This window comes from Pagrus major, chromosome 1, assembly GCF_040436345.1.
Source record: "Pagrus major chromosome 1, Pma_NU_1.0".
NCBI classification, from domain to species: domain Eukaryota; kingdom Metazoa; phylum Chordata; class Actinopteri; order Spariformes; family Sparidae; genus Pagrus; species Pagrus major.
Genome location: NC_133215.1, coordinates 16,916,208 through 17,167,550, shown reverse-complemented (window position 1 = coordinate 17,167,550; position 251,343 = coordinate 16,916,208). Strand labels below are relative to the sequence as shown.

Here is a 251,343-nt window from a genome sequence, read left to right as displayed (position 1 = left end):
CCACAACTGCACTTATGAATGAAAGACAGCTAATGCTAGCGATAGCCCTTGGCTCGCTAGCTGTTTCAGTTCTTCCCAAATGCATGTGCACGGCGTAACATCTTGTTTTTCATTTCCGCGCAGGTTAGAGCAGCCACACCGCGTCACATCATCCAGAGATTCAGAGTATCCCCTGTTTTTTCTGCAAAGCATGTGCTTCGCTGCAAAAGTAAACCTGAAAAGGAAAAAATATGTCACAGACATGAAAAGAATATACACAATAGGTGAAGGGCAGCATTTGTCCGGTACGCTCTGTTTCTTTCCGTCCCTCTTTCTCTCCCGCTTTCCCTTACTTTCAATGAGGGTAAAAGAAATTCATGTCATCATCTGTATCGATAGGCCATGCACACTCACGCTGGATATGTGTATAGGATATGTAACAGACCGGAGCAGAAGGACAGATGCCAGTTCACTTTGAGCCGGCAGATAGCTGCTGGAGCTTGCGAGTTTTGAGGGAGACAGCTGTGGGCTGAGCCTGTAGCTTCTGGAGGAATAAACACCCACCCAACAGAGCACAGAGTTTTTTTTTTGGAACTTTTGGGATAAAAAGTGAATTTATCTTCACTCTCACGTCTCAACCTCTGCAATAACAAGTTCAGAGCAGATGAAATCCGCTATGTACTGCTATTCTGTCTTATTGGACTGCTGAAGGGGAAATGTACTTCATGAAGGTCTAGAGAGGAGATGGGAAAAATAAAAGACACTGTCTAACAGTGTATAACAGAAAGTACCAGAGGTCTCTGGTGAATGCTGACTTTATTCAGAGGATATAACACAAACACCCTCGATGTCTGGTGTTCTGGTGAAATTCACTTCTCTTTCTTTGTAGCATTGGGCACCATAAGCTATAGGCTAGCTGATATCAAAACAATACTGTAGCTACTAACCATGAGTGCAGTGATTTAAGCAAGGGTGTGTTTTATTGTTTCTAAATTCAGCTTTTTATTTGAAAAAAGGAAAAATGTTTTGTCATATGGCGGTATGCGACTTTCCTGATGATAGCGAGACGATGCTAATTTTCCGTGAGTATCTGACATTAGTGGCATTTGAAGTCATCACATCTCAAAGCAACGTCAATGACAAGAAATGTAATGAATTTAATAGGCAGTGTGATGCTGCCGAGTGCATTTTTTTAACAGGTGGCTGGTTGTTGATGTTCCCCCGGGGTGGCAGTTGGTGTCACAGGTGCTGCTTGCGCTCCACATCACTCTGCTTCGGGGGGAATCATTGGTCGTGTTGGCAGAGAGTGCTGTTCTGTCAAGGTGCATTATTCTTCTCACCACGCGCCACGTCCCCAACTTCAGCCCCTGCATGCCTTCTGGCCTCACACAAGAGGCATCTCCCTCTACCTTTCCCATCACTGCTATCATCCACCACCAACATCACCTTCCACTTTCACCTTTCCCTCATTTTATCAGTCTTCCTCTCTCTTTCTCTCTCTCTGGAGGGCTTTTCCAGCGCAGACAGATCCCATTAACCCTACCAGTGATTTGTCCTTAACTCTGACAAGCAGGGGCGCACACAAAAAGAGCAGACGTGTTTTAAAAAAGAAAAAAAATCTGAATTCAAGTTTTCATTTTTCTAACGTTTTGTGACAAGCCAAGCCAGCAATGCAAGAGAAAGAATGACCCCTGTCAAATAAAATGACAGATTGACAGAATGATATTCCCTCAGGTTAAATGTGTTATTTCACTCTTTGTTTATTTTATACCTCTCCCTCTTTCCATTTATGTGTACTCTCGGAGAGAAGTCCCTCCGACATTTAGGTGATGTGTTTTGGTCTCTATTCCATGTTTCATATAGCAACTTAAATGGTTTTGTAAGAAACAAGCGATTGGATTTGAAGCGTAGCGAGTCAGGTTGTTCAAGAGGTTTGAGGTTGTCTTATTTATTGTTTTTATCTCTCATGAGGTTGACTCACTCACCCACTGACGCTGATCTCCAACCAGCCTGCTGTTGTAACTCCCAAGTGAAGCTCAGCACTAACACAGCCACATTATTTGCCACTGACCCAATTAGATTCTGCATAGATACTGTGATACATATTTTTCTCACTCCTCTCTTCCCTTTGTTCACCCATTATTTTTTCCCCTGCTCCCTTTGATGAATAGCTTTGCTTTTTAGGACAAATGACAGCTCTGTGATTAATTGCGTGTGCACTTTCACTCTTTCGCCTTCTCGCTTCTTTTTCTATTTCAATTTCTGTTTCTCACCCCTGCGTACCGAGAAATATTCTATCTTTACCTGGGTTTGCCCCATCAGCATATTCCCATAAATAAAAGAGGGGGAGAGGTTGAGATAGAGGGGAGGGGGGTGGAGGAGGGAAGTGTGGCCCAGAGGCAGGGCAGTGGGCATGTGCGAAGTGGAGGGGTGAATGGATGGCGAGAGAAGGGGGAGAGGCGAGCCAACTGCTCCAGATCAGGAGTGTGAAGGTGACTGCAGAGAATAAGACGGAGAGAAAGAGATGAAATGGAAGAGAGAATGCAAATGTTAAAGAGCAGAAAATAGACAGACGAAAGGGGATGCATAGAGATAGACTGAGATAGAGAGATTAGAGAAGGAGGATGTGAAATAAAAATGTCAGAGAAACAGGGAGGTATTGACAGGACGGCTGAATTAAAAGGTGGATTGCGTGAGGATGTCAGACCAATCTCCACAGCGAGAAATGAAATCCCTGGGTCCTTTCATAATTTGGAGAAAAGCAGGCCTCCTATTCACACAATAAAGGGAGCGTAAATGCAGAACATGACAGGAGAATGAACAGCAGAGCATGAGATGAAGGAGATGAAGGAGATGAAGGAGTGAATCGAGGACGTGTTGAAATAACAGTGATTGTAGCGAGGTGTGCAGCCAGTGCCCCGTGGCAAGACGTCATGCTGTGCTTAATGAGGCAACAGTGCAGGCAATTAGTTCCTGATATGACATTATCCGTCACCAATAAGTGAACACATCATTAACTATGAGACCCCTCCAATAGACCCTCAGAGTATGCCTCTTACTCAGATACAAACATGTTTCCCTAAACACAGAGGACAATTATTTTTAATGAATCGACATAATGCCAATAATGTTCCTTTTTATTTTCTTCTCTGGAGCATTCATAGGGCCCAAATATAATCAATTACTGTGTGACATTTAATTCTTAACCAGGAAAAATCAACCATCTCCTGAAATTATGTTCCAATGCTACAAATTTTCAGCGGGGGCTGCCTGTTGTTCCCATAAACCCATATAGACCAAAAAAATGTCCCATTGGGTCGACAGCCTGTTATTCCGAAAATACACACTCTCCCTGTAGTTTTTTGCCCTTATTATCTTTGTGTATTTGGATTTGTAGGAAAGGATTTGATGATAACAACAGTTAGGTGACCTTAGTCACTTATAATGAATACTAAACATGTGGTTAATGTTGTTAAACACTCGCATTTTGGTTGGTTTAAGCATCAAAACTACTTGGTTAGGTTGAGGAAAAGATTATGGTTTGGGTTAAAATAAGTCAGTTACCTCAGTTAAGACATATATGGAGTTGGTGATACCAGACAGAGTATTTCCAGACCAATGGATGTTTGTCTATGTGCTTTCAGTAGTGTTGGGGGCAACGTATAGTGTGCTACAAAAGTACTGAACAAAAATAACTTACTTAAGCGGTAACAGAGAAATATAAAACATTTATAATAGGATTTTGGTAGTACAGTTACAGTTACAGTTACTATGTCCGTAATGCTTTACCACCCAAAATTAAGTGTTTAACGATGTTTTGGGTTGTTTTCTTTTGTTTTTTTTAACAATTTATCCACACCATGCCACCAGAAAAAAATAAAATAAAATAATAACAGAAATATAATTGTTTTGGCGAAATGCAGAAATGGCAACGGAGTCAGACAAATGGTTATACTCCCATTACTTTAAGTTAACATGTTCCCAACTGTACAGGTTTTAGAATAATGGAATAAAGGCTTACGCTTAATGTATCAGAAAAAATAAGAAAAATAATGTTTGGGATACAGAGATACAATTGGTATCAATTTATGATTTCTTGAAGTGTCATGTCTTTTCACCCTGTTTAGTTTTGTTACGCCAAATGTAGTAAATGTAAAAGTAACCTAATCTAAAAACATTAGATGTAGTTGTAATCAACATTACAACTAGGGGCGGCACAAGTGATAGATTAATCTATTTCTGATGCCGTCATACCTGCATACTGCATGTGCACGTGCTCGGAAAGAATGAAGTGCCACGCAGTCAAGACGGCCTTGTGAAAAAAACTGTATTGTCTCAATACAAGCTGACATATTGTCTGGAAATTGGTGTGAAATCATGGAGGGAATTTTCTTGAATAGAAAGTGTGTCCTCCTGCAGAAACTGTTGCATTTTGGGTTTTTTGTAACCTCATTGTTAGTGTCCTCAAGTGTCTTTTAGAGTCTGTCAGCCCTTAGTGAGTCCTTAGTTCAACCCACAGGAGAGTATGTCTGTTGAAAGTGTCTCCCGACGTCGACTGTAGAAATATACTGAGGACTGAATCAGCTTTCATGCAGCCAAGAACTGCTGGTGTCACAGATGATGAAAAAGACAGTCTCAAAAAGACAGTCTGAGAAATGTCTTAGAAAAATCTGTGTTACTGCTTTCAAGAGCCTGACAGGAGGAGACGATGACAGACAAGCTTTAGAAATGTGGGAATTATGTTATGCTTAAATGGAAGTATATCATTTTTTACTTTTATGTTTTATAATCAGGGTCATCGATTTTCTCTAAGTGATTACTCGATCTTGAATTTGGTAAAGTATATCATTACATGGTTATCAATATCCCACGTGGCAATGTATCTCTTATGTTTAGGCTCCTCACAGCACTTGGTCATGTCGTAAACGTCACGGTCTTGATTAAATGCAGAAAAAAACTCAACAGTGACTTGAAGCACAAGGCAGAATTTACTGTACCAACATGTATTCACAGTCAGTGTTTTTGTTGCCTTAAAACTAACCACGTGTCATGGTTTTGATTTTCAATTAAGATGTTTCCTGTTTAATTTTGTAGAATTCATGCTCATGTGTCTTGTTGTGACTTTCCACTTCCTGTCTTTGTCTCTTTCCCGCCCTTCTTTCTGCGTACACCTGTATTTCATTTGTTTATTAGTCCCCGTGCATTTAATAGCGTGTTCATGTATATTTGTGAAATATATTTCATGGCGAACATGATCCATTTCCTTTGCTCTCCTTTGTCACTCAAATACCTGAAACAGCTGTCAATGTCAAATTTTTGGACTTCAGGTAAAATTATTGAAGCTTGCTTTTTGTTTCTTAACCTGCCTGCCGTGCTGTTTTGCATTTGGGTCCCCACCATTTTGCAAACTGTAACAACGCACTAACCATGAGCAGGTCTCCAGTGCCAAAGTCCTGTATTTGTGCACTTTCATCAGAATGTAACAAAGCAGTAGGAAATTCATCTAATTTGTCTGAGTCAGGGTTGGAAAAATGCCCCTTACATCACTGCATCTGCTCAGCATATGGCCTTCTAATCAGCATGTGCAAGATTTTGCTCAAAACTGCACCACTGCGCCCAGCCAATCCAAGCCAAGCCAAATACAAAAGTTTATTTCCACTTCAGTAAACAATTCAAAGGTCTACACTCCATTGGGAGCTGACTGGTGCATGAAATCGACAACATTATTGCACTCCCTTGTCTTTCTGTGAAGGTAAGAGGTGAAGTAAGGTTCCACTTCTTCATGAAAAGCAAAGCGCTAAATAAGTGCTTTCGCTGGACGCACTAAGCATATTTGAGCGTGGCGAGGGTCTGAACGCACAGGGGGATACGTTCCTCAACAGATTCCCACTGCAGCACCGCCTCGCTGGGCAAATAAAGAGAGAGGGAGGAAGACAAAGTGAGAGAAACTGTAACAGGGGAAGAGAGCATAAAAATTAGATTATGCCTTGCGTGCAGTTTTTGTTTTCTCATGAGCACAAGAAAGTTTTTTGCTCTACTTACTGGGCTATCATCTACCTATTTAAAATCGCTTCAGTAGACCCAACAACTCATGCATCTGCAAAATTACAGCATATTTTTCCGACAAGGAGAGGAGATTCGGTGATTTTGCATTTATGGGCATTTCAAAGCGAGATGTGACATTTCCGTGAGTCATAGGTCGTGCAGCAGGTTTGTCCAGTGAAGTGAGACAAAGTTCAGACACTGACCACTTCAGAGCAAAGCAAAATGCCAAGGAGAGGAACAATAGTTTGTATGGACAGTTGAACCTCTTTGATGGTCAGAGGGGCTGAAAATGTGTTGTTCAGGCTACTTTTATTGGGAGAAAAAATATCAAATCTGAGACAAAGACAATTTTGACCTTGTTTACCAGGCAAGTCACCAGGATACAATGTTAGCAGCCAGGGTTTCAAGGTTGACAAGTGTTTGCACCAAACATGGCATGTCACGTTCTCATTATATGCTAGCTGACTTTCACATCCAGACATGGAGGGGAAGGTGGAGGTGTTATTATAAGCCACAAGGCTGCCAAACAGGCAAATCGTGATGTTTTCCGAACCCTAACCAAGTGTTTTTTTTTTGTTGCCTAAACCGAAGCAGAGCATTAGAACAGCATGAACAAGAGAAAAACAAATGTCAAACTTCAACATAAAGAAGTTAAAGGTGAACTTTCAGGTGTCCATTCAGCGAAAACAGCAATCACGTTTGGGACAGTTTGGCTGTCAGTGAACAGTGTGGTGTTCTATGGGAAGTGGCTCCCTATATGCTCTGCCTGACTAACAGTAGTCAATCAGTGAAGCAAAGACTCTGTGATGAAGGGATGAACAGAACAAAGAGGACAGGATTGTCACTCAAGCTACAGTATGTAAATGTAAAGCACACACACACACACACACACACACCACTGCAGGGACAGCTTTACAAAACGTCTTTAGCTTAAAGCTCAAAAGTAAATCCACTGTCATTATACTGCTGACATTTAACATCCCACATGTCAGTATGTGGACTTGTCACTTCAGGCATAACTGGACGTTCCCATTTTTTTTTTTTTTTTCAGCTGTGAGTTAATTAACTCCTTGAACTATGAAATCTCCCCTCTTCCATTGGGCTTTTTTCACACTTATTGCCATATATACAGTATACATCTTTCATCCACTTGCTGCAGCACTTGAATTAATATCCAAGCTTCAACATGACTGTTCATCATGTGCGGATCTTCTGAATGTTGAATCCGTTTACCAAGGATCACTTAGTGAGCACAGAAAAGACTGCTTCCATCCATATCCATAAAACTCACCGGCACTCTCTCCTAAAACTCATTAATTCAACATCTTAGTTGTAATCAAAGCCATGTAAAAGCTTCCACAGTGTTCAGTCCTCTCAGTCCTGCAGTTACAGACATATCAGAACTAGTCGCAACCCCGCATTTGTAATCGTGTTCATTAAAGGCAACAACTAAACATAAATATTGAATAAGCAACGATATTAGAAATGCTCCACTCTGAGGCTAGATCCCAAAAGTTAATTTTTCATTGCATCTGTCTATAGGCACATTATTTGGTCACAACCGAGTCATTAGGAATAATGGAGTGAGCTTGAAACGTAAGCCATATGGTGTGTTTGTGTGGTGTTCAATAAGAATTATGTTTCCAGGGTAGAGTAATATTGTGGATCAATCTGAGGCTATTGTTATGTAAGGAGAAGTTTTCACAAAAGTGAAAATTTAGCCATAACCCCATGCAGACAGAAAGTCAGCTGAAGTTTCGTGAAACAGCATTGCAGCGTTTTCCTGCACGGCTGATGAAAACGTAACGGAAAAAAAACAAACATACAGCTCATCCAGCGTAATCCAAGTCTCAGAAAGCCCCTAGACCCCAAATTGATTTGAAAAGACGTTATTTACCTTTTAGAGGCCTATATCTACACTCTTCAGCCACACTGCTGAGCTTAAAGTGTTAGCGCACACCCGATCTGTAGTTGATGCAGTAGAGGTACATAACATCTTTTCAAATCAATTTGGGATGACCAGGCTTCTGGAGACTTGGGTTACACCGGATGAGCTGTATGGAGCCATTTTTATGTTGTTTTTCTGTTATTTTATTAGGTTTTAAAACAAGTCCTCATCTACTTCAGTTGTTTAGGAGAATACACTGTTTTGTATCTGCTGTTGTACTTTAATGTTATACCCTCATATTAGTTTAATGTAAGATTTCCTAATATTCATTTTGTGTCCCACTCTTGTGTTCATTGTCTGACCAGACAGGTACAAATTTGTCCCCTGTTGTCTTTTTGTCAGTTTCGTATTGACTGCAATTTGCGCCTGTAGTCATGGACCCACAGGTTGGTCAATCAGATTTATAAAGGTTTCATGACTCCGCATCTTGAATCAAACCAAAATAGACTGAAATGAAACATATAAATTCATCTGGAGTCACAGAATGGCTCATCTGCCGCCCTAACATATCTGCAGTAAGACAATATCATTGCCCTTTTTGCTCTTGAGGACAGAGGCAGACGGCTACATCTCTAATCCCGACATATTTAGCTGGATAATCACCCTTCATTATATAATCCTCAGGTGAGGTGCGGCTTCATACAATAAAGATACACCTCATTCACATCATCATCAGCCAAGACAAACAAGGAGGACAATCAGATTAAAACAGAGCAAACACAGATTTCAATTTTCTATTTCTTTAATTTCTTTTTGCGGCTGAACAAGGTAAGCTTGCAGAAAATGCAGTTATTTGCTGTAGTAATAATTTGTAGTGAAGCTTCTACAACTGGAATCAGCTTTGGTTCATTTTGTACAGATCATGTTTCAGATATAGCCTCTCACACTTTAATGGGACTGACAGACGTCTCCTCTCTGCTTCATAATATATGATTATCTAGATCTTGAGTACGTTTTGCTGTACAAGCTGACAGATGGCCAGCAAACTGTTTCTGTTCATTTTGGTTCAATATTTGTGCCCCCGCCGCTTCCTGCAATCACATCAGCGGACTTATTTAAACCAGCTCCAGTGTTTGCTTATCAGGCTAGGCGTGGAGGAAGAGGTTGTAATTAGACAAGAATTATACAAAGCAGCAATAAGGAGATTGTCCCAAATGAAGAGACAGGAACAGATGTCTGTGGGTGAGAAAAATATTTCATTCTCACCCTCTGTTCCCTCCTATCTGCACCAATACTGAAAGCGACAGTCTCATTTCAGAGCCGTGACATGAAATCAGTGCTGGGGGAAGTGGAGGGTGGGGTTGTCTGAGGAGGAAGAAGTGCTGGAGAGGTGTTAAGATAGGTGAAGATAAGATGGAGTGCCAGACCTGATTGCATTACTATCGGTTGTTTATGGATCAGACACAGGCTGGTTTGGCCCCTTTGGGATTGATTGTCTTGTGACTGGACAGCAGGCGGGTGGAAAGATAATACGAAAAACGAAGAGGGAACAGAAGGAGAGTACAAAGATGGGTGAAGCCTCACGTGAACTTGAAGCCGATCTGAGTGGATCTGTGTGCGTCTTTTTCCTGCCAGGGAGGTTAATTTTAGTTCCCATTTGCTTGACTGTCTGCCTGTTAATTGGAAGAGTATCTATTCAGTGACATACTGTGCAAATTTAGATCATCTGCCAAGGAACAAGTGTTTTGATTTTGACGATTTTCTGTGAACAGATACAGTATGTGAAAAAATATAAAACGCTTAAAGGGATTCCACCAATTTTACACATCAAAGTCTGTTTACAGGTCTTGGGGAGGACTGGTGCATATGTGAAAATAATTGTATGAAGCTTTTGTGGCTCCGCAGGGAGCTGAGCAAAATCTGACAAATGTCCTTAAGTGATGTTGCTTGAGTCAGCGTCAGTTAAGGGCTGAAGACTAAAAAGTGGGAAAATTAAATTTGGGGGGTGTGTAGTTGGAAGGAAGTGAGCTCACCAGAAGCCTGCTCCTCATCTCTGCTTGAGGCTAAAGATGACGTTATCTTTTGATCCTCTTGGTCTTTCAGCTGTCCATCGTGAATCTGTCAATGTTGTAGGAGAGCAATGTTAAACACATTACAAGAGTTCTCTTGTAATGTGGTTTTCTTTGTAACTCCTGACCTCACAGACATTGATAAGAACAATTCAGTCATTTTAGTTAACTCTCTGTTTTCTAAGTCACAACCACCAAAGGGGGACACGACGTTGAGATGAAACCAGGAGGAGGAGAGGACAGGAACAGACAAACTGACAAAGACAGCAGGAAGCACACAGACTATATATACAAGAGATGATTAACTAGTAGGACACAGGTGAACACAGAAAAAGGGCGGGAAACCACACAAAGGGAGGACATGGAAACTAAAACAGAACACATGAGGGCAGAACGTCAAAATAAAACAGGAAATAACAAAACCACAACTAAAACCATGACAATAATAGCTTTCCGGAACAGGCTACTGATAGGCCTATGTACTGTTTTCTGATTTTTCAAATAGCAAATAACTTCAAATCCAACACATGGAACCAACAATTTGAATGAAACATCTCAATAAATGTGATACAATTTATCACCAGCAATTACGTAAGAGGGTTTATGCTTTTGCTGTTCTTTTTTGAAAATGTTTCAAAAACCACCTGGACACCATTATCAGGTGCCCAGTTGTATCAACTAATGTAATGGTAATGGTAGAGGGAGATAATAATAAACAAATCAAACCTTACAGCTCAAGCTCCTCCCCTTCTTGTTACCCTTCATGCCTATTTTGCTTAGTTCATTTGTTCCTTCTTTTCCTCTTCATTTCATCCCTTTCTTTTCTCCCTATTCACTTTTGCCATCTTACTTTTCTTTCCTGTCATGTTTCCCCATCTCCCTACCTAGTATACTCTAATCAAGGCTCTTTGTGGCGACAGTGCGTGACCCACCGTAACTCAGAAGCCTGGCATTGGCACTTCAATGACTATTTAACATGAGCAGTGCATTCCTGTGCATGTGTGTGCGAGCTATGTGTCAATCTGCCTGGGTGCGAGTGAAAACGTGGTATGGAGTGGGACTAATGATTTGAATAGTATAATGACTCCGATGCCCACTGCTATTTCACATATGTACGTAATGGAGAATTATAACAAATGCAGACGCTTCCACGCAAGTGTACAGCCTGTTTCTGGCATATATACATAAAAATGCTGAGCATCAGACTCTGATTTTGTATGACGATGATAAGAGAAAAAAGATCTAAGTGACTTTCACAGAAAGTTCATTGTTGGGCAGGAGCTTCAGTCACAAACCCAATTAGTCTGACACACCAGATGTAGTCTGTTGGTATAAAGCTTACTATTTGACACCACCATGGACCACCATCTCCAACCTAGCAAACTACACGGTGAAATTGGCAAGTTACACAAAGACGTTAGCAGCTGTTTTTGTGGGGAGTAAGCCATTTTAATGCCAGGGCTTACCTCCACATGTGTAAAACAAGTCCCCCATAACACAATTTTGCAGGCAGGGGCACCATCGCTGCATCCTGGGTTTAGCGCCGTCCATGACAATCGTTATTCACTTAAAGACACATAAAAGCCAGAGTGTTGAACTTGGTGCTACCAAACCATCCTCCAGCGCTGGCAGAGTGCTGTGGAGTTAGGTCTGAATATGCAGAGACTACAACCCAATTGGACACATACAGTATGGGACACTTTGGACCAAAATGTTGGACAGTGCTCCAAACAAGGGAATATCTTTGGAAGAATGGTGCTCCATCCCTCCAGTAAAAACTTTGGCTCAACATCTTAATGAGAGACTTCGTGTTTGTTTTTCCTTTGTTTTGTCATCCGGCTGTAGTCTCTTCAAAATGTCTGTTTAGGACATTAGGACCTCTGGCAGCTGTGAGAGTTATCGCTAAACCTAACTTAACCTAGACCATAGAGGTGACAGAACAGACCAGGAACGCACCTACTGTATTGACTGTTGTCCAGATGACAGGGTTGTCTGATCAGAAAACACAAACACAACCAGTATTTTGTTGTTTAGTTAAAATGATTAACTCTGAGTAAGAAAAATGTGCTAAATTCAAACTATTTAGGACACTTTTGGCACATGATCAAGATGAAAGCCTTAACAGTCCTAATGAGCGTGACTCACTTGAAATTTTCCGCAATTCATCCTTGCACAAAGCCCTAATACCCTCAAACAGGATTTGAGTATGCTTCAAAAATCATGACCACCATCAGCCAATCAGCATGATGTCTGTCGCTGCGTGTATTCTGATGATGACTCCCATCCAGATGCAGAAAAATATTTTCCCCTATCAAAGTAACAGATTTAAAGAATTATGCTGCTCTGGTGGAGTAATGACCTCGCTGAGTGCTTTTCTATTTTCTGCCTCTTTTGTGTCTGTTTGTATTCTATGTGCTTCTTGTTTGTGTGACATGTACAATGAATCTCAGCGCCCTTCACTCCAGTGGCTCTTGAGAAATATATTTAGAATATCCATTCAGTTATTAACCCCTCACGCTCCTGCCAGGCCGGTTCAGCCCCTCCCACGACATCACAGCTCACCAGTGCAGCACGCTCTCCGTTGTCCATCTCCATCATCGGCTGCGTTAGTTGTGTTTGTTTTAGCCCAGTCCACCTGGCCCTCCATTTCATTACTTCAATTAGCGTGATTAGGATCTAAAATTGCTTGTGTCGGCTCGGTGATTGACAGCAATTGGCCACTTAGGGAGGAGAGCAGCAGACATACACAGTGCTGCTCAATGGCTTGTGTAGTCAAACGCGCATCTGGGTGTGTGCGTGTGGGTGTGTTTGTTTACTCTGATGGGAGTTTGTGCTCACTGAAGATGAGAGCAATTCTTCAGGCAAACAATGTGAGACCAACAACGGTATACAAAATCCAGATATGTTGCTTTACCCCACATGTGCAATGCGAATGTCTGGGGAGAGAGAGAGTGTTGTATAAAGGAGAATATATGCATGATCTGCTGTATAGATAAATAAACCATTGCTACACCATGGGCATAAAGCACAGAGCAGTACATAAAGATCCTATAAATAATCTTCAAGGAATTCCTGTAATCATGTGTTGCCTTGAAAATTCCTCCCTGCCCCACCCATGCAGCTTAACATGCTCTAAGCGTGTTGCAATCAGCACGTATCACATGCACACTGATTGCGTGAAAGCGTGACAGACAGGCAATCACTCCTTCAGTCATGTCACGTTTTGTTCAACCCATCGGGAGTTGGGAAATGCGGCTCGCTCGGCGGAGGCACATTAAACGGCCGGGCGTAATTTAGAGGACCGACTGGTCTGCGTGTCTCTTCTCATTACGGCCCTCGTCGTCTACACGGCCCTAAGTAGCGACCGCTGGAGCAGATCTAGGGTATCTGTCTTCGCGCCATCTTCGTGAGGCGTTATGTTTATAGCGCGTCGGTGCCGAGTACTGCCGTTCATCATCAGTCGCTGATGGCCTGAACCGCGTGGAGTCAAACATTAATCTGCTTTTCAAACAGGCAGCCATAAGTCTCTCCTCTGAAAGTCTTACACGTGATTTTCATTCACTCCCTTTTCATCTCGATCTTCCTCTATCTCACACTCCCATTTTTCACACCATTCTTCTTCTTCTTTGATCCATTAATTTCAGCTGTATTGAGCTTTCCACCCACTCTTACTCTTTGTGTATCGTTTTGATTTTACTGTTTGGGTGTGTGTCCTCTTGTCCAAATTAATCTCTTAATCTGATTGCAGTGATTCATCCTCCCTCTTCCACAAGATGTAGTAGTCATGTCTCTTGCTTTGTAAACATGATCATGTGTATTGTGAAAAAGGACACTCATTTTGATCATCACCTGACTCAACGTCCCCCTCAGCTCCCACAGAGCGCTTTAGTATCTTTAAGCAAATTGTTTTCACAGCCCGCAGATTTACTGTTTTGGTCCGTCAAGCTCAGTTCCTACTAGTGTTGTCGAGATCGGTTTTGGTCTCAAGACCACTTTTTAAAGGTCTCATTCACGTCTAGGACTCAGCCATGTTTCTACTCTGTCCTGTCTCGGTCTCAGATAAAGAGGACTCTGGAATTTACCAGTCAAGAGCACAACTGCACTCTGGTCTTGGTCATGACTTGGTCTCAGTTTAGGTGGTCTTCACTACATAACTGGCAGCAGGTAGCTGTTTTAAGCGAAAATGCTCTGACTGGCAGATTCAAACCTGGTGAACACTGTGGAGGATTTACCAAATGAAAAAGCCAGACATTTTCCTCAGGAGTTGATGGAGAGCAAAATGCAGTTAAAAGGAGAGTGAATACTGGACGGGTTTCCAGAAACATGACTGCAGATGAATGTTAATGATTCTCATTGTCTGATTGGTGTGTAAATATGAAAATGTTTGCTCACACATTTGTGACTTCATAACAACTTCATGAGGTGTTAAATTAATTAATGCAGCTTTAATAATGATGACTATCAAGTTGTTTTTCTCCGTGCATATTTAGCCTTTTGGAATATGACTTTTCTCTGAGGACATTTCTTGTACTTTCCCCCACGCTCACATCACTGTCCACATTTATCTCTCTCTTCTGTACAGGATGTCTTTGAAAAGTGCAAAGGGAGGACCAGAAAGTAGACCATCCTCTGCTGCCAGGTCAGTGAAATCTAACGAAAAGAGCTTTAGATCTGTACTTACTAAGATATATACACAGAAGAGATAACATTGACTGCTTTGGAAGGATTTTTAGGGTAAAACAGTCTGTGAAATGTCCAAAAATTAGATTCTGAATCCATCTTAACTTCCTCAGCAGGAGGGTCCATTCATGTGTCAAGCCACAAAGATCAGTGTTGTTATGAGATTTCTTTTTCTTTTTTTTTTTTAGAATGTATTAATATTAATTTTGAGACATCAAGTGCACTTTGAATTGATTAAGGCTTCTTTATCTCCTAGCATGTCTCCACGAGGAGGGAGGGGTGCACCAGCTGGCAGATCGCCAGCGACGAGATTCAAAAGCAAGGCCCTTCAGCTCAGCCTCTCCAAGAAATTCTGGTTATTATCATTCTCTGTTTCTAATCAACATTGATTACGACAAGGGGAGTGGGTTGTGTAGATTCGTGCACCCAATTAGTGCCATCGATTCGTACATCAGCTGCAAATCAAGCTTTCAGAATTTCAAACTTCTCCTTAGAAACACGTCCTCTTTGTTTCAGGTGACTGACATAACCACTGATGTCAGCTGAACTGCTGACGTTTTTTCAGTAATTTCTCTTGTAATCACCCAAAAGGCACTTCAATTTGTTTCTTTAAGTGAGTCAGGAGGGGGTAGTATAGGCGTGGTTTTTATGATGACAGCTCTCAACACTTGGCACGCAAATGCTCACTTTACAGCTCAAAGTCGCCTTCGTCCCAGGAGAAGGGCTCTGGTGAGGAGAGTCGTCGCAACAGTAAAAGGAGCCTCAGCAACAGCTCAGCGGTGGCCGCTGCCTACATCTCCTACCTCAATAAGCTCTTTGGACAGGTCAGTTGAACAGCACATTAACATTCATACTGCTAGAGCCTAGGTTACACCAATACAGTTTCAAGTTTCCTGTTTATATTAAGAAACCTTCATCAGGAGCAGGTTTCAGGGAACAGGATCTAATAAGTAGCAGGTGTGCTAGCTAATTATTCAGTTGTGTTAATTAAACTGATGATGCAGAAACTGCTTGCAAGACCAATACACATCAAATCCCAGTGCTCTCAACATCATCATCAACATCCTGCCTCAACATCATCTGACTCATCTACCTGTTCCTGTTCGGCAAGTGCCATGAAATGACTCAGGTTCAAGTGACAAATCCTTTAAGCCTTAAGCTTCAAACCGTGACACTCTACTTACCCCTCTTGCGTGAGTGGAAGTCCTATTCCTGACCACCCCTACCACCCGCTGTTCTGGACTTTTTGTTCAAAGGGGCACCGTCAGAAATGACACTAAATGGGTTCCTAGCAACATACAGTAGTTTGAAGCATTTGCCCACTGACCAAGCTACTGTGTTTGACATGTGGGGAGTGAGAACGGGCTGGACAAAGCCTTGGAGATCTACTGGGAAATGGATGCTGCGTCGGGGGGCATACGCACGGTGGCATATGAAGCCAATAAGTTTGCCTTTTGAGTATAAACTACCCAACTCTTCCACAGTGGTTTAGCATTTTGGAGCCTATAGAGCATGTGCGCAACAACCAAGCCAGCAAACGTCCACTTTAGCCATCCGCTAACTTGAATGGGGATGAAATTTTTTAATCATGTGGCTCTTCTCAACTGTCTAAATGTCAACTTGGAAACTCAAACAAAATTGATAAAATCATGATAATGAAAGGAGTCATTTTGCAGGGGTTGTGACACACACACAAAAAGTCTTTTTGGGGGTGAGTGCGTCATGTGACGTTGTAATTACATGGTTTGGCCACTATTATATGTTAAATTGGCTTCTGGGAGCTTAGACAAGGCCCACTAGCAGCAGTAGTAATTATGACTCACACACAAAATGATGCTTGAAAAAGGGGAGAGTCAGTTACAATCATGGCAAACAGGTCCAGTTCTGTGAGTGGCTGTCAGTTCACTCAGGACAAATGACCGCCAATACGATGTTATTGTGAAAAGAAACAGGAATAAGTTACATTTATAAAAATGAGGTAACTTAACTTGCGTTATTTCACAATGTTATGGCTATATCATTGGTTTTGTCTGTATTCATAGATATGATTATTTATCTACTTAATTTTGTACATTTGGCTCTCCACAGGCCATGAGGCTGTTAGAGAGATAGTTTGGAGAGAGTGGCAAAAAAAAGTCAATAGACTGGAGTTTTATAGATTGCGTCACAGCAGAAAGAAACGACATTGACTTTAAAGTTACACAGAATGGAGTGGGAAAATGGATCCGTTTGTTCAGCTGTTTTTAAGTGGTAACTATCGATCGAAAATATAAACACTGGTTGTAGCTGTTTGCAGTGAGCGATGACTGTCTGAAAACCAACACCCTGTTTGCTAACCGTTAACTGCTGATACAGAATCGAGGCGAAATGACTATGGAGAGTCAATATCATTACCCACCTCTATTCATTCAAATGAAAAAAACATCTGATCAGGACTGTCGGCTGTTACATCATCCTCAAAAGCTAGAGAGAAAAAAAAACAACAAAGAATATTTTCACTGCTGATATACTGCCTGGACACTGGGCTGGCATCCATTAACACCATGGTTGTGTTCAAGTTAAACTTTGGCTCTGTTCTCGCCTGATACCCTGATCCCAGTTTGCTGTAGGGCATCACTGAGTATTTGGACTACTGACAACTGGAAATGAGCCAACAAATGATCCAGCTCAATGGCACCTTCACCATTTCTGCTAAAAACAGAAGTTGATTTATATGGAGACCCTTATACAGTCAACTGTATATGATATAGTGATTTGTTTGTGCGCTCTGTAGGTTCAAGATTATGAGTGTTGTCTTTCACAACAACTAAAGAACGTGGTATTTTTAAGTGTTGAGGAGACAGAAGTAGACTTTGGCAACATGGTTTGTGTCTTTGTATGAAGGAATTGGACGTGGATCGGATCCAGATTCTAATGAGACTGACTTAAAAAAGTCTGCTCTTTCAAGGACAGAACCCTAAGTGGCAAATATCCATTAAAATGATTGGTTGAAAATGGACATTAATTGTAAGTAGTTTATCTAAGTTCTACTAAAATTGAAAGGCTAGAACTCCAGAGTGAAGGGTCAACAAAGTGGAGGATTTTGACTCGAGTCTGGACTTTTACATTCACTCCGTATGACCTGAAAGGCTCTCAATTGAATTAACTGTTAAAACATAGCACCTTTTTAATCTTAGAAGTAGGTTGTTAGTTTGATTCTAGTAAATACCCTCGGCTAAACTAGCCTGGGTTAAAACTTTTAATGAATTAAGAGGATTTTTGTGCTTATAGCAACTGATATAATTTATGAATGTGCTAATTAGCCTACTAACAATATGATCAAAGCAGAGTGAGGTTGTTAAAGGGCCACACTGGCCCACGGGCCGTCAGTTGATTAGGTCTGGTGTAGGGTTTAGGATTAGGCTACAAAACGACTTTGATAGCTGATATTAGAGAAAAATTGTTTTCAGTTCAATTTCAATGACATTTTAATATCTGTATTAAGTGTAAACGTAACCATAAAATATTTTAATCATGCTGTAGCAAGCAGATATTGTATAGCAAGATGGACGTTTTAGCTGAAGACAAAAGAAAGATGTCCTCAGTAAACATTTTATGGATACATTAATTAACATTCCCTCATTATGTTGATAGAAAATAGAAACCAAGTAATCCATGCGGCATTACATTTCCTTCAAAATGTATTTACTGCTGCAAATGAGTTGTTTATAAATATGATTTCACAGTCTTGTTCATTTAGCTCATCAAAGCCCTGGGAAAAAAAAATCTAATTACTCCAAGACGAGTAAATGTTCCCCTGGCTACAATGTAGATCTGTAGTCCAGTTGGTAGATATGACAACAGTGTGTGGAATATGAAGTATTTATGGGATTATTCCTCTTTTTATTTGCACCCCACTCCACGAAAAAATGATTTTATTTTGCTGTATAATAGCGATAACAGGCTCAATAGTCAGGTCCCGGGTCTTTTGTGCTGTCGCCTTTTTTCCTCTTTTATTTTTATTGTGCTTCGTAATATGTGTTTTATTCCTTTTTTTTAGTTCTTATTGTACTATGGGAGACATTACTAGTATTATTGTTATTAGTAGTAGCAGTTGTAGGGATGATGCTATTATTTTACAAGACAGAACTCATAAAAGATCCCTTTAATCGAGGAGCTGTATAGGACCCTCCTGGTGAGACCTTATTACAAAGCAGAGCCAAAGGCTTTTCCATAAATGCCGTCATCACAAGAAAGGGATTTTACCGTAAAAGATAACAGAGAAATCTACGCCGAGGGGAGTTGTGTGCCCAAGAACATTTTAATGATGTTTCATAACAAGATTCCTTAATAACTAATGGGACCGTTTCATTGCTATGAAGCAATTTATGGGAATTGAAAACCATTTCACAGTGACCTTGGGCTTCTGTGGACTCCACTTCCACATCCCTCCCTGAGTTACTACCTCACCTGCCATGACTGATCTGTCTTGTTTCACTGTGACGGTCCCTGGTTTGAATTTACTAGTAGCCAGGTAGAGCGGTATGTGTCGTGCCTACAGGATGGAGGACACGCTGTTTTGGTTGCTGCTGTGACGCTGAGGCAGGGAGACCATCCATCCAGCAGCAGTCCTAATCCCTGCCTCAACACAAGTATTAATAACCCCCTTAGCAAGGTTCACTGTCAGCCCTCATTAGATCCAACTGAAGAAGGGGCTGGCTAAAGGAAAAACAATTGATGCATTTACATGTCAGAGCCACAGCGGAAGAGAAATGGACGGTACTTGTCTATAAGCAGTATATGTGCATAGTGCTGTGTCTTTTCTATCTGAGTGAGGACCTTATGTGTTTGTGTGAAGTGTCCACATACCTCACATGCGTGTCCATGATTGCGGAGCGGTAGGCTGCTCAATGGGCCATGTGCAGCCAGACAGAATGGAATTAACTGTTAATGGGCTCGTTGTGACGGATGAATTGAGAGTCTGCATGGCATGCTGTCTAATCCTTTCTGGATGGAGAAAAAAAAATCCAATTAATGTGTTGACCTTGCTATCTAAATATGCCCTTGTAGACTGAAGGGATCCTGTGCAGGGTAAACAGCAGCGTTGGGCAACAAGAGTTTTTTTTTTTGTTTGTTTATTCTGTGGCATCAATAACCATATTAAAACTTAAGAGGTTTATATAAATAAAGTGTTTCAGTGTTTGAGGCAGGGTTCACATACAGTGAGATAACTCTTGATGCAATTGCGTCCTGGCATTGCATTTGTGTTTGGAGTCTGTTGGCAATATTACACAGTGAATAATCATTTGAACGGCTGCCATGCACAGAGGCTTCCAAATAAACCATGGAAGCCTCTCCTTTTCCTGAAGCTATTGCAAACTTGAGCAGGATGACCTTGTATGATTTATGTATTAGCCACCCTGAGTGCCAACGTGTATTAGGGGGAAAATGTTGCACTTCTCTTTGCATTTCGGTTCCACTGCTGCTCTGATTTGCCTTTTTATCTCTCAATTTTTCAGCAGTAAGAGAGAACAAATTTGAGAACAAATGAAGGTTGAACATTTGATTAAATAGAAATAAAGTCATGGAAATGAAGACGCTCGATTAAAAGCAAAAAGGTCCGACATGAAAATGTGAAAGCATTGACGCAAGTTGGGAATTAGCATTAAAAAGACTGAAGGATCAAAAAAGAAAACACTTAGTACTTTAAGATGTCACGCTGATACATTCAAACTATCTTTGTCAGGTTTTGGCAAAACTTGTGAGGACCCGAATGCAAAAACACCCAGGAGGCAGGCAGGATCAAGAACAAAAAAATTAGCTTTTAATGAGAAGCTGAAAAAATCCAAAAAATATAGAATCCAAAAAAACCAAGACCAAAAACAAAAGCTAAACAAAGTACAACCAAAAGCCAAGTTCAAACCAGTAAAAACATGAGGAACAAAAAACCAGGAACACACCACAAGGAGACACAGGAACAAGCTCAGGTGAACGTCTCAGGTGAGTCACGCAGGACGAACTCCACATCAGGGAGCACACAGACTATACACACACACACAAGGGCTGCATGACAAACAAGACACAGGTGAACACAGAAAGAGGGCAGGAAATTACACAAAGGGGGGAAATGAAAAGCAACACACGACACATGAGGGCAAAACTTCAAAATAAAACAGGAAATTACAGAATCACACACTGAAAACATGACAATCTTAACAGAGCTTTATTCCAGGTTTTGCAAGTAAAACCCTCCAGAGGGCTTAATCACAGTGAAATACAGTGGGATAAAAGTCTGACATAACAAAGATATCAGTTCTGTACATGGATAGATATTATTTGTTACTTCCACCTCCACTTTATCTCAGTTTGAATTCTGTTCAGCCTTGATATTTTTTCTTTCTGCGTGAAAGTGAGGGAAAAAAAGCCTACAGCAAATCTGTGCACGTTTGTGCTCACAATAAAGAGAGCTGTTATAAGCTCGAGTGTCAGTCTTGTTTCTCTGAACTTATAGATATCCTCCAGGCGTGTGTCTTCTTTGTGCTGAGCGATATCTCCATATGTCAGCCTCAGTTGCTCTATAAGAAGATGACTGAGACTGCATGTTTCCCGCTTCCCCCTGTGGATGTGATTGAGTTCCTGTGTTGAGTTGCACACTGAGTCGAGATGATGTTGGCGCAAGCATGATTTTTTAAAATGGCATCTTCATTTCATGATCTTTTGAAGATCTTTTGTACACATGTAAAGTCCAGTTAGTACACGTTTTCAAATATGCTAGTTTGAGCAGTGTTTCATGGGTTGATGCATGTGATTTGTTTTGCTAAAATATCAGCACATTTACAGCCAATAAACTGTACGATGGATCCGTGCAAAGCTCATCTCCTTTAAACTAGAATTTCAAGTGAGTTTCAAAGATATCTCGCCCGAGGATATGCATATGTGCAGTACTGCAACTGATGGCCAAATTATAATGTGTTTTGATCAAAATTGTCTGTCTGCAACCAGTGGAATATATTAACATATTGCTATTTTAAGCCCTTAGCACACATACATTTCACTGCCATCCATTATTTCTAATGACTATCGATGTGGAGACTTTGCTCCTAGCTCCAAGCTTTCGCCTCAACTTCTCTGAAAACACTTGAAAAAAGGGAGAGAAAAGGAGGGAGAGTAAGAGAGAGCGAGCCCTGGGCAAATGTCAAAACGAGGCAGAGAATACTGAATGTTCCACACACAAGGCTGTATGCAAATCATATATCTTGTGTTTGTGCAGGCAGGTTTATACGTGCGCGCCTTAGCTCACATGTGTCTGTTGTGTCTTTGCGTCAGAGCAACGTTTGTGCGACCCACCGTCACACACTCGTGCGTAGGTGTTTGTTTGTATGCAAGCAGACTTGAGCTTATGCTGCATCTCTCTCGGGATGATGCAGATGTAGAGCGCGTGTGTGTGTGTGTGCATGCGTGCAGCGAGTGTGCAGCATTGTGTGTCATTTTGCAAATTAGAAAGACATGTCGCTGGGTGAAATCCCATTAGGGTTCACTGTCAGCATGCGGCAGTGTTGACATGATATGCATGTTATTCTAATTTGGTAGTCAAAAACAGATTATCACTGGGGTATTTCTCCGGAGAATTTTGCTGTTTTAAAGCCACCCTGATTTTACATCCTGTCCTCCGATGCTGTCTTGTAATTATTTCCAAAAAAAAAAAATTTTTTCTCTCTCTCTCTGTCTCTCTCTCTCTCTGCTGCACAGGAAAGAGAGCTGATGCCAGAAGAGCTAGATGGTAAGATGTCATTGGTGCAATTATGATCCAAACACATGATAAATAGCTAGTCGATTGCACAGCTTCATCAATCGCATCGATGTTTTCTCCTGTTAAGCTCGCTCCTCTTCGTGATTCATGTATGAGATTGAGGGTTTCTCAGTCTGCCTTGGACTGTTTTTCAATGACTCAGAGCTAAAAAGAAAAATCAATTGAAACAGCATAACTCACTTGAGTCACCAACTTACAGAAAAAGTTTGCTCGGAGTGTAACTATCAGTATCTGTGCACACAGCCTGTATGTGTATTTGACTCTTGGGACAAAATATGTTACCCTACTTGACGGTTTTTCGCTGTAATTTGTTTGTCTGTCTGTCAGAGCTGCAGGAGGCCTTTAAGGAATTTGACTACGACGCGGATGGCTTCATCCATTACAAAGACATCGCAGACTGCATGCGGACCATGGGCTACATGCCTACAGAGATGGAGCTCATCGAGATCATCCAGCAAATCAAGATGAAATGTGTGTATTTACCTGTCTGATTGTGTGGTTTTCATTTCTTCCTCAGTGGTTAAACTGTGCGCGCGTGATTGATGGGTCTCTCTGAGGCGGGTGTGTGTGAGTAATGTGCCTGTGTGTGTGTTGCACAAACACGTGTACTCGTATGCGTACGTTCTTTCCTGATGTTTGTCTTCGAAGTAGGGGACATTGGAGACATTTTAGCAGACTGATTAATGACCCTCACACAGCAGGTGCAGGGGTGTATGAGTGTGTCTGCATGAAGAAGCGTGTGTTTAGTTGAGATCTAACTTTCCTCTCTGCTCTTAATGAGGGTGTGTTTGTCCAGTTGCTGTCTTCTCTGAATGATCAAGTATAGATCTGTGTGGTTAGAGTTTAAAGCTTAAGGTGAATCATCATTGTATTGATTTTTGCCATAATCCTGGAGAACCAGTTCATTTAACACCTACCTAGTGTCAGAGCAAGGCCTGCGAATCTGAACAAACCTATGAGTGTCTGCCAAGACTTTACATAAACCTTCAATGGAGGGCTCATGCAGACACGTGGAGCATGCAGAACTATTTTTTAGATGTGTATGTGTATACCAGCTGAGCGGTGTGCTGTTTCTTATGAAAGAAAACACTTATTTTCCTTCCAATTAAAAGTTTGATTCATATGCTATAAATTGTACCTTTGCTCAGGCTACAGGACAGGTACAGCCTTACTTGGTCTGACCAGTAGCGTCTGGCAGTGATTTCAAAGTGTCCTTTGTGGCACTCACACCGCGACACAAAACAACAACATCAAATCCAGAGTCACAGGTGTGCATCAGAGCGGCTGAGCAGAGTCCATGCTGCTATGACACAGAGTCCGTGGAGAGTCACGCTGAAATAAACTGTTTGCTCCGCGACCTGACTATGCGATTGTTAGGGGAGCGAGATGATGGATCTTCACCAGCATACGTAGTGACTGATGCCTATGTTGTTACCGCAGCAGCCCATGCAGATACAGTAGGTTCGATCCAATCACTTGCAGATAAAAGTGCGAACAGATCGTATTTGAGTTTTAGTCTGAACATCACCTCAGAATCTCACAAGCACTCAATAAGATGTATTTTAAGGAAAAATCCTATCACTGGTACAGGTAATGTGATGTAAAATCTATTCCCCAGTCTAAGATATCTTTCTTCACATCAGGTGATCCTTGGAAATTAACTCACAACCCCCAGGCTGAGAACCGATGGCTGATGGTGGCTGATGTTAACTGAGATTACTAAGTTTGTTCACTGAGGACTGTTGTTCTGTTACACTACATTACAGTGTAGCATTTATCCCTGTCCTAACTGTCAGCACACCATGCAGTGATGGGATATAACTAAGTATTTTTACTCACTTGCTGTACTTAAGTAGAATTTTGAGGCACTTGGACTTTCCTTGAGTATTTCCATTTTATGTTACTTTATACTGATATGTTGTATTTTTACTCTGTACTTTGCAGATTGCATACTGCATCAGAGCCTATAGCACATTTTTACATTCCTTTATTTAATCGGCGATCAGTTATGAAAAACCCCGATTCTGATGACCAGAAAAATGCTGAATATCAGATCCGATGTTTGGCCAGGCTGATACAATATATACCGTACGAATACATGATTATATATCTGTGATTTCCTCATTCTTGTACTTCTGATACTTAGATATATTTATTGCCAGAAAGTGACTTTTTATACTTGTACATGTACTTTTGACACTTATTTGACTTTCACTCAAGTACTATTCCTATAGGTAACTTTTACTTGTACCAAAGTAATATTTCAACATGATATCTTAACTTTTACTTAAGTATGACTTTTGGGTACTTTTTTACAACATTGACAGCATGAAATCACAGTTGGGTGTAATAACAGGTGAAAGAGACTGCAAGAGGTGAAACAGACTCAAAACCAACCAAGAGGAGGGGATGAAACACTCAGCCTAAAGACAGCAGACATATCAGAGAATATTTTGTATTGTTTGTGTCATGATGGCGCCCCCTAGAATTGCATTAAGTCCCTTCCAGTACCCTTCTACGTAGATGGATAGCTTGCTTTTGAAGCGACACACTGAGCCGTACAGCACAATGCTTCACGAATGAGTCACAGACTACACAATCACATTAGCTTCCTGTTAGGCTCCTTATTGAACTTACACGATCATAAAGTGCACTGCTTACGTCAGTTGGCACGCTAGGTAGATAATTAGTGCCTCAGCTGTAGCACATTAAACAGCAGGTGTACACCTACCTGCAAATGTCACTTGGGTCCATTTAGCTGCTGGTGTGGTTCTTACTCTTCTACTCCACTGCTTTAAAACACTCTCTGCCCATGACTTAAAAGCTACAAGGGAACTTTGTTTAGTTTGTCTCTTGTTCCCCTGCTGATATTAAAAACGGGAGCTCAGTGTGACAGCTGTTGTTAATCCAACACCACCGCCCCTCCAGCTCACTCAAACAAAACAGAGTATTTCAGACATTTCCCCCAAAGACTAATTTCCTTTCAGAAAAAAAACAAAAAACAAAAAAACAACTATTACACATTCAAAAAGACATTATTATTTTAGCCTGCAAAAAGGGATGACTAAATGTCACTATAGCTGAACTTTAAGTTACTTTTTACTTGCCATGCAAGGTGCTGACCAGCACATCAGGAGCAATTTTTTGGTGCCCAAGGACACCTCGACATGCAGACCAGGGGAATCAAACCAGCAACCTTCTAATAACAAGACACTGGCTCTACCCCTGAGCCACAGCCAAATGACAGCTAAATAACCCCTTTTCATCTGTTTTCTTGTCTATCCCTAACCCTTGACTGCCATTTCAACTGTTAATGAAACACTGACTGCTCTTAGAGAGTTGTACTCTGAATAAACATGCAGTATATCCCAATACCGCTCCGAATTTGACTTTAGGAACGCACCCACAGATAAATCAAAATGGAGGCAAATATAACCAAACCTGGCAAAACACCATTGTAGACAAGTAATTCTTTTTATTTATTTTTAATTCTTACATTTGGCAGAACAAACCCTTTAACCAGGTGTGCGTAACAAACAACATTTTTCATAACAGTGATCTTAATTGCCTTAGAGACTTCAGTGTGTTATGTGCCTGCTTTGAGAAATAGGACCAATTTACACTCACGTGTTATAAGGCTTTGAGCCCCCAGGATAATAACACTAATAATGAGAAAAACGTTAGACTTCAGGTCCACACTGTAAATGCTTAGCCACAGAACAGCTACATGACAGATACAGTGAGGCAGTGTCTCTCCGCTGCGATCCTCAGGGATCACAGTGCAGCTGGTTTCTGTGCTACCAGCTAGTTAATCAGCCTCACCTGGACTCCCACGTGTAAATAATCTCCTGATTATTAGATGGTCTTGAAAACCTGGATTTGGAGAGTGTCTGCTGCATTAACCTTGGATAAACATCTCATAAATGTCCCCATCTGATGTGCACCACTGCGAAAACAAAGCACAAACAACTATTGTTTAAGTCTACAGAGCCTAAAAGCAGTACCAAACACATCAGGCTGAACTGCAGGGAGATGTTTATAAAATGGCTCATATTTCATTGAGACTTTATCACTTGATGCTATCATGCAGCCATGAAAATGATGTGTCTGATATGACTTATGAGCTCTACACACTAGGACTTTAATGTTAAGCTGGAACAAGCAGATAACGAAACGTGATGCTTCAAATCGTTACAAAACATTTCATATCCCTACCTGTAAGATAAGTATTCAGAACATGGATTTGGTGGTGGTTATTACATTTTATATCCTCTGCTATGTTTCATACTGTGTAAAATGAATAATTCATCTGTTCAGTGATGCCTTAATTTGACCCATAAGAAAGAATAAGCTTCAGAAACTCCTGGATTAATCTCTGTGGCGTAATACCTTCAGAGCCATTAATACCATGAAATTCACTCTTTTTGAATATAACTAGCGTTGCACTATCAATTAAAAAATAATAATAATCTCCTAAGACTTATGGGAGAATTTTTCTAGTCCATGATCATAGACTGACCCACTTAAGGCACAGAAATTCTTCAAGGCTGTGTCGGGAAACCCCAACAGACTGCTGCTCCACCAGGGTAGAGCCAGTTAGCTAAAAGATATCGTACCTTGGTGCAAGTATGAAAATTGTTTGCTAGCTCAAAAATCATAGAGTTAATGGTCTTTTATTTCACAACCCTTCAGCTGCTGTTGACAGTTTGAGCCATCAGTATCATGATTCAGCACAATTAAAAAGTGCCTTCCATGCGGGCAGAGTTTGACATAGTTTGGTTTTCATCCTCAGCAGTCGTGAAACTCTGAGCCCTGATTCAATTTTCTGAACCTCAGAATGACCACACGGCACTCTCTCACATCCGCTAAAGCCCAGATAATGAAAACAGGCCGGGCGTATTGGTCCACACTATCAAATAAGCCTGCCTTTTGTTCAACTAATAACATGAGCCTTCCCCATTGTATCAGTCTGTTTTGATAATTACCATGGGGATCGAACAAAACAAAGCTGGTTCTAACAGGGTTGAAGGAAGCATAATGAGCACATTCGTAGCTGGATGCATTTTTGTAGTCTCCATGCAGTGACGACATTCGTAAACTTTTCACAGTCCAGTTTGGTTTTAAGTCAGGTAAGATAGGGCGCTACTACCTTTAATTAAATGCTTAATTAAGAATTGAGTTACAGTGCTTGTAATAGTATTTGAACTTTGAATATTTCCATAAAGTGCTATTTTAGATGGAAATATTGTAACTTTTTCTCAACTACATTTGACATTACATTGAATGCTAATATTAGCTGTTATCTAACGTTAGCTAACGGGTTATCAAATGCTGTTTCATCCTGAAATATAGTCCATGTCCCTCTGGGTTTTTAGCATACATTTTGTCTTGTCAGTGGCGAAGTGGTGAATGATAACAATGAGTCAGATTACCTACATTTATATGACTTGCGAGCTGGAACACAGCCTTACAACGCTCAAGCTTCCCACCCGGAGCATGATGTCGGAGGAGACTGCCCGCCATGTGAATACAGTCTATTAATTTTGTATTTATACGTTTATACCTTTGTACATTTACCCACCTGGAGAATTCCTGAATAAATGACTGAAACGTTTACCTCGCGAGGCAGCTGGATTTGCAAATGTCTGCTGGCAAATTTACTATTTTAACAAAATGACAATATTGTGCTTTTGGCTTTGTTCCACCCCAAAGTGGCCAAAAACGTCAGTTAATGCCAGTTTAAGTGTCACTTCTGTTACTAGGTAGATAATTACACTACAGACTACAGTATACACCAATATCCTCTTACACCTTCATGTTTAATGCATGAATCCACACTCCAGGAAGTCGTAGATGTTACTACTTGGTAGTCAACTTGTACATGTGTGTCTGTGTCCTGTCTTTCTGCAGGGGGTGGGCATGTAGACTTTGATGATTTCTGTGAGCTAATGGGGCCGAGGATGCTGGCTGAGACGGCTCACATGGTCGGACTGAAGGAGCTCCGCTGTGCCTTCAAACAGGTAAAAGGTCCCCAGCTAGACACTCTGAAGTCCGACTTCAAGTAAGTGAAAGGGGCCTGATACTATGACAGTACTTTGAAGTGTGCAACAGGACCTCTCCTTAGAGAGGGCCAAGAGTGCATGACTCATACTTGTAAACAAGTCAGAGGGAAGAAGGGAAGCTGGTGCTGAATGCAGAAGAAAAATGTTTAAGGGGAGAGTAAAATATTTATATTGATGATGTTTTTATGAAGCGCCGTCCCTGCCACTCTGCCATTTGTCTCACCTGTTAAGTCATGCTCATTACACTGCCGATTTTGTTTGAAATTTTTGTTGCGCCTCATTGGTCTGGAGGAAATATCTATTAAGTTGCTCTCATCGATGTCAATACAGAGGCAGGCACCCAAGTGCCGAATTGATTGTCCCCTAAAGCCAGGCCCCGGTGTGACATAGTCTCTGACCAAGCAAAACAAATGAGGTGATCTTGTTATTCATAAGCACCGTTGCAGACACCTGGGTCCATCCATTTAATACATTACAGCATGATAGGTTTTTAATGGCTACTGCAGAACAGACAACATTGATAATGTGCTCTTAATGATTATAACTGACAACATATTGGAGTGTACATTATGCTATCAATTTATCTTTATGCTATGACATATCTTTATTTATGACAATAATGTGATGGCAAATAAATATTTAAATTCTGTATTTACCAGTAAAATATTTTTACATGAAACTATTAAACAGCATATAGTTGTACACCTCAAAATGTGACAAAATCTGAGCTGTAGCCTGAAGCAAATTGTATGAAAACATTCCTGGAAATGTCTGTAAAATTATCTTGTCTATCCCAGTCTAGAGTTTGAACACACTGAATTATTTATTCATTTTGACTTTAAAACCAATTACAATTATATATTCATGGCTTTGAAATCATCTACATGATGCATCAATCATCCAGAGGCTGGCGTGTAAGTGGCTCAGGAGAGAGGTGATGGAACAAGGAGCGGGTCTCCTGATGATATCACTCATTGGCTGTTGCAGGCCACAGGGCTGGCATAGGTGCCACTGGTTAAACGAGGTGTCAAACAATGTGTCAGAGGCATTTTGCTTTCAAATAGTGTAGTTTTTTGACGGCTAAAAGAACAAATAAGCATCTGCGATGTTGCTATTTCATGGCCATCTGCTCTGTTAACTGCATCCTCCATTTCTGCCATTGTATCTGGAGTTTTTTCATCACTCATGTGTCATCGTCAAGGTCGTGAGTCATGCTGTGGAAGGCCAGAAATTCACTGTTGTTTGAATCCATTTGTGGAGAATAATGAATTGGCTCGCAACGCTACTGCTTTTGAACAGAAACTTCTGCAACATCGGAGGATAGTGTGCTCTCTGTACAAATGAGAATACATTTTCAACTCATAGTCACTTCAAAAGTCTTTCTCACTTCAGCACTAACACCTCATGAGTCAGCACAGCCCCATCTGCAGACTCGAGCTGTTTTCAGATTACAAGGGACCTCATGCAGCCATGTTGTAATTACATGCTGTAAATGTGACTTATAAGGTTTTGCGAGGCATGATCTCTGAACCTCTCTGTCTGGTCATATATGTCTCTTGTTAACTTTTTCCCTCTATTTCTCTTTTTTTCTCCTCATATACTCATTATAACATACCGTATTCGATCTCTCCAACCTCCCCATTAGCTCAGAACATGTGACGTTGTTCATTCCTTCTCTCTACCACCTCGCATCCTCGTCACCTATGATCTGTTTCTTTGTCTCTCTTCATTCACTACATGTTCATGTCATCACCTCCTTAATCCCCACTTACCGTGCACATTGAAGTTTGACTGCGATGGTGATGGAAAGATCACGTTGGATGAGCTGAAGGAGGGCATGAAGACCCTCCTGGGGGAGAAGCTGAAGAAAGGAGAGCTGGAGGAGATCCTCGCTGACATTGACCTCAACAAAGACGGCAACATCGACTTTGATGGTGAGCGACTGGGGACTTGAGGGGAGAAACATGTGGGAGAGGAGTGGACTCCAGGCAAGGTGTAAGAGGGCATTAAAACAATTAATTAAAAACAAAATACTGAGACAGAACGGTGGGTGGTGAAGGCTTCAGCAGTGATTCCCATCCAGAGGTACCCCAGGGGGTTCTGCAGTTGCCAGAGGGGTGTGTAGACAGATCTAGACTGCCAATTTCCAATTGAACTAAAAGAAATGAAATGCAATTTCACTAAACAAATTAAAATATTCGTGCTAAGGAGGAAGAGAAGAGATAAATAGGATTACAAATTGGTGTGATGCTGCTGTAGTTGAGACAAGCCGGGCCAGGCTTGGACAAAAGTTTAGAAATGATGTCCGGGTTGAGTCACGTCAGCAATAGTTACAGCCTGTATGAGTACGTGCGTAACTATAGATATGAAATGTATGTTTATATATCTTTATATTCTACAGCCTACCTATGTGGATAGAACAATGCTTTTGCTTTGTCATCTACACTGTACATGGGTTAACAGGCAAGCTGTAACCATGGTAACGACTGCGTGACAGGGTAACACAAACTCAGTGCTTCAGCTTACATAAACTGTGTTTGACTCAAGTCAAGTTCGGGCTTAAAAAAAACAGAATGCCTGTCGAGTTTGGGTCGGGTTTGGCGACTACGCAGACTCAGTTTGGTTTGGAGGCTGTTGTGCTGACATAATCTGTCGACCTTTAATATCAAATAAAACATATTTGAATCCACTAGATCCAGATTTGAATTAGGATCAGCATCAAATTTTACTCACTCATAGATGCCAGCCAGCTAAATATTTTATCCAATTTTTCCATCAAGATCTGTGCATTATTTCCTGGGAAAATTAATGAAAATATAGAAAAACGCCCTTTCTTGCAATGTTAAAGAAAGTGAGAAACATTAATGCGGTCTTTTCTCGTCCACAACCTTTCCTCCATCCATGTTTTGTGGAAGTCCACTCATTAGTTTTTGTTTAATCCTGCTGACAAACGTACTAACAAACAAACAGACACGGACAAAAGCATAACTTCCTTGGGCATAGGTAATAAACACTATGCGATGACGACACACACACACACACACACACACACACACACACACACACACACAAAAGGTTAAAACAATAACAGCCCTGTTGGCATCTGGTAGAGTACAGTAATATCAAGTTTATTATCCCTTTAGAAAAACACTTTTGAAACATGACGTATGTGGTCGGTGACGGGGTTGCTCGAGCTCATCAGACATAAAAGGTTGGTAACTGCTGTTGTACAGGAGGGAAAAGGCGATCCAGAGAGGACAAAGCAGAGGGGTCACTAAATCTAGTTGGAGTGGGTTGAGGATGAAGGAGACAGAAGGAGAAAATGAGTCTGAAATGAGGGGGGGAAAGGGTGAGATGGGAAAGGAAAGATGGTTAAGTCAAGGTGGGTTGGCTGGAAGGGCCAATCCAATCTAATCAGTGCTGCATTAAGCCAATCAATACACATGCCTGGGCACCCGTCACATGTAACACAAAAAGCACACACTTGGACAGCTCAAGGACTTTTCAGGTATGTCATTAGCCCACTTGTGTTACCTCAGAAGCAAATAAACAATACTATGGGACACAATCACACAAACACACACACACACACATGCATGTCGATGTGCACATGTGCAGCGCACGCATGTTCATGCAATTATGGGATGAGGCACAGCAAGGGCTTAGAGGTGTGATCCTGTTTGTCTTGTCTCAGCAGTCCAATCAATTTCGGTTATTGGGAACATATGAACAGGCGCGTCAGTCTCAGAGGGGATCAATAAGCAGGTGCTGCTCATTATCATCAATTAGCCCCGGGGGCATGGTTTCAGCATATCTGTCCAGTTTAGCCATGTGGGCAGAAAACAAGCATCTGTGGCAGCACTGAGAACATCGCTCAGGTGTCAGGTCCGACTCGAGTGTGCGTACGACTAAGATTGCGCCGCCACTCCTCTCCGTTTACTTACTTTTTATGGAGAATGGTTCGAGGAGTAACTCAAGAGATGTTAGTGGGTTAATCTGGAATTAAGCTTTAGTACTCAGTCAATCAATAAATTCTCACCTACAATCAGACATCTTTTAGAGCAAAGTACTTCAGGAAGTCAATGGGACATGATTGATTGGTTGGATTCAGTGAAACCTGCCACAAGCTATCTGGAGCTACGTTTCATTGACTGGATACATCAATAGCTGTGCTGACTGACAAGTGAATCTACAGTGAGCTGAAACAAGTGGTAATCAACATGACTGCCAACAATTACAGGAAGAGATTAAATGATCTTGGAAATTGGCAGGCGTAGATGGAGTTGTTAACCTTTTTAGATTGAGGACTTGAGTGGTTACCTGTCCAGAAAACCAGTCCTAACCTCTACCTCGCTTCAACAACAACAATGAAACTGTCATATTTAAATGTGCAGCCAAACTGCTCCTGTATCCTCCTCCTCCTTTTTTTTCTTTGACACATCAACCCATCAGCGCTTCAGCTTTTTATTAACTTGGTGATAATGGAAACATTTTGTCATTACATCACACCATGAGCTGTGCTGCGCGTCCCCAGAACAATTTGATGTGGGCTGATAATGATGTGGCTTCATCCCATGCTGTCCTTTCATGAGAGTGTCATAAGTCCTTATCAGTGGATCTGCTGCCGTCTCTGTCTCCCTCTACAGAGTTCCTTATGATGCTTTCTGCACGATGACCTTTGATGAAAGAAGATGGAGCACACAGCACTGGATTCATGGATTCACACTGTCTTCTTCTTCTTTTTTGTGTCATTATGTAGTGGAAATGTCAGTTTGTAAAAAGAGTCAAGGAGATCTGTTTATATTTTCATAATAAAAGTTGATTAAGTGCAGAGGGTAAAGGGTGAGTTATGAAACACTTAACTGTATGTAACAGTAGTGCTCCACTGTCACCTCCCTGTGGTGAAGAAGTGTACAGACAGGTTTGTGTGTTTATTTCTCTATGCTCCTCCTTGGAGTGGGCGCACATAAGTGAGTAAAACATGCAGCAACAAAGCAGATAAGTTCACTGAAAGGACATTTTAGACACATGGGTTTTTCAAAAGATGAGACTGTGTTTGCAGCCCTGATCTCCTCATGCAGGTCATTCTAAAGTCTTGGTGCTCTAACTGCAGAGGCTCCATCACCTTTGTGAATTAATGTAGACCTTGGAAAAACACTAAAAGATGCATGTGAGGATTTCAGAGTGCCAGAGGGAACACAGGGCACCAGAAGATCTGTTCAATAACTTGGAAAAAGGACCATCAGGGCTTTCTAAGTAATCAGTAAATCAATTTTGACATCATTTTTAGAAGAATGTACATTTCTTATATTTTTATTCTATTTTTATTATTCTTGCTTGTATATAGTTTTTATTTTTCCGCATATTTTCTAAGACTTTTGAATGGGAGCAGCTGTAATGCAAAACAATTTCCCCTCGGGGATCAATAAAGTATTTCTGATATCTGATTCTGATTTTTTTTTTTTTTTTTAACATTATTTACACCTGGTATTTAAATGCTGTCTATATCCGGACACGTTATCTGGATAAGGAAAAATGCATCTCAGTGCAAGTTGTCAATGCATTGTTAATGGATGTGATGATCGGCTCTGCCTGACCACATCTAGATGTGGTGTCACTCACATTGTGTTTAGATCTTAGGTAGGTGTATATGGATGCAATATTAGTTGATATTAAAGAAATATATACATAACTAAATAAATATTCTTTGGGAAAAAATAAATGCACCTGTGAAATAAATCCTGAAGATTAAATATGTCATTATGAAATAAAAGTCCCCTGAAATAAATTAAAGTTGTCCTGTTGAAAAATGTTCTTCTTTGAAATATAAACATTATATATATCATATTCATTTTTATTTAACTGTATTGACTCATTCATATATTCATATTTAAGTTAAGTTATATATTTATTGCCCCATTTATTTATTCATTTCAGGAATTATATAATAGAATTTGTGACAGATTTGGTTCACAGAGTTTGAAAGTTTCCCCTGACTCAACAACCCACAAAACTCTGGGATTTTTTAAGGGAGTCTGGGGCTGCTTCAAATTACTCATGGAGGATAATGTATCCAGATACAGATCTCTTTCTGATACCAGGTGAAAACGGTGTGGTTTTCTCCAGCACCAATCAGAATTTAGCAATCTGTTTGTGGTTTGTTTGTCAAAACTGATAAATCCACAATCATAACACCTAGAGATTTTTTTTGTCACACTTCCAAGCTACTTATTAAGTCATGAATATTCAATGTTATCAGGAATACTTTATACATTTTTTGAGAGGGCTTTAAAATGAGGTAAACGCTTCACTCTGCTGCTACAGATTGCTCAACATCTTCTGTTAAACAGATCAACAGTGGACACTTAGGCCGAAGTTGAAAAAAGAAGTTGATTTATTATTCAAATCGATAACTTATAACATCTGAGCAAAAAGCAAGATCTATCCAAAAAGCCTTTTTACAGATGATTTACATTTAACAGCCTTGACTTGAATTCTTCTGAATTCTTTACACAAATTATACACTGAAAAAAATACAAAAAAAACAATAAAACATACTTCATACAATGGTAACGGAATGGTAACCAAGCCAAAGCATCATGTTCAAATCACGATGCAATATGGTGTAAGGCAAATGCAGTAACGACCGAAGCACTGCAGGTACCGTCCTCTCTCCTCCGCGCAGACAGAGCAGCTTTGAATGAAGAATAATGCTAACCCACTGGCTGTTTACATGGTGTTCTTGTCTTGTTTTGATTTGTCACAATATTGCAAGACCCCTTTAGAATTTCTCATTACAAACACATGGTCAGAATGTACAAATACAACTTATAAATTAATTCAGTTTTAAGTTAATTCAATGGGAAGCTGAATCTTTTGGTTTAGAGGAGCAGGATCCCCATGACAAAGACATTTTCTTTTGGAAGATAGAAGTTAACTGTAAGTGGAAGAGAAGCATAAAGTCGAGATGAGATTTCAGGGCCATGCGCGTTCATCTGACGTAATGCTAAGAGCTAAAATGGCCCAACTCCCTTGACAACTTGGAAGTAACAGGAAAACGAAGGGAAGAAACACACAGCGTCTCATTCGTTTAACAGGAGGGTCCTTTGCCACTACTAAGAGGCAGCAATGGAAGTTGTGCGTGGTAAGCATGTGGGAAAAGTAAGTAAAAACAAAATGTGATGCCCGGAAGAGATCGATTAATACTTTCATCAGTGTTTAATACACATACACCACCCCTAAACTACATCTTGCTTTCACGTTTTGGACTTTCAGCATTTAGGATTTTGTTCCACAGAAACACCTCCAACGTCCCCCATGCCATCATCAATCCTACAGCCTGGAGACAAAAACTCCTTTTCACTGGTCTCACCAGAGATGATGCAACACAAACTCAAATACTTTCTTCACCTCGGCTCCATAAGCACTACCCTTAAAGAAGGTACACTCTAAAGTGATCGTTAGATTTACTACTCTGTAGCTGCTCTTCTCTCATTTCCACTAGGTCTTTCACAAATGCTCCTATGAAAATGAACAGAGAGCAGATGAGAATAGTTGCTGTCACATTTGTCTTTTTATTTTTTTAAATAATTTTGACAGTCACAAACAAATAATGTCCGTGTCCCTGAGGTGGTTTAGCCACATCTCCGGTTTCAGTGATCCACAGTTCAAGGGTGTTTCACCTTTGCTCTGATCTCACGAAGGCTTAAAACTAAGAACTGTAACGGGTCTTGTTTGTGGAATCTGATGTCAATCTAAACAAAAGTTGGCGAGATGTCGATTCAAGGTTGCTTGAGTCCAAAGGATGTCTGTGGTGGTGAGGAAGCTCTAGTTGTTGGGGATGCTCTGCAGATATGTGAGGATTTGCTGGATCTTCACCAGGCGTTCTTTGAGGGTGGTCATGGAGAGGACAGACAGCTGGTAGCGTGGGTCGATGGGGAGGACGGCCAGGAGCCACCAGCAGCAAGCTGGACCATTAGGAGTTGCCTGGAAGAGAGGAGGAAGAGTGTAAAACCTTTGATTTCACAACTAAAAACCTTGTCAATAATAATATTATAGGAGTCAAATTAAGTTCATCTGAGGGTCAGCTTGGAGTCCTGCAGGTTTCTGAACAGGATAATGTGACAAAATTTTGTGCATCGTCACCTCACAAGAATTCTTAACTTTTGAGTCAGACATTTTGTAATTTTAATTATAGAAACATTTTAAATATTTCCACAACAACAAACTGTGCCAACATTTGAAATAAAATCTGAATCGTGTCTATTTATAGTATAACACAACAAAGTCTCGGTATCAGACTCTGCACTCTGTTCTATCTGCCCTCTTTTTTAAGAGCTGTTATGAATTCCTTTCACCCAACTAATCTGTGAACAAAAAACTGTAATAAATATAGATTTAACTAACATTTCTGCAGTTGTTGCAGCACTGCAGCTGCTTCAGAATTAAAACCTTTAAATAAGTGTGTTTATATTTTATTGTTCATGAATTACCTATCACGGTAATCTGTCAGAGGAATGCATGTCTGTGTCAGAAGAAAAAAAAAAAATCGCTGTTTCTTTGAAACACAGAGCCTGTTTAATACGTCTGTACTACAGTCTACATTTTAGATTATATTAATCAAAGAATTACTGTGTCAGAAGTTACAAAACCCTGCCACCAAAGATCACGGCCAATAGTTTGTTGTTTCAGTGTGTGAGCACGTGGTAGAGTTTGGGATTCTCTTCATGACGCAACAGGGCCGGTGGGATTAGATGTGAAGCACCCATAAAGCTCTTAGCCTATATTGTCAATAGACTCCGCCCCGTGGTTGTCCTAAGAGCGGGGCTGTAATCCTTTTCAGCGCTGCGGGCTGCGAGCTGGAGCTGTGAGCTGAGCGCACACAATAACTGAGTTCCGGTATTAAGACCTCAGAGGCAGGTGAATCCATGGTAATGCGGGTTTCCCCAAAAGGCAAGTGTGTCATGAGATGATCCAGTTTTAGACTCACAGGTTGCAGTGCCAGACAAAGTAATAACAGCTTTCAAACCCTGCATTATTTGGTCGAAAATGACTGCTTTTGTAGAGCTCATCTGATACAGAATAATAATTATTATTATTTTAATAACAACAACAATAATAATAATAAAAGGTTATTATGTTTGTTTGCAAATGATCACAGTCTGTTTTTTTGTTTACATTTTACACAGCATCCCAACTGTTTTGGAATCAGGGTTGTGAAAAAATGACTGGTATCTTTGTTTATCTGCATATCTGGTTATTTAAAACGTTGCGACGACCACATTGTACTGGAGGCTGGCAGATAAACAAATGACTTGTTGTTCTCAACAGTCTCTGCTCCACCGTCTGCTCAGCTGCGATATGCTGCCGAGAATTTTCACAGATTGATCTACAAATAAGGCCAATGCCAATCACTCATTTTGACCCTCCAATATATCAGCCAAATGTATATTTTTGTGTGTAATAAGACCACAAATACAAGGGAACCACAGAAGGGAAACAAAAATGTACTTCTATTGTTAAAAAATGCAATCTCAAAGCAAATATTTACTCTAGTCCTTTGGCTCTGACTCAGGCATCTACACTCCTGCTAGTGCAGCATACAGCTCTGTCTGATATTTGATGTGGAATTTTCTTTAAAAATGTTTACAATAGCGAAAGATGTACATGTCTACCTGGATGTCATCTTCTCGTTCCGGCATTTCTCCAAAATGCTGCAGGATCTGGTTGTGGAAGCGGACCTTGAGGTTCTGGAACCAGTCGCGGGCCTGTTCATACACTGCATCATGCAGCTCTTGTAGTCTCTCGAACTCATCACTGTCCTCCACCTTAAAGAAAACAATTTATTAAGCTTTCAGTGTATTTTGGATTGCTTAAACGACATAGATTCATTCCTCTAAAAAGGAATTGGCAAAAGGTGACGACTCCTCTTTTAGTGACACCCCACAGTCAACTTCTGTCGACTAGAAAGGTTGTTTCTTATCTAATTACAGATCTTAGGTGGAGTATGACTATAAAAGCACAGCATACTGTAGAGAATATCATTCAAATGTTAGTCATTGTGGTTCTTACCCTGGTATCCTCCAAGTGTTCAATGTCAGCTGTACTGTAACCATCCTTCATTCCTCGAGACAGGACCCGGAAGCGTTTTCCTCCGATGGTATCCACGACTGATCGTCCATCGGGGAGGAAATGGACACTCCTGATGATTAGCATGCAGCCATAATCTACAAACCTGCAGAGAAAGACACAATATTTTTTAGGCCGTTAAGTTTTGGCAGTTCTCTAGTGATCCCCCTGAGATCAGAAGATCCACGAAATAATTATGAGCAGTTCATTTCCTGCTTGATTTTAGAACTCATGACTAGGAACCTCTTTTCTAGATGAGCAGAAAAGTCTAATTCGAGCAAATTTCCATGTGTTTGTGCCTGAATGCTTACCCTTTCTGGGGATCATTAATGCACATCCCAAACTGCCGCGTTCCCGTGTCCATGCAGCGGCGAATCATGAGGCGGTAACGTGGCTCGAAGACATGCAGGGGGCAAGGCACGGTGGGGTAAGCCATGGTACACACAAAGATAGGCACATTCTTCGTCAGGCTGCACAGAAGGAGAGAAACATTTTAGTCCCTGTAAGCCTCTCTGAACCTTCTGCACACAGAAACTCCTGATGATCAACATCGGAGTCAACCAGGCCAGAGACAGAAATACTCACTCAGAAAGCTCTCTGGTCTCCTCCACATGAGTTTTAGTCCTCTCTGCGTACTCCTGACTTAAATACTGTTTGATTAGAGTGTCCAAGACAGTCGTCACCATGTATTTACTTCGTGCAAGATACTGGAAAGAGCAGGATATGAGTTCATGATTAAAACAGAAAGCAAGGAACACACATTTTATTAGCACAATGCTAGCCCAGAAAGAACATCCAGATTCAATACATGCCAAGACTGGTTCTCACCTCTTTCAGGCTCTCTTTACAGAGGGGACACTGGGGCGTATGGTCCAAGCAGCGTTCCAGACAGCTTTTACAGAAGGTGTGGCCACACGGTGTAGTCACAGGCTCATAGAACAACCTGAAATGATCACACAGATGCAACATTTATTCTCAAAGTTCACTGATTTACAAGAGAACAATGTGAGCTGGCAGGTAAACCTTCAGGTAAGTCTGAGTCTGTTACCTCATGCAGAGAGAGCACTCCAGGTCATTGGGGTCCAGCAGGTCCCCGGGAACACTTCTACAGGTTTTAGCTTTGGCAGCCTGATGTTTGGAGCTTTGTGCCACACCTTAAATCAACCAGAAAAAGAAATCATTTCACAAATTATTCTCGTAACATCTCTGACATAAAGCAGTTGTTATATGGGTCACTATATACATTGTTGAGACATAGGATATGCTTACTAACGATAATCTAGTTTAATATTAGTGTAGGGTATACACAGCAGAACACAGAAGTACATTTCCCGGCACAAAGAGTCTGTAGTTCAGTGTACCATTACTACTGTTGGTTTGAGTTCTTATACACGTTACTGGTATATAAACAGAAGAAGAACATTTTTATTTTGATAATTTAAATATGATACATTGGGAAGAACAGAGGGCAAAGCAATGGTGGGATCAGCAGCTGACCTTGTTTTTTATGCTTGCTACTTCCACTGTACACAACACATGGCTCTGTGTCTGACACCGACAGCTTCCTCTTCAGCAGACTCCCCTTATCCTGGTCTCCCAACTGAGGAGCAGAACAAACTCTCTTCAGCCCCTCTTCACCACAGCTGGAGCCCTGCATTCGTAGCGAGTGTGCTCGGCTCAGACAAGGTCGCTCCAGGCTTTCCCATCGTCTCTGAATAATGACAGAAGAAAAGAGTAAGAAGATGATGATTATGAACACGTGGCCACGAGAGCATTAAATCAATCCATTCACAAATTACATAGCATCATCACTTAGTGTGCTAATACCTCCTGATTGTCCAGATAGTGGTGTGCCGAGGAGGCGCGGGCCTGGTGTTGTCTTTGGACCGGGCTCTGTGGTTGAGCTTGGGCATCGGCCACCAGGGTTTTACTGCGTAAGTGAGGCGATGTGTTCTGTGCCGTTTCCCTCAGGCCGACCTTGACGTTCTCATCAGCTGGGGAGAGCAGATCACACAGGATCTGTGAAAAGCACTTAGTTAGTTAAGGTCACCAAAGACAACTGACATAAAATTTAGATGATTATGAGCATTGTCAAATGATGCAAACTTGGATGCTGGTGTCCCTACTTATCATATTAACTTAATATTTAGGGAGAAAGAAGTGAGCTAAAACTGGGTTTAAACAACACATTAAACACACAGGCGCAACCTCGTTTTAAACTTCATGTATATGACACAGGAGCAGGGACCAGCATCTTTTCAAGTTCAAGCTTGTGTCTCTGAACTTCAGGTCATTTTAAACATATTCATAGCTTGCGCTCTAGTGCATCATCAGACAGACTGTCTCTTCAGATATCTTTACTTTTCCTCTATATTTGCATTATTTCCCAGAGTCCTGCTAGAAGAAATCATGTGTAAGAGTGATGAAGGTGTTGCTGAGTCCCTGGACCAAAGTTGGGATTTCAGTCATTTTTGTTTTTAATTTGTGCATATGCTCAATTGCATTAATCTGCTGTTTTCTTTTCATGGATAGTGGGGAAGGGCTTTGAGATTCTAAGGGTGATTACAGCTTCAACAAACTCGATTTGACAATCTATTGACGAATGCTGTCTGGCTCCCACAGTGTTGTAGATTGATGTCTTGCCTGACTCGTGTCTCTTTCAGGATAAGAAAGACAGCGAATTCAGACACTATCAATATAACGAGCAGCTCTTAACAACAGGTCCAATCAATTTTACACACTTCATATCAAGTGAAGACTGGAGATGACTAATGTGATTATGTATGCTTCCTTATACAATGATGATTCAGAGGAGTACACAAAACTTGAGCAGCCCAGGATGACAAAAAACTCAGATGTTATTCAGAGAACATATGGAGAACTGCATTACTTAACTGTGTGTCACTTATGTAACAACAAAACTGTGTTCCATCTACAAAGTGGTACTAATGTTATTATAGAGTCACAAGATCTGATCCAATTTCAACTTTCCAACAGCAGTTGCATGGCAAGATCCTAACAGAGAGAAGGGACTATCTTCATGGCTGAGAAAGTATGAACTTCATTTTGTTCCAGTTTAATTTCTTATATGTAACCACAATATATGGATGCAGCGCTGTGTGTGACAAATGTTTGTGTGTTTCTCAGACAAATTTACTTCCAATTTCTGTCACACAATCTGCAAATACTAAATTTTTTCCCCCAATTTACATAGACTGACTTGCATAAACATGGATTGGCATAATAATATGACCACTGTTTGTTTGTAGAACATGTGTCTGGATTGTGCCAGAGGACAATGCACAATGTAAATCCTATTAAAGACAATGCAATACCTGGTTATAGAACTGCACCTCTTCCTTGTCTCCAGTTAAATGTTTACTTAGACCAAAGCTTAAGTGGAATATTTAGATCCGTGCCAGGAAACGAGGAAGATTCCATTAAGTCACTGTAGTATAAAAGCAGATGCCAGCTATAAAAACAGAACAAATGGCTTTGTGCAATAAAGACCCTAACGTTTACGACTATCCAGTCAAAGAGATGAAGCAACAGTGCAAGTTGGCTAGCTCCTCCAGCATACGTTCATAATGGCTGGGTGACCTTAACCCAGCAGCCGGATGAAGCAGATGATAACAGAAGCTAATATTTACTCTTTTTCCCCATCCCACGCAAGCATACTAGTCGTAACTCCCTTCTCTTAAATTCTTTCACCTTTTCCACTTGTCTTTTAGCACAGGGGAAGTCTTCATCCAGGGCCAGGCATTGCAGGAAGACTTGGAGAGACTCGTCCACTTGGCCCATCTCATGTAGCACCATAGCTTTCCTAAACACAGCCTGAAAGGAAGGACAGTATGAAGGAAATGTTAAGGACCCTGTGTTTAAGTGTGTATGCATGCATCTTAAGAAAACACTGGATTTTGAACACATAAACAACTTCAACACAAGCAAGAGATGCAGCTTTTCCTAAATACATTATTTTTTCCTTCTATGAATCAATGTATTGCCAATTACTCAAGTGCTTGCACATGATATTCTTTGCACCAGAAAATTAATAATATCCCAGGCTTCAGACCAGACATTCGGTCTCCTGTTACTGATGTAACAGTCATTAATGGCTCTGACCTTAATCACTGCATTTTTCAGTTGTGGTCTAGAAAACATTCTTTAGTCATGATACTCTTTGGTACCTTATTTAACCCAAGACAAGGCCTTTCATACAATAAAAAGAGAAGAAGGTCGTTAAAAATATGCCTGTAAACAAACAAACCCACAGGATCTCCACAAAGAAAGTATTCTTTGATGGTGACTCAGTAAATCCATCTGCCACGACATGCATCCAAAATAACTTTAATAACAATTTTATTCTACATCAAAGCAAATTAATGAATAAACATGATTATGTATCTGCTGCCTGTGAACTGGCCTACAATTAACTTGTGACTGTAATCCAATGACAACAACAAACAAGGTGTTTCCCGTCTGTGGTTTTAGCAGCAGTCTTAAAATAAACCGTTTCTAAGTAACGGCTGGCTGACCAATATATTAGTCTGAACACATGCCAAAGGTTATGGCAGATGAGTGAATGTACTGGCAGTACCACCATCCAACCATCCTTATCCTTCCATCAGAAAGCGATACTAATAGTGAACACACGCTGAAAATTTCTGTAACACGGGATGACAAATTACTGCAGTATAAATGAGTGACCTACTTCAGCAGAACATCTGGAACCGGGACAAAATTCTGTGTCCTCCAAAGCCAGACGGTACTGTTTGAGAGCCATGTACGCCTCCGCTCGAGACAGCCTTGCCACCGTTGTCATCTCTGGATCTGCAGGAAACATGGGGAAATGGAGAGGGGGAGAAAATGTATTATTCCCTAAAAAGGGCATTTCTTAGTTTAAACAGATATAATGGAATTAAGGGTTATTGTAATGTCATGAAAAATAGCAAGTAACACCATACTGACTACATCTAATTGTCTACAATTCAATGGGCAAACTTATACCCATTCCCACAGGCATAGGCAGCTAGTGTTTACCTCAAAAGCACATTAACTCTGTTAATACATTACATAAACGCATGACATGCACAAATTATGTATGCCAAAGAAAAACAAGTTTCATAACCCTGACTTAGCAGCAAGAGATCAGTGGATTTTATTGTATTTTGCTTTAAAGGCAACACAAGAGCTACAAACACTGGCATGTACTTAAAAACAATAGCAAAGAATATTAAGAAGACATCTCTGAACATATTCAGAAATGGCTGAATTATTTTGGATGATAATAATAAGAAGGATTAGACCTGGCAATTTTATTCATGCCAATGTGGATCGTGTCAGGCATTCATCTCGTTACTCAACTATGTCGATTTGTTGTGAGCAAGTCTCAATCTATGATGCAGCCTATCCTGTAGACGTTACCGACTAATGGATTCTTAGTGGATTAAGTTTACCTGCATTCCATCACAAGTTCAATAAGTTTCACTTTCTTCACTGAATTACAGTTTTTCAGCACATGGCATGCCATCAATACATGTAATTTATAACCTCTCACTGAGACACATGAGTTCATTTATCTGATTTATGGCAGATACTAATGTGAACAGGACCACGGGTAGTTTGTCTAAACATCTGAACATTCTGTCTCTACGGTTGTCTGAAGCGCTGAGAGCCAGTGCTGTCAAGAGCAGGTGGTCTGTGCAGCAGTGACATCCGTCTGCATCCTTGACCCAATGACTAATCAACGTTAGAGGGTGAAACACCATTTAATCCTCATTTAGGCTTTAATTTCCTTTTTAGGTTAGTTTGGCATTTACACCTTTAATGGACAGACTACAATAACGAGGCAGACAGGAAACAAGGGGAGAGAGACGATTATGACAAACATGCATGGCCCTCCAGCTTGAACCGCAGTGTAGACATTGCAATTATGTTGCATGCCCTGTAACCAATTAGTTACCGGTTGGCTTCGATTCACTGATTTTGTGAGGGCAACTGAGTTTCACAATATAGTAACACAGCAGATTGTGCAACCTCATTTTGGAAAGAGGTATGGGCTGCACGATATGAATAGAAAAAGTCATATTTTGATTATTTTGACAAATATTATGATTGCAATGTGATTCAAGATTAGTGAAAATGATCATTTTGCATCACAATCTTAATTTTCACTGAAAAAAAAAATCAAAATCATGACAATGTGACATTTGTGAACATGTTTTCTTACATCTGGAGAACAAGATTTGTAGACAAGAAATCAGTGCCGCACTGCAGTACTTCATTTTAATGCTGTTCTGTCACACATTTTACTTTTACTGAAAATTGCTGCTTCTTGAAATTTGCATATTGCCCTTATCCACGTTGAAATTAATTATACTTAAATTATTAGTTCAGCACTGAAAGAGAGGTTATGTTCTCACGTTACGTTCTTAATGCCTTTCGTCAGTCAATCTGCCCTTGAGCCAATGAGTATGTAGTAAGCGAAAAAAAGGACAATTCATAAAACATAACATGAGGAGACAAGATATTTCAGTCTAGCTCTTCGTGTGGTTAACTGTGGTTAGGCGTTCCATTAGCGTCAGGATCGCTCAGCCTCTGACGGCACAGTTGTCTAGCTTAAGTCTGTCACTGGATATCTCGCAGGCAGTGTTTGAGTAACAGGGGTCAACAGGGATACAGCAAGGTTACATATGTGTGTTATATCATTTGACCCAAATACCATGGCTGTTTCCATAAGCTCCCGTAAACCAGGTAAAAATTCCAGAATGATTTTCCGGCCTTACTGTCAGAGCAGCAGAACATTTGTCCGGGTGAGGGAGACAAATTAATCTTAACCGCTGCATATAGGGACTCCCAATAACCAGCTTATGACAACAATAAATTAAGTTTGTTTAAGTACCACATTCACAGTTGCACTAAATTGATTTTTTTTCAGCTGACACAGATAACTGATATTTAAAAAAAGGTTAATTACCTGTAGTTTATTCACACCTGAAGGTAAGAAAGGCTTAGCGTAGTGAACAAAGATGGATGATTTACTATTCTATAGCTCTAGTAAAATTTACTCTGTCCCCTTGTGATGTATGGACTTAGTATTGAAATCGTGTTTACTTCATCTAAAACAGTATAGAACGTCTCGTCTCTGTGTTTATGGTTGCTAACAGCCACCGACTGTATCATAGTTTGTAAGTGCTGTGCTTGTAAATGATAGCAGTTTATTTTCATATTACTGGCTTAATTTATCAGCTGGAATTTCACTGATACAAACAGACAGTAATATACATTTTCCTAATATTAGTCTGATAATGCATTGTTCCAATATATATGTTGTGCATCTCTAATTACAAAAGCATGAAAAAACTGGAAAAAAAAAGTGACAGTTGTTCTCTCCTGCATGATTAAAACAAGACTATCTGGTCTGAAGGCTGCACTAGGCACACAATGCATCATATGGTTTATGTTTGTATTTAGGTACTGATATGCTCATATGTGCTCAGTGAACGTGCAGGATGTTCCCAGCACCTGGACGTTTAGTGCTTTGCTCAAGAGCACATCAGACCTTTGTTGCCACTGGTGAAAGTAGCGTATCTCTTCACTTCACTTATGCAAGGATTTGCACACGCAGCCACAAAACCTCCTCAGTCAGTGGCTTGTTGACTATAACGTTGAATCATCTGCCACAGAAGCAGCCCAGTACCTCACATTGCATAACGTTAATAGTCTATCACAAAAGCCAACTCACTGCCTTGCTGAGTGTCTATCTGGACCACCAGCCTCCTAAACTGACCCACTTACATGCGCATTCATTCCCGTTTTAACATATTTATGAAACCGTGGCTCGTAACAGCCATCACGATTACAAAATACAAATGCCCTCCCCCACGTTTTTTTTTTTTTTTTAATTTTGTACAAGTTACAAAACCTGTCCCAGGGTGTCATGACCTGCCTTATGCAACTTTCACCGAGCGCGCATGCGCAGCTTGTGGACTTTCGTAAGCAGGACACATCAGGTCACACGACAGCCAATGGGAGGTGATCTTCAGCAGCGTGACACATGGGAGTGATGCTTGTTCAAAATGTTGGTCAGTAGAGCTCACTCTACTTATCCCCTCAGGATCCACTGACAACAAACAAACACTATCACACTTTCACGTTCATATCATTAAAACACGGGATTAATTCAGTGGCGTTTCAATAACACATAATATTCCCATCATCCCCACTGAGCGTGCGCACTTCCAGGTCACACCTCCCTCCCTCTTTGAGCATGGATGTAAGGTTATTTCAACAACACTTACCACGTTGGATAACGCAGGTGGCTAGCGACACCGCTTCTTTAAAGCGTCTTCTTCTGCACAGCTCGTCCACCTCATTTAGTGTTTTGGCCGTTTTCAGCTCCTCGGGGAACCACTTCTCTAAGAGTCCGCACAGAATTACATTCACTTTCTCCTCGCCCGTCACGGCTTCCTTGCACAGCTTACATTTGGACAGCAGCCGTCGTTGTAAACACCTTTTACAACACGAGTGTCCACAGGCTAGGGTCACAGGTTCACCTATGAAGCTACGGCAGCTGGGACAGTCGAACACATCATCCCCGGTGTTGTCCTCCGTGTCCGACAGCGCGTGTGGCCCTGTCGTTTTCGTCTTGAAGTTGCGGAGGATACAGTCCACGAAAGTGCTTAAATGCTCTGGTCGCACAGGGCCGTACCGCATAGCCGCTGAAAACCAGTCAATGGCTTCTTTGAGGCAGTTTTCCGACGCTAACGCGTTAGCTTTCTGTAGTATGAGTTGATGGTGGTCCTCGTCTTCGGAGGCGTTGTCAGAGTCAACGCCGATGAAGAAGCCGCTCCTCTCCTCCGCCGCGTCCTCCACTTGCTGCTGGAGCGACATGGTGAGAAAAAATAAAATGTTATGGCGGAGAAGGTTTTCTTCTGTTGGCGTGTCTATACATTTCGATAGCTGCCTTTTAGCGGTCCAGCACGGTATAGCGGAGCGACTTTCTCACAGCCACCCGTGTGTTACGTAAAAAATAGCGTCACGTGAGCAGAGAAGTCGCGCTGTGATTGGCCAGAACGACTCGGTTACAAAACCCAGCGCTCGAAAGTTTCATAACTACGGAAGAGACGCAGAGAAGTTATCTGGAGGAGAAGGCCAGGTCACAGCGCTCCTGTCTGAGCCCAGAGCTCTCTGACTCTGTGGTACAAAACTACAGCTAACACATGTGATATAAGTCGCTGTTGATATATTCACCGGAGAGTTTGAGCTTTTTCAAGGCTGTCAAGAAAACTTGCCCGGAAAACCCTTTTATAACTGGTTGTGTAAGAAGATTTTGTAACGCCTTCTAGTGTCAATTTTATGTAATTTATTGTATTCTCCCTAGCTGTGTCTAACCCATTTTACTGTCGCTTTCTATCACATGCTTGACAGTAACCTTCATATTTGTCTTTCTGTGCATCTCCTGTGTGTGTGCACATTTTGCACAAAAAAGAAGGGGGAGGGGATCAGTGCAAGCGTGAATTGAGGGCACTTTTATTTTTGTGTTTATATTTGTAATTTGTGATGATTATAAAACAATTTTGCACATAAATTAGCCTTCTACGTGCTCAATAATATAGTTAAATACATAAAAGAGCCTTGTGATTGTGATTTTTAGTGGCCACAGCATTGGGAGGAAGAGGTGAGGAATATTCAGTTGGTCACAATCTGCAACCACATCACTGGATGTGACGGCCACTAAAAATGAAAATCACAAATTACATATATAAAAAAAATAATAAATGTGCCCTAGCTCTATTCATGCTTGCACTGATTGTTTTTCTTTCTTTCTGGTGCAATGTAATGTACGCAAAGCTCTTTTATTTTTATTATATATGTCCTGTGTGCAGGACTTGGGGACATCTAGTGATGTGGTTGCAGATTGTGACCAACTGAATATTCCTCACCCCTTCCTCCCAATACTGTGGCCACTAAACATAACAATCATTAATTACAAATATAAGTGCAAAAATAAATGTGCCCTCTACTCATGCTTGCACTGATTTTTTTCTTTCTTTTTGGTGCAATGTAATTGACGCAAGGCTCTTTTATTTTATTTAACTATATAATTGCGCAAGTAGAAGGCTAATTTATGTGCAAAATTTTTTAGTAATCATCACAAATTCACAAATTACAAATATAAACACAAAAATAAATGTGCCCTCTATTCATGCTTGCACTGATTCCCCCCTTTCTTTTTTGTGCAAAATGTGCACACACACAGGACATGCACTGAAAGACAAATATGAAGGTTACTGTCAAGCATGTGATAGAAAGTGACAGTAAAATGGGTTAGACACAGCTGTCCCCGAAGTACTGCACACAGGACCTATAAATAAAAATGAAAGAGCCTTGCGAACATTACATTGCACCAAAAAGAAATAAAAACAATCAGTGCAAGCATTAATAGAGCTAGGGCACATTTATTTTTGTGTTTATATTTGTAATTTGTGATGATTATCACCAATTTTTGCACATGAATTATCCTTCTACTTGCTCAATTCTAAAGTTAAGGGTCCAGTGTGTTGGATTTAGAAGGACTTTCGGGCCGAAATGCAAAAAATATTAATAATTATGTTTTCTTTTTATATAATATATAATATATAATCACCTGAAACTGAACCGTTGTGTTTTTGTTAACTTTGAATGAGCCTTTTATATCTACAGAGGGAGCGGGGTCCGCCATGTTGCACCACCAGGTTTCTACAATAGCCCAGAAAGAACTAACCAAACACTGGTCATAGAGAGGGTCGTTCACATTTTTTTTTCTTTCATTTTTAGTGGCATTTTTAGTGTCGTGACAGTATTGGGAGGGTAAGGCGAGGAATATTCAGTTGGTTACAATCTGCAACTACATCGTTAGATGTTGCTAAATCCTACACACAGGAGCTTTAAACAAAATTAAAGAGCCCTGCTTACATTACATTGCACCAAAAAGAAAGAAAAACAAACAGTGCAAGCATGAATAGAGCTAGGGCACATTTATTTTTGTGTTTATATTTGTAATTTGTGATGATTATGAACAATTTTTGCGCATGAATTAGCCTTCTAATTGCTCAGTACGATAGTAAAATAAAATAAAAAAGCCTTGCACACATTACATTGCACAAAAAAGAAAATAAAAAAATCAGTGCAAGACTTTACATTTGTGATTTGTGATGATTGTCAACATTTTTTCACATAAATTTGCATTCTAAATATTAGAACATTGCATATGATCTGATATCAGCCTACATTCTGTAATATATCCAACTCAAAATAATGATAAAGTTTGTCCGTAAAGCAATTTTCAGAACACTGTTGCTTTACAGAACAAGATAAAGGTACACACAGCCACCATAAAAACATACAAATAGTACACACACTGAAGATTTAAACAACAAAACATGAAAACACAGCAGAATGCTGCACTATGCATCCAGCCATCCAGCTCCTCTCCAGGCAGACACCCTGTCTACATTTAAGAATAGACTTAAAACTTTCCACTTTGATAAAGTTTATAGTTCGAGTCTTTTTTTCCACTTCCACATCCAAAAAAAATCTTAACTGATCTGTGAAAATATACATAATGTGAAGGTCAAAAGCTACTGATTGACCCTTATATCCAATCACCCTTTCATAACCCAGTATAGCTCAGACACAAGAGAAGCTTAGTGCAGATCTGCTGTCACGTCATGCTGCTGTCTGTCGCCTCCCATCATCACCTGTCAACTCGTGTGGTCGTCTGGACTACAGCTGACCCGTGGCCACAGCGCTGCTTGTGACAGCACTGAGCTACAGTTGAATAACATGTCAAATGAAAAATGAAAATGGGCAAAATAAATAGCCTTCACAACAAGGAGCACTAATCCCTTCTAGTATTATGACTTAATAGATGGCATTAACACTAAAAAATACCTTTGTTATCTTGTATTGTTTAGTCACAAAGACAAAACAATCAGTGTTTCTACCACTGATGACATTTTTTTTCATTTTCAACCTGGTGCAGCCTGTAGTCTGTGTGGAGGCACTGCCCTCTAGTGGCCAAAGTGGTTCACTACTCCATTAAAGACTGGCAGAGAAGTGCAAAATGCATCCTAAAGAAAAGTACGACATGAATATTTAATAAACGAGTGGACACAACTGGGGAAAATAAAGGCAAAAAGTGTGTGTTTTTACAGACAAAAACAAACAACAAAATATCATATTTTACTGAAAGCTGAAATAGTGAAATGAGAGGAGACCCACACGTCCTATTTACTGTCAACATAACATACATCAGCCACAACATTAAAGCCACTGGCAGGTGATGTGAATATCATTGATCATGTTGTTAATGCAATGCTCTGTGTGTGAGTCATCATGTCAAAATGTGGAGACAACTTTTGTAGCGGGGGCCTACCATAGAAGCACTTTTTGAGTATTTTGCCAGGTGTTTATATGTGTATTTGTTACAGTCAAGAAACTTTGCAGGTGTGTAGTTGAGAACAAAATGAAGGCTGAGTTGTAAAATGGGCATGGTCTGAGCAAGGGTGCCTGAACTAGGGGGTTAGGGTGTAGAAACTTTACGCCCCTGGCCGAAATTTGTTTGAAGTTGCGGATCACTGTATTCCAGTTCCAATCACTGAATGTCATATATTCCACCTTTAAGTGAGTGCTCACATTATATGGTCTAAAGAGTGGAGAGAAGTCAGTTGTGGGTGAGCTAGTCCTATCCCAAATAACCAGCAGAGGACAGTGTTGAACTGTCTAACAAACATTAGTTTTTACTTACAGTCCAGCTCAGTGACCCCTTGTGTTTGGTCTGAGACATTTGAACACAGCACTAGCTGGGTGTGCTCCATGCCTTTTAGCTCTTGTTTGCCACACAGGTTGAATAAAATATTTGGAGGATGGAGTGAGCACACATGCTGCCATATTAGGACTGTGATTCGACCCTTCCACGTCTGGTACAGCAGTGATTAGGTCATTAAAACAACTAGACAGTGTGTATGAGTGTGTGTAGGTGTATTTTTGCAGGCACATTCTCTTCATGAGTCAGTATACACCAGCCTAATTTTTTGGATAGAAGGATCTGGTTTTGCCCTCCTAAAAACTGAGAGTTTGGAATTTCTGGAATACCGAGATAATCAAGAATGATATGAGGTCAACTGTAGAAACATTGTTTGGCTAAAACTTTTCCATGTTGACTCTTAAAACATGCTGTTATCACGATGACATACCATTCCTGTTGCCACAATACAACAAGTTATCCATCAGAGCATTCCAGTCCACGTGGAGGTATGCCACCAAGAGTCCCCGCCAGATATCTGGTACACCTGCGACATTTGTTGACGACACAGCTCTGTTTTACCTGCATGATATGATGCGAAGAATTAACGTTTTAAAAACTCATCCTTTGCAGCCAATAATGATTAAAAAAAGAATGAAAGGTATCAAATCTGTAAGACTGAAGTTTGGAGAAGTGTGTCTCTATTTGATGCAATGGTGTAGCCATAAAAATCAAGGGGTGCTGAGTTTGATATACTCACTCATTTAGCATCATGGCAGAGTATTTAAAGTACATGATAAATGTGATGTTGTCAAATTATCAACCGTGTGTGAATAAATAGCAGTTTTCACATTACAATGTCTATGTATTGTGTTGCAGAGATATCTACTGAGGTTAGCATGCTAACCAGCTAGCCCCAGCCCATGCGGGACCAAAGCTCCTGTGCTAGCAGTCTAAACACCAACACTGTCCTGATCCCTGAGCTTCCAGTCCAAACTGCTAGCTGTGTGGCTAACTGAGCTAACTAACTAACAGCAGCAACAGCTAGCAGCAGTTAGCAGGTTACTGTGGCGATATGCTGCCCCCTTTTTGTTTTGAGTTTGACAGGTTGCCGGTTCTTACATATTGCACCTCTAAGGCTACACACTTGGTAAATGACCGGAAACAAGATATTTCAGTCAAATCTGTAATACGCAGGTTAGCGCTGATGGTGTCAGCTGTGCTGCTTGTCAAATGTGCAATGAAGACCAATGTGCAAATCATGGAGTAAAATGGGTTTATTTGCATATTTTAATGAGTTTGTTGTGTGTTAACCTCCTTGCAGTTGAAGCAGTAACCATGATTGATAAATACATTTATAGTGAACTTATGTCGTCAATGGTTTTTTGTAAACGAACAATATAAAATGCTTTACAAACCATTTATTATGCAATTGTAAAGGTTTATGAACCTCAGCTGCAACTTTACAATAAATAATAAGTTAATACAAATAAACTTTTCATTGTTTGTTGACAGTGAAACAACCATAAACTAAAGTTAAGCCAACTATAAATGTGTCATTTATTAATGAGGGTTATCATAAAGTGTTACTGTTGAAGCCTGCTGTCAGTCTTCAGTCTGACCACCCACTTTTAACTATTTATTTTATAAAATCCAAGACTAGCGGTGCTGATTTTCTCTGGTTCAGGAGGAAAACAGAAGAGATTCCAAGTTGTAAAAACAAAAAGTAAACAAAGAATTCAAAACACACGTTTTGACACGTTTGTATTCATTTATCAATGTGGGAAACCTTCTGCGTCGGATTCTCAAACAACGCTGCAGGAATGCAGCCCTGGTGCTGACTCTCGGTCAGCCTTATCTGGTCCTGCATAATCTCCCCGAGGTGTTTGGGTTCCCAGCAGAAATACATACACATGTACGTGCAAAAACATACCACACACACACACAAGGGTGAGTCTCTCGTTTTAATGCTAGTTCCTGTGTTGCACTCAAGTGGAGCGTACATGAAGTGTTCAAGGTCCATCAGAAAAAAGTGTGTGCATTGTCTTGACAGTCAGCTTTTAAAATCAAGTTAACACTTGTTTCTGCTGTCAGGAAAGTGTTCGAGCAGTATGAGTGTTGTATATAGACCATAATGATTCCAATGTTTCGATAAGGGCAAAGCGTGAACAAAAAATACAGCAAGTAAAGATGCTATTCCCCCTACAGACGGATACTTCTGGTTTTGTCGAGTGATTAAAAACATAAAGGGGTACATTAACCCCTGCTCTGACCCTTGGACCCCCTCTTCTTTGCCGCATGACTGCCCCCCCTTCAGTCTAGACCAGGCCAGCTGTGGTACAACGGACCCCATTGTCTTCTGTTATGTAAGAAACAAGACAACGAGTGAGATCACCATCTACCAAGCCAGTTGATACCCCACTGCACACAGCTCACGCCTCTCTGGCCCGGTTATGGATTTAGTGGTGTGGAATGAAGGGAAAGAGAGCGATGATGTGGAGTTGAGTTAGTCTGGATCTGAGGAGGTGTAATAAACTGCAGTGTAAACAAATAACTGAGGATTATGAGGGATTGGAAGCCTCCCTGTACACTCATTGTTACATAACTCTCAAGACACAATGCTTTTTTATTTTAATACATTTAATAGTGCACTTTGATTAACCTGTACAGAAATAATATTAATAAAAAAGATAAAACATTTGTCCATTTCTGTAACACAAAGCTTTAACATTTACATTAAAATAAAATAAAATGGTATGATACAAAACAAACAGATATCTGAGGTATAAATATATTTGTTTTAAATTAACTGTCATTGTCATGCGTTATTATTTGGCAGAGACACAGTTAAAGGTACAAACACTTACGATATGAACAATGGCTTAGTGTATTAATCCTACGACTCCACATGACAAACCCTCAGACTGAAGCGTGAGTGTTACGTAATGAAGGTCAACTTTGTTATGAGGACCTAAATCTCTTTTTTTTTAATACACCAACATGACAGCACAGAGAAAGAAGCTTACACAAAGATATTTTCCTTCCGTTTGAAATCACACAAACATTCAATCTGCCCTCTTCTTTACAGTAAAACCTGTAAAATCTCCACCTTTATAAAAGGACCTTTTTTTCTGTTTACTTCTCATCTTTTACAGGGCTAGCTAGAGGTTTCTGTTGAAAGTTAGAACAGTGCATTGTTTTTTTATCTGTTCTGTGTGAAATTAATGTTTTTTAAATGTATACAAGTGATGTCGAGCTGACAACAATGTTTAAAAAAGTGAACTGACTGTGCTTTTAACGACACTACCTCTAGGTCTTTAATAGTGAGGAAAAGCTCAACATGCGGAAGCCACTTCTTTCAGCTTTTTCCGAATTTGGTCCTTTGCTGTAGATCTGTTGGTCTTAATTTTTTCCCATGCATCTTCCAAACTTCCCATCAAGCTCATGTCACGTGGAGTTGAATTTTTAGTTTGCTTGATGAAGTGAGCACACATCTATCTGTATCTTAGTAAAAGCGGCCCTTTCTTTGATCGTTCCCTCTCTTATTGGTGAGCCAGCCACCGATTCTCATCTGTCTCTGCCTCCCTCTACTGAAACACTAAAAACCCTCTGTGCCACCAGCCACCTGTCATCTCACTACATCCTGCCTATTGTCTCTACTCCGTCTGCATATTACCAGCACATTCGCATCTTTCTTCACCCATGGATTCATCAATCAACTGACCATAATATTGTCTACTGTGCTTTGCTGTAACAGAAAAAGAAAAAGACAGAGGTAACACGAGACGGACACAAACCATTACCGTGATCACAATACTGTATGTACACATTATGCTGCCACTGGAAACCAGTGCGAGGAATATGTATTTATTAACCGTTTGTTGCTTTGAACTCTCATGCACACACACGCACGCACGCCTCTTTGCTTCTCAGAAGCAATAGCACCCTTTGGATAAACCTCACGTCCCGTATCAGCGACATCATGTCCTTTGGCCCGGATAAATGTTTGTGTGACTTGAGTCCTCTTGGCAGCACACAGACAGCCCCAACAGAGCAGTTTGAAATGATAGCATCAGTCAAAAATAGTCCTTCAATCCAGGATCCAGGATTTGTTAGCATGAAGAGGTTTGGACCCAGTTTACCTCTCTGTTGGGATGGATGGAATGAGTCATTTTGAGTCATCTGTGGGATCCAAATTATGGTCCAGGGGTTCAAAGGAGCTGCTGTGCCTGTTGTCTCTGAAATTGCACACTGCTTTCTTATTTGTCCAAGGGCACTGTGAATGAGTCACGTAACCGTGCCACCTCAGCAGCACACAAGTGTCCATACAGTTTATTGTACCACTCTGGGAAACGACCCCTGAAGAAAGCAAAGGAGACATGGTATTAGCTCATTGTGCCATCAGCTAAAAGACATTAAATGAACCCAAAATGTGTCTTTGCTCCTGTCAGTCATTCTCTCACCTGCAGTCGATCCGGGAAATATGTGTGAGTCTGCACTTGTTGGCTCCGCAGGGCTCGATGTAGTAACGTGAGGTGAGGACATTGGCCCGAACACCTACAACAGGTGCGCCTTCATGGTCCACAGATGTACACACCAGTGCACACGCTCCCTTTGGCAGGTCTGTTACCCATGTTCTGTTGGAGCGAGAGAAGAGTTTGGATTAAAAGACATAAAATCAGAGCAGAACTTCGACTGACGTCTCATTTCTATACAGTTTTGTTTTGTGTGAAATACATTTCTTAATGGATGGATAGAAACACCACTGCAAACATAAGAGAAGCTTATTTTCTCTGTTTCTATGTCTACATGGAGAATTATCAAGACAGAAACAAGACCAATAATGCACGGCAACGAATGAGTTAGGAGGTTGGCGTGCCAGGTGTGTGAAATATTTTGTTCAAAGACATATGAAGCACTAACATTGTGCATGCACTCTATTTGTTGCCACCAATGTTAGCTAAATATGCCGTTTAACTTTTCAGCTGTATCAATCATCAATCAGTTAACTGTGATGAAGACTTGAGACAGATGAGGAGGAAGAGGAGGGAAATGGGCATGTCTACCTGAGCACCAGGTGGTCTCTGGTGGGATGCGGTGCCATGGTGTTCCTGACATACTGGTAGACCTCTGTCCTCTCGTCCATGGTCTCCACCGTCCGGCACTCGAGCAGGTCCTCGTCCCAGTGGCCCTGCTCCCGCAGCAGTCGCGTCAGAACCTCCTCGGCAGTCGCAGGCACCTCCAGAGTCACCTTCCACAGCCGCAGGGGAAAACCATCATGCACCTGGAGAAACAGATTGAAAAGTCCAATTACTTTAAACACAGTTACAAGAAGTAACCCTCTTTTAAAATAATTTTGTGCATTTTATGACTTTATTTGAAAGCAGAGAGATGACAGGAAATGAGGGGAGAGAGAAACTGGAGATGAAATGTCCCCGCCTGGATGGGAACCAAGGACGATTCATAGTGACGCCTGGGTCCTGAAGGAAGGCCTTGGCAATAATTAGGATTTATTGAGACATTTTCTTTTAAATAAATATTATGTTTCACACTTCTGAACAAGACAGTGAAATCTGTCACAGTGTGGGATGTTAAATTGGGATCGACCATTCAGATTTTTTCAGGGTCGATACCGATACTGACTAGTAACCTAGGAGACAGATTTTGGGCGGGAGGGGGTAATGTGGTAAACATTAAATTTCAGCTTCCTTTGGGATACTTAATCTTATCAGTCATATTAACAGAAATTAGAAGTGGTTATCAAGTAATAATTTAATACACAACAGTCAGGCTGTGTTTCAGAACCTCTTGTTGCCCTTTAGCCAAGTCAGCTGCTCCGTTATGCCATCAGCTGATAAAGAACGCACTCTCTGCGCCTTGTGACTCTCAAACTGGAGAAAAGATAACCTCATACTGGGCCCTTGCACAGTAGACACCGGAAATGTAGGCCTGGGATAATGGTGAGGTTGTGTGTGTGTCCCTGTCAGGCTGATGTCATTTTGGGAGAGAGTCCAGTACTGGGATAGGAATGAGAAGCCAAGGGCCAGGCCAGTTTCACACGGATGTCTTTCTATACAGGAAACCCTAAGTGCTGGTTTTCCATGAGATATTTAGAGAAGCAGGAGAGAGTTTGGAGGAGACAGGAAACACAGATAGTTGAAAAGACAGTGCGTGCTTCATTAATGGTGACAGATGGACTGATGCTCTGTTTTTTCTCTCATTAAGTAATCTTTTATGACTTTAATTTTACTGTATCACCCTCTGCCACAAACAAACACACTGAAAGCAGCAAGTACAGCAAGTTGTTTTTACCTTCCTGCAGGCCAGCTCGGCATGCTCAGGTGTGGAGCAGCTGTCATAGCCTTTAAACTTGTCCTTTGCCTCTTTGAGGAGGGCGTCCAGGCTGTCCTGTAGGCAGGCTCTGTAACCTCCCTGCCCGGCCTCTTCACCAGCGAGGTCCTCCAGGCGCCGTGGCAGCAGCGCCTGCTCCACATACGAGTTCCTGCAGCGGTTCATCTCCTCTGGGATCTGTGGGAAAAGAAGGAGGACAATGAGGGTTGTTCTTTAAGTTATGTATGTCTTATGATGAGAGTGATTAGCTTTTAGTCTCTACTTCATGTTTTATTTTTTTTCTCCACCCTCATTACATTAAATTAACAGGAAACATTAAACGTAAAACAATTAAAAAAGGAAACATATCATATCCTATTTTCTCCCCCGCTTGTTCTCTCTGTCTGTTTGTACCTGGTCTCTTTCAGGTTTAACTGAAGACTAACAATATTACTGTCTAAAAAAAGGATTTTCATTCGATAACAAAGGGTCTTAGAAATGGAGTCAAATGAGTCTGTTATATCATGGTTCATATTCCTATTAGAAATCTAATTAAAAGAAAAATGATTAGGGAGGTAATTGAGTTTGCTTGTTGTGTGATGTGAACATGACAGGAAGCCAGGAAGCGCTCCCACAATCTAATTAAACTTTGAACGGTAATGACCCACAGTATGCAGCCTTTTAGCATTCACTGTAGCATGTCAGAGGAGACTGCACTGGGCAGAGGGACGGTTTAGGCTGAATGGGATTGAAATTGGATTAGGAAAAGTGTAGTTTGCTGATTATTTCCTGTTTATCCAGTCAAGTGCTCTTCGTGTGGTGGATTCATTGGGACTATGTTGTTTTTTAAATTCTTTTACAAATGCTTGGGTTTGGTTAGAAGTAAAGTCCAATTCTGCACAACAGGACAGGACAGGTTGGCACATTCACTTTATGTAATCATAACACTGCTTGAGCAAATGACAGCATGAATGGATCAGTGAGTTATGTAACTGGGGCTATGTTTGTTTATGGGGAAAACAAAGGGACTAGAGGTGTTTGGCATGGTACGATGAGTCAGAGGTGACATTCATTCTGTCAGCAAACACAACTTCATTGTGCAGTTTGCCAAATGCAACCCTGATTCCAAAAAAGATGGGATGCTGCGCAAAACATAAATAAAGCAGATAGTGATAATTTGCTGATCTTTTTTTTTTTTTTACATGCACTCAGTTAAAAACAGTACAAAGACAATATATTTAATGTTTTACCTCATTAACTCAATAGATTTTTGTATTTATATGCTTATTCTGAATTGGATGCTAGCAACATGTTTCAAATAAGTTGGGACAGGGGCATGCCTGTATGAAGGATATTACTACATGGGTTCAGGAACACCATTAGCATTCAGTTTTTATTTAAGTTTTACTCAGTGTCACAAGTTTTTGGAACTGGGATTGTAGACGTCAATTAGTAAACCTTGTGTGACCTCTTCAGCTTTTCATGGTCACGCTGACTTTAACTCAAAAAATGAGGAGTTTACAGAGTATACATTCAACTACTGACCCGGAAGAGTTTCCTGCACTCCTGGATCATGTGTGCCAGGCCATGAGTGGCAGCCAGGTTCTCATTCAGATCTCTCTGGTCCGGCTTTCCCAGCGTCTGCTTCCTGTTCATCACCCTTTGATCGAAAAAGACAGGTGGACACAATAAGATTAGTAACAGCATCCATCATCCACATTATAGAGGGCAAAGGAAACAAAAGAAAGAAGTGTTTTGCTGTGTTACACCTGATGAACCCTCTTCTGCCAAATATAGCACAAAGTATGTTTCTTAATTAGGTAAAGATATTTATTTCCTCTGTCTCTCTCGCTTCCTCCTCCCTCAAACTTAGCTCTCTTCCTTTTTGTCCTCCTCCATCTACAATATCCTGCTCTTTTGTTTCTTTAGAGCGACCCTTTCCTGTTTTGAGAATGTACAGCACATTACCTGTTATGTAAGCTGCTAATACAATAACTGTGTTATTGACGGCAATCAAAATAAAGCCAATGATTACAGTGGACACACACCTTGGCGAGGAGCTTTCCTTGCGGCGCAGGGTGTTGAGGTGGAAAAGGGACGGCGCCAGACAAACTGCCAGGTTGGTGGGCGTCATCTGGTTCTCGCCCACGCATGCCGTCACGTCGCTCAGCAGACACAGCAGCGTCCGCAGCGCCTCACGGTTCTCGTCGGGCAGCAGCAGCACGGCGGCGCGCACCGCCTGCAGACGGAGCTCTTTAGGCATGTCTGGAGATGAAGAGGAGGATGTTGTAGCTTTTATTTAATATGACATTCACAAAAAGACTAATTTCCATTGTCATGCAATGTTATGTCACCATTTTTGTGTACGAGAGTTAACTTGAACCTGCCAGAAATGAGCTATGATGGGATCTGCGTTGAGCAAAGTGTCTGTATACACTATATGCTTCATACTTCATGCACAGGACTGGTTTTGTTTTACCTTATATAAACAGTTCCTAATGCAGCTATTACAATCACACAGAACAGAACTTGAGCTCCATGTTGAGTCACAGAAGGATGAACCCATACTGCATCACATGTATCACCTCATTCCACAGGTATTTCCTGCACTCATCTTGTTTGTTTTCTTTTTTTACAGTTTCACAATTTCTTGCTCCATGACAGGCAAGCATCCACAGCTCTACAATACAATTTCATCCAATCCTCTGTGACTGCACCTGGATGCCTCTGCAAGATTTTGTTTATACTTCATGTGTGTGCATTCTTACACTGATAAATCTGGAGGAAGGTCTCAGACAGTTTGCTGGTGAGCAGGGGTTCTGGCAAATCTCTGAAGTACTGCTTCAGCATGTCTGCGACGTCATACGCCGATTGGCCCTCGTAGTTGACTCCTCCCCCGTCAGCGCCGCTCGCCTCGTTCATCTGACGAAGAGCCTGGATACGAGATTTAACTCCCGATTTCCTGAAAAGACCCACCTGGAAAACAAGAGTGAAGGACAAAGAGAGAGAAGGTTACATCATGAGCAGTCCGCTCTGAACTGTAATTCCCTTATTAGTTTCAGTATTACCATGAGTTTGATCCTATCATTACGGCGTATCTAATGTGATTAAAGCACACAGAAAAAAACATCTTTTAAAGCTGCAGGTTGTTATTATTGAAAATAATATCCCTTACTTATCTCCAAATCCAGAGCTTACAGTCAATATGGTTACATCACAGCAGATCTTGTTGACTGTATTTACAAGAAGCTGCGTGACACCCAATGGGCATTCTTGTACTGAATGTTGTGTAGGACCTCGTCAGTGGCCATTTATGGATTTATGAAATGGCAATGTTGGGGAGGAAAAGAGAAAAAGACAGTTGGCTTGCCCGGCCTGAATATTTTCCATGAGCTTTCACCACCTCCAAACAGAGGCGCCTTGTCCTGCTTTGAAAAGAACACCATCAGTGTTTTCTGTTTTGCCCTCCATTAATAGCTATTTTGCCCAGAATCCCTCTGTCTTTCCTTACTGTATGTGGCGACGACCCTCTACGCCCTGTCTGCCAATTAGTTGGTTTGTGTGGCAGCTTTCTTTGCAGGTGGTCATCAGCAATACTGGTAACACCTTAGCCCTGTGTGCCAGGGCTTTTTAAAAACCGTCTTGGAACTCAGATCCTCACTTCCTTCCACACTGTTTGGTTTTGCTGTATTTTTATTTTTATCTTTATCTTAATTTTCTTTTAGCTAAGTTAGATAACTTTATCTATAGTTACAACTTTTGTGTGTTTGCCCCTTTTCCACCCAGCCATGAGCTAGGTTGTGACAATGCGCACACACACACTGAGATAAATCTTTCATAATGTCTCCGGATTAACAGACAGACACCGTGACTTAACAGCTGTGCACTATGACTCTCTCCAGGCCTTTCCGCTTCAGCGAATGTCTGACAGAGAGAAGAGAGAAAAGGGAGAAGACCGAAACTGTAGACACACACACTGACATGTGTGGGTATCAGGCTTTTTCCGATTCACAGCTCCATCTTACGTAACTCCATGACTGAAAAAAATTCAGGGATGAATATATGACTGACTGCAGATGTCCTAAAATTCTGATATTATATAACTAAAGCACCTTAAAGAAGAAGCTTTTTCTCTTCGCGGTGGAAACTGAAAATGGTGCTCAAAGCTAAATGACAGACTGGCAGGAAATTTGAGGTTCTGTGTACACTGCAATTACCGTATATGCACAGGCTTATGTACACATCTGTCTATATATGTGTGTTTATTTGTGTACTTTATGTTACCTGGTCGAGGCACTGGTTGCGTAAATAGCGCATGGCCTGCTGGATTCCCTGGGGGAGGGGCTGGCCTGTCCGCTGGACGATGACTTGTAGTGGCACACCGAACACATTCCTGTCTTTGTAGTCACGCACCTTGATCCGCTTCATAAACTTTGGCACAGCCCTGCAACACACACAAGAAAAGAGAACTCATCAATATCTGTTCAGTTGTGAAAAGATTGCTTTAAAAATGTCAACAATATCATGTCTTCAGGATACCAAATGATATTTAAAATTTTGACTCACGATGGATACGATTGACATTTTACAATTGGTTTTCCATTAAATCAGACTGACTGTAAAAATCAAACTATTACAATGTGCCTGCTGACCAAAATGTGTGTGTTTATGTGTTTTATGATGTTTGCAAGGAGGAAACCAAGCGGCTGCAGAAGCCTGTCTCCAGGTTTATGAGAGGGGTGGGACAAACAGGGTGAGGAGGGGAGGTGGGATGTACACCGGGGTGTCACAAGGGGAGGATCCCACTGCTTTATACATCCGCACAAAGTGCCTGTCTCACTTTTTGTTACGCTGTGTGCATGTATGTGTGTGCACGCCACTGGGTGCAAGTGAGCACCAAGTCTGTAACCACATACTCCAGAGTTGAAACATGCAAGAATGCACCCACAGATTTATGTCTGTATGTCTATCTGCATGGGTGTGAGTGCGTTTAGCGGAGAGATGCTATGCGTGACTCAGGACAAGCTCGTCTTTGTAGGAGCAGGCGTTCACAAAACTCTGAGCGCTTCTTCAAACCGCAGTTTGGGATAAACGGAAAAGGAGGCATATTATGATCCCGGCTCGGAATTCTGAATATGTGTGGGCCTCCAGTTGCCAACAAGTGGCCTCTGTCTTTCAGCCTGTCATCAGACGAGCTGAGGTCATAATGCTTTCTATTCCTGTCAAAGGAAGGCCTCAGGTACAAGAGGCAGTGCAAATGGAAAAACACAAGAAAATTATGTGATTTTGCAATATTATTTCATTTGATCTTGTGAATGAGTATAAAAACTTCCTTCAGATGTTAATAAACAAGTTCTTGTTTGACTCTATTATATATTCTGCCTGTGGTGACTGTTCTGTATTGTTATTTCTGCGCAACAAAGTTAGTTCCCTATCACATGACCTAACAAATAAGACTTTTCCCCAGTATTTAACCTCGGATAAAACAACGGGCAGGAATAAAGATGAAAAGGAAAAGCAGAAGTCAGGCTCTGGAGACAAGTAACAAGGAGGATATTAGGTGCTATTGCAGCATATAAAGTGACGTCAGTCCAATAATGTAGAAGTGGTTGAGAAGGTAGAGGTGGAGGGATAATTTCCAGCCTCCTGCTCTGGTAACACCATGCGTGTGAACTGCCACGATTGCCCCGTTGAGAAAAAGACAATGTACACCCCTTCCCAGCAATTATGGGCCTGGGAAAAGAATGTGAAACCCAACCTCTGTGGACAGCCGTCACCATGCTATACAACAACCTGCAGATGGAGGGGATTGGGAGGGGTAGTAGTTGGATGGACGGATGGCCGAATGGATATTTTGAAGGGCAACGAGGAGGAGTAAGCATTTCAATGAAAAACAAGCTTGTCGAAAAATCACTATTCGAAATCGCATTCTCCACTCACCAGCTGAAGCCATGTTTGTTTGTAGGGGTGTGTTTCTCCAGCAGAGCAGTGAGCTGCAGCAAGGAGAGCTTCTGGAGCAGATTCATCTGTAGCACAGACTGGCAGCTAATCTGGAGCTGGGCTGAGGCCGAGCTGGGCCGGTGGGAGTTCTGGAAGCTCGGCCAGCGGAGTTTCTGCGGCCTGGGGTGCGAGAAAGGAGAAGAAAGGAGGGGAAAAAAAACTGAGATGTGAGAAGAAGAATGTTGATTAAAAAAGGAGCAGTTGAAGTCTTGGGATCTACGTCATGCATTTGAGTACACATAAACTAAACACAGCAACACACAACAAAGTGATCGGTTTAGGGATTACAAGGGTTTATGTACACATCCATCAAGAGACTGTCTAAAAGTCTAAAAACCCACGCCCCCCCAAATGTAATTCTGCCTGTGGATTCCTGAAGGAACAGCAGCAGTCCCCATGGAGACCAAGCAGCATTCCTGTGTATTCAGCACCAGCATTACGTAAGGAGAGATGTCTCGGCGTGTCCCGCTGTTTATCATTTTATCATTTGCTGTCACTTTCTTAGAGAACTCTTTTGTTGTTGCTACCTCAGTGATTGTCTTCCTATTGTTTTGTTATCCTTAAGCGTTTTCATGAGCTAAGGTAATGTTTGGTAGAGTTTTACAGAAGAAGAAAAAAGCAGGAGCCTCTTGGAAGCAGCAGGTTGAATCTTCAGTTCAACCAAACAAGAATTAATATAAAAAAGTAAGATAAAGGTGGGTTATCATTCAACTTTCAACAGAAGAGTGGTAGAAAACGAGGTATTCTTTCAAAAAAATCGTCTTACAGTATTTTTGTTACATCTTTGCTTGTTTTTACGTCAACCAAGGAAGCTTGTCCAATCAGCATAGTCATCTAGTTGGCTATATCACTCACATAGCAATTGTTCAAAAAGCTCTAATTTGCTAGTCAAAGAGGTTATATAAAGTCTGGAAAAAGAAGACATTATACTCGGGTTCCTTCAAGATCAATCACAATCTAAAATCATTTACTGCCCAGCCCTACCATATACTATGAGAGGTAGGTGTTTAGATGTTTAGACAGTTTAGATGTTCTTTACTGACCTGCTGGTTCTGGTTAGAGATGCCCCGACACCAGAATCTCTCCTCTCTCTCATCCCGTCCTCTCCCTCGCCCAGCGGGTTTCCTGTACTGTCTTGGTCACTTCCGTTTTCCGTCTCCTCCAGCCGGTTCTGCAAGGGGGACGACGGACACGGCGAGGCTGAGTCCAGTGCAGAGTCTGAGTCTCCTTCTTCCTCTTCCTCTTCCTCCTCCTCCTCCTCTTCCCCGGCCACAGCCTCTGACCAGGCGTTAACGAACCGCTGCAGGCCGCTGACGTGTTGCAGCACTTGCTCCAGTTTGCGCTCATCCCCCTCGTCCTCCTCCTCTCTCTCCGTGTAGGGGACGTTGTCATAAAAACTAAGCCGGCTGTCGACGGAGCCTGAGGAGCCACGGCGCTGGCGTCTACTCTGCCGCCCCCTGAGGATCACTGAGTTCCCGTTATCGTTGCTGTTGCGTGAACTCCCGTCCTGCAGGGCTTTGGGGAAGGTTCCAGGCTTGTGACCTTCTGGTAAGTAGAAGAAGATCATGCCATCCTCTTCCTCCTCTTCTTCTTCTTCTGTTTGTCTGCTGTTGTCCCGCACACTAAAGTTGTTCCTGCGGTTCTGCTCATCAACTGTCATCCCATTACTGGCTTGGCAGGGGATGGGCGGGGCAGATTTGGGTGGGGGTGTTGGCTGCCGATCTTGTTGGGGAATGCTGAAAGGATCAAAACCCTCCAAATACATTCCTCCTCTCTTACTAGAGCCTGCTGCCGTGCTGTGGCTGCGAGCGCGAGTCACTGGGCTTGGTGTGCTCACTGCGCTTCCACTGCTGGCTTCAGACTGGCTGCTCCCTGTGCTCCCAGTGCTGCCATTGCTGGTTTGAGTGGAGTAGGATACAGAGCGATTCCTGTTAAGTGTCATAGTCTGAGTGGGATTGCGGTGGTGATTGAGGTTGTGGTTGAGGTTCATACTAGAGATGTCCACGCAGTTGAGCCTCCGCAACTTGTCATCATCCAGACCCTCTTTGATGACAGGGCCGCTGATTTCTATCTTCCCACCGCTGGTGCTGCCCTTCTTCTTTCTCTTGGAGGTGGTGCCGCTTCGCAGTCGTAGACTCTCCATCCTCTTGAGGAAGCTCTTAGCTCTTGAGCGAGTGCTTTTGCCGCTGCCTCCTCCTCTATCCAGACTGCCTCCCAGTCCGCTCATACCCATTTTCACATCAAAGGTGAACTGTCCAAGTGTCTCCAGGGGTGATGGAGGCATCCCATCAGACAAAGAGTCCTCATTAGCGCATCCTGACCCACCTGTGCCTGACGACGAACACATGCTAGCTACAGAGCTGGCACGAGTGGCACCAGCGGGCCCAGCCTCAGTTGTCAGGGTGGCACCATGGCTCTTCTCTTCACCTCTTCCTCCACTCCCACTGCTGTGGATGGAGCCTACTTCAGGCTGCTCACTGAGGTCGGTCAGGACACTCTCCGAACTGTTGCCTTCACACAGGGTGAGCTTGCCTTTCTGGGATACTTGATCCTTGGGGAACGGGGGCGGGGCAGCATCTGTGGCCAGTGTGGAAAAAACCTCCAGTTCCTCCATACGGGACCAGCGCTTGCTGTCCCTCTGGAAGGTCCAGCGGCCACTGATGGCACAAGGCTCGTCCTCATCGGAGTCCTCACTCTGGAGAGAGGAGAAGGAGTGGATAAGAGAGAGGGGGGTGGGAATAGCAAGAAGAGAAGGGAAAATTAGAAGAAGACATTATGTACTGCTACGTTTTCCATTTCTTCTCCAACATTCCTCACCTTGGTCCAGGAAACTTTCTGGAGTTATGGAATTTATTCTATAATGGCTGGACTTTCACACTTCTTCTCCTTCCTTCTGCACATTCACGTCCAGTTCCAATTTAGTTTTTACGGGTATCATGTCATTATCATTAGCCTTTTTGTCCGCTTGTTGTTAGTTATAATAAGTTATTATGATTACTATTATTATTATACAAATTTGCTTGGTTTGCACTGGTTTGTATCGCCTGCACTGAGTAAGCTACTGGATGCCTGAACTTCCTTCAGGGATAATAGCTGAGAAATATACCGATATGGCTGTCAGAACCTTTACATAAGAGCTTTTAATGAGGAATTCCTCAGATATATAACATGCCTGTGATGTGATAAGAAAACAGTTTAGGATGACATTATCCTATACTGAGGATGAAGCAAAAGACGGTCAGCTAGTAAACACGTCTCAGTCACTTCCTGACTGCATGGACAATACAATACTGAATCAAATATAGTGCACATGCACCTTCCAAAAATGCACACACCTCCCACAGTTTGGTTAATCTATCTCAGGGCCTGGAGGGAGTTCAGGAAATTCCATTATGACCCCCATTGCTCACAATGCAGCCGGCCAGACTGGGGTCATTCCCCCATACAGTCTTTATCCCCTGTGTCTGTACACACACACACACACACACACACACACACACACACACACACTGAGGGTGAGACAGTCACTACTGCTACTCTCAATCTTTATCTATGACAGAGATATCCACCCTCACACACGCTGAAATGGGAGATTCAAAGGAGACTTCTTCATAGTTCCTAATCAAAGTGGAGTCAAAGCTCATAAAATCAAACCACACCAATCAAAGCCACATTTTTAACACCTCCATCTCTTCACCTTCTTAAAGTCATATCTATAACCTGAACTCACCAAAACACAAATATTTTCTTGTAAGTTTAGAAAGAAAAAGGTTTTAAACAATAATCAGGTCCCCCTTAACAACGATGTTAGGATAATAGCACATCGGAGTAGAAAAACAATAAAATCCACATAATCCATGTTCCACTTGTTGAGTGCTAACGCTCCTGTTTCATCGCTCATCTGGGTTCCACACACAGGCATCGTTAATTATATGACTTGCAGTGGAAACACGATGGAATTTCAAATAAAAGTGAGCAAAGACTGTGATCTAGCCCTGCTCAAAAAGTCGATGATTTAAAGAGGACAACAGAAATTTTCGTGACATTTTTTAATTCCACCGGGGCTTTCTTCTCAGGTTATGTTAGTTGGAATGTGAGATGACACTAGTGTGCTATTCACTGTGCCTAGAGAGCGTCAACCATTTATCAACACATATCATCCTCAAAACCATCAAGCCACCAAAGCATTCACTGCAACAGTGACCACTTTGAATGTCACAAGGAGTCTGCAGAATGAAAACTATTTATTATTACACAGATAGAACAAATCAGACAGAGGGAGATACTTAGAGATGTAGGTTAAAGAGAGAGGGAATGTTAAGACATGAGGAGATCAATGCATTCCTAAGCTGTCTAAAGGGGGGTTGTCGTCCCACAAAGATGGCAAATAACCTCTTTGATTCTTCTACTCTTCTCTGTTGGCTCCTGAAATGAAAGGTCTTGCAGAAAGGGTCAACCTAATGAATACCACCACACACAGAACAAGGATGATACTATGTAGCACTTAAGGCAATTAGGGAATTAAGGTTAACTTGTGCAAAAAGGTGCGATTCTTGTCACAAAGTGCAAGTCAGTCTAGACTGAAACACATAGCGTCTATAATGGGATATTCACAGAATTACCCTCCTTTCTTTGAAGAGGGAAAACACTTTCCAAGAGGCCTGTTTCCTTGAAAGTGAAATAGTGTGGGGTTGGAAGGAGTTGCCTTTCTCCTAAAAGCTACTTTAAGAAGAAAGCTCTGGCACAAAAGTAGCATGCGAATTCATATATGGTGAGCAAGAAGTATGAGGAAGTATTTTAGAAAGAGGGGGAGCAGGCCTTGAGTAGGGGGAGGTTCTGGTGAATGCAACCCCTTCATTTAGACATTAAAGCTACCCTCCTTCCCCCTAGGGTCCTCACAGCCCACTTGATATAGAAATAAACCCAACAGGTGCCTTCTCATTAAACAAGATGAGAGAAAAAGCAGCTTTGCCCTGTGGCCGCGAGTGAACTGATGGTTGAGGTGAGCAAATGCAATTGTGGTTGAGGAGACGTGCAAAAGGGGCTTTTCAGAAAGGAGTGGAGGTAATGTGTGAGCATGTGCACTTACTCGTTTTCTTTGCGGTGAAATCTCCAGTCTCATTAGAGCACACTTGTTGAGGGTGTTCAGTCTCCTGCAAATACAAACACATTTAAAATGAGATTTAAAACATTTTCTCCTGAAACACAAATCCTCTCATCGCCGAAAGGATGTATGATGGAAGAAAAGATGAAACAGGACGCAAAAACTGAAGAGGGGAAGAGAAAGACAGAGGGGGAGCTCTGGGTGCACCCAAGCTGGCTAATGAGCTGCTGAAGGATAATCCCCACATGAGCGGGAAGAGAATGAGAGGGAGACAGAAAAGGAGAGAGCGAGGAGAATGAAATCTGCTGGAGTGGCGACGACAACTTGGGGAGGGAAGGGGGGCAGAAAGCTTATCCCCACAGCCACCTGGAGAAGGGGAGTGAGGGTGGTGGTGGTGGGGTCCAGCCTCTGGAGAGCTCTTAGAGCAGATCATGTAACAATGGAGAGATGAAGGGATGGGAACTAGGGCTGTGGGGAGGGGGGTGAAAGGCTTCCAAGAGAGGAGACATTGAGATGATAGCTTCCAGATGTATGGAGGGACACCTGCTGTGGTTTATTATTGAGAGTCGGAATTTGATGAAGGAGTTGACTCCATTAAAGAGCCATTAACCTTCTCCTCATATGCAAATTAATATGGCGGGGGCACCAAAAATGCAAACCCAGTCCTCTTCAACGATACTTGTGGTTACTTATCATGTCTGAAACTTTTTGAAGCTTTGAAAGCATTAATTAATTCTTAAGTTGTGGGTGGTAAATGAGGCAGGGTTCCCTATGGCTCCTACAACATGAAAAGAAAGAGTGAATGTAAATAGCACTGCGTGACAGTAGAAATGCTGCATTCAAAGGTAAGAGTGTGATATGTGCTTGCCAGGATGATACAAAATACTCTAATGACTGAGGTAAACAGCCCCAAGAAAGAAGAAAATAACGAGAGAGGAATGTATGGGTATAGAAAACTGAATGATGAGAGGAAAAGGTACAGCGCATGCCTCCAAGCTGCTTATCGTGTCATTCTTTCATCTCATCGGCAACTTTCCAAGGCATGCCTCCTTTTGAAGTCATGCCCTCATGGTTTCACAAGAGATAGTACAGAAAAGAAAATGAGGAAGAATAAGAAGAATGATGCATAACATCAAAAGAAGGAGAAGAGAAGTAGAAAAGGTTGGGTATGACTTGTTATCTTACCTGCAGAGAGCCTCGATGGCATCCCGATCGAGGAAGTCATGGTCTCTGGTGACTGAGGAGATGTCAATGGGGAACTGGGCATCTAAGCAGGACGAGAGTCAGAAAATTGTGTTCAGATGAAACTAAAAGATACAACCCCTAGCCTTAAAAAATACCCACCCACTCAAACACCCACCCACCACCTTCCGTCCCACCATCTCCCCCCATACAGCCTTGATGAAAAGCTAAAAGAGGAAGTGGCGTCTTAGCCGACCAAACAAACACAGCTGCAGCTTTCAGACTCGGCAGGCAGGGGGGATGTGGAGCACAGAGGGAGAAAACAGGGGGATTGATTGAAGAATGACAATAGGTACTCCACCGCTGCTCATAAGGTCCCACTTCCTTTTCTCCTTCTCTTTCTTTCTCCCCTGGTCTGCCTCATTAACAGGATCACTTATTCACCGAAATGACACAAAAATGAAGTGTGCCTTAAATCAGACGGAATATTTAAGCACAATCGTCTGCTACAGGATTGGATGGACAGATTTTAAGATCTGGAATGCACTGACCCAACCCGAAAAGGGAATCTTGCTTCTAAAGCCTCGGGGGGACGATGGTGATAAGACAACGCTATTCAAGGGAGGCCAGCACCTTTAGCCTACTGTATTGGAACAGGCCTATCACTCTGCTTATCTTTAGTGGGGCAATAGTCTTGACAGCACAGACAATAGAGATTGTCCCATGGATACAAGGAAGGGAAAAATGTGTCATGCATCGGCAAAAATTCTTAACTCGCGTGGAGAAAAGTGACAAACCAGCGAGCGGTGTAAAATCCGCACAGTGATTGATCGTGGGTTTGCACTTTTGTGTTGCTGTCCGTGTAAAAACAGCCTCATCACCTGTGCAGAAACACAATGAGCTTTCCGTTTAAATAGGAAAACCTTGCACGGTTAAGTGGCAACGAGCAATGACCTGTTGACAGAGGCAGCATAGTCCCGCTATCATTGTCCTGTAGTTACGTAACGGCAACTGGCAGCTTCATAGTATAGCTTGAGTAGCTATATGGAGTGTAAAGAATGTTTGATGTATTTTGGTGAGTGTGTATTTAAAACTCAAGGCATTCTTTCTCAACCATTTGCCATTGTATGAGTAACTTTAGAGGGTGTAGAAAACATGTTTTGTGTTTATATTAACACGTTAAGAAAAGACCTTTGGTTCTCAAAGAGTTACTGCAGAAGTTACATCATAGTTAATGTTTGGAATATAGAAGCAAAGGTTTGTGTGGCTTTAACTGCATGAGAAAAAACACAGCCCTTTGTGCTCCTCAGGAATGTTATGCCATGTGTAGTGTGTCTGCATGCAGAGAGACAAGTGTGCATGTTGGTGTTTTGTGGTCTTCTAAATGAGTTAGACAAAATACTAACGGGGTGTGTACTCACAATCTGATTGACTACTACGATCTTATTTAGATGATAATATGATTTCAGTTTCATGAAAAACACAGAAAAATCTGTCTATTTTGAATGTTGTCAGCTTGTAGATGTTTAAGAAAAGACTGAAGAAACAACAATAACTTGGAAAATCAGTCTGATTATTCCAGGATTCCCAGTTTAACTATGGCCTTTTCATACCGACACCAATGAGAATGGTAGAATGTTTTGGTCTTTTTCTATCGTCACCATTGCTACTTGAGGTGGGAGAGTGGAGGCAGGGGGTTTCTCGTTGGGATCCTTACCTTCATAAAGCTGGGCGTACTGTGGGAACCCTGCTGCTCGGAGCCAGGTACAGGCCTCTTTGGCTTCGATCTCTGCAGAGGAGACAAAGTTGAACAATAGGAAGACATGTTAGATGTTGGAGGATGCGTTTAGTCAACTGGAAAGAAAATATTATCAAAGTACACGTACAGAGAGACGAAAAATAACCTGAAAAACATTGTTGCGACACAAGTGTAAATGAACTAATTTTAAAAACAGAGAATCCTGTCAAATTATCAAAGGAAGACAAAACTTTAAGAACTGAGCACTTCAACAGGCCAGCAGCTTATCAAATGTGAACTCCTTGACCTTATCAGCTATCTCACACTCGGTCACTCTCCTCTCACATGCTTCTAAAGCTAGAGCTCAAAGCATCATTTGCTCGCCTCACACCCAAAGTGTGTGCCACCTAAGCTCCTTAACCAGGTAAGGCAGAGGCTTTTGTTGTTCACACAGAGATCTCAGACAGAAAATGCCTGTGTGAAGGGTCTTAACATAGATATATGACTATGCCATTTAGTGACATTGGAATGTTTTAAAACTGCTTTTGATTTTTTTGGGATGTCTTCTGAATGCAGTGATGCCCTCCAGCTTCTATTCCCTTTTGAGGCCGACATTTAAAATCTAAGATAAACCTCTGCAGGTTAAGATGCATGTAGAAAAGAATGTTTTACAGACATATCAGATGTCCATCGAACACGTCCACAACACTTCTCCAACACTGCCTGACAAACTCCTCCATAACCCCATTAAACACAAGGTGTGACATGTGGGCTTGTTATGCTAAGTACTGACTGAATGTTGAGGTCCACTGTGTCTGAGGAGCCACGGTGATGTCTCCCAATTATCTGCTAAAGCCCTTTAGTCGACACATGCCAAATGGCTGCAAACACCCCAGCCTCCTCACCCCCACAGCAAACAGTTTGCAGAGAGACAGAAACATGTCTCCAGGCCTTAAGGAGTTGACTTTACAATGTCCTCTTTGGTTAAATGACAGCTAGTACAAATGTAGCACAACCTTGAGAGAGACTTGTAAACCAAAACCAGTGGAACAAAGGCAGGAAGAGACACTAGTAAACCATGGATGAAAGTGACAACATATAGAATGGCTGCAAAACACGTAAGGGAAGTACTTGCCAATCCTGTTACCAATGTGAGAACTGTGCGTGGAGGCTGAAATTCAGACAGGAAAGTTTTACGTTTCTGTAGTCATGTCCTTTGCACTTTTAAAGGGGTGCTGTGTTTGGCTGAGCGTGACTGAGCTAATAGTAACCACCGGTAAAGAGATGCGGAGCAGTTTATTTTATCTTCAAAACTCCAGTCGGGCAGGTTCCACCTCATTTCGAGACTAAATTACACCAAGTAATTGTTATATTTTTTTTAGCTCAAGCTCAAGAACAAGAGCATAAAAGGAGAGGTCTTTATTATTTTGGTAGAGATAAAGAGATAAGTGTGTAATAAATCAAAAAGACATTAACAAGCTGGAATTGGCTTGACATGGACAAAAGAAAGGTAACCATAAAGTTCTGTCAGACAGACAGTGAGGTCAGAAGAACACTACTGTTGCAAAGGGGTCTGGGCTCAACCATATACGAGCATTTACATACCAACAACAAGCCTAGACGGCAGACAAACCCACTAACAACAAGGTGTGACACGACCAAGACAAGGTCTTCCCTCTGCCACTGCAGGGGCCAGTACTCCTTAAGCACACCATCGTGACACCAGCATGCACCAAAGTGTCACATAACACATCAACAACTATGTTTTAACACTATTGTATTTGACAGATGAGCTCTACTTTTCCTTGCAGATGTGAGATGGAATGCCTCAGAAGCTGTGTGTTTGGTGGGTGTGTTGAGCTCAGTATTTTTGGAGCGTAGTGAACCCAGAGGAACGTAGAAACCAAAGGGTAATTATACCAACATTCTTGAGACCGAGCACTGCGTATGGCTACAGATTCTTGTGTTTGCTTGTGTATCTATGTGTGTGTGTGCACATGCAAGTCTGTGTGTGTTTGCAAAGACCAACCTCATGTTTAAAGACAAACCACTCAAAAGACAGTAAAGCTATTGAAATGCAAATCAGACATACAAACACATGGTTAGCTTTCCACCCCCAAACCCCAAAAAAGAGGGCTATGGGATCCATTAAGGGCCTTTGGAGGGAAGCTATCCAGTGACACACCCCATTGGGCTAGAATGTGTGTCAAATCTACTTTACAATGACATAATGTGGGCTTGGTGAGCCTAGGAAACAAAATAATGACAGTATTCACCACGCTGATGGATAAAACTGAATAATATTTGTCACTGCACCACATTGTGTCTCCATTCATTCACAGAGTGAAGCAAGAATATTTTTCTATCTTTTGTTTGGCTGCAGGAAGTGGACAGGGGCAAGGGGCATCTGGCACAAACAACCTAACAATAGAGCCACACACACATAAAGTCTTTCTGTATCTGGATTTGAAATTTAAAAAAAAAATCTAGATCAACAAAGCCATAAAAGAGGTTTAAAAGAATACCTCAGCCACTCTAGTCATAAAAATGTCATCCTACAGAACCCCTCCCAATCCTTTACATTTCAGTTTGCTGCCATAACTTGAGATTCAAGGATGTATTTTATTTTTTCTCTTCCCTCACTGTCCAACCCAATTCCTTAGCCCTCGCCAGGGAACTACCTCACTTCCTCTTCCTGCTTCCCTCACAGGAAGAGAGCTGAGCGGCGCTGCAGTGGCCGCCGACCACCCGGCTGAAAGGCCCTGCCTTCGTTTGTTCCTGGCCAGATAATAGGCGCAGAGGCAGCCAAGACAAACACTGGCTCCGGTGATTGTGTGTACTAACCAAATGTCCTCATGGTTAAAGACAGCTACAAAGCCACACCGGACAAATATGTCCTACAGCAAGCACTTCAACATGTTCAATCACTGAGTTAGGCTCACATAGAAAGTTCACTACCTTGATAATGATGTTGATACTTGGGCTACATGTGCCAAGTTGGCCAAAGTGCAACAGATTACAAATGTGAGTCAGGCCAGCACCAAAGATTCAAAGCCAACAACAGAACTGAAAATACTACATATCCTCACAAAGAAGTTACGCTACAGTTGACCACACAGCAGCACATTCAGGAGACATTCTTTTTTGGTTTACATTTAGTTTTTTTTTTTTTTTTTTTTTTTAAAGTAGTAGCAACTTTTAGAAAGAATAGTCAGTGCAGATAAATGTAGATATTCTAAAATACACACCAGACGACAAGAACCTTGTCATTTTCACCCCAAAGGCAGCCGACTGCAAGCTACAAGAGCACCAGAGCAACATCTGGTAACAGCAGCATGTAGTTCCCTGACTGCAAAAGATAACCTTCTGCTAAACCAAACCTCTCTCTTGTTTGGTTGTCTTACTACTGGCCCTGGTTGTGGCCTTGTTGGCTTCAGGACAACAGCTGGATGGGTTGATTTGTATCTGAGTACAGACCAGATCAGAACTCCTGGTCCTGCTGAGGGGGCCACACAGGAAGTCTGTAGCATGTCCGTTGGTCCACGGGACAGGCAGACGTGGATATGTGGCTTAATCATCATCAGGACAAGTTAAATGGAAAAAATCCTACTTCCTCGGATTATTTAGACACATTTTAAACTAAACATCTAACTACCTTCTGTATGGAAGTGCAGACAAATCCTCTCAGTTGGATCGTTCATATTAGCTCTGGCTGACGTGAATGGGCAAAAACAGCACAGTGAGACACACTCCTTCTCAGTGGGAAAGAGAGATGAGAGCGATTATCAGCAGATAACATGACTAATAAGAGCAAAGCCGATGCTAATAGAGATTTCATATGGATCACGAGAGGCTTTTCCCCAGGAATTTGACCAAAGCTGTATTGGTGAGTGGCCAGTCAGGGTTTAAGCTTCATCCACTGCCCAGCGGTATCGACTTCTAAAATTATCCATCATAGTCTTTGCTTTCCTTTACCCTGCTCTCACCCCCATCTCCTCTGCTCTCTCTGCTTACTTCGACTCTGCTCGGCCCTTCTCCTCTCTCCTTTTCCTGTGGCAGGAAATTCTCACAATTGCCGACCAGTGTTTCCCTCCATCGCAGGAGGCAGCGGGGTCTGGCTTGGCCGAGTCTGAATGCTCAGCTCCAGTGGGAGTTTGTCAGCAGCTAGCAAACAAAGGATGCTGCTCCCCACCTCAAAGGCTCTGCTACATACATGGCAAACTGGAGGTCAAGAGTCTGAATACAGTTATCACCTAGCCTGCGTCTTTGAAGTTGGCAGATAGAGAAGAATGCTTGACTAACAACTGTTGTGAATTGAGGTGGCTTATCTGGAATTACCCGATCATCGCCGGGTCTCAAAGTGCCGCCCTTTAAAATGACCCAAAAGGCAGGCGAGAGAGTTCTTATCAACTCAAGGTCTGAGTGGGTTGTTCTGAAGGAGCTGCAAAGTGGGTCTAGACAGGTGATGTGATAAAACCAGGCCAGACTCTGTGGCTCAGTAGTAATCTACAACAAGCAAAGCCAGGAGCCTGGATGCTGCCGATGTTTGTCCTTCACCTCAACGGTGACAAGGGCAGACTCCTGATGTGTTCATGAACTTGAAGAACATGTTTCTGGCTGATTCATGATCTATTAAACTATTTAATTAATGATCTAAACGTCCTTAACAGCTTGAATCGGTACCGTAGCATCAGGACAACTGGAGACAACAGCTTTTTTTGACGTGACCAATGTAAAATCCCTCTAGCACTCTACTGGAATGCCAAGATGGGCGATAACAGATTTTTTTCCTGATGGGTATTAGGTTTTGTGATTCCACGCTTGAGACAGCTGGTGTTCCCTGAGAGGGTCTGGCTGTTAGCTAAGTGAGACGATGCCAGGAATATCGCCATCTGGCCGGCCTCAAGCTATGGCCCTGTTGACACACACACGAAAGAATAATGAGGTTACTACCATGGTCCATTCCAGTTATCTACCACCAGCCGGGGCAGGCACGAATGCAACACACAGCTGGCCCATACGGATCATCGCAGAGCTAACCCCAAAGGACCCAGTGCCCCCTGACGAAAGATTTATGCTCACAGGGAGGGTCCTAGACGTGGATCAGGTGACCAGATGTATTCAAAACCTATGATAAGCTTTCCAGAGCCAGATGACAGACTGTGTACCCTCATTCAGAAACAGATCCCAGGACTGCCAGAGTACCTTCAGCAGAGGGAAGGTAAGAACAAAACATGAACATATGTCTCCTCACAGGACATGGAGAAGGCTGGAGTGCCAGCTGGATGTAAATCTTTCAGATAAGGCCCCAGCTCACTTCCTGCTTCACAAAGAGTGCAGATGAGGTGTGTTTCCTTTATTTGCTCTTCTCCCACCACAACTGCTAACCCATCTAGTCCAGTTGCGGACTGAAAAAATTAGGAGACATCTAGCAGAAGACAGAAAAATGTGAGTATTTCTGTAACTTGACTACTCCTCTGTTGAGTCACTCATCAAGTGTGTGTGGAGGGACAGTGTCAGTGTCAGACAGTCCCAAGATTAGTGGTTACTGTAGGTAATATTCACCCAGCTTTCATCACAATGTCTGTGAGTGTCTTAGAGCACGTTCTTGACGGTTATATGGCTCAACTGAACCTCAGTGTGTGCTCCTATCTGCTCCACACCAGAGGCAGCTGATAAGGAGCCATGTGTTGGAACTAACAGTTAAAAAAGTTGAAACAAAGAGCCGGAGCCCACAAATCAACTTGAGCCTGCCAGCACCGCACTGAAAACGGGATTTTATACAGCCACAACACATCCCCTCAAATGCCCCCCCACCCCCACCCCCCCGTTAGCAAAAGGTCGGCAGTCAGGCAGGCAAAAGGCGCAGGGCAGTTAAACAAACTGGAGGCACTGGGATGGCAGAAATGTCGCTGACTGGTACAACACCTACTAATAATCTTCTAAAAGACACTAAACACGACTTAGGCTGAACATTCCAGTTCTAGACCTCGTTTTCACAACGCGGATGAAAGTTTCATCCAACACGAACCGTCCAGTGTGTGCCAGTGCGCGTAAAAGAGATCTTAAACACAGATTTGCATCAAGTCACAAACGCAGGCTCCACAGAGTCGTGCGTCATTTCAATTAAATCTGCGTTAATGTAACCAGTGAGTGGGGGACACTGGGGACACAGAGTTATGCGCAAAGCGGGGAGATTTCTTATCTGACAGCCCGCAGCGTTGCGCCTTAAAGACGACTTAAAGAGTGTTTTACTTGGTGGAAAATTTAAGCAAACCTGCAGAGTCTTAAATACCGACAGTAACTGAAGATGAGACTGCTATTTGCGCTTAAAAGTGAGCTATATTTCTCCTGGATGAACAGGAAACTGCATGAATGTATTTACATGTTCACTTTAAATAGAAAACGATCAACAATAATAATTTCTAAACACTCATGGTAATGAAATGGAATTGACTTACGCGTTAATATCATCTTCTAATGTCTCTGTCGCGACCAGCCTCAGCATAAAACCAAACTCCCGGCTGCGCCCCGGCAGGCTACGACTGTCCAGTCAGGTCGACTCCACTGTTAAGGCGAAGCCCGCATGATAAATCCAGCAGTAAGAAAACTTAAACTACACAGCCGGCTGCTGTGTATGTCCTCTGAGCGTTACGCAGGACCGTAAATCCATGGTTATAATCTGATTTGGCTGCGATAAACAGAATCCCACAATCTTCAAATCCTTCCAAACGCTGTGAGTCCCTGAATGAAGCGGTCCCCCGGCAGGAATGTGAATGGGGACGGAGTAGAGTGATTCAAGCTTTAGGAATGGGCAACTCTGCCGTGGCTCCACCCACACCACCCCTGCTACGCTGCTCCCCACCTGATAAGGAGCTGGAGATCCACTCAGACAAAGCTCAGCGGATCATAATAGTGTTTGTGTGTGGGGATTTATGACGTTTAATATGTCAAAATTATGTTTTAAAGCGCGCTAATCATGACACCAAAGCGACTCTTTAACCTTTTCTGCACTTTAGCTATTCATTAATGTTGATCTTCTTCTTATTTTTTATTCCTTACTTGTTTCATTAAGTTATATCACCTGAAATATGCTAAACAAATGTTACCCAAAAGAAATCGAAAGTGATTATGTGGGCTCCCCGGGATTCCCCTCTATTCATCTCATCGTCTGAGCCTCAACCACCTAACGAGCAGCATTTGACTCGGAGGTTGGTACCCAGTTTGCATATCATTAGAAAATACTGGAGACAACTGGGAGACGCTCTTTTGTGAAGCGAGATTAGTCCGAAAAGCGCAAGTGGAGCAGTGAAAAGAGAACTGTTGCAGGTATGGTAATACCCTGCAGTCCTGCCCCTGCCCATGGCGCGCCTGACGCACGCACACCACCAATAACGACACAGTTTGTCCTCATGATGCAGGGCGGATTTTAGGAAGTAGTGATGATGTAAAAACTTTAAAAGCACAACACGTTGGAAGCATCTACAAGCACGTCAGTATAATTACTTTAATTACTAATTATACTGCAACAATAGGATTGAATAGAATTTTGGATTTCTATGTCTAAATATGTTTTTTCCATGCCTCATTTAGGCAAAAAAAAGTGTTGATGCCTTGCTGATAATTTTCAGATTTACATGGATTTGTAAGAGCATGGAGAAAAGTCACGCTACTCATTTATAATTGGTCTATTTCAAAACATTCAGTCCAGTTTTCCCCTCTCCTCAATCCTTGGGGGCTTTTCATCCACCGTTTTCCAAGAACTCCTCAACGAGGTCAGTGTTTGGCATCAGCCAGCTCTGTGTTATTGCCATGGTGACACACTGGCGCTGAGATGGTGCAAAAAGGGAGAGCCAGACGAGTCACCGTGTGGCAGGGAAATACGTGTAATCCAAAGCTTGGACCGCGAGGGGAGGAAAGGATGATGTAGAAAATCCTGGCTAACAGTGCAGTCTGTTGTTGGCTGCTGTATCGGTCCCAGCTGACTGAGGAGTCACAAGTGATTCGCCCAAAAGGGATCCTGTGAGCTAATAAAGTGAGCAAAATCATGAGTCTATACAGCTTATCAGACAGTGGAAATCACTTGATGTGTTTGGTTTACTAAAATAATACTTTTATTAACGCCTCAGCCGTAAAAACACAAATGTAATCACCTTGTTCTCAAATATACCTACATAACACGAGTGTTTCATGTTCTGGGAAATACAAGTCATTTTTAAAAACAATAACACAAATTGTATCACCTTGTTATTTCATGACTTCACTAATCTTATGAGAGTAGCTTATAAACATGATTTTGAACAGATGACATGAGTCAGAATTCTGCGACTCAGAGACTCCAGCTGTAAAAACCTGGTTTAATACATGGGATTTTTACAAGCTTTATATACGGTATGTAATTGGTGTTGACAGTACCTTTTACGCAGCACTACACCTCCCAAATCCCAAATAAGTCTATTTGGATTTCAGTTATTGGAGTTTAATAACAGTTTATCTAACAGAGAGTTAAACCTCTTTGGTGTTTTATTGAATCCGAGCCTAAGTAACTTCATAGGTTTCTTTGTCAACAAAATGCAAGCAACTATATAAAAACTAGTCTAAAAAATGAGTAAAATTGACTAATTTTCTGATTTAAATCAATGAGTCTAATAAAGCATTCGACATCAGCTTGGCCAGTATTCAAAAACTATTAAATTTCGCTACCCATTAGCACATCCAGCTAAAGCCATAGCATTATGTCAGCTGATCAGCATCAATGTACAAATATCAAATAATACCTCAAACGGAAAACGTGACCCTTATGAGCTCATAACGGAGGAATAACCTCTTGTGATTTTTATTCTAAATCTGTAACCTGAAGGGAGGGTTAAAGATAATTATGGTCTGTTAGTGTGTGTGTGTGTGTGAGTGTGTGAGAGAGAGAGAGAGAGAGAGAGAGAGAGAGAGAGAGAGAGAGAGAGAGCAATGAGAGGAAGGAGAGATGAAGAGAGATTACCAAACAAGGCCAAATCCCTGAGCCACAAAAACGCGACCACCCAGAGGCTGCACCCAAAACCCGACCCAAAGCTACCCTCGCCTGAGATGGGTCAACAACCCCGCGCAAAGTCGAGGGGGTAACACGCTCTCAAGTTGTTTTGCTGTGATAAATACCCAATAATGCCAGCGATTGTTGATGAATGTGTGTGGTAAAGTGTGAAAGATCAGACAGGCAGACTGCCGCTGCTGCCAGTTGCTCGGGGGCAAATGAGTGTGTCTCTTTGGAAGCGTCTACAATTTTCATTCATCAAAGCTCGTCAGAGTCAGGCGCTTGTTTGGCTTATGATTCAGATACAGATCAAATACACAGCGGTATAATGAGGGCTTTGGACAAAAGAGAGGAAATGAGGAGATGCATCAGTGTTACAGCAGGCAGACACGCGGGATTAGGCCTGCATTATATGTAACTTTTCCTTCGAAAGGGAACGCAAATAAACACTATTACCTTTAAGGCATATTTTAAGGGAAGCTAGAGGGATTATCTCATGAGTCATAGTAAATTTTACTCATGTCTCTAGTTGCTCTAAACATAGTTGCCAAGTCTCCTTGTAATGTACAAATTTAGGCTTCTTTTTTTGTCAAGTCGTTTGAAAGAAATCCCATGTTGCAGTTGTTGGAACTCGTTTTAAAAAATATTATTGCTTGATAGGAAACTCTTGACGGACGACTTCTTATTTTTCCATTTATAGTTGCTATTTTCCCCAATGCATTGATTGAAATTGTCTGCTCATAACCTCTTCATATTGATCTCTCTCCTTCCTCCCTCTGATTGGAGAAAAATCTATGTCAATCATGACATTGCCTAACCAGCCTAACAACAACCCAATCACCAGAATTACTGTTAGCTACGTATCTTTCTGCAACACCGCAGACAAGTCCAAAATTAACATATCTTTATGTTGCAACTTTACTTGTTTAGGTTTGATTTTCTATTCCTCTCTTGTCATAATGCTGTGTTTATGCTCTGCTTAGGTTTAGGCACAAAAAACACCTGGTTTGGGTTAGAAAAACGTCATGGTTTGGCTTAAAATACCTGTTTTGATCACCACGAAACGACTGGAGGATGTCCGACTTCCTGTGAGAAACAGCAGGTTTTGGTCGCCATTTAAACACCATAACACCACCTCCTTCCAGAACGTTAACTGCGAACATTGTATGCTGGTGACAGGGCTGCTAACCAATCTGGTTTTCGGGAGTTGTTTCTTGACCCAGCGTCCTCTTGATTTCCACAAACAATGCCACCACCAAAGTCTTCCAAGTATAGAAAAAATGTAACAAAGATTAGGAAAAAGAAAAAGAAGAAAGACTGGATATGTCCGGTGGTTGAGGATCAAAGTAAAGCTGTGTGCAGGTACTGTAAAGCGGAGATGAATGCACATGCAGACATCCTGCAACATGCTAACGCAGACAAACACAAGAAGAATGCTAAGCCCTTTTCTTCAACATGTCTAAGACATCGGATTTACTGTGGCATAACCCTCAACGAAAATGACTGTTTACACTGAGGCGGTAACAGGCTTTATTAATGCATTTCTTTATTGTTTCTCTAAATTGTTATTTTTATTTTTAACTAAAAAAAATAAATACATAAACCACAGATATTTTGTTTGCATAAAAGTGGCCTTGTATGCCCCTCCTCCAACCTGTTACTACTGGGTTGTTGGGTGAAGCTACTGTTGTAGGTTGTAAACTTTACAGTGTCACCTCTGACCCTGAGACACAGAGGGAGGGGCTGTAAGAGGTAAATGATACAAAAAATGAGCATGAACAAAAATAAAATACTAACGAGTATAAAAAGACTTTACTGAGACAGAAATAAAGAGACAAAACAACAGAGAAAACACACATGGAAAAGTGAGAGAAAGATGAAAGAATTTCCTCCGCCATGTAGAGCGCTCCTCTGGGCTTGCCTTTGGGTTTACGCTCCCCTCTTCTGCTATCCCTAAACCCCAAACATCGGGGCCAGGTGAGGGTCAGTGGACGGACGTGTCAGTCCAAAACACACACAAACACCCAAGGCCGTGTCAACAAAGACTCACAAAAGAGATAACCAAATGATGAGCCTGCAGAGGTCATAGCAGCCATTCTACAATGGAGAAGAACATGTTAGGTGTACGTGTCTAAGTGTCTGAACTGATATTGTTTTGTGGTTGAGAATTTCTGATAACAAAGTCATAAAGATGCTTGTCACAAGTCCATAAAGTAATTAATAACAGGGAAGAAAGTGACTTTTATGTATTTATTACAGTGCTACTTTCTCATTTTACTGCATGTGTGTGAGATTGTGTTTTATGCAGAGGCAAGGTACCGCCACTGTCCTTTAAACCTGAATCTAAATGCTTCCAATGACAAGTTTGTGTCCTCTGCCTTTCACTGATGCAGTTTGAGATAATGACTTTAACTGCTGTGTGTGTTGAGAGAGAGAGAGATAGAGAGAGAGATAGAGAGAAGAGAGAGAGGGTGAATGAGTGAGGAGGGAAGGGAATAATCTTTTCATAACAGGAATCTCCAGAAATAGCTCATCCATGGTCGAGGGGGATCAACCCAATAAGACACTGATTGGGTTGGGGGGGGGTGGGGCGGGGAGCATATGCTGCCAAACACACAATGGCCAGGAGGAAGTGTAGGGAGACAGAGGCTTGGACCATCACACACACAAACACACACACAAACAAAGGAAGTGTGAAGCAGACAAGCGGCCCAAATGCCTCGCCGACACCCTCTCCGGGCTTTGATGGACTGACCGTGATCACAATAGAGGCAGGAGGCTGACACACACACTTACACAAACAATGGATCGGTCTTGTACTACAATGTATTTTTCAACCAGGTGCTGGGGTTCAGAAAAACAACAGCTTTATGTTGGATCATACATTTTGCAGTGAAATTTTATTTGTTGATCACAGCAACAATTTAGATTATGGCACTAAAGCAGGAGAAAAAAAACATTAAGGGGTGGCTCTATGCAGGGCTAATGAGATGTTAAGTTAATGATTCTTGTGTGCGGGTTTGAATATTCTGTACGTCCACATGCAAACACAAGCAACCATTATTTTAAGGGTGAATGAAAAATGAAAAGTTCTGCACAGCATTTTTATGTTTTTAAATAAAAAACCTGTATTAAGTTTCACATTTTGTGAAGCTCAGCAAGGTGCTAATAAGGTGGCTAGGATAATAGTCTCCTCTCAAAACAAGATCGATTGAAAAGAAACCTCCTACAACAAACTTTTTCTTTCATAAAACATCATAGAACCAAAGAAGTACAAGTATCAGAAGGAGACAAGTACTGAATATGAGTACAGATGCTATATTGTGCACTTCAAGGCATGTCAAGTGATCTCACGAACACACAAACATTCACGAACATACACACTGTATGAATGCACACAGGCTTGTTATCCTTTTACTGCATGATCAGAGTGCCAGGAGCTCGACCGCAAATTAAAGTCCTACGTGTATGAAGTCTGTAACACTGTTCCTGGTTTCTCCTGGACGTTTATTGTTTAATGTTTATTTGGATTCCCATAAGCTGCTACCTTGGCAACAAGTACTCTTTACTTAAGTCCATGTAGAGCACATAAAGAAGACACAGAACACACATGTAGATATAGATTCTGCTTACCCACCATAAACCCGAAAATTACAGCTCTTGGGCCTGTGTGTCAATATGTCTAATACAGTGGATCCGTGTGGACTCACTATCAGCTCTGACTGTGTGGTCCTTCATAATTGAGAAATTGCATGTATTGGCCACATATTCTTTTTGAATGAAGCTGCTTATTAATTGGTGGCATATCATGATGCTGTCGGCATACTATGTCTGAATATATTTTCAATTGTAACCAATCATCATGGGGTCTACTCATAGCTGTCTACCTGGTTGTCTTGTTTTGTCGAGCCACCAGTTTGAGTCTGCTGATGCTGATGATGACAGCCAGACCTAACCCCACAAAAGTGTGGTAGTGCTGTAGAAAGGTCTGGCTGTTCCCATTATCATTCTGCAGAAAAAATGCTCTGGCTTGTTTGTATTTCTTTTAACCAATTACAATCGTCTTGAGCAGCTCAAAGCCAAAGATGCAGCGACAGTGCCCCTGCAAAATAGTGTCGGGGAGACGAGCCATGTCATTAAAATGGCTAAATCCCCACAAAAGGAAAGTTAACAACTGCTATCTTAGTGACCAGGTTAGGGTTAGGCTAACTTGGCATTTTCAATATGTAGGGATTTTATAAATGCTAACACACTGATGGGGTAAGGGGAGCAGAATGCCAACTGAAATAGTCAGCCATTGGCAGGCTTGTACCAACAGTCTTCATCCGGTGAGTCAGACTAGCTGATGCATGGAGATTTATTGGGCATGACTGTCCTCAGGTCCCTGTCAGATCAGATTTGGCCAAAGTTTTCCATCCCATCCTAAAAAATCCACTTACATCTCAGCCCTGACCTGCTCTGTTGGATTGTATCTGTTGAAAAAGGAAAGTTTATTTTACTCAGTTCACTCGAAATCTTTGGGCACGACTGACATCTTAAAGAAGTTAAATCCCTGTTTCCCAGCAAAGCACTACCATATGTGGCTTCTGCTCTCAACCTTGGATTTCGGACAATGGCAGAGAGAATTATTGGCCAGCACTAATGTGTAAATCCTAAAGCAAACAAGTGTGTAAGTGTACACACACATGTACATTACAACACAGAAACGCACAGAGTTAAATACACACATATGTGCATGACTCGGTGGTCTTTTAGTCTCCACATTATGGAATTCTCTAGATAATATGGATTTCACAACAGGGATGTTGCAACAGAACAAAAAGCTTTCCCACCACCATACATTTCTGGTGGCAGACATACTGTAGTTTATCATATTTATAGTATATATAAATATTTTCTGTTCTGTTTCTTCTCTTATAAATCAAGTATAGTAAAATAGTCACAGCTTTTATGAAACAAAGTCACAAAGGAAATCCACTGATCAGCAGCTGATTCTAACGTCCTGATTGAGATAAAGAAGGCCATAAAAGAAACACACATGCACACAAAACAAAACACATACACACATGCAGACTCCAGATTATTGCTCATATTTTTCTTATTAGTCACGCATTGGGGAAAGCAGATTAGTGATGGTTTGCTTTAGGCTCAGAAAGGCAGGGGGCAGAGGAAGAGCGAGAGGTATTTAGGGGAAAAAAAGAAGACAAAAGAAGTTACGTTCAAAAGATAACAGGTCAGAACTATCATACATGTCCAGTACAGTTGGTGAGGTGAGATGGCAGAAAAAAGGCAATGAAAAGATTGAGAGGACACACAACGAGCAAAAAAAGCTGAAATGAATCATTCAGTGTTACAGCTAACATGGCAAATATGTGGAAACCTCTATTCCGACTTAAAAATGCTGTAAAACTGCTGTGGTTTCTCTGCAAATGCTGGTTGATTATTCTCATTAATCTCACTGCTAGGACTCAAAAACAACATTTTATGGTACAGTGCAGATGTTACTGGCTTAAAGTGAATGAAACGAGCTGGCCTGATTTATTTCTACCAGGCTCTAAAACTGGAGAAATTGCATTTCAACACATAAAGAGTTACTGTGTGTGTGACCACATTTTCTAAGAATTACATGAGGTGGAGGTCTGCTTGGGAAACCAAGTGAATACTTTGGGAGTGGTTAATGATGCCAACCATATGGCTGTGAAACGAACACACACCAACAGTTTGAGCTGTGCCGTAATGCCTGGAAATTTCCAGAATTCCTATTCCAAACCGAGTGAGGCCCAATAATTACTGTTTGGAATAATTCTGTTCTCCGCGGTGTTAGATAGATATTCCTTTTTTAAGCCAACATGGACAAGAAATCCTCAAAGTAGAGATCATGTGATATGATCAAAGACTTGGGAACAGCTACTAAACAGACCCTGAGGTAGGATTGTTTTGTCAACGACATCTTCCCTACTTTGATCGCTACCACATGTGCATCCAAATGGATTCTAGTGTGCGATTTTGCCTCATTAAAGCCATGACAGGTTTAAAATAGTTACTCTTGAACAAATACGTAACGACAGCTGCACCTAGGAATGTAATGTCTGTTGATTTCATCCGACATCATGATGAATTGCTCTGAGTAAAGGCGGAGTTGGTATATGGCTGGAGGAGTTGGCATAGATGTAAAACGTATGCCAGCTACCCTTCAACAGCAATGAATCATTGGGCCTTGGGTGCAAGATTTAAGATGCAATGAGATGACGTGCCCTGCAGCTATTGTTGTATTGCTAGTGTTAAGTCAGTATGAATGAGGAACAAGCTGGGAGTGGATGCATGTTGGATGTGCCAAAGAGATGGGAGATATTTGACATCTGATGAAAGAAATTAGTGTGAATGTGTGTGCGTTTGTGGATGCATGCTTGTTTTTTCTGTCTAAGTGAGTGGTATGTTATTATCTTTAAATTAATGCTTGTGTGTCCTGCATGTGCACGCCCATACCGAGGTGTCCAATAACACCTTTGACAATAGAAAGTGCAGAACTCTCTTCCCTATTCTATTTTCTTTCCTGTTTTTTACTTCTGTCATGGAGCGAAGACCAAATTCCAAAGTCCCATATGTCCATTCTCTCGGTGTGCAGAATCAGCCAGTGAGTAATGCAGGAAGTTCATGCTTGAGTCTTCCCTGCCCTGACCCGTGACCTCCTTTGAACCTCGACCCTGGCGAGCCACGTGACAAACCGTGCAGACATCTCGGCTGTCATGACAAACACAAACCAGGTTCAGCCCTGAGATTATCGCCGATTCAGAAGCTTTTTTGCAAAAGTGCGCCAAGCAGGATTGGCTTTCAGTGATTTCTTCCAGCTCCCAACTTTATCCAGCTCCTGTGTCTTGTGTCATTTTTCAGGAGATAAGATGAAAGAGGGCAACTGCAGATCAAAGAGTGATGGGATAAATGACTGACACACTGTGACAAATCCTATGCCAAAACTGAAAACATGACAAGCACCTAAAATCCATTTTTCAGTAGAACACGTTTTCCTCATCTGTTGTATCAATTTAATTTCTGATTCTGATTTCTGACCACTAGTATATTTTATCAAAAATGTCTGGATATGGAAGTGATGCCTGAACCAAACAGCATACATTTGATAGATGTGTCTCTTTCGTCCATTGTAATCTCAGATATCATTTACTGCAAAAGTGGTTTAGCCCAAGACACACTTCACTATGTTACATGCCTAACAAAATAAGAGATATATTAGTGTCACTGAAGTTTGCATATTTACAAAAATACCCCTTGCTGGTGTACTCCCAATGATTACTGGTCTGTCCTCCCTTCAGGTAAAACACTTGAGATTAAAGTGCTTTTCTAGTCTCTCATTTTGCTATGTGTGCAAGTAACTTTCTTCCCTTCAGCTCTTGGCTGACAAATTACAGCAGGAAGAAGATGATCAGTCAGTGGTCGATCTCACGTGACAATCTTGACCTACTAAACTAGAGATGGACACGAGACTTATAAGACAAATGCCTCACACATGCAGGAATCAAGGAGATTCAGGCTTGAAATAGCTTTTTGTGTGAGCCTGAGCAAACTTACGTATGTGCATGAGTTTGTTTGGACGCCTGGCATATTTTTAAAGGAAGCCTTCTGTAAGCATTGACCCACAAGGGAGGTTTTTGATATGATTATGAAGGGGCTTACTTTAGCTGTAAAATGTAAATGTTTGTCTTTATGCATAGCTGACCTAAATCCACTGCACAGGAATCTAAGGAATCAGTTGTATTAAGCCAAATACAAATAAACAGAAGGAAGTTAGTGTATGTGTTTAGCTGTGTAATGAGAAGGCAGCAATCCTGTAGGTATGCAGTGGACAGAAAGTTTGACCCATTTCATTTTTTTAAAGATATAATATGTAACATTTCATCATTATAATGTTTAAAAAAGACTAGACGTTAGGAATATTTTTTATCCTAAACTTTTCCAAAAATGTTAAAACCCAGAGAAACAAAATGTTATTTAAGGTAGCAGTGAGTTCCATTTGTTGCCTGTTGCAATAACTCCAGGGTAAACACAGGCAAAATCAGATAATACATCAGTAAAGTCTGTGACCACGACTAAACATTATGTAAAAAAGACAGATTTCCAATGGTAGTGGTGGTTGTTTATCAAGGAAGACTACAACTTCCATGATTCCACACTACTAAATGCTTAATATCTGAGTCTTACTGTCTCTGGTCACTTAAATACACTTTATGTGATTAGTCCTGATACCCTGAACCCTCATCCACCCACTCTTTCACTCTCTGTACTTCACATAGACACAGTCAGTTTATTTACTTTAGGAGCTAATGGACAGCACTGATGTGTTTGAGGGTGGGAACTTTGGGTGATGAACAGGAGCTGCAGTCAGACCTGTGACTCCCCCCCTCATCTCTCTGCTCCTCAACGGTCCCTAGGGGATGATATCTCAACTCCTGAGTAACGAGGGGGACTAATACCGTCCAGCTTGAGGTTGGTAGCAGGGACAGAACCTCCATATGCCCAACAGATTGGCCATGGCTCTAATACTGACCCTTCTCTGATTACACCCCCCCCTACTTTCCAAGAATGAAGGAGTAGGAGTCCACAGGAAAAGAACGTTTCTAATTTGAAACTGGATGTTTCTTTATGTTGCTTCTTTATGTTCTTTAATTCTCTTTAGTCACAACACTGTGCTTATGGTCTACTTAGGTTTAGGCACAAAAACCACTTGGTTAGGATGAGGAAAACATCAGGGTTTGGCTTAAAATAGCCTACCTGTTGTGGTTGCACCTAAAATGGCTGAGAATATCCCCGGGTCTCTTAAAAAAACACCTGCTTTTGTCACCACAGATACGGCTAGAGATGGTCTGCCTTCCTGTGAAAAATAGTCAGCTTTGGATGCAACAAAAAAGGCTGTAAATCTCCCCACAGAGTCGAAATGCAGTTGACTGCTTGGTGGCCTTGTGGCTTTTAACAACGCCACCAACCGTCCCCTCCACGTCCTAATGTGAAAGTTGGGTAACAAGTCGACAATGTGAAGGTGATATGCCACATTTGGTACAAATGTCAACCATGGACTGATCTGCAGTTTGCAGAAACATTAGATGCTAACATTATGTGTGGGTGACTGGGCTGCACTAGCATTGCTAAAAATGGTTTTAAATTTGGACTGGCTTTTTAGCAGTCCAAAGTTGTTTTCAGTTCATGCTGGGACAGACTCAAACCTCCCTAAGATTATGGATTAGAATAGCCTTAGTTGTCAAATATTTCTGCTGATTCTGTGATGACAAAAAAGCTGTCATCTCCTCACTTAAATAGCAAATATGCTCGCATTTGCATTCAAAGTCAAATGATCTTAGAGCGAGTCACAAACAACTGTAATTTTGACAAACAATGACCTCTGTGTTCAACAACAGAGTCCTTCAAATGCTTGTGTTGAGATGTTATGGCCACAGAGAGACCAAACCACGTCATTGTCTGAAGAAAATATGTTCAGGCCTTAAAAACCATTAAAAACAAGACAAAATCCCCCTTTGCTTCCTCACTGTCAGCACTAATGGCTTTAAGGCAATGAGGCAAGCACGAGATAAGTAAATAAAAACGAGGTCCTGCAAGAAAAAAAATTAGGTCTAAAGTCATCACAGGCGAAATCATTATTCCATTTTAATTCATTCTCAGAATGCCTAATTCCCAGAATGCCTAGCTAAGAACATTATGGACTTGTTGCTTTGTGTTACAACCAATGAATGAAAAATATTGTGTTCAAGGGAGTAGATGGCAGCTTTGTGACCTGCCACGGCATCTAATCCAAGAAATGCTGGATGGACATTATGTTCACTGACCCTGACCTCAGACACACACACACACACAAAAGACATTAAGTTGTCAAAGTGTCACTTACCCAACATGCTAATGCTAAGCGCTCCAGTGCTTGTATTATTACCAGCTGTAAGGACTTAAAGTGGAGGTCGGCCTGGACACGGAGGGTGACAACACTCAGCCAGTGGCCTTGTGTTCACCCATTCATGGTGGCAAAGGGGTTACGATCCCTGAGTGACTACAAGGTGAAAGGTCACCTACAACACCTCTCGATCAGAAGGAGAAACGGACATTAAGTGGGTGTCTTGGTCTAAAGAGAGATTATGTTGAAGCTCCTCGGAGGTCTCTGTTAGGATGAGCAGGAAACAAGACACAAAATGAAGTTTAGTCATGTCAGCACTAGACCAGCCGCTCATTTCACAACTTGAAATAAGAAATAAAGATCTAAAGTACCTGAAAAGTTGCAACAGAAAAATATTCAGTACTGGATTAACTTGATGGCATTTGGTGATAGTCCACAACACAACTTGTGATGGATCACAATGTTGCCCTGACACAAACTTAGAAAAGGCTTTTAAAAGGACCAGCAGGGGCCCGAAGGCATCCATAATTCCTTCTTCAAAAGCTCTCTAGAACAGTCGAAACATTTTTCTTGGTCATTTTCAAAGCTCAATACCTCTAACCAAATTATTGAGGAACTGAACAATCAGAGGCCGTAACATTTACAACACTCTCTATCAGATCTACCAAATGCCTGGGGGTGAGTGTAGGTTAAAGGGGTCACTTTAGAAATAGTCCTTTTAGCCATGCTGCTTTCCTATGTAATATGCTCTCAACTGTCAGGCATCTTCAAGTCCTCCCTAACACAATGACAAATGCAGATCGGAACGTATGAGGAGATGGAAAAAGGAAAAAGGCCTTTGCCTGAGGACCCAGAGTGGCTGTCAACCTCCTCATAAATAAAAATACCAGTCACTTTCCAGTGCAGAGGCAATAAGGAGTCAGGAATCAGGTCAGATGGAGGTGGTCTTTTCTCAAAACCCATCTGTAAATTCTTTCCTTCCAAATTTCTTTTGCATATCCATTCTTAATATCTTACCTACCCTCAGTCCATTTCTATTTCCATACAGCCATATTTATCATCCCATTTTTAATCAGGCTATGACTCTAGGGATGGTAATGTCACTCTCTTGGTTGGTCTGTATGTTATATGTATGATGGCTGTAGAGTTTTAGTCTTGTTGTTGGGCACAACACTAAAATTCAAATCAAAGTACTGATACAGTGCTGGGAACAATTTATAAGGCCAGGGTTAGGCATGCAACTACGTCCTTGACTGCAGAAATACATAGAAGCATTCTACTGATGTGGCAAGTTTTGTATTTGCAGTCTCAGGATGAGTGGTTAAGGGAATTTGTGAAGAATTGTCTTGTGTCTTTGTCACCATTTTTGCTCAAAGGTATCGTTATTCCAATACTTTCACTGTTTGGCTTTCCTTTCTTGGAAAACATGATCCTTTGATTAATACTCTATCTGAACTCAAATCTCTATGCAAGTTTTATTTTCCATCAGCTTCTATGACTCGTGCCGTCTTGTGACCTGCATGAGAAAGAAAGTCCTCTATTCTGAGCTCAAGATACAAATCTCCATAAACATTTGGAATCAGCTGTGATGATGGATGATCTGCTTAAGGAAAGACTGCTGTCTGGGATTTTATTTGACTGTGCTTGGGGAAAACTTATGTGCGCACATGCTCCCATAAAATGATACAATCTTGCTTAAATTCACCTGAAAGGAGAGTTGGATGACACTCAGTAGGTTTCTTTTTCCAATAACACGTGAGAAAATGTGTCAGTTTGTTTGTGTTTCTGAAAAGACTGGGACAACAGCCTGACCTTGGATCATTTTTAAGAAGATTTAATTTAATGTGCTCGTATCACAATATTATTATCCATCCCTTGGTGGTTCTTGGGATTCTCATATTTTGACAATTGAGTTGGTTCTCTCCTGACTAATAAACAGACACACGGTGAGGGACATCAATCTGGAATTCTGGAAAAGTTAAATTCCATTTTGAGATCAGTGTCATCCCCATTAATCCTAGGTCTATTTCCAATGAATCAAAAGACTCTGTCATGACTTGTTGCTCCAAAATTGTAAAAGAATGCCACCAATCAATAGGATCAGGATTATCTTAAAATCCCCTGTGGACTGACAGAGTAAATTAAAGATTGCTAACCCACTGAGACCTGCTAGAGCCACAAAAAGCAGCAGACTCACAGGAAATGAAGGCCCACTGGAGAGTAAACAAACAACATACCATGAGATCAGGCACCCCAAGAAGCAGTTAAGTCATCAGAGATGAGACCATTTTAATGGGGCACTAAAACTTGTTGTAAGTACCCATCTGGAAAAGATTCCTCTGGAATGTGGCTGTTTTACAACTAATGACCAGTGTCGAGTGGTCACGCCAACATCTTCCTCTTGTCTCATATCACAAGTCCTGTTAGAGGCTACATCACTAGCATGACAGGTACTACAACGTTGCGCATTTAAGATGCTGAATGCCATACAAACCAAACTAATAATCTGATAGTTTAGCCATTATAATAAAACATCCACTATCATCACTCTTCAGTTTCTAACCTCGACCTCCAATCTTCTCTCATACCTCACAGGTAAGGATGACCAGATGTGCATGGAGGATGTGCCAATAGATTCATCATCATCTTGAAATTCCAAGTGTTTGTTTGTGATATGCAGGTTTTTGTTCTCAGTATTTTCATTTAAGGTTACACGTGAATGCATACCCATTATGAAACTGCCATGAGCTGTTTTCAAGGGCATACTTATAGTATAGCAATTATAGTTAATTTAGTCAAACCAATCATCAAACCACAAATAATTACACAATATCAAGCCATCATCTGTCTACACTGACACTACTTACAATGAGGATGATAAAATTCCTGTCCTTTATGGATTGAAGATTCAATTGTGCTTTTATATCCTTTAATTGTGCAAAAGCCCTCATTGTTTGGAGACGCTTCTGAATCTAATTCTAAATCTCTCTCAACTCTACTCCAGCATCTCCCTCCCTGGTTCTCATATTGATAGTACATGACAAGTTCCTAAAACAGCACCACCAATCAACCCAGTAGCATTGATTAAAAGCTGGGAAGGCGCACCGCACACAGTAACTCACGGTAATAAAGACAGCTCTGTCTCTGCCAACAAAGCAGCACTGCTTGCAACAGCACTCACACTATTTCTGCTGACGGAGGGAGGAAAGGTGTAGGAGTGGACCGGCCTGAAAGTCTGCGGTGTGAAATCAGACATTCTCCAGCGCCGAGGCAGGAGTAAATTCCACAATGTGTGCAAATATTTGTGCACACCACTTTGGGAATCCCGAGCTTTGCCAAATCAGGAGTTCTGTGAGTGTCGGCTCCTCATCTCTGTACAATGTCAATGGACACTTGAAATAGCAGACTCGTTGTTTCAGCTCAAGTTTTTTGAGTCTGTGAGGGAGATGAGTGTTTGCCCAAGTTCTCTGCTGCAGGAGTAAAGCATGGGCAGCGAATGGAACAATGAGAAGTCAAGTGCGTGCATCAAGTGGGCTACTAGTGGTCTTGCTGAAAAGTACTAGACGTCCCACTCGAGTGATGATTAGGGCGAAGAGAAACAGAAATCAAAGAAGAGGCTCATTAAGATTCTGCTCACGATTCCGCAGATTGAAGCTGGACATATGCTGTGTTTGACTTTCTTCTTCTCTGTCTTTTAAGGGTGTTCCAATCCAATCCAATCCACCTTATTTATATAGCGCGATTTTAACAAACACAAGGTTTTCATAAGTGCTGCACAACAAGATAAAACACAATAAATAGATAACACAATAGAAGCACAATAAAAAAGAAACTGTTGAAAGTGTTGACAATGTTCTCTCCACACATAAGCATCAAAATAATCAGTAATGCTTAAATCTCTTGTTATTAGATGATCGACATGGCTGTTATGTTGAAAGCTGCAGTGTTGCTGCCTGGATGAAACATCTCTTCGAGGTTAATCAGAAATTGCTGGATCAATAAAACAGAGAGGGGTCTTATAACGAGAGAGTCAAAAGACACATTGAGTGAGCTCATGTGTTAAAAGGAGAAAGTGAGAAAAAGACTGGAGGCGAGGGAGCGCGGTAGAACAAGCAAAGTAAACAAGTTTGGCGTGCACTTGTCGGAGTCACCGGGTTTAGCAAAACATTCCAGAGTCTTCGAAACAAGCGGCCTTGTGAGGCAGAAACAAGGGGGCTTTAAATCACTGAACAGGAACAGCGTTGAAGGACTCTAATTCAATCATAAATATCTCAAAAGTGTTCACCCCTCACACACTGACTTGTCAAGTTAAACGACTACCAGTCACCTATGTAACAGCAGGACAATCAGTCAGAATAACCAGGCCAGAAACTAGAGGAGAAAAATTGAGTTCACTAACACGAGCCCACTGGAGCATACATGATAGATACTCTATATCCTTACTGTGGTTTCTAAAATAATAATGTGATAATTGATGACACTGAAGAAATTTGAAGACTTGAGAATTCACATTTATCACAAGGTTATATAGCCGTAGTTAATATGTTGATATAGACTGTAGTGGAAATCACATCCAATTACATTGAAACAAACTAAAGCCATCAATACATCACTCACACTGGTTGAGCCAAATTGCAGTCTCAGGAACAGTGAATTAATGGATAGTTGGCTCATTACATATTGGTGAAACAAAAAAATATGGCAATTTGGTGAAAAGTACAAGATTAATTCATTTCTTGAAAAAGATTTAAAAAATGCTGACTTCAGGTATTTTCTGCCTTTTTCAGAAAAAGTTGATGCCTGTAAAGAGAGAAGGAAACACCTTTTCCAAATAAGTTCTGATGTAGCGAACATTAAACTCAAATGACTGTGAGTGCTTTGAGAGAAGAAGAAGCTGAAGACTTCTCCCCATTTGTCTATCAAAGATGGCCAAGGCAACTGGTTCTTCCTCTTCTTGTGTTGGTAAACAACTATTTTTCCTCTGCTTCTTGTGTTATGTTACAGCCATGTGTGCATACTGCCAAATTTCTGACAAAACTATGCTTTGCATACCCAAATTCCTAATTCAAATGTTCTTCCTTTTTAGCATTTCTTTGACATTTCAAAAGTTTGCTTCTAATTTGCTTGAAAATTGGATTGAAATGCAGCTAGTGTCATACAACTAAAGGCTCTGAAAAAAGGTTGACTTTGAATTCATACTGTTTAATCAAAATACTATTCCCGAGGTCAGGAATGTACTTTCATGCTTTACAGATACAATAGTTAAACACAGTGCCTTTATTTTCTAATATAAATTCTATATTTATTTGGTCTTTATTCTTGCAACAAACATGATTTCAACATCTTCCTTCCTGAGGGTACTACAAGACAAACTTTGTTTTGACTGACATGTTATTGAAGTCAAGTCCTGGATTAAAATGTGCAAAACAAATAGAAAAACATACAGAGATAGGAAACGCCGGATGAGGTGGTGAGAGAAAATACAGTATGTCCCTGGCACGTATCCCATAGTCATGTCTAGTCGAGCTTGGCAGTAATCTTATAGTGCACACGTACGCGTGCTAACGCAGTAAAACAGTCTGTGCATGCTTTTAGGTATGCTCTGAATCACTCACACTCACTTACACCCCCACACACAAACGTTGCTTTTATGACTCTTTCAGGAGTTCAAGTGTGGCACGCTTCACTCATGAGACACACATGGACTTTCATAAAATCTCTCCGGCACAAACAGAGATGACAGCAAACACTGTTCTTGGCCTACTTTTTCAGATCCACATGACTAGGATGAAATGCAGGCAGAGAAGTACACAGTGGAGCAGTTCATCTGCCTTGATAAAATAATAAGGAGGAGGTTATTTATAGACACACAAATTGAGCAGCTTGACCTAAATGTGAAGGCAAACTGAAACGTGATGTGCCAACAAGGGAACTGGTGCCTACAATGAACATCACAAGCTGTTCTACAGTATAAGTGTCTTAAGGTACTTGAATTAAACCACTGGAATGTCCACATGATGAAACATCACAAGCAGATCTGTTGTGGAAAATGGAAAACGGCAAGTAAAGATTCAACAATTAATGTTTTTGTGGTCTCACACTGAGTTTTGTGGTCTCACATTCTCACGTTGACATCAAGATGTCGATGGAAAATGTCTCTTCTGTAAGGGACGGAAATGTACTCTGAGAATTTAAGTTTAAGCAGACTTGAAACACATGTTCGGAGCAAAACCACAAACACTTTAATTATTGCAAAGACCACATCTGTATATGCCGCAACCCAAGACACAGCTGAGGATAATGAGTTAAAGCTCAATAGCAGAGCAAGGCATCCATGGGTGTTTAAAGTGGGCGAAGTCTTTTATTAAGTTGTCTGATCAAAGTAGATCAGTAGTAGTAAAAATATGTTGAGTACATGTATACATTTCCATATTTGTGTTTATCTGCAGTTAATTCTCTTGTTTTTAAGATAAATCTCTTATTAAACTTTGATATCTTTGTCCGTTCTTGGGGTGAAAGTGTCCTGTTGTAGCTAATTTGTTACATGGTTCCCTGATGCGTTTTCATTCAAAGAGACTTCTGCTGATGTCACAGTGGTGCGCCCTTTTTGACTTCCTCTTTGGGCGTCCTTGAGGCGTGAAATGAACATGCTGGGTCCCTGTAGAGTCCTGTAGGGCCACAATAGGCCCAGGACATCTGTGTGGTTTAACAGTAGGCAGGACTTGAGTAGACCGGAACATGTCTTTGGACCTCCCACTGGCCCACCCTTAAGCCTCATACAAAAGCCTGCCACTTAACAATCACACATTCATGCACAAGTAGGGACACAAAGGCACAAACACACACTCACACTCGAACTGTGGCACTTAGGTATTCAAATGTATCTCCTCAAATCCACACAGAGACCTTGTATTCTATTCATTGTAGTGTGTTTAGGCAAAAGAGTGTTTTATGACCTTCATGTCTCTCCCAGGTGCAGTACAGTTTTGATATGTCAAAAAACCTTCACCTCATGTCTCTATGGTTGGCAATGTCAGATGTTTTTTTGGTTGGTGGGTCATTTTTGTCCAAACCACCCCAGTCCAGTTGGTTACACGCTGGTACAAGGCAGGTTTCTGTCTGCCTGTGCTTGTGTCATTTTCTGGTTTAAAAGGGACCCACCTGTACTTGCCAATATAATTGGAGTGGTGTAGCTGGGGATGTGGTAATGCAGATTTGGTAGTGCAGTGCAATTTTGCTATTCATTTTGGCATTAAGTTGTGGCTCCACGAAGACTTAGCATAAATGCAGGCAGTCTGTGCCCTGTGTTTTGCTTTAGTTGGTGAAGGTGCACACACAGGCCTCTATGAAGTTACATAAACCCCTTTAATGAAAGTGTTTTTACTTTCTTACAAATTGCTCAACCGGTACGCCTTTTGTTGAGCACGTAGCAACAAATACCTGGCTTGATTTGAAGCAGAGATGCTGCAATTACATGGTTAGACCACTGGGCCACTTGGAAGCTTGCACATTAAATACCTACAACACCAAAATCTGTAGGCTTGTTGACACTGATTTCTTGTTCACATAGTGAAAGTAATTAGGAATACAGCAGGGCATTATTAGTGGATATTAGTGGAGAAGATACTGCACCATTGAAACAATTTAAACCTCAATCTTCAGTCCACCCAGGGGTGCAGATTTACTTATTACACTGTGAATTTTTTATCAACTTGCACTTGCAGTCTGAATGTAATTAGCATCTGATTTACTTGGGCAGCAGTCCCAACTGGGACTGTACGCCTGGTGCATTCTGAGAGTGAAGGAAAACTTTGTAAAGTGCACTTGAGAAAGTGACTAGAAACTGTTACTTTTACTGTCACACTCTATATACCTGTATTGTATTTTTAGCTGCATTTCACTTGTACTGTAGAACAACTGTATTGTGTTTTTATTCTTCTTATTGCTTTTCTTTACTTTTCTTCTTTCTAACTTTAACTTTTAAAAGCTTCCCGTGGACAGATAAATTAGTGTCTTGGCATAAACACTGAATGCAGTACATCTGGGGCTTGTATATGGTTGCATATTGCAGCACCAATGTTACTGGTATGTCTGTGTCAAATAAATAAACTAAACTAAATTGAACTAAACTAAAATTCACACAGAAGGAAGGTGGACAATGCACATTTGCACCTCAACATCTTCACCTCAGAAGAGGCCCACCTGCTTGACATTTGTGCTTATTGTGCAAAGGTACCTAAAAACAGCCAAAACTCTTGTTTTTCTTACTATTAGGAAAGTCTGAATAAATATGTGACTGTATTAAACACTAAAATTGAGACACTCCACTTACTGTATCATTATTAAGTTATGGTTGCTTTGTTAATGCTGAAGGTAAAACAGTGCAAACTCAAGAAACTCATCTCATTTGAATATTAGTGCAACATTACATTACATTCAGCAGCTGTATGCATGTTGACACTCATTCGACATTCCTTAAACTTGAGCCAAAGCAAAGCTGCATGACATGGCATAGTGCAAATCCTTAAGCCAATGAACCTTTCAGTACTGTATGTTCTGTAACTATGGCTTAAAAAACAACTTCTCTCAACAGCGCGCTTAGTCTGAGACATGTTTACAAAAACATAATATTGAGATGTTTGCTGAAACATTCTGAGCCAAGATGAAATTCACCAACCTAATAGGCCTAATGCCTCCCTTCCCTCCACATGACTGGAAAATGGATTGATTGACAAATCTCTTGTTGTTATATAACAGCATTAGGCCGGTAGCGTTATGATAGGCATAATAAACTGATTAGGCCTCTCAGGTAGCTGGCCAACAGTGGTGTAAAATGAGAGCAGAAATAACCTTCACCTTGATGCAATCCTTGATTACATCACACAATGCAATGCAACAGAAGTGGCACTACATTATAAATGTTTCCTGTAAACATAACGTTTGAAAGACTGTTACACAATATCCAGGTCATGTGAAACACTTTAGTTCAAGGGCAGGATGGTGAGAACATGCGCGAGTGTCAGCTGGGAAAAAAGAGAACATGTCGACATATATGGAGGAGAAAAATAATTTATGTGCTGGGTGGTGTTGACATAATTTAGTGAGCAGTTACTGTATACTCCGTGCTGAGTGCCGTGTCTTATCAGTACTTTTCTCCTAATTTTCCTTATAATAGTCCACAGCTCTGTATTCATGAAACACCTGATCAATTTATATCATGGAAATTAGTAATAATCTTAAAATTACTGTATTTTGCCCACTGAATGTCAAAAACACAACTGACAACTGAATCTTTGCTTTTGGATTACACTAAATAAAAAAAGGCAAACCACAGATAACCTAATGTCATCTTCTCTGCAATAAAAACCAACACCTCAGCTCAAACACCTTAATCTCAAATCTGTATGACAGTCAACATTTTAATTTGACTTGAGTCGTTAATTAATGGACTACGGGGAATATTTTGCAGGCAGGTATGATGATAGATTACATGGTTACCCTCTTTCTTTCTTGCTATCTGCCCTGATTCCAGATGCCCTTTGACCTCTCTGAAGCTGGAAAAAAAAAAATTGAAAACGGAGCAGAAGGCATACCAGTCATTCCAGACTCTGTTCTCTTCTTCTGGGTCTTTGCTGAGACAAAATGTTTGTAATAAACCTATCTCCTATAAATCAATACGTCCCTGTATTAATCTCTTCTGAGGTTGTGGAGCATTGAATCTAACAGTAGAAGTTGAACCATGAAGGAACAAGAAACATGTCCAAAGACTTTGGCCTTTTCAGAAAGAGAAACTTTTCTACAACCTTGATTCCTAAAAAGTTTGGACGCTGTGGTTCTTGTCACGTTGCGTGTTGCAGGCATCAAATTCATAATGAGTGTATAGTTATGAAAACAAACAAAGTTTTTCAGTCTGAACATTAAATATCTTGTCTTTGTACAGTATTTAATTGAATATGTGTCAGAAGGATTTGCACAGTTATGTTTTACACAGCATCCCAACTTTTGGGGAATTGGTGTATGCAAACTGAAATTGAAAAGTCCACACTTGCATGCAACCTCAGTGCTACAGTATCTGTTACTGTCCTGTTGGAATTTCATTCTTTGGCCTAAAGGGAGGGATCAGAAAAAGAAGTCTGCTCGAAGCTTTGGCCCCTTAAAAGTTCCATTCATACACCTTCACTGGCTAAAGAAGCCCTGTCTTGAAAAGGAGTTGATTTAAGGTAGCTCCCGAGGACAACAGCCTGACAAAGCAGTGATCTTTTTGATGACGTCTCCAATAGACAGAGTGCACAAAGACCGGAGTGACAGCTGGGTTTTGTCAGTGGATAAACTTGGTGTTCTCAGTAGCAGGTTTTCCCCTTCAGCTGTAAACATGCTTAAATATGTGATGTGATCATAGGGACGACAAGGGTGGGAAATGTCAACTAGGCTATTGGGTTTCAGGATGCGTGATGCTGCACAGAGCTGACATGCAGTCCTTGAGAGAATGTCCCGAGTTTTATTTCCTAATGCACATGCGTCATCAAGGCTCACATGGCACAAGAAAGTCATCTTCATGTATTATAGTAAACACGTTTCAAGTTCCTAGTTGATTTTCCAAAGTAGTTCAAAATCATTTTGCCACCAGAAAAGTCAGTCAGGTCTGGATAGGAATGGGCAATCGTGATCAATCTTGAAAGCATCCTAATTAAATTTTCAGGCAAATCATTGCGAGATGGTGTTATTTAATACCCTCTGCTCTACACGCCAATAGAGTGATTTAGCCACCTAGATGGCTACATTGATAGGACAAATTTGTACACGTGGCTCTTCCTTGCATAATGTATTGTAAATAATACAACATGAGCTATAGCTAGCAGCATGACGTATGATCTTTAATTGGCCAAATGGAAAATTCATGGGCTACTTTAAGTTTGGCCATAGTCCACACAGGGCATTTCAAAATTGAGAAAACGGTTGCAATTTAGCTTGTGGATTGGGATTGCTATTACGTAGATTGTGATAGTGGCGAACAGAGCTCCCAGACAATGAATTCTTTTATATCATATTTCTTTTCTGAATGGGGGTGGTTCAATGTCCATACACTTTTTGAAAAAGCCAGTTAGTTTGTGTAGGTTCTTTAAACAAAGAACTGACAACAAGATCTCTGATATTTCTGCCTCTCCTGAAGCTGAAACGAGGTCTGAAGGATGACAAATGATTCAGATCTGGGTCACATTCAAGGATCTTCCAATGTTTCTTTATAATCTTTAAGACTTGCACAGAGGCCGTACAATATTCAGATACAAAAGTTTTGATTTCAATGTGTTTAGGAGGAGGATTCAATCATTTATTTTCTTATTTTCTATTGCTTGTTCAATCAGTGTCTTGTCATATCCCCTTTGTCTAAATCATTGAGACATTTCTTAATGTGGGATTGTGATATTTTTTGTCCAGATCGCCAACCCCTGGGTCTGGAATATTTTTCAAAAGGTGCCAAACTAAGTCATATTTGATTGGCAGTATAAAATATCAAAGCTATAATCATAAAATACAGTTTAAAAGGTTATGCAGTCAGGACAATCTTATTGTGATTCATAATTTAAGGCCACTTTCACACTAAAAGCCAAGTTTCCTTAGATGTTAATGGCATGTGGATACAAACCCGCTGACTAAGAACACCTACAGCTCTCTTTGTACAGTACAATGTGTTCCTGCACTTCATGGCCAGGAACACACACATCCATGAATTCACATGCACTCATAATGGTTTACCAACACGTGTATTTCCTGTCAAAGCCACAACATTGTGCTGAAATATTGAAGGAAGAGAGCAAATGAAAAGTAATAAGTGACTTGTCAAGAGAGCTGTAATCAGATCCTGTCATAATACATTGACCTCCTTTTCAACTCTCTTTCATGTGAGACAGTGAGCTATGTTTCAACAGAAACATCCTGGACAGTGTTTGTCGGTAGATATTTATCACCTGGTGCTCTCAACTTCAATAGAGAGGTTAGGCCACAGGGCACTGACCTCTAGATTCAGTGGGAAAATTGTATGACCTCCTTTCAAAGGAGCTCAACAGCACCTGTGCTGACTTGGAAGGTGTCGACCTTTCAAACATGATGCAGCCAAACATCATGTCAACCCTTAAAGAGGATCACGGCTTTCTTAAAACCACTTTGAAGTGGCATTATCCTGTAGATATAATCAAAAAGGCCCAGCAGAGGATGTACTTCCTGCGTGAGCTCAGGAAGTTCAACCTGCCCCAGGAGCTGCTGATCCAGTTCTACACGGCAATAGTCCAGTCTGTTCTCTGCACCTCCATCATCGTCTGGTTTGGATCACGTTAGTTTATGTTAGCGGATTCCATTTCTAAAGTGACGGTAGCTACTGTTAGCTACAGGCACCGAGATGAGGCACCCGAGAACGTGCATAAAGTCACATCCTTTGGACACAACCTTCACAAAGACATCAAAAATCCAGCAGCATTACACAACTCAAACAAATCATCTACGGACTTGTATAGGCAACAGGGAAAGACAGGAAGGTTTAATTTTTCACGTCACGTTACAAACCGCTCACATATAACCAATAAAAAGGAATTAATACATGTGAATTGCCACAAATTGACACCCTTTAAGATGCAAAATGGTACTTGGATTCCATGTTCCCTTAATTGACTGGCTACCTGTGCAAAGATTATGAAAAGTAATTATTAGGGATCTTACAGATTTAAAGAGCACTTTTACCTCACAAAAAATATAACAGCATAAAATCAATTTATATTATAATTTCTTTAACATTTTTTTCCCCACTAAACATCTGGCGACCCAAATCGAACAGCAGGCTAACTTTGGCCCGCAGACCCCACTTTGGACAGCACAGCTGTAGATGATATCAGCCAACATTCCTCAAGAGCAGCTCTCTTAATCCATTTTCGTTGCTGCTGCTCTTATATGATAGAGGGCAATCTGTATAATTTAAGAGCAAGCTAGCCAGGGAGTTAGAGGACTATTCTGATGCACTCAGTCCTGTGTGTGTACAACCAGCTCATTAGTTATACATGGGCAAAAACCTGGTTTTCAAGCCACTGTGCTGGAAGCAGGTAGGAGGGAAAATGCCATCACTGCTATCTCAAAGTCCCACACACCCACCAACACAAATACATCTGGTGTCACATAAAGCCCCCCAAAAAATCTAAATATGACACAAACCTGATAGTCATTATTTTACAAATGGGCCAAGAAATATCTGATCTGCAACATCCCAGAACACCTAACAACCGCTTGTCTATTGATCTGTTTGACAGGAACACTGCTCACTGTGCAGAAGCCTTGCAGCGTATCATGTCTCCTCTCTGAGGCAATGACAATGCAGTTTTCTCATCTCGCTGTGTATCTTGTTAAATAATCTTAAACTTCACATGCTTGGAGTAAATTACAACTGTAAGCTCTTGAACAAAACATATGTACGCAATCACATAAAAAACCCAGGCAAACAAACATGTCCATGTACTGCACTAATATCTACACACATACATCAGTCACCGCCCTCATCACTCACCTGCTATCCGGCTCTCTCGAGCTGTCTTGCTGAGAATGTCTAGGGCTTTGGAGGTAGATGACCTGAGATGGTCACTGAAGGACCTCTGCAGCAGCAGCAATCTCATGGAGCGAGACATACCGATTAGCATCCACCGAAAAAAAACCTAATCTACGTCAGTCTCCTACCTTGTCTCTACACCTGTTCCAGCTCCTGCTTCTGTGCCTTGTCAATCCCACCCCTTTCGACTGCTCCTATTTTTTATCTTGCACGATATCTTTGTTCAAGTCTTCAATCATAATCTGACTAGTTTCTATTTTCTATCCTCTGTACTAGTCTGGTTTCTGCCTCCGTCTCTTTGTCACTCTGTTCTCTACCAGTCTGGACTGTGCACTCCCATCTGCTGCAGCAAGCATTAGTGCAGTAACTGCTGGGACACATCCAGCCAGTGCTGCAATGCTCTCATATTCTATTCTGCCAGTGTGTGTGTGTGTGTGTGTGTATGTGTGGATATATGTGTGTAAGTGTGAGTAAGTGCTTTCTGACACAAGCTCCAGCGCTCTCACTGAATTTCTGAGTGCTTTAGAGTCACGAATAGCATCTCTCTATCCTTCCCTGTCCCTTTTTATCTCACATCTCTTCTTCTCTGTCACCTTCCTCCTCTCATCCGCTCTCTACACACCTGCCCTTCCCTGTCTAGACACAGAGAGCATCAATGCCTGTTATATAACCCATTGCCCAGGCAGCCTGCCTGTTATATTAAGATCCACCTGTCCTTGTACCCAAACAGCAAAAAAGCACCACAGAACTGAAGCCAAAAGACAGGAAGTGAGATGATGAAGGGCTCCGGGATAATGTTTGAGTCACTCAGACAAAACCGCAGGACAATTGAATGGTTCCCAGAAATGGCTGATGGTAAAATACTTTGACAGATTTCCCAAAAGGACATTAAGATGTCAAGAGGGAAAAAATGCTGGGGTTTAAAACTGTGCTCACACTGTGAACCACAGAAACCTCTCAGTTATTCCACACAGCCAATAATCACATTCCTTAGCCATTCAGGCGTGGGAAATGGTCCAACGCATGACTTCACTGTAAATACATAACTGTAGGCATAGAATATACAGTGCATACATACAAACACACAAACAAACAACAAACACAGGTACATCCCGTTAGTTATTTAGAAATAGGCCTGCATTGTAAACCTTATGTAACGAAACTTAAGCTACTGAGATGGACACAAACAACACAATGGAATCCATTACTTAGACTGCTGCTGAGTTGATCGGATAATGCTGATTTAGCTTCTATTAAGCAAGCACAACTCTCAGGGGTCTGTGAAGAAGCTTAGTCATTGGCTCCTTAATGGGTGACAAATTAAAGAACAGCAGAGAAGCTGTAGTAACACACAGGTATAACATTTTTATCATTTAATATAATCTTTTTATACATTTTGTGCAGGCAGGAATGCATGGATGTGTACATGTATATTTTTTTATATTCTACAGCAGCACTAATTCCTATTTTTATCTCACCAATGTTGCAAATCACTTTGTGTAATGTAGAAATGTCCGTCATTGGGATGAAACACAGAGCTTTTGTAGTATCTTTCAGCTTATTTTTTTGTCTTAACAGCCTGAAACTTTACTGTTGTGGTTCAGTCTCATTACGCAGCAAAGTCCTTTTTAGCAAAAAACTCTGATAAACCCACTGTATGCTACCTTGTCAGCACCAAACAGCAGACAGACAAAGTTAGCGCTTGTAAACATATTGGAGCATTTAGCAGCTAAAGAGCCATGACATATATTTCTTTGGCATCCAGAAACACGCCTCCAAATGAATTCTAATGTTGGTCCCTGTCTGTTAGATATGTAAATAAATATTTATACATAATATTACTATTTGCTAATGTTAATTTTATTAAGGTTATGAAATGTCCATTTGTGTTTACAGATGTTGTTTCCCTGCCCCCAATTAACCAAAGAATTTTACTGAACTTGAAAAATTGTATATCTTTAAGACTAATCATGCTCATCCATATGGCGAGTGAATCATTATCTGAGTGTATGAGTTAACATGTGCGTGAAGCTGTGAGCTATATGTGCTGTTTCAGATTGCCCTCCATTACATTCCACACTAAACTCACACTTAAGAAAGTCAGCCAATCGTGCCGATTGCTCCAGCAAGTGAAGGTAATGTACCCAACATTGGCTTATTGCAGCCTGCTGATAGCATTGTGCTCATCACGGCCAATTGACTTTATGGTCTCCCGAGGTTTGTTGAGACTGATAAGGATAGATTCCCTCATCTTTGCTTTTTCACGACCCTTTAGTCGACGCTTCTGCAATTGTGAAATGACCTCTTTAACAATGTTGTAAATGAAGATTAGGTTTGGAATACAGGAAAACAAACATCCTGTAAAAGTATCGCACTTCTACTATCCTCCCTCATACACACCTGTTCGACTCAAATGACGTCTGAGTCAAATTATGGGTTTTAATGCAGGTCCGTGAGTGTGTGCTCACTAAAAGGCACGCAAATGCAAACCATCTGGGTCAGTGTTCATATCACAACAGCATATCAGTGTACTTTCCCTCGCTCTATACCTGTGATAAGGGGGCAATACACAGACTGTAACCTGGATATGAAGGAAAATGTCCTGAAGGGCGGAGGAGAGGGGGTGAAAACAATGGAGTTCTCATACCTCAGGAAGGAAAGTCGTGCCAAATGCCCCCTCTGTCAAACAACAGTTCAGCGTGCCAGGAGTGTGTGTCTACATCTAAACTCCACAGAACAGGGGCAGGAGAGGGTTACCTGCCAACATACTGACCTAGAAATGGAGACAGGGGAGGTGAAGAACGAGGGCGGGGAATTGTTTCTGGGAGGACTTCAAACAGTGTATGTAAACAGTGTCTGAAAGTCTATCATCAATATGTCCGCAAAAACAATGCACTATATTCTATTCTTTACAGCAGGGCCAAAAATATGTCGCTATGTTGAAGCATGTATGTGTGGGTGTGCCCAAAGCGTGACTGTAATTGTGTGCGAGTCCCTTTGATGTGACGATCTGCTGGAGGTCTTACTCAGCCATCAAACATACACTCCCTCACCCTAACTGCCTGCCCTACTTTCATATAACTCCATTCTTACTATCTGATACAACTGCATCTTGTGTGTGTGCGCCAGAGAACTCGAGAACTAAAAACACAGCAATATGTCAGATACCAGACACCTCAAGATTTCAAAATATCCCATATGTGGCTTATCCAAACAATCAACATCTCAGTCTCCTGTGTGTTCCAAATGATTTTTCCTGCCCGACACCCAGAGGTGGGGAATGAGCCAGCCAGGGCCAGTGACAGAGTCTGCTAAGCCAGGACTGATTCATTAACCTGGGGACAGCATGGGCATCTCACCCCATCAACGCTGGGAGATTTACAATCCTATGGTTACGAATGAAAGTTCTCCCTGTATCATTTCAAATAAAGCATGGGTTTAGGTCAGTAATAAAAACCCTGGTTGTAAATAAGAATGAAGAAAGTGAGGATAGACCTGTGCAGAAATACTCTCCTTGTTTGCTTGGTTAACTCCAGACAAATTCTTTTTTTAAATTTTTTACTTGGAGTGTGCAACCTCCTCAGAAAAACAGTATTTATGGCAAAATGTAAGAAAATAATATCCTTGTTATGGGACTGATCACTTTAAAGGAAGCCTCCATGTATCTACTGTACATATGTAAAGGCCACATACACACCCTTGTAGAGCATTTTGCTCAACTATAAAGCCCTGCAGCCCCATATTCCTAGAAATGATGTCCATATATGATGATTCTGCATCTCACGATTTATGGCCCATACTAACGTTCTGTGCCGCTGCAAAAAACAGGACATCCTTTACGTAGCGAGGCAAAAAACAAAGGTGAAAGGTCTGAGTGGTGGATGGGCATGTAGCCTGTAGTATACCTGCAACTAAAGTTCGTCTTTTTTAAACCATAACAAAAACAATTTCCCTTTACTGAACCTAGTGTTTTTGTTGTCTAGCCATACTTTATGGACCATAACTATGATCTTTCCCTTCTTTTATCTTATTCCTACTTAAAAGTTAAGGCACTCAGAAGTCTCATACGCAAGGAAAGGTAGCTCATGATAAAAGAGCAAAAATGTAAAATGTTGCCATGTAAACAGGAATTCCCAAGAATTCCCAGATCTGCACCTGGATCTGAATCAGCTCCAAAAAGTGAATCACCTCTTCCGTAGGCTATTATCTTACTTTACACGGAATTTCATTTAAATCCATATTCTGCTGACAAACAAAAGGGACTGACATTTCAGGCAGTTGGGAAAAAACTGTAATAATTTATAAATCTACAACTCTTTCATATTCTGTACATAATTGTCTAAACTTACTATACTGCTGCCATAAATACATCCAGACATCTAGTTTCTCAACATCCATAGTTACTCATTGACCAGGTTCCATATGCAAACAAAAAGCATGATGGCCTATTTTCTATAAAAAGTCATTCCTGATATTCCTGCACAGCATGTGATGAAACACATACCAACCTGCTGAAAATAAAGCTAAAGTAACGATACAACCCCTGTGAATGTTTCTTTCTTTGGTATAGAGAAGACTTTTGTTGATGTTACTCTGGAAGTTCAGCAAGCTGACTTCCTGTTGTAAATTCCCCTTCATGCAGTGGTTTCCTGCTCCAGCTATGGAGAAGGATTCTTGAAAAAAGAACCCTCAAAACTTGCTAAGGAGCAAAGGGGTTTCTGTGATTTGACCCATGTAAAATGATGATAAAATGGAGAGAAGAGTTTTCCAGTCTTAGGAAATGTATGGAACAAGAGGGACGCTTATAGTCATATACGTTGATTCAACATGAAGTCGGAGTAACCAGAACTGTGTAAAACATCTAACTTTTACAAGCTTTTTCAAATTCCAAAATATCACATATCTCCATGTATGACATCAAGTGTAAGAAAGTAGAACAATTTGCTTCCAAGGGGAACAGACTGTACATGTAAATGTATTCACAGCTGAGTAGGAAGTGTGAAATATAAATGGAATGAACTCCAGCATGTCACAGTACCAGTCTCCACACAGGAAACCAGGGAGAGAGTGTGTCAAATGGGAGGGGAGAGGAGGGGCTGTTTGGGGGGGAGGTGTTGAGGCTGGTGTAGACTGACGGGGGGAGGCCAGGAATGTGACCTTGCACAAACACAGCGACTCCTGTACTGTGAATGTAGGGGTGGCAAAAGAAAAGTGGGATAAGGCAGACTCAATCAAAGAGCAGGAACAAGTAACAGAAACAGAAACATCAGTCATGAGCCATTATTGACTTGGCTCCAGGCTGAGGGAGCTTTATTACATCTGTCAAAGCACTTTCTCAGATGAGAAGAAGAGAAGACGATGCTGCAGGGTACAAATGCGAACTGATTTCACTGTGACATTCTCTAAATTAGGTGGAAATTGGTGTGGAAATTTGCCTATTTGGCAGACTGCAGATGTCGTCTGTTTAGAGGCAAAAAGCCCAATCACAAGATCTGTGGATGAACAGGGATTCTCAGATACCATCTGTGCTAAACTTTGTTAGTTGTTTACCCTAAAAAATCAAGTCACATACTGTATAGCAGATATTCCTCACAACACAATCACATCTCTGTATCAGTTTTTAAAGAAGGAATTGTTTGGGAAATTCCCTTATTTGCTGTCTGGGCAAGAGTTTGATGAGAGGAGTGATACCACTCTTATGTCTGTATGTTAAATCTGAAGTTATAGATCCAGCAGATGGTTAACTTAGCTTAACATGAAGACTGGAAGCAAGGGGAAAAAGCAAGCCTGGCTAGCACCATAATAAGATGTTTTTTTATATTTGTTTGTGTATGGAGTGAACCAACAAAAAGTAATAATAGGTACAATTTAGAGGTGGTGGCAGGCAATTTATTTTCACAATGGACACAGGCTGGCTGGCTGTTTCCTCCTACTTCTTGTCGCTATGCTACGGTAAGCTAATCATCCTATAAATCTACTGACATACAGTATGTAGCATACAGACATAAGAGAGACATTGATCTTCTCATTTATCTCTCAGCAAGAAAACAAATACGATTATTTCTGAAAATGCTTTATTATTACTCTTACTGATTTAACAATATATTGTGTACCATTTCATTTAAATGTCAAAAAACAACTAACCCTTGTATATTTTGTTGAGTTGTGTGCTCCATTACCCCAAATGTTTCCAACAATGTTTTTTGTTCAAGCTAACGGTGCATGTCATTTGGTATAACTTGCTATATAATCTACAATTTGTAGTTTATAAATTATAATCATGGTTACAAATTATAACTTCTTGGAGAGAATCAGAGAGTGAGGAAGGAAGCTGGCGAACGTAAAGGTACATTTTCATCAACAATGGTGGTTGTTAGACAATGAAGACAACAACTTCAACACTACTTATATCTTTTGTTTTGTTTTGCTACGAATCCCCTAGCAACAGAAATTACATATTTTGCATTTAAGCACAAAATTAATGTGACTTTAAAAGAAATGATTTTCTTTGGGTACACAGATTAGAGTTTTTTTTAAGGTAAGCAAAGGTCAGATAAATTCATCAACAGAGGGGACTTTTCAAAGTGTGTAATAATATGATAAATACCGGGATCTCCAGAGGTCAACACTCAGAGCAGTCATAATTAAAGAGCAGTAACAGCTCCATTTCCCATCAGCTTTAAATACCAGTAAGATGCATTTGTCACTGGAGTTCCAAGAAGGGAAGAATGGTGACTAGAAAGGAAACTAGGGATAACAAGAGAGAAGGAAACAAAGACAAGAGCCAGACAGACAGAAATGACGAGACAACTTATTCACAAGAACCACTAACTCCCTCTTGTCAGAGTGCCCCTCCCATACAGGACTCCACTGAGGGTGCTAAACCACTTCCTCTTTCCTCAGTTTTCCTTTCCTCCACCTACAACAAGTGCGGTAAACTATGAGGCTACAAGTCCAGGTAGAAGGTCAGGCTTTAACCCTGCTGCTGGTGGGATGCCCATCATTGTGTTCTGTTTATATATTCCCACTGGTTTATATTTAGATCAGGAAGGCGCAGCAGGGTGCCTCTAACCTCAGCTACAATCAAGGAAACAAAAAGATAGACCATTTTTAGAACCGGGGATCTCTAAAGGGTGGTGTTGACAAGCTCTTACACTGGTGGGAGAGAGAGACATGGTCTACATTCTTCTGCTGCATACATACAGTAAGTTGAAGCAGTAGTTCTGTTATCTTTGTGTCTGAAAGGGCCTTTTTTAGTTTCCACTTCCGCCCAGAAAACTTCTCCGTTGACCATTTGTTTACTCAATATGAATTGCCATGATTTGGCCACAGTAGACTCTTGGATGGTGATAATTTCTGTAATAAAATATCAACAATCATGTTCACATTGTCTGAAAGGCCAATACTATTGTTGTTATTTAAACCTGTCACAACACCTACATGAAAAGAAATCTACTACACTATATGAAAGTTAAAGAGCATGTAGAAGAATTTTCCCCTACATATATCAATTGTGATGCCTAATGTTTTAAAATATTCACATAATAAATGGGCAGACAGCACAAAATAGATATCTCTTAGGGTTTATTTATGTCCCTTTTGGTGCTCCTAACATTGCGTAGCACATCACATCTCTCATCATTATCATGCATCATCTCCTAGACCATGCCCAACTGATGATAAGGACAGTCATGCAAACTTCATGCATAACTCTCCTTATCATCTTCAGATAGTATGTAGTATGAGTTATGTCATTTCTGGCCATTCCAGTGCACTAGCACTCTGCAGGCTGTGCAGCATCCCAGGAGCCCCATAAATAAGACTCCTAAACAACAGGTTGTCAGTTGTAACTCTGCTGCATGTAGACACATCCTCCTTGTGTACAGGAAAGCCGTGACACCGACCACTCACTAAAGATACACCCGGCGCCGCAGGGAGGTCATCAACTGTGCCGTTACAGAGTGTGGGCTCTGGAAACTTCTTGTTGATCACTGGTGTGCTTCCGTTGTCACAGAGATAGTAAAATTTACCATGAATGGGCTGTCTTTCATGGCGGTGCAGCAGGAGCCTTTAGGGCATGGTTTGTGATGTAACACTGTCACAAATGTGTCATTCCCAGGGGCTTAAATGGTGGAGATACAGAGGGGGCTTTGAAGTGTCACAATGAACACTGGGCTTTGTGCTCCATCAAGTCCCCCAAAACTCCGCCAACTCCCATCGTACCCCCACCCCCTCTCCAGAGTCCTGGGTTCCATCACACAAACCCAGAGATGGAGGTTACATAACTTGCTTACAGGAAGTCAGACTGATTTAAATTAAGAAAAATGACCAAGAACATTTGACCCCTTTGAAGTTGGCACTGTGCATTTTTGCAAGCTTTAGCCTTCGTGTAAAAAGCGTTTGGAGCGGGCCTTATGCCAAGAAAGTAGTCATGCTCATGTATGCACACACACACACACAGAGGAACAAACATACTGACAGCTTCTGCACAATTCCCATGAAAGGTTTTCAGCAAGTGGCGGTAATTAGAGGGAGAGACAGAGCGAGAGTGAGTGAGGACTCCCAGTGGGCTTTGAGACAGCGGGGGGTGATATGAAAGACTCGTCCCTACATCCAACCACCTCTCTGGTATTGTTTACCGGCGGGCTGACGACACAGGGGGGTGTTTAATGAACACTGCACCCCTGCTGCCTGTCTGAAAGTAGGTCTGTCAATCCATAGTTTCTTGATGACCCTGTGCATTACGGGCAAGACTGCTGACAGAGAGGTTGGAGCCAGGATGGAGGGGGCAGTCACTCCAGATTGAGTTTCTTCTTGAGATCGATTCATAATAAAGTGTGCAAAGTGGAGGATGGCAGGCGTTGCAAAGTGATGACATAACATGTCAATACTGCAAAGGCTTTTCATCAGGAAGAAGTCACGAGGTTTGATAATTGTAGGTCGATAGTTGAACAAATACTTAAATACTATGTATACACATACTTAAACATTTTAAACATTTAAATGTCCATTCTTAGAAGAAGTTGAGTAAGAAAGGAGGCAAAAGGTACATGAATACGGGTCAAAAGGTTTGGGCATGAGACACGACATCCAGTCTGGTTCTTATCTGTGAGAGGCGACGACTGGCTTGATGCTTATGTAGATGAGTCTAGGTTCTTATCTACCATCGCATCCAGTGTCTCATAGAACCAGAGCCTGTCCTCCTCCACCCAACCGCTCCCTCCCTCCCTCCTTCCTCTCTTGCCCCATGTTGTGAACACCAGACAGAGGCTATCAATCAGAAATCGTACCGCAGATCTCTTCATGTGGCACCAGACCAGACACTGACTGGGTCATTTGTAGACAAAGACTTTTTCCAAACGCACATGACAAAATGAAGAAAAACAAACTACATGCAACCCTAATCCTTTTGTTTCAGGATTAGGTGTCAAGATCTCAACTAGAGACAGGATGAAAAAAACAGCAAAGACTCACCAGCTTTTTCTCTCTCAGGAATGGCGGAGGTGTTCTGGGAAAGAGAAGAAAGGAAGATTATAGTTGAGATAACTTTGGTTAGATGCATTTTCATGATTCCTTCTCAGACAATAAAATCCCTGTCTATTCAAACATTCTTCAATAAACATTTTACAATGTGTTTGAGGAATAGACAGTAAAATAGAAACTATTCAATCAAACAACAGTATTTATTCAGTACAATGATGATGTTTGAGCTACTTATTTAATCCCTTTGGATATTCTTACTCCACTTCTCTTGCTATCTCAATGGACATCTTCTGATCTAAGAACATCAGAATAAAGATCATATCAGAGAACAGGGCAGAGAGGATGTCTCTGTGTGTGTTGTGTCCAGTTCAGTTGGCCTCTGAGCGTGACTGAAATAATCGCAAGATCATTGCATGCAAAGTCCTGTCCTTTTAAGAATATTGTATTAAATCCAAGAAAATTGAGTGTATCATAGAAACACAAATTGGCCATACACAAACACAAAAAGAAGAAGAACATATTTTCTAAAACTCCATATGCATAGCTGTCAGATAACCAACCCAGCAGAGACTTCTGAACAAATATCACATCATTAAAAGTCAGAGCACACAGCACACTCTCCTCTGATTCAATGTTGATCCAACCCTCATGCAGACATTACTGATAAAATCATAACACATCTTGTAGACATAGTAGATTCTCATCATTCTTTACATGTAATATTTCCATCGTTGGATTTGTTTTGGGTTTTAGAAACTAGAAATGCATCAACACAGAGTTCCTGGTTAAAAATAGAGCCGTCATTTCATTGGTATAGCATGTTTGTGTGTGTGGTGCGTGTGTGTGTGTAGAGGGCAGCAGTCAGTTGGAATGCAGAGGTCTTTTTCTTGCCTCTGACTTTTGACCTCAGGTTCCTTGGCTGACCTCCACAACCTGACCTGTTTTAATCCACACTCCCCTGGAACAGATCAGCAGGCCAAGGAGGACAAGGTACATTCTCAATACAATTTATCCACTTTGTGCACAGTTTGTTGAATATCTACATTTCCTCCTGATGTTCCTATTAAGATAGATGCCTCCTCCTCCACATTTATTTTCTCCCCTTAGGCCTAATTAAAGTGATTTAGGTGCATCCTTCTGGGACTACTTTAAAGCCTGTTTACCCTTTGGCAGCCTCTTAAACAGCAGATTCAGCAGAGCCAAAACAACACTGATTAATAGTTCAACATTTTGGGAAATGTGCTTATTTGCCAAGACTTACATGAGAAAATCAATGCCATTTTCGCAATATCCAAATCCCAGAAGCTGCAATTTTCTGTACAAAGGTAAAACTGGCCTAAAATTTTATTCTCTGATGTAGGAAAACATGTTTGGTACAGACCCCCCATAATGTAACATCATCATGATTTTATTAGTTTATTTTTTTAAGTGAAAATGAAAATTGTGATGTAAAAACGATCATTCTCACTATAATGAATTATGCAATTGTACTATCTGCTAAAATAATTGCCAAAGGTAATAAAATCCATGTACCAGCACCTCTAAAGCTCATGAAATTAACAGGCTACATCTCCTTTATTTAATTGTACCAGGGTTGTGTGCTTCCTGGAGTCTCATTTGGCTTCTCGACACCTTCACAGTGACAACAAGACTATGAGATATCACTGCTCCGGGCCACAAAATAGTCCTCCAGTCGGGATCGGCTCCAGACCCAAAGGAGGATAAGCAGGTATAGCTGGATAGGTAACTACGTGTAGTACTGCAGCATGACGATTTTACACTTCAGTTTTGCATGGATAAAACAAGAGCATTTCCTTTTAGAGCTTTTCTTTTTTTCATGCATTGGTCAGCATTTGTTGCCTGCACACCATGAAGTACAATAAAAAGGATGCAAAAGGAATGGAGAGCATTGCCTTCAGGAAACTATACCATTCACTTTTCCCATAAGTCTGCATAACATATCCCCCTTCTCCCATCGTATCTTCTTCCTTGCTACATCTGCTGGGCTCTCCCTATCTTTTCTGTATCTCACCTTAGTTTGGAAAATGTGCTCCTTTGCCAGTGTACAGTATTATGCCTCATGGGGCTTCTCGTGTAACACATGAGCTGCAACTTTCTGTGAGTTGAATCTGTGCTTATGCCTCCGTTACTTTGCATGATGACTATTATCCTTTTTTTCTCACTGTGCCAAATAGTTAAGTCTGTTCGACACATCTTAAATGAGGAATGATTTTGATAATGAGATAATAATCCTCACAGGTATTTTAAATATGTTGCTGTGGAATTTCCCCAGTCCACTGTGACTGCACACTAAACTTTACACATCGGATTAACGTGATGTTTTGTAGCTCTTTGCCCTTTTTGTGATTATTAAATCAAAATTTAAGATAAGAGCGTTAGCGTCATTGCAAATATTTTGTACACAATAAGACTGTAAGGCACATTCTAATATGAGACCAGAATGCATCATCAAAAAGCAAAGATTTGACTACAGGCCATTTGCCTCTCAAATATCAAGGAGGCTCTTATATTTTATGATGAACCACCACAAGCATGACACAGTGTGGTGAGAGCGAATACAATGGCTGCTCTCATACGTGAGTTTGTTTTTGCGAACGTGTTAGCTGATTTACCCTGGATAAAGTGTTGTCTTGGTCCCAATCTGTCTCACTCAGATTTTTTAGAAGCTAGTGGTATGTCTGCTGAGGTGCATATGTTTGTGTGTGTGAACAGCATTTAATCACTTCATAAGTCATGTTTCAGACACAAAGTGAGTCAAATTCCCTCTGCAGACGAATAGCTTTACAATTTATTGCTGATTAATGACCTCAAAAAGACACCAGGGAGAAACCACAGCCAGAGACTCCTATTCACTCCTCTGTCTCTAAATCACTGGCACAAACAGAACAACAGTGTGGTGAATTCAAAGATAGATTTATACTTGGTGCTGTTTCAGCTGTTGGACTCCAGTGATATTAGCTATTAGCTCTGCTTTTCCAGCCAAAACAGTGTCTTCACTGCATTCCCCTGTGTGCAACACACTGTAGACAATGTGAGATTCTTTCAAGACAACACAAACAACATGTTTTGTTTTTGCCTATTGATCAATTGCATATGAACTGTTACTGTTGGTCAGTGTACAGAAATATTTTCTCCAATGTCTTCTTTTTTTGTTTTTTTAACCTTTACAAGCACTTTAACTGTTTTGTTTTTACTGTGAGCATGCTTTATAGTTTAGTTTGGGCATAATTCTGTATTTTTGTTTTCATCAACAAGTCATATAAAAAGGCCAAAACCAACACTGAATTGATCCTACTATGTTGCCTGTGTAGCCAAAGATATAGTTTATTTATTATTCATTCCAAAACCTATTAAAAACACATCAGTGGGATACACTATTGCACCATCCTGTTGCTGTAAGTGTTCGTTAGCTCACTAAATGTGTATTAATCCTCATCTGAAAATAGTCTCAAACAAACAAACTACCTACTGCAATTTGAGTAACTACAGTGCCTTGCTGCTGATGAACTTTTTAAGTAATGAAGGGGCTTGGGGATGATTGCCACAGTGAGAGTAGGGAGGCTGGAAAGTATCAAGACATAAGGACTAGTAAATTGTTGGGTTTAGTCTTTTTGCAGGATTTGTTGACAATAAAAAGAATACTGAATAGCACTAGTCCTATCCCCTTATAAAAAAATGTTAATGTACTGCATCAATTCACATGTGGATTTGTGCCAAAGATGTTTGCATTTTTTTTCTTGAGAAAAAAAGGAAAAAATGTCAGTAACTTTCTGCATTTTTAACCCCACAACTCTCAGGAAGAATGGCCCTGAATAATAGAATCAATATGGGAGGTCTGCATGACTTCTCTGCTTAGCACTAACAAGACATTTCAGTTCACCAGTGAGCGCCCTTCCTGTTGTGTAAACACCACACCACGGGTTCTTGTCAGTGACCCATGAAGTCACTTAGACACAGTGTAAATCTCACCTTCACAAAATGCTGTGTTTTCCCTCATAATAGCAATTGCAGTTGAATAAATGTAAGTGTGAGCCCACAGAGTCTAACAAGAATGTGAATGAATGGGTACCAGTAAGTACCAGTGTTTTCATAGCACCACAGTCACATATTTCCCCGGTGTTTGCCTGCACGCCCCCTGGCATGCCACAGTGCAGGTTATCCCAGTGTGGGGTTGTCCGGGCCATGTCAGGTGTCCACTGGGGAACTGCAGGCTGCGCAGCACACAAGCGTCAGCTGCCTCATTTACTGCCACTAATTTACTGGAAGTGGGATGTGTGGGGGCACAGGGGGTATGGTATGTGTTTGCTTTAGACATGTGTGTATGTGTGGCTCGAAAGCATGTGTGCCTGCTTGATTAACCACTGTAGGGTCATGATTGTCATTACTGAAGCAAGCAGCTCAGTAGGTTTTATAACTAAAACATTATAAAAAAGAAGACTTTGTCCGGGTAAAAATATAAAGTTTTGAAGGTATGATTTGTTAAAACCAACAAGTTTCAAGGGCTCAGTATTGGAATTTGTATCTACCTATGAATTGAGATAAATGTGAGTATCCTCACACGCATGACCTGAAAAAGCTGTAGAAATGTTTTTTCTATAATATATACAGTTTTCTTATTGTTTTCTTTTCAGGATGTTTAAACCGTCTCTGACTGATAATATCAAACATATTCTGTATCATGTAGTTCAGGTCTTGACTGAAGCAATAGGTTGTTAAAACTGAGTGAAATGATCAAAACTGGAGGCTCCATGTTGTCTACGGCTTTACCGTTTCCATCAAATGAAATGTTATATATGTCTTGCTCATCATTTTAGAGACGTACAACATATTTGGTATCATTGAACTAGCTTTGAAAACTACATCTTGAGGGTTTGAAGTTTGGCTGCACAGCATGAGTTTGTTCTGACTCTGTGACTGGCAGCAGAGTTTTAAAATCAGGAATTATCTGAAAGAAGAGAATGAAGCTGACCAAATAACACTCAGTGCTGCTGACACATTTCAGTTGGTACCAAAAAAAGCAATGAGGTTCAATCCTGAGCCAATTTAACAAATAATATTTTGTTTTTTAGCAATGGAGCCGACATAATGTCAAGCTGTACGCACATGCTTTCTGTGTGAGTTAGTCAAAGATATTAAGCAAGCCACCGGCATGTGGCTCTTGCACAACAAATCCACAGTCCACCATGCATCTCTCAACCCCACAGCCACCTTCTCATCCCCAGCCCCCCCCTGCACTGCAGCTGCAGTATGTGTGTGAGTGTGTGTGTGACCACCCATGGTCTGTGCTGGCCAAGGATTAGGGGGCTCAGGCTAACCCAAACCTTTTTCTCCACCACTTAACGCAAATGGCTAAATTAGTGCAGATGGCTTATGGTCAGGTAAGCTGGCGGCTCCAGCACTAGACGTATAAGGTAACTGTGTGACAGAGGGAAGAGAAATGTGTGTGTGTGTGTGTGCACGTCTGTCCAGCGCCTTTGGAGATGTTATCTGGAGCTCATTTCTGTTTTTTGACTGGCATGAAAGTGCTCTTTCTGCCCTGCACTTATACAAGAATTTATTCTCCATGCTCGGTCGACCCCTGAGTGCACGTGTGCAGGGAAACGTGGGAAACAATTTCATTTTAGCCTTCTCCTTGAGGAAAAGTTCCCCCCCGACCCCCAACCCTCATACTTTCTCCCCCGCACCTCCCTTTCCACATTTCAATAGTTTCCATATGTCACACTTGAAGTGTGTCAACAGGAAGTGATGCGATGACTTGGTGTAATGATGCGTTGGAACATTTCCTGCAGAAAATGTATATTAGTGACCAGATGTTGGATTTGCAGCTATTTGAAAAGAAAATAACTCTTAAACGAGATTCGGTGACACTTCAAAATGTCTCAGTAACATGCATTGACATCCTGTATGACGGTAAAAGCCCAGGTGAAATATATAGCATGAATGGGTGCACTTTAAGTCTTTAGTTGTGTAGGGAGGTTAATGATTTTACCATACCCGCTGTGCACTCACACACATACACACACTGACTGCCAACTGGGGCCTTGTTCTCTCACTTAACCTTGAGTCATGAGATATGTTCTGTTTGGGGTGATGTTGACTCAAAGAGAGTGAGAAAAGTGGATATGCACACACACAGACAGACATACACACATTTGCCTTTGTTTACAAGAGTAAGCCAAAGCAACAGGCTTCTGGTTTCAGGCAGTGTCTGGTGGGATTTAGTGCTGGGCCCCTGGAGCATAAACTGTGAAATGTGAACTTGGAATCCGTCACCGGACGAGACAATTACTCTTAACTTCCTCCCAAAGGGCAAACTGGTCATCACCAAACTTCACTTCTGAGGTCATTCATACAGGTGTTCATAAATGTAAACTGTTCATCTGTACAATATTTAACTGCAGGCGCAACTTGCAGACCATAAATCTTTTGCCTCTCAATAAAAGTCCTCAATAAGACTCCATGGTTCTTACTATGCACTCAATACAATTTTGGGATTGAATCATGCAAAATGCTTCATCTATAGTATATAAAAGAAACTACTGAGTATTTCCATTAGAAAAAAAACCTTCAAATTTAAAATTAAATCAAAATCTTCTGCAGTCAAACACCAACAGATGCAATGGTGTATGGTAAAATATGCCGACTATGTTACACTACATAACAGAGCCAGACCAACCTGGCTTATATTGACCTATCAAAGATATGTTCTATCAGTATATATGTTGTCTGATACGCGTCAATATTATTTATTCTTTATGGAACATAGTGCAGATAAAGATGTAAAAGATAAAGATTTCCTGCTTCAAGTGTATTGTAAACAGTAAAATATCCTGCCTTCATCGTCATTCATGTTTGATAACCATATTTGAGGGACCATTTTAAAAAAATTGTGATTATAAAGATTACTGGTCAATATATCACCATTGGAACATCAGTATCTGACCCAAAAACCCAGTATCAGTCGGTCCGGCTATATAAACTATTTCACTAATTGATGGGAAATAAAACAATGATAGTTTACTTTTTTTAATGGTATTACAGACAACATAAGCAACGTAATTTATCCTCATTTAATTGCTTTTTGGTTGCCTGTTTCACCTACAATTAACGACCAACTACAACAAGTCACAGCAGACTGGTTTACTGTGGCAAACTAGGAAATATAGTTACAACCATACCGCATGGATTTTTTGATCTAACTTTAAAATGAGTTAGATCAATTTAAAAAAAAAAGAATTGTAAAAAAGGTAAAAAAGAAACGAACGACTACAGCATATATACAAGGCAGAGAACATACAACACCGATGTCACCCTTTTCCCTTCTGTTTTGGTTCTCTCTACACAGGATAGTTTATTCCAAAATGATAAGAACAAACTTACCAAGAACTTACCAGACTTTTTTTAAAATTATGTTACCGAGCTGCTCCAAATGCAGAATATAAATTTGGAAATGGATTACAAAAACACATGGGACTGTTTTACTCACATTATTCCACTGCTGTCTTATTACACTTATTGAGAGACAAAATGTGTCACCTGTTCCCGTTCACCACCAGGTTGAATTTGTGGCTTATGGACCAGATTTAATAGGGATAAGCCTTATGATCCCAACTGCACCAACAATGCTAGCCTGTGGATTAGTTACTGACATTTTTAGGAGAGAGCGGAGAGTCGGTTAACAACACAGAGGGATTAGACTGTCCTCTGTAGAAGACTGTGGTGGCCCTATAGCAGTCCTGTGGCAGACACACAGCTTACTGACTTACCAGAAGGACCGATGGGAGAGACATTGCTGGGTCATAGTTTTTTTGGGTCAACATTTACTTGCTGCTTTTTAAACATCGTCTCCTCAAGACAAGAGCATCATCAGACAAACCTTCAAGTGGGAAGCCCTGTTGTAACGTAAATCCCTGCCATGCTGGGCTGAAGGCAGGCCAAGCCAGCACATGTGTATGGAGAGAGGGCTTTGGCTCTAAATAAAAAAACAAACCTCTTTAATGAGTAGGTCCTGCACCGTCCTTAAGCTTTAAAACTGAGAGCAGAGATGATGAACTGAGTGAGGCACTCAGGGAAATATTGGCTGAGGTAATGTTACTTCAAGGCAAACAGAACAAAAACACACATTTAAAACAAAAATGTGTCCCAATTAGAGTCCTAAACCACAATCCTGATTAAGTGTTGCCGAAATTGCACCTGGTTTTACAATGAATTCCTGTATACATGTTTCAGCATATATGAATGTGTGTGTGTGCATCTGAGAGTGCATTCAGTTTGTTTGTTCCTTCAGTGATTTATGGCAGTTCATTATCAGTGGGCTGCAGGGGTGTTTCCAGATGCCTGCATTTTCCAGTCATCCTTAAGATTTACTGTCAACAAGTACCATCATCCTGAAACTATTCCCTGCTCTTTTACTGTCTCCTTTGCGTAATAGAATGTGCGTTTCGCTTCATTGACTCAGTGCGTGCCTTCAACACCAGCAACTAGTACTTGTAAGCAACAAACACACTGTAGCCATGTTTTCGGGTTGGATGAAAAACTATGATTCATTTAGGTTTTAAAAGAAAGTGCCAGAAACCGTTATGAGCTATTAAATCACATTGGTGATTAAGTTGATGAGATTTAGGCGCTATGCCACAGTATGTTGTCATAAGAGGGAGAGAGCTGCCATTGAGTACAGAGTGTAAACACGTAGATTTATGTTTTGTTTGACTTCCACAAAGATGCTAAAACAGAAAACTCATTCTGTGAAACAATTAAGCATATCAGAGCTCAAATCAATTATGATAAAATGTTCAGTATGCACAGAGTCAGGCTAGTACATGAGGAGATTTTCAACAAATTTAATGACGGCATGTTTTGGCTTTGTGCTCTGCTTTTTTTTGGATTGAGTTTTCTGACATTACTCTGCCAACTATAAAAAAAATGAGGACTATACCTATTCAGTATATCCTTCTCCCCTTGTTCTTGGAGTGCTTTATGCAACAGCTACAGCCTTGAATTGACAGGAAAAACAAGATTTCCTTGTGGGGGTTGAGGAGAAGTTCATTTTCCACATCCTGTTCCAAACACAGGCCTTTTCTTTTTCCTTTCCCTCTTTTTTTAAAACCACAGCAGGTCTGTGTTTGTCTCCTTGTTACAGCTGTGCTCAGCAGAGGACTGACCTTGGGGACAATGACACAACACAAAGCGGCTAGCGTGGCCATGACCAGAGCCACTACTGGCACCCCTTGTCAGACTGAATCGTGGTTGGTTTGATAGCTCGCTGACTCATAATGGCCTACGACAGTCTTCAAGCCAAATATGTGGGTGGAATGTAGGCAAACATAATTATGCCTGCTGCCAACACTTAATGGTGACTATTGATCAAGGAAGGGAACAAGAGTGAGTGGGAGCGAATGTAGTGAAAGTACCTAAATATTAAGTCTTTTATCCGAGTGGGAGATTCGGAAGGTGTGGTTTGGATAAAGGATGTTTGGGGACAGTGAGGCTGCCAAACCGGAACACGGAGGAAGGACAGAGCAGAGATCTGCTAGTGACCTTAGCACGCAAACCACAGCACTTCTATTGTCCACCAGACCACAGACAGATAAAGAGCCATGTACATACATAACCTACTGACAGGCAATAAAGTCTTTCCGTCATTCTGAATAAAAATATCTCTCAATCAATCATTACCCTCTAAAAATCCCTTGAATCCAGACATGAAAACACTACTACTACTACCTCCACTGCTTTCAAATAGTGGAAAAACCACCAAAGGAGATGACATAAGTTGTGTTTGGAGCGCTGTTGCCATGGGACAGAATACAGATCCAAACAAAGGGTCAAAGGTTGCCCTGTTCACAAATGTTTACCAAAGACAGAGAGGATGAGCGTTGGTACAGGGCAGTGCCTTACCTGTCACCATATGCATGACATGTAAAACACCCCTGTGCTAAATTTAACAGACAGCTACGGCGGTCCGTGTCTTGATCAGAAGCTGAGGTCTTTAGGGGATTCTGAGTACGACTCAGTGGTGGGAATGCTTCTCGCTGAGGGTGACTGATATGTTGTTTCCGACTGTAACATTCAGAGGAAGGTGGTCAGGGGTCAGCAGCCTTCACCCGCCTCTGTGGCTTGGCACATCCTCTGCAGCCACAGAACTCTAAATATAGAGTCACATAACAAATGGCTCTCACACCACGCATAACTTAAGTTTGTCACTACAGATTACACATACAAAGACAAATTAATGACAGTTAATACTGCTATGACAAGTAATTATACAAATTCTTTAAAAAATAATAAATAATAAATAAGAAAATCACTAAAGCTATCGCTCAAGATTGGAAATAATTATACCAGAGAGGGAAATCTTCCAGTTAGGATATATAATTAGAGCTGAAACAATTAATTAACTGATTAGTCAACTACTTTGACAGTCAATTAATCATTTCAGTCATTTTTCTTGCAAAAATTATACATTGGTTTCAGATTCTCAAGTGTGATTAGTTTTCTTATTATGAGCTTTAGGAAACCGCAACAAACATTTTTCTCATAATTGATTAAGAACATATTGAGAAGATGTAACAATACTTAAAACAATCATAAGTTGCAGACCTAAATATAATATACATCCAAATCAAAACCAAATAAAAGCCACCTGTTGCAACACAACAATGCAAGCCAAACAACACTGCAAGACACCTGCTACACTAAGCAAGTAATAGAACCTGCCAACAAAAACACTGTGGGCAAAGAATAGCAGTTCCACCACGAGAAAAAAACACCTGCTGTGGCCCAACATCCGCTAGATATTAGCCCCACATTCGATGCAAGAATAACAGCCACCTGCTGGGGGCTAACAATAGCCACCAGTTAAGCTAGCAAGGAGCCAGGAATCTATTCACTTGAACCCGATGTCTTATGCACAATAGTGAGTGAACGATACTGTACATGCCATGTGAATGTCCACTCATCACTACCATTCACAGCCACATACCACAACTTCACATTTATCGCTGTTACATAAAAGACAGAACAGCACAAGTATGTTCTTGGTACAATCACACCAAAGTGTTACACTGAGTGCCAGGAGGTGTCAAGAGGACAGCAAAAACACAAACACTAGTAATCTCTTGCATAATCCAACACAAGATGGAAGGAATGCAAAAGTACAATGATAAACGCCTCACAGTTCACAAAGCCTTTACAAATATCACTATCAGAACTAGCAGCCACTCCTCTGCAATCATTCACGTGATACGAGATGAGACGGTCACAATTTTTTCCCCCCGACTCGCTACAGTGACACATTTCTGAGGTTTATATTCATTTTGATGCCCTGAGTTCACAGAATATGGCTATATCAAGCTACATCAGCCGGCAACAGCTGTATTCCTCGTGTTTCACTTGTAAGACCCGGAGCATCATTTATTTTCTTACCTGACACTGAAAGTCATGACAGTGATTTCAGTCCCCCCAAGTTGTCACATTCATTCAAAGCAGTTTGAACAGTTGGTTTGGCTTGGCATCAAAAACAAAATGAAAATTACCGGAAAAAAGGTAAGGTGCAATCCCAATACACCTGCTGCCCCAACCACTTAGCCATACCCCTCTGTTTTGTGTGTTCAAGACTAGGGGTAGGGTGTCGAGATTCTTGTTGGGATAGAGTGGTAGGGTGAAGTGTTTGGGCAACAGAGGTTTTTCAGAGACACACTTCAAACTGAGCATTATGACATTATGACTTTCTGTCATTTGAATGTTATCGAGTTCTTTTGTTACTAAAAAGCATTTAACAATTGCAATTGCAACTTGGTAGCTTACTTGCTAGCTAGCTCATGTTACATTGTTATTGCTGATTTGTGCATTACAGTCCCGCTTTTTGACGTTTTTCATTGACATGTGAAGGTGTTGAAGGGTTGTCCCATTTCATATGGGGAGATTTCAACCACTACCTCTTTTAACTCTGTTCTGAGGGGCAAAGGGGTACCGAAAAGACAAAATAACAATGTATATCAACTGATTTTTAAGAGTTTAGTTTAATAAAGTGACTGTACACTATAGTCTACTTCCTCAAAAAAGGGGGTTTAATCTTAAGTTACTTTTCAGGTAAAATATGACCAAGACACACACCTAAACTGCATTGACTGGTTGGTCTGCCAGAGTTTCAGATTTGAACCTGATATACCTTCTGCATGGAGATATTTATCTTGGTACTTAATCTATCAGTATCAAGGTTGTAATAGGTCCACATACTAATACTTTTATCTTGACTGCTTGGACCTCTTTTCATAAATCACAAATGTGTGTACAGTAGTAATCACTGTGTTGATGTAACCTTTAAAGGAGGTCGCACTCACTATTGGCTTGCTAAAAAGATATATGTTGTTTGCTGTCCTGTGTAAACTTGCAAATACCTTTTTTGTTAGGATTGACGTCAAGACATGTTTAAGGCAGCGTATGCAAATGCTACTGAAAAATGATACTCAGCATGGAGGCGGTGAGTTATTATCTGGTATTTTTATTATTTTAATAGTGTTTGTTGTGTATATATCATCCTGAATTCTGGCTTTGTTGCACACAAAGTATGAGGTTTGTTTTCAGTGTGTGATTTGATTGTTTGGATGTGTCTACTCACTTTGTATGTGGTGAACATATTCAGTCTTTGTCAACATTGTGTGAGAGAGGCACTAATTAAACTCGATTAATATTTTTGAGGCATTTGGTGTTATTTGATACTGTATTTGCACATAGGTCCGGTAATTCCCATGTACAGTATTTACTTACATTCAGATTAAAGGGAAATAAAGGTTAGACATTCAAGCTTGTCTAAACTTTTACAGTAAACAATGACTACATACTGCTTTCCCTGTTATTATGAACCGGGTAGAATTATTATATGATAACAAATGATAGTAATTATTCTGTGCTTCTTGTCTTGTGTGATTATGTTACAGTAAGTATGTAGTCATCCTGTAAAACACGACTCTGACGTCTGCTTGAATTAAAGCTTTAACCTCAACCCTGCTTCTTCCTCACATCTGCCCTGTGTTTACATCATTTAAAGGATTTGTATTGTCTGCCTAAAAAGATTAAGGGGGCGTCACAACACTTTGAGTCTGAAAAGACTCAATAGTCCCCGACTACTATTAACCACTGAGAATCCCCTTCATGAAGTCATCATCTCTTTGGCCTCAATCAATCACCCCACGGGGGCCTCCACTGTAAAAAGCCTCCTATTAGGCGCAGTGAAAGCACTGTTTACCCAAGCTTAGTGAGTTACCTTGGGTTACTGCAGGAATGGAGGTTGTGGAAACAGTTGGCCACAGACATAATAAATCAAACATCATAGAGTATGTTGCTATGTGTCACTTAAATCAACTGTCACACGTGAGTGAAATAAAGCAAAGAGAGTTGTGACGTGCAACAAGACAAAGCAATATCAATGAGGGGTTTGCGAGAGATAATTCAGGAATGTGAGACAAGGCATTTCTGACGTTTCCACAGGTTGCATTGTTTTGTTCTGGCTAGATAAGAGGACTGTTTTGCAAAAGAAACATCCTGTTCTGCATTTAGGGTTATTCCATTATGCATCGCTACATCATGAGATAAAGTGTCTCAAAGCAGTTGAAAAAAAAAGAATCAGGTTTTGTGTATTCGCTCAAAGCTTGCTTGAGTGCTCAGTCCGTTGGCAACGGGCCTTGTTCACTTTGACCTCGTTCTGAAGGCAATAGCAAAGCAAGGCTGACAAAGTCATTAAGTGAGCAAGCAAGGGGTTTGAAGACGCACGTCTCACTTGAAGCGTGTCTCCCCCCCTTCGCTCCCCCCTGCCCTGACTTTTCACCCCCGCCCCCCCCCTTTCTGACCCCTTTGTTGGGGAGAAGCGGTCTAGATCTTTGGAACCAGCTAATTATAGAGTTTTAACGTCTGCTTGGCCAAGCCCTAAGTGCTGGGGGACATTCCTACAATTGGGAGATTCACTATAAGAAAGAGTGTGTGTGTGTGTGTGTGTGTGTGTGTGTGTGTGTGTGTGTGTGTGTGTGTGTGTGCGCGCTTGCGCTCTGTGCTGTTTTTTTTATCTAAACTATTGCAGAACTCCCAATAGAAGTTTGTTTAATTGGAGACATAAAATCTATTCAACAGTAGCTCTATGTCCGACTAAAAAAACAATGCAAATCATTTGAAATGTTTAGTCATGGACACACAAGAGAAACCAGAAACCTATAAAACAGCCACAGCTATGTACAATTGTCGTTTAAGGTCTTGAAAACATCTTTAAAGTTTATAATTCCTATAATTCCTCTGGATCTTTCTGGGCTGGATTAAAAAACTGTAAATATTGTAAGATGTAAGAATAACATTCATACTTTCAAAATAGAGATACCCAAACCTGCCAATTTCAGTTTCCAGCAAAGGAAAGGAAGCCAAAAAAGGAAGTAAAGAATGACGGTGAGGCACGATAGTAGACAATAATACGCATGCGGGAGTTGATCTAATTTGTCTCCAAGCAAATATGCTGGTGATATTTTGGTATGAAACATGGTTTCTTTCCAGATTTGTCACCTCATGACCTGCTGATTATGGTTTTGGTTTATATTGGTAAGATATAGAGCTCCTGACTTACCCCACTCTTAGGTTTTGCTCCAAGGGCTGGTGTAGGTCCTGATGTGGAGGCAGCAGGAGTGTGTGGATGTGGAGGGTTTTGCAATGCAGCTGGCACAGATCCTAAATCCAACTCCTGCAGAGGTAAAAGACAGAGGTGGCAATGTAAGCGTGCTGGGCAATATAGCTTTAAAATAATATCACAAACTTTTTAAGCTGTATTGCAAAACACGATAGACTGTATATCCCACAATATTGAAATCTCCTTCTAGGACTGGATGACAAAATAAAGGGGGATGACCAGTTGTACTTTCACAATATAATAACTAATAACTAATAACTAATGACAAATTGAAAAATAATCATTACCAATGTGGATATAATGACTAAGTGGTTAAAGGCAAGTATTAGAACAAGTAGAACAGTCTGTTAAGTTCAGAAACATGTATATCACTTTAGTTTTTAATGCAGCCTTTAAAACCAGGAAAAGACAACACTTATGCCATATCTCATATTGGCCACTAGGGGTCAGATACTATTGAAGCAAGTAAGGGAAGACATTAAAGAATGAATGAATTAAGGTCACTCATTAACAGCAGCTTTAAATAAACTGTTCAGGTAACATGCAGGTGAGTACCAGGAGTTGTCGTCGGTGGAGGGTCGGGGTGCTGTCCATCGAGGAGGTGGCACTGAGGGCATTCTCAATCTCCTGGTCCAGCTGGTCCAGCTTCATCAGCAGCAACACCATTGAGTCCAGACGAGCATGCTCACGCTGAATAAAGAGACAAATCAAAGACAAAAAATGTTCCTTGTAATGAGCTCAAAAATCTGCTCAGTCAGACAAACTGTTATAGCATGTTATTAATGACCACTCATTGGAAACTGTGCCTCACATGTCCAAGAGTCCTTGAGTGAGACACTGAACCCCAAAATTGCTCTCGGTGGACAGGCCAGCGCCATGCATGGCAGCTCTGCCCCCGACAGTGTATGAGTGGTTGAATGAGGAGCAAGTTGTGAAGCACTTTGTCTGATTAATGCATTTCATTTACCATTAGCCTCGCTCCTCAGTTATATAAGGGAAATATGCTGAACATACTTCAGGTACTTAATCTGAACAAAGAACATGTATACTTTATTTATTGATGTCTTTGGTTTTCTTTTGAATAGTGCAGTTATCTATTCACTTATAAAGCAAATTAATCAGTAATTCAGATTATACTGTACATATTTGCATTCATTCCAGTTCAGACTACATTTTGTTGGAAAACATCAGAGATAGCCGTTTTACTCGATCTATCTTTCTCACGTATGCATCTTATAAAAGTTGAATACCTATTCTTCCTGTTATCTCTATCACGTAATCAACAATAAAGAAGAGAATTGGAAAGTCATACATTTTATAGATTCATCAGCTTGTGGCCTGCTTGCTGATCAGTATGGCAAAAAAGTATTACATTTCTTCTAACTCAAAAGTTGACTTAGAAGGCACTAGAATAAGTTCATCTCAACTTCAACCATATACTATAGTTCTTGGCTTTATCTACATCACAACCACCCAAGTGATCTTATGATGATTCATAACATATCATCATCCGATTAAAAACACCAATGAAATATTTTTTACAACCATAAATGACATCAAACCCACAATTAAAACTTATCTATGACTTCTCCAAACAAATAATGTCAAACTGAGTTTATGTTTCACGTCCAGTTGAGTTTGGCTCTTGGCTCTTTATGCCAAAAGAACTGAAGAGCTTTTTCTGCAAACTATGCACATCTTTCTTTTCATCCTCCTTAATTCTTTTTCCTCTTCCTTTTCAACTGTTGCTGATACCTCTTATCCTGACACTTTCACCCTCTGATCTTCAACATCCTTCTCCTTTCTGCACTTAAAATACTCCTGGATGTTTCCTCTGCTTTTTCCACACACCCTGTGTGTTGTTTATAAATCATGTATCATCTCTTGTCCTTCTTTAATAACATGACTTCAAGACTTATTTTCCCTTTAGGCCTTTACTCTGCAGAGTTCAATTAGCCAGTCTAATGCTGTGATAACAAGTCTCACACTGACCTCAGGTGGCGTGTCTCCAGTAAGACAGGCTAAATCCTCACTCATACTCCACCTACCACTCTGTCCTCGGTTGCTATCCCTCAATCCTGTTTGTTTGATCAGTATATATGCCATTTGTCTGAAGTTCAAAAACTTGTAAAATCCCTTTCTGGAGTTCTTAACACTGTTTATGTTTTCATTTCTCTCTGCCTCTGTGATTTATCCTGGCTCCGGGTGTGGCTCTCCGTCTGAGCTCCTCTGCCGAGAAGTACCCCAAGAAATTACATCACACGGCGGGCTCATTAGTCCCAAACAAACCTTGTTACAATCTCCGCTAACAGACCCCATAAACACTTTATGAGGGTGAGCTCATGGGACACACAGTCACTGTGATTGTATGTTTGTGCAAAGGTATAGAGGCATTTTAAGATGTTAAATGTGAGCCTATTTTTTTATGTCATGTGTCTGTTCTTAGGTGTGATGCATCAGAGAGAATCTTGTTGGATTATGTAGGATTAAGGAAGTGCTTTATACTAATCAAAAACATATCCTTTGAAGTGGTTAATGTGGTCCAATCTTGTTTTAGTTAGGTTTACAATGGGTGTGTTTTGATGACAAGATTCTTATGAGATGTTGAGTTGTGACTAATGCTAATATGTGTGAGGTCGACAGGCATATATGGGTCCTCGATAGAATCTGCATCAAGATAAACAAGCTACAGCTGCAACACTGCGCCTGGCTCCCATCCCTAATAATGTCTTATGACTTGCGCTTAGATTTATTTTCCAGTTAGTGCCCTATTAGCCTGTCATAAGCAGTTCCTGTTGGGTTTGCTGAGGGAGCAAATAGACATCGAGGACCATGTGTCTCATGAAAATGTCTCAAATTGATGCATTCATTGGCATTCCTAGCTCGTGCTCGCACATCGCAACGTTCCCTCTCCTTGGCAAAGTATCACAATGAAACATTGTGTCGTGGTAAAACAATGACATCTTTACGAGCCCGCGCTGAATGAACAAAAGCATCTGGCTCGAGATGGCAATAACAACCACAAAACGGCAGAGTAAAAAACAAGTGCAGTGCAATGTCAGGCGCCTCAGAAAGGCAAAGTTTTTTAGGGGGCATTCTGGTGGTTTGGGTGTTCTCAGAAGGTTTCTTTTCTCTCATTCCCATCTTTTGAGGTTTCTGTTACATTCCTCTCGACTTCCTGTTTTTTGAGATGGGAGACAGTTCCCACACTGTTTGAACTCTTAGACCCCTCCTTTCTCCTTTCCTTGCTCTCTTTTTCAAACCTCCTCTTTCACCCGGTGGTCTGCAGCCCATTTCTCAAACCTGTCCATTAAACTGTCTCTTTCTCTGCTCAGCTAAACATAGTGTGCGGACAATTATGCATCAAAATATTGCACACGCACTCTGTTTACTTTAGGGATCTCATTCATACAGATACCAAAAGAAAAGAATTTGCTGAAAAAAAGGGCAGAAAGGCAGAAAAAGAAACAGAAAGAGCACTGAGACAATGATGTTGCCAAGTCGTCTGCTGTCAGATAAACGACAGTTGAGCCAGTTTGGCCCTGAGGTCAGAGTAAAGCCTTGTTGCTAAAACAAATAAACACAGTAACAAAGCTCAATATCAGGTTAATCTGAAGCCATTATGCAAACCAGATGGGTTCATTTTTCAAACTGAATCTCCAACAACAACATGTTTCACTGGGGACATAATCATGAGTTAATACAATATCTTGTCAGAGATAATTCCAGCTGCTGTTGTCCACTCAACATAACATCAGTTCAGTAATTGTATTCAAAGCCTCTTCTCTCTTTTCTTTATGCTAATACAGTACGTTACCTCCCTTGTGTATGATAATGTTGATTTCTGTTGCCTAATTTCCTTCCCTTAAGCACAATTTCTTAGTAAACTGACTTCATACAGCATGTACATACACCCCATGGTGAAAGCCCTGTGGTGCAGTCAAAGAGAAGGCCAGCCATCACCATATGGTGGATGGATTGCCTTTGGCGCCTTCCACTTTAATGGCTCAACTCCTCTCTTCGAGTTCCAGGGGCCAGTTTTTTTGGATATTTAATCCAAAGGTTTAAAGTCATCCTAAAATTGAAACTAGAGCCAGTGGTAATAAAGGCAGCACTGGTTTTCCATGTCCCTACACTGGACTATGATTTCTCATTTTTGGCAGCTGATGGGCTGACGTTAATATTGGTCATGACTAAGAGGGCCTCGAAAGTTTCTAGGCAAACACGGAATTTTTGTTGAAATAATGCAGCGATGATACATGAAAATCTGCGGGATTACACAACTCAGAGGCTTTTTAGGAACACATGATCCAGAGTGTCAGCGTCTGATACATAAAGCATACAGACACATTACTCACTTGGCATCAGAGATGGTTCAAGGCTAAAGAAATCTGTGTTACTGTTTTTTTTGGTTTTTTTTGTCAAAGCACATTGTGGTGGTCTGTATTAGCAACAGTTGCCAGTTTATTAGATATACCTAGCTAAAACTAAAACAGTCCTGCAATAAAGCCCACCTCCATGATGGTTATAAAGTTCAGTTTTTGGACTGCATTATATAGAGATGTGTGGTATTATTTAGCCTACCCTCATTGATATAAATGGGGTGGACAAAATAATAAAACTCCTGTCAGTACAATGCAACTCAATTCAACAGCACCACAAACTGGAGCCTGTAAAATGACCATTAAGTTAGATATAACTAGCTGTACCTAATAAACTCCCAAACCAAGAGAATGTTCAAGAACGTTAAAAACTCTACAACATGACAAAACAATATCACAAGTTATTACCAGTGTAACATATTATCACATTGTATAAACCAAGAGGACCGTAACATCCCACATCCTCAGACTGAACATCAAGCTACTGTTAATATTGGACGCTTCAGCTGATTGATATTAGATCACAAGGAATTCAAAAGCCTTTGTAACATAAAGGATTATCCTGTTTATTTTAAGCTGATATACAATGAAGAAAAAAACAAACAGTTATTAATGATAAAATAACTAAAATAAGATATTTACAGCCAGGCATTTTTTAAGGTCATTGTTATTTATATAGGAATACAACTTTCAGTGTTATTTCTGCCCTCTGCACCACACTGTAAAAGCACAGCACACATCCACAAACAAATTTACTTAAACCAGTATATGATTTTATAGGCACTATAAAAACATCTAATAAAATGTTTCTCACACACTATTTTGTACTACTATGTATCAGTATTTGTTTTTTAATGAATGTCAATAGCTATAATCATAAAAACAGAGTTGTAAAAACCTATGTCTTTAAGGAGGAATTACAATTTTTGGCAGATACTGTATCAGGGCTGCACGATATGGTAGAAAAAAAAACATGTTGCATTTATTTTCACAATCATGATTGCGATGTGATTCACGACTAGAGAGGAATATTGTTTTTGCATCATGACTTCTAACATGACTTACAGTATAATTTATAACTTAGCTTATAACTGCTTATATATGATGATTTTTTTAAGGCTTTTAAATGCACCAAATTTTTATAACCAGTACACTAAACCTGTACCAGGATACAACTCTGAAAACAACTTGAGGATAAGATTTCATATTAAACTCTGAAAGAGTCGCTGTTTACAAGCGGGTGATCGTCTTCAACAAGCACAAATCACAAGAATTTGACTTTCCACAATATGGTACTTGTCCAAACAACATGCCTGCTTAATGCGCCCTGTGTTGTAAATAATAGATTTCTTGTTGTCAGTCCAAAAAGTCCAACACTGCAACTACTAATAGTGAATAAATAGTGAGTCAGTTCTCAGGCCATTGTTTTGTTCTAACATGTTTTTGGCACTTTATTGTACTTAACAAGCATGCTGGCTAGCAGAGTGTAAATAGTATAACATACAGTATTGGCTGAAGAAAGGAGTTTAAGCCTTTCACCCCAGAGATTACTTGAGCCTCCAACCCCCTGTGTGTTCATAGTCTCCATGCCCTTATAGGACCTTGTTTTGCAATGAGCAGTTGAGAAAGAGTAAAACATTTCACAGATCCCCCCACTCACAGATCTGTAAGCATGTGAGAGTGAAGTCATTGTTTTCCAAGAGGCTTGCCAGAGTGTGGGACAAAAATTATTTGTAGGCCGTATTTGCCCAGTAAGTGTCAGTTCACTTTGAAAAATAACTTAATTTCAAGGTGCTGAAGACAAAATGAATACTAATGATGATCTACTGCATCCCTTCCACGTCTTTATTAAATACAGTCTTACCTTTCTCATGCGCACTTTGACCACGTTGTCCTCTTTCTGATCTCCAGCTTCATTTGTTCCATCTAAAACTGGACTGGCCAGTTGTGTGTCACTGTAAATAACCGTGTGTGCGGCCTCATCTGTCTCCTCCATATTAGAGTCTGAGGCTGCTGCTGGTCTGTGGTGTTCCCTCTGACCATCTGCCACCTCACAGACAGGTGACTCACTGAAGTAACAACCACTGGCCTCTTGGTTGTCATGGAGTCTCTCTGGCGGCAGCTCATCATTGACCTCTGCAGAGCATGGTGGCAGGTTTTGGGTGTGCTTTTCAGTAGCTGCATGTCCATCACCCATGTGGGAGTGCTGAACATCTGGATTTGGGGTGAAATTGGAGTTCTTTTGAGGATCTAGTACAGGGGTGTCATCTGGCCCAGTGTGGCTAACTTCTGGGATAGTATCCAGTTTTGAACAGCTATTTTCCAACTGTTGAGCTATGGTTTGATCTTCACAACAGGCCAACTCTTTGGACACAGAGATTTCATCTGTGTTTTCTGTTGGTTGACTTACAGAGGTCGTCGTTTCGAGACACTGGTCTGCACATTGAGAAATGTTCGTCTGTATGGGCTTTTCTGTATCCAGTTTTTCAACTGTCAAAGAGCAACACTGACCTTTGAAACAAATATCAGATGATGTGATTGCCTCATACCTGACTTCTGCTGCCTTCTCGCTGCTTTCGACTTGTGCACTTTCCTCTATCTGAGGCCCATTCGCTGCTGTCATTTCAACATTATGCTGCTCCAACAATGTCTGGTAGGATATTTCACAACCATGAGCCTGATCCAATACCCCAGTGCAGTCACGATGATCCTGCTCTCCTTCTTGAATGTCTCTTGAGTGATTTTTAAGTCCTGTATTTTCATTTAGAGTTTCTGGGCCATTTGATCCATCCAGCTTGACAGCAGAATCTACGTTCCAGCTTTCTCCCTTGTCACATACTTCCTCTACCACTGAAGTCACAACTGGTTCCACAGCTTTCTTAGCCTGTGACATCACATCACCACTATCCATCATATTAACTGAACTTCGCAGCACACCAACAGGTAAGGTTACGCTCACATCAGCATGGCCAGAGGTGGAAATCTTCTCTTCCTCTACATCTGGGAGGTCAGTTTGAGGTTCCCGTTCAGCAGCAGAAGACTGGTTTTGTGTGGCCTCAGAGATTTCAGGAGGTCTGCTGTAACCCTCTGTATGGCTCTCCTTTGTTTCCTGATGATTTGGAAGTTTGCCAGGCTGTTCACCAGCACATTCAGACAGTGGAGGCCCATTGTTTGAAGAGATAGGGATGCATTGTTGCTCTTCACGACAGATATGTGGACTTTTAGAGACATTATCGTCATTGCAGATGTCGTGACTCTGGCTACTCTCTGTGCCAACTTCCCCTTCAACATTGATAGTTTTCTCACTGCTGCTATCAGCTGCACAAGAAGTATTTGCAATAGACATCTCACTGTTTGAGTTACAGTGAGACACTCCAGAATTCCCAATGTTTGTGGTTTGGAGATGCACTGACTCTGAGGCACGTTTGGGAATGTCAACATCCACCAACGCATGACAGCCGTGGACTGACTGCTCTGAATCCAGAGGAACTTCTACATGGCTTTGCATTAGCTTCAACTGTTCTGATTCAGTTTCATCATTCACGACAGAGGCTGTCACCTCAAGCGTCTGAGCCAGGTCTTCTGTGGGCAGTCGGTGGCAGCCCTCTGGCATAGAGGCACACCTCGTCCGTCGACCTTGTTTGGAAGACCCTGCTCCCATCCAAGGCCCCTCGCTGTCCACCCCATGGCAGCACAACAGATCCAGATCGTCATAGCTGTACTGTAATCCTGAAGCATGAGTCACGTGCTCCTCCCAACTCCTTTTCCGTATGGCTACTGGCATGGTGGACAGCCAGTGCTATCCCATACAGCTTCTTCTGACACCAGGCAAAAAAGGAGAACCAGATCTGTTGCAATCGAGAAGAGAAATGGGGATAAGAAACAGCCAGAGTTTCCAAATTATGAGTTTACAATAACTGAATGTGCAGGTGACAACGTGGTAAATAATATTTCACTTTTAAAGTAAACAGCTAATGAGTGAGTGGAAGTTCGAGAGGGGCGCAGTGATATTGCATTCACCATTTCCTGGAAGTTGTATGACAGGATTCTCAGTTATGTTAATCTAACATGGGAAACTGATGCCTTTTTAAGCAGAGCTGTGCCAAATTTCACATTAAAGCATGTCAACTACATTATATGTATTGATCTGGAACAGTTGTGTTTGCCTGAAGTGTTAAGGAGCTTCCAGGAAAAAACCCAACACAGCTGCCTGGCTGCTAAAACATCAAGATAAACATCACGATAAACGTTGAAGTCCCTTGTTTACTCTTTAACATCTTTACGGAGTTAACTTTAACTGAACCAGGTTGTCAAATTTACACAACAAACTATCAATACATATTAACTTTAACTGTGAAAAAACGGTTTGATAAGCTCAGGTTGTTGGTTAACTGTCATTCCGTATTTACACATGCACTAACACAAGGCAACATTATCATAATACATACTGTGGGTCCTATCACATGCATCAAGCTCTTTACTGCGCTCAATTTTTTTTCCTGTTGTTCTAGGTCAGAATGTACAGAAGTAAAGGAACACAGGGATTCAATAAGCAGGATGTACTCAGTTCATGCTGTACATCTGCTATATATAAAAATATCATGATAGAGGATTAAGAATATCAAGCTATAGCTCACAGGATATCCTGGCTGTGCCTCATGTATTGTACAGTATGTGACTTAAAATGAGGCACTTTTAATACAATTTCTCTATTGTTGTTCAAATGTCACAAGAATATAAAAAAGTTATAAAATGAATAGTTTTCTTAACAGTAAAGCAACATTGAAATTAAAGACAGGTGTTTTATCTTTATTTGTTCACCTTTTGTTTCCTCAGGAGATCAGCTGGATGGTACCTACTGCCATCTGCACCCTCTGACATGAACCTGCACCTGGTTATTAGTAAAGCACGAGAGGTTACCAAAAAGGAGTCCAAAAGCAGTGGCTCTTTCAACTTCTCCTCGAAGCAACAGCAAAACTGACAGCTCAGTAAAATTCAGATATTTTAAGATGGAGTAACAATGTTTCCTTTTACCAAATCCTCCAGTGATGACAATTTTTTTTTATAATCCAGTAGCTTTACAGACAACAGGTGACAATCCAACAGATAGGTTATAGATCCAGTATTTGCTTAGAGTGCAGTTATCCAGAGATGTTTTGCAAGTCTGTCATTCATCCACTGAAAGCGATGTGTCCACGCTCATGAAATATGAGTCCATCTTTTTCTAAGTCACTTGACATGCGTCTTATTTTGTGAGCAGTCCTCAGTCTTGGTTTCTGCAAACCATTTTCTGGTCTCCAGTCAGTATCTCCGCTGTAAAACTGTCGGAAAGGCAGTGAAGCCCCCAAAGGCAGGCAGAAAGCCGGGGAGCAGTGAAAAGTCCAAAGACAACTTCCATCTTGATCACATTAAGGTTTTTGCTGACGCTGAATGCCGAAGAGTCGGGGTGGTGTAATAGGGGCCGGGTTTTCTTTCCCCCACTCCACCCCTGCTCTCCTCCGTTCTATCCCTTTTCTCATCAGGTCCCCTCCCCGCTGGTTTTGACAGGGAGTCTGAGTCACATCCTAGGAGCCCCATCCCCCGTCTCACAACTCGCCCAGCAGACTTTATATTCACTCCACCCTCCCCTAATGTACTTTCTCTCCTAACGGTTTTAGAAACTTCCTCTCCGCTTCTTCTCCCAAAACCTGGCTCTCTCCTCTTCTCAGTAGACGTTTTCTTCGTTCTGCCTTCACTCGCTATTCCACGAAGCTGGGCAAGGCTCTCACCAGTTGGTTTTGATTAGCAACAGACAGGCTGCCTCGCAAGACCTCTGGCTGTGGGCCAAGAGAGATTGCTCTAATGTTTTGGCAGTTATTTCTGAGGCATGCTTTTTAAAAAAATGTGTCATCTTGTAATGCTACAAGCATTCTTAACCAAACACACTGGCACTGATGAAAAAAAGCAAAGTGTGATATCTTTACAGATGTATGCTGTGTGAATGCATTTTCTAAACTATTCAGTGAGTTTATATGGAAAATATAAATCTCTTTTGAATTGTTCTAAGCTGATGGGGACAATGTTAAAAGTGCTGTCAACCTGATATCTTTGTTTTATGGTAGACCTAATGGAAGAAAAAACATTAAAGCTCCCAAATGCCAGTAATTCATTTCCTAATATAGACATTTGCAAGAGGTACTCAGCAGAAAGAAAAGGCTAAGCTTGGAATATTTACACTTAATGCCACTGAGACAATTTAAGATGAATATTAATTTTGCCTTTAAAGTTTAATTGAGACATGGGTTGTAAAACAAATAAAATATTCCACAGACTTCCATTTGCAGAGTCAAATTAATACATTCATTATATTCCATCAATAGCGAATCCATTAAAGTGCTCTGTAAAATCACCTGATATTACAAGCAGTCTCCATATTAATCAAGACTTTTTTCTTTTTTCAGTAAGGTCTGTTGCACAAAAAGAGCAAAGGGGACGATTCAAGCACAAGACAGAACTGGAATGAAGCCCCCTCCAACTATGCCTGCTACCCCGGCCTCTAACCTCTGGGTCATCCAGATGTGAGCTGAGGCTCTGGATGAGTCTTTTCTTAGGGGCCTCGCTGGGAAACTGTACACTGCCGTCAAAGTTGGCTCTCCGGGGACACAGATGTTCGTACTCAAGGGGAAGGATCCAAGTTCAACAAGACTCCTCTGCAGCGTGTCACATGAGGCGCTCTGTGGTAACGCTGAGTGCACTGTAACGAAATGCAGATCTTTTCGGTCACAGAAGCTTCTATGTGGATGAGGCTGGTGATTGAAGTGCAGAGGCCGACACAGAGCATGACTCAGGCTATCCACTCATTACCTCCTGTGGACATCCAACACAGGCCTATAATTTAAAAGGCTAAGCCTCCTCCCCTGCCAATCCGACCATCCTGCACAGCCACAGGGCAACTGGTCTACGTCACAATCTGATCCGTCAGTGACACTGTGCAAACACATGTTCAATCAGCAACATGTGTGAGACTGGATGGCCATGAGCAGTCTTTTTAATGTCTGTTTGTGCGTCAGCTGCAAGAGCACTGAAGCATTAAAATTGTGGAATTAAAACAAAATGTAGCTTCAGAAAGTCCATAGCCACACTAGCAGCTCTGAGGCACAGTGGTGCTTTGAATTAAACATGCTACTATGCTCGCTAGAGCTGCAATGATTAGCTGATTCATCAATTAGTCAAAAGAAAATTATTTGCAAACTATTGACAATCAATTAATTGTTGCATACATTTTTCAAGCAAAAATGTCAAACATTTGCTGGTTCCTGCTTCTTAAATGTTTGCTGCTTTTCTCTGTCATTTATGATAATAAATGAAGAGTCTCTGGGTTTTGGACTGTTGGTTGAACAGAAAAAGCTGTTTGAAGATATCACTGTGGGCGCTGGGAAACTTCGAAGAGCATTTTTCACAATATTTGACATCTTTAAGATTAAACGATTATCATAAAAATCATAAAAATCACCGGCAGATCAATCGATAATGAAAACTAGAATCGTACTCACATAGAGCACATACCTCAGCCAAGGCCCTTTAATTCAGTCGAGCCTAATCCAATACCAAACTTGACAGCCCAGTATCACTAAATTTAAAACTAACGATAACTGCTTAACCATAATCTGAGATCACCAGATCTGTACAGCCAACCACTAGGCCACCACAACAAACAACGCAGATGGAATCATAATCTCCTTTGTGTTGTGGATGAAGAATAGAGTTTTATCTGGATCCACATCAAATTGTACTCATAGATACCAGCCACCCAAATACGACTGATTTCTTTCATCAAGATCCCTGCATTTTAAGGCTGATGGTAGCATTATGTCATTAAATTATATATGATGAAATATTCCATTATTATTGTGCAGGTATTTGGTTTTGGTATTGGACAAAATAAAAGTTTTGACGATTGTTTGAACCAAATTGCATGGCAATCCTTTCCAATAGTTGAGACATTTCACTCAAAATCAAAAATGCCAACCTCATGATGGTGCTAAAAGGAGAAGTCATTTGGACACAGCAGCTGGGAACCATAAAAGTCTAGTAGATGGTGAAATATTTTACAGGATAAGTGAAAGATTTGAGCTGCTGGTGGCACTAGATGAAAAGTCTGTATAAATGTCAACACTGTTGACTGTGACTTGACAGAACAGTCTGATAAATGAGCTGAAGTATTCTCTGTTTCCGTTTGTGGTTATTTATGTGGATGTGTGTGCAGTCTATTTTGAAATCTGTGTAAATGACTATGTACTGTATATAAGTTTGTGAGTATTTTATTTGCCCTTTAGGAGTCATCGCTATAGGCCAGACTCTGTCTAAGTCCCACATCACAGAGGACGAGCATGAACATTCTCACAGGCATGCTGCATCATTGGTCACATGTCTACAGCGGTCACATACATGCTTAAGAAAGACCTATTCATGATTCACCCTATAATCCCCCACTGTTCAACCCCTCGACTCCGTAAGTGGAGCAGTGAGGGCCCAGAGGAAACAGCCTCACATTCCTCACTGATATAGTTTATTATTGGAAAAATAAGCCCGTCTAAATCATGGGCATTGAAGAACACACACTGTTTGCCCATGTCGGAAAATGTAGGTGACGCTTGTGGAGAAAAAAAAATCCTGTCCCTCCTATTACTGAGTCATTTTGAGTCCTTGCATACACAAAGACTGCTTTGAGAAGATTTTCTTGCGCCCATTTTAAGGCTTCTTTAAATAACCATTTTCTACTGTACTTGCCTAGCAGTTATGTGAAGTTGTAGAAACGGATATAGGGTTCATTTACACTAAAAAGAAAACTAAACAAAATGCCAGGATCTCATCTGTGGATCTAAAATTAACATCAACAAACCACACCAAGATCCTTGCAATCCTTTCCTGTCACTTGCTATGCCCTGTGGTTAACAACTCCTTTTTCAAAAGCCTACAGTCATGCCGGTTTAAATAACAGCATTTGAGGCCTGGGTGGGAACTTGAGCAATCACAGTGTTGTTGAATGAAACATCTCAATGTAGATGATGCAACTTTAGAAAGAGCATTTAGAAAGACAGCCGAGGGCTCCATTGCTGTCTTTATTAAAAAAAAATGTCTTTAATCATCTTTTAACTCGCTTTGCTCGTGTGGGTCTAAACACAAGAAGTCGTCGTGGGAGAAACCGAGGGGGCCTTGGCCACTGATCATGGGTTATAGTGTGACTGTTAACCGTGGGAACAGGAAGTACGAGTTATTGAGGATACAGACCATAACAATCTCCAGGCTAAAATAATCTATCTAATCTTCTTGTGAGAGGATATGTGTGTGTTTGTGTGTGCAAGAGACATGACTGAATGTTATATACTGTATGTGTGTATACTGTAGCATGTTGTTTGGTGTGTCAAATCAAATGATTCAGACTTGTGTCAGCTGGGCCTTACATTTTTAAGACAACAGTGGAAAATATTGCATCACACACTGAAAAGTCCCATTGGTGTTCACTGTTTACCATCTGTGATTTGTTTTTTAGTACTCTGGCATGGTTAAAAGGCCTCGAGGACCAGCAGTGAAGGGGACGCTGCCATTTTAGATGTTACTGCTCTTACGAGAAAACAAACATTTGGCATCACAATTACACTTAGTTTGGCCAAACCTATGAGGGATGACTGCATGATTCACATAAGCAAATATAATTATGTATATACAAAACCACCTGCACCATTCACTGTTCACATCATTGTCTCTGAAGGCGCTGATTAGTTTTCCCAGAATCAAATTGCACAATACAATTATACTGTTAATACTCACGAGATTAGAATTTCCTTTTTTTTTTTTTGCTGCTTGTACTTTAATATCATACACCATTTGAAAATATTCTGATAAGCTCTTAACCAGCTTTTAGCACACCTGAAATTAATACAGTTATCACATACAGTCATATAAGAAAGGAGGAAACTAATTTACTATTTCAAACAAGACATCGACAACGCTGCAGTGTGGAGGATTAAATGTCCCAGAAAATCCCACTTCTGCCAAACGTTATGTCTTCAACTGTGACCTCATCCTGGACGAGCAGAAATAATCAATAACTCCAACAAAGAAATTCATCAAATATTTGAAAGAGCTCTCGTCTCTTTGCCTCTCTGTCTTGCCTTATTCCAGACATCCTGGATCTTCATCCTTTAGGTGACTCACCTCTTGTGTCTTTCCCTTTACATGAATGGTATCCTTGAGTTTTGTGTCTTGTATGTGACATGTTGTATGTTCTCTTTCCAGGTATTCATGGTCGAGAGTAGGGCTGCAACTAACAAGTATTTTCATTATAGATTAATCTGTTGATTATTTTCAGGATTAATCGATTGTTTAATCTATAAAATGTCAAAAATTGTGAAAGATACTCAACAATATACTTCCAATTTCTTCAAATAGTTTTTTTGTACAGTACAATACCCAAGATTACAATACCTAGAGACCCTGCATTTACTATCATAAAAAAAGAAAAGCAGCAAATCTTTACATTTAAAAAGCTGCAACCAGCAAATGTTTGCAATTTTTGCCTGAAAAATTACTGAAACTATTTATCAATTTTTAAAAGCTGGTGTTTTTTTCAATCGACTTATCTTTTAATCGACTAATCATTGCAGCTGTATTCGAGAGGACGTTGCATGGCCTACCAGTTTCTGCAGCACATAGAAATTGCTTGGCATCTGAATAATGACTAAAAGATGCTGTTTAAGTATAAGTCTGAGTCTATATCTTGTGAAAGTAGAAGCAGCCTATGTTCTTAAAAAAAAAGACAGGTCCATATGGATCAAGGCAGGGCCAGCTGGCAACAACAGCTGGATTTCATCTGTGACTCAAACAAATGCCCCATAACCCTATAAACACCAGCACCTGAGCACATTCTCACACTTCTGTAGCTTTAACGTGTGTGCAGGAATGCATACAGCCATATAGAGATACACAAAACACTCAAATGGGCATTAGCATTAAATGTGGGAAATCTTCCACAGGCTGATATCACAAACATGTACAGTAGCCATCTAGTATACTTAAATTGTTTTAACAAGCAGATGTTTACCTTTGCTCTGGATTTTGACCTCTTTAAATATCGAAACTTTTTGAAAATTCAGATTTGTGCTTCTTTAACCAACATAAAACTACAAAGCTTTCCTTGAGATAGTTCACATGAATGAGAAAGCAACTGCAAGTGATTCACAAAGATCTGTTGTAAAAAGTGAGTCATTTATCACCACCCCTTCTGTCCATTTTGCAAAAAGAGAGAAAATGGATGCAACATAGACACTCCAAATGATCTGCCTTGTGGAATTCATCACATCCTCCAAAGTTTGCCATTTTCTAACAGCTTGAATCTTGAAAGTATTGGAGGACAGAGACACATAATATTTATCCTCTTGTCGTTGTTTATGAGGAATGATTCTTGAGCTTGGGCCCATCCCTGTAAGGGCCTGAATAGTGACGTACTGCGCAACCCCTCCACCCAGGATTCTGCTGAACATATGCTGTGCTGGCATCGACTCTTCCAGTAAGAGATCCAGGAAAATGTGTTGTCCTTGGACACCGTTACCACAGCAGCATCAGCAGGAAATACTTGAGACTGAGAGTAAGGAGATGAGGGGCCAGGAGCTGTTTCATCATTTGATGAGAGGGACCTCTGAGCAGTTATGTTTCCGCTCCATGTTACTTTGCATTTTGGTTCCAAATGTAACCTCCCAACATCTGCACTTGTTCTCGTAGATACAGTCATATAGAAATACCAAACTGTTGTGCTCATCATATATTCTGTTCCTGCAAGATCTCTGTTTACTTATTCTAATTTTAACCCTTTCATCCACACTGACACAATAACAGCTATGAAGAAAACGTGCATGTGTCTCTGAAATACAGTTGTTTCAAACAGGATTATTTATCAGGTGTAAGGCTGCAGGAATTTAGCAATAGTTGATTTACACAGTTAAATATTTACCTTCCCTTCCGGTCTTCTACACACCACAGCAGAAAAGTTTATAGTGCAATAAGAGCAGAAGGAAAATAAGACGGAAGGCACCTCTTCTTAAAAAAAAAAACTGTTTGGCATTCCAGCCCACTCAGGACACGTACAGGTCGGGAAACCAGAAACCTCTTGAAAAACAGCAGACAGGGGGCGATGCCCTTTTGAAAATTATGCTACTTCAAACATCTGACTCTTGTGGGGAACCACTAATGGCAAGATTTTTAGAATAGTATAAGTGCTGCACAATCAAGCAAAACATAATCAAAATTGTAACATGGCTAGGTGCAATATCCAAATCTCAAGAAGCTGCACCTTTTTGATGAAGGTAAAATGTGTGGCAAAACAGTATCATAATGAAGTAGTGCTGCAGAGACGCCCCGGCCGACAAATCTTGTTGTCTAGATGTAAAAAAGCATGTTTGTTTGGTGCAGATTCTACCAAATGTCACAAATGAAAATTGTGATGCATAAATGATCATTGCCACTAATCGTGAATCATATCGCAATCACGATATCCGTCAAAGTAATCCCAATATGATTTTTACCATGTCAGGTAGCCCTATAGTTTGTCCAACTATTTGCAAACATGGTGCAAAAATTACAAATCGAGTGTTTCAGTGAAAAATGCTGTTCCTAAGACAGAAATAATGGCGTATGATGGGGCAGTGTTTTCTAAGAAATAAAAAGATTCTTCTAAAATACAACACAGGATTCAAGTCAGAGCCCAAATCACTAACCTTTGCTTGTGCTTGGACCTGTAAATATGTGTGCCTCTTGAAGGCTCCTACCACATGCAGTTAGGTTGCACAGTGTGTGAGAAAACCCATCAGCTGGAGGGGCTGCAGCAATCACTTTGTCAGCAGGCATCCCCACTCAAGTGTCTCTGAGCGAGATGAAGTCCTGTAGTGCCACAGAAATAGGGCTACCTGAGAGTCTGTAATGAAAAATGAATATTAGCATGTGATGGAGGAAACTGGTTGTAATAGCATGACACAGGCTGCTGGGGGCGACAAAACCTCATATGTATCAATGCGGGGGAGTGGTTGCACATGTAGGTAGGCGTACATCTGGTTTTATTACATTATTAGAGCATATTGGCAGCTCATTTAACACTCTGAAAGAAGATAAATCCAGAGTACTGAGAGGGTAAAGTCCTGAACTGTGGTGTCCACGTTAGAGCCATTCAAACTTACTGTTCAGCCTCTCCTCTCTCTGCCCTGTCGATGTGAAAGTGAATATAATGGCTAACTTTAAATGGTTCAACTTTCAGCGTGTCAAAAGTGCAGTTTTCACAAAGGGAAAGCCGGTATGTTTGTATATGAAGAAATAAGAATAGCTTACAGTGACCAAATGTCATCCAAATATCTGCCTGTGAACCTGAGGCTCATCAACTCACCTTTGTGAAATTGCTGCCGCACGGTGGCGCAGTTAAGCTAGCAAACAGCCGCACCCCTCCTGGTTAAAGTTAATTTTAGCCAATTAAGCTTCATCCGTCTTCATAATATATTTGTCTGCCATTTGGAGAAACATGTCTAGTCATGCTATTAGTTGTGTTAAGTTAACAGTTAGTTCATTAACTACTTCATTAATCCAGAAAACTCTCCACGTGCACTCACCTTCAGACCTCCAGTCTACCTACTGTTATGCTGCTTTCACGGCACCTTGTAACTTTCTAAGCCGTGCATGGATCTCACTTTTGATGGCAACAATAATGATTTGTGTGTGTGTGTGTGTGTGTGTGTGTGTGTGTGTGTGTGTGTGTGTGTGTGTGTGTGTGTGTGTGTTCGCGGTGTTTCATTTGATATTCATGTTGTAATTTACATGCACAACAATTCAGTGAAAGCCTTTACGCTCTCTAGGACTTATATGTAGCCTATTTGACATGCTACTCACCCGCATCGTAATCATAGTCCAGATTTGCTATTTTGTTTTTTTTCTATACGACAGCATATTCAATATATTACGCATGAACTCATGAATATAAACAGCTATTTATGAGGCAACCGGGGATGTGTTATCGTGGTTTCCTGTTGACCAAATTCCCAATTATTTAGTTATTATTTTTTTTCTTTTTTCAACAGAGCCTGTTTCTTCTGTGGCATCACTACCAATGTTTTCATGTAGGTAACAAAAATGAGAATGCAAATTAAAGCTTTGCTGACAGCGGCTAATGTTGCAGCTCTTTGCATGATAATCACGATATTTCTGACAGCACGTGAATGCATCATAAGAAAGTTTGGCTTCTTCCGTGTTTACCTGATCCTCCAAACGAAGGGAGTTTCACAAATGGGTGTAGCTACTGCATTGAATAAGGCGTAAACAAATCGATATATTCGTGCACTTGCATGGGTTACAGGTAGAAAAGCGAAGAGAACGGGAAACGGCAAAGTTTAACCAAAGAAAAAGTAAAGTTTAGTTTCGTTTTGAGTTGACCTCGCCAAGTTGTCGTGTCCTCGTTCACAATGGGATGTTGTAGCAGCACAGAGGTAAGTTGGCCAAAAACACGATGGCCGCTTTAAAACTTGTCAGCACTTAGTCTGCAGAGGAGTTTGAGGCAGCGTGTGTGCCGACAGCGTCACTTGTTCGGCACTTGTAGCAGCCGCTTGTGTTTTTTTTTTTACAGCCACATTTATTTGTCTGCTGGTTTGTGGCGCAGCAGGGTGGCTACTGCAGCGCAGCGAAACAGAAGTCAGGATATCTGTGTCATCTATCTTCTTTTATTAATTATCGATTATTTATGCCTTGGAAGGGCAAACGTGACTGGAAACCGCTGGAGGAGCACAGCTGCACGGACATCCCATGGCTCATCATATTCACGCTGTTTTGTATTGGGATGGTAAGTGTCAGTTTAACTTAAGCTCTGCGATACATTTCACATTCATGAGGGTTACGGTTTTAAATTTGTGCTGAAACTTTATGTTAGATAGGTGTTGATTCAACTTAAGGGTCATTTCTTAGACTGTAGTGTGTGAAGTTGTTGTATTGCAATGTATGTGCTCTGTTAGGGTAGAGTTTTAGAGCAATTGGATTCAACATCAGCAATTACAGCTTCGATATTGATCAAAACATTGAATCAACACCTCTCTAACACATTCTCAACAAAACCAACACATATAATCTTCATAGAGGCAGGATTTGTTGCATGACTGATGCATTAGACTGCATTTCTTTTACCTGGTCATACCTATAAATCACATGCTATACTGAGGAATTGATGAATGCATAGACATCAATGAAATGGCTCTATAATGCAAACAGCTGTTAACCTTTGCAGCTCTGCAATAAATTAAGGTTTGGTGTTATACTGTGAGATGTATATGATATTCACTATAAAAAATCATTCGTTTTTTGTTACTGTAGGTTTGCCATAAAATTGTGCTGTTAACAAACATCTCAATGTTTCAGTGTGGCTAATTAAAAATAATGTTTATATTATTCATAATCTACTGAACACGAGTGCATGTCTTTCATGTTATCCTTCGGACAGTTAGCGTGAGCCACTCTAATATGTGTGATCTGCAGGCCTGTATTTGTGGCTATCCCATCGCCACAGGAGCTGCCTCAAGGCTAATCTCAGGCTATGACAGCTATGGCAACACCTGTGGTCGGAATAACACCAAAATCGAGGGAGTGCCTCTCAGTGGACGGGACATGAAGGAAAACAAGTAAATCTGATTTATAAATGACCTAACATAAGACTTAAAGATTCACTTCTTCACCTCATTTCATTTGCTCTGTTATCCTGGTTTAGCTATAGTTTCAGTACATTGAAGCAGACATGTTGAGACTTCTTTTGCCCTCTGTAGTCAAAGGAAGGAAGTCAGCATTACTTCTGCCCATGCAAGGATTACATCATGTAATCCTAATATTCTAATTTGCCACAAAGGACCGGTTGCTGCATCTGTAAGCGCATCAGTTTACCTCCTGTTCTGCCTTGCATAGTTGATGAGGTCGGGCTGTCCAGACCATGAGCTACGTGTTAAGACACGTTAAGAAAAATACTGAGACTGATATTTGGAGAACATTTTTCAGAAGGTTAATGTAGATTAATATCACCAACACAGAGCCACAGTGACTCACAGTTACACTGTGTTCTGCAAGTTTTTCATTTATCTGAATGAATAGTTTATCTCCCTTTTTATAATTTCTCACTGAGAAAGTCTCAGTTAGATATTTTTTATCACGCAGACAGAATTGTCCCAAAACCTCCCCTTCTCATAATTCATGTGAGAAGTCTTTGATGATATTCCTCCTTTTTGGGCTGTAGCTTTCCATCAGCATGCAGCCTGTAGGCCCAGTTTTACTGAAACAATGGGTCATGCTTTATTGATGGGCTGATTGCCCGTGGAGGCTTTGAATAAAAGGCGTTTCGGCTACAAAGAAGGATCTGTGCGACAGAGTAGCAAATGTCAACATCTTTCATTTTCTGCCCCAACAGAACAGTCCCAGCCGGCATAGAAATATCCAAATATACTGATAACTTCTTTCCCTTTTTTCTTATTTCGGAGGGAAGGTTGTGGCAGCACTTTATTTCATTGAACAGCTAATCTGAAATTCCGTTGTTTTGTTTTTTTCTTCCTGTCAGGTATGTTTTCTTTTTGGACCCTTGCAACCTTGATTTAATTAACAGGAAGATCAAGTCCATCGCCCTGTGTGTCTCCAAATGTCCTGCTGCTGAACTAAAGACATACAGCGATTTAAAGCAGTTCGCTCTGAATAATGGTGAGAAAACTGCAAAAGTCTGCAAAACTGCAACTTTTTTTTGCAACTGCAAAAAGAGAGTTTTCGGTTCACTCATATTTACATGTATTAATGTTGGGCATAAGTGGGATATACATTTAATGCCATTAGAATTGCTTGCGCACATTTTAATGAAACTGAACATGTACTGTATTCTTTTGTTTTCATGTTGATAGGATCCCAGCTCTGCTCCTATGAAATTTCTCCTACAAGATACCCAAGCCATTCAGAAAGATACACTAAATGTCCCAAACTGCCTGTTCCACCAAGGTAATCAAGCTAAGGGTGCAAAATTAACTTTTTTGTCCAGCTGTCATATGGCTAGTGAAGGTTCAAATTTTACCAGCCACTCAGTTGGTCACCACTGTTTTTGGGTGATGCAAATCTACCATTCATTGCATAATTTCCCAGCATTTGGTTGGTGGGTGGTGCTGATTCTGTGCCTTAGTCATATCCTTTAGATTTTAATTTAGCATCAACTCATAAACAAGAAAGTTTTTAATCACAAGGCTACATTCTCACTAGCACCAGTATCCCCTTGTTAATAATGCCATTATTGTTATTTTTTGGAAAGGGGCATAACCAGTAAGAGCTGGTGAAGGCTTTAATGAAGCTCATGTAGGTACAGTATGTTTTCAACCAGGACAGCAAGTGACAAAATCAATTGAGATATTTATGTCTCTGGTGTTTATAGGGGTAACTTATATCTTTTAAGTGTTGCTGTATGTACCTAAGAGACATATAATGCTTATTTTCAGGTTCATCATTTTATTTTGAGTCACTACTAGAATAGGTATACATGGTTTAGTGCATAAAAAATTCATCAGTTTTCTCAAACTGTCCAGTGCTGCAGCACTGTATTCCCCCTCTGTCTGAAACACTATGTTTTAGCTACTGTCTCTTTATGGCCCGCCCTCCCAAATACCCAGTCTCCTCTGATTGGTCAGCTTACACACCCCTGACCTGGCACGGCTAACAACAACAGAGCAGCTATGCTAAATCAATTCTTACATGGGAAAATAGCCGCTAGGCATAAATTGCATAGTGTGATGTCACAAAGTCACAGAATTAAAGGCGTAACTACTGACGAGGCGTTTCAGGGGCAGTGTTTTCTGTGGGAGAGAGGAGCTTCTGTTGGTGTAGACTTTGACCTTTTTAACTTTCAAGATCTTTTACATGCACCAGAACTTATATAAAACACTGAAGGAAGGGGGAAAAAACACTACCACTCAATCATTCAGTTAGTCATTACTTTATTTTTTATTTATTTCAGTAGTTAATTCCAGAACAAAGTTTGACACAGTTATGTACTGTTGGCTGATCCACTTACACACGAATTACTACCCATTGAAAATGAATGAATACATGTTCTTCATTTTTGTCCTGTTTTCAGTAAGTCTCTCCCAGTCTTCCACCGCTGCATTCCTGTGGATATCGGCTGCTACGCTGAATTTGCGCAGGCGTTCGTCACATTCGTCAGTGACAACAGCGTGCTGCGCCGGGTCGTTGCAGGGGTCATGGCCAGCAAGGAAATCATCATGCTCCTTTGTTTGCTGGCTTTAGGTATAACACACGGTTACATCTGGTTTACAATAATGCATGTGGATATTTTCAGTGAATATCCAATGACAAAATACTGGTATGTTTCTTATTTTCTGCTGCTCCCACTGCACAGCCATAATTGCTCATGAGAATTCAGTAGGAAGGCAACATTCGGAAATGGAAGCTATTTTTTTCCCCTTTAGAATAACAGGAAATGTCTGAGTGGTTCCTGCCGTTGTGTTCCCTGAAGCTTAGCCCACAGGCATGAAATTTAAGGTCTGCTCTAACTCCTCCCACTGGTACAGCAAAAAAGACAGAACTGATTTAGACATCTTTTATCTAAGCTGTTTGATCTCTCTGTTTGCTTAAAGTGATTGTCAACGCTACATGATTCATGGCAGAACAGAGATTCCCCACATGGGGCGTGTGGACTTTTCTCATTCAATTACTGTCTAAATGAAAAGCAAACCCATGGCTTAATAGTTCAGTGCGTTTTATTTATGTTTAAGATTAAGCAATATTTCACCGGCAGATACCATAAAATCAGCACTTTTTCTGCAGCTTGATTTAACTTTGTCCATGTAATCAGTGTTTAATATACTCATATGATGCACTTTGTTTTCTCTCAGTTCTGTCCCTGATCATGATGGTTGTCATCCGCTACATCTCCAAAGTGCTGGTGTGGATTCTAACCATTCTGGTAATCATCGGCTCTATAGGTAACTTTCTAGAGCAACATACATGTTAAGGATAGATGTGATTGCTATTGCATTTGAATCTGGTTCAGCTTTTTTTTTAACATCCCCTGCGGCTTGCACCGACACAGCCTAGGCACACTGCCCTTACTTAAAATGAATGGGAGGGCAGTGCCTGATTTGATCTGCATAACTTTACACCTTTCTGGCTAATTCATTTTTGACATTTGAAAATATTCAGAGTTTTATTGTGTCACTCTTAAATTACATAATGCTGATACATAACAAGAGAACAGGATGTTTTTTTTTTGTTCAGGTTATTTTTGAACTCTGCTCTGGTCTTTTGCAGGTGGGACAGGCGTCCTCTGGTGGCTCTATGTGGATCACAGGAAAGCCCTCAATAATAGCACTTTATCAGTATTTGGGAAAGAAGTGGCTGCAGACAATGTTAAGGCCTTGCTTGTGTATTCAATCGGTGCTACTATTTTCACGGTATGTCTGAGTGCACCGGGAATGTCATTTTGCATGCATTTGCTGATAGAGCTTATCTTATATCAGAGAGTAAAATATGTTTAGTACATAAAATACAGCAGTTTAGTACTAAATAAAAAAGCCTGTGGGGTTTAGACATGGTTAAATAGGATACATAGAGTTATGTCTTTGTACAGAGAAGGTTTCTGTTTTTAAAATTAATTCCCAAACTTGCTCATTTCAGTGATTTCTTTAGCTCACTGTTCCTTGTCTAACCCTCCAGGTAGTTCTCTTGATAGTGATGTTCATCATGAGGAAGCGTGTGGCTCTCACCATCTCCCTGTTCCATGTGGCTGGTAAAGTGTTCATCCACCTTCCCCTGCTGGCCCTGCAGCCTTTCTGGACCTTCATCTGCCTCATGCTCTTCTGGGTGTACTGGGTCACTGTGCTCCTCTTCCTCGGGACTTCAGGTACTTGTAGTTCATTCGTTTGTCAGATTTTTTGGTGTGTGCATGATCTGCAGAGCACAGACTAGTTTTTATCATCTCATGTGTTTGTGGTAACACTCCCAAACAAGAATCTTAAGTTTGTTACTCAGTGACATTTTGTCTCTGTTTTGTGGCTTGACTGAACATCCCACATTTGGAATCTTGTGCCAGTCTCGTGATGTTGGAGGATGGAGTCAAAGAGCAACTTCTCCCACTTCTCTCTTTTTTCTTTTTCTTCTTTTTTTACAGTTGACTTTTAATTCAGAGGAAAAGGGCGAGCACAAATAAAGTCAGAACATCCCATTTAATAACTTATTCCATCGTGTGATGCTCATTGCATCAGTGCAATATGTTCTCAGTAAAAGAAAAATGTAAAATGCAAGTCAAACTGTCGGACTGATGCAGAATTAAAATACCTTGGTCATTTTAAATACATAAAGTGATATAGTGTAAAATAACAGCATTTTTATTTGTTTACTGAGACCAAGAGCACATGTGATTTCCTAAGATACTTCTTTTGGTTAGATAAGTTAAATGAAATTCTGCACTTTGTTTCAACTTCTTAGATGTGTGAAAAATATTATTAGGAGGAGATGTTACACAATGTTAATTATAGTAAAAGTGTCAGAGTCATGAGTTTAGAAAATACGGTACTGTGTGTTGATGTTGTCAACTGTGTTCAACTCCCTACAAAAGACCAAATGATAAGGAGAGTTTTAAGTTGATGAAGAACAGGGGTGACAAGTTGCTTGATGCAGTCACACATTCATTACAAGTGAAGACTTAATTTGCAGAAACAAGATAAAAGCCATTCTATAAATTATTAAACAAACACCTGTGTGATTGATTCCCCCCGTAGTGCACACAGAAAACATGATTTAGTATAGTTATAGTGAATACAAATTGAGATATGTGTTTTTGCAAGAGATCCCCCTTAAGTAAATTTCAGTATTTGTTGCTCTTGTTTGCATAAGAATTCAGGAAATACAGATGGACGTATAGTAGATTCATATGTTTTAGCTCCCATGTAAAATTACACTGACTGATCTGTAAAATATGTGACCCAAATTCACGTTGGTATTCCCTCACAGGGACACCGATAAAGAACAACTCTACAGGTGTGGTTGAATATGAAATGCAGGGGCCTCTTCAGTTCCTGGTGTGGTACCACGTTGTGGGTCTCATCTGGATCAGTGAGTTCATTCTGGCCTTCCAGCAGATGACAATTGCTGGAGCTGTGGTGACATACTACTTCACAAGGTAAACAACAGAAAATAATTTGTATTTTATCACATGAAAGGTGTAATGCTGTCTTTGCTGTCACATTCCTTTGATGATTGAGTTTCAATCATACCTGTCTTTCTGTGTCTAAAGGAATAAATCTCAGATGCCAGTTACTCCCATCCTCTCCTCCATGGCCCGAACCATCCGCTACCATCTGGGTACTCTGGCCAAAGGCTCCTTCATCATCACGCTTGTTAAGATTCCTCGTCTCATCTTAACATACATTCACAGCAAGCTCAAAGGAAAGGTGAGCTGTGTGAAATTATGCAAAGTTTATTTTAAAATGTCACAATCTCAAAACTCAATTACAACCTTATGTTAAGCCTATAACTCTCAATTATTTGTACATTTTAAAACTTATATTTTAACGCATTTTGTCTTTTTTTTTGTAGGAAAACGCCTGTGCTCGCTGCATGCTGAAAGCTTGTGTCTGCTGTTTGTGGTGTCTTGAGAAGTGTCTTGCATACTTAAATCAAGTAAGTCATGTCAGGTCGGTGAAGGAAGAAAATCTAGTATACCTCAGAGTGGAAGAAGGATCCCAAATATTTACAGTGTCCATATCACATTATTTCAGAATGCTTACACTGCGACAGCTATCAATAGCACCAGTTTCTGCACCTCCGCCCGTGAAGCATTCCTCATCCTGGTGGAGAACGCCCTCCGAGTGGCTGCCATCAACACTGTGGGCGACTTTGTCCTCTTCTTAGGAAAGGTACTTCACAGAGACATATTCTGTAGTTTTTTAAAAAGAGATTGCCCCCACCTTAATGTTCTCCAACTCTTATATCTTCACTCTTAGGTGCTCATAGTCTCCTGCACAGCTTTTGCTGGCGTCCTGGCTCTGAACTACCAGAAGGACTACACCGTGTGGGTCCTGCCTCTCCTCATCGTCTGTCTGTTTGCCTATCTGGTGGCTCACTGCTTCCTTTCTGTCTTTGAGAATGTGGTCGATGTTCTCTTCCTTTGCTTCGCTGTGGATACAAAGTATAACGATGGCAGCCCCGGACGCGAGTACTACATGGACAAGGCCTTAATGGTGAGAAGATATTGTGTGTATAAACGGGTATGAGATGTTGTAATGAATACGGATGTCTTCAGAGGGTGTTTTTCTACCCAAGTGACTGGAGTGTTAGAAGCATTTAGCGCTTTCAGAGGCTCATTGGTCCTCACGCAAGAACCACTCGCAATAGAGATACTAATGTAACATGAGTGTTGCAGACCTGTTGTACAAGTCATGCACAGACAGACTGCCTTTATTCACCAGGCAAATACTCATTTGACTCAAGAGTCAAATGCCTTAATCTGAGTGAATTTGGAGTTTAATAATCATAAACTTCACTAAAATAAAATGTATGACTAAAATAAACAAATTAATATTCTCTCTACACCATATTATCATCATTATAGGTTGCCAATTCACTGAGAGGTTACTTTACAAAGATGTTTTTAAAGCTACTCCCTTCATGTCACTTTTTAATGACATGCTGTTGACATTTTTACTTTTGATATTTTCTAATTGTGTCCTCGACTGACAGCGCTAAATTTGTTTGCTGATTTCCAAAAGCAGACCTGTGCAGTGTGAAATTCCTCTTTTGGTAACATTTTTGCCCTTAAACAGAGCAAACGAATACTAATGATCAAATCTCACGAAGACACACGTCCTCATGATCAGGTGGCTTCATCATACCGAAACGAGGGATTTACGATGACATTTATTCAGAGACTCTGGTCTACCTGGTTTTATGAACAGACCTCATTGAAAAAATTAAGAGAGGTTTGGGATAATGTTGTTGCTCTAGGCCCATTGTTTTCTTTAGTTGTCTGTTTTATTTATTGATTTATTTTGACCAAGTGGTTTGTTTCGTGTTTTACTCTATTTTGCAGTGCATACTGCTTCAGGTTACATCCCCATGGTTTCACTCTGAAATCAAGGCGTACTTGCTCATAGGCTCAGTGAATCATGTACAGTGACCATGGGGAACGTTTTGTCCAAATTCATTGGCAACTCAGATAAAAAAGCAGGGTGGAATCCAACAACTGGATTCCTAGTTACCATTATTGATTTTCTTGAACATTTCATTGCCCCCAGAATAAAAGTGTTGTGATAAAAGAGAGTAAAATAACTGATCTTTAACTGTCTTTCCCTTCCCAGGAATATGTTGAGAACAGTAAGAAAATGGGTCGGTACGGTCCAGGTGATGGAGATGGACGAGAGCTGAAGTCCATGGTGAGTTAGAAAACCTTGTAGTTTTCTCCCCAGTATGCTGTATGTAAGCTTTTACTCTGTTGAAGCACAAAAAATGGGTTCATGTCTGTTACCTCATGTAAATAAGCTAACCACTTGGTTGTATGTGATTCAAATACTATGCATTATTATTTTTATTTTTTTCCTTTACAGGCACGTGGTGGGACTGTAGCTTGACCAAGCGTCAGAAAAACTGCCAAAACCACTCAATACACACCAAAGGTTAACTCACCCCAGGGACATCAGTCAGATAACTACATGTAGTTTCAGCTGAAGATGCACTGGATTTTTTATGTTTCATTTTTGAGGAAGAAGGTTTGATACTAATAGTTGTAATATGGCAAAATCTAATGTGGGTTTGTGTTTTATTATTAATAAGACAAGTTTGTTTGTTTTGTCTTTTTTCTTTAAAAGTTGTTCTTTTTTTAAATGCAGTTTATTTTAACCCATAAGAACCCAAGGTGACACACTTGTAATAAACACTTTATGTGTCCTAAAATCTTTAAACATCCTATACTAAATGTCCTAAATGTCCACTTTAAATCTCCTAAAACGGGTCTGGGTTCTTATGGGTAAAATGAAAGATTTAACATGGTTTAACATGTTTGCTTTGTAGCATAAATACTGTTAGCTACAGCTTGGTGTACAATTTGAAATGAATAGCTAACTGTGGTTTGTCAGGCTGTCCCAGTTGTTTAATTTCTTCTCAAATGTTATAATTTAAACTGATATATGATAGCACGTGTGGTCAGTATGCTATGGAGTATTTAAGTATACTGTACATCACCCACTTCTAGTCAGTAGGGGGCAGCAAATGAATTGAAACGTACAAACATTAAGTTTTAACTTTAAACAGTACAGTGGCTGTAACAGTGCAAATACAATTTACATCAATTAATAGAAAAGATGACTCTCGAGTCCTTGTTCATTATTCTCTGTGTCTACTGACATGAATTATAGAAGCCCAAAAGCTTTAAAGGGGCACCATGTAGCTTTGGAGAAGAAATTTAAACTCAGAATTTTATATTTACAATATTAATGAAGTACTAAAACAAACTCAGAGATATTATTTTTTTCCATAACTGAATAAAAAATCTGTTCTCAGAGGAAAATAAGGTCCCCAGAACACTGTTTGAAGCTGGAAAGGTGGCAGGGTCCACCAAATATAAACAAAGTACAACAATATGAAACTGTGTTGTCCTTTTAAGATCAGTTTGTTTATTCAGTTTATTCAGTCATGAAAACAAAGAGTTTGTTTATTTACTTTGTTTAGGCATAAAAAAAAGTAAATTGAAGATCTTTTGATTAAAATTTCTTCCCCAAAACTACATAGTGCACCTTTTAAAGTAGTGTAAACAAACGCATGGAAAGCTGCACTTGAGTTGTAGTAAAAAAAAAAAAAATGAAATAAAAAATACAATAGTCCCCAACATGTTCCTGAAGTGATAGTAGGCAGTATTGACAAAATCAATTATGTTCAATTTAATTTTAATTAATTTAGAGGCTACAAGTTACACCCTCCTCCTTAAACATTTTAACATTGAACTTAATGTTCAAATAAAATATCTATTGAGGCTAAAATGCAACAAAAATTCACTGATGCAAACTGTTGGTCAACCAGGAAACAACAAGGAGACTTTGCTAAAGTATTCAGCCGTGGAGTCTCTAACTATAACCACCTGAGGGCAGCAGATCCTTACAAAAGAATGACCTCTCCATTGTGTCCACTGTTGGTGTCGTGCCCTTCAAAAGTAATGAGAACAAAATTACATTTTAGCCTCATACCAGGACTAACGAGTTTAGAGTTGTCTGAATCCACTTAGGGGAAATAAATGATTTTGCCATTTCTGTCATTCCATATTTTTTATAATCTGATTCCGATTTTAATTTAGAAAAGATGAAACCTCAGTAAAGTAGTTGGTAACTTCTGGGACAGTGGATGAAAATGTTAAACACTGACTTTAGATATGTCAAAGAAATGTCTTTTGTATTTTTTTTTTTGTATTAAAAATAAATAAGAAAAGACAGTCTTGTTTGTTTTCCCTTCAAAATGTGAAATAAATTATTGGACTTACCTTGTAGATAAGAAACGCTTCTGCTCATCATGCAGATAGACTGACTGCCATAAATCTGATCCCCCATGAGTGTATCCACAATCTACTGATGTGTAGATTACAGCCTCATCCCCTCCAGTTTCTGCAATCCCGCATTGACCAGACGAGAATCGAGCCACTAAGCAGTTAGCGGTTATTGATGGGAAAGCTCTCTCTGCGTGCTGCTGTCCGCCTCCATAAAACACGGGAATTCAGAGAAAACAGCTCGATGGTTGATGGTGAGTCACACCAAAGTGATTTCTGTAGTGCACAGAAAAAGAACCATTCCTGGAAGCCTTTGGTTGTTAGATAGAAAGACAGGAAACAACTTCTGCTGTAGGCCGCATTGGCAGGAAGCAGCAAGATTTGAGCCTGAATGGATTTTTTTATTATTATTATTAATGATCATGTCAGTTATTATAGTATAGTAGTCAGTTTTTGAACATTTGTGACTTAATGGCTGAAGTTTTTCTTCCTATGAAAGCCAAATATGTTCATACTTCACAGTCATTTGAAAAAGGACTACAGAGATGAGATTTCTTTAAATTACACTGAATTTAGTGCTCTGGAAGGCTTTTAAAATATATTTTTTACTGTGAAGTATCTTCAGGCATATTTATTGCAGCTTCTGTGAATAAATTTTAAATGAGAACCACGTGCATGTATTTGTTGAGCCCTTTTTCATATTTTAAAACCTCTATCTCAACACAGTTTGAAGTATCTCAGCATTTTATTTATTTACTTTGCAGGCAAGGTACTGTATATCATCATATAGTGTTCTCGGGACAGGCAGAGTATGAAATAATCATTTGTTTCTTGACAGGAGCTCTATGGCTCTGATTCAACTGGTAAATAGTTTACAACCATTAAACCTGCTCTGTCCCACTGCCAAATGGATGTCTATTGTTTGCGCTGACTCAGACACGGTAACATGAGCCTGCTGTGCGTGTGTGTGTGTGTGTCAAGAGTATTGACCAACAGTGACTTAACCATTATAGGTGAGCCATACTGCCTCCTCAGCAGCTTGCCCTGGAAGCTCAGCTCAGGCCTTTTCAGTGCTGCTTTCATTTAGAACACAAACAAGAATTCAGCAACGAAAAGAGCCCACAATGCTGCTGCAGACAGAGTACAGCTGTTAAAAAACAATGTGCAGTTGTGGCTGTGATTCTAATTATAATTTATCATTATTACAGTTTCTCGAGCCACAGAAGAGGAACAGGCAATCATCACATTTACCAAATGTGTTTTGTAGAATGGCAAGGCAATATAGTGGATGGATTTAAAAATGTAATATGCTGTTGTGTTTTGTTTTCTGTGAATATAGCATAAAGACACTTGTTATACGCGTTATACAAAATGACAATAAATGTACTTTGTACCTTGATTGTATGGTATCATGTGATGTTTTCTTTTCCTTTTTTACAACATTCAAACACCGTAATAATCATTCTTGTCCTTAGAGTGGAGACAAAAGTCTCATCACCACGTCCATTTCATAGCTGACGCAATGACCAATATTCCTTCAAATGATTTAAAAAAAAAAGAACTACTACATTTCAGGTACAACTCCCACACTGTAATAGCCTATCTGGAAAAGTCTAAGTTTCAGCCCACACCACCGTCTGAAGAGGGTGCACAACTCGTAAGCACATCAAAGTTGTAACTAGCTTTTCATATCAGTTTGGTTGAGTAGACAATGACTGAATTTTCATTTTTGGTTGAACTTATCCTTTAAGTTTTGTTTCACGTGTATCTGCTTGTTACTTAAAATGCACTTGTGTCTACTTAATCTTGTGAAGTTGTTCCATTTTAAGAATGGCAAGTGAAATTAAGTGAATCTGCTGATGAAGATTATGTGATTTGCTCAAAAGCTGAAAACTAGCCACTAAATGGACCGTAGCATTAGCATTGTTCCCCATTGAACTGAGATGGTTCTGCTGCTGCTGAATACATCATTATTGATATCTTAATAGCAGTACATTATGTCTATTAACACGAACTTAGCAGGTATTTACAGCTCAATCAGGAACAACACCTCATCAGGCAGCAGAGTGTGGAAGTGATAAAAGAACCTGCGTCATACACTGTTGCTTATCCAAGAAACCTGACTTCAGAACATCATAAGTGCTTCCTGCAATTTGAGGCATTTCCCATCAGCGCTCAGTCATACTGTCTCCAAAATCACTTTTTATTGTTGGACGCCCTCCAACATCGGGCTCTGCTGTGTGGAAATTAGATGGTATCTCTTCACATTTCTATGCTCAGCACATAGAGGCGGAGGAAAAAGTGTGTGGAAATGAACATTTGATATTTACCCAGTGACTTCCCTATCTGGAGCTGCTGACGGCTCCTGTTGCCAACACACACACACACAGATTTATGCTTTGTGTGAGTTCCTGCAGTCTGCTTACACTTGTAGTGTAGTTCTTGCAGCGATAAAACTAACTTTTCCAGGTCAGTGAATGTGTCTTTTCCTGTGTTAATTCTTTTAATGTATCTATTTTGCTCGACGTGTGCTTGTAGGTGCTGTGTGTATGCATGAATGTACGTATAGGTACGGTGTGGGAGTGATGGTTGGCAGCTCATAAAATATTCACCTGTTCTTCTCCTACATAATGCAGAAATGTTCCTGCACACACAACTCAACGCCTTGAAACAAGCAGTTCGTTTCTCCTGACCACCAAGTCACTTCTTAAAGGATAAGTTCACCCAAAAATGAAAATTCAGTCGTTATCTACTCAAAAAATAGCTCCACACAGCTTGTCCGACGTAATCCAAGTTTTTGGACGCCCAGAGATCCCAAATTGTTTTGAAAAAAAGTTATCTACACCTTCACTCGCCACTTCAGACGGGTGCATGCTAACGCTTTTAGCTTAGCATCTACATTGAAGATTTTGGCTTTAAAAAAGGGTGTAAATAACATATTTTCAATTCAATTTGGGATCTCTGATGTTCCAGAGACTTCGATTATGCCAGACGAGCTGTAAGGAGCCATTTTATGTTTATGTTTTTTTCAGCTGTTTTTTTTGCAACACTATTTTGTGAACTATGAAACTTCCCCGACTTTACATCGGCATGAGGGTGAGAAGATAATGGCTGAATTCTAATTTTTGCATTCACTTATCCTTTAAGTGATTTCAACTTTCAACTTCCACTTATGGCAGGTGTATATCAATTCGACAGCAGCTGTACGACCTAAAATTGGGTGAAATGATGGATATGTGCTTTCTCACTTCCTCCATGATCATAAATTTAAACATCCTCAAATTATATAGCGCAGAACACCAGAACCGTGTCTTTTTTTTTTTCTTCCTGGAAAAAGGACATTGATACATAATCGAAACACAAACATGGAACAAAAACTTGGTCACACGGAAACAAGAGTTGAGCACACGCAGTCACATCTGTCCTCCGAGTAACACTCATGACAAACATTGGTCAATATAGCTTTTATTTCAGCAAATCATACATACACTGTAAAAAATGCATCTGTATCATTACCTTAAAACGCTATCAGAGCTGTGATGACAGTGTGTGATTGGTTTTGAGTGGCTACAGTGTCTGAGGTCATCGAAATGATTTGCATGTCATCACACTCATGAAAACTGCACACTTTCAGACTGAAATCTTTTCCAGACCTTAAAGTGAATTGAAATTCCAAGTTAAAAGGAATGACGGGAGCAAAAAGAAAAGAAAAGAAAAGAAACAAACAAACAAAAAAACTATTGGACAGTTAGATGGCACTTTCCAGGTCTTAACATGGAATTTCAAAGAGATGTTTGATTCAAAATGAAGCCCGACGGCTGGTTTAATATGTGAAAACAGATAGATAACATAGGATAACATAGGAGCTCAGCAAATCCCAGGTCTGCATAAACAGTCACAGGACTTATCAAGAATACACAAATCTGGGATCAGTTTTTAACCCTGACAGATATACAATATAAGTCGATAGAGCAGATCAGGTACAAATAAAAGCAAAAAACACTGTAAGATGATCTTTTTTTCATATAAAGCTGTCTAAACCAAAGCTTCCTCTAGCCAGTGTACTAATATATAAACCATTTTCAAATCCAGCAGAATCTAAGTGTTTTTATGCCTTAACTGTTAAGTATATCTGTGCTTCTCTACATTCTAACTACCCTATGTTACAAATCAAAAGATCTGAAATATGGCCTATTAAACACCATCATAAGAGAGACCAAGAGCACAAGCCATACCAAAACCCAAACGGTATCCGAAGCCACTCTTATGCAGTGTAAAGACGAGCTTAAGTCGGTCCAGTAAGCATGCTTCTCCCACTACTCCCACCATCTGTCCTCACCAGTTCAAGGCACACCTCACCCTCTGTCTATCCCCTGCCGGACGTTTTCAACAGGTTTGCATGGCTCTGTGGATTTATTACTGTGCAAGAGATTTATCCTGTTACACCGTGTGCTCAGATCATGAAGAATTTAAAAACATCAAATCCCCCCCACCCCCCCACCCCCGAAGTTGATGCTGCGACTTGAGCTGCAACGAGGTTTTCTTTGACGTATTAAAGATAAGTAAACTTTTTTTTTTTTAATCACACAGACTTGTATAACTATGCAAGTGCAGTTTCATCTGTACACGCTTGAAGGGGATTTTTCATCCTCAAGCTCAGTTTTATATATATTTTCCAGTTCCACAAAGGTTTAGCCTCTGGTTCTACAGACTGAAACAACATCACGCAGTATTAGACATGCTACGACAAATCTGTTTCATCTTCTGTATTCATCCAACAATGGATTAGAAAAATAGATAATAATAACATTTTTTTCCCCCCTCACACCACCGGCCAAGCAGTAATTTTTCTTCCCTTGTTGCTGAGCCTTTGAGATGATTTGACTTGACTTGTGTCTCCGTGAAAACAGCTAGCATGTCGGTTCTGATTGTTATCCAACTCACACTGTGTTTTTTTTTCTTCTTTTTTTTTTTTTTTTTTGCCTTAATACTCCTAATGAAGCATGTCTAACTCTTATCTTGTTTTTCCACACAGTTACAGTCACAGTTACAAATCAAGATCAAAAGAAACCTAAAGAGTGCAATATTCTCTTATCTACATCATCAACATCCCACCTATACACAGGAACATTTGATAAGGAGTTAAAGGGGTTCGGGGGAGGAGAGGAAGAGGATGAAGAAGAAGGGGAAATCTCTTTAACATTGCGCCTCAGGCATCAACACACTCAGGCATCAGAGTGCTGCACAAGGACAGGACACACTAGAAGACATGAGACTGTCCAATGAAGGGAGAGGTCTTTGCACACGTGACCAAATCCAAAGCACTGGATTGGTTGTCGATTAGTCCTTGTTATGTTCTCTGGTTGGCTGACACACAAGTGAACAAGTGCCATTAACCATATTTTATACTTAGAGAGGAAGAGAAATCATAAACGTTTGCCAGGAATATTGTTTTTTTTTTCTTACTAATGAACAAACAATACACAGAGAGTAGTCCGTAGGCTGTTAGTACGATTAAGTATCTGCCTGGGGAGTCACCTAGAAACGTGCAGTTTGACCAAACAAACAGTTTTCTCTTTTTTCTTTTTTTTGTTTTCTTTTTCAGAAAAAATTACGACAGGTATTCGTCGTTGTCGTCATCGTCGTCCTCATCCTCATCGTCCTCGTCGTCCATCCCGGCCTGGTCGTCGAGGACAAAGGAGTCTTCGTCGTCGTCAGTGAACAGCGAGTCTCCGCTGCCGAGGTCTCCAGAAGACTCCAAAATCACGCCTGGAAACGGAATGAACCAAATCTCACAATTACAGGGAAACTCTGCCGATTTTCAAACTACTTTGTATCAGTGCAGTGTGGGTAGTATATGCAAATGACCGATGTTAAGCTTCCATGGGATGAAGCCATTAACTATGTATCAAGATTCTGTTCCTGTGTTGCCTTTTTCTTGCCTAAAATGTTTTCAGAAACATTTCTGAGTGGATTTTGAAATCACTTCTTAATACCCACTTTCATAGCCACCCTTTGTAATTGTGCAATATGATCAATAAATCTGACACTAATATCTATGAATTATTTCCTCCATGTTGCCTTCACTACAAATCTCTTTGTTCCCTCACACAAACACAGAAATATGACACCTTGTCCTCCTGAGATTTTTGCCTACCGCAGTTTGCCGGGCCATGGGTGCGTGAGCTAGCCACCTCATTTCCATAGCGATCCACGCACCAGCACTGGCCGCTGCTGCTGTGACACTGGTGTGACCTGTAGTAACCCTCCTCATCACAGGATGGAAGATACTGACCTGCACATAGAAAACACACAGACGCACACAATGAATTAGAGTAACACACTTGTTGTCTTGCCTTTCGTGTGTGTGTGTGTTTGTGTGTGTGTGTGTCTGTCTCACCAAGCAGTTTCTTCCCTGCTTGCTTTTTGTTGATACTGGACAGCTCTGCTTTACAAGGGGAATCTGAAAAGGAGAGACAAGGGACTGTGGTGACAAACTGCACAAGTCTGCTTTTCTGGGCTCAATCTGTGAGAACTTTGCTTACTTTGTGTACTTTTTCTCTTTTGTTGTGATGTTTGTTATCCTGCTGCTTCTGCTTTTATATGTGCAACTGACTCATCTGTAAATACTGTTTCTTTGTGTGCAAAAAAAACTCATTTTCATCCAAGGTCTTGCACAATGGCATTTTAATGCAATGCATTGTATTGTACTGTGCTGCATTTATTGTATTTTAGAGACTACAGTAATGTATTCTGTACATGCAAAGGGAGAATATTCCATTGTGATTGACTGGAAGGTGTCTATTGTCTGTAGAAGTTAGTTTATAAATGTAAGAAAAGTTATAGTTTATTAAAACTTGATGTCCACCAAGGTAACTGTCGAGTCTGGGAAACTTCGCTACAACAAAGTACGAAGAGACGAAGAGTACGATCAGAGAGTGATCAGACAAGCCACAATTTTTTTTAAACAGAAAGTCAGTCTGCTCTGATGAATGATTTGTTTTTGTTTAAAGCCTGCTTATGTTTAATCTTTCCTGTATCTACGGTGGCCCTGAGGCTCAAAAGACAGCATTTCTATGATCCCAAAAAGTTGTTGTGTTTTCTAAAAAGTTGTGTTTTGTGAAATGCTGTTTTGTTTTCCTGAAATATTGTAGGTTTTTTGACCCTCAGGGCCACCGTTCTTTTTATTTTTTGTGATTCAGATAAGAAAATAAGGCCAAATAGTTGCATGAAATCAGAATTATATGGGATGATCCAGAGGCTGAAGCTGGCTAACAACTGTGTTTACAGGTATATCTCAATACTATGTCCATTTAGAGTGGTAATATGCAAACTACTGCCCACAATAATTCTGAGAATAGCATATATACACCTTCACCAAGGATGTTATGTTTTCACTTGTTTGTTTGTTGGTTGGTTTGTCAGCAGGATTACACAAAAACTACGGATTTTCACTAAACTTGGATGGAGGATGAGTCTCAGACCGGAGTAGACTCTGGAATAGACTTTGGTTCAGATCCGGGACTTTTTTTTAACATCGCAAGACTTTTGATTTGTACAGAAACATAACTGATGTTCCTCTGCTCAGTAGGAAGCAGATAATTGTGGTGGTCTTTTTGTCCATCTTGGATTATGGTGATGTTATCTATAGACACGCCTCTGCCTTCACTCTTAAACTAAGACATGAGAGGCTTTTGTTTCTATTGCTTTATAAAGCCCTTCATGGCAACATGCAATCATACATCACTTATTAAACTGGTCCCATAGTCGTAGTTAGACCTGATCAAGGTAATTTTAAGGTTGAATGAATTGAATAAATAAATATCCATGTTTGTATCTGCATGTGAGTGCAGGGAGTTAACCGTACCTGTATACCTCTGGAAGCACGTGCACCACTCGGAGCTGGTTATAACCTTGTCGGCGTGCGTGTCGCAGGATTTGAAGAACGCATCGGAGCACGGCTCGTTCCTGTCCAGGTAGAGGCTCTTGATCTCTGATTGGTCCAACTGGACGTCAAAGTTAGTGTCCAGCCGGGAGAACATCCAGCCCAGAGGGTCCTTACAGATAGGTGATGCCCCGACCTCAAACTCTGCTGGGAAAAGGTTAAAAAATGAGAGACCGTAGATGCAGCCAGACGATAATGCATGAAGAAACGGTTTGTGCTAATGTCACGTGACTCACTGTTCTTCTCTGGCTTCTGGATCTTGACTCTTTTGTGGTTACCATTCTCATGCAGCACTCTGAACCAGTCTCTCAGACGACTCACCACCTCCTTCAAGTCCGACTCACTGCACACTGAGGAGCAATTACACTGATGATTAATGATGATAAAGTGATGCTTTACTGCTTCCTTCTCCCTTGTGGAGATGAAAGTCAGAGTCAGCTGCCTTACAACTTCAGTGTCATGCTAAAGGACACTTTAGTAGGGCAGAAGGGGGCTTTGACACCATGGAAGACTTTTTAATTAAGGGGAATTTACTGTTTCTCCTAGCTTGCAGTGTGCAGTCATGTGTACAGAACCTTGTACCTTTCTTCTCTGCAGAGCTCTGTTCAGGCTGAGCGGGGCAAGGACACAGGCCGGCGCACTTCACAGCGATCTTCTTTCCTGTGATGCACGCCTGGTAGTCTAACTTACACTGAGCAGGGGCGACACGGACAGAAGAGGAAGTAAAGTCAGGATATGTGTCTCATCACGACTGCTAAAATGTGAGATATCAGTGATTGTGTGTGTGCGGGTACCTTGGTGGAGTAGCTGTGGCCGTCAGTTCCACAGACAGGGGAGGGGTGGACCACAGGGCAGGGTTTGCACTTTGACCCCGGACTCTGGTACAAACTGGAATCTTTAAAACTAGGGAGGAGATTTAGAAGACACATTTTTTACATTTGACTGTATGCATATGAAAATATTGTGTGATTGTCTTCATCACAATGCACTGTTTATCCTTCCGGCTTCATTCCAAACTAATGTTTTCTAAGAATTTGCGTATCCGCGCTGTATTTTCTTGTTCTTACATCAATTTCAGGAATGAGACATGGATTAGGATTTATGTGTGATTATTTTCTGATTTGCTTACACTGTGCAGTTGCAATTGTGTTGTTGCTAAGAATGGGAAATGAGGTCAGTATGGCGTTTCTGTCCTCTGTCCAGTCTGCAGTGTCCCAGACAGACACACACACACACACACACACACACACGTACATACAAAGCCCATTCATATCACTTGGCAGGACTTTGTGTCCGCTGTAAGGTGGTGCCAACGCTGGGGTAATTGGACTAAAAAGTAATGTCACACAACAGTCACAAAAGAGCCGGGAAACCAGTAGACCAGCTGGAAAAAACAGAAAAACAGCCACCCCTCTGGTGTTGGTGATTATCATGCTGCATGAATAAGTGAGCAGGGAAACAACGAGGGAGGAGAGAAGGGACACAAAGTAATAAAGAGATTTGATTTGCTCCTAATCCACTGCGTCATTTCTGGCTTTGTCACGGAAACAACTAAATGCAACTTTAAGGGTTTCCATATGTGGAAATATCTCCAGACTAACCGATAGCTGCTCTTAAGTATAGCTGCTGGTAGCTAGTTAGCACAGCTAGCTGTGCAGCTGGTGCTCATTTTAGTTCAGGTACTAAGTGGCAAGGGGCTAGCTGGTTAGCATGCTAACTTCAGCGGACATCTCTCCAACACAATACATGACGTCAAAATCTATTTTCTTACATTCTGGGGATAATTTTAGTTAAAAATTTAATTTTTTAATGTTTTTCTAGGAGTCTTATGTATTGCACCTTCAATGTAATTCACAGAAGAAGCAGATTGCTTGTGATGTATTTATATAATTCACGTGAAAATTTCAAGTTCACATGTGACATATTTTCTTTATATTTGTATAAAAATATTACATTTACTTTTGAAATTGTGATTTTTCATTTCCAGAGGAGAGCTTTGAAACTTTAACCTCTTCAAAGGGCAAGTGTGTGTGCATGTGTGTGCGTTCTTACCTAACTCTCCTCTGGCTGACACAGGAGGCAGTCTTGTAATCCTCAGCCACACACACCTTGTGGCGACTGCATTTGATCTTAAGACAGGGGTCTTTGGCAGGATCAAGGCCTGAAAACACAAAACAGAGAACTCTTTTCAGTGTGTTCTGTAAATGTTTGTCTTAAATGTTCAACCAAAACCTATCCTCCCTTTTAAAGAGCTTCCTAAAAGACAAAGCCCACTAGTGCAAACATAAAAAAATCTTCCGAGGTTACATTTTCCTTTTGTTCTGGATCAATGATACCTAGTTAAACCATGTACTGCCTTTATTTTCTTACAGATCCAAGCTATGAGGTGTTATAATCCGCAAGTGTTAATTCCAGCCACTGTCTGTTCACTTACAGTTCACTGGCAATGTGTTTCTCACGCTGCACTGAATGAGCCATAATACCGTTAAGTATCTTTACAGCTAAAAACAGATGGAACTGGTTTTAGAGGCTGCTGCTGACCTTACATCATCCTGAATTGAGTGTCAGTCTCATGTGTGCTCTCGCTGAGATCCACAAACTGATCTGGTATCAGATCTTACAGCTGAGGGCCATATCTGGCTTTTAAGGGAGAGCTGATTTTAGATCTGAGTCTCAGGCTGAGAGTGCGATCTTTGTCGGTGAAGACAAGCTAGCTGTTTCTGACCGCTAGTCAGCCTTCAGCGTGGCAACCTGTGTGCAGGATCTGAGGCCTCCAGCTGATCTCAGAACAGTTTGTGAATGACCTCTGCTCTAAAAGAACCTTACAGTAATCCCTGAGCAGCTTTGGCAGATTATCCTGCCTCCATCCTCCAACGCATCTAATGCCATTGTTTCCCTGACATGTCCGTGTGTGTGTGTGTGTGAGTGAGTGTGTGTGTGTGCATTTGAGGATACAGTGATAAGCGAGAGTGAATGTGTTCATGTCCCGTTGTTCCTGGATGTGTGTATGGGCTTATCACTGTCTAATACAAATGGGAAATGAGATGACCAAAGGATAGAAAATCAACTGGTAGGTGCAGTGAAAAGACTTGGTAATAGCACACATAACACACACTCATATAAGTTCACTAATAAGTGAGAAGTGTGATTGTTAAAATCTGCCTAATGGAGGTTTACACAATAAAGTAAATGAGATGCTCACCATCCTTTCCTCACTGCAACTAATTCTTGTTAAACCACGTCTGAGCCGTAATGAGTCACAGGGTGATTGGTTGCGACATGTTACGAACAACAAAATGTTTGTGAGAGTCTATGTTTCAGAGAACAGACGAAATTCAATTTAGAAATGTGACAATTTAAGGAAAATCTGATCCAATGCCTGATTATACTGCAACAACTTTTAATTGAATTTGGTAGAAAGCTTAAAGGCCTCACACTAAGGGAAATATTTTCAGGGATACATCTCGAGAGCCTCCGTAGAGACACACATGGGTTGTACAAAATATCTGCGTGTATCTCAGGCTCAATTATTAGACATCTTAACTCTCCTGTTTCATAGCTGAAGTCCTTGCTGTGTGATATCCAGATGGCGTTCTTTGCCATATGTGTTGTTGAGGCTGAAACTTTGATGTTTTTATTTCTGTTTAGTCTGGCTTTAAGTTTTTTGTTTTGTTTTATTTTTGAATGTGGGGTATGTATGTTTGTTAGTTGTTTTGTAGTTTTGGTGTCTACCAGTGACAGTATGAGAAAATTGATGTGTGTTTTGAGCATTAAAGCATGTCAACCTATTCTAGTAGTGACCCAAAATAAAATGAGGAACGTGGAAATTAGCATATTATGTCTCCTTTAACTTTGATACAACAATCCTGCCAAATTTGATAACATTTAACATGGCTGATCCTAATTGGACAAACGCCAATTGTGGGCTTTCCGCTAGTTTGTCAGGAGTTTCCAAAGGCAGCGAGTCGCACTGGATCAGTAATCCGGATCCAGTGGAAACATAATATACGTGCGACTCACTTGTACTGTACATTTTCTACAGCATGTACTCTAATTCCCTAATTTATTCCTACTTAATTTTATATAATGCATCAATTGTGTATTCTCCAAAAATCATGACTCATGATTGTTCATCACTGTGTATATATTGTTGCAGGTACACATCCATTTGCAGATTAAAAATCTTAACAACATTTTCAATGAAAGAAAAATACCACATTTAAAGATGTGTTCATCTTTGGAAGATGTACAAGTTCTTTTAGTCTTTTCTTGTGTTCTGTTGTATCACAAAGCCAACAGCACTCGAGGCTCTCTTCCTCACACCCACCTTGATCGAAGGGCTTGGATGGAGTCCACGTTCCAGGCTCCTGAAACAAGGTTAACCAATAAGCAACATCATAAAAAAAATATTGTTCAAATGACTTCTAGAGTAAAAAATACATGACAGATACGATACTATTAAGCTGTTGTACAAACCTCCACTTCCTTCAGGAGAAAGCATTACAGAGAGAGAGAATGAGGGATTCATTTTGATTAGGTTCTTCTTTTTGAGGGGAAACTTTGCATAATGAAATAAAATGATCTGGAAAACACACACGCACTCAACAACACACCATCAAGTACAAACACATGGGGCATGCATTTATTTAGCCGAGATTGTGTTGATGTCATGACAGCAGCTCTATCCCATCATTTGCATAAAAAGGGGCCCGTGTGTCTCTGTGTATGTGCTGCTTATACTCCCACATAGCACCTAATGGAATATTGTTTACATACCACATGTGGCAACCAAACACTTTAAATATGTGAAAGAAATATTAAAGGATAAGTTCACCCAAAAATGAAAACCAGTCATTATCTCGTCACCCACATGCCGGTGTTAAGTCAGGTGCTTCATAGTCAACAAAACATTTCTGGAGCTTCACAGCAAAACAGCGGTGCAGCATTTTTGTAAACGACTGAAGTAGATGCGGATTTGGGGAAAAAACATATTAAAAAAACGAAATATAAAATGGCTCCATACAGCTCCTCCTTTGATTTGGTTTGCATGGAACTGCAGAGCAGAAACACACAACTCTTTTGGAAACTAATGTTCTCTAATATGCATCCGGTCGTGAAGAATCTTTATTTACAGCCAAGACTATAGATGTTAAAATGTTCCGTTTTGTACTAAAAGGTATCAGACTCAAAGCTTTGCCACACTGCAGTTACAGATTAGATCTCAAATATAGCGTAAGAAACAAATATGATCAAACGCTGAATCATCATCAATCTGGGAAAATGCAGACCTCCTGGAGCTCTCATATGTTCTGTTTTATATAAGCCCACTGCATTGTCATATAAAGAAAACTGAGTATATGAATCATCATAATTATGAATAATGTTATTTCCCATGTACCAAAGTGCTTTAGTCTCTCCATAAACGTTTGAAAGTGAACTGTTTCGTTCCAACCTTCTGAGATCAAGTCAAATGGTTCAATCTGTTGCCTGTGGCTGTGTTTAAACAGTCTAAATAAGGGTTGCAGACAAGCACAGAGGTGAGTGATTTGCCTGCTTTTAATAGAAGAGGAAGACACACCCAGGGGGTGCTGGCTTGTGATGCAAATGTAGAAGGAGCTTAGGAAATAGAGAGCTGTGTGTGTTCAGAGGCTTCATTCGTTGGTTTGTGTCTCTGGTTTCATTCAAACTCAACACTGCACTATGCTCTCGTGAACACATCTGTTTTCTTTTGGGCGTTTTCATCATACACAACAGTGAAACACGCACATGCATACACGCACGACCACAATCACACTTGTTTAACCGCTTAGGAAGTCACTGAACTGACACTAATACTGGGGCGACATGGCCTTTAAATAAAATTGTGATATTTCTAGGCTATATCATGATGCACGTTTTATATCTCCATATTTTGAAATCTCTTCAAAAGCACGTCATTAATGCTAGGACTGGGTGACAAATCTCATAATATTTTTGACCAAATATTTCATATCAATATTTCAACAATATTGTTGGCATGGCAGTGAGATTTTTCATATGTATTCACCAATAACGTGGATATAATGACAAAGTGGGTAAAAGCAAGTATTAGAACCAGTAGAACAGTCTAGTAAGTTCAGAAAATCAAATCACTTTACTTTAATATGGCCTTTAAAAAATCAAAAGCCCTATTCACATGGGTACTACTATTACCTGGGGACCTCTACTGATTTGTAATGCAGAGGCTGTCTGTGACAAATGAGCATTTATGCATCTAACACATACAGAAACGGGCCATAACAACTCTAAACTATATTAATGTGGCTTGTGAAGAACAGACGCTCCGCTTCTAAAATGTTGATGTTACACAGATGCCTCGACATCTGGGGGATAACGTTAGTAAAATCACGTAAAATACAGATTACGCTTTTCCCCTGTGAATGCACCATCGCATGAGGTCCCTTGCTGTGCGAATAGGACCATTTATAGTTTCATATCACAATAACAATATAACATTAATATATTGCCCAGCCGTGATTGGCACTCATTCTCTGGAGTCTTAACTTGACCATAACCATGACGAAAGCATGCTTAAGCCCAGCCTTGTTACTGTCACTGTGTCAACATATTTTTGTCCCGACAGTTTGATTAATTGGTGGAAGCCACTTGTGAAGTAAATGAAAAACTTAAGTCACTCCAAATCAATAAATAACCAGATGAATAAAAAAATAAATAATAACAGTTACTTGCTTAATCTACAAATTACAATTCATTTACTAGTTTACTACTGGATTGTTTGAAGCAAAATACAGCCCTCTCGCACGTACAGTGTTTACTGTAACTCAGAAAACAAAATATTCTCCTTCTCTGTCTTGATCTCTTTTTTTTTCGTGTGTGGCCTCTCTCTTTCTCTCTCTCTCTCTCTCTGCATGTGTGTTTGTGTGTGTGACTCATTCAGCTCTTTATGCCAGAACAAATAGGAAGGGAAGGAAACAGGGGAGAAAAAAAAACATCTTATCAGCATAAATCCCACAGCGTGGCTCAACGGAGACGAGTGTCATACCACCCAATCAAAGGTCTGCGTTGTAGATTTATACATTCCGATGTTGTGCAAATCCCAACCAATCGGATGCATCAAATTCAATTAAAGAGTGAAATACAGTTCAATAAGTTCTGTGAACACAATCGCCTCTCACTCTCACATGTACAGATCAGATTTATTGTGCTATTGTCAAATATTCTGTGCACATTCACTATGGTGATGGGTGTTACAGCACAGAGAGATTCATTATTCCAATCAAAATACCATTATTCATTATAAAGCAGTTATTAGTTATGGCGCAGTAAGGAACTAAAGAAGTGAAGCTAAATGTGCTTTAGAAAAGTGAAACTTAATCGGTCATGTGAGGGTAGGAGTCTCCATAGAGCTGTGAATCAGTGGCTTAACACTGTTTAAAGTGAATTCAATAAACTTTTTCATCCTTGCCATAACAATTGACACAATCGTATTGTACATTCATTAAAAATGCAATTCAATGGGGTTCTTGGTGACTGAAAAGGTGTTTTCATAAAGAGGCAGTACTACACTGTGCTACTTCAGATTGTCCTTGGTATAAATGTTGGAGCAGTTTCATTGTAAAAGTTTTCTGACGTGGCAAGATAGAAACATATTGTAAGAAAGGTTCAGTGTCGGTTGAAACATGGTTGAAAATGCAATTTTTTGTAGCTTTGCAAAGTTTATAGGATTTTTTTTTACAAGCTGTCAATTTTGCTTCAAGCAGCAAAAACACCTTGGGCTCTCTGCCACGCTTGTTGATGAGATGCAGTTTCCTGTATTGTCACCCGCAGAGGAAAACACCCAAGATTGCAGAGTTACTGACCTGCATTTCATGACTCTGATTCATTTTTGGTGTTTGTAAATATGACAGATTGGCTCAAACCTTTTATAATAACTGGTGCTGAACCCAGAGTCATTCATTCAGTTGATTTTATTCCTGATTTATGGTCAATGCATCAATGTAGTTAATGAACCGTTACACCTCTATATGTGTCAACAGGGTATTTCTGATATCGCCATGTTGGTGTTGAACATCATAATTAATGTTGTTCCAGGACCATCATGCAACTGACCTATGAAGCTGTTGTGATGTCATAGGTATGTGACTCATACTGGTTACGTTTAGGCAACAATAAAACTTGGTTAGGTTTAGGAAAACAGGGTTTGGGTTCAAATAAACCCTTTCACAACATTTAACACGTTTGAAAAGATAACTTCTCCCATGTGTGTCTTTTTCTGTTCCTTTCCCCCGTGTCACAAAGCTCTGACATTACAAAAATGCGATTGGCCCGTTGCAATTATGGTCCAGGAACAACACCAACACAGCAGGAGCCTATAGTATTGTGCATATCAATTCACTGCTTCATTGGAAATGTTGCAAAGACCTTTACACAGTAATACCCACGCCTCAACTAGCCTGAACTGGCTCCGTAGGTGTTACTGGTGGTCAGCACAGTGGAGCTGAATTTAGATATCTATTTGTCTCTATGCACGTACAGTATGGTTATGTATGTCTCGCTCCCTTATACTCCGACACTGTTTGCCACCAGATCCTAGTTATTTTTCAAAAAGCATGACTTTAGCTGGCGTGTCTCCTTCTCTCTTACTTCCTTGTACTCTACAAAATGAGCAGGGTCACCTTGTGCTTTCTCTCAGTTCTAGTTAAGTTCTCCTGCTTGTCCTTCAGTTCTGGCCCCTTCTGACCTTCTGCATCTCCACTACAGGCTCTTCATTACTCGTTGTGACATTGCTCCCTCTCTACCTTCCACTTCTATTAAAAGGTCCATATTACAATGAGAGAAAGTTCAACAATTCAATTCATTTTGATTTAAGCACAGTACACTGACATCTTAATATGAAGGAAACCCATATACTGAAAGCTTTGCACAGATAAAGCCAAATAAAGAGGTACTCTAGCTTCTGTTCAGGATGGTTTCCCTCTAGCTCTGCAGACCATGATGACTGAATAATGAGAACATTGCATTATGGGGGCAAGGCCCTCCAGACCAGTCAAGACAACAAAAGTGCTTGCGGTCTGATTCCTTAATGGAATCAGTAGATGCACGCAAACTCGTACGCACACACATGAAACGCACACGCATATGCACGTCCACACACACATGCGCAGTTCTATAAACAAACTTATCACCACAGCACTGACTGTAGTGCCAGAATCTGTCAGCACTACAAAACATCAAATAACTGCATGAATGCACATCACTGCACATGCAACCAGCCACCCACTTTCCAAAAACCACAGAAAATCCAAAATTCAACAATAGGTCTAATGGCCTCCTGAGTGTACGCTCTAAAAATAGCAACTTTTCAATTTATCTCTCCATCTCTTTCCACCTCTATTCCTCCCTCTCCCTTACAGTTAGCTGTCCCTTTTTTCCTCTTGTGCACAATCACCCACAAACACATAAGCGTGTGCATTCGCCTCTTTTGGCTAACATCATAATTTGCCACTGTGCATCCTGACTGTGTGGTTTTATTTGCATGCCATAGAAACTAAGAACTAAGTCCTCATGAATATGTTGCCTCTGACGAGCCCTTCTCTCACCTTTACTTGAGATTTTCACAGATCATCCCTGCTAATTGTGTCCCTCTGGCTTCCTTACACCTTTTCCTGACTCTTTGCTGCCTTCCTCCTAACTTCCAACAGGAGAAATATGTGCATGTTTTCACTGTTACTGGCTCTGCCTGTCTTGCTCAAGCTTGTCGCATGCATGCGCGCGGAAACTCACACAAATACACACTGAGGTGCTTTGAAGTGGAAAAGGCCTCCAGCTCTGTACCTCCCCTACATCATTCACCCTCCACAACACAAACAACGCAGGACAGACATGCACAGAAAAAACACACAGAGTGAGATAAGAGGTGATGAGAGGAGAGGATGAAAAGGTGTAAGCTGCTCTAATGAGGCTGGTCCAAACAAGGCATTAATTTATTCCTATACCGTGCAATTAAGTATCATGCTCTTCGTCACACATCATTCATTGTGTTTTTTCATCCATTGTTAAATCTTCCTCCTCCTCAGCTTATCTCTTTACTCTGTGGCTGCACTGAAAGCTGGGTGAGACCTAGTAAACAGAGCAGAATGTCTAAAAAACTGAGATGGCACCAGTGCAGTGAAGACAGCCCCAGGCCTATCCAGGACTTACAGTAAATCAGTGGCCAAGATCCTATCTAGTGCACTTAGCAGGAGACCCACTTATGGCTCTTGCTGAAAGATCAAAGTGACAGTACATGCCTAAAATGTAAAATTCAAAGCAAAGTTTGGCCTAGAATACCAGCACACGAGATAAAAAGTAGGTGTACTGTGCAGTTCTGAGAAAAAGGAATTATGCATAATTATGAATACTGTGCTTTTTTTTTTGTTTTTGACTGTAGGATTAAGACAGCGCTAACAGCCAGGACTTTCATCCCAAACTAAGGTAACCAAACTTCTGTATAAACTACCGGCACGATAAAAATCCACTTTGGTTGGTATTGAAGCCAGAGGTCATTTTAAGCTCCAGGATTGGGTTTCATCACCTCTAAGATTGTGCGCAAAGTCCTTCCTTACTTCCTTCTTAGTTAGCTACTAGCTAGTTTCAAATGAGTGATTTGCAAAATTTTGCACCATTATTATGTGAATAGTTGTCTCATACCCTGGAAGTCGGAGCTGGGAATGACGTCATACCAGGTGCAACAAGTCGGAAAACCAGTTCTAGTCAGGTTAGTAGCCATTGTTAGCAATACAAGTTGTTGTGTCCACATGTAGAAGTTGGACAGTACTGTGTCTAAGACAGAAGTGTCAATAAAGAGTATAATTTACAGCTTTCACAGCTGTTGGTGCACAGATTTTAAAAATCCAACTTCAGGGGATGTTCCAGTGGAAAATGCCAACTGGGAATTTTGACTTCCCAGTTCAAATCGTTGAACGCAACGTTAATGTATAAATCTATTGCTAGGAATCATTTGTAGTTCTGTATGAAAACAGGAAGTCACTGTAGCATTACAAGCTGTAACTTCCAAATATAACTAAGCTAAATGCTGAACTATCACCACCAATACTTGACAAATTGTTTATGCATGCATGCATGAAAAAATGTTCCGCGTTCGTGTCCTTGTATTAATATCATCCACAGCAAGAACAAAATATCTGATTAAGCTAACCTTGTTTGGTGATTTGAGTTATTGATGTCTTGTGATTTAAGCTATGTTAGGTTCTTGAAAAATGTGATTTCCTTTCTATTAATGTCATGTGCGGATGAATCATCTTCAATTACCTCTCTAACCCTTCAGTCTGAACACGTCATATAGCAAGCTAGTGTTATTCTTGTTGGTTTAGTTAGCTTCACAACAGCTAAACCAGTTAGTATTGGGCAAAATTTTGTAAAGGCTGACATAATCACAGGCAGTGCAGTATGTGTCATGACAAACAGTTGCAGCCTTCCTGTGTTAACTGGCCCCTGGAGCTGTAACCTCTATACAGTGCGGTACGTGACAATAATGTGACAGTATTGGGATGCATGTGTTCCATTAACCGAGACGATATCAATCAGATTGGCATAGCTTTTAACTACAGCACATCTAGATAATGAATCGATTAATTTAGAAATAGAATGAGACTGCAGCAGCATTGTCCATCTTATATTCATCATTACTCCAAGCATAAAAAAAAATTATAACGGGCAACAAACATGCAAAGAGGAAGGTGAGTTACTTTGCCACAACTGTGTTTATTTTTTTAAACTGTGCTGATAAATTCCTATGTGAAAGAATGTAAAAACACCCAGTGACACACAGCATTAAACAGGAAATGAAAGGCACACACAGATAATGTTTTTGTGCTCCACCTTTATCTGTAATGCCTGAGCCTCAAGGTTAGCATACAGAGGTGAATGCACACAGAGCCTTCACTTCACTGACAATCACTCTTTTATTTACCTATCTATCTATCTATCTATCTATCTATCTATCTATCTATCTATCTATCTATCTATCTATCTATCTATCTATCTATCTATCTATCTACACTGTTTGTCTTGCTGTATCTCAAAGAGCAGCACATGGTCAATCACTTTTCCTCTCTGACATTCTGTCCTGACACCCTATTTGCATAATCCAAATCCTACTGAATAGTTGGACCTGAGGTGTATCACGTGGGTCCACCTGAGCCGATGAGTTCACACGCTTAACTTTGACGGGCAGGGAAAGTGGAGATAGAAAAAGTCCTGGTACATGGAAACATGAATAAAACGATAACATTTCCCCTTTTATTTGCAAATTAAAGAGAACGCTGCTCCTGCTTTTCTCTCCCTGACACCAAATTTATCAAGGGCTCTAATTCAGAGAAAAATCCTCCTGCATGTCTGCAACATGGTGGTGAAACCACTCATTAAAACTGGTGCGAGTGAAGAGAGTATTCTCTCTGGTGCATTATGTTAACTCTGTTGTTTTTGCAGCACACTCAAAGTACAGCTCCCTCGCAAAAAGCCTGTTTCTCGTAATGTGTGTGTGTGTGTGTGTGTGCATATGTGCATACATGCTCATGCATCTGTTTGTGTGTGTGTGTGCGTGTGTGCATGGATGCAAGTGCAAGTGCAAGCGTGTACAAATCACTTCTGCTTGTGTGGACCCATTTACCGCAATCTGTGGTTAGAGGCAAGATATGCTTCTAACAAATACTCTCCACCTGAAACCTACACTGCACTATTATAGAAGAGAAATATTTAAACAGACTTATTTTTAACTTTGAATTCCCCTCCTTTCTGTACCTCAAACAGAAGCAGTTCCCACTGACTTTTATCTGTAATTTGCTGCTGATAAGTATAACATTATAACTAGCTAAAAGCATCGTAATGCAAGCCTCAGTTTGAGTAAGGGTCATGCCATTATAAATGCAATTTCTTCTGAACACATACTGAAAGGCTGATGTCTAATAAAAATAAGGATGTGACAGTGGAAAGCTTCAATACATTAATTCTTTTTAGCATCTTGACCAGGGGCGAATCTAAGGGTCAGTGAAGATCAGAGGGTTTGGCACTGAAATCTTTAAATGAGTCTGGGTGGCGACATTTATGAACTATTATCTCATCATCATCACATCAAACACACAGTTAACTGTCCAAAAAAACAACCCTTCCTCTTTTAACATATATTAAATGAATCAAAACAGACCTGTATTTCAAACAATATAGGAAACTCATCCTAGCCTGTTATCTGGCTGAAGTGCCATTTTTTTCATTTTTTCCACATTTTTGTTTTAGTCAAGTACTTCAGGTGATGTGCTGTAGGTTACCTTATGGAACAGAAAAATAATAATAATAAGATTAAACTAATAGAATAACAGCAACATAATTGCAAAAAGCCACCAAAGCCCACATTATAATAAGAAAATGTCAACCGATGTATGGATATCAGAATGCTTTTACTCCCTAATACTGGTATCAGTATCGGCCCTGAAAAATCCAGTATCGGTCGGGCTCTACTATCAAGGCACACCTGCACGGCTCTGTCATCCAGCGGCACTCGTTGTTGTTGTTTGGGATGCAGCGGAGAGGGCGTGTCAGGCGTGTCTAGAGCCTGTAACATCGGGTGGCTTTCTGAATTGCTTAATGCTTGAAATCTAGACTATCATGTAAACACACAATGAACAGGCACACAAAGTGCACTTCTAGCTCTGATACTGGCCTAAAAGATATCCATTTTTTTACCACTTAGAACAGCTTAGTTCTGAGTGCAGGTTGCTGTCCCTCGTTGTATTTACTTTAGGCTACTTCATTTTGGTATCCTGACTGTCAGGAGGTTAAAAACTGTCCACTGATACTCTGCTGGCTGATGCTCCATGGACAGGTGCTGAGCAAAAGGACTACATGGAGGAGGAGGAGCTCTGCCGTCTGTTTCCGTCATTCCAACCATTCGCTTTAAGACACATTAGTTCCTATCCAGCCATGATCTGGGTTTATACAAAGTGCCACGCTTGATAAACAGTTAAGATTCAGTCCTTAAGCCTCGTAAGCCAGCTGGGCTACACGATCAGAGGCTGTATGTGCCATGACAATCAGCTGCGGCACCACCTTCAAGAAACATGTCAGGGTAATGGTGCCTGACAGCACCAGCATAATCAACCAGATCAGTTCAAACGCAATCAGTGCAATGCTGGAGACCAGTGGGAGACTCACATGCACACAAAGACACTCAAACACAGACTTGCTCTTTTTTTTAGTCATTCTGTTATTAAGGTATTTAATCACAAGATGTTCATCTGTGAAATACGGTTACTGCCAATGCCATTTTACAGTTTGAATTCACATTGTCCAAACTCCTCACAAACGTTGCTTTCACACAAAATGCATTCAATGGTACGATGGGACCATATGAAAATGTAATGTCACGATAATCCTGTCCAACGTAATCATGATTCACGATTTATCTGGATGATTATCAAAACATTTTCAAAACACATACAGTATCTTTTTTTTAGTGGAAAAACAATGGATCAAAGAATCTTCGAAAAGTTATCATGAATCATAAGGTAAATAAATAAATAAATGGTGGTAACCTCATCTCCCTGTCGTTCTTTAGTTTGGGACCCATTATTTTTGTGGGGGTATACAATGTGCAAGCCATGCCTTCAGCCATGGAGACTTTTTCAAGACATTCGTGTGAGAATATTCACGATTTTCTCGATTCACGATTATCCCGATAATGAAAACTCACCACAGTCGACTAATCTCTCTCTGTTATCATCCCGTCTCTATTCAGTGACCACATCTCCCAAAATCCATAAAACTCTTTTCTCATTCGTACCTCTCCACCTGCACAACACTATATATTAAGAGCACCACTATGTTTCTGAGTGCAACACCGCTGTCGTAAACACAGATTCGTTCACTGTACAGATTGTAAAGCCCACTGAGGCGAAGTGATTGTGATTTATGGCTATGTAACTAAACTGATTTGATAACAATGTTTTATGTTGAAAACTTGTATCTTCAAGTCAACATGTACGCAAGGCTGCGATCTGAAGTTACATTGTGACAGAGACACCATTCACCCTATCACAAGACGCTGTACCATCAAAGTGATTTCGAAGCTGTTACTTCAAGGTGAAAAAGTTACATAATGCTGCTTTAAAGCACATTTGTCAAATGCCAACACCTTTCAAAACTGTGAGACACACATTCACAACAGACTGACGGCAAATCTAATGCGTTTCTGTTGTAATCATGGTGAAATTGATGACATATTTATAATAAGAAGAAATCCAAACTATTTCCAAACACAGCTGGTTGCAAGCCAGGCGATTTTAGAGAGAGGGGGGGACCCTGACAGTGCTGTAATATACATGTTGTGTAGTTTTTTGTAACTATTACAGTATTTCAAGGTTTATCAAACCATTCATTGTCCTGTATGGAAATGTCTGCATCACCTGAGTGTCCATTTGCTCTACCTTGTCATCTTTTACATTGTGTGTTAATACGCTGTAATACCCCCAACTGGGGCTTTGGTTGTGATATCTATATATTACACACACACACACACACACACACACACACACACACACACACACACACACACACACACACGAGTGCCAGGTGCTCATGCCTCTAAACAAGCAGGCCTCACCGCTGCGGACTCCCGTCCCTCATACCTGCCCGTAATTAGGCCCCTTCTTTCGGGGGGTGGGGGGACTCAGCGGTGCCTCTCGGACAGCTAGAAGATGAGCAATTGTGTTTCGCAGAGGCCTCGGCCATATCTCAGGGACTCACACTCACACTCACAGGCAGGGACGACCCCAGCACCGCCAGTGTATTTACTGTCTCGGCGGAGCAGGTGATGAACGTGTGACAAACAACCACGACGGGCCCCGTGACGCGTCGCTTGGACACAAAACGAGGAGCGCATGATCACAAACCAATGAGGGTGGCTATAGGGAGGAAAAAGGTGGGGGGTGGTGTAAATGAGATAATGAGGAGGGGAACGGCGTTGGATAACACAAGACCGAAATATGACTTACGTCTCTGAATTTGTCCCATCTCCCCGCCAGCCACTTATCGTCCAAAAAATTGCCGCTGTCGGAGCGAGCGGAGACGTGTCCAAAGGCGACGGCGCACACACACAGCAAGGCGACGCTCAGCATCTGCGGACACACAACAACAGCACGGAGAGAGGACATCGGATCAGGCTGCGGGACACCGCAATCGCGTTGAAAACACGGGCAGCTCAACCTGCATCACATCAAGCGATGGACACGGCTCGTCAACACTGAACACAAAGATGCGGAGGTGTTTTTTGGTTGTTGTTGTTGTTGTTCTCTCCTACCTTGTGGCATCAACTGCTCTCCAGACTGTATGTGCTCGCTGCCGTTTTCTGTCACTAGTAATAGCAGCCCTCTCTCTCTCTCTCTCTCTCGCTCGCTCGCTCGCTCTCCGCACCGGCTGTCTGTGCGCAGCGGAAAGCGGGAGCGCGCATGGCATCGTGCGCGGGCCCTGCACCCCCCCTTCTCTGCCTCTCTCCTCAGTGCGGAGGAAACAGTCATGATGGCTCACTGTGGGCTGTTATCGGCCCACCACAAAAGTGTATTCCACTGATTACCTCTTATGAAAAAGACAAAGGGCAAATCCTGTGAAAGATGAAATTACGGCACAAATTAAGACAAATGTGAGAGTGTTAAAAACAAAACAAACCAGAAATCGTTCTGTGAGGTCACCAACTCTGTAAACACAACTACTGTATATCCAAACACACACACACAAAAAGGAAAGATTGGAGTCTTTACTTTCCAAAGATCAGACCCATGTGCCTGCATGTATATGTGTGTGTGTGTTTCCATTAATTCTCCTTGTGTCTTTCTTACAACCATCAAATGGGAGCCGCACGGGCTTGTTTGTACAGTAGTGACTCATGAGAGAGTTTTCACACACATTCCTGGCAGAGGTTAGCTCAGGACTGTAAATTGATGCTGTAAGATAACACGCTTTCCATAAGAAATGCACCTAAATGGCCCACTGTGGATGATTTGTGGAGATGGGTGGAACCGCTCTGTTAGGACAGTCCTCTCTGGGACAAAACATTCTTCCTCAGAGTGGTTATGTGTGATTGAAGGTGTTTCAAGGGGGAGGATTTGTTGCTGTTGCACTGGGAGGATTTGTCAGTATAGAAAGACATATAGATGGGTGACAAAAATCAACTCTGAATGCCACCGTCAGCCACCAGAACAGCTTCAGTGTGCCTTGGTGTAGATTCTGCAAGTCTCAAACCTCTACTGTAAGAATGAATACATACTCAAGTCAAGTCAATTTATTTATATAGTCCAAAATCACAAATTACATTGCCTCAGTGGGCTTTACTATCTGCACAGTGTACGCCGCCCTTTGTCCTTTGACCCTCGACTCGAGTAAGGAAAAACTCCCCGAAAAATGAAATGCTAGAATGAAATGAAAGAAACCTCAGGAAGATCCACAGCAGAGGGATCCCTCTTCCAGGACGGACGGACATGCGATAGATGCTTTGTGTTCAGAATGGACAAACAAAATCAGAGTATACAGATTACAATGTCAAAATATCTCAATATCTACAAACGGGGTCTAAAAGGATGAGACCACATTGAAAAACCTTTAAAGCTGCTGTAAGCGTTGTCGCTGTCTAAGCTAACTTCCTGTCTGTTTTGCTGTGAGCAATCCCCTCCCTCCTCCTTTCTTTTGTTTTTTTTTGAGGCAGCTCTCTTTGCTTCTTTCTTTTCTTCAAGCTTTTATCATCGTTTAGCCTGTAGTACAAGCCGTCATCCGGAGCGCTGGATTTGGTAGCTTACCCTGTTCTGCCGTTGCCAGTACCAGAACAGGAGGATCCTGCTGTCTGTGTGTTCACAAACAGACAGGGCCGCCTCTTCATGGACTTCTCTGTCCTGATCGGATAAAGTGGGCAGGGATAGCTGAAAATCTCTTTTCACTTTTACTGCATGAGCAGGCGGAGGAGCTATATAACACTTATTTTCATAAGAACATAATGCTTACAGCAGCTTTAATGTTGTCACATAAGCCTGGAAATAATCAGAAAGTTTGAGGATTCTGAAAGTATGTGAATCCGTCAGAAGTCGAATTGTTATTCCAAGCAAAGAGGGTTTTTCTCAGTGTCAAATCATGGCCAGTCTAAAGGTTTCTGAGAGGGCGGTGCATTGAACTTGGAAATGCTTTGCAGAAACTTGATCAGTTGTATCCAAAGCACGATCAGGCAGACCCAAAGTGACCATCACCATCACCATCACCATCACCATCAGAAGATCAGTACATAAAGCTTAGTTCCCTGAGAGATATAAAAAGCAACTTCATCACAGATCCAGACATTTTTCTACATAAACACAAGACTTCAATCAGCAGTTTCTAAACCACCAGCAGAAACAAACACTTGAGGTGGGCTAAAAGAAATACCAGAAGGTCACAGTGGATGGAACAAAATACTGTTCACTGTTGAATCCAAGTTTGAGACTTATGGCAGGAACAGAGGGGTGAAACAAAATTGTATTACATTTGAAACAAATACAAAATAGAAGTATCTTGACAAGTGGTTTTAGATTTTTGGACCCACTGTCTATGTGAAGAGTGTGGCTCCTCTCCACCATGGTGACCTGGAAGATTACAAACCAAACAAGATAATTACCAAATTAAATATCAGACTGTACACAGATTTTAATAAAAAAATACAGATATAAGAAGATGAGCAATGGTCCAGAGGTATTTCCTCATCGGGCCAGGTCAATATCTAACATAGATTTTTCAACTACATTGAAATCTGGTTACTGCAAAGAACATTTTAATGATTAACATTGTTTTCTTGCTTATCGAACCATTCACAGTGTCCTCCTCTTATTTATTCATGTTTTCTCATTAATTTGTCAACCAGTCTGATGATAAGATGAGCTAAGAAGAGAATGATGCAGAGACAAAAGAGCAAAACCACTGCAAACGTGGAAAGGGTGAGCAGGTTTGACAGTATTAATATTATTACCACGCTCTTTACAGAGGAGCCGGATGGTCAGGAGGGTCACAGCATTATTATGCACACAGTTGCTGTAGAAACCAACCTTGACCTCAGCTTCACATCTTCATCTTCAGAAGAGGCAGCACGAAAGACGCGTGTGTGTGTGCGCAAGTGTGTGTGTGTGTGTGTGTGTGTGTGGGCATGCGTAAAGATGACAGTGTGCAGATATTTGAAAGTCAAATTAGAATTATGAAGCATGCATGACTGCGTTGGAGAAGTGCATCATGTGGCCTGAACTGAGATGCTAAGTGGTCAACAAGAGAAGCACACACAGGTTCAGACACGTAAGAGAAAGGAAAATGTTTGATGTGAGCTCTGCCTTTACTCCAACAGGAAGTGTGCAGCATGTAAACAGGAAGTTGGTGGCTGAGAAGCCATTGGGGCGCTGGCCTTCTTTAGAGCGTGGTTTGTCCTCTCAGATGAGCACAGGATGACCTAATCTTGGTTATGACAAGAGAGTTGGGTAGATGTTGGCGTGCAGGGCTGTGGATGATGTGGTCATTCTTTTATGGCTTACTGTTAGTGTGTGCTTTATGACATTTTTGCAGATGAAAGCGGTGAAAGAGGTGTTTTCTCTCTCTCTCTCTCTCTCTCTCTCTCACTCTGTGTGTATGTGTGTGTGTGTGTGTCTTCCTGCCCAGGGGGTTCATACATTATTCACTCTCAGACATTAAAGATGTAGATGTGGTCAGAGACATATGCAGGAGAGACACACAGAGTGCTCACACACAAACATGGCCTCACACACTGACTTCTGTTGTTGCCTAATGAAATTCTGCATGGATTTTTCATTCCACTGTAGTTTGATTGTCCCTTTTTTGCCTCCTCACAAATTGTTGACTCAATCTCTACACGAGCAGAGAGAAAAGATTAGAAAGGTGAGGGAAAGAAAGGAAGGAGTTGAAGGAAAGTAGGGTAAAAACAACGTAATGTGTGAGCATGTGCTCCTGTGTGTGTGTGTGTGCTCCTGTGTGTGTGTGTTTGGACGGGAGAGGCATGAAACATGTCTCAAGGAGCTGAGATTTCACAGTCCAGTGACTCTGTCACTGTGCACCTGCTCACTGAGACGGTGGGAGAGAAGAAATGAGAGGAAAGAGGGACATGAGGTGAGGGGGGGTTTGGGGTAAAAGGGAGTTCAAAATCCATCAAGGGAGAATTAGGGTGAGGGTACTGAAGGAATTTATTCTGCTTGAAGACGGCCAACGTAAAATTCCTTATCATCACAGTTTACTATAAGACTGCCACTCCGTAATTTATTATACATTAGTATATCACCAAAAGTATGAGGAGATCACAAAATGAAGTAAAAGTTATAATGAAAATGGTAATAGTAGTGGTAATGACAGAAATATAATATTTGAAGATTTGAATATACAATCATATAGGAAACATCATGACAAAATGCATTCTAAAAGATATCCTTGTTGTGGGTAAATAATGGTAAGAATATGTTTAAATTTAAATATGGTTATAATAATAATAATAAATTATTTTCTCACTTAAAAAAAAAGATAAGAAATAAATCCTGAATCAGAACCAAAATCAGGTCAGTGGAATCACATTAACAAGAGCTCTCAAATCAAATGTCCAATACCAAATTCTGGAGCTGGCTCACCTAAATGGCATACAGCCACCATTAATATATAATCACACTTTTTCTTTTCCTGCTGTGACATGACAAAACATCTACTGTTGACATGGGTTACTGGAGCAGCCGAATGCAATTCTGATTGTATTATTTAGGCCACTGGTTCTCAAACCTTTTCACATCAAGGACCCCTAAACTGACACAAATTAGACCACAAACACCTTATATATAATATATATATAATAATATTATCAATATTATGTCCTATAGGCTTCCACATCTGATAATATTTTTGCTTAGGGATGTTTTATTACAGATAGTATATAAAACACATGACCATAATCAGCCCAGTTTCCCACATATAATGTTAGCAGTTAACATTTTAGCCACAGATGGTTGACAGAAGTCAAAAGTTGACATGTGTAGCAAACATGGTACACATTATGTGCTTATTAGCTGACTTTGACATCAGGAGGTGGAGGGCGTTATTACAAGCCACAAGGCTGCCAAGTGGGCAACAGCAGTCCGACTCAGGGAGATTTCCAGCCGTTTTTGTGGTGGTCAAAGCTGGCTATTTTTTCACAAGAAGGCGGAACATCTCCAGCAGTTTTGTGGTGACAAACAGAGTTTTTTAGGGAGAACTTGGAACATTTCCAGTTGATTTTGTGGTGACCAAAGCCGTCTGTTTTTCATGGGAAGGCGGGCCATTTTCAGCTGTTTTTTGCGGCGACAAAAAAGTATTTTTTAGGGGGAGCTCGGGACATTTCCAGCCAAAACAGGTAACAGACCATAAGCACAGAGAGAAGAAGAAAACCCAAGGAAATGTAAAGTAGCAACATAAAGAAACATTAATCTTGAACTTTTCTGTGGTTTTGCAGGGACATGCTTAGCTAACATTTATTCTTGCGATTGGGTTGCCAAAATAGTCATACATATAGTCATCGTGTCACTTTTGGATGGAATTATAGGGAAAAAATATTCCTGTTTCTGCTGGGAACTCTCTTGAACCTTCTCCAAGGACTCCTGAAGGTCCCCAGACCCATCTTTGAGAATCACTGATTTAGGCTAAACCTGTTGAAAAGGGCCCTCTGTATGTTGTAGCAATAAGATTTTCCTTGATTGAATCTAAGAGGACTAGCCCATTAAAAAAAAGCCTCAGACCAAAATACACATAAGTATGCTGAAGGGTGTTTCCACATACACAGACGTCGTAGAATATGTCTCCCTCTTTCTTGTTCAGTGCAGCTCAAGTGTCACTCAAACAGTGTTACGAATGATTAAATTATAATGTTGGAAATAATGGAGTATTATTATAATAAAATGCCCTCTCTCTCTAGCCTCCTCTGTCTCTCTCCATCACGATGTGGGAAGAAAGGCAATAAAAAACAGAGCTGAATTAGAGAGAGACTCAGGTGCGCTTAAATCTTTAATTGGATTTCTTGTCATCTCTGTTCTTCTGTGAAATGAAACATTCGGGTCTGCTTGGTTTCACCACAACTCCAGTAACTGTTTTATGCCATTTTAGCAAAAATGAAAATGTTTTGCGTGGAGATGTTTTGTGCGATTATGTGCAGACGTTTGTATGTGTGGGTGTGCGTGCACATGGCTGTGTAGGTGTATGTGAGTGAAATTTGTTTTTGAACATGGCTCCGTCTGCGTTTGAGAGAGAGATGGAGAGAGCGAGAGAGGGGGTGGGGGTGGAGGCTTGGGTGTGTGTGTGTGTGTGTTATCTTGCAAAGCAGACGTTTTGAGCATAGCTGCGACTATAAGGTCAGTGTGAGTCCTGTGTTTTAGCCCCAGGATGAAAAGCTAATAGCAGAATAATGACAGAGAGGGAAACTGCAAGCAGGAGATAAGGTAGACAGAAACAAAATGGCCATTGCTGAGAGGGCTGATTACAGAGCCAGTGAGCGAGACTAAGAAAAGAAACTAAAGGGAGGGACAGAGAGAGAGAAAGGATGGGAAAAGGAACGGGATATAGAAAATGGATGGATGTTCTGAACACTGGGGCAGTGACCACTGAGAAGTTGACCCTGTATTTTCTGTGACCCCAAAAAGCACAAAATTATGTCCTCAGAAAGAGAAATATAGTCACAAACTATCTGTGCTTTTGTGCTATCTTAAATCATTAAATTGTTTTTCTATTCCTGTTAGAATTCACATATCATTCCATCTATTTTCCCACAATTGGAAACGTATCCACAGTCCCAAGTTTAAGGTCAGGGGACCCAACAGGAGGTCTCTTCGATCTGTATCTGAAAGAGACAGAGTCACATGAAACATGTTAAACATGGTGCACATATTCTACAGAGAGTCTTTGTATGAATGTGCTTCAGGGAATAAACATAAACGAGACAAGACTAATTGAAAAAGTGGTGATGAGGGGAATTTGATCATGGAGTCAAAGGAATGTTATGAATGAACCGACAGTAACATGCTGCAGAGTTTTTGGTTGTGGTGTTTGTTCTCCCCCTTGTGGTCATCATTACACATTACACTTAGAAAAGAGTTGCAACTGTGAAGCATGCTTCTGTTATTCAGCTGGAACAGGACAGGGCTCTTTACATGCTCATACTGTTAAACATTTTACTTAGGTTTTCTTATCCTAGGGTCCAAGCAGGTGTGGGTCGAGTTCAGTTCCTGATGAAAAGTGAACTAATGTGTAGCCCAGAAACACTTCACAAAGGCTTTTTCCCCTCTTTTTTCCCTCTTAAAATACACTATACATGATTGTTGTTAATCATCTTGCAGACAAAGATGCTTAATCCTACTGTAAATGAGGGATTTTAAATGCCACTTCAATGACTTAAGTCACCAACAATTAATTCATTAATGGACAATTGCCAACCCAATCACCAGAATAAATGTCAGCTAAGCAAATTTCTGCAAAACCACAGATGAGTTTGAACTGAATATTTCTTTATGTTGCAACTTTACCACTTGTCACAACAGTGTTTACGCTCAAAAACCACTTGGTTAGGGATAGGAAAAAAAATCAGGGTTTGGCTGAAAGTAAGTGTTTTGGTTGCCACGATAACGAATGAAGATGGTCCGACTACCCGTGAAAAAATAGCTGGTTTTGACGCCGCAGAAAACGTCCCGAAATGTCTCCAGGTGTCCTTAAAAATATCCAGTGGTGTGACTCAAACTGCAGTGAAGAAAGATGACTACATGTACTGTATGTATTGTGTTGCAGAGATATCTACTGAAGTCAGCATGATAACCGGCTAGCCCCTTGCCACCTTGTACCTGAACAACACCAACACTAGGAGCACTAGCTGCACAGCTAGCTTAATTAACTAGCTAATGGCAGCTACAGTCGACAGCAGCCAGTGGTTACTCTGGTGATATGCTGCCCCCCATTTGTTTGGAGCATGAACCTGATGGGTGGCCAATTTTTACATACTGTACCTTTAAGCAGTTAATATAAGGTACGCAACCAATGCAATCAACAGCACTGTAATAAATATGGGAATTATCATGTGTTGGTCCTCATTGTTTGGTTTGCGTACATGATTCGACAGAAGTAGTCCTCCAACACAACACCACTAATTACTGTACAGGATCAAAAATGTCCACTGACTTTAATTAAAACATGAACATGACCAAAATGAATGTTAAAAGCCTGACAAAGGTTGGATTTATCACACATAATGGATTGCATTACTGCTGTAGCTAATTAACTGCTCACTCAGTGTACGTTGATAGCTTCTCTACGGCTCATATAACACTGACAGTGTTTAAACGGTATTCCCATTCATTAATTCACCTAATCTCTCTGCATAATAGCAGGGACCTTGTTCCAGATAGCAACAACAATGGAACACAAGCTGAGCTTTTCTGGATGCGTTGAACATGCTGCCTTTAACGCTCCCCATATGTTTAGCAGGATAGCCAGTCTGGTTTCAGTATGGCTCAATCCACTGAGTCCTAGACTCCATGTTGTCTGGAAAGCATCTCTAGCAAGTATCTCTATTTACTCTGACTGACTGGCCTAAAAGTCATTTTATCTTCTGTCTTCCACCATGTCAACATATTCCCAAATGGGTAATACAGATGTCAGGCCTGATGTAGGAAGGTTTCTAAGAGCTGCTGCATTCTTCTAACACAATCCTGTTTGCAGTCTCAGAAAGTGTCGAGGGCATTTTAATGGGGGAATATGTGCAATGTTTAATTAATGAATTTACTTATAAATCATTTATTAAATTCATAGGACCTTGCAAAATCATATAGCTGTTCTCCAAATACTGTTTTAAGTTTGGCCCTCTGAGCTAAATTTCAGAATTGTTGTGATTCTTTGTATGTGTATTCACAGCCTCACCAACTGCTTACTTTTAACTTGAGAGACAGAGGTGTGTTATTCCCTGGAAAAGCCTTCTCTAGGAAAAACATGAATCACTACTGAAATTGAAATTTTGATGTGAGTCTAGACGACACTACAACTCCAACCCGATCCTGCCTGTTTACACCCGGCAGCCAAAGGGATCAGACACATCTTTATGAGGGATTTAGTCCAATCCCATTTTTTTTTTTTTTTTAAATTGCAGTCATTTTCTTTCCGGATTACTGTACCACCCTCATTACTCAGCTCCTGACCAGTTGCTCCAAGGAGAAGGCTGCAAGCTCCACTTGTTAAACCTGCCCAAACTCTCCCATGTCAACCTCTTCTACTTTTCAAGAAAGGTTAGTCCATGTTCATGCTACCCTCCTGCACATGTACGGGGTACGGAGAGGATCTGGCCCTACATATATCCAGGCTGTTTTCCAGCAGCTCCACATAAGCTAGTTTATTCAGATTCCACTACCAGATGCTTGGCTGTCCTTGCCTTGTGCTAGCGGTCATCAGTACAAACTACTGACTCCTGGCATTACCAACTGTGAAAGGACCCTCCTAGTGTGGGCAGTACAGAAAATTCACTCCTCACCTTCTGTCAGAGAAAACTCAACACAAATACACTTTCTAACTGAATGTTTTCTCCGCTCTACAGCCCTCCATATTTATAATATCTCACCCACTCATACACTTGTTTTCAGGTACCGCAGTTTTTTTGGACCTGCTTTCGAGAGGTGTGATTCGACTGTGTGGTAATTTTAGAGGCTCTAGTTCGCAGTTCTGTTAAACTGTGTTGCATCATACTGAGGTGTGTTTGTGATATCATGTTAGACCTATTTATATCAGTGAGGGTAGAGTAAACAACAGAAACGCCTCTAAGTATAACGCAATACAATTAAACAGCACCACATACTGCAGCCTCCCGAATGATCATATCAACAGTGAACATCATGAAAGCAGGATTTATTGCAGGATGCTTGTTTTAGGTTACATTAGTTTAACTAATTTGTGTCAAATAATCTAGCAAACATGTATGTGTATGTATGTACAGCGAACGGGATATGAATGTTTCACCCCGTGTTTGTCACCATATGCAGTTGTTAAACTCATAGGTACGTGTTTCACACACCTGTCAGTGGCATCATTTTTGGTCAGCCACATTTGCATATTATGAAAAAAAATCTAACGACTCGTCCTTTTGTTCAGGAGTCCTTAGAAACAAAATGAATTGAGATTTTACTCACTTAATATTATAATGTCTAGATGCATTTTTTACAGAACATCACTCACATAAAAATGAGTGGCATTATCTGTTTATTTGTCTGTGTATATGTAATTATGTATGTGTTTAAATTCACCAGTGTTTCTATCCTTTTCTCTGTTTTTTAAAAACATGATATCTAGTCCCTGAGACCCGCAGATGAACTCTACATATCGACGCAGAGGACACCTCGACCCTCTCAGCCTGCAGGGAGAAACAGATGTACACAACTGTTTTTCCTTTCACCCTCTTCAGAGTCAGATGCTGCAGTAAATGGTGATCAGAAAATATTCATACAGTATAACGTACAATATGTTTGCTTCTTAATAAACAAGCCTTCTTCTGCCGAACAGACTCTGGCAAAAAGTGATCTATTGTATGTTTGTTGTCTCTCACATCATACTACAAAAAAAGACAATTCAAGTATTTGAACACATTCAAAGTTTTTCAATCATGTTGAGTCTATATGTGTAGCTCAAATAGTTAGATGTGTGATTTATTAAAGGGGACAGAAGAACCATTATATGTAATACTTAAGACTAAGTGATTTAATTCATTCACATTGAAACAACATGATAGACAGTTGCAATAATGTGACAGTGTACATTGAATATATGTAATAAAAATAGATGGAAAATGTACATGTAAATTGTTTTTAAGTAAAGTAAATGCTGCCGCGCCTCGTAGTACAAGAACAGTACTTGTCTGAGAACTGCTGTAGCTCATCAGCTCAATACCAATATTAAATAAAGCATCTTTAGCTCAACAAACATCTATAAAATACAGGATATACTTGACTTTAGTTTGCTTTATTTGTAATACTATTATCTGTCCACTAGGGAGCAGAACAGAACAGTTACAGGAGCAGAGTCTGCCTGAATTTAGTCCAGTTCAAACAACAAAAACTGATTCAAAACCCTCTATTCCCTGAGCAGTCCATCTATTTTCACTTTAAGTGCTTCATTTTACCAGATGATCCCAAACGAGTACGATTTATTTATTTAGTGAGTTTATGATGAATTAGCAGCCCCCAATCCTAAAAAAAAACTGAGGCATATGTCAGATAATTTGCTTTGTGCGTCAGTTTTTTGTGCCTATCCCTGCACAATCCAAACTCCCTCTGCTTCCTCTTCATTGCCCATTTTTCTTCCATCCCTCTCTTTGTTTGCACTCCCCTTGCCCATTCTCCCTCCCAGCTCTCTCAGCAGCTTTTCACTTCTCTGAAAATATGCAAGTGTTAGCATCCCCACTCTCCCCGCTCTCTTTCTCACTACACACACACACACACACACACACACACGGACACACACACACGGACACACACCATGACCACCACAACTCTCCATGGGAGAGTTCTGTCATGCTCTGTAGATTGGGTGTCCCAGGGTGATTAACTATTGATATGGAGCTCAGGTGACACACCTGATATGTGGGGGTGGGGTGAGGGGTGAGGGGTGAGGGGTGAGGGGTGGGGGCAGGTGAGAGAGGAAGGAAGGGAGGGGGCCGGGAGAAAGAGGATAGAATAGGTAGAGTATGAGGGAGGAGAAAAAAGAGAGTGAAACAGAGAGAAAAACTACCCAAAAGCTATACTTGAGTAAAAGTAATAGTAGCATGTTAAAATAATACTTTGGTTAAAGTGACAGTCACTCATATGAACAGCACATAAACAAAAGTCTTAAAGTATCTGATCTCAAATGTACTTAAGTATCAAAAGTACAGGTATAAGTAAATTACACGCATATATATACATGTATGTATACAGGGGTTGGTTGATTATTGGATCCAATATTCAGCATTGTTCTGATTATCAGAATCATTGTTTATTTTATTCAATTACCAGTAAAATAAATTAATTTAAATATGGGCTACGTTACTCTACCACAGCATGTAATCTTCAAAGTTACATTTTCTGGAAGTTAATATATAATAGTAATATAAATATATATAATTCCACTCCACTACATTTTGGAGGTAAATATTGTACTTTTACCTCACTACATTAATTTAATAACTTTAGTTACAAGTTACTTTTCAGATTACATGCTGCATCAGAGCTAAATGAGCGCATGTTTAAATGAACTTATTTTATCAACAATCAGACAAAACACTGATTCCAGTAATCAGAAAAATGTTGATTATTGGATCTGATAATCGATCAACCATAGTATACTGTGTATGCATTCATGTAAATATATGTAGAATTTACTTTTACTTGTACTTTTGATAACTGTCAGTACATTTTTTGCTAGAAAATTACTTTTGATTCTTACATATTTATAATGTCAGACATTTTAAGACTTTTACTCAAGTACTATTTTACCAAAGTAATATTTTAACATGATATCTTTACTTTGCTCAAGTATGACTTATGGGTAGTTACTTCATACAACACTGCTGAGTACAGTACTTGAGTAAATGTACTTTTAACAGACAAATACACACTTCAAATCTATATACAGGCTGTTTTTGGATTGGAGGACTGAGTGGATGCTCAGGCCAAGCAGCCAATAGCAAAGTGGCATATTGTGATGACTCAGGGCATAGCTGAGGAAATGTGATGCCGAGGGCAGTGAATGTATCGAAAGAGATGAATTGTGTGTGTTTGGTGTGTGTGTGTGTGTGTGTGTGTGTGGAAGGCAGATGTATAAACAAATGGATCACTGTTAGAGAAGAAACATCGTTTTGTTTTTAACTACACACATCGTGGCTCTGCTCTCCAATCCCCCTAAATTACTTTACATTCCCCTCAGTTAATGGGTGTGTGCATGTGTGTGTTTACCATGTAAACAGACCCAGGTCTTTGTGTGACAGTTAAGTCCCTCTGTCAGCATAATTATAATGGACTCACCCCTTTAAATTCTTTATCTCCACCTCTTTTCTGCCTGATAAGCATCTGTTCTCTCTTGACTGTTCTGCCGGTGGGGAGTCAACTGCCCGAGCCCCTTTCCCAAACCTGTCCCTGCAGATAAACTGCACCAACACAACAGCTACTTCTACTTTGTACCTATTGTGCTGTTTTTCTGCCAATGAATGAGTTGGTAATGAAGATTAAGTTCAATCACACACACACAGACACACACACTGGTACAGATGGTATAATAATGAGCCTGAGTACAACAGTTTGTTGTGGATAGCTAATCATTTTGCTGATTATAAAGATTTGTTACAAAGCGTTGTTGCCAAAATTATTCTAGTAGAATAAACTGCTGAATTTCAACTCAGAAATCTTTAAGAAACACACACACACACACACACACACACACACACACACACACACACACACACACACACACACGTACAGATCAGCAATAAGCCATTAAAAAGACTAACTCTCCGGTTGCCAGGTTGTGAAAAAATCCATTGACCACTTGAATCAAAAAACATTCATCATCTATTTTAGCTGATAAATTGTTTAGGTTATTTATTGAAGAACAAATGTCAGATATTGTCAGTTTTATAATTGCACAGCTCAGATTTGCACTGTTTTATTATTATTGTTGTTGTTGTTGTTGTTGCTTTTTTCTTTATTTATCACACGTGCCTTGTAAAATTGCTTTATTTTGCATGTTTTGTATATTTTTGTTGTATATATTTCTTTTCACATTGTTGCATTCTGTGGACAGCAAAGGAAGAATTTCATCGTACAGAGAAACATGTTTCCTTACTGTGCATATGACAATAAACACTTTGAATCTTGAATCTACATAATTTGTTAATTGGTTAGGCTTGAGTTTTGGAAGCTCTCTTTCAGAGCAAGCCTCCTCCTACGATGTCAGGGGAAAGAAAGAAAAGATGGCCTCCTCTGTCAGCCCAACCTATGACCAACACACTCATCCCAACTGTTGACAGTATCAACACAGATGGAGCCACCTGTAACAGAGGCAAAGTACCTGTAATGTGCCCTACACTCCACTCTCATTGTGGCTCCACCACTCTGTTTCACCCCCCCTCTCTCCGCCCTTCCCTTCCTCTCCATCGATAGTCCCGCCTATCACCGCCCCTGTGAGAGTGACAGCGAGTTTAATGTTCCCTCTGCGCGTCTTCGGTACCCGGGGACCCATTTTACTTTAAGTCCTCGCCACTTTTTTTTCCTTATGTGTTTTATCTTCCCCGACACTTTAAAATCCGCCCAAGGAAACTAGGACTACCGCATCTTCGCCCCTCTCCTCTCCTGAGCAGCACTGAAGTCACAAGGTAAGGCCACCACAGGCGAGACACCGCGACAGGTGCGGTGAACTCAACAAAAACCCACTTTTTCTCCCAACTATTTTTTTTTTATCCACGTGTAAAGAGTAAATTATTACTATTTAAGTCGACAGCTGTTAAAGTCTTTCGTGATATCTGGCTCAGGTGATAGTCGAAACCTCCTGAGACGCAGGTGTAGCCAGGTTGCTTGTGTTGCAAGTTACCGACGAAAATGTTACCACGGGCGATGATTCCTGGTTTTCTTCTCGTATTATGTTACTTTCTGAAGCACTCGCTTTGCCAGCCTCATGTGTGTATATATTGTGTTAGGACACAGTTTAGTTTTGATATTTTACCGTGTAGGTACGGTATTTTTTTGTCCTCTGTGTTGTCAGAATGACTTTTCACCCTTGATACTGAAGTCCAGAAAAGCACAGCCATGTCAAGACAGCAGCACTTTACCATCAGAATTTTATTCGCCATATGATCGTATTACATGCTTTTGGAAAGGTTGCAAACCCAAAATGTTAAGTGGGCTGTCCTGTATGACCTGAGGTGAACCACACCTCAAAGCCCATTCTGCTTTTATTCGATGATGCTTCTTTTTTTATTTATTTAATGAATGCAACTCCAACGCACCTGTATGGTTACACCTGTTGCGCTTGCGCCACGCGATCACCTGACATGTTTTTTTTTTTTTCTTTTGGCGTTGAACAATGATCCGATAGATGAGTAGGGCTTTTCCTGTTTTCAGATATGCAAGTCACTGCCAAAACGTTTGTGACTCGGTTGTGGATTGAGATTAATTTAATCCTACAGAAATCCTTTGGTGGATCGCTTGAACATTCAAAGTGTGTGTGTGTGTGTGTGTGTCATGAGGTGTGCCTTTACCCAAAGCAAACCCTTATTTACAATGGATAAAGGTATAAACTCAACCTAGAGTTAGAGGGCCTGCCATGTTTTGAGAAAAGGTGTACTCAGGAATTAAGGCTGTCAGTCCTCATCAGAAAGTAAATGTCATGGCAATATTTTTTTTTTCTTCTACCTGCTGAACATATTGTATTGTTTGAGCACATAATAAAGCAGATGGGGCGATGTATTTGCCATATATGTACTTTTTTCTTTTTTTTCCTGGAAATGCCAGCCTTTTTATTACACATCACAAAGCACATTATTACCATTTAACATTAAAATGTTCAAGAAACCGATTTTCTTGAGCACTTGAATGCGTACATGCTGGGAGGTCTCACAAGTGAGAGGAAAAATTTAGAAACGGATTACATTGAAAGTTTTCTATTTACTGGGACTGTTGAAAAAAATGTCCACAGACCCTTGGCAGAAAAAAAGCTACATAAAATTCAGTTTCATGGCTACTGGGGATGCAAATTCTCCAGACTCCTTGTGTGTGGTGTGCGGGGGAAAAAGCTAGCTAACGCTGTCTGTCAGAAAAATGATATCTCCTATCTGTTCCGTGTTTTTCAAAAAGGTTGGGAACCCCTGTTTTAAAGCATATATACTTCTTCTTACTCACTACATCCCTTTTCCAACTACCCCATCTGTATTTGCAGTACATTGTGCTAATGAGATACTGTTGATGGTCACTTGAAACTTCGCTGCTTTGTGCCCAGTCCCCGGCTTTATTTGTTTATTTCCTACGACAATCATTAACTCTGGGAAAGACAGAGCCGGTCCGACCTGTTCCTGTCTGCTGAGTATTGCAGTGTATGGGCGAGGTAGCATGTGGTAATGAAAGTGAGAGGAAATGGTACAATGGAAATGAATGGGAAATCAGCAGTGACAGGTATAGAAATGGAGAGCGGATAGGTGGAACGAATGGGGTTCAATAGCACACTGAATGTCAGTCTGGTCTGTAGAGTTTGGTTCCTCATCGCTGAATAATATACACAGATAGGCTTTATTTATATCTAATCTGCACTTTTTTTTTAGATGCTGATAAAACACAAAGATATGCAGGTGTTCAGAGAGACCGTATTGCCATTATAAACACCTTCTCATGTGGGAAAGTGGAGTGTTTGTTCCCCCAAGTTGATTTTATTTTCACCTAAAGTTCAAGAGCTAAAGGCTCTTGACCTCAGCTTAACTTATCTATGAAGTGCTCTAGGCTGCACCTTTCATCTTCGATTTGAGAGGACAAAGTGTTTTATTATTTTTTTTTACAGATATCACATGATTAACCTTCTATATACCTAGCTAATGTGACTTTTTGCACTAGATATTTCTGTTGACATTGAAATAAAGCCATCAGACCAAGTTACCAAGTGTCGGCATCTGATATTTCATTATCAGAGACTTGAGATATGATAAAAATGTCATGCTAAAGTTAATGATTTCATGACACTTTACAGCTTTTGGTAGGCCACAAATCTGCCTTCAAAGCAGTAGTACATGACCTGACAGCTAATGTGATAGTGAGTCTTTATAATCAAAGCCTTACTAACCTAATCTAGCCATTCTTGCTCTTCAGGTCACCCCATTTGGATTCTTTTGCAGCAAACAAACCTCCGATTAGTTAATCAGGCTCCACATGAAAGATATGAGGCAAAATAAACAGCTTGGACTGACTTGTGTTTGACTTAATATCAGTGCATGGAAGTCACATTTCTCCTCTCAACAGGGTGCATTGAGCTAATGAACCCCCGCTGTGGAGGCTGCAAGGCTGCTTCTCCTGCTGTGTTAAATCAAGAAAATGTTAGTCTAGATTATGGTGTTAGAGGAGGATAATTACTGTATAATTAGCAACTTGTTTCACTCTTAAGAGATACAGATTCTCCCTGTGAAAGCTGTAATTGGTTTTAATTTGAGAAACACACAACAGAAAGCTGCAATACAAGCCGATAAATATGAAATGATAGCAGAGATATGGTTGAAGTTTATTATGTTGTCTTGTTGAAGCCTAGCTGGTTTTACAGTTTGAAATTTGAAATATGCAGTTACAAAAATAGATGCCGTTGTTGGAGTTTGAACTGTTGATATAAAGCACACCAGTAAAAAAAAAAAAAAAAAAAATCAAACCACAATCTCAGTAACATGTCACTTACTTATGCTCCACAGTTATGCATTACATCAGAAGTAATTCTTTATATGCCTAAAACAAAACTTTTACTAATGATAACAGTATAATAAACACCAATAGTAATACTAGTAAGAGCTGCAACGAATAATGAGTTGTCAGCTATTAAACTAAACTGAAAATCTTTTTGAAAACATGAAAACATTTTAGGACGTAATCTTGGGGCTTTGGTAAAAATTGATCGACATTTTTCACCATCTGACATTTTATAAACCAAACAACTAATTGATTAATTGAGAAAATAGTTGACACGTTAACTGATAATGAAAATAATCGTTAGTTGCATTCCTGATTAGAGCCCGACCCTTAATTTGTTTGGGGGATATCAGCTGATATTGGCCTGTCACAGATGTATCGGTATTGGCCTATATAATGTCAGATATGAAAACTTTTATTTACACAGCACAATGGCGAAAAGGATGCTTGGGTTAATATAAAACCATTTCCAGTGACATTTGCTGTTTTAGTGCACTGATGTCATTTTGGACAATAAAATTTATTGTTAAACTGTAAAATATCCTGCCTCAATTGTGTGAATATCTTTGTCACAAGTGTTTGATACCCATGATTGAGGGACCATTGCAAAAAAATGTGTGTTCATGTATATATTCTGTGTGTATGAGAATGTCGATCAATACATAGATATCGTAGTTTCTTTACTTCCTGATATCAGTATCGTAGGCCTCACAAATCCAGTACTGGTCAGGCCGTAGCAGGCTGTGGATAGTTGTATAGTTTTACATTGGAGAAAGCTTTGCTGTCCAAACTGATGTTTATGATGTGTCATCCCAATATGACTCTCTCTCTTTCAATAAGAATTAGTATTTAATTATTTACCATATATCTCTTAAGTTGATATATTCAAGAATCATACATGCTGTACGGGAAACAATAGTGAAAACAGCTGATGCAGAATACAACACTGTTGACCATAACATATCCGTAACGTTTGTGCCTTTTTTCATCTAAACTTGTCTTTACCCAGATCAGCTCGTCATTACGTATCCTTTAATTTTCTTAATCCAGATAATTTCATCAGCCCTCCCTGTGCGCAGGGTAACCAGACTCCATCGTAACTTAAGTCATGACGGATCACAGTCCTCTGTAGACAGTGGCTGGTTTCTATAGTCACCGTCAACAGTCTGGGCTCAGAAGTGTTTGTAACGATATCCCCCGGACAATGCTAAACAAAATGGCGGCCACCTTGAGTCCTCTTGCTGCCAGGCCCCAGCTGTTTGTGGAGAGAAACTTCATATACTGAAAAACAGGTGGCTGATAGGCTATACAGTCCTGTTCAGATGCTATCGGGAGATGGTCAGCAGGAACAATATGGGCCATGCCATTTGATATAGATTCAGACGCAACGCTGACATCAGTGACGCTAAAACACGATGCAGGATATGTCCTGTGGGGGCTGACAGGAATAAATAAGTGCTCGTACTGTTCAGGATGGCTGGGAACACACTGAACGAGAGGCAGGGAACGCCCTGGACAGGGTGTCGGTCTGACACATACAGGCGTTTATTCAAATTCACACATCTACAGTCACTTTACATTTTCCTATTCCTCTTATCTTCAGGCCTTTAGACTGTGGAATGAAATCCACACGAGCACAAGAACTCCAGACAGGGAACACCCAGTGCACCAGGCTTGGTTTTAAGCATACGACCTGTTGTATTTATTTGCCTAACTGGGTGTGGATTAGTACACGTTAAGTATGATTACTTACTGTGCTAACAAATGTGTAATTATGCAAGATGTGACCTGACAAGCCCTTCCAGAGTTCTGATAGGCCTTCTCTGAAGTTATGACCTGATGATCTGTGTGGTGCGATGTGATGCTGTAACGGCACATTTAGATAGCTGTATGCTAAAGGAGAGGATAGGCTACATATATTATGTAAGTAGGTCAAAAATGTATTCATCCGCTGCCATATTGTGCTATGTTGTTTGCATCAAATACAAACATGAAGCAGACTACTCGTTTTGCTACACAAGAATTCATAGAAAAGCCTTTCTTTTGGCTGTGGCTTACTTTACTCCTCATCCAAAGCCACAGTCACAATTTGCATTGTCCTTTCTACACTTTCCTTCAAAGGTCAGTTCATTCCTTAAGGTGAAGCAACCTGCGGAAGGAGAGTATGGGTTACTCATTGTAGAGTAGGAAAACCTGGATAATTGGTGGCTCTTTCCATGAAGTGGTTTCCAGTGTTGATGATTAATCCGGGTGAGAGGGAAAATGAGAGTAGGCATATAGGGCACAAGCTATGACATGGTGGCATGATAATAGCTCTTTGTGTTGGTGTTTGTGAATAGAGCAGACAGAGGTTTAGAATGACGTTGGTGCTACCCACACCATGTCGGTGACGGCTGTGCACGGAGTGAGGAGGGTGGAAGGGGTGGAAGTGAAATGCGTAAAGAGAAGGCAAAGGTTGATTAGTAAATCATTGATGATAAAAATGTAACCACACAGATACTGAGACATATTCAAAGCACCGCTCAGATTATATGACAGCACCGAAACTTGGTCTCGGACGAGGGAGTTAATTTCCATGTGTTGAAGTTGCATACAATGTAAGATTTTCCACTATGTGACACTCTGGCCTTCTTGCATTATGGGTGACTGATAAGTTTAAGATGTCTGCAAGGCTGACCTGAGACCCTCCAAGCTTCTACATTTGCCATGCTAATCTAATCAATGTCTAAATCCTTGATAAGAATAACTAACGAGACAGCCCTTCTCGACACATCTAATAAGCTGTCCGTTGCTTTTTGAAGACTGTCGTCTGTTTTATTTTTAATATCAGGTGTTAACGTTGTTCCTTTCTTTATAATTTCAGCCATGCTACTACCCCCATCACTACTACTCCTCCTTGGCCTCCTCACCTGGAGTCCCACATCATGGGCTGCTAAAGTGATCGTGGTCCCACCCATCATGTTTGAATCACATCTCTACATCTTTAAGACGCTGGCCACGGCTCTGCACCAGGAGGGCCATGAGACCCATTTTTTAATTTCAAAGGGTCGTGAGGTGCCCCCCTCGCCTCACTACCACTTACAGCACTACCCAGGGATCTTTAACAGCACCACGGCTGACAATTTCCTCCAGTCTAAAGTCAGCAACATCTTCTCAGGCCGCCTGACATTCCTGGAACTGTTTGACATTCTTGACCACTACTCTCAGAACTGTGACGCTGTTGTTGGCAATGTCGAGGTAATGACCCGCCTCAAGGAGGCCAAGTTCGACCTGCTGCTTGTGGACCCTAATGAGATGTGTGGTTTTGTGATCGCTCACATCCTGGGTGTGAAATATGCTGTGTTCAGCACCGGCCTGTGGTACCCTGCAGAGGCGGGTGCCCCAGCTCCGCTTTCGTACGTACCTGAATTCAACTCATTGCTGACGGACCGCATGACTCTGCTTCAGAGGATCACCAACACAGCTGTTTACCTGGTGCAGCGCTTCGGAGTCCATTATATTGCGTTACCCAAGTATGACCGGATTATGAAGAAACATGGAGTGAAGCCTCAAGTGGCCATGGCTGACTTGGTGCAGGGCAGCCGGCTGTGGATGCTATGCACTGACATGGCTCTGGAGTTCCCCAGGCCCACCCTGCCACATGTGGTGTACATAGGAGGCATCCTTACCCAGCCTCCCAACCCACTGCCACAGGTCAGTACTGAGAGACACATGCGACAAGCACATGATAAGATTGTTAATGACAGAATTTGCATGATAGATTTCCGGTCTCATGCACAAGAAGGTTTGTGCTGTTCACTTTTAAAATATTGGAGTAGGAGTTGTTGTTTTTTTCACAGTGCAAGCTATTTTATACATCATTATTTATGTGTAATGTGTTAAGTTAGAACATTTCTCACAAATCAGTAGAGGATAGAATACCCAGACAGCCATGTTTGTGCCTAACCCAGCAAATTAAATACGAGGTGCTTCATCATGTTCATTGATATACAGCATTGCCCACAATGGCCCTAATACACCCAGAGATGTTAAAGGGATAGCTACCTCAGTATAAACTATATGAACAAATGTATATGCTCACAGTATTTAATATGCTGTATATTGTCATATCAGATTTAACAATACTTTATATTTACAGATGCCCTTCTTAATTTCTAGATTTACGTGCTAAAATAAAAATTTCACACACAACAAACCGCACAGATGTGGTGCTTTTAGTGCTGGAACATAAAATGAAGGCTCTGTGCCATGGGCGACAAAAGCACTGCAGTACAATGGCTACTTTACTGTAGTATGGAAAGTCATATTGTTATGCTTCAGTCTCACTCACTGTGATCACACCATCACTTGTCTGACTCACAACACCTTGCCTGCAACTTATATGATGATGCGCATTCAGTTCACAGTTCAAAATACACACACCTCTCAATCATTTATTGACGGCCTATCTCTATGATGTCTCTTCTTTCCCTTTCCTGTTGGCTCTCTAGTCTGACTGAGTTTGTATCTACCCTTGCTTGTACCCATTGTCTCTCCTATCACTTGGCATCCCTTATTACCACATCCTGCTACAAAGCGATCCTTTATAGACGCTGCTGGGGTGAGGATGGCTTTGGGTTGAATGGACACGGTAGATTTTGAGCAGAGAGGGAGGGGATTCATGGAGAGCAGAGGCGGGCGGTGATGGGGGTTAGTCCAGCGTTCGGACGCCGAGAGCGCGGGCCGTCGGCATCTACTGCGGGGGGTTTTGCAATGCCACTCCAGCCAATAGGGAGCATTGTGCCATGCTGTGTGGAGGGAGTTAGAATGGAATTGGAAGGAGAACGAGGCCATTGTTCTGGGCAGGGCTCTGGGGACACTGAGACTCTTTTATGGGGTCACTGAGGCGGCGTTGTAGGGACAGTAGAGCCCAGTGTGCCCCTGAGGTTGCTCTGTGCCAGGGCCGGTCTTAGCTACCGCAGCTGGACCATTAGCCTCCCTCCCTCGACTTGTCCTCCCCTTCGATCATTCCAACATGGCTATTCCCTGATCCCTCTTCATTGTCCGTCAGTCCATACATTTTTACTTTTCTGTCCTAAATGCACACATGCACACATAAACAAAAAAGCTTCTGAGACCAATGTAGGACTGGCATGCAAAATTACGAATGCTCCTAAGGCGATGGCATGACTCACAGATCAGAGCCAGAGTAAGACGGGTCATCTGAGGGCGCACTAGTAGCATGGCTAAATGCTACAGTGGGAACACAATGGACTTTTCTTTGGGTTATGTTATATTTCACTCATTTTCAATCAAATTGTTTTTTGCGCGATATGCATAGCATCCTCATTGTTTGTAATCTTTTAATCCGTCAATGTGGACAAACAGTCTCTCGCAGGACCAGCATGCTAGTAGCAAACCAACACAGCAGCTATTTCTTAGTAGTTAAATGGCGTTTAGCAAACTGCTTTAAGGTGTGATACCACTAACCTCTGGTTTGGGGGTGGTTAAAGTTCACAACATTAGGTTACACAAACAAGCCATCATATAACACTCCCACACCGACAACCCTGCGGCTAATCGCTGCAACTCCTAACTTGTTCTTCGTGAGACCTTTGACTTGGGTGGAGGAACTTTGTTGCTCTTGTCGCATGGTCTTACCCTTTGTAGATAATTCGTGATCATCATTCACTCGCAGATATTTCACAACACTGGTCTGATGCTTCAACTCGAAATGTTGTTTCAAATTCGTTTGCTGATGTGGCTGACATTTGGACTTAATGTGAAAAAAAATGTCTGTTAGAACCGTGCCGATTCGCTCATAAAACTCAAACTTCAAATATGAATATAAACTGGCTTCAGCAGTTAAGGTAGCTGTGTCTGAGTTGCCAGTTGTGCTAGCCCTGCTGCTGGTTTCGTGTCGAAGTCTACTTCCTGTTGTTTTCCATTACCTTGACCTGCACCAACCTTATCCCTAACTCTAACCAGTCAGTAGGTGGGATTCTAACATGAGGAGCTTAACTCTCACGGGAGTAAACAACGATCACATTCATGAGTTGTGGTTGGAGTTCATTAGTTTACTGTTGACCAGACACATCAGCAGATTCAATTTACGCATTCAGTTACTGTGTTCATGCACAAGACTGCAATTGAGTACTGCGATTTCTTCATCATGTAAATTGTGCTTATTGGGCCTCCAATTAGACAGTTGCAGATTTCTTCCCTAACCCTTTATCCAAATTTGTTAAGGTAATGATGTCATACAAGGTGTTGAGATTAATCAGAGTTTTCCTCATAGAGATGTTTTTTTTAGTTTTAGACTTGCAAGTATTGTTCATGTCAACATCCAGATCTTAAATCTAAAGAATATGAGTGCCTAAAAGTAAAACAAACCTGGACGCCCTCAGCCTGACTCCATAATTTTGGGTTATATGCTCATGAGTTCATACCTCCACCTCTGCTTATCAGCTGTAATATTTAGGGCTCTTTTGTTCTGTAGAAAATAGTTGTCTGTGGATTACCCAAAAGTAGCTGGGATGTTGTTTCCAGAGAGACATGCTGCTGTCGAGTTCTTTAAGCATCACAAAATAAATTCCTTTAACATCCATTGTACTGAGTTGGCAGCAGAAACCACAGATATCTAAAAACATGGCTGGCACATAATAGAGAAACTTGTATAAGTTTGTTTTTTGTGATTTAGGTGAACTTTAACAATGTATGTCAGTAGAGTATTTGTTTTGTATCTGACGGCTGGCTGCTTTATCAACTTTTGTGCAGTTTTGTGGTGTTTATAAATGTTTCCTCATAGCCACAATCAAGTCATCATATTGCCCCTGCCGTTGTAGATCACAATTTATGTATTTCCATTTTTATATCCATTGATTTATCAAGGTAAAGCAAACACAGGGTTGTTCAAAACCAGTACTTCATTAATGTCATAAAATGGAGTGATGACGTATAATGCAACACTGGGCACCAAACCTCAAAATACAAGCTCAGCATATCTTTACTTACTGTTCTGTGGCATAAACTTGCATATATTTAACAGCTTCATGCATCAGGCATTCTGTAGCTTGCTTGATAAATTTCTACTGCAGACATTTTTTATGTTACAAAATTCCCTAGATTTGAATTTAAATGGTCTACAAGCATATATTTTTGTACAGTCTGTAAAAGCTGCAATATGATAACTAAAGATTGCACTTGTTAAGAGATTTATAGTCTTGGAGATTTATAGTCTCTCTTTTTAAGTTTATTCTGTTCAATAAGTTTAAACGTAATCCCACGTTTTATCTTTTAGCCTGTAAATTATTCAGGATGTGAGTGTAAAACACATCTCGCCTGACTCATAGCCATAACTCACTGCCTGCGTATGAAGCATTAAATACAGCAATAACAATGTCCAAAGTTCATGTCAATGGTTGGTTTTATTGCTGGTCAGGTATGACGCATTAACACAGTAAAAATCAGCTGTTAAATTTAAATCATCGCATCCCTCCAATATGGGTCAAGTGAATTTTCAACACACATGATTGAATAGAAGCTCCAGCATGTAACACAGCATATTAGTGTTGCACTGAATTATAAATTGTTTTTTCATGGGCAAGAAATACTCCAAAATGTGTATATTTTTAGCTCTCATTGTCTGCCTCTCATATTTCAGGATTTTGAGGCATGGGTGAACGACACAGCGGAGCACGGCTTTGTGGTGGTGTCGTTTGGAGCTGGGGTCAAGTACCTTTCCCAGGACATTGCTCACAAACTGGCAGGAGCCCTCGCCAGGCTGCCCCAGCGTGTCGTCTGGAGGTAAAGCATCTGTTCTCTCACTTTCACTCATACTGTACACAGCTGTCACTGTGACAGATGTGAGCAGGATTTTCTAGTGAGCCTCAGGCTACTTTCCAACACTCTCAGCACTCAGGGAGCTCTGAATGTCACACAAATGAGTATGTACAGTATATATTAGAAAGTAAATGTGTAGTTTTTTATGGCCCGCCATAATCAGCTATACTGCAGGTTGTTACCTGTTACCTTGTCTGTATGTTGAGACCAAAGTCCATCATCTTCGATCGTTTTCTTTTACTTAAAGGTGCTATATGAGGTTGTCTGTTTGATTTAACAGCTTTGAGTGGATCCTGACCTTTCAGAGACTATTTTCGCTTGTCAGAAAAGCGTAAGACAGAAACTAATGATGATGGCTTCACATTTTAATGGTGGAGAGATCTCAGCATTTTATTTAAAGGTGTTATTGATAACATTCAGCGACTAAATGTAGCATTCCATCACCCCCTACCATTGCATTTGCGTCACAAGACCGCTGTTGTTCAAATCATCTACCCCCTCAAGTGGTTGCCAGTTTGTTGGACTACCTATTGTTGCCAACGCTAGCTAGTAGGGATGCAAATTTTAAGCAATCTCTTTAATTGATCCTTAACAATCGCTAATCGGTTAGTCATTAACTTATTACGCTTTCCCATTAGAAATCTGTTTGTAGGCTACATTAAGAAATTAAATAACGGATGAAGTAAACACCAAGTTACTTAAATAATAAATGAAATAACACAAAAAAAGCTATTCAACAACTGGCCCAACAAAATCCAACAATACTGAGGCTACTAAATGGCTAAAATGTAATAATGTCAGCTTGTATCGACGGTCTTTTTAAAATTCTAAACTACTTGTGTGTGTGTGTCAGTTGAATACAATTCCTCATACCAGTATTTTGGTTTTTATTTTGATATATTTGATAAGCGTATATTTGTAATTTGTAACAAGATACTTTTTGATGTATTTGTGCCAATCTCTGATTGTCGATGTTACATTTTTAATCGGTTACATTTAACATCCCTACTAGTCAGCTAATGTTGTTGTTGCTAACGCTAACATTAACGTTAGGGCAGTTCGGTATGCTGAGTATTTTTTTCTTTTGCCCCACAAACTGGCAACTATCAAGATTGTTGATGCTGACGAAACACAGACACCACGTGATTCCAACAGCGTTATACCTTTGGCTGATAAACCTTGTTAGAAGCTGGAACCAACCAATTCTTACACGGTCATAAACAAAGCAATCATTTTAGACCCAACAAACATTGTGAAATTATTGATTCACAATCATATAATATTTTTAAGGAAGAGAGATACTTTTATTCTGCCCCTTTCCACAAGCTCAGTCGATTATTATTTTGTCTGCATAAAAATATTATCAGTGTGACCTTTTTATTAAGGAAAGTCAAATATGAGAAGTGATAAATCCTGAACAATACCTACACGGCTGCGCTATGAGGTAGGTGTTACCCTTAACCACAGTGGTACGATGTGACGTTGTGGGTGATTTGCTGCACCCACGGGACAGGAAAAATATGTCTGCGATAGGGAAACGGTCTCTGTCCATCCATGCATGTGTTTTTCTCAGTGTTGCACTATGCTTGTAGATATTTTTGTCCATAATGAACTGATAACAAGAGTACTATAAAATGCTTGTGCTTACCTGCTGAGACAGATACTTGTAGGTGTGATTAAAATCTCATCTGCCCCGCAGCAATGATCCATTGACAATGACTTGGGTGTGAATAACATCAGAGGAGAGAAACAGGGCCTGAGGGGAAAAAAAGACATGACGCCAGGTTTCACCATGCTTTGAACCTGTTTAACCTTAACTTTTATCTTTGTGCTGTGTATTTATGTTTGCGATTCATCGACCACTTTGACCCCCATTGTTTCTGTGTGACTTTAATCTCATTAATGATTAAGGATTAGTTAATAGGACATCCACACTGACTGAGTGTGAGGTTGCGCATTCCTCGACAGACTATAAAATGTGTTTATATAGGTCAATCTATTCTGGTGTGTTCCCAGTAGTGCTTTTCTAATGCTGCCTTTTCTATAGGTGTATGTTGGGTTAATGTTTGAACATGTGCCTGTACGCAGAGGTAGGTGGCTGGTGCTTGAGGTCTTCAATTGTTCAAACAGCTACACTACACAATTTACAGTGATGTCATACCTGACAGAGTGGTCAGATAACCTTTCATTAGGTCTGTCTGTGCCACATAATTACAGTTTTAAAATGATATGTTGTGTTTATTCTTACTGCAATGATAATTTTGCTGTAGTCTATTTTCAAGCTTTTTATTATTTTTATTTCGGGTCAGTTTTCAGTACTAGTTTAAGTGTTAGCATGCACACAAATGGAAATGGATCACTGAACTTTCAATGTTTTCGGAAAGTTATATTGTTAGTTATTTTTATTTCAGTTAGTTCATTGTAACCATTAGCTTTTATGTTAATGTCACCTTGTGCAATGTTACATTTCTCCCAAGCACTGTGTGCGACAGGCAGAGGTGCCTTTTTAACTACTTAAAGGCTTAAAGGTGTTTAACAAAGACTTAAACTCAGACTCTAGTTTGAAAATTAACGAGTGCAGTCGTTTAGTAGCATTATATTTGATAGACAGATACCTGAGGGTAAGAAGTTCAAAGTCACCTGTTAATAGACAAACCACTTTTCTGACCTTTTGAAATAAACCTCAGAGTGATCATGTTAGCTAGTGCAAAGATATGAGATAAGGTGGATAAGAAGAGAGAGAGAGAATGAGAGGTTTTTTGTTCCTCTTTTTTTCATGACAGTTGTAATAAATTACTCGATAATGTGAAGCTCACATGAATCATACATCAGAGTTGCTCAGATTCAACAGATGTACTCAATGAGGTAGTGAGGCTGACAGTCACTGGAATATGAATCTATTATTGGAGCGCTAACAGGGAGAAAGGTCAAGTTCTGGTGGAGTATGACCCCTCTTACACAACCAAAGCAAAATAGTCAAAACACACTCAAATTTAGTCTCATACGGACATTTTGACCCTTTATTCCAGTGAATACTTACATAAATTAATAATTAAGTTTTTTTTCCCCAGGGGTGATTTTTGCAAAATGACAGGAGGCCAGGGGGCAGTTAATAAACAAACATTTAAAATCTAGCAGATGAAATTAATAAACATGAAAGGGTCTCTATGTAACAATTTGCAGCAATTTACATGTATTAACCTACTATTTTATTGACCATATGTGAGTGGAATGTAACATTGCATGAAAAATTAAACCTTTCCACTCAGCTAACAGAGAGCAACAGTACACACTAGTTTAGAAACGGGAGTCTGCTAACATAAATGAACAACCAGCTTCCAGCACAACACAGAAGTTCTGCATAGCCTCGTTTAAAAGGTCCATAACTCATCTTTCTTTAAAATTCTTTATTTTCAAATTAACAGACGTAATAACTTAACTTATTAGTTAAATTATCTTGGTATAAGGAATGAGACTTGACACAAGGCCTACATGACAAATCAATCAGATGTTTTACTGAATTTAAGTTTGAGTTTGAGTTTATACAACATTAAACATGTCTTTCTACCTGCCAAGCATGTGTGACTTTCAGTAGACGGGAGGTGGAGGGTCAGGGCAGATTGTCCACTAGTTAATCAATCATGAATGGTGTCGGATGGATAAAACCAGTAAAAATATAAAATGCTAAAATGGGTCACCAAATATACTTGGGTGGACCGTGATTGCTTAACCTCTTGGTTAGCACGATTTAGTTTATAGAGCTGTGGGAGAAAGCGGACGTGTGGTGCAACAGCCTTAGCAGCCTACTGTGGCATGCTAGGGGCAGGGTCCAACAACAGACACTCACTTTATTACTGGATTTTGGGGGTCGTAAGACTCTATCCAACTGCGTCTCTGATCATGTTGGAATGAGGTCTGCTGGGTTTCCCCTGAGTAATAATGTGTGATAATTTGTCATTTAGTTTTGTCATTTTATTTTGTAAAATGACAAAGGAAATGCATTCCTTTGTTCCCAAGCACTGACCTTTTTAAAGATGAGATATCAAGGTCTACAGATGAAGTGAGACTCTGATGTGAAATTTACAGCTTTAGACTGGATCCCCATGGAAGCTCCAAGACTTTTATGTGACATTGAGTGGTAATTGGCTTTCAGTGGTCCTCCCAAACTCAGAGGATGGAAAAGGAAGAGGGCTGATGAGAGGGACAGGGACCAAGCCAAATGAATCGTGTCATTGATAATTGGCTGCATGAATGTACGCTTTGATTGGCAGGACAGTGAATTGGCGCTTTGTTGAAGAGAGAAAGAGAGATGAAAGAGTTTGAGTTGGGGAGGGAAGGAGACAGAGATGGACGGATGGGGGTCGTTATGTAGCATGCATATGTATTGTGTGCCGCGTTTGTTGGAAATGCTTCCGCACACACAACCACGCACACCAGCAGACACACACGCAATACTCTGCACATTCACCACCAGCCCATAGAGGACAAAGGGCTGAAACTTAAATGTCTGAGTGAACAAGCAAAGCCCTTCTGCTTTTTGCTTTTTGCCTAGAGAAGAAGAGATGGAGATTGAATTCCCCTTTGTTCACTTTCTGCATCATTAAATGTTCGACTCAATTGATTCATTTAGCCTTTTGTATACATTATCGCTTGTACACACTATACATCTTCTGCTCTCACTATGGGTGCAAGCTTAACACGCTTACAGTAAACGCTCAAGACAGGAGTGGGCAAATTAGAAAACGGATGAAATATCATAAATAATAGTAAAACTTTTACCAAACTTCTGGTGAGAGAGCAGTACAACAATTCAGAGGATAAATATATATACAATATATACTATTATATATAAAATAAAAATCATTTTGTAGTTGGCTACACAATGTATACTGTTGTATACTGTATACTGCCACAGTCCTTAACAAAGATAAACATTAGGGATTTTAGTGTTTTTCCTGTTCACACTCGAGAGATAAACTACAATATCTCAGCATTATACACATTGTATTTCCCCCTTACTTCCTTCATTTTTTTTAACTATGGTTGTGGCAGTGTTCAGGGCCAGAACATGAAAACTCTTCATAATTTATATGCAAAAGACTGCAATGCGATGGGTTCTACACAAGATGGAATCGTATTTCTGTTTCCTCTGACAATTGCGGGATTTTTAAGAATGGCAGAAAAGATAATAAAATCATGGTTTGGTTAAAATACCTCTGATTCACACAGGAAGTGAGTTGCTCTTTAAACTATGTTCGTCCTTTGCTTACTGGTACGTACTTACAGACTGAACATATTTCATTTAACCCAAACCATAACCTTTACCTAAAGCTAGCCAAGTAGTTTTGGTGCCTTAAACTAACCAGACAAGCCGAACTTAAGTGTGTAATGTACTTAACTTTTGTTGTGTATGTAAGCTCGAGAAGCATAGCAATACAATATACCAGTGAATGAACTCCATTCAGGCACACTGTTCATGGTACCTGACAAACTTCTCCTACTTCTTCCTTCTTTCCTTCTTTAGATTCTCTGGAGTTCCACCCAGTAACCTTGGCAACAACACCAAGCTTGTTGATTGGATGCCTCAGAATGACCTATTAGGTGAGTACAACAATCAGATTGGCTGAACTGAAGTGTTTTATAGCACTTGTAAAACCCTTGAACCAAGATGCTTGAAAACAACTTCCAAACAATATAATTTCTTCATGTGGCTGGTGACATGTAGCTGATCCTTGCTGTTCTTATATGAGATGTAGTGAATGTGGGTGTGGTAGAGAAGGTTTTGTGTGGGTGGCTTCCTCCCATTCCTACTTATTAACCACAACAGTTGGCAGAATGTGAATATGTACACCACTTTGTGTCTGTCGAGAATGAGGAACAACAGCATTCAGAGAATGACAACAACCCTTGTATTCTGCAATGGTGTTATAGCTATAAAGTGTTATGCCTGTGTGGATTTTTGCTAAGTCAGGAAGAGGCTTTTAAAGTGACAATTCACCATAAAACAATAAAACATATCTTTCCTCTCATTTTGTTGCTAACCACCACTGTTTATCGGTATTAAATGTTGATGACCAAATATAATGACATTTACCCACAATAAAATAAAGAATTTGTGGGCTAGTTAGAGCTGAATTGTGCTACTACACCTTTTTAAAATGTATAAAATATGTACAGAGAAAGGTAATCTTTTACCTTGAAATTTCTTGCCGTCATAAAAACACTGACTGAGGTTTTTTGTTAATTATGATGTTGAAATGATGCACCCAAACACACACAGATGTAAAACTGTAAACCATCCTCTCCCCAACTTCATGAAGTGAGGAGCAACAGTGAGATATGCTGAGTGTGCAGCAGTTTGTGGGATTGGCTGTATAAATTGCAACTAATGTAGAAAGAACCACCCCAGCAAGATAAATGCCCCATCAAGAAAAGACTAATGAACATAACACCTGACATGCAAACTAACATCCCTCTTCCTCTCTTCTGTTATCTAGGCCACGCCAACACAAGGGCCTTCCTGAGCCATGGCGGCCTCAACAGCATCTACGAGGCCATGTACCACGGGGTGCCGGTGGTTGGTGTGCCCCTGTTCGGAGATCACTATGACACCATGACTCGCGTGGCGGCCAAAGGTATGGGCATCATGCTACACTGGAAGTACATGAGCGAAGAGGACCTCTACACAGCCCTGACCAGCGTCATCACTGACTCCAGGTTAGATTTTGATGTCTTCCGTGCACAGTCACACACAAATTGTTATTGTCAGTGCCATCTGGTGATCATATGTTGAATCACCGCTCTGTGACTTAAAGGGATAGTTCGGGTTTTTTGAAGCTGGGTTGTATGAGGTAGTCATTCATAGTCGGTGTAATACCCAAAGTCGATGGCGGTAAGGTGTAGCAGATAGTAGTAAAAGTGTAGGAAGCAATGTCAGTTTAAGTGTATGCTATATTATATTTTCACCATTTTACCTTGCTGTCAGACAACTCTTTCCAATTGAAAAATTGGAAATTGTTTATTGTTTTCCAACAATGTTCAAACCCAGAGAAATCCTCAAATTTACTCAAAATAACGTGCTTCATTAGGTTGCCGTTGCTTCTGCGGGGTTATTGAAGTCAGTGAACGAGACTAACAAACAGCCAGATTACTCTTCTACATTAGCCGTGGGCTAACATGAGCTAGCAACAGCACACGGAGTGTGTCTGTTCAAGTTAATTTCCCATCCAGCTCCATCCAGCAGTCAACATTAAAGTAATAATAAAAATTCATCTCCTGTCAGTTAACGGCTCCAATGTGGCCGTTTGTTCCTCAGGTTCCTCAGGCCCCCAACACCCTAGCCGAATCTTTGCAGCTGAGCAGCGGCTCCTCCCCACGTAACACTCTGCAGATGTCTTGTTTTGTTTTAGGGAGCTCCCTAGCAGCAGAAATTATTTATTGAATGTTTAAAACAACAAAGTAACACAGGCAAACAAACAAACCGATTGAGGTATCTGTAGGCCAGCAACTCCCTTGTTCTGTGTGATAAAATTACTGCTTTTGTCAGAGAAGTCTTGTGGCTTTGAAGAGAGCAAAAAAAGTATACAATGGTTTCAGTTCATTGAAAACGCTGTCTTTCAACCAGGTAAAGTGGTGAAAATATTATAATTATAGCATACATTTAAACCGTCAAGCATTTTTTAATGTGGCAAAAAAAATGTTTGCTGCTGCCCCAGTCTACAGCAGTACATTACTTAATTTCCTCCATTGGTACTCCTGTGTGCTTATCCAAACTGAGGCTGTGCCAACTAGCATCTACTTTAAGTAATACACTGACTGTGGATCAGTATTAGAAGAAGAGGCTGGTTATAAGCACATCACGTAGGTGCAATGCTATCAGGAGATCATGTGAGTGAAAGAAAGGTAACGCTTGAACACTTACTCCATGCCACAGAAGTTTAATAAAGATGACGTTTCGATCCCACTTGGATCTTCATCACATCAGACTGTTTGAAAAAAGGACAACCACACCCATATTTATACATCATGCACACCAAAAGCCAGACAAGCTCTATGATGGCTGTGTGGCTAACCGTCGTAACTGTTCAGAGTAATCCAAATGTTCTGTATCTGGTAAATATTGGTGTGGTCTGACGTGATGAAGATCAAAGTGGGAAGAAACATTTTATTCAGACATGGTTGGTTGTTCTCTCGTGTATTTGTACCCTTTCACATGATGAAGTCTGCCCATAACAACTTGTCTCCTTGTGTCCAACCTCTGTCTTTCCCTACCTAGGTACCGCCAGCAAGCACGTCTACTCTCCAACATTCACAAAGACCAGCCAGGCCACCCTGTGACCAGGGCCGTCTACTGGATCAGCTACATCCTCCGTCACCATGGTGCCGACCACCTGCGCTCCGCTGTGTACGAGGTGTCCCCCTACCAGTACTTCCTGCTGGATGTGGTTTTCACTGTAGGGGCTGCCCTGGCTTTGGGTTTCTTTGCCCTGCGACTGTTGGTGCGATCACTGAGGGGGAAGGTCAAAGGCCAGAGCAGAGGAGATGGCATCACCAGGGATGATGGTAACATGGCCAATGGGCATTGCCATAGCGAGAGCATGGCCAACGGGAAACACAAACGCAATGGCTCCTTGAAAAACGAGAAGAAGATTAATTAATGTTTTAAATGGCCAAGAGGGACGAGGAAGAAGTTGCCCCAAGGACTCAGCTCTAGGATTGGTTTAGTGGTTTTATAAAAGCTTTGAGAGGAAGCTGTTCTTAGGTCTGTGTCGAGAGGCAACTGTCAGTCAGAGCGAACAGAAGGCTGTAGAAGGAAACACAATGCATCGTATGGGACAGAGCAAGGCATGGGTGCTCAAAATCTGTGTGTGTGTGTGTGTGTGTGTGTGTGTGTGTGTGTGTGTGTGGGTGTGGGTGTATGTGTATGTGTGGACTGAGGCGAATTTAACGAAAAAAACAACTCTTAACAACAGCAGCTACAGCAATACAACACCAAATTGGAAAGTGATTGAGGATGAAACACAGGAAAGACACATCGGAGGACGTCGTTTATTCACGTGCGTCTTCTCTCCTGCATACTCTCTGTTGTCTTCCTGCCTCCCTCGCCCAGTGGAAGGATGATGAAGAGGGGAAAAGTCTCCAGTGCCGCCAACCCCTCATCCTCAGAACAAAAGAAGAAAACAAATGGATAACTTTTGAAATATTTAGGATTTTAATGTTTTTAACCGCAAACTCTGCTTCAACAATTGTTTGGAAAACTGTAAATAGAGGACAAATCTATTTATTACTGTACAAATGCATTTTAATGATGAAGCTTTTTAACATTAATCTTATTTTTAATTTATTTCATGTGTCAGTGGTGTGATGGCATGACATTTTACGCTTCATATTGATGACAACAAAAACAAGAAACCCTGACAGTGGCAGTCATTGTAAGTCTGCACAGGTCTGTGCTTTTTGTACTATCCACAGTATTCACAGTTGTCTTGTTTTGGAAACTAATCAGAGTGTTGAAAATATTTTCCATTTTTCCCTTTTCAAATGGTAGTGCCAAACTGCGACTGCACTTAGCTGTGCAGCAGCTAAGTTGTCTTTTGTTCTGGCAGACAATAACTCAAGTGAGCTCTGTTTGGCTTACCAGTGTGAAAAGGGTGTCATTATGTAAAGATATAATGATAACTAGAGAGGATACTGTGGATACACAGAGCCAGATCAGAGGTGTGCTCGTGCTCATCCAGTCAGGTGATCAGGGATGAGTCAGAGCATTATTGATTTATGATTACTTGCTTCGTCAGTCCCATATCTTGATTCTGCATCTGTCCTCTATTTATTAATTAGTAAGGATTCATCAGTTGTCTGCCATTTTTAGTGCTACAGTTCATCACTACATCCGTCCTCTTTGATTCAATGTTGGATAATTTCTAACATGTTGCAAATAGTAGTTTTAAATTACATGGTTCAGGTAGAAATGTCAGAATCCATCGAATGCTTCTCTTCTGCAAGTTAAAGGTGCAATATGTAAGAATTTTGGTTGAAAACATTCAAAACTTCATCGAAATTATCAACAGAATGCGGAAGAATACTGTAACAGTTTTGATGTTATGACGTCAGTGTATTGTGTTGCAGTGTTTAGTATGCTAACCAGCTAGCCCCAAAGCTCCTGTGCTAACACTTCCGTGGTGCTCTGAGCTCCCTGCCTGGACCGCTAACTGCACGGCTAACTGAGCTAATGGCAGCGACAGTTGGCAGCAGTTAGCGGTTACTTCTGCCTCCTGTTTGTTGTGAGTATGAACTCAACAAGTGGCCAATTCTTACATATTGCACCTTTTTTAAGGCAGACCATATGTACTTCTATTAACCTTTTAGTGTGAATGATTCACATTCTGTATGTGGCCTTTTGTAATGCAGATATCTGTGTATGCAGTATGCTTGAATACATGTGTATGTGTGCTTGGTGTTTCAGTACCTGTGTGTTTTAGTTCACTGTGTGTGGATGAAAAAAGGCAGATGAAGTTTTAGCCCACTGAGACAACAACCATTGGCTTTTTTTTTGCTATTCTGTGAAGTCTATCATCAAACTGAGTGAAGGCCCATGTGAAGGATTCTTTGTGCTCTTTTCTTTCAATAAGACTTTTTTTTATCTTCCACTCCACAATATTTTACTCCTGCTTCTTGGCCGCCATGTCCGTTAATTCTTAATGCAGATGTAAGAAGGGTGAAAGAGCGACTTAGTTCCGACAACAAAGGTGAACCCCGCGACTTCTACAATGAATAATAATGTGTCAAAGTGACACTGATCCCTGCAGAGAAATTCTCTTTTCTTGAACCCCCGTCAAGGAGATCAAAGTACAGGGCGAGCTGGAGAGTATCTTTTGAGTTTGTGGGGATTCGGTATCTGGCTAATGGACATTTCAGAAGGGCAGGTGCTTGTGGACATGGGACATAAAAATCTCATGAACATGAGACTTCCAGTTGGACGGTTACCAAGCCACCAGGCCACACATACTGTATTTTCTTCCATTGTTCTGGTAGCACAGTCCAGACTTTTTAATTGGCATTCTAGCAAAGAGATTGTTCACCAACTTACCAAAGCTTCACACATGGACTATATATATATTTATCAATGTAAATTTTAAAGGAAACAGAAGAATCACTTAACATCCAACCAACATGCATACAGTATGCTCACAAATCCTGTATGATCATTTTCTGAAGCTTCACGATCTTCCTTTTCTCTGTGAGCTACAAGTACACCTGCACAGCCCAGCCCAACCCTGCTGAAAACACATTATACTTGAATCATTATATCATCATCTTTAACAACTTCAGCTGCTAGGGATGGTAGGTGGGCCTGCAGGTGCTACACAAGCTATGAACAGGGTGTGGAGAGAAAAAAAATATTTTTGGAGTTATTTATTATTTCAGTATTAATGTTCTAGCCCTCATAGTTACATGTCCGTCCTTTACTTCTCTCTGTCCTAACCCCGCAATCTGACTTTTTCCTGTTCTCGTGACGTTTGCATTTCATCAGCTCGAAGCCTCTCTGTCCTGTCGTCACTAGCGCTTGTTCCATTTGTCCACCTCTTTGTCTTACTCTCCACTTCATGATGTGTTCTGCTGTCTTTGTATTCTCGTCTTTTTCCTCCCCTTTCCCCTCTAAATATTAGATGTCTCCACTCACTCGCTTTTTTTAAAAAAAGAAACTCCATTTTACTTTGATTTTAAAATGACATAGTCCTCAATTTTCCTGTCAAGTGTGTCCATGTTGTAAATAGAACAATGTAAACAAAATACTAATGCTGAATAAAAATGACATATTTTGTTTGCAGCGATGATTGAAACTTATTTCTCTAATTGGATTTTCTTTATTTTTGGAATATAAATGAAAAAAAGACAGATGAAAGTGTCCTTTTAGTTGGATAATTGATTGTTGCATGTTATCAGTACAACTGCATGACATTTTTGAACAGACAAACGCATACAGACCCGATGAGGCTGATGTCAGTGCTGCCAGTCTCACTTTTCTAGGGGATGTATAGGCTTTCTGTCTGGAATTGTTACCAAGCAGCATGAGGTTTTGTAGGTATCAAATGGTAGAATCATCTAAAGTAGCCAACTGAACACACACGCGCGCACAAGCCGGGAGGATAGATAGGGTTATCTAATGCTGTATGCTCGTGCTGAGTGAGGCTAAGGTAACAAAACACCCGGCCTGGTACCCTGCCTCGCTCACTGGCCCTGTTAATTATTCACACTGCCTGCAGGGGCCTGCAGACCTCACAGACACACACACACACTCCAGTCAAAAGCATCTGCAGGTATGTTTAATTTACGTTCTTGAAGTTGTTTTCTTTTGTTGTCGCTGGTGGCCAAATCGGGCACTGTTCTGTTAACTGAGACAGGAAGGGGGGAAGAAATGGAGGGCAGGTCTCTGCTGATGAGGAATCTGATATCACAGACAGCACAGTGGGCATCATTCATGACATCCTCCATTCATTCTCCCCACCGCTCCTCCCTCCTCAGACCTTGTAAGTGCCTATTATCTACCTTTCCTCTCCACCTCAAAGGACAATCATCAGGAGCAATTAACCACTTTGTGTTGGACTAAGTGGGCTTACTGCGTGGAGGGAGAGCCCTCTGTCTTTGCACAAGATCTACAGTATGTGATGGATTTGCAAACTGTTTGACAACATGGGTGTGCTCGAGTCTTGCACACTGACATTAATGGTCTTTATGTGAGAGCAAGGTGAAGAGGATGTGAGGTGTGTGAGGGGTGTTGGACCAGGATGTTGGAGCTTGTGTGTGGGTGGGTGTCTGTGTGACATGGCTAAGGGGGTATTAGTGTAGTGAAAATGTTGACTTGGCTTGTGTGAGCTTAGATGAAGGATGGCTGTTTATTCATCTCAATCATAGTACATATAAAGTATGCAGTGGTGGAAGAAGAAGTAGCCAGATCCTTTTTAAAAGTACTCACACTGCACTGTAAAGATACTCTACTACAAGTAGAAGTCCTGCATTTAAACCTATTAAAAGTAAAAGTACTCATTCAGCAGTAAAATTCTTCCTGTCAATGTTTTACTTTTATATATCATGTTTTTAGATTAATATTACTGGTGTATTAATGTGTATGTTACACTTTACTGCTGTTGATCTTTCCAACAAATTCAAGGAGGTTTTCAAATTTTTATTTCTCTTAAGAAGTGCAGAATTTTTTGAACTCATAAAGGAACACTTGAGATCTTCAATCCTTTAATTTGATGCATGCTGTACAAACCTCCGCGTAATCTGAAAAAATAAACAGTAACTAAAGCTGTCAGAAAAATGGAGTGGAGTAAAAAGTACCATCTTTGCTTCTGAGATATAGTGTAGTGGGAATAAAGACTTGGAAAGTATTAAATGGGAATACACAAGTTGTTGTGAATTCCCTGCTGTGAGGAGTCCACGTCACAGCAAGCTGCCCCACGCAGAGACTGTGGACTGTTTGCGCATGCGCAGTTTGGTTGATAATTCATGTGTAGTTAACTTGTTGAGGCACTCTTCGCCGATCGTGCTTCCTCCATTCCTTTGTGCAACAGTGTGCGTCGGTGATGATACATCACAAACCACACACACACAAGATACAATTGCTGCAGTGTCCTGTTTATTTGCAATAAAGCCAATAAAGAGAGAAGTTGCTGCGTCTTCTCTGACCGGAGGATTAGGCCAGTATATGCACAGCCAGCGTATCATCACCAAAGCTGTTCCCTCACAAGTGGTCCTTCGAGCCGGATCCTGTGTATAACTGCGCCATGGCAGCTTCTGGCAACCAGGCAGATGATCAACCTGCAGTTGTATCCCGCCCATGCCGGTCTCGTCAACTCCCCAGGTACCTGCATGACTTCGTCATTGACAACTTTGGCTACCTGAATAGACAAGATACAACACAACAAGTGATAGAAGCAAACCAGGAAGAGCCTCCAGACCATACGGTGCTCACTGGGCCAGAAGACATGAGGCTGGAAGGGATGGAAGCCCGCATGAAAGACATAACTAGGCAGATGAGACAGCTACAGTCAGCCATGGACAGTGTTAAAGGTAAAGCTCACCCTCAGCAGCATCCATTCAACTTGTCATATCCAGCCCGGAGCTCAAGCCTTCCTCATATTCACCACAGTGGAGTGACAGAGACCAGAGTATCCCCCCTCCTGGATAATCAGATGAGTTGGAGATCAGCTGATGGAGGATATTGTCAGTTCTTAGACAACAGCGAGCATCACCCACCTACAGCACAGCCCATACAGCAAGGAGAACTCAGCTCAACACATCAGGCTGCTGGAGCTCTGCAGCCATCCGTCCAGGTAGCAGCACAACTGATAGACCTCAGTGAGCCTACTCATCATTCAGCTAACCTAACTGGACCAGCGCCAGAGTTTCCACAGCTGCCTGCAGTTCAGTTGGCTCATCACACCCCGCTTGCCCAGCGAATATATTCACCTTCTCTGCCTGTCCAACATGCAGGTCAGCTCGTCAAGCCCGGGCACCAACCAGCTCAACTGCTAAATCAGCCTGCAGCCCCGCTGACACATCCACCTACTCTGTATACATCTCAACCAGCCCAGCCTGCACCCCCACAGTCTCAAGCTATGCCACAGCCCTTCCTCATAACTGCACAACAGCAGAACTATCCTCAATACGTCCAGCATCAGGCCACTCCTCAACCTGGACCACCACTAGGATTTCAACCTGCTACATTCAACCAACAAGGGACAAGACCAAACTCTCGTGCTATCCTTCCTTATCAGCCACCTACTGATCCAAGAGCAGTCTACTCACTCCAACAGACTGAGTATCCCCCTGCAGCGCAACCACAGCCACACCAGTCTGGATCTCAGTCAGCTGCACACTACCCACAGTTCACACCCATGGTCGCTCCACCCCCAGCGCCAAGATACATCTCTCCCTACAACAATCCTGCAACACTCACCATGACAGAAATGGCTATTGCGGCCTCATACGGGATCCCGAAGCCCAAACTGCCTCTTTTCAGTTCTGGACGGGAGAGTGATTTCATCATGCTGAAAAGGGGACTGGATAGCTTACTTGGTCCACACAGACATTTAACTGAAGATTATAAATACCAAGTATTGCTTGATCACCTCAAACTGCCCAGTGCCTACCAAATGGCAAAGAGATATATACATGACTCCACCCCATACACCAGTGCAATGGACGCTCTGCAGCAACGATACGGGCAGCCAAGACAGCTGGTCCAGGGAGAATTAAAGACTATATTGAATTCTCCTCCCGTGAAACCTGGTGATGCAAGGGCCTTTGAAGATTTCTCCTCCGCTGTAAACACACTGGTGGGGATGTTAAGTCGCATGGACGGTCCCGCTCAGTCTGAGCTGCGGTGCGGCTCCCATGTAGACACCCTCCTTGGTAAACTGCCCGGTAACTACAGGGATAGCTTCGCCGAATTCTGCATAAAAAGAGGCATCATCCGCAGCGGGAGCGACCAGACATACACCTTACCTGACCTCGCCGAATGGCTGGACATGAAGGTTCAGGTGCTCCAGGTGTCTCGACGTGCAGCAGAACCCAACCCAGCCGAGTCCAGTCGCATCACACCGAGGGATAATAAAGCAGGTAAATCACAGTGGGCCAAACCAGCCTCTGTTTACTTCAGCAGCGACTCCACAACAGTCAAACATCAGCAGACCTCTCCACAGCGACAACGGACCCACATCCAGCCGGGCTCAAAGAAGGATCAGCCTACAGGTAAAAGGAGGGAGCGCTTTAAGCCCTATTGTCCATATTGCACGACCACCCAGGATCATTACCTCAATGGCTGCCCTGAGTTCGAAAAAATTACTACCGAGGAGAAAGCTACCTGGATTAAAGACAAAGGGAAATGTTGGAGATGTGGGCGTGGCCATTCACCAGAAGACTGCACCCTAAAGAAACTCTGCTCCTCATGCAACAAACAACACCTGCTGATACTCCACGAAGTTGTGGCCCAAGACCCACAGCTAAACATTCTCACAGTCAGTGCCCCAACCAATGCAGTGTATCTGGATCACGCCAGCCACTCAGGGCGTGTCATGTTAAAGGTGGTACCAGTGCTGCTCCGCCACGGCAAAAGAACACTAAACACATATGCAGTGTTAGATGATGGCTCTGAGCGTACTGTGATTCTGGCTGCTGCAGTCAAACACCTCGGACTGTGTGGAGATGTGGAGTCACTTCAACTGAAGACTATCAGACAGGATGTGTTGAAGCTTCAGGGAATGGCAGTGTCATTTGAGGTGTCTGCTAACATACAGCCACGCGCCTATCACTCCATCAGCCAAGCTTTCACTGCGACCGAACTCCAACTGGCCGAGCAGTCATGTCCAGGAGACAAACTGACAAGGAAATACAATCACCTGAAAGGAGTCCCCCTGCACACCTTCACTAAAGTACAGCCAATGCTGCTGATTGGATCCGACCACCCTCATCTAATAACTCCAATCCACCCAGTACGTGCAGGACATATCGGAGCACCAGTAGCAGTCTGCACTCGACTCGGCTGGGCAGTGCAAGGGCCCACCAACTTTCTTCAACATCCACCCGGTGAGAGCTCCTTCTTTCACCTGTCAGTTGAAACACCTTACTCCGACCTACATAAGGATGTTCAACGCCTGTGGCAGCTGGACATTTTGCCATTCAAAGGCGAAAGGGAGGTGACGAGATCCAAACAAGACCAAGCAGCTCTCACCATGCTTGATAAGAAGAGCACCACTGCGATAGTGGATGGTGTCACAAGATACGCAACGCCTCTCCTTCGAAAGAGGAAAGTAGCTCTGCCCTGCGCATCACCTGCTGCTGTGATGCCCCTCCTCCGCTCCACAGAACGCCGTCTATCGACCAATCCTGAGCTTGCTAAAGTCTACAACCAAGAAATACACAAGCTAGTGGAGGCAGGATATGCTAAGCGGATCACCAGCGAGGAGGCCAGTCATTCTGCCGAATCCTGGTACATTCCACACCACTTAGTACACCATAATGGAAAGGCAAGGGTGGTGTTCAACTGCTCCTTTCGCTACCAGGACAGTGCTCTGAACGATGATCTGCTACCAGGGCCCTCTCTCGGGCCGTCGCTACTGGGGGTTCTGCTCAGATTTCGAGAACATGTGGTCGCCATCAGCGGAGACATACGGGCTATGTTTCACCAGATCAGACTCCTTCCCGAGGACCGCCCACTTCTCCGTTTCCTCTGGCGCGACATGGACAGAGACAGATCACCTGACATCTATGAATGGCACGTCCTGCCATTTGGTACGGTTTGCAGTCCGTGTTGTGCCATCTACGCTGTGCAGCGCCACCTTCGAGATCACCAGAGCGACAACGAGGACCTGCTGGAGACGGTAATCACCTCGTTCTATGTGGATAACTGCCTGAAATCGCTCCGCTCACCACAGCAGGCAAAGGATCTTCTCGATCGCCTGAGAGCCCTCCTAGCTAAAGGTGGATTTGAGATCAGGCAGTGGGCCTCCAACAGGACCGAGGTAATCTCGCACCTCCCGACTGAGGCGCGATCAACAACCTCTGAGCTGTGGCTAACCTCAGAAGGAGCTGACCCCAGGGAATCCACTCTTGGCCTGGTTTGGCATTGCATGACAGACACACTGGGTTATAAATGCCAGCCTGTATCACCCAAACAGCCCACTATGAGGAACGTGTATAGGGTGCTTGCCTCGCAATACGACCCGCTCGGATACATAATCCCCTTCACAACTCGGGCCAAAGTGCTGGTCCAAGCTTTATGGGCTACAGAAAGACAGTGGGACGAGCCTATCGCAGACGAGCTACTTCCAGTGTGGCAGGCATGGGAAGGTGAGCTCCCTCAGTTGCAGAACATAGTTCTTCCCCGCTGTTATGTTCCAGCAGCAGCCGACAACGACTCATCAGTGAGGCAGATTCACATTTTCTGTGATGCCTCGGAGAAGGCGTATGGATCAGTCGCCTACCTGCGAGTGGAGGATCAGGAGGGACGCATCACTGTGTCATTCATTATAGCCAGGTCTCGGGTCGCACCCAAGCGACAACAGACAATGCCCCGACTGGAATTATGCGCTGCACTCACAGGAGCCCAGCTGGCCAAGTTGCTACAGACCGAACTGACTTTGCCCATCCAATCCGTGGTTCTGTGGTCTGACTCAACAACTGTACTGAGCTGGATACAGTCGGAGTCCAACCAGTACAAAGTATTCGTCGGTACAAGAGTCACTGAGATCCTGGATCTTACCACACCCGGATCATGGAGATACGTCAACACCGACTTGAACCCGGCTGACGATATCACTCGCGGGAAGACCCTCCTCGAATTGTCACAGTCAAGCCGTTGGAGTCAAGGGCCTTCTTTTCTGTATCAGTCCTCAGACCACTGGCCGGTGAACCCCTCAGTGTACACAGAGGAACCTGATGAGTTGAGAGCCCAAACTTTCTGTGGTCACATCTCCACTACTAGCAGCGATGATCCAGACCCTGCTAAATACAGTACATGGACTGAACTACTGCAGGCTACCTATCGGTCCCTCCATGGGGCGGCTGCCCCAGCTATGACCGCTGCTGACCGCATCGGGATGGAAACTACTCTGCTGAGAAGGATACAATCCGACAGTTTCCCGGAGGAACTAAAGGCACTTAAGCAGGGTAAACCAGTCCGTTCAGGCAGTCGCTTAAGTGCTCTCAGCCCCGAATATGATCAAGTACTAGGCCTCATTCGAGTTGGTGGTCGCCTACGCAAAGCAGAGAGCCTGCTTGGAGACAGCCTTCACCCTGTTGTCATCAGCCCTGATCATCTGATCACTCAGCTCTTGGTAAAGGACTACGACCACCGTCTGCACCACGCTGGCCCCGAGAGAATCTTCGCAGAGATCCGGAGAAATTACTGGATCCTTCGTGGTCGACAGGTCATTAAGAAACACCAGAAACACTGTGTGGAATGCTGTTTGTGGCGAAGCACCCCCGTGGCACCAAAGATGGCTGACCTGCCGGCTGCACGGCTCCGGATCAACAAACCCCCGTTCTGGTCCACCGGGGTCGATTGCTTCGGGCCCTATACAGTGAAGATAGGAAGGAGGCATGAGAAACGGTGGGGCATTATATTTAAATGTCTTACTTCAAGATGTGTACACCTTGATCTATTGCCACACATGGACACAGATTCGTTCTTACTGGCCTTGCGTCGGTTTATCTCAAGACGAGGCAAGCCATATGAGATCTTATGCGACAGAGGCACCAATTTCCGGGGGGGAGAGCGAGAGCTCAAAGAATCACTGGAAGATCTCGACCCCCCATTAAAGCGACAGTTGGCCGACCAAAGCATCACATTCAAGTTCAATCCTCCTCTTTCACCCCATTTCGGTGGCGCGTGGGAGAGGGAGGTAAAGTCTGTCAAAGCCTCCCTCCAAGTCGTGCTACGGGACCAAGTTGTATCAGAGGAGGTGTTGTCGACTGTCCTCGTGGAGGTAGAGGGTATACTTAACTCCAAGCCCCTGGGATACTCCTCTTCTGACCTGGCTGACCCCGATCCTGTAACGCCTAACTTGTTGCTGATGGGGCGGCACGACGCATCGCTTCCTCAAGCCGCATATGGTTCCGGTGATCTTCTAGGCCGCCGCCGTTGGAGGCACAGCCAGGTCCTGGCAGACCGGTTCTGGAGCCAATTCACCCGCCAGTACCTTCCCGACCTTCAGCGCCGCCAGAAATGGAGGACCCCTACGGCCGACCTCGCTGCAGATCAAGTGGTTATGGTAGTGGATTCCCAGCTTCCTAGGGCGCTCTGGCCCATAGGAAAGGTCACTAAAGTTCATCCCAGCGATGATGGGACAGTTCGTTCAGCGGATGTCAACATCAAGGGGACAGTTTACACTCGTCCGGTTACCAAGCTGGTACCGCTCCCCAAGATGCCTGAAGATGACACGGACACCAGGGTCTCTTAACAAAGCAGGGACTTGTACTTCTTCTACACATTCATGAATGAATGTGGGGGCGGCTGTTGTGAATTCCCTGCTGTGAGGAGTCCACGTCACAGCAAGCTGCCCCACGCAGAGACTGTGGACTGTTTGCGCATGCGCAGTTTGGTTGATAATTCATGTGTAGTTAACTTGTTGAGGCACTCTTCGCCGATCGTGCTTCCTCCATTCCTTTGTGCAACAGTGTGCGTCGGTGATGATACATCACAAACCACACACACACAAGATACAATTGCTGCAGTGTCCTGTTTATTTGCAATAAAGCCAATAAAGAGAGAAGTTGCTGCGTCTTCTCTGACCGGAGGATTAGGCCAGTATATGCACAGCCAGCGTATCATCACCAAAGCTGTTCCCTCACACAAGTGATGTATAAGTACTTTGAATTTACAGTACTTGAGTAAATAAAGTTAGTTACATTCCACCGCTGCATATATAACAAGAGCTCTAACTATAGATCTGCCCAGAATTATGGAGGAATGACTCTCCAGCTAATGACTCAATCCAAAACTAAACTCACTTTGACACGTTGCTGGAAGAAGTACTCAAATCCTTTATTTGAGTAAAAGTACCAATACAACAATGCAAAAATACTCCATTACAAGCAAGAGTCTTACTTTAAAGCTCCTCTCCTTCTGATGCTTGGGGATTGTGTGTCAGGTAGGTGTAAAAATGACATAATTGGTAAGTTAGTTGTAAATGTTTATACATTTCTCATAATCTAACAATAATTGGGTTTATGATGCTATTATTAATGCTTATATATATCTAATTATTGGAAATAAGCATCAAATAAGGACTTATAACGGCCTTTTTACCTATTAACTAATACGTACTACAGTACAAGGACATTAGTATTAGTTACCCTCAATTACACACTGACTTGTGTAAAACCAGAAGCCAAAAAGGTACGAAACCACTAGGTTATTCTATTTTAAAAGCTTGTTATATTATTCACTGTGTAAAATTGTCATCTTAAAAGTACTGTGACTTGTAACTAAAGCAGTTGAAACAATGTAGTGGAGCAGAAAGTGAAATATTTCCCCCTGAACTTAAATGGGGTGTAAGTATACAGTAGCATCAAATGGAAATATCTAAGTACACTTTTAAAGAACTTGTTCTTTACTTAAGTACAGTACTTGAGTAAATGTACTTATTTTCCACCACTGGTTTGATCAGTATATATAATGTATACATAATGGAAAGAGAGAGAAGATCAAGATCAATGAATTCAGAGGATGAATCTCACATGAGATGGACCTGATGCGTTGCTGGATTATCCCCAAGCTCTAACATTCACATTCTCATATTTGAATTGTGTTGCAGTGGAACCACGTGAAAACCAGTCTTGCTCCCTTGAACAAAAATAGCCCAAATCCTCACATGTATTTTGGGATTTGGCTGCTCTTATTACAGCAGAGCGAGGTGCAACAGTATGTTTGCTCCTCAAGCTAAAAATATTTTGCTTTCCTTTTCTGAAAGCTTGTGAGCCTACCTCAAGATAAGGACCGCCAGAAGACGCCTCCAGTGCCTGTAATGAGTAAACACATCATCATCATCAGCAGCAGCATCAAAAAGGCCTGTGACAGACTTCTCTCTGGTCGTCTTTGTCTTTCTTTGCCCTTTTTTGGTCTAGTGAGAGGTAGAAAGGAGGATCAGGTTGGGATCAATACAGCTTCTGTTTGATAAAAAAAATGGTCAGTGTAACTAGTGCACAGAGGAGAGAGAAAGGGATCCTGCAGGTTCCTCTTACGTCCAGCAGAGGGTAGTAGTATTCCATTATCCGCTCCTCCGCTCACCTCATAAGTCTCTCTTTTTCTTTTCTGTCTCTCTATCCTATTTTTCTGTCCACACCTCTACTTTGACCAACAGCTGATGAACCTGTTGAGCAAAGTTTAACAATGAGTTCTGATGCAAAGATCAGTGTGTATTTTCTGTGTCGCTTCCTGCAGTGGAGGTGGGCTGCTGTTGTAATTCAGGCCCAGTGTACATCCAGCTGTAACTCCCATTATATCTCCCTCAGACTCTCTGGTCTCGAGCTCTGAATGACAGATGTGGCCCCGGCCATCTGTGGAGGCCTTGGTAGAATTCAATTCAAACATCAGAGGCCTTCAAGAGCTGTGTGTATGTGCGCGTGTGTGTGTGTGTAAGATTTTAGATGAAAGTTAAATGATCCGTGTGGAGAAACAGAAGCCCCGAAGATAAGAGCAGGCCAAAAAAAGGAGATGAATGGGGGTAATAAATTATTTCAACATGCAAACTTAATTGACACGTGCTGTATTTGTGCTCGCATGTGTGTGTGTGCGTGTGTGTGTGTCAGGGTGTTGGGGATAGATGGAGTCCTGTCACCGTGTCACCATGGAGATAAGAGAAGCCTGACAGCGAGGGAGAGCGAGTGACAGCCTTTATATCAATCATACTGACTTATAACAGCGTGTGTGAGTGTGTGTGTGTGCGTACGTTGAGGGGTTAGGAAAGGGCATTACGCTGGAATCAAAAATAAATCAATGTCATGTGGTTTCGTGTGTCAACAGCTGTTGTCAGTTTGGCCTCACCTCTCGCCGTAATCTCTAAACTCCAGTGACCACACGCACACACACACATATGATGCACTGACACACAAACAGACAGATGCCACTGTGTGTCACCCATCTCTAAGTGCCTGGACAACACCCAGAAGGACAGAGTTGTCCAAATGTTGTCCTGGCACAAAAAATCTACATCTTTCTCTCTGATCTAATTTGTTTTCTGCCTCACTCCGTGTCTACTCTGATTTCTACTTCATTTTCCCCCTCCTTCCTCCTGCAATTTCTTCCAACTTCCCTTCCCGTCCTCTCTCTTTCGGTACATATTCACTGCCTCCAAACCAAATGTCGTCCAACCCGGAGCCTCAGTGAGTCTGTAAGCTGATGCAGCGTATCTGTGAGGAATTGGGAATTCAATTGGAGAAAATCGGGCTTTTGAGTTTTCAGCCAGATATTTAATTATGGGAGTGAATTATAGCTGTGTCGCTGCGGGGACACAGAGGAGAGGTAATGTGACTAAGTAAACAATAAATAAGCACTAAATAAACATAAAGTCAATGCCGTGCTTGATTAGAAACATAACACCCACTGCTGCCCTCGCTAAACCTCTCATACTCACTTTAGCCAGCAAAATCCAACTAACTTCCACCTTCTCAAACTATGAAGTTTTGGAGAGGAAATCGTTCATATTTACAATATTAATGAGGTAAGAATACAGACGCAGAAACATTTCTCTTTTCCATAACTGAAAAAAACAAGCTGTCGATAAAAAAATCAATCGATGAAGATCTTTCTCTTCTGATTAAAATGTCTTCGCCAAAACTACATACTGCACCTTTAATCCCTTCAAACATATATTATCTGAATCCTTCTCCCGGCTGCGGATCTCAGACAGTAGCCGAGAGGCCAGTGAGATGTACTGATAGAGAAGGGAGGAAGATAGAAATCTAACCTCCACTGTGATTAGGTACTGACCTCATAGGCCTGCTGTCTGCCCTGATAAAGAAACCGGAAGACACACACAAACACACACACAGCCACTCTACCCTACCCTGTATTTTGAACTCGCTAAATCATTTGATCTTATCAGATGTTCATTCATTTCATTTCTCTCTTGTCTCTTTCGCTCTGGGTTTTCTCGCTCTTCATATTTTCTGTCTGTTCTCCCCCAAAGCTGAGGGGAAGAGAGATAATCTCACTATGATCTGTTCTCAGAATCTATTGTTCACGCAGTCTCTTTCTTTTGCTTTACCCTGCTGAAAAATGTTTCCTTTAAGTTTAAAAAATGCTTTAAATTCAAATATAAGTTCAAGCGAGGTAAACGCCGGGCCCCACTGGTCTCATGCACTTTTTGCTTGGATTAAAAAAATGTAAGCGCTTTCCTGTTGTCATTTTTGTGATTCAGCTCTTAACACACAGAATGATGAAAAAAAAACAAAAAACGATAACAGCTGGCATCCAAACCTCCTCTGAGAAGAGACAACAATGGACACCTATCTGTATAAAGTGATAACTTTCGGTCAGTGATAAGACAGCGATACTGACAGTAAATATCATGAGCTCTGCTCGATGCCTAGACGTGTTCCTGAAGGCCTCATCTGATGTCAAATAACTGTGTTAGCAGACTTGTCAGAGATCAGATATCCGTACTGTCAAACATAACTCGTTTTAAAGTCTGGGTTAAAGCAGGGGCTAACATAGTTATCTCCTCTCATACTGTATATCTGTTGCACCTCTCATGGCGCATGTGCAGACAGACGCTCACACACACACACACACCACCATTGAGTCAGTCAGCGAGCTCTCCATCATTGCCAGCGGTAGCCCGGTGCTCTTTGGTTGGTTGCAGGTTGATGGATGAGTCTCCCTTGAGCAGCTCTGTTAAAGCGCCTCTCTATCAGGCTGCAGCCCGCATGGGCCCTCACATTTGATTAGATCCCAATGGAAGCCAGTTGCTCCCTGTCATCACTCATACAGCATAGGCAAGAGATGCAACTGAGGCAGCCATCGGAGCACAGAGCTTGACACGCTGAGGAAGCCATTTCGGCCCAAAAGAGAGGATATTATGTGACTCGTGTACAACTTGGTCTCACATGGGTGGCGCTGCACTTGGCTGGAGAGGAGGGATGAGGGAGAGGGATGCTGCTAAAGAGCAGAGTGTTATTTCCATTCTTCATGGGTTCATATTCAGAACAGAAAGCTACATCCAAGATTCTATCAATCAAATTGCCCGGCTATTCATTCAAATTACACCTGAATGAGAATGAGGACCATTACAGCACTTCAGAACTCAAAAGCCTTCTGTCGCTTTGACTCTCTCTCTCTCTCTCTGTCTGTTTTTCCCTCTCACTCTCTTTCATCTCTCCTATCCCTCCGTTGGTATTTACATGTCAATGACTTCTGCGTAAGTGCCTTTCTCTTTTTTTTTTTTTTTTTGCCTCCTATTTACATGTCAGTGGCTTTCGCTGCTTGATGGTGCTGCGTTGCAATGAAAGTAATTTGCTCTGTGACAGTCAGACCATTTTACCAGCTATTACTCTCATCCATTCTGGTCAGTGAATACTGATGACAATGAAACCAGGGAGCTGTGAAGACATTTTGCAGGCTCCCGTGTTAGTAACGCTGGTACGCCTTTCATGTGGCTGCAGTCCTGTCCCATTCACCTCTAAAAGAGTTTATATATATAAAAAAAAAATGATACGCAGCATCTTTGTCCTTTTTTTGTCGGTCTTTGTTAAATCCTGCAGTCATTTCAAGTCTTTATGCAAGTTAATGGCTCTAGTGTGAAGTGTCTGCCGAACAATTCTTTATTCTGACTTCTCATCTCATTGGAAGCAGTTGGAATAATAGTGTTGTTTATTGCTCCAAAGCTGCCTGGTCACTGCAGCCTTGAGTCAGGCCTGACATTCTTTATGAACCACACAACAATGTGAAATCCATTACACTTCCAGTAAATTGCTTTGAAAAACTTGATGGTTGCACAAAAAAAAAAGCAATTTCAGCATGAAATCATGGTACTTCCCAGTGAGGGCCTGGAGATAAGTCTCAACTGATGATGCGGTTTAAAAATAAAGACTAATTTCCTTTTAATCAGCAGCATAGACTGCACCGCCCAGAGTGTTAAATCACTGTTGCAGAAGTGATTTGAGGAAGGAGGACGGGGTGGAGGGGGGATGAGATGTAGTGATGAGACGGTGCTGACGTGCCCAGGGTCAGCAGCTCACATGTCTGGTTAGACAGACACACACATGCACGCACGCCAACTCTCTGCTTTGTTGTTTTTAAGACTTCCGTTGGCCATTAATGATTTATTCTTACAGGCAGGACAGAAATATGACTGCTTATGACTGAAATATTGATGGGGCTGCATGAATTATTAATAGGGCTGATTTCTGGAATAAAGATGCAGTTGACCTACTGTAGTCAGAGGTGAGGTACAGTGGTCCGACTGTTTTGTTCGCTCACCTCCAAGATGCATTTTATGTGACTTTGTGTGTGTGTGTGCGAGTGAGAAAAAAGTGTGTGTTCCTGTGTGACTCACCTGGTGGCTTTGTGAGTCTGCGACAAATACTCATCTGTTCCTCGAGATATGCATGTATGAATGAGAGACGGTTGTACCGGGGTCATCCCGCGGGTGATGTGTTTATTCTTTAAACAACCACATTGTCCACAGATTGTTAGATAGCTGACAGAAGTAGCAGCCTCGCCACTATGCACAGCACTCTTTTGCCAAAACAACCTGCACGCTTTTAAATCCGTCTGTGTTTGTGCTTCCTCCAGATGAATCTAATTTGGCACCGACAAGCAGGAGTAGTTAGTGCAAATCTTAGTGTGCTCTTGGATCTGGTGAACGGAGTATTGGCGTAGAGACGTGGCACAAAAACAGTCAAAGCGCTGCTTGTTTTGATGGAGGTAAAGGATTGATTCAGTTTGTTTACGTTGGATATATTTATTTACTGTTCTCTGCGTATACATTCTCTACTGATTTCCTCGCCTCCTTCCCTTAATCCCTGAAAGATTCATAAGCCTTCAGGTTGTCTTTCATCAGTTTGAGTATGCGTAGTCTCCTCTTGTCTTATGTGGAAGTTAGTAAACCATCACATTGGGTTTCACTGGTGGCTGAGTTTCTCGGGCTCGTCATCGTCCTCTCTCAACTCCTCACCTCGTCCTCATTCCTCTCGCACAAATTAGTGGGGCATTGGATTGATTTTTCACCCTCTCGTTTTATCTCAACATGACCCTCTGCAGAGCGTTTGACGATGTTGGAGGTTTTTTATGGAGTCGTGATGGATAGATATGGAGTTCTGGAGATGAGTTTGACTTGAAGCTGGAGGCAAAGGAGACAGTAATACATGCTAATGACTCGCAAAAATGAGGCCCTAGAGGTGCACAAAAGAGTTCGGTGCGACAGGAAAAATGTCCAGCGCGGGGAAGGACGAAGAACAAAAGGGGATTATTCTTAAGCGTTTAGGCCTCAGCGAAGTTTGCTGGCTCGGGCTGCTTCGTCCTTCACGTGGGTCAAGAGGACAGGGATGCAGAGGTGGGGGAGGGGTAAACAGATAGTATCTCTCTCCTCAAGGGATGGAGGGAGGCAGAAGGGATAGAGAGGTAAGCGCTGTGAGGAAATGGATAGATGGAGGGGTGGAGATAGGAGTGAGTGGTGGCGAGTGGGGGAGAAGGAGAGATGGAAAGATTGGGAGGAGGAGGTGTTTATTCCTCTGATACGAGGGAATATTTGACGGATGGGATGGTGAGGACTTTAATTCGATTTGTTTACATTCAAATAGATGGCTAAATATCTCTCCACTCACAACAATCTTTCGCAAAGCTTTCACTGATTCAGTTGCATTGTGGGCCACAGGGTGAATACCTGGGTTTAGATGGCAGGTATAGATGAAACAGATTTAAGGCTGTAAAGAGATTAGCCATAATCTATCACTGAAACCAGGGGGCTTTGAGTAACATCATGCACAAGCACAATGGAAGTCTGCAGAATTTAGATTGTGCAGGGTGGGAAAGAGTGGAAATGTGTGTCTCTAAATGATGAGGTTGAGTCCCGAGCCACCAGTTAATGGTTTCCATAGATTTATCGGCGGCACCGGGGGTACTTTGTTTTAAACTCGCGAGACAAGTTGCAATATGTCACCCACTCAACCAGCCAACAGACATCAGATCTGTCTGATCGGCTGTTAGGCTGACACGTGAGTGTGTGCGGAAGGGGAGTGGAAATGAGAAAGACAGGGCGACAGGGAAACCAAAAAGTGTTGGTTAATGTGAGCTGCAGAGAGGCATTAAGTACTGGTCCAATGAAACCACAACTGGTGTCTGGTGGTCGATTTCACCCATGGATATTGGATATGCCTCGCTATGACCACCTGTGAAATCACAGCACAGAGCATTTGAAGCCTTTAGGCAAAGTACTTGTCTCTTCAACAATCGTGTTTTCATAACCGGCCAACTGGGAGGAGATCTAAAGAGAGAGGCAGGAGCACTAATCAATAGGAGAGGGCGGACCGGTGTCAAACGGCAAATAAACAAACAAGCCATTATCCTGACGCGCGCGCGCACACACACACACACATACACACACGCACACACACGCACACACACATAGCAGGATATGTAACAAATGCAAGGCCAGAGAAACACACACTCTTAGTAAATGTATAATATGAAATGAGTGTTAATATGCTTGATTGTATGCAAGTGACAGCACAGAACTCATTCCTATTCACGCTGCCTCCCTCCGCTGCTTCTGTGTGCTTATCTGTGCGTGTTCACATGCAAACATACAAACTTTGTGTGTCAGCGTTCGCACATTTATGATAAATGTGGGTGTATGTTGTTTTTTTTTCCCAGGCAGGCAAAAGACGGTGAAAATAGAAAATAAAAATAAAAAGTGGGAGCAGAGGAGAGAGTGCGGCTGCTGTAAACACTGATATTACTGTATTGATCAAACCCTCATATCTGGTGGCAGTTAGATGGCCCACGGGCGTGACTCCGTGTGTGAGCATGTTAACGTGATCCATGCATCATCTGTTGTGTATGCATGCGTGCATTTGTCTACGTGCGCGCGTGCTTTATCTCTCCCCGTCAACAATTTGTGTGTGCGTGTGTGTGCTGAAGTTTGTTCTGGTGACAGAGCGAGGGAGAAGGAGAAGTGTTATCGATTTTTAGCCCAGCCATGCTGGAGAAAGATCTGTTTGGGTGGAACTGTGATTACCTCCCTTTCTCCCCCCTCTCTGTTTCTCCCCTGTCTCTCTCTCTCTCTCTCTCTCCCCTTACCCTTTCACTTAGCATACATGTAGCATCTATCTATCTGTTCAACGTCTCACCCGTCTCAATCGTTAGGCCTAAACAAAGCGTGTGATGTGCTCTCGCTGTCGTCTATTTCTGGATGCCAGCACGTCTGGGAGAGAATATGTTTCAAAGTTTTTGCAGCTTAGAAATGGTGTGTTTATATTCTAAGTATACCACACTTGCCACATTGGGATTGTGTGTGTCTGTGTGCATCCAAGTGTGTGTGTGTGTGTGTGTGCACTTTCTAAAAACAATGACAATAGTATCTGAGGTTTTAAAAGATTTAGGAGTGAATCAGTTGCCTGGTTACTGGAGTCTGTTTGTTGGCGTGCATCCAATTGCAGGCATGTAACCACACCCATGTATATATTGTATGTATGCACACACTTGCATGCACATGCAAACATTTTTCATTTTTCAGAAAACATAATGTAAAACATGCCCCATTTACTTTGCCAAACTTAATCCTGACTGCAAAGTACGACAGGACCGACTGGCTCATTCTGAACCCAGATCAGTGTGCATCTGTCTGTCTGCACATCTGTCTGTCTCTCTGCTCGCCAGCTTGTCAGTCCTCCTCTCAGCCTGTTAGAACGGAACAGACGGCAACACAAAGGCAATCTGTGTTTCTCAGTGTGCGTAGTGAGATAAACAGATAAATGATTAGTTGCAATAGAGGAGAGGGAGTCTTAGTGTCATCATTATGAGGCAGAGAGGGATCGGGATTAAAAGAGCGGCATTGTGTCCTACAGATTATTGGGTCTGTGTGTGTGTGCATGTGTGGTTGGCTGGTTTTCTCATTACAGGATTAAAGAGCATCTGGTTCAATGTTCCTACTCAACTCTGCCACTCAAAGTCACGGGGGAAATAATACACTGTTGTCTCATGTAGGTGTACTGCATGTACTTGTCTGTGTGAGTCCATCTGTGTCTATGTATCCGTGTGTGTGTGTGTGTATGTGTGTGCACACGCGCACATGCCACATACATGATGCTGCCTGCATGTCAGCTGGGAGAACAGATATGGATTGAATGGCACTGGACACGGGCACAAATGAAATTGCTGTGTCTAGAGGCTGTGTCACAGAGAGTGGGGAAGCTTGTATTGTGGGCTCTCTGTGCGAAAAACTCTTGACTCCAATCTATTTCTGGTTGTATAATGAAAGGTGGACTGCAAAGGGCTTAGCTGTATAAAGCCAAGAAAGTCGTAGAGAGAGTGGAGGAAGGAGGCAGAGGGAAGAGTGCACGTGGGATTAGATAGATAGATAGATAGATAGATAGATAGATAGATAGATAGATAGATAGATAGATAGATAGATAGATAGATAGATAGACTAAGTACGGACAATAAAGGTACTAATGCTCTTATCGATTTTCTGTCTAATTGGCCCATTGTGGGATGTGGCAGCACAGTGCATTACATTAACAAGTGTCCAAGCGGTTTAAGAAGTGACACTGTAAGCTCATTTATCTGACCCACTAAAACAAAAACCAACCAACTCTAAAACCAAAGCTGCACTCACATCATTGAAGGAGTGGAGTGGAATGGGGGCAATTGGACCTTAGGAAATGCTAAAGCACAATCCTATTTCCAATTTTTACCCCTACCACTCATTTTCACGTTCCCCTTTGCCCCTCAGAACAGAGTTACAAGAAGTAATGGCTGAAATCTCCCCTTATGAACTTGGACAACCCTTCAACCAACACAAGGTGTAAATTAATTCAGAAATATCAACACACATCTTGGAGACATTTGTCCAAACCTGGAAGTGAAACACATTGGATGTAATCAAATGGTAAAGTTACTGTAATATTGCAAGTTATTTTACCTTGAAATATGGCCAAATGTGCCTCCAGACTTTAACTATCCATCATATTTAAGTTGCTGAACAATTGCTAACTGTAAAAATTACAACAATTTGTCAGATTACCTGCGTGCTACAGCTTGCAACCTGGAGGAAAATGTGAATAATGTCAGTACATTGAAACGGCAGAGAGTTCTCATAACACTTGTTTTGTAGCATGTCTCTGAAAAAACCTCAGTTTGGAGGGGCCATGTAGCCCAATCATTTCACCTTAACCCTCTTTCCCAACAAGAATCAGGGAAGGATAAGGCTATGTAGAAGGTGCAAGGGTTGTTTTGGGTTTGGGCCAAAGTTTCTCTGGGCAGCGCAAACTGAGACTTAAACAAGTCTGCACATGTTGACAATATGTCCCCATTTAGTTTGAATCATGAAAACCCGCAAGGACATAATCTCATGAGCTGTGGGCGGCACTATTTACATCCTGCTGTCAGTTTCATGCTATTCTGCTGATTGACAGATGATAGCTGTAATGGGGGAAAGAAAGATGCCAATGCAAAGACTGCAACAAACCAAACACAGACGCAAACAGTGTGGGACTTCAAATATATTTTAAAAAATTCGGTTTGTAAATATTTTATGAGGACGGAAATGCACTCAGCACTCTGAGTGTTAACATAAATGTGTTTGTTTACAAGAAAAGTCTATATGGCACCTTTATTTAAAATACATGGAAAACAGGACAACAAGCGAAGGAGACGGCGCCGGAGGAAAAAGATCTGATGTTCCACATACGTTTGAGATCAGTTAGCGTCCAACCTGTCACATGAATACAGCACACACACACACATACACGCACACTCACAGTCAGTGCATTGCCTATTAGACACAGCTCAGATCTCGATAGATGGTATTACTGGCTCTGCATCTCTGACAATATACCATACCTACATCTCCTAATTTAATTTAAGAAATTTGAGTGTATATATTCTCAGTGCAAAATCAATATACTATGCAGTCCCCTCAAAGATTCTCACCATGGAATGAAAAATGTATTGTACATGCAGATTACATGTTGATGAAGCTGTCACTGAGCAAGGCTTTGCATTTAATAGATCTGCTTATTAGAGTTATGTGATGCGGCACCTGTCAGTGAGTCACACAGTCATGGCAATGTTATAATTTGTTTATATCACTGAGAGAGATTGTTATTCGAATTTAGTCCAGGGAGTTATCTGATACACAGCCAACATGTTGCAGCTCTGACTTCAAATTTCAAGACCGAGGACTTAGATTATAGATTTTTACATCTGTGCCATTGCGCTAAATGGTCTGGTCTGAAGAGTTTGCTCGATTCTGCAATTTCTTCATCAAATAAATTGGTTATTGCACACTGAAATGTTGTGGCAAGCATTTTGATGATGCATTTGACAACAAATATATTTCCTTCTATGAATGGTGTATAAACAGTTAGCATGGTGCAGCAGAGGTTAGCACTGTTGCCTCATAACAAGGAGGTCCAAGGTTCAATTTACAGCTGGGGCAGAGCCTTCTCTGTGTGGAGTTTGCATGTTCTCCCTGTGCCTACATGCATTTCCCCCACTATCAAAACATGTATATCAGCTTAATTCCCTTAGATATGGAGTTGGTCCCGGGATGCTGCATGTCCTCTGACCACTGCTACTCAGGGATGTGTTAAATGCTCAGAACAAGTTTGAGAACATTGTACGTGACAAATATATAAAATCTATATAAATATCTAAATTACAAACACTAAAATACTGCTTATATTATGTTATATATATTTATAGATTTAATAAAATAAAATAATTAAAAAAATGAATGAACCTAAGGGATGCCATCAATTCTTTTCTTTTTTTTTTTTTTTACAACTAATTAACTTTGCTTTCCACTCATCCGAAACAATACACACAGGCAAAAATAGAATAAGTACATACCTTAATTGTATAAATTGTATTTTCATTTGTGACTGACACAACAATAATAAATCATTGTGAGTGTGTTGTTGATGGTGGTGCTGAGCTAATAAGAGTGTATGTCAGTATTTCTATGTGCTTGTGTATGTGTGTGTTTATTGCCCGTGCCTCTATTAATCAGAACCTATCACTTGTGCCTAATGGAGATAGATTATCAAGCAGAGAGACGTGACTGTCCCTAGAGAATGCCTGGTTTTCAGTGTGTCTCTGTGTGCGTCTGTGTGTGTGTGTGTGTGTGTGTGTGCTAGTGTGATATAGTAAATACCCCAATAACTGCATGATTTTCTGCTTGACTACTAGAGCCACCATCATTTGTGTCACCTGCCCCCGATAAGGAGGTGAGGGTGTGTTTCAGGAGACACAGAGGTTAAGCACACTCATTTATTACACTCTGTGTGTGTGTGTGTGTGTGTGTACATTGTGTGGGTATAATTAGCTGAGACTATGCATGCTGGCGTACTCCACAATCTATTTCCCTAACAAACAAGACTTTAACAGCACCTGTACAGGCTTTTTATACACGCCTGGAGGTAGAAAAGAGTTTACCACCAGCTGCAGCAGAAGGCTTTAATCCCACAGATATACGTATATTATCCTCGCCGCTCAGGGTGAAATATCAGCTACATACTAATATTCCTCCCCTTCTTCCTTGAAACATGTCCTTGCACGGTTCCCCGGGATACCTCTCGGCCTCTTTGTATCTTGGAAATGTTTCAGGTGTTACTCAGCCGAGCGAAATTACCACATCAAAAGGATACAAACTGCAGATCACATTAATTCGGCAGGAACAATATAACGTGTATGGGTTAGTGACAATAATAGACCCAAACAAACTCCGACTGATCCTTGCCACGCATAATCCCCACGCCGACACGCTCTCGCAAGGAAACACACACTTGTGTAAACCCATTTTACTTTCATTAAGTATCACTCAAAATGGATGAGAGCTCTCATTTCACGGAGTGCTGCCACTGACTTGATATGACTGTCTCTTCAACAGTAGACACACACGTGGCACAAAACCTCGTATGAATATTCCTCGGCCTGACAGTGGCGTAAGGGAGAGAGAGAAAGAGAGATTTCGAGGCTACAGATTGATAATAGATTAAAACACTTCTATTACAAGCTTTTCAGAAGTCAGAACAGGTGCATGATACAATATTACGTCAGACAAAGGGGGAAAAAAAAGGATTTCAGGCGTCTGCTCTGTCTGACAAAGTGTGCAAAACAAATCCAAACGAGAGCAAGAGATGATCGTTTCTCTACTCATTGTTTATATATTTTATTCTGACAAAGCTTTGATTGCTGCACAGAAAAAAGAGAGATGTAATGAAATTTCTTCCAATGTTATTCGGACCGCCGGTGCCATTTGAAGGTCAGCTGAAACAACAACCAAGTTTTCTCGTCTCTAAGGGAACAAAATACTCCAAATACCTAAATAACAGCCTCCTTGCCTATTGTTCCATTTTCTTCTTTCTTCTATTGATTGTCAGCTGTCTTCTGGGTAGTCAGACTTGCTGATGACCTTTAAATTCTCTCTGTGTGTTTGTGCCCCAGTCTGCATTTGTGTGTGTGTGTGTGCGTATGTGTGTCATTACCTCTGTGTCCAGCCGCAGCATGTGCTCCCTTTGTGTTCTGTCATGTTATCATATTTTCTCCTGTTCGCCTCATCGATTACCTGTCATCGGGCTGAAAAGTGGAGTTTTGTTTCACCAAGTTAGCAAATAGTGAGTTCTCTCTCCCTCTCTCTGCCTCGCTCGTCCGTCTTATTTTTTAAACTACAAGAGGCCTCTGTCACACTAGTTTTTACCTGCTTATCACACTTGTCTTTGTGAAATACTCAGTCGTTGTGGTCTGCTTCAGCTGTTCGACGAGGTTGCGTAACTTATTAAATACATCCGTATATCTGTTCCTTTTTTCAATGTTAAACAGGGCCTCATGTCCTAGAGAGTGAAATCAAATCAGACCTGTCATAACACATCTGCTATGCATGGCTTCAACTGTTTGTTTTTGTGCGATTCTGTTTGTACGTGCCGGTGTGTGCACCTTGCATGTGTGTGTTTGCAACGTTGGTGGCACGCATGGCTGAGCGCGGGCTGGTTTTTCTTTCCTGGGATGCTAAACAACAGAAGAAGAGAAGGTTAAGTAGGAAGGTCAGCAGGAGAGTAGAGGAGGGGTAAGATATCCATCACAGAAACCAATACATTTCCGTGGACACCATGGCTATTTATTTTTATTTCTGTGGAAAAGAAGACACTTTCTGCAGGTAAGCTGGCAGCCTGCCTGGGGCCAACTTGACACATCCTCAGCAGACATTTGGAGGAGAACATGGAGCCCCGAAGTAAACAAACTGACTGGGCAAATCAGCTTGAAAAGTTGTTTGCTGGGTTGCAGAAGCAAGTTTATTTACTCTTTCAAATAACAGGTCATCCTGTCAAAGTTATAGGTAAACAAAGTGACATTTTCCTAATCCTAAAAGGGGCCACATTATGGTCACTTCCAGGCTCATATTTTAGGTGTCTACTGTAATAGATTCATATGCTTTCATGTACAAAAACATCATTCTACTTGTATTGTCCATTGCTGCAGCCTCTGAGCACCCTATGACCAACAAGCTCTATTTTAGCCCACTTCTTCATGAGGGGTCCCCTGTCAAAAAGCCCAATGTGCTCTGATTGGTCAGCTCACACAGACCCGAGCCAGCACCGCTCACCATGCTAGCTCTACTTGTGTTTTACCTTCTAGCTAGCTGCACTTCTACCGTAGATATCACCACAGGACGTTTGGACAGTTTCTCTCGACTGTCCCAGTATTACAACATTAGTCAAGCATCACATCAGAGTGTGCCTGGGGGCCATATTAGCCTAACGCAAAATTCGACAGGCAAACCTGTCAGATACACAGTTATAAAAAACATCAAACATGACTAAACATGGATCAATTGGTATTGGTCCATCCTTGAGTTTGTAGCCTACCATTTCCTGTCCTAAAGGACAAAGCAGCCCGGTTGAGTCAAAATGCACATAGTTTTCCAGTCGTGGGGACATGTCCATCACATTTCCATGAGAAATAAAGGTAATCCACTGGATCTTGACATCCTCAGATGGTGGGAGAGATGACGACAACAACAGAGACTGCTTCACTTGCACTTTCCACATTTTCGTATAACAACAACAGACAGCGAGGTGGGTGGGACCGTGGGTGGGACCCCTAGCTGGAGCTGGTGCTGTGTTACATAGTGATGTAGATAAGTAATGGAAGAAACAGGGCAGTCTCTCTCTCTCTCTCTCTCTCTCTCTCTCTCTGTCTCTCAACCATACTGGTCTAGGCAGATGGCCGCCCACCACTGAGTCAGGTTCTGCTCCGGGGTTTCTGCCTGCTCCCTTTGGCGTTGACTTTGGGCTCGTAACGTTACAGATATGGCATCTTTATGAAGTCAAATATATGTTTTGATTCTTCTCCAACTGTTGAAACTAATTATCCGATGACAGACAATGCCTCCATCACTAGACAAGTTTCAGTTATGTTCATGATAACATGGTGGGCATTTGTCTGCATACAAGAGACACCTTAGTAAGAGAAAATGACTCACATACTGAATATTCCCATTTATATTTACTGGTTTAACATACATACTTGAGTTATCCTTGAATTTAATGATAGGCTTTAGGCACATTATGACATCAAAGTTTCAAGGTTTTGTGACTTGTGGGGGAAAAAAAAGGGAGTAATCAAAGATATCTTCAGATTTCAGAGTATCCATGTCAGTTTCCTGGCCGGTCATAAGATAATCAACAGCTCTAGAGGGAGTTAGCTGGCGAATTATCTGTCAGAAAACAGTCCAGTCTGATTACAGCAGCCAACAGGTGCGGTTCACCGGTTTGGATGAAGGGGTCAGTGATTCCGAGAGTGAGACAAGCTGCTTGCACACTGCTGGTTTCATCACATCTAGGCAGCAAAAAAAAAAGAATACTCTTCTCTAATCTAATGTACTCTCTACTTTTAGTTTGCAGAGTATGTTATTGGTGGAATAAATCAAATCACATCTTTTCACAGCCCAAAGTAATGTCTTAAAATTGCTTGTCTTGTCCAACCAACAGTCCAAAATTCACATACAATAATAAAATTAATGACATTAGAGAGTTGGGATAAATTATACAAATTTTGGGAGATTCAATTTCTCTCAGTTGACTCAAATCATTTTTCTCCAACATATTACATTTTCTCTATCCAGGTAAAATAAAACGCATTAGTCTCCCCCTCTCATACCCTATTTTCCTTTTATAATTTTCTCTCTCCTGCAGTCTCTCCCCCATTCTCTTGACTACACCTCCCTCCCACACGCTCTGTCACTACCCCCCTTTTTTTTTTTTCCATATCTCTCTCTGCTTCTCTTCTCTCTTCTTCGTCTCCCGTCTCCTCTGCCTCAAACACCTCTTGTCATTATGGCTAACTCCTGCTATGACAAGCCACGGCTTGATCTATTTCTATCTCCACTCAGACAACAGTTACATATACGCCAACTGTTCCTGAGCGTGTGCGTGTTCTAGGGACAGAGACTTGGGGACATCTGTGTGCATGCATATTTAGTGCCTGTGTGCTCAACAGTTGTTTGGTTTAAATTTGAAAATCAGCATTAAAATTTACAATGGCAGCATGCGCAGTACTTTGCCAAGAGTGTCTCTCTAAAAAGGGTGAGCTAACACCCAGACGGTCCATTATATGGAGATGACAGTGGTGAGGAAGCTACCTGCTAACAAATGGATGTTAAATCAGTATGGAGACGACTTACGTCATAAACAATAAATTGAAAGAAAAAATGTAATGAACTTATTATCTCTGATCTGACAGTTAATGTCATACCTGCACTTCTGTATCGTCCTTTAGCTAAGTTATGACTTGTTTCTTGAAGTAACCATGTTTACGTATTTATAAGTATTGATAATGGTTAGTGTTAAGTCCAGTGTTAAGCAGAACACCTTGAGACATGTTTACCCGTATTTGTCTTCAGTGCAGACAGGCGCAGGTCAGCAATGCCAAAGCTCTTCTCCGATATTCATGAGTCCTGTGGAAATAGTCCCTCACGTATTATGGTGCCATGTTGTTAATGATTATGTGAACTGTACTGAGTTACAGAGTGACCTATAGCTTTAACAAGTAGCCAGCCAAGCCGCTGGAAGCGTTTCGTGCCTGCATGTATCTTTTCCAACACATCCAGCACAGCTGCCTTGAGAAGACTGCAACTTTTGTTTCAGCAGTGGAGTTGTTGCTCATCTAGATAACAATTCTTACAAGAGATTATATCTGAGTAAGTTACATAGCAAAAACACGCAGGGTAATCATCTTGATCATAAAGTACACTTTGCAATCTTCTAAACGGTTCTTACATAGACCTAATTTAAATATTTTATAGAAACAATGTATTAAATGACTATGTACATTATAATGTAAGGCTCCATCACCATATCACATATTTGCATAATTTATGCCTAGTGACCAGCTTGGCAAGTACGAATTGATTAAGCACAGCTGCTCTGTTATTGTTATCAGTGCTGGGTCAGGTGTGTGTGAGCTGACCAATCAGAGGAAAGTGGGTATTTGGGAGGGCCCCTAAAAAGACAGGAGCTAGAACAGAGTGTTTCAGAGAGAAGGGGAATACAGTCTTCAGTGTTTCCAGACAGAAGTGGGGACTTGAGTAACATGGCTTGACTCGAGTCAGACTCGAGTTACAAATTGCAATACTTGAGATTTTCACGGCTCGTCATTCACGACTTGATACTTGACTTAGACTATGGACAGATGACTTGAATGTACTTGACCTGATTGGGTCATTTCCTAGTGCAATGCATGCGAATATAGTAGCCTACGAGGATCAGTAGACCTAGAGAGGCACAAGGCAGCTATCATAAAGGGGGCTAGTCCAAAAAATAATAAAGTTTGGATTCAAGGATTATGTCGATTATGCTAGTAGTAAGTATAAAACAGTGGTATGTAAGGTGTGCAGCTCAAAAAACAATGGCAAAACCACCACCACAACATCTGTCTTTACAAAGCCCACAAATGAACATACGTGAATGTGTCTTTCTTCAGCTAACTTATTGGCTGTTCAAACGTTAGCTTCAAAGCTAACATTACGTTGTGTATGATTGACTTGTAAATTGCAATCACTTGATTTGTCTTTACAGACCTCAAGTGTCCCAAAAACTGCTTCATTTCTTTTAATTGAATCACTGGTGTACTATCACCATAGACACATAGTGGTGTCACATTTTGGGAGCCTTTGTGTGTGTATGTGAGTATACTATTATCACCACTTTTTTAATTTGTGAACTGTGAAATCATTTGTTTGGTATCCCTCTAGCTTTTCTTTTGCAGGTTTTATCTACTTTAAAACATAGTGCCTCATTCTAACCAGCTGATCTGATCTTTTCTGAGGCTCTGTCTCTTCTGTTTATTTTTCTTTTGAAAGATGTCTCATACAGTGTTTAATACCTGCTGGCTCTGCTGTGGTTTATACCATTTTTGAAGCTGCACATTACTGGGAAACACTGAAAGATAAAAAGCAGGAAAGCAAAAAGTGAAACAGCAAAGTAAAAAGTGGACATTAAACAAAAAAGTAATGTGTGACACAAAGCAAACAATATATACTGAAACAAAGTCCATGCTCCACCATATGCCATTCTCAAACACTCCAGTCGCCAAATGTTGACTGTTACCATTTGCAAAAAGGTGAAGACCCAAATACAAAAGCAAGCTTTATTTACAACACTGGTATCCATGCAGGCAATGAATGGCTGGCGACGAAAAAAGGCAAGCAAAAGAGAATCAAAGAAAAAAAAATATGAATACAAAACAAAGAACAAACCAGAAAGAATGGGGAACAAAAAACTGGAAGACAGAGGACATGCAAGGAGCAAACGCTGACGAACCAACACCAGGAGGAAAGCAGGCAAACTGACAAAGTGTGAGGGGAAAACACAGGTTTAAATACAGAGGGACTGATGTGCAAATGAAACACAGGTGAGCAGGAATGAGGGTGGGAAAAAGACAAAGACAAGAAGTGCAATGTCACCATCACAGTTGGCATTGCATATTTTTGCAAACCAGAAACACGTTGAAACTTGGTTTCTAATTTACCTTTTTCTTTTTTTTAAAATTTTATGTTGGGACAAAAAAACCAAAACAAAACGCTTGTTGAGTAAATTTGAGTAAGGTTGAGTAAAGATAAATTCTTGTGCTTAAAATACCTGGTTTAGTTGCCAAAAATTACTAAAATCACCTATAGCTGTCTCATTCTCCTGATAACAAATCCAGCTCATTTCCATGTTCTGAGCGTAATATGATACAGATTGTGTAAATATTTATATGATACATAAAAAAATGTAACATGAGAAACGGCTAACTGCTGCTTATTGTAGCTATATAGCTCAGTTAGCCGTGCAGCTAGTGGTTTGGACTTGGAGCTTGGGGACCAGGGGAGTGTGAAGGTTTAGCTTAGTGTTTAGCTCGTTAGCATGCTAACTTCAGCAGATACCACTGCTTCATAGCACATACAGCACATCAAAACCACTAATCATTCACATTCTGTTGATAGTTTGTTTATTTTTTAACATTTTTCAACTAAAATAGTTAAATATTCCACCATCAGTGTGCCTGTGGTTTGCAGAAACGTACAATGCCAACATTGGATTTTGGCGACTGGGCTGTTCCAACGCAACACACTGCTGATTGATCCTCATTAATCCTGGGAAGCAACTGTACTGTTTTTCTGGCAGCTTGTTGAGGTCAACATTTGCTGTGCGTTTGTGTCCATGGAGGCTATCACACTCCCATGCCTTTGCCTTTCTCTCTATGGGGTCATCAAACTCTTCACTGTAATCTCCCTGGAGACCTTGATGTATTTAGTGTGTGTATGTGTGTCTTGGTTAATGCAGCACCCCTGTCTGCACTGGCCAAAAGATAGCGTGGTTTTCTTTTTGACCTCTCTTGTACCCTTCCCTCAGGGGCAAACGATCCAATCAGAGGATAAGCCTATTTCCAGACCCTCCCCCTGGGAGCAAGAAAGATCCAATCGGATAAGGGTTCATCTCAGATCAGAATCAACAGGGGAGGTGGATAAGGGACCAAACCAAACAGACACACAACCATCAAAAGAACGACAGAAAAGAGAAAGACAAACACACAACAAAAAGTCTACAAAGAACACAGAGAATACCCTAAACAGATGATACTTGTCATGTAATGAGTGAATAAACTGTGATACTTTCTCGAAAACACACAAGGGGGTTTACCTTGTGTATGAGATTTCATATAAGGAGAGAGTGGGCTCCTGTTTCTCCGCCTCCGACTGCGGCAGAACCCCTCTGTGATAATTCTCGGCAAGTGCTTTAGCAAGTGGGAAAGCAAGCCCACTGAATCGACACAAACAAGAAAAAACTCACCCTGATTAAAACAAACATTAAATTAAATGCAACACTCTCGGCTGGAACATGCAAACAAGGAGAGGATGGTAAATACTGTGGGGCTGAAAGGAATCCAACTCAATTTGTAAAAAGCCATAATTATGTTCTTTACTAGCCTTAATCTCAACCAGCAATCACAATTGAATTACGTTAAATGCTATTGCTGATGAAACTTTAACTGTGGACTGGATGCACAGGCATGACAAATCCAGGATAACTTTACAATACAGTGTTTTGCATGGATGGCTATTTCTGTTGCACAAAGCTGTTGGTAAATGTGGGATCGCTACAAGTTAAAATCAAAAGTAAACAAGGTACCGTGTGTCTAATGTAAAACGGAATTAACATACCACAATAGCACTTCGTCAGTGCTGCAGCACCTCAACAGAAAACATATAGTCCACAGAGCGGATCCCAGACTACGAGGGAACATTACGTTAGCATTAGCAATTAACATAAATCAATGTGATTGCTGGTTGAGATTAAGGCTAGTGAAGAACCTGCATTAATTATGACTTTATGTAATGGCTAGTTAAGAACGTAAATCAATGTGCTGTCTGCCTGGTTATGTCCGTGAGTTAGCTAAGTTTTGCTAAAAAAAAAAAAAAAAACTCCACAGAAAATAAAATGCTGCAGTCAATTTGTTCTGAGCTTCATTCATGTTATTATTATGTTTTCTCTTTCGTGTTGCCCCGGGACAACATTTATTTGCCTTTTCTTTAATATTCTGTTCCACCTTTCCTTTGCCTTTCAGATTAGAATTTCCTCCTTTCCCTTAATCATCTCTCATTACGTTCCTTGTTACATGCAGCGGGCTGCTGTATTTGCGTGGGCTGTGGGCTAGTGCATTTGCGTGCCCCGTGGTGCAATTGTCACCAATGTCACATTCATCTGTTCGTGCTACTCTTCACTCTATCTGAGGCTTTGAAGATACAGCGAGTATATAATTCCCTTTTTGACACCACAAATACACATACACCCATCCAAAACATTCAGCACTGACACTGAAAATCTTAATTTGCATCCGTCTTTTAGCCCTACAGGAGCAATTGTGATCTATGAAGCCTCTCTTTCTGTTTAATTGTTTTGTTGCCCGGAGGATGTAATGATTATGCATGCTATAACATGCCTAAGTGATTGTCTTTGTGCATGTCAATATTTGTGTGGGTGAAAATATGTGCGTGTGTGTGTGTATGTGAGAGAGTGCTGCTGTTGTGGTCCACGAAGTCTGTGAAAATGTTGCTGTTGGGGGCTTTTTCTTCGTCGTCCATACTGTAGCTGCTTCTTGTCAAACAATAGCTCATCTCCCGGAGTTATTTCAGCACGATGTGGGCGAAGTAGAGAATTCCTTTTGTTTCCATACAGATGTTTTTGAATCTATATGCTCATATTATACAAAAAAAGAAATCTGGCTGCCATACATTTCTGTTTTTGCATGCATGTGTGTGTTTTTCTGCATCGCTCAGGGCAACAAGTGTCCTTTATCACTGTCAAAATGCCAAATAAGTTATCAACACCTCCCTGCCTGCTGCTGTGACATCTATGCCCACACACATACAGACACACACGCACACAGCGGGCATGCAGCATTACTCAGGCACGCACAAAACTGGCTGAAGTAACACCGCGTACATTTTTATTAAGGTGAAAGTGAAGAATTTGGCATTTGAATGAAATGCATCATTTGTCGTAGAATGTGTTCAGGTGTGTGCGTTCGTACGCTTGCTCGCCTCTCTGTTTACGTGTGTACTGTATGCGTTAATGCTTTTAGCATTTTCTTCACTGTCAGTTAAAAAACTGTCCTCTGGTAGAAATGTAGATTTTCACCTTTGTGACACACAAACACTCACTGAGTTGTATTGACTGGTGTCTCACTCAGAAAGCCTGAGGCAGCTGAGTGGGTTGGATTTTAAAAAATCCTCTCTGGCAATTTAGAACGGCTACTTTGGACAGTGATACAATGAATTAATTAGCAGTACCAAATGAAAGGGAATTGTCCTGAGATCAGAATGTTTTTCTTTTTTAAAAAAAGTGGTGTTCTCAAAGAACTCAGAAAATCACTCACAGGCATACAAAATGAAAAGTATACAATATATGAATAACAGTTGTGTTGTGTTGGCAAACCAGCACCAGAGAAGAGCAAAAGCTTTCAACTGCAATGGGACTTCTAATGCACATGACAATAAACTTAAATTGTACCAAACTTTATCATCAATTGAACACCGCAGCCATGGAAAAATACCATGCGTTTTTGCATTGGTTTAATTAGTTGCATAATAGTGACGAAGATAGCCTTCAAGGACAAGAAGACGTGGCTATATCCAGGAAACTAAAGAAGAGAGGAGTGTGTGTGTTGTTCTCCTTGAGTCTCACCATCCATCAACTAACATCATCCTACACACCATCACTCTGTTTTAAATCTCCTTCATCTACTGCCCTTACTGGGCTTTATTTTCCACTTGAAGATTTAACAGACTAATAGGCACTCAGGTATATAAACATACATACACCCCCTCTCAAACACACACCATACACACACTGCTACCACCAGTAATGGAGGGTCTTCACTGCAGGGGATAGAAGAATAA

General features: G+C 41.2%; 6 protein-coding genes across 10 annotated transcripts; 3 read left to right on the top strand and 3 right to left on the bottom strand.

Annotated features, from left to right (window-relative positions):
• Positions 1–14,564: 14,564 nt before the first annotated feature.
• On the top strand, positions 14,565–33,187 carry cabp4 (calcium binding protein 4). The gene is made up of 7 exons (XM_073464811.1): positions 14,565–14,620; positions 15,356–15,485; positions 22,390–22,420; positions 22,778–22,921; positions 28,361–28,470; positions 30,299–30,446; positions 33,159–33,187. The coding sequence occupies exons 1-7, from the start codon at positions 14,565–14,567 to the stop codon at positions 33,185–33,187; spliced, it is 648 nt and encodes a 215-aa protein (XP_073320912.1).
• A 1,701-nt stretch (positions 33,188–34,888) lies between these two features.
• On the bottom strand, positions 34,889–47,679 carry lonrf1 (LON peptidase N-terminal domain and ring finger 1). Its single transcript, XM_073466871.1, has 12 exons — positions 46,941–47,679; positions 43,352–43,470; positions 42,352–42,474; positions 40,468–40,659; positions 40,138–40,351; positions 39,689–39,794; positions 39,469–39,583; positions 39,226–39,347; positions 38,952–39,110; positions 38,584–38,746; positions 38,187–38,339; positions 34,889–36,498 (listed from the first exon to the last, which is right to left on the bottom strand). Exons 1-12 carry the CDS (start codon positions 47,530–47,532, stop codon positions 36,340–36,342), a joined length of 2,217 nt encoding a protein of 738 aa, XP_073322972.1. The 5' UTR covers positions 47,533–47,679; the 3' UTR covers positions 34,889–36,339.
• Positions 47,680–54,041: 6,362 nt separating this feature from the next.
• On the bottom strand, positions 54,042–136,636 carry dlc1 (DLC1 Rho GTPase activating protein). Of its 2 annotated transcripts, XM_073466850.1 has the most exons (17): positions 134,717–136,636; positions 129,026–129,160; positions 128,411–128,524; positions 113,776–113,809; positions 71,761–71,832; positions 70,047–70,128; positions 68,847–68,910; positions 64,801–66,452; positions 63,698–63,877; positions 62,042–62,201; positions 60,526–60,733; positions 59,806–60,022; positions 59,303–59,417; positions 57,740–57,955; positions 56,494–56,711; positions 55,891–56,064; positions 54,042–55,786 (listed from the first exon to the last, which is right to left on the bottom strand). In XM_073466850.1, exons 1-17 carry the CDS (start codon positions 136,634–136,636, stop codon positions 55,687–55,689), a joined length of 5,661 nt encoding a protein of 1,886 aa, XP_073322951.1. In that variant the 3' UTR covers positions 54,042–55,686. The 2 variants fall into 2 exon arrangements, with proteins under 2 accessions (XP_073322951.1, XP_073322960.1); XM_073466859.1 differs by lacking the exons at positions 113,776–113,809; positions 128,411–128,524; positions 129,026–129,160; positions 134,717–136,636 and adding an exon at positions 78,243–78,539.
• A 10,479-nt stretch (positions 136,637–147,115) lies between these two features.
• Positions 147,116–158,383, top strand: LOC140999694 (choline transporter-like protein 1). Its single transcript, XM_073470218.1, has 16 exons — positions 147,116–147,353; positions 147,617–147,703; positions 148,390–148,532; positions 149,453–149,589; positions 149,784–149,877; positions 151,001–151,170; positions 151,779–151,868; positions 152,194–152,336; positions 152,599–152,785; positions 153,895–154,063; positions 154,178–154,334; positions 154,480–154,563; positions 154,662–154,799; positions 154,887–155,123; positions 156,240–156,314; positions 156,486–158,383. The coding sequence occupies exons 1-16, from the start codon at positions 147,330–147,332 to the stop codon at positions 156,507–156,509; spliced, it is 1,959 nt and encodes a 652-aa protein (XP_073326319.1). The 5' UTR covers positions 147,116–147,329; the 3' UTR covers positions 156,510–158,383.
• Positions 158,384–163,392: 5,009 nt separating this feature from the next.
• On the bottom strand, positions 163,393–182,830 carry spock3 (SPARC (osteonectin), cwcv and kazal like domains proteoglycan 3). 4 transcript variants are annotated; one of them, XM_073467146.1, is made up of 11 exons: positions 182,707–182,789; positions 182,402–182,524; positions 170,683–170,722; positions 168,408–168,516; positions 167,150–167,258; positions 166,938–167,046; positions 166,592–166,705; positions 166,278–166,499; positions 164,811–164,873; positions 164,568–164,705; positions 163,393–164,179 (listed from the first exon to the last, which is right to left on the bottom strand). In XM_073467146.1, the coding sequence occupies exons 2-11, from the start codon at positions 182,522–182,524 to the stop codon at positions 164,022–164,024; spliced, it is 1,185 nt and encodes a 394-aa protein (XP_073323247.1). In that variant the 5' UTR covers positions 182,707–182,789; the 3' UTR covers positions 163,393–164,021. The 4 variants fall into 4 exon arrangements, with proteins under 4 accessions (XP_073323247.1, XP_073323240.1, XP_073323224.1 ...); XM_073467139.1 differs by having other exon boundaries at positions 163,925–164,179; positions 166,278–166,502; positions 182,707–182,830; XM_073467123.1 differs by lacking the exon at positions 182,707–182,789 and having other exon boundaries at positions 163,925–164,179; positions 166,278–166,502; positions 182,402–182,615.
• Positions 182,831–196,624: 13,794 nt separating this feature from the next.
• On the top strand, positions 196,625–219,507 carry ugt8 (UDP glycosyltransferase 8). Its single transcript, XM_073466783.1, has 6 exons — positions 196,625–196,797; positions 202,719–203,548; positions 207,498–207,640; positions 213,201–213,277; positions 214,174–214,393; positions 215,952–219,507. Exons 2-6 carry the CDS (start codon positions 202,721–202,723, stop codon positions 216,331–216,333), a joined length of 1,650 nt encoding a protein of 549 aa, XP_073322884.1. The 5' UTR covers positions 196,625–196,797; positions 202,719–202,720; the 3' UTR covers positions 216,334–219,507.
• The last annotated feature ends 31,836 nt before the right edge of the window (positions 219,508–251,343 follow it).

Bases quoted from the DNA above. Each gene is read 5' to 3' on its own strand.
- cabp4 (XM_073464811.1), top strand. From the start codon at position 14,565: ATGTCTTTGAAAAGTGCAAAGGGAGGACCAGAAAGTAGACCATCCTCT. The intron at 15,486-22,389 runs GTCAGTTGAACA...TCTGCTGCACAG, and splicing joins TCAATAAGCTCTTTGGACAG to GAAAGAGAGCTGATGCCAGA. The intron at 28,471-30,298 runs GTAAAAGGTCCC...TGCACATTGAAG, and splicing joins TCCGCTGTGCCTTCAAACAG to TTTGACTGCGATGGTGATGG.
- lonrf1 (XM_073466871.1), bottom strand. From the start codon at position 47,532: ATGTCGCTCCAGCAGCAAGTGGAGGACGCGGCGGAGGAGAGGAGCGGC. The intron at 40,660-42,351 runs GTGAAAGAATTT...TGCTTTTCACAG, and splicing joins CTAAAAGACAAGTGGAAAAG to ATCCTGTGTGATCTGCTCTC. The intron at 40,352-40,467 runs GTATTAGCACAC...GTCATTATTCAG, and splicing joins ACTATCTGGACAATCAGGAG to AGACGATGGGAAAGCCTGGA.
- dlc1 (XM_073466850.1), bottom strand. From the start codon at position 136,636: ATGCCAGTAGCCATACGGAAAAGGAGTTGGGAGGAGCACGTGACTCAT. The intron at 113,810-128,410 runs GTAAGTCAGGAG...TCTCTTTCCCAG, and splicing joins GAGCAAAACCTAAGAGTGGG to AACACCTCCGCCATTCCTGA. The intron at 56,065-56,493 runs GTAGACATGCCC...TCGCTCCAACAG, and splicing joins AGAGACCACCTGGTGCTCAG to AACATGGGTAACAGACCTGC.
- LOC140999694 (XM_073470218.1), top strand. From the start codon at position 147,330: ATGGGATGTTGTAGCAGCACAGAG. The intron at 147,354-147,616 runs GTAAGTTGGCCA...ATGCCTTGGAAG, and splicing joins GATGTTGTAGCAGCACAGAG to GGCAAACGTGACTGGAAACC. The intron at 149,878-151,000 runs GTAATCAAGCTA...TCCTGTTTTCAG, and splicing joins AAACTGCCTGTTCCACCAAG to TAAGTCTCTCCCAGTCTTCC.
- spock3 (XM_073467123.1), bottom strand. From the start codon at position 182,560: ATGTCCTCTCTCCGTGCTGTTGTTGTGTGTCCGCAGATGCTGAGCGTC. The intron at 168,517-170,682 runs GTGGGTGTGAGG...TTGTGTTTTCAG, and splicing joins ATCCAAGCCCTTCGATCAAG to GCCTTGATCCTGCCAAAGAC. The intron at 167,259-168,407 runs GTAAGAACGCAC...TCTCCTCCCTAG, and splicing joins GTCAGCCAGAGGAGAGTTAG to TTTTAAAGATTCCAGTTTGT.
- ugt8 (XM_073466783.1), top strand. From the start codon at position 202,721: ATGCTACTACCCCCATCACTACTACTCCTCCTTGGCCTCCTCACCTGG. The intron at 203,549-207,497 runs GTCAGTACTGAG...CTCATATTTCAG, and splicing joins CTCCCAACCCACTGCCACAG to GATTTTGAGGCATGGGTGAA. The intron at 214,394-215,951 runs GTTAGATTTTGA...TTCCCTACCTAG, and splicing joins AGCGTCATCACTGACTCCAG to GTACCGCCAGCAAGCACGTC.